At 50.3% G+C, this 234738-nt stretch overlaps 1 protein-coding gene and 4 long non-coding RNA genes across 10 annotated transcripts; 3 read left to right on the top strand and 2 right to left on the bottom strand.

Annotated features, from left to right (window-relative positions):
• Positions 1-3660: 3660 nt before the first annotated feature.
• Positions 3661-191649, bottom strand: ZBTB16 (zinc finger and BTB domain containing 16). Of its 5 annotated transcripts, XM_035717121.2 has the most exons (8): positions 190270-190549; positions 188194-188260; positions 185938-187298; positions 98124-98221; positions 68091-68177; positions 16314-16484; positions 11290-11457; positions 3661-9322 (listed from the first exon to the last, which is right to left on the bottom strand). In XM_035717121.2, exons 3-8 carry the CDS (start codon positions 187203-187205, stop codon positions 9093-9095), a joined length of 2022 nt encoding a protein of 673 aa, XP_035573014.1. In that variant the 5' UTR covers positions 187206-187298; positions 188194-188260; positions 190270-190549; the 3' UTR covers positions 3661-9092. The 5 variants fall into 5 exon arrangements, with proteins under 5 accessions (XP_035573014.1, XP_025321262.1, XP_048965902.1 ...); XM_025465477.3 differs by lacking the exons at positions 188194-188260; positions 190270-190549 and adding an exon at positions 191490-191649; XM_049109945.1 differs by lacking the exons at positions 188194-188260; positions 190270-190549 and adding an exon at positions 191333-191389.
• Positions 78244-89081, top strand: LOC118354909 (uncharacterized). Its single transcript, XR_004816316.2, has 2 exons — positions 78244-78488; positions 87709-89081. It is a non-coding gene; the product is annotated as an uncharacterized LOC118354909 (long non-coding RNA).
• On the top strand, positions 126034-136702 carry LOC118354910 (uncharacterized). Its single transcript, XR_004816317.2, has 3 exons — positions 126034-130262; positions 131515-131710; positions 132247-136702. It is a non-coding gene; the product is annotated as an uncharacterized LOC118354910 (long non-coding RNA).
• Positions 170303-185068, top strand: LOC118354908 (uncharacterized). Of its 2 annotated transcripts, XR_004816315.2 has the most exons (4): positions 170303-172320; positions 174151-174273; positions 174574-174815; positions 175756-185068. It is a non-coding gene; the product is annotated as an uncharacterized LOC118354908 (long non-coding RNA). The 2 variants fall into 2 exon arrangements; XR_004816314.2 differs by having other exon boundaries at positions 174574-185068.
• Positions 191650-200364: 8715 nt separating the features above from the next.
• Positions 200365-204004, bottom strand: LOC125755098 (uncharacterized). The gene is made up of 4 exons (XR_007410683.1): positions 203824-204004; positions 203460-203558; positions 202585-202845; positions 200365-202453 (listed from the first exon to the last, which is right to left on the bottom strand). It is a non-coding gene; the product is annotated as an uncharacterized LOC125755098 (long non-coding RNA).
• Positions 204005-234738: the final 30734 nt, after the last annotated feature.

Below are 234738 nucleotides of genomic sequence, written 5' to 3' on the forward strand. Positions count from 1 at the left end.
TTGTTCTCACTGTTGTCTGGCCCCGGGGACTCCGTGAGGGTGGCAGATTTGGGGGCTCTGTGCCAGGCTGGATCTCTGCACCCCGCCTCCTGGAGGGGATGCAGACGAACGGGGGTGCAGCCAGCCGGTGTACAGTTGGGAGCGGCTGAAAGCAGCGGCTTTGCTATTAATGTAGTCAGTAAATAAATAAAGGAGGGCTTAAGCTTAGTGTACAGCAATCAGTTTAGAACTACAGGGTAATTAGCGCTGCAGGGGGCGGCAGGGCTGCAGAGTCAGGTTTAAATGAGTGAGTTCACTTTCACTGAGGCACCCCCCGGAGAGCAGAAAACACAGCCCTAGTGGAGCCGCCCCCCTGCCAGCCCCCAGGGGGCAGGGGTTCAGCGAGCGGATCGGATCCTGGGGCTGGACTCAGCACCATGTAAAGGGCTGGGGGATGGTCCCCGTGGTTGGCCAGGGGGCAGGTGTCCACATGAGCACACATGCAGCGAGGTGCCGCTGTCCTGTGCCCACTGTGCCTCCCTTGGCACACGGCGAACACGGTTCAGGTGTCTCCATGAAGGGATATAGGCACCAGTGAGAGGAAGGAGGAGCGCCTCTGTTGGAGCCTTCTCGAAGCCCGTGGCAGGCAGGCACGTGGAGGTGCCCGGGCGGGCATGTGCTGCACACCTACTTACCTGATTTCACCCGGTCCTGGCAACCACAACCTCAGCTCCAGATGCTAAGTTCCTCTCTCCTTCCTTCTCCCTCTTTCATCTGTTTATTCAAGATTTACTGGGTGCCTACCGTGTGCCAGCCTGCATTAGGCTCTGCGAACACCTAGCACACAACTCCTGCCTGCAAGGACCTTCACGTTGGGTGGATGGTGACCGTCAGGAAAGCCGGCGATCACAGTTGCACTACAAGGAGCCATAGCATGGGGGCTATGCCCAGGAGGGCACCCAAGTCAGCCTCGGTGGCCGGGGAAGGTTTCCTGCAAGAGGTGAGGTTCGAGCCGAGATCTGAAAATGAGATGATGAGACCACCAGACTGAAGCGCGGGCACATGTGTGGGTACAGTCTCCAGAAGAAGACACGGCATGTGCAAAGGCCCACGCGGAGCGCAAGGTCTTCTGGGAACCCCCCGTGGTCCAGCTGGTGTGGAGCATGGGGGGGCAGCCACAGAATGTAGGGGTGATCCTGAGACAGGGCTGGGGTGGTGAGCACAGGGGCTCTGTCACTGAAGGTGTTGCCAGCCTTGTTAGGAGCTGCAACTCCACCCTATCCTTAGAGTCCCCACAGGCCACTTCAATCAAAGGGGTGACATGACGCTGTCTGCATTTTTGGAAAATCCCTCTGGCTCCTGCAGAGCAAAGCATAAAGCAAGGATGGCACAGAGGGAGGCGGAGCCCCTGGGGGCAGTCCTCCTGGGCCCTCTCCTCCTCCTGGTTGGGGGGGGGGGCGCCTGGCTGGGCTGAGCCAGACACAGACGGCCTGGCCTCAGCCTTTGCTCCCCATCTGCCTCTTCCCACCCGCCACGACTTGCCGGAGTCTTTAGCAAGCCTCCGCTGGCTCCGGGCCTCTGCTGTGCCACCTTTGGCAGGAGGGCAGCTCTCCAGAGCGGCTGGGAAGACAGCTGTGAAGGCGGAGACGATGTGACCCGCGTGCCCACCTGCACCAGAGCAGCCTCGGCCAGGAAGGGACCCTGTTCGTGTGTCACCCGGGGGCTCCCACCTCATCCCCGTCCTTGGAAACCCGCTGGGCTGGGTCGGAGCCCCTCTCTCGATGGCTTGGCCCCTCTCCTGACCCCAGCAGAGCGCCTCCTGCGGCAAGCCCGTCCAGGCCCGGCCGTCCTGGAGGAGGTGGCCGCTGCTGCAGGCCGGGGGCAGAGGGCAGCTGGGCCGGGCTGGCAGGGGTGGGAGGGTGGGGACTGAGTCCGGCCCCAGAACGTTCTCAGGCTGGCCCGGCCAGGGCCCCTTTCTCTCCATGAGATCATATCTGGGTCAAAGAGCATGTAAAGCAGGCAGACCCCAGCGGCCACACAAAGCCCATTCAGCCCAGCCACTATTCACCGGGAGCCCACACCACAGCGACCCCGGCGCAGCGCCTAAGCCCCGGCTTTGATGTCCGAGAACAGAAAACGGCGATTAAATGTTGTTTTAAAGAGGGAGTGCTCGCTGCCCTCCCATCTGTCAAGAGAGAGCTGAGGCCCGGGGGGAGGGGCGGGGGGAGGGGCCGGGGGCCTGGGGGACCTCAGAGAAGGGACCGGAGCAGAAGAAAGGGGGCAGAGACTCAAAAGCGAACCCGAGATATTTTTGGCAGAGGCTGGTTTTCCAAGAGGAGCACTGTAGGGAGAGGAAGAAGAATGTGGGACGGAGATACAAAGGCCAGGAGGAGCCTCAAAAAAAAAAATAACGAGAGAAGACAGGGTTAGAGGAATAAAGAGAGATGGGGGCGGTGAAAGGAAAGGGCAGAGCAGAGGGAAGGGGAGGGAAGAAAGTAGTCAGGGGAGCCGACTCCAGGGGGCTGGAGCTGCCCTACTGTGGCCCCTCCTCCTCCTCGGAGGTCACCGGGCTGTCCCAGGGAAGGGCGGCTCCAGGTGGCTGTGGGCTGGCAAGCCTGGGTCGCACAGGCCTTGAAAACCCTCCGTGGGTTGGACAGCCGGGCTTCCAGTCCAGGCCCTGGGCAGGCAGGGTTGCCGGGTGTTCCCGGGGTGCAGGCTGGGGGTGGAACCGCAGAGTGCAGTCGGGGAGGGTGCTAGACCAGGGGGCCCCTGAGACTTGGCACTGGGCTCACCCCGCAGGGGCTATGCAGTGGTTCAGGAAGATCCCTAGCTCCAGGTGAGGGGACCGATTCTCTCCAGGTAGGACAGCGTCAGGCGGAGGCACTGGGCCAGTGCGTCCAGACTCAGGTGGAGTTGGTGTCACAGCTCTAGACAAGCAGGCCAATGCTGCCATCACCGGGAGAGGAAGGCAGGCAGGCCCGGGACGCAGGGGGAGCCATGCTCTGGTCTGCAGGTGGTGATTAGGGTTTACACCCCCACCTCCCACCTGTTCCCTTCTGTCCCAATCTCCTTCCTCTGCGGGGCTTGGCGGGCTTGGCGGCCACAGACCCAGGGACCTGAAATTGGGTGGCAGCTTCTCTTTGAGAAGTTTCAGAAGTCAACAGTGTCTCTATAATGTAGAGGGTCCCAGCTCCGGGGACCTGGGAAAGGCAACCCAGATTCCGTATCAGGAGATCCGGATACTAGTTCAGACTCTGCCACTCACCAGCTGCGCGACCCCGTGATCCCGAGCAAGTTCTAGCACAAGCAACCAAGCAAGTGGATTCTGTGGCTCCCTGAGGGCAGCGGTTTGTCCGTCCTGCTCCCGCCGCATTCCCACGGCCCACAGCAGTCACTGCTATGAGCTGCTGCAGGAACGTCTGTGTTGACCAGTGCTGACTTCATACATTGTTCCAAGGATCAAGTCACAATGTATTTAATGCTATTTTTGAACTAAAAAAAGTATTAGGAAAATTCCTTGTGCCTCATAAATACCGCATAAGGGGCCACAGGACTGCGCCAGAGTGTTCTCTTCCCCCATCCCCAGCCAGAAATCTCAGTTCTTCTAGCGTTAACCACCCAAGAAAAGGCAGAAAAGACAATTTTTTTTTTTTTAGAAAAAAGGGGACACTTCAAACCAGAGACAACTGAATTAACTTTATTCTCTTCTAACTGCAGATTCAAGGTATACAACTGAACATTGCTATTTTTCTTATGAGACTTATAAATAAAAATACAAAAAATGTTCACTACAAAAAAATCTACTGTTAGTAGGATGTAAAAAATATTCTCTTTGCTATAGAAGGCACAAACTTCACTTAGTGACACATGGAGAGAGAAAAAAACCTGCAGCAGTAAATTCATTTTTTCTTTTTTTTTTCTTTTTTCCTTTTTAAATCTTGTCAGAAACACTGAAATTACAAAGAAACGCATCAATCTACACGGAACGAAGGCAGATGCGGAAAAGCTGCGACCAGGACCGCACAACATCAGGGGCACAGCATCGGGATGAAAACAGGTAGGACTGGCAAGCAGGGCTGGGGTGGCAGGGTTTAGGGTGGTGGGGTTTGGCGGGGGGGCAGGGCTGGGTGGTGGGGTTTGGGGTGACAGGGCTGGGGGGACAGGGCTTAGGGGGACAGGGAAGGGGCTGGGCAGGGAGGGGGAGCTGGGTAGGTGTGGTGGGGAGAGAGATTTGTACAAAAAAGTAACCGGTTAACTTGAAGAAACAAAATTGGGCAGCCTCCTAAAATTAGGCTAAGAGGAGGTGCTGAGGTAGACATGAACTAGAACATCAATTAATTAAAAACACTATTCTGTAATACAGAGCGATCGGACTGGCACTTGTGCTGTCACCACACATAAGACAAGCCACAAAAACAAACAAATAACGAAACAAAACATAATACCCAAACCGAAAGGCTTAGTTTTGCTTGGTCCAGCAGGGCAGCAGGGCCCTCAGTGCTATAATTTACATACATATATATATATATTTATCTTTATATATATGGGTCGGATGTCATGGTACACCACCACGGCTTCTTAACCTTACAAAGATCATGCATAACACTATGTGAACAAAGCCTATGACACACACCAGGAGGCTGGTACCCTGTCTGCAAAGTGGGACGCCAAGGACCCCAGGAGGCAGGGCCGCCAGCTGACAGGCCTGCAGGACCTGCACCCCCCTCTCTCCACCCTTCTTTCCCGACCCAGCCTCCCTGGTCTGTCTTGCACCCCTCTCCCGGCCGGCTCTCTGCCTCTTCCTCCACCCACCAGCGCCCCTGAGCTGGGTCAGTCTGGCTTCTTCCCCCTCCTACTGAAATATCCAGATAAGTGCCGCCACCAAGCTCCAGGAAAAGAGGAAACCAGACGGGAATAGAAAAAGATAGAACACAGGCCTGGGAAAATGAACAGAGTCGGATCTTTTTCTGTTTTTCTAACATCTGGTGCCCCCTCCTTTCACTCTTGTTGGGCCTACAGGGAGCTACCCCCAAATCTCCTCCTGCCCCGCCAGCTCTTGTGCACAAAGTCCAAAGGCCATCCCACCACCGCTCGCTCCCCTGCAAGGAGGTCAGCCAAATGGCCCTCTCTCTGAAGGGCCTGAACACCCCCGCGGCCGGTGGTACCGACAGCATCCAAGAAGGGTACCATACACTTGTGAAAAATTGCAGCAGTTTTGTTTTGTTTTCTACACATGGAGAAATTCAGGCACAAAGATTAAACAAGCCTGCATTGCATCCCTGGATTGTACTGAGACACTGGGGGCCCCCCGGCCTCCCCACCCACCCCTACACCCCAGATCTACCTTCCCCATATCCGTGGCCTCCTCCAAAGCAGCCCAAAGCAGCAATGATATTTACTATTTTATATCTCTCTCTTGCTATATATATATCTCTATATATTTGTCTATCCTATATACACATAGGATTTTAATGCTTTGAATGAATGAAGGAGGGAATAGGGAAAGAGCACACGACAGGGAAATGTCACCAAAAGCATTAAGGGACACACCTGTGAGAGCTGAACACTGGAAAGGGACCATTAACCAGCTCGGACTTCCCGGGCTGGAGAAGTTTTGCTATGCTGGATAAGGCAGTAGCAAGTAGGGTTGTCAGCAGGACCACAGCTAAAGGCAGCGGGTGGCCAAGGGGCCAGATGGTAGGACGAAGAGGGAAGTAAGAACACTCAGCTCTCACCTGGGGAGACGGTGCCCTCCACCCTCCCTCGTCTCCACAGCCCCCTTACTCCATACACATCTACAGACTCCACATCATTTTTGACCTTCACCCTGGCCATTAGGCCTGGCTAGGCTGAGAAGGCCTTGGCAAGGTCAGGATGACTTTGTTAAGTAGGAACCTGGCAAAGAGGCGTGTTGGGACTCTATGCAGGGTGTCCAGGCTTCGTGGGGGAGGCAAGGAGAGCAGAAGCCAGCACGGGCATCTCCCACCCAGTATCCTTCAGACACCAGCCTGCCCTGACCCCCTCTGTCCTCACTTCCCCCACTAGGGTCCCTCGGGGGTGGTGGGGGCAGGCAGGTGCTCACTCAGTACCGTCCAATGCTGCAACACCAAATCACAACAATACTGCATGATTTAACACACAATCACACACAAAAAGCACACGCGCGCACACGTACAAAGGGATATTTTGGTGGTGGTGGTGGTGGTGGCGGCGGCGGATTTTTTTTTTTTGTCTTTTTTTTTTTTTTTTTCCTATTCACATTACAAAAAAGAAAGGGCAAGGTCCTGTAGAACTGACAAAGGAACTAACAAACATTACAAAAATATTACAATTTGTAAATATTAGCTCAACCCTCTCAGCTTTTATGAATAGGGCAGGAGACCCAGGCTGCGTGGGAAGGGTGGGTGGGGGCGGGGAGTGAGAGGCGTCAGCTAGGTCTATGGAATAGTTTGATTTTTTTTTTCCTTCCCCACCAAAGTTGAATGATATCTTGCTGTTAAAATATTGTTTTCTGGGATTTACAGATCCCCTAAGGGCCAGCAGTACCCCTTCTTCCCAGACTGGGGGAGGAAGCATAGTGCATAACGATGATTTCTTACAGACTGCCCCTTCCCCCCAATTCCCCTCTTTTCACATTATCAACATGACAACTGCTCTAGTCACATATTTCAAGTTTAACTTTTTTTCCTTTCCAAAGCACTAAGTCATTATTACAATTGCAAAATCGCATCCTCCCTACCTTATCATCCCCCATCCACAGTCGAGTGACACTGTCTCCCAAATTCATATCCCACCCCCCAACACACAATGTTTAAGGCCTTCAGATTTGGTGGGCGAGATTGCGGGGGAAGGACAGGAGGGCTGGGACCGAGGGACAGGGGGGTGGTCACAGCAGCACCTATCCCTCCGGCGTCCCTAGAGCCCTCACAAGCCTTCTCCCCAAAACCGCTTCCCGAAACCACTTTTAAAAAACCTAAGACAAAAACGCAGCCACAACTTTCTCTGAGAGAGAGAGAAAGGAAAGAAAACACACACACACACACACACACACACGCGCGAACACACACGCACACAACTCTTACAAATAAAGCCGTGAGATGAAACAGAGGGCCCATCCCAAAGTGAACACAAATATTGCAAATGTGCTTTCCAAAATTCAGGGTGGGGAGGCTGGGAAGGGGGGGGGAAGCAGAGCAGCAGAATGGGAGGCGTGAAGGGGACAAAAGAAAAATTGGAGGAACATAAGAGGTAGCTTTTAGAAAAACAACACCCCCACCCTCACGCAACAGAACAAAGGCTGGCTCATCCCCACGCCGGCCCTGAAAAGAGACCGATTTTGGCAATGATCGCACACTCAGAGGTGGGGCCACGCAGTTGCCAGGATCTGAATAATACGGGGGCCCCCCAGACCCAAATGACCCAGCAAATTGTGAGAAAGGTGGAATCTTCTCCAGAGTGTTTCAGGCTGAAGCCTTACTGGGCGCAGAGGGCGTGGGGGGGTTGCCCCGGGCAGAGCCAACGGAGACTCCAGCCAGCGTGCCCCCGACACACCCTCCCCTCTGCCCACCTTCTGCTGCCCCCCACGCCCCCCCCTTGGCTCCCGCATTCAGATCCTGAGTACTCCTTTCTGTGCAGCATCTTCCGGCTAGGACAGGGAGGGCGAGGCCAGCTGAAGTCTATTAAACCAACTATTAATTTACACAAGAAACACAAAAGAACGTCCTCCCTATTCCTCCAACCCCCAACCAAAAAAGAGATACAGGGGTTAAAAAGCTCATGAGGTCACAAAAAACTGAGGTAATTCAAGTACAATGTGCTAACAGGGGAACAGGGGACACGGAAAAGATGCAAAACATAACACAAAGGCCAAAGCGCTTTCAACTCCTCCTCCTCTCCTTCCTCCTCCCTATAGACTGGTTGGGGGGCGCCCTGAGAGCCAGGAATTCTGTGCTGCTCTCTGCACCAGGGCGGGGGTCCCCAGTACAACTCCCCCCGCCTCCGGCCAGCTACCCCAGCCCCTGGTGGCTGGGGTGTCCCCTTCCTTGGGCGGAGGGCACAGTGGAGAAGGACATGTATACATCCCTCCCTCGGACGGCGAGCCTTCTCCTAGGGACTGAAATAGGGGCTGCAGGGATGGGTGTTGGTGTGTTTGGTGGGACAGTATATGGTTAGTGATGTTTCCTGTGTTGGAAGCAAAAGCAAATCAGCAGGAACCTTGCTCATGACCGGGCTTGACTAGGGTGGGGAATTCCATTTATTTCATGTTCTCAGAAAGCCGAGGGTGGGGTGGGGGCTCTGGAGCCAAATGCAGCCCCCCTCCCCACTAGGGAGCTGGGCAAGGAGGAAGCTGCTTCCCCATCCCCCCGACCCCCATCCACGAGGGGCAAGGTGCCCTTGCCCTTGGAGGACAGGAGTCACGGGGAGACAAGGAGCTGGGGGTGGGGCGACAGCCACGAGGCTGCTGAAGACCTTGAGGGGACACCCCCACGTGGCAGGGTGGCGGTGGGGCGGGGGTGGTGGTGGTGCAGGGGGAACAACAGATAAACTGAGTCAAAGGAAGAGAAGGAAAGTCCCCCACCCCCATATGCCCCCCTCAAACCAGAGCTGCCGTGTGACCATCAACTATGACCTGGCCCAGCCCCACCACCTGCAGACCCCCTCCCTGCCCCCGGCCCCCATCTTTGGAGGACTCAGCCACAGGGTGACCGGCAGATTGTTTGGCTCACCCCCTTCCTAGCCTCCACTTCTGGATGCAAAAGGGGGGGTCTGGGTGGAGGGAAGAGAAAAATATACCATCATCTGAGCTGAACGAACCACCTCCACCCCACCCAAGAAAATGAGGCCAGCCTCCATCCAGAAGGAGGGACACAGGGCCCCTCGCACCCTGGGGAGGGGCAGTGGCCGGGTCTCCAGGTCACCTGGAGCCCCAGAGAGTCTCCAAGGCCAGACAGCTATCGGGTTTCCTTTTTTCTTGTCTCTTTTTTTTCCTTTTTTTCTTTTTTCTTTTTTTTTTTTTTTCTATTTCTCTTTTTTTCCACATAGTCCTTCGTCGTCAAATTCACCCTGCTGTAACTCTTCTCTCCGGGCTGCCCGTCCCCCGCCGTGGCCCCGCCTCACACGTAGCACAGGTAGAGGTAAGTCTTCTCTATCCTCCAGTCGGGGGGGATCTCCTCGGGCTTGTGGCCTTTCATGTGCTTCTGCATGGAGGAGAGGCTGGGGCAGTACTCCGTGCAGATGGTGCACTGGTAGGGCGAGGCGCCGTTGTGCGTTCTCAGGTGCTTGATCATGGCCGAGTAGTCCCGGGAGCGCTGGTGGCACAGCTTGCACTCGAAGGGCTTCTCGCCTGTGGGAGGCAGGGGGGAGAGAGCCAGGACAGAGGGAGAGGGCGTGAGGGCCTCCCCGGGACAGGGACGCTCTGGGCCCTCGCTCCACCCTCAGGCTTGCCAGAGACTCCCTCCAGTTTAGCACGTTCTAGAACTCTCCATGATGAAGAATGCGCCATCCAATATGGTAGCCACTGAGCTGCTGGGCGCCTGCAGTGTGGCCAGCGCACCTGGAGCTGCATGTTCCGTGGCACTTCCCTGTTGCTGATCTCAGCGGCTGCAGTATTGCTCAGCATCCCCTTAGCCCTGCCTTATTCTTCTGAACCCAAAGGCCCAGAATATTCCCTTCCAAAGAAAGGATATGGAATCTAGAAATGGGGCAGTGGGGTCCCGAAAGCCCTTAGGGACGGCTCTTCAGCACAGCTCCTTTCAGGGGAACAAGGCGTAGAGTCCTTTCAGGCTATAGCTGGTGGGGAGGATGGGGGTGAACGTGAGGGAACCCCATCCTCCAAACATGCTCCATCCGGGATGCCTATTCCCCTAAGGTTCCCAGAGCCACCCCTGGACCCTGAGCCTTCCCAGGGGGGCCAGGATGGGGAAGGGACACATAGCCTGGGAATGCCTGGCCACACCCTAGCTGCTACCCACCCTACCTCCTGCCAGTTAGAGTCCCCTGGAGCTGAGCAGAGGGTGTGAGGGAACCTTGTTTCGATACAGTAATTAACTGGCCAGCCATCTCGCTATCGATACTCCTCTGTGCAGAGGCCCCAGCAAATAATGAAGTAATGAACAGCCAAAGTGATCTAACTATCGACCCGCTATTTACAATAGTCACCACCGATGCATTTAATGATCCGCTCACCAGGTCACATCCCCAGCAGGGGGCTAAGGAAGCCCTGGGGCTCTGGGAAATGCTCGGAGTGACTCTGGCTGTCAGCAACAAGCACCTGAGGCTCTCCTCTGGCCCAGGCCGGGGGCAAGAAAGCAGAGCTCCATAACGCAGCATCCTCTCCCTCTCCTTACTGCTTCCCTGTTCTCCCCGCGGCTTGTGGATGCATCCTCGCCCCTCGGCCAGCAGGACCTGTCTGAGGTCACCTCTCCCCCCATCCTCTGTCCCCAGGTCAGGACAGCTGTTTCACATGATCAGAGGAGGCTTCCTACTTTGCTAGATTCCACTACCTTCCACTACCTCCCACTACCTCTTATCCTCATAGGAAGTCCTTCTGAATATCCACCTCCCCCCCCCACCCCAAAGCCGCAACCAGCAGGGTGCTGCTGGTAAATGTTTAACAACTAGCTCTCCAAAAAGGCTCAATTTTGTAGCATTTGCCTGTGTCTGAGGTGATGTGGCTGTACTTGGGAGTCAGGGAGAGACGTGCAGGTGGACTTCCATGAGCTGGTGCAGGCCAGCTCCAGCATCCGCCACCCCCCAGTTTGGCAATTCTGGCCACCACGGCCACTTCCCCTTGCTCTGTCCTCAGACCCCACACCCCCATCCTATTTCTTTTACATAAAAAAGAATGTGAAGGCCCTCTGAAATGGTAAACATCATACAGGTAGAGGGGTCTGTGAATATATCTGTCTGCGATCTGACTCCCAGCATCACAGCCCTCATCCTAACCTAACTCAGTGCTCCCCTAGCCCCCAGGAACAAGAAGCCCTGCCCAGCGTTTGCTTTTAGTCTTCAGGCCAACCTGACCCCAATTCAGGGCTCACAGATCGAAGTCATCTATGCACTATTGGTACGGCTGCCTGGAAGGTGGGTCTGGGCTCCTGGAAAGTGTGCTGTGATCCACTAGCAACGTGTGCCTCGGCCTTGCAGGGGGCAGTGGCGCCTGAGCCGTGCTAACCTTTCCCAGAACACGCTCCACTCTCCGTCTCAGCCTGGGACCATGCCCACCCAGGCTGCTCTGGAGAACCACCTGCCCCCTGCCACTTATACCCAGGTCCCCGCGCAAGCTGGGGTGCCCTCACCAGTCCTCCGTACCTGTGTGCACCCTATAGTGTGTCTCCAGCTGGTGCTTGAGGCTGAACTTCTTGCCACAACCATTGCACTCGTAGGGTTTCTCGCCCGTGTGTATGCGTTTATGACTCTTGAGTGTGCTCTCATCCCGGAAGCAGCTGCCACAGAACTCACACTCATACGGGTGGTCGCCTGTGGGGACAAAAGGCTGGATCAGAGCCTCGTCTCCCCTACCCCCATCCCCTCTTCAAGAGGCGGCAGGGCACATTTAATGCACCGAGAAGATGAGACTGCCTATCTTCACCACCATTCTTCAAAAACATATAAGGACCCGTGGCCTCCTCTGGGCCCCAGTGTGAACCAGGGAGCTTGTATGCACACACATGTCCATACTTTACAGGGGCCTAGAGTTCATCTGTGGGTCAAGGGCCAATCCTAGGAAGAGAAAGCCCATTTGTTTCAGGGATGAACAGCTGACCCCAGAAAGCAGACCCCCACAAGGGGAGGGCAGACCCGTGGGCTTTGACACCTTGCCCCCCAACTTCTCCTGCCACCCTCTTCCTTTCCCATAGGTAGCCTAACTGCCTCTCCTGCCCTCAAAAAAAAACCCTCCAATTTGGGGAACTAGAATACACTGTCCCCCAAATGCCTTGTGCTACCTCCTCGCTCCACAGTTACAACAACTATCCCCTCTGCTTGATTTCCTCTTTCCTTGCTTCAATGAACTCCTACTCATCCTTCAAGACCCAGTTCACACATCACCGTGGTTTGGAAGTTTCCCTTCAACCTCTCCCACCCAGGTAAACTGAGTCGCTTTCTTCTATCCTAAGAGAGAAGAAATACCTAGCATTGCGTTATTTTAGCAGCAGGATCATTTTTACGGGAATTTTTAATTGGAATGGTCTAACCTGCTGAAGGCTCACCACCATGCTGGGAGCCTTACACACATCTTATCATGTAATCGCTGCAATCACCTGACAAGAAACACACAATTCTCACCATATAGACGAGAAGAATGAGATGCTTAGCTGATCTCTAAGGTCAAATAGCTCATAAGCTGCTGAGTCAGGATACAGATCTGGTTTTGGAGTCTGAACGCTTGATAACTTATCAGATGGCTAAGTTGCACACAGCCCTGTCTCTCCTGCCACGCACACTGTACCCTGAGGATGGAAGCACCTTGAGGGTCAGAAGGGAGACTTGTCGATCCTTGTTGCCTGGGTACGTAGCACACGGACGACCCAGGGCAGATGCTCAGGCCTGGAAGCGGTGCCGTCGGCCTCCCTTCTGTGTGTGGCACCCATTAGCCCCCTGGAGGGTGAGAGGGTGGGGTGCTGGGATCCACCATCTTTTGCTTTGTACCCAAAGTGGAGGCTTTGGGGGCTGAAAGGTGAGGCCTTCGGCGACTTATTTATTACAGGAGTGAAGGCACAGACAATAAAGATAGATGGATCACCCCAGACTTTGTTCATGAATATTTAAATATCGCTGATTCGTCTTGTCACTGTAATTACAATTTCTCTGGGCTGCATCTCCAACAACCACAGTTTATGGTAAAGAATGGCCCACTGTATTTCACTTGTCCCTCTGCAGATGTGCGGGGCTGCCAACCGTGTAATGTCCTCTGCATTTCATACATTTTCTTCGGCTGCTGAAGGCTTAAGTCATCCACAATGACCTACGTTTTTTCATTATCCCCATGTCAAACTGCACTCGTGCCTGGGCATAAATTGTCCTTCTCGTTATAGACTCGCGTGCCTATGCCTTCACTTCCTCTTTAAAATGATATTTTACTCTCTTGTCTCTCTCCTCCTCAGGCCGCTAACCAAACCTCCCCCCTCTCAAACGCAGGCCCCCGTCCCCACATAAATTCTCATCTCTCCTGATGGTGCTGAAGGGTTTTTAAGGCTCTGTGGGGAGTGGATGCTGGGGTCTGCTCACTGCGGGCTCGCTCTCTCTGCAAGAAGCTCTGAAGACACAGAGCGGTGGTTGGGAGCACTCCCAGGCGGAGTCAGACAGGAGAAGCTGAAAGAGCAGAACCACATCTCCACATGGGTTCTCGCCAAGCTACGGGGTACAGCCCTGGCTGGCTCAGAGGCATGGGCAGGTCTGGAGACAGACCAAATCCTGGGCTTCCCGGCACCTGCCAGGGCCATACAGACCACCTGGTCCCCAGCCTCCAGCCCCACCAAACCCAGGGGGAGTAGAGGTCTATGCAGACCCTGGTCCTCACTAGCTGTGTGTCTGTCTGAGTAAGGGCCAGTCTGCGCAGGCCTGTACCGCGTGCTACTCTCTCTGTGCAGACGTCTGCACACAGCTTCCCCGCCACCCCCGCCCCCCCGCGCCTCGTTGACATCCGACTCCCCCTCCTTGCCGAATTGGCAACGATAACGACTTTAATCAAGGATTCAGTATCCTCATTAAGATATAAATAAATAAATAAAGCAAGGGCCACGTGAGACTTCCAACGAGAGCCGGTAATTAAAACGTACATCGGCAGCCACCCGACTGGGGCGGGGGGGGGGGGGGGGGGGGGGGGGGGAGGCGGGCCGGCGAGGGAGGGAGCCGCCGTCTGTGCCTTCCCCTCCAGAGGGGGGCCCTAAGAGTTTAAAAAACAAAGGGTTAAAGCAGAGAGGTTTGTTTGATCAGATTTTTATGAATTTAATTATGAAGTGGATCACATGTTAAATGAGTTTAAATAGGAAATCTCCAGAGTCAGCCCAGGGAAAGGAGTGAAAAGAACTTTGAAGGGAAAAAAAAAAAAGATGCGCACACACAAGCACACGCACACACATGAACACACACGCGTGCACACACTTTGAAGCATGGTGAGCACCTAGCCTAAAATCCTCACCCCGAGAGTTAATGGTGTCAGTGTTGCCATAATGTACACAAAACTGGCTGCAGAACTCAAAATCCAATTTGTGGTATGTTGATTAACTCTGTAGCCTCTTTAATGAGCTTGACATTAAGTGCAGGACAAACGAGACTAATTAGAGCCCCTCTGGCCTGCCCAGTGCATCTGTGACCCCAGCGGCCTGTCCTCACCTGGGGGTTTCCCTGGCACTGGCCAGGCCCCTCCCCAGCGGCCCCTCCCCTTAGCACAGCTGAGAGTTTATTATATGATGAGCTGTGTGAGTCAGGGATCCATCAATGCCAAGAGCACGGCTGGACTAACCTACCAAACACAGCTGCCGATGCTAAACACCCGGCCCCGGCAGCAAGTGGGCCAAGAGCAATGGAATATTAATGAGGCATTGTGTAGGGGGTGTGCTTGGCCTGTACAGGGCTTATGTGCACTGGGCCTCACTGGTGTGAAAATCGATGCATGTTTGTGTGTGTGCATGTGCGCACACGCATAGGCAGCACACATGTCCATGTTTCCTAGATTAAACAGGTACTTCTCTCAAACTATGTCTGGGAAGAGCCCCTCCCCACAGACCTGCACCATGACGACACAGGAGCAGGTGATATTTTGATGCCTGCACTCCTAGAAGGTAGCGTGGGCAGAGCAGGGCATATCCCGGGTGGACGTAGCAGATGGGATGACTCAAGTCCTATGAACCCAACTGATTTGACCTAGCAGCATGCTCAAAAGTGGCTGAAAGGTGATTGGCTGTTTTGTTAAGGCTGAACTTGGGGACCCGGTGGGGGGAAGTGTGGACAGGATAGTGTGTGTTATCTGCAAGGGATCCATAGACAAAGTCCTCCTTAACACCCCTTTCTCCTTAGCCTTTCTTGTCGGGCCCTCCCCTCTGCGACCTCACCTCCTCCTGTGCCAGCAAACCCAAATGGTTCCAAGCCAATCAGGTGATGCTTAAGGCAATATGCTCCCCCCAGGTGAATGGCATCAAAAAGTGAGAGTCCAGGCAAGCTCTTTGATGAGGACACATGCTGCTGGCAGGACAGGCCTGCTCAGTCCATGGTGAGCAAAGCCCCTCCCTCAAGTCGGCAGAGCCTGCCACCCGAGAAAGGCCTGGCCTACATCCTTAATCCCAGAGCTGCGACAAGACCCAGGAATGAGGAGGGAGAGGGTCCTACCATTCCTGTCTTGAGGCACTCAGCTTTTTATACCGTCTCCAAGAGACATGAGCATACACTCTGTCATATACTCCGATATGGAGTCTGCCTGTCTGTCTCCCTGTCCCTCCCACCTCCTTTCCCAACCTCCATGGTCACTCCAAACCCGGGATCGAGCACACAGGAGTGGAGACACATGCAGACTCTGAAAGGGATGCTCTTTTATCCACTGAAGACTCAATTTTGTCATAGAGAAAGGAATGACTTTAAGTCACCCATTACCTTGGCTAGGGGACTAGAGGCTGCTATGAGAAAGCAATCTGCCTCTTGGCCCTCATGGGCAATGTAGAGGGTTGTGGCAAGGACTAACCAGCACCTGGGCACATGGCCCAGGCCCCTCAACTCACAACTACTTTCCCTCCCCCATCATTTCATTGTTTATAAGCCCTCACTGTCTCCCCTAAAGGTTAATGGCCAAGTATAGAAAATATGCTTGTTATTTTGTGGGGTTTTTTTTTCTTCTGTTATTTTGGAGCAAGCAGGACCATTTCTGTAACATTCCCTTAAGAGCCCAAAGCTGATTCAGGAGCATGTGGCCATGGGGTGGAGGCCAGGGAGAGTGGTGAGGGCTGTGGTAGAGACCAAGCAGGCAGGCTTTCCTCAAAATGCATTGTGGGTCCACCTGCAGCAGAATCTTTGGGGAATATTTATTCATCATATTGAGTCTTGGATCCTACTCCATATCCACAAAGTCAAAGATTCTGAGGGTGGGTGGCACCCAAGAGCCTGCATTTCTAAGGAGTACCATTTCAGCTGAGCACAGAGATTGAGACCCTCAGGTCCCCGATGTGGGACAGGGACAAGAATTAACATTTACCTGTGCTACGGAACCCCCATAGCATGCCCACCTTGAGCAAAGAAGGGCTGAGGGCTAACTCAGCCTGACCCCTCCACTGGATGTCCTAGGAGGTCCATCCAGACGTGGATTTCCAGAGACTCTGATCCAGCCACCACCCGGATGGGCCTACCTGTGTGTGAGCGCAGGTGGCGTTTGAGGGCGGTGTGGCTGGGGAAAGTCCGGTTGCACTCGCTGCAGATGTAGCTGCGCACGCCCGCGTGGACCTCCATGTGCTGCTGGAGCGCGCTCTGCGCCTGGAAACGCTTCCCACACAGCAGACAGAAGACGGCCATGTCCGTGCCTGCAGGAGACAGGGGCAGGAGAGCCTCAGGAGGGTGGAGCACAAGGCTCTGCTCTACTCATACAGGCTAGAGCAGGAGCCAGTGTTGGGGCTGCTGCCTCTACTCCCCCCGAGCTCAGGGGCGAACCCAGAGGCAGACCAGACCAGGCAGCATTGATGGAGCACCTAGCGTGTGGCTCCGATGGTGGACAAAATCAACTTACCTCTCACCCTCGTGGGACCTAAAGTCTACTGGGAGAAAGAGAGACAATCAAATATGTCACAACAACAAACAATGAGTCAGCCGTCGTGCGGGGTGCTGTGTCAAAGGCAGGGTTCTGAGATGGCGTGTATCAGAGGGGCTTTTCGGAATCTGGGGCAGGAGGTGGAGGTCGGGTGGCCTCTGTGGGGGATCCCAATATTGAAGACAGCATGTGTGAGCCAATGCTCAAATGGAACTACTCTCAAGTCCCATCTCCAGAAGTCAAGCTCTACCACCTTGCCTTTCAGATAAGCCAAATGCACAGACTGAGCAACTTGTCCAAAGTGCCACTGAGTTCAGAAGCTGCAAAGCTACAGTGCAAACCCAGGCTGCCTGGGTCTGAATCCTCCCCAGAGGCTCCCTACAGATCCTGTTCTTTTAACCAGCTTTCCCTTCAACTGAAGCACACATCCTAAGAGTCTCTTCATTCAACACAGGTTATTCTAGTGCCTTCTATAAGGAGGACCCCCTCTTGGGCACAGGGGATCTAACTATGGAAAACTATACAAAGTCTCTGCTGTCATCATAGATGTCAACCAGCACATGGGGCCAGTGGGGGAGAGTGTCCATGACCACCCTGGCCAGGAAAAAAAACGCGGTTATCAGGGCACCAGACAGAACAGCACAGCTAGGGAGACGGTGCGGGGAAGGCCAAAGATAGAGGCAGGCCCAGGTCATATGCGGGTCTTGAAAACCACGTGAAGGCATTTAGGCTGCATCCCAAGACCAATGGGCAACTGTCTAAGGATTTCAAGCTCATGGGTGGCATGAGGTTCTCATTTCATGCTGTCTGGCCATTCTCTGCAGGGATGAGAAGCACAGGTAGGTACCGCGTGGTGCCCTACAAACACAAGCTGCTTTCTTTGTTATCGACCCCCTTTCTGATCCTGCTCCAGAGCCATTGCCACTCTGGGTACAACAGCACGTGAGGAAGCATCTAGACCCATCATCTAAATCCAACTGGTGGCTCGTTGCCCACCATTTTGGATCCTGTTTCCCTACGCATGTCAGCTGCCCCGGGAGCACAGCTGCTCCCCTCCCGCTGGCATCTGGGCAGCATCTCGGTGCTCAGCCCTGCACCACCTTGTCCTGTGTAAAGGACACAAGTGGGGAAGGGCAGACAGGCCCAGCGTCCGTCAACACAGCCCAGAGGGGAAGAAGGGCAGAGCTCTGGCTGCTTGGCATGGAATCATGGTGCCCGGGGAGGAAGCAGGGTGGAGACGAGGAATCCATGAAGACCCTGCTGCCTCTCTGGTCCATCCATGGAGACGGCAGAGGGGTGGCCTGTTCTCGCCGACTCAGTCCTGTTCATGGCTGGGTTGAGGATGAACCAGTGGGAAGGCCAGACCCTTTGGTCCCCCCATTCCTCCAGCCCTCAGGGCCACCCATGCAGGCTACTCAGAAGGCCGGGCAGCCGCTGCCTGCAGCCAGGTCCAGGGAAGGCTGGACACAAAGCAAGAGCACGGTTTTGCTCCTGCCTCGCCAAGCAGAGGGAAAGGAACTAATACAGATGATGTGCAGGTGCTTTATCCACGTCCACGAATACCTGCATCCAACCCCACAAGCCAGGCATTCTCATCCCCCTTTTTACAAATGGGAGAACAGAGTGACTGGACAACTTGCCTAATGCCACATGGTCAGAAGAGGCAGAGCTGGGATTTGGAAATGCCTCATCTGATTTCAAGAGCCACAAAGCTGGGCGCATGTCTGTTTCCAGGTGTGCCACCTGTCCGTCTGGGCTTCTCCCAGAAGGGGCACTGTAATGACAGCCCGCTGCTGCAACCCCAGTGTACCCAGGGCCCGCTCCAGGAACAATTAGAAAACCTGGGCCATGGCACGTCTGGGTGGCTGAGGGGTTGAGCATCTGCCTTTGGCTTAGGTTGTGATCCCGGGGTCCTGGGATCAAGTTCCACGTCGGGTTCCCCACAGGGAGCCTGCTTCTTCCTCTGCCTGTGTCTCTGCCTCTCTGTCTCTGTGTCTCTCATGAATAAATAAATAAAATCTTAAAAAAAAAAAAGGAAAAACCTGGGCCATTCAAGTGGACTGGCAGCAGGGGTCACAAGGTACAGCTCTCTGAAGCCTTCCCACCTCCCCCAGCCAGCAAGAACCCTGTGAGGTAATGGGATGCTTGGCTCCACTTGGCGGAGGGGAGTGGTCTGCCCGGTGGAACCAGCTCAATAGCTGACAGTGGGTGCCCAGTGACACCCCCAAGTGTGCAGCCCATCTGCAGCATGTTCTGTGACATGGCTGCCCCAGCTCTTTCATCCTGAGGACCCCAGCACCAGCCCCAATCAAGCCACATGTCAAAGAGCTGCCTTAAATTGGTATGCGGGAGCAGGCCTTGGGGCCAAGCTGTGCCCTTCGGCAGCCCAGACTCCTCCTTAGACATCCCGAGATCCCCAGGGTGCAAGGTACCTGGGTCAGAGGGAACGTGCCGTTCCCAGCAGGACATTCCAAGGCTACAAAGCCGGGCCCAGAGGAGCTCTGGGGGCTGGTCCCTTCCCTCCCCAGCAGGGCCTACTGAGAACCTCACACCACTCAGCCCCCAGGTCTTTCCAAGGCTCCTCAAAGGTGCCCAGCCAGGCCATCCATACTTCTCAGGATGGCTTGAACCCATTTCGTGTCCATCTAGCACACCCAACAAACATTTACCAAACATAGGCACTGCTAGGTAACAAGGGATATAGAGATCAACCAGAGAAACAGGGTCCCAGACAAGCTGGCTCCATAAGAACTTCGGCTTTGAGAAATGAAGAATATGGAGAAGCCAAAGAGCAGAAGGAGGGGTACAGGAGCGACATGAAGGAAATGCTGAGAGCAAATTTTAGAGTGGGCAGGGACACAGGACAGCCCCAGATGATGGGGATACGCAGGGAAGGTCAGTGGGGGGCAGATCACCACGGCCGTATCACCCACCGAGTGGGACAGATTATACTTCATTCTACAGGCTACATGGTGCCTGGAATGGACAGGCATGGGGGGTGGTGCCAGCATGAACCAACCCGTATGCAAGGGCAATGCCCCTGGGGCAGCGTGAGGGCCAACTGCAGTGGCAAAGCTGGAAGCAGGGAGAGAGCTGATGGTTGCTGTGATGCCACCAGAGGAGGATGGGGACCAGACCAGGGGAGGGACTCTCAGGAGGAGGAATGGAGAAATGAAGTTTGGGGAAGATGGCATGACAGGACCTGGCACAGGGGCTCAAGTTGGGAAGCATGGTGTACCCAAAGTCCTGGACTGCCATCTCTGCACCCTGGTGTCTGGTTTCGAGTTATATAATCACCACTTTGGAAGGAAATGCTACAATGTCCGTGCAATGGTCCCTCTCCCCTTCCTGGGACGTCCCCCAAGGCTCAGGGGCTCTCCTTGACCACTGATATACTGGCCGAGGTGCAGAGATGAAGAGAAGAGGTCTCTGAGGCCCCACAGTCACTCTCCCCTTTCTTCTGTTTGGAGACCAACAGCTGAGAAGATGGAAAAATATTTAAAAAGAAAAAAGGAAAAGGTGGGGGCAGAAGTGGAGGAGACACAAGAAAAGCTACTGGTGCATGCAAGCTAAAAATCTAGAGACTAGATTTGAGTTATTAAATAATTTGCTGTAGTTTCTGCCTAGCTGATTGTTCGCATGTATGATGAGTCAGGGCAGATTCTATTACACTGGGAGATTAAGCAAATAAATGCTAGCTTTTGGAAACACATTAAAATGTGGGACTATGGAAATAAAATTATCTAGAAAATTGTATTAGCAATTCATTAGCTGCCATGAAATGTGCAGCCGGGCAAGAGGGCCGGGCAGTGTTAAAACACTCTGCTCCTTGCAATGCCTGAGCCGCAGGGATACCTGGTGCTCCTTCCTCTGCTATAAAGAGACCTCATGCCTGATATCACCGGGAAGACAGGAGGAGCCTCCACTGGTTGTAGAAAACCTTCAGAAATCATCTGATCAGCATGACACACAGGAGACAAGAGCAGCACAGGGGTCTTGGCTCTGCCACTTACTTGCCTTGTGATTCTGAGCAAGTCATCGAACTTCTCTGGGCCACAGTTTGCTCATCCTTTGCCACAGTGTCATTGCTGAGAGCATCAAATGAGCTACCCATGCACAAAAGCTTTATAACTATAAAGTGGTAGCAGAGCCATTGCCAGCCCAGACGACGCCTTTGTCTGAATTAGAAAATCATGCCTCTTCCTCTGGGCAGACGAAGATAGTCGCCTGGGTGCACAGCTCTGGCGAGCAAAGAGAGCTGGACTCCAGCCTCCATTCCCCCCTTAGCTGGGCATCCTCCTGCAAACGACCCGGATGGGCATCACGGCAGCCCTGCACAATGTACGAACTGAAGTTGTTTTATCGACTCTGGGCTGCTTCTTCCAGGAAGCTGACTCTAGAGAAGCATCTTTGATGAGTTACACCATTTAGGACTCCGTGCCAAGAACATCTTCTTCCTCTAAGCCATCACGACTACAGCACATAAAACCCTTTGATGCATTTATTTTTGACATTCAGCTCTGCCTACTAGATTGTAAGCCCTCCAAAGCAGGAACTATTCTCTTAATCTTCATATTGCCCAACACAGAGCACTGGGCTTGGCATATAGTAGGCACTCAGTAACTGCATGGTGCATACAAGAATAAGTAAGGAGCTGTGGGACAGTCACATAGAGCAGAGGAGGGGTCAGGGGTGGGGGCAGTCCCAGGACAGAGAGCTAGAAAAAGCTCAGACCAAATGAAGCCATTACTGAGTACTTCTAGCAAGACTCTCTTTGGAAATTAGTAACACCAGGTGACCCACAGGCATCTGATCATGTTGGGGCCTCTCGTGTCTGTCTGGTAGGTTAGACAGGACTCCCCAGTTCTCACCCAGTGTCTGAGCTCTTGTTGCTCAGAAGCAAAGATCGAGACCACAGATGGACCAATTTTACCACATCGTGCAGTGAAACACGCAGAAGACCTCAGTGCTGGCCCAGGGGCCCAGCCTGCTTGGCTTTGTGACCCTGGGCCAAGTAGCTGCCGCCCTGGGCTTCATTTCTCCCTCTAGAAAATGGCATTCGTAACTCACCTGCCCTTTCCACCATCACCTTCTCAGTACTGTATGTAAATGCTACAAATGTATTGTTTTCAATCCATCTGGAAATCTTAGTGTAAAACCGGACACATAAATGAGCACTGGTCTTGGGGTGCCTGGGTGGCTCAATCTGTTGGGGGTCTGCCTTTGGCCCAGGTCGTGATCCTGGAGTCCTGGGATTCAGCTCCATGTCGGGCTCCCTGCTCAGCAGGAAGCCTGCTTCTCACTCCCCCTCTGCCTCTCCATTGTACTTGTGCCCTCTCTCTCTCAAATAAATAAACAAAATCTCTTTAAAAAAAAATAAGCCTCGGTCCAAGGAAATAATTTATCAGGTCAAAGAACAGCATCCTCTTCTGAACAATGAATGGGGCTCAGTCTCGAGCTGCACTCCAAGGGTGTCTGCCTCAAACAGCTTGTCACTGGAGGTAATACAAGAGGTTATGGAGAGAAATAACCTCTGGAATGAAAATCTCGGTTCTAGGCAACATGGGCAGGGCCCATGCAGATATCTGGGCTGCCACTAGCCTCACTAGTCTCTGAAGGTGGTGACCCACACCTCATCCACCCACCACCCCCAAGGGCAGTGAGGCCAGTTTTGGCTGTAGGGCATGTACGACTCACAGACTCTCAATTTAAAACAAGTTTAATTATAGCCAAAGAATAGGAGAAAGCCAAGGCCAAGGTAGAACAGGAGGCAGGTGGGGTGACATAGACCCAGGATATTTATTTCACCCAGGTGATGACCGGGACTGAAATTATGAGACACAAAACCCTCATGTTTACACCTGTGCCATTTCCATACCAATTAGCTCTTTAATAGAAAGGAAGGAACAGGATCAGAGGGGTACACAGCTGGAAAAGATGTTCAGGTGCTACACCTTCTTGGAACAAGGCTCTTATTATCTCCAGCATAAGCAGTTTCTTAATCAAAAGAGCAGAGGGATCTAAATATACTCTGGCTTTTTTTGGTAAGCTAGCTATGACTGGCGCATGTGCTGGACTGTGTGCATGCCTGCGTGTCTGTGTGCGTGCACATGGACCATGGATGGGCTTGTCAGGTCCAACCCCACCTAACCTCACCCCTCCAAGAAACAGCTGCTTTCCCTGCCACCCTCAGGGTTTTTTCTCTGCAGAGGAAGAAAATATCAACTTTAGGGGGTTGTGAAAACGCTGATTTAAGCCAGAACCATCTCCCACCCTCCACCTCCACCCCAACACCCAAATCTTTCAGACAGGTCTTTCTATTTCCTGTACATGACGTTTCTGGCCGCAGGCAACCCTGGGAGCCACACACTAAAACCATCGCTGGGACTACTACCTTTTCTCCTTCCCTGTCTTTCTCTTTGCTCCCCTCCACTCCAGTCAACAGGTCACTGTTGGAGAATACGGAAGAACTGCATTATCCACTGAGCAAGAGAAAAAGACGGAGACAAACAGCCCAAGGCTGACTCACACCAGGCAGGAAGGCTCTGTCTGCATCTCAAGAGGATGTAGAAGGCTACAGGTGTGGAGGAGGCAGGGACAGGGAGCAGACGGAGAGGAAATGAATGCCCAGCCATGACAACAGCTCCCCTTACACCATCATTTAGGGCTTGGCTTCTTTTCAAGGGATCTACTGGAGAAAGGGCCAAGAGCTCCCTCGCTAGCGTGGGCACAAGTTGCACGATCATCTGGGTTGAGCTCCTAAATTCTCAGCCTTCTTCAGAAAGCGGCTGCATGCACAACAAGGGACCAGTTTGCCCAGCCCAAGAGACGGTCAGCCCACTGACCCCTGAGAAGGACCGCTTCTGAGAGTGGGAGACCAGCCTCGCTGTAGTCTTTGCTGCTGTCAGCCTCCCTCCCTCCCAGGACAGGTGGAGAAGACTGAGAAAACATCTCGGATGCCTGCCTTGAACCAGATTAGCCACAAGCCTGTGTGTGGGGACTTGGGGCTTGTCTCCCACACACAGAGTCGCCTACTGCATGGACACCTTTAATCACCTGTTCAGTTGCATCTTCTCAAACCAAGCCTGGAGCCAAAAACCTTACCATCTAGTCTTCTTGTCAGTCCAGCCCCGTCAATTCCAGCCTCCTGATCCAAGCCCTCCTACCCCTGTTTCCTGACTTTTCTTGAATCTTGGAAGGCAATCTATATAACCTCCCATTTCCACAAGGGAAAGGGGGAATGTTATGCTTTCATATCATTAGTCCAGGGAGTAGAGAGTTCTCAATGAATAACCAAAAAAGGGAGGAGCTAAAGCAGCTGATTCAAATGTGTTTTAAAAGGAAGCCACGGATGGGTGAGTGATTCCATGTCTCCAGGCACACACCCCCATGCACGTGTGCGCGCACACGCCCTCCTCGTCTCTGGGGGAATGTGGCTGCATCCTCAGGCAGCAGCTAGCACTGCTGGCTTCCAGAAAACTGTGTATTTGTTTAGCAGTGAGCTGCAGACACAAGTGCATTTCATTACTCGGCACCTCCAGCTACAGTAAACAAATTTGTCAGCTCACTAGCTCAGTAAGGTGGACCCTGGACACAAGGGATTTATTGAGACCTGCACAATAAAAGTAACTTGAATGGATTTACTAATTTTGTCAATCACTCTAACAAATGAGCCAGAGAGGAGGAGAAATTGGGGGAGAAAGACAGGAAAGGGGGCAGGAGAGGAAGGAAAGGAAGTAAAAGGGAGGAGGAAAGTTGGGTTTGGTTTGTAAGAGGGAGTCAACAGGTTAAAATGGGACCAGATCTGTGCTTTGCTGCCTGGTTACAGGTTACATGACCGCCTGCCTGTTGGATCTCCCTTCTGGTAGGCTATGCTTTCTGGGGGTGGGGTGGGGTAGAACGGGGTCCCTGGCAGAAAAGGCACCAAGGACAAAGTCAACTGCAAGAAGTCAAACTGCTGGAAACGTGGTCCTCCATTCCTCCCACCCCAGCATCAGATGCAAGGGAGAAGTAAGGAAGCCAAAGATTAAAAGCCACAGGAGGGGGAAGTAACAGCGCCCTTCACAGAAGACACCAGTTGCCTCTCCTGGTCCTTCCCACCTATGCCTGCAGCCAGTTCCCAGTCATGCTCCTGAACCCTTCCAGACATTTGAGTGAATCCAAACTTGTACTACATGAGCAAGAGGAGGAAGGGAAGGAGGTGGGGGGAGAGGGAAGGGAGGCGAGGGGCGGGGTGTGTGTGTGTGTGTGTGTGTGTGAGTGTGTGTGTGTAGGGGGTGGGCTTGGGGTGGGAAGTAAATCCAGAGAAGTATGCAGCCCTCTGGTCTGTAACTTTCAAAATGACAGCAGGACTGGGGCAAAGGTCACAGGGTCCGCGGCCTTAAGCACCTCCGCCAGCTGTGGCCGCGCAGCCCGGAGCCCGCAGGACGCCTGCCCGTATAAATCAGCGGTAAGCAGCACCCGCTGGGGGCGAGGACAATGGGCCCACACGGGGGCGGGAGGCAGGACAATGGGGCCTGGCCAGTGCGCAGGCCCGGAACAAATGTGCCCTGGCACCGCGGGGGCCCCCATTTGTGAAACTAATTGGCCCGCGATTGAAAAATTGGACCAACTTCAACAGCCCTGAGAGAAGTGGGGCGGCCTGCAGTCGCCCAGCCCCTGGGCCCAGGCCTGGGGATCAGAAGCTTCCCTCAGGTACTAACCGTCGTGGTGGAGGAGCGGTGCCTTCGAGATGGGGACAGTCTGGGAGGAGATGGACTGGGGGGATGGGACAGGGGGACGAAGTGCTGCCTTAGGGACCCATGAGCAGCTTCTCCTCCCGCAAGATACAGAGAACTGCCTTCCTCAATTTCTCTACACTGTTTGTTCTATAGGAATAAAGCTCAAAGAAGAGAGACATGTGCTTGTCCACTCTCTGGGTTCCCAAAGGCAAAGGGCTCTCTACTTGGCACATTCGGGGGTAGGTGGGTAGCAAATCAGCACAGAGCTGCAGGGGGTTCCTCCCTTGTCCACCTGACACACAGTCTCTGCAGGCTGCCCCACCTGGACCATCACTCAGTCTCTAACTCCTCTGATCCTGGAGGCGGCTGGGAAAAGAGCCCCTGAAGTATGTAGTGGGAAGTCAGGATGACGCGGGAAAGGACAGGCTAGGGTAATTACCCCACTGTTGTCCTCTTGCCCTTTTCTTTCCTATGACGTCTACAATGACTCCCAATTGAAGAGGAGCCGAAGAATGGAAAGCACTGCGGTCTTTAGCTGGAAGGCCTGTCCTCAAGCCCAGCTCAGTGACTAACTCCCTGTGCACTCTTGGGTAGGTTACTAGACCACTCTGGGTCTCAGTTTCCTCACGGGAAGAAAGAAGGTGGAAATAAATGATCCTTGAAAGCTTTTCCCCCGTACTCTAACAGTCAATTATTCTAGGCCTATTGAAGACTAAAAGATCCTTTCTCCCACTGAGATGTAGTCCAGGCATTTCTCCTTCAAAGTCGGATCTGACAGCCTTCTTTTAGTTAAAGAGAATCTCAAGGCTTCACTGGAAACCACAGTCGTAGGTTCACAGAGGGATAGTCACGGTTAAGGCAAAGAAAAGACTTAACCTTAAAAGCGAGAATTTGCTCAGGGCCAATCCAGATCTATCACCCCCAGACCCTTCTCAAGTATCCCTGGGAGAGGGGAATTTTTAGGAAGAACAGGAAAGCAAGACTTGAGAGAACCTGGGAGGCCCCTTCTCTCAAGTGACCACTAGCTACCTGCTTAGTGTCTTCTAGAACTGGCCACACACTCAGAGGGGCAATTCTTGAGTCACTAGGTCTGAGGGTACCTGTAAGCCTCTGTGCTGATGGGATAGGGACAGGGGAGCCGGGCTTGCTCTTCTATGCCCCCAGCACTGCCAGGACAGGAATGACAACCAAGTGACCCTCAGAGAGGGTAAGTCAGACAACCAGACCCTCTGATTTCCTTAGGGCCCTGTGCCTACACAGAACAGGAACTGGAATTCTCAATGGTGAATCTAGAGTTTCGCAGGTGTACATGGTGGTTCCACCTGAAGATGAGGCCCAATGTCCTCATTTGCACAATAATAAGTTCCTACTAGGTCTCTTGCATCTCTTGTGTTCATCAGATGGACAAGACATTTTTGATAGTCAATCTCTCCAATTCTAGGCATGCCCCGAGTCATCAAGAGCCCTCCATGGATGAACCAGGGCCCAGAAGAGGGATCTCTGGGAACACAACAACTCAATGGGAGTCTTATACTTAACACATCCTATAAACCCCCGATATATTCCAGAGACAGCCTGGTGGAGATAGGAGGAGGTCCAAAGAGAAGAGCAGGGACAGACAAGGAGAGAGACAGAGGCCAGACAAAGAACCAGAGACACAGAATAGGCTAGGAAGGGGAACAGGGGGTGGGCGACCTGATATTCAAAATAAAGTGAAAATGCTGATTGTTTCAGGGCCATTTCGATATCTGACAAACATCAGGCATTGAAAAGAAAAAGCAACCCCATATAAATAAACAAAACCCAACCAAAAAAAAAAAGAAAAGAGAGAGAGAGAAGGACGTATTCATTTTACTGACATTTTAATGGTTCCTCTCCTTTCCCCCCCAGAAGATGATTACAAATTAAGCAGCATTTAAACGCTTTTTACTGTCAACAATTAAAAGGAGGCTGGGAGCCTGAGAGTGTGGTGGCCATTCATTCCCACGGTAACCAGGCTATCACAGGCACCGCCGGCCCTTCCCATACTGTACCGCACACAATGGCCAAAAAGGGGGAAAGTGCGGACACCGTTAATTTTGCAGGACATTCAGAAGCAAATTAAAATATAAAAAGCTCCCACACAAAGGTAGATACCAAGAGTGAAGGCGGGGCAGGTCAAGCTCTGGGAGTTAAAGTCTCAGCAATGGCAGAGTTTGAGCACAGCCCGATTATACCTTATTCAGGGCTGCCCTGTGTTCGTTTTATGGAGACACAGAGTTCGTTTTATAAGAAGGATGAAGGGTGGAGGTGGTCTTCCTAGACAGAGAGGAATAAACAAGAGAATCCAGCAGCTCTAGGCCAGACCCCAGGCCCCAGTGAGAGAGGGAGAGGACACACCAGCTCTCTCAACCTAGCTTTAACCTTGGGCGCGGGTCCGCCGACCTCTAACCCTTCCATACCTGTGCCCTGGCTTTCTCTGCTACATCACAGGGAGGAACCAGGTAATCTTCATGTCATTCTGGTCAGAGGAAAGGATTTCATCCCAGCCAGAGTGCACCAAAGAACAAATTTAATTTTTCAGAAACAGATCCCCTTTTGTGGCCTACACTGTCGCCATCAATTCATGCCCACCCCTGCCCACCCAAGCCTGACATCACCCATACTGGCATCTTTCTGAAACACTAAACCCTTTTGGGGTTGGGTCCCCGGTAAATGTTAGTGCTAGAACTCTTGTTGGGTCTATTCAAAACAGATTCTAAGAATCCAAATCATCTCAGGTGACTTTGAGAATTAACTGGGTAAGGAAAACTCACCCCCAGGCTAAAAGAGAGAAAAGAAAGCATTGAAAAAGAAACCAAGCTGGGTGGAGTAGCATGGGATGTAGCTACTGGATTCCTTCCCAGTTCTTCAGAGAGCAACATGGAAAGTAATAGAAGTGAGCTGGCTACTAAGGGAGGACGAGCTGGGTCCGTTTCTGTACCGTAAAGTTTAATATGCAGGAGGGGCAACAGAGAAATAAAAGAGACACGTCCCCTTTAAAAGGAAATATAATTTACAGTGTGCAGCCAGGCGGCCCATAGTTTCAATCTCGTTTACTATAGAGAAAACTCTGCTAGCTGTTCTCTATCCCACAAATCCGATTTAATCAGACAAGCCAGCCAGCGTGGCTTGGAGTAAAAACGGATAATTAGTAAACAGAGAGCTACTCCAGTGCTTCATTGGCATTCGAGTTGGGCTACTGTGTCGCATTTAAAATGCAGTCTGATGAAGTTTACAAAATCAAACCATTTGTTACTCCTATTGAAGAGGCTTCAGGCCACTTGCAATTAAATTGGAATTAGTGCTCAGAATGAGACACAGCAAATTCATACTAAAAAGGGATCTGACTTTGAGACATTTGACTTCACTTCAACAGTTTTCTGTGTGAGTGTGTGGGGGGGTGTTACTAAAAGAGTCCTCGCTCACCCCGACTCTGCAGGGCTCCCCGACTCGGAGAGCTTGCCCCCCACAACCTGCTGGTCTCTGAGCTGGCTGCAGGGGGATGGGGCGACAGGGGAGGGGCAGGAGGGACAGCTGACACTGGAGAGCCAGGCCCCGCATTCACACCAGGACGATACTGTACTAGGGAAAATGTGTCCACAAAGGACCATATGGCTCCCTTCTGCATTGAGCCTTTGGACCAGGGGGTGGAAGGGGGGCGGGGAAGCTGCCAGAAGGCACACTTCCAGGGGGCACTGGCCCCGCCCACCTAAGACAGCAGGCTGGCGGCTGGGGGAGAGTGGGGGCACCTTTTCCCCGTTGGCTGGGTTCCTGGGATGCTCCTGCCTCCCCTCCCTCAAGGGCGCAGGCCCGGGCAGCATTTCTGTCACCACGTCCTACCCGTCAGCACACTCCTGGCCCTTCTAGGCGGAAAAGGCAAAGCAAACTCTGTCTTGGCAGGGCGGCCTGACCAGGAGCCCACACAGCCCCCAAGCTGTCCAGGGACAAGACTCAGGACGTCAGTGAATGTGAAGAAAACAATCACATCTCTATTTTCACCAACGTCTACCTAAGATTTACCAGCTCTTTCAATGGGAAATGGAAGCAAAACACAACACAACAAAACACAACACAACCACACAACCAGTTGTATTAGCTAGCTGTACTTGTGGTGGCTTGGTCACGGACAGTGTAGGTATTTGCCTGGCACATTAGAAACGTTCCATTTATATCCAGGTATTTATGCAAACCCCTCCTGCAAAAATATGGCAAACATTCAACTACTCCTTGAGCTCAACAGGGTAACAAAGAATCACACACAGGCTACATTACAGCTGACTTTTAAAAAATATTTTGATACCTATATTTAAGGTATCTATTTATAATCTTACGTATTTTACTCTATGCATTTAGAGACATCATCCTTAAGGAAGAGTTCATGGATGTAACACCAGACCCCACCCCCTAGCCCCTGGGGCCCATAGCACAAAATACTGAGAATTCCTTGTCCTGAAGGCCAGGGGGGGAGTCAGTGTCTAATGGGCACAGAGTTTCAGTTTGGGAAGATAAAAGTTTTGTGGATGGATGGTGGTGAAGTTGCCCAACACTGTGATTGTATACTTAATGTCACTGAACCATACAGTTAAAAATGGTTAAAATGGGGGCACCTGGGTGGTTCAGTGGTTGAGTGCCTTTGGCTCAAGTCGTAGTCCTGGGGTCCTGGGATCGAGTCCTACATCAGGCTCCTTGCAGGGAACCTGCTTCTCTCTCTGCCTGTGTCTTATCTCTGCCTTTCTGTGTCTCTCATGAATAAATAAAAATCTTAAAAATAAATATATTTTTTAAAAAGGTAAACCTTACATTATATATATTTTACTAAAATAAAAAGAAGCCTTAGTCTCGACCAGTCAAAAGTTAACTTGTGCTCCTATAACTCCTCTGCTGCCCAGATGTATCCAGACTAAAATCCAATTGCACTCCTTCCCCGCTTTTCCACCTGGATGGAAGAACAGAACTGAATGGCCCCCAGGAAGCAGGGAGTGACCATGTACGGGTCTTTGGAAAGGACACCGCAGGAGGCCCGGGCTTCTCGGCTCTGACACCAACCAGCCTCAGGTGAGCGGCTTCAAGTTCTCCCTCTCCCCATCAGAATGAAAGCCACCTGGGAGCAGGGGCCTCCCTTCTCTCCTGCGCCGCTGTATCTGTTGGGCCTGACAGGTGTTTGATGAATATTTACTGGGTAGGGGGAAAGACTGATGGGCGGATGAGGGATTAAACAAACGAATTTCATCTCTCTGGACCTCAATCTCATCTGTGATACAAAGAGGATAGGCTCCATGATCCTTTAAAGCTCCTACAGTCCCAGGGGTTTCCATCTGCTCACCAGGCTCCTCTACCTGCTGCCCACTCGTCCCCAGCACGCAGCTCTGTGCAGCAGACGCCAGTGGTGCACGCACAGGTGGGGGATGCTCCGTGGCAGCAGCGTGTCTGATGTGGAATACCGAGGCTGACAGGCCACCCCCTTGGGCTCCAGGACTTTCCTGCTGTCCTCGGGGATGACCCTGCACTGGCCCACTAGGTCTCATGCTCTGCCACCAAGGGAGCAAACGGGCTGGTCATGGTGAACTGACGGGCTCGGTGAGTAGAGGAGCAATGAGAGGGAGCCATGGAGGCCCCAGGAGGAGGCTCTTCTGTGGCATTGGGCAGCACGTAGTGTCTCCGAAAGCCTGGAAGGAGATGCTCCTTTCTGCTATTCAGGGAGGGTGGGGGAGGAATTTGATTATCGTCAAGAAAGAGAAACAAAACACTGTCCACCAGACTTTCCCACTTCCCCCAAATCTGGAAGCAGGCCCCCCACAAGCAGGCTGCATTCCTGACTCACTCCATCTATCCCAGGGAGAGGAGGCGGCGTGCCCGGCATGCGTGTGCCTGGGCCTCAAGGCCACGTGAGATGGCGTGTGTGTTCCCCGGACAGCTGATGGGCAGGCAACCTGGTCCTCCCCCGCACTGCACATGCATGCACACACACGCACACACACATGCACCCCTGTGACGTCTGAAGGAAGGTCTACAGAGGAATTCCAGCTCAGGTTCTAAAAAAGGAAACGTAAGGTTGAATGTCACTTAGTGGTTCGGGGTTCTATTTCCTCCCATGTGAATTTTGTTTCCTAGTTTCCTCCCCTTTCAGTTCCTCCGCTGGAGTTTCTGGGACACTTTCTGACAGGCCCGGGGCCTGCAGATGGCCCCCGAACAGATGGGAGACTTTATGGCTGACCCTCATGCCACGGCCAGGTGTTTCTGGTCATAAACACGGGGCCAGGAGAGACTCCTCTGTTGTATGAAGCACTAACATTGCTTGATTGCCACATCTTCCTGTCCTGGTCTCCTGCTCTCCAGTTCTCCTCATTTCTCTCTTTGGGTGGTGGTACTTTTATTTCCGTTGGGACACAGTATGGAGCATTGCTTTTGGCACCACTCAGGCATATTCCCACTCACTCATGCATCTAGCAGTTTTTGAGTTCCCATTCTGTACAGGCACCAATCCCAAGGCTACTGTGCCAAGAAACTTCTTGCCACCAAGAAGCTTACAGTCTAAGAAAGCCTAGACTTTGAAGTCAGACCAAACCTGGGTTCAAATCTTGTCTCTGCCATTTATTTACCAGCCATAGAGTCATATGCATGTCCTGTTGGTTCTGGGTCTTGGTTCTTCCATCGGTACTAGCATCATAATACGCACGTGCAAGATTGTGAAGAAGACTGGAGATAATATGGGCAAAGTGTCTACCAAAGTGCCAAATGGTAGAGACCAGAGAAATGGGAGCTGCTGAGAACACTGATCCAGGGGACGGGGTGTGGGCCACGTCTAAGTAAGTGGACGGTGGTGTTGTAACAGGTACCATGAACTGAATGAATGGGCCCACTGCAGGAGGTGCTTAGAGAGGCCTTCCATCACCAACCAGAGCTATTCTTCTAAAGCATTAAATTTAAACCTCCTTCCCACCCTTCAAGGTTCTCCCATCCAGAATGGGCCCTTGATTCTCCAAACATCCTTACCATGCCCTTCCCTTCCTTACTTCTTGCTGTGTTCAAGTGCCAGCTGCCTCCTTGCTGATTCCTGAACTCCCTGGCCCATCAGCCTTCCATGGCACCCACCCTGCCAAATCCAACCTTGGCTCAGTTACCTCTTCTGCTTTTCCACTCCTAGAGCCGCGGCACATACTGCCTCTACTTCCCGAGGCTCATTAACCCCTCCACCCACCATCATCTCCTCCATGCTTCCACTGTCCCACCATGACCAAAACCATTCGCTTCTGATAAGCAGTGACCCCTATGTGTCGCTATATCCAACAGACATTTTCTCGTCTTCCCCTTAGGGGACTTCTCAGCAGCATTAAGATTGATGACCACTTTTTCCTTCTTGATACCTCTTCCTTAACACCACATTCTCCTGGGCTCCCTTCTATTTCTTCCAGCAATTCCTTTTCAATCTCCGTGTGGGTTTCGATTGTTCTAGAGAGACATGATGTAGGGGTTCCTCCAGATTCTGTGTTAAGCTCTCTCCCCTTTCTGTACACTCTAGTTTTATAAACTCATTGACTTCCAGGGCTTCAAAGATCATTGGCATGCTGATGACTCCCAAACATACATGTCCAGAGGGTCTCTCTTCTGAATTCCCGACACCACTGTAGATCTAAATGTCTCCAAAAAAGCTCCCCAGGGACATCTTACTGCTGTAATATCCAAGCTGTTCATTATCTGAATGACTGAAACAATGAAAAAGCTCACCATTCAGTCAAGAGTTCCACGACCATCAACCCAATCGCCCAAGCAAGGAAGGGGGCCGCCATCCTTGATTTCACCCTCTGAGCTACTTTACCTTCTTGTCTAGATTATGGCCATATTTTCCTAACTAATCTCCCTGCCTCTCATTCACTCACAATCATGTAGTGTCAGCCGTTTTTCTGAAACATAATTGGACATTACTACCCAGACTAAGACCTTTTAATGGCTTCCTCTTGTCCTCAGGAAAAAGGCAGAGCTACTGAAAGTGGTTTTCAGGGGCCTTCCCGTTTTATGCCCACTTACCTCTACAACCTCTGGTCTTTGTTCCCTTTCCCCACTCCTGTGTGCAGTTCTGTGAACTTGCCTGACTCTCTCCCAGCTCTGGACCTTAACCCACGTTGACCTCAGGCTGGCATTCTTCCCTTTCTCTACTATTCGCTCCATTTACTTAATGACTTTGATGACACAACCTCCAGGAGACCTCCCCAGGTGGAGGCCTTCACATGTGCTCTTAGAATAGCTTACACCTCCAACATAACAGTATTTATCCTGTATATGACTTGTTCACTTACTTCACTGTCTCCTTAGGACGCATGAGCACAGAGGTTCTCTTTTCCTCACTACTGTGTTCCTCGAACCTAATACAGGATTAGGCACATAGCAGGTGCTCAATAAATATTACCTGAATGGATAAGTGAGTAAACAAATGAACACATAAAAATGTAACCTGGGGCACCTGGGTGGGTCAGGTGGTTAAGCATCCACTCTTGATTTTGGTTCAGGTTGTAATCTCAGGGCTGTGGGATCGAGCCCTGCATCAGCCTCTGCACTCAGTGAGGAATCTGCTTGATATTCTCTCTCTCTCTCCCTCTACTCTTCCCCCCTGCCTCTTACTCTCCTTCTAAAATAAATAAATAAACAAAGTCTTTCTCTTTTTTAAAAAAGATTTTATTTATTTATTCATCAGAGACACAGGCAGAGGGAGAAGCAGACTCCCTGTGGGGAGCCCGATTCAGAACTCTATCCCAGGACCCCGGGATCACACCCTGAGTCAAAGGCATATGCTCAACCACTGAGCCACTCAGGTCCCCCGAAATAACATCTTTTTAAAAAAAAAAAAAATAACATTTTTAAAAAACCTGTAACCTATGAATATCTGTGAGCTTGGGCCACTTCCCTTGGCAGATTATGATTTCTCGAGCTCAAGATTAATATTTGACTCTTACTAACTTCAAGGAAACACACCTCCTTGCCCTCTTCAGTCACCTACCCCCCACCAGCCCATATACCTTGTTGCAGGCTCTTTAACATGCAGGACTCTTAGGTGTGCATGCATACCCACGTGCTTTAGAACCACAGTATGAGCTTCCCTGGGTGTGGCTTCTCTGCCCATCCTGGAAGTAATCATTCAAGGGGTACCCGGTATAGAACGACTGAGATGTCTCTTCAAGATGGCAAGTCATTCACATCATTGGAGAACCCAGATCTGCAGTATGGAGTTACCCGATACTACTCCACGGCCACAGCTGGGAGATGGCAACCAACTAGGACTCACAGTTTGGGACCTGCTGGCACCTCCTTTGGCCACTGGCAGCACATGGACCCCAGACTGAGATACCCCTGTACACACTTCCTATCATTTTCTCACTCGGACCATAGGAGGCCCTTGGCTTCCCTCTGGGGCTGCTATGAGCTGCCCGCAGACACACAAGGCTAGCCCCAGCATCAGAGCCCTCTAAACCAGGGCAACAGGCTCCTCAAAAATCACACTCTTAGAGGGTTTCATCCTTTTTCAGATGGTGACGGTGTATAATACACTATTTAGAGATTCCATCTCTATAGCAGATGGAAAACCCCTGAAATAGGCTGCTAATGGAAATGCCAAATCCATGTCACTACCACGCACGTAAATTGTGACCTCCACTGCTATCCTGCGAGGAAAATAAAGATTGGTGTCTCTTAAAGAGTTGAACAGGCTTTTGTCAGATTTAGGTTCAGCGTTACTCTTGGCTCTGGCCAAAAACCCCAGTTCTAGTGACTACGGATGGATGACGTATCAGTGGTGAACGCAGTACAGGTGTCCTTGTAAGCAAAGGTGATGACCCAGGCAGCCCCAGGACTTACTGGCTCCCAGGCAAAGGTGCCCTGCCCTGGCCATTAGGTCCCTCCTTGTGTCCTGACACCATGCTCACTCCTACTTCCTGACTTCCCACCTCTCAAGTCCAAAGAACCCCTAAGAATGAGGAAGATGAGCAGTGGTTACTCAATCACCTATTATGCTCTGTCCTGTTCGAGGGAGGGATGGGAAGCTGTGATGTTTTAGGCTACTACAAGGGGCCACTCAGAATTCAAACACATTGATGGCACTTTCTGTTCATTCAGGTTAGAGTCATCGTGGGTTTCAAAGATTTGGGCAACGGTCCTTGAAAGGAGTGAGGAATCTTCAAAACGTTCCCCTCTGAGCTCAGATGGAAGCACTGTAAATTTTCCATGGCCCTGGAATCAGCGGCAAAGGCAAGAAAGATCCTGTTCTGCCAAAGATGTCTACGTTAAGAACGCTTCCCCACTTGCCCTCACCCAGGCCTGTCTTGTTTCACGAATGTAGTCCATGTGGGGAGCATCCTGTGATCCCAGCACTTTCCGTAATGTGGGTCTGCCCTCGGCACATACCGATCCCTCTTCCCTCCTCGGCACCTCCATACTCTAAACACTCCCCGGGCCACACACCCCACCCTCCTCCCCCTCTCTTTCCTCCTCCCTGTGGCTCCCTGTGCAGTTGTTTATCTGCAACGGTGGCCTATGGAGAGAAGACTAGTTTCCTAGTAACACCACACAGCTGGAGAATGCTAAAGGCCACCTCTTCGTCTGAGGGACCCGGAGAATAAAGGGCTCGGGAAACCCAGGGGAGAGAAACCACCGCTACCTCCCCTAGACTCAACCGTCTCCCAACAATGATGCTTTGGCGGCTTGTGAGCTTGGGCTCTTCTGGAAAATGGAGCGAGGGTGGTGGACGTCATCAGGAGGGCCTGAGAGGAAGGTGGTATGGTCAAGAGGGACACACTCATGGAGTCCCTACAAGGTTTTCTACCTCTGTGCGTCCAAGATATAAGGTATCTGTACCTACCCCTGCTGCCATCTGTTCAACAGGAGCTAAATTTTGGACAAAGCAACTTATGTAATCTTTGAGCAGGCAGGATCTGGCTGGATTTCCCCCCCAAATGCAGCTCATTCTCCAAAGGATGAAGACCCCCCACCCCCGCCAAAACACCACTGGCTGGGGGCTGGGTGGGCGGTCTGCACGGAAAGGCTGCCTCTGAATGCGAGGACAGAGCGCTCATATTAATTAACATCTTCATAGAAAGGAAACTCTCTCCAGGGAGGATCTGTTTGATTATTCTTATTTACTCAGTGATGTTGCTGCTTGGTTACTGCCTCCCCTCGCTCCTAGGGAGGCTACACGGATGCCGTGAAGGAGCAGGAGGCAGCGGCAGCCTGTGGATGGGGACCACACGGTGAGCAAGGGGACGGGCTGGTCCTTCTGTGGTGCGGGGGCCCCTGTGCTGGAAAAGCCACCACCAGGCGCCGTGACACTCACCTACTGTCCACGTCCTCTGTGCGCCTGCGACCCTTCAACCAGGGAAACTGGAAAAATGGCTATCCATGGTCCTGCACCTTCCAGAACTTTCTCAGTGATTGCTGCGGTGGGTGCCCCCCTCCCGAATCAGTAAGTCCTCACACCTGTCCCCAGATGGGGGAGCCGTGTGAGGAGTCGCTGGATTACTGAGCAATTTACTTACGTACTAATTAATTATTAGCTTGATTAATTAATTAATGGGTGCTTACTACGAGGCAAGAGAGCAATGGGAGAATGCTGCTAGAGCTTTCCTCCCACTCACACGGCTCCTGGCCCAAATGGGGCCTGGGGACGATGCATCAGACACAGGCCCTGCCCTCAAGGAGGTTCCCTTCACCCCGAGGACACAAACCTAAGTGACCACTTATAAAACTCTGCCGGCTGGAATGTCTCCAAGTTGTGTCTCTGTGTCCACCTCTCACAAGACAAACCCATGCACCCTTCTGTCAGGGGCTGTAAGTGCCGTATTTACACACCCACACGTACCCGAGCGTGCACGCACACCCGCCCCCGTGCCAGCACCCACAGCGGAGACCTGAATGGCTGCTATTCGGGGCTGGGGCTGGGGCTGGGCCTGGGCTATGTCCCGACAGACTAGCAGGCCAGCGCCGCCCCAACTCCCCGTACTGGAAGCCTGCCTCTGCCGGAGCTGATTTATTCCAAGGACCATCTGGGCGCAGAGAACAATGTGCTCCCCTATGTGAATGACCGGCCCTATTAGTCATACCCTCTTGACTCGACCCCTCTGTCCCCTAATCTTCACACTTTCCTTCACTCCCTTTGACGGAGGCCAAGGACTCACTCTCTTCTCTCACCTCTCCCGAGCCTGGAGAAGTTTCGTCTGGGACAAAGAGCTCTGCCCTCATGCCTGTGGGTCCAGCAGTCAAACTGGGAGAGGCTGTATGAAAAGGAACCAGCAGTGCCCCCACACACACGCCCGGGCCCCCACCACCCTGTTTGGACATGGAGAGATCCACTCCCCCCAACAAGGCCTCCTCCCCCAGCTGCCCAGGGAAGCCAGGCCCCAAGCCAGCTAGACTCAAGAATTTAGCTCAAGGTCCTAAAAGCAGTTGTGAACTGGGCCCACTGCACTCAGATAACCCCGCACAGCTTATCCACCACCACCAGCACTTCTGCTTGTGTACCACCACCACTCGCTTATTCACAACTGCCTTCGATGGTCCTCCAGCTGTCTGACACAGGGAGCAGCACATCTACTTTCTCTTTAACTACTGTCCAAGGGCAAGGAAGAGAAAGGATCTCCCACGTTTTCTCCCTCACGACCCAGCACATAGCTAACAGCTCCAACCAGCCTTGAATGACCCCAACTCAGTGGAATAAAGAGTTTAAAATGCTGCTTCATCCCTGGCACTCTACTCAAAGGCCTGGGTCTGGGACAGGAAGGAGCCAGGACCCGCTCAGACCCTAACCCAGCATCTTACACCTGCCAGGAAAATTCAGTCTTAGCATTTCACCTGGATGCTACAAGTTGCTGCTGTTTGTGTTTGTGATCTGCGGGTCTTATTGTTGTTCTGCTGTTTTGTTTCTTGTGCCTAACTGGAAACAGTGAAAAGAGAATTCTGATCCACGGGGATGTGCCAATCCTGCACCCCTCCCTTCCGCACCCTGGCTCCCACCAGTTGACCCTGATGTTGTCTTCTCCATTCAACTAGGGTGGGTCTCCATGCAACTGCCATCCTGCCCGAGCCCCACTACACACACACACACACACACACACACACACACGTGTACACACATGCTCATGCGCACACACACACGTGGCTTTCACTTTTATGCCTTGTCTGGTGCCAAGACAGAATTGATGGTGATGAGCGAAGGAGACAGGGGGAAAAAAAAGCCAAGCGGACGATTAGCCGGGTTAGGTTTATGGCAACAGGCAGCAAACTCATTCATTTCATGTTTTGCAGAATATAAAAGCGCTGAAACATTTTAATTTTAAATTCTTATCATTGAATTTACTGCTTTTCTCTCGCAATGATTTGTGTTGCTTTTTAATTTTTACAGTCTCTACAGAAGCCAGATGCTACTGCCTAAGGACAAAATAATAAAAACCTACTGCAGTCATGAGTTACAGAACAAAAAAGAAACAAGCAGTTGACAGAAGTTAATATCTCAATTTAACAGTGCTGCTTTGCTAATGATCCTTTGATATGTGTTTATTTAGAAAGGTCTGGCCTTGACCTTGAAGGCAAACTCTACTACAAAGTCTTTATGAGAAAAGAAAAAGACTTTATTTATAGATTGGCTTTATGTCAATCACTCTGGCAGCTGGTCCCAAAGTGCCACACCACTGGAGGAGGGCGCAGAGGGAGAGTGGGACATGCATCCCAAACGATCTGTGCATTTAGGGGTCCTTGTGGGAGAGGGGAAAGAGGGGGAAAGAAGTTTTAGGGAGAGTAAAACCCCAATGTTCTCTGCTTCCTTTGGAGGTGATCAGGGTGCTTATATCCCCTCAAGAAAATGAGATAGAAGCAAACAGACTGAAGCTCAGAGAAGAGGTAGACGAGCTAGGGGATGGGGTGCAGAGCAACGAAGCCAGCAGGAAAGATGCACCTATTCCAGGAGGTTTCCAGGGATGGGGTGTGGGGCAATAGAGCCAGCAGGAAGGATGCACCTGCGCAGGGGGGTTTCCAGAGAGGTCTGGCAGCAGGGCAGGTCCTTCTCTAAGAACTTACCTGGAACTGCATAGAGGACAGATCCTCGACCCCCCAGAAGCAGGAGGGTAGACCTGTAATCCCATAAAGCCCAGCAGTTCCAAGATCATCCTGCTGGCCTCTTCTCTCCCACCCTGGGCCAGGAGCCCCCGCCCTGCAGAGCCACATCTGCCTGTGGGAATATCTGCCCTAGGGCACATCTTGAGGTTCCTCCAGAGGGAAGCCTTCTTGCCCCCAATTTTCTTCCCCCTGAGCGTCCCACCCTCCATCATTCCCAGGTGAACTCTATCCTCATGGTGTCCGTGACCACTTTGAGGCTAATAATCGTGCCTCCAACCTGGGCTTCTCTTCTGAGTGCAAACTCCATAAATCCACACGTCTCTTGGATGTTCCACAGGTACCCTTGACGTGTCCAAACACAAACCCCACATCTTCTGCTCCTAAACCAGCTCCCTTTTCTGGATCTCTGTCTCAGCTGTCAGCACTCATATCTACTCTGTTGCCCATGCTAGACAGCTGGCTGGGCCCCTCTTGTATCCTTCCCCATGTATCCCACTCCAGCTAATCTTTCTCAGCATTCCCTAACATGTCCCTTCCTTCTCATTCCAGAAAGGTACCACCTCACCCAAGCCACCAGCATCCGTGCCAGGATTCCCGCTGGGGGCTCCCAGGTGTGGCTCATCTGCCTCAGAGCTGACCCCCATACAACTACCACAGCGGCCTACCAGAAAGTGATCTGATCTCATGACCTAACTTCCTTGTGTAGGCTTCTCAGGGCTCCCTGTCACCTATGGATAAAATCCAGGCTCCTTAAGACAATCTAACAAGGTCTCTGTGGTCTTGGCCTGTTTGTCCCTCCCTGTGCTCCACCTCAGACAGGATGCTTAGGCCACACCACCACCATGTCCAAACACACACGGTTCGCCCTCTTGACCAGATCTCCCTTTATTTCTGCAGATTTCAGCTTCTTTAAAACCTTATGAGGTCTTCCTCTCCAGGACATCTTACCCAATCCCCTGGGCAAACACTGTGTACCCCACCTCCGGGCTCCCACAGTACCTCGGATGCAACATCTCCCCCACTGCACTGAGCTCTGTACACTATGATTACTGCTTAAGTGTCTGTCTTCCTACCTCTGCGTTCCCTGAATCAAGACCCCAGGACTTATTCATCTGGGTATCCCCAGCACTTAATCACACAGGAGTCATGCAATGAATGTTCAATGAATAAACGGCCAGCTGTTTTGTTTCCTCTGAAAATAAAAGGAGTGGAGGTCATTTAGTGCCAGTGCAGTGAGAATCCAGGTTTGATGGTGGGGGGGGGGGGGGAGGCACTGGTGGTGCTTCCTATCCCCCTCTACCCATCAGCCGAAGGAACATGTGCACGCTACAGGCTCCTTCCAATGTAGATGTTTGTAGGCTGATAGCACCAAGTTTTGTTAGGTTTCTCTGGGGCCCAAACAGGTTTTTCCAGACCAGTTGGGTGGGCATTCCCCTGCAAAAGGTCATCAGACATGCTTTTCCCTGTCCTTGTCACCCAGCCTCCTTCTGACCAAAGATTACAGTCAAGTCAGAGCCCCTGTTGACCCTAAGAGCAATTCATCAGCCTGGTGAGGGTGGGCCAAGGGAGAGGCAGGTCCACCAGCCAATCTGGGCACAAGGCCAGCTGAGGCAAGGCTTAGAGCATGGGCACCGAAGGTCCTAGCCCAGCCCACCCACCCTTGCTCTGCTAGAAAGTAATTAGCACCCAGATCAGAGACAAGTTTGCATTTCTCCCCACCCACCCAATATACCAAGGCTTCAGGCTTTACAGGTGCAGCATGTACAAAGGAGAGAGGGCTCTGTGAAGGAGGAGGGGAGTGTGCTCTTCACAGCTTAGCAGCCTCCTGGAAAGGTTTGCTCAGGGCTGCAGGACCTCTTCTTATCCGAGATAAAGCAGGAAAAGCGATAACAAGTGGGAACCACAGCGTGATCTTGGCCTTCCCTCCTCTACGCTCTCACACCCCTAATCTGGCTGCTGCATTCAAGGGCTTCCCTATGCCAAAGGCTATTCCATTTCTTGGCGCCATGGGCAGAGACTGGCCACTGAGTCCAGCGCCCTGCCTCTAGCTTCCTAGATGGGAATAACCAACCTTTCTTAAACTATATGAATGGTGCATGGATGATGCTTGAATTTATGGCCAGCATCTATTAATAGTTAGATTCATAATCACAGAATCATCCAACTTTTAAATAATATAAAAATGACCCCCAAAACCTGTAAAAAAGCTAGAGGCACTTCTGTGTGTACATACTCAATATAAGCAGCTCTAGAGATGGAGGTTTCCTGGTCTTTCTTAGGAACATCTTTTCAACTCAGGAAATTCTCACCAGCATCTAACCGAAGCTTCTCTTCAACTTCGTCCTCTGGCCATTTTTTTTTTTTTAAAGCTCCCAGCCTCTTATTGGAGGGTGAAGGTAAAAGGAACTCTTTCTTGCCTCCCTTTGGGTATCTTTCTCTCTGTTTCTATTCTCTTCCCCGGCATAGCTGGCAACACCTAGGCAGAATCAATAGCCGCCATCATAAAGAGAAGGAATGAGCTGCTATGGTTTTCCATTCCTCTTCTTGGGAAGAGCTGATTCCAGGAGGTGTGAGTTTTTGGTCACCCTGAGCTGATGGGCCAGGAGACCCTTCTCCACATTTCCCCAGAATGTCCTGTCCTCTACCAGAAAGGGATAGTAGAGAAAGAACAACTAAATCCCAATTCCTGGGGCACCTGGGTGGCTCAATGGTTGAGCATCTGCCTTTGGCTCAGGTCATGATCCCAGGGTCCTGGGATCAAGTCCCGCAATCAGGCTCCCTGCAGGAAGCCCGCTTCCCCCTCTGCCTGTGTCTCTGCCTCTGTGTCTCTCATGAATAAATAAAATATTTTAAAAAATAAATCCCAGGGACACTCAGCAAGAGCAAGATGGCAACTTTAAAGCAAGTCCTTTTACTGCAGGCAACCAGCTTAGGTCCACACTGAGTTATGAGTCCTTTGTGCTGAACAACCACTAGTTATCAGGTAAGTCATAAAGGATCATTCATAAAATTAGATTCACCACTTGTTTTTATAGCACTCATTAAGGGGCATAAAAGACCATTCTTTTCAGCATTTTGGTGCTGAATTATAAATTCAATTAACTGGACACAGTTAAGTTCATAGATCCAGAAATCCTTATATCAAAGTGGCAACTCTCAACCATAAGCAACAGGAAAAGTGGACACGTTCCCCATTCTGGCATTCCAGGTCCCCAAGCCAACTGAGAGTCTCCAGGCAGGCTCCACTCACTTCTGTCCTCCCCACTTGGCTACTGCCTCTTTCTTTGTGTTAGGAAAGGGAATGGATTTTGAAGTCAGTATGGGAAAAAAGGCTTTGAGACTTTGAGAAAAGTATGGAGCCTCCGTTGGGCCTCAGTTTACCTTAGACATGATAATGGTCAGAGGGCTGTTGTAAAGGGAAAGAACAGCATAAATAACACACCTCACTGAGTACTTAGGCACCCAGTCAGCATGCAACAAAAGCAAATTCTCAACATCATTGGCCCAAAGGGTAAATTTGGTTTAACCCTACCTCCCCTGTGAATTATTTTCTGGGAGCTTAACCAGCATTTATGGGACACTAATGTGTGGCTGGCCCTGGGTTATATCCTGGGGATGGAGAGAAGAATTAGTCACTGATCCCTTATTGTGGGTTTTCAGAGAGGAGACTCAACACTGTCCTTGTTAGCATATTCCTCCTCTAAATTCCTCTCCATGCACCACCTAGGCTGGCATCTGATTACACAGTGACCTTTTGCTGGTCTCTGGCTGATTTATATATGTCTAGATCTAGTGTCTCCCAGCAAATTTACGTGAGGATAGTGGGAAAAGACCACATGAGCACTGGCATCTGAAAGCTCTAAGTTCCAGACCCACTTTGAAACCTACAGAGGCAGACAGGTATAGCAGGTTAACTGTGAACTCGGCTGTCACTCCTTGTGGCACAGATCCAGTTTGGCCACTTCACTACTGCTATGTGACCCTGGGGCAAGTTACCTAACTCCTCTGTGCCTATTTTGTCTTTTGTGAAATCAGAGTAATAACCATACCTACCTCACAGAGATTTCACGTGGCCTCAAGGAGGTTAATGCTCCCAAGCAGAAAGCCAAGGTTTGATTTTGATGAATATTAGCGATAATGGTTATCAGCTATATAACCCAGGAAAAGCTGTCCTTCTCTTCCTCATCTTGGAAACAAGATGTTCCACTTTAAAAAGTTGATATAAGGGATCCCTGGGTGGCTCGGCGGTTTGGCGCCTGCCTTTGGCCCGGGGCGCAATCCTGGAGTCCCGGGATCGAGTCCCACGTCAGGCTCCCAGCGTGGAGCCTGCTTCTCCCTCTGCCTGTGTCTCTGTCTCTCTCTCTCTCTCTCTCTCTCATGAATAAATAAATAAAATATTTTTTAAAAATAATGAATAAAAAAATAAAAAGTTGATATAAGGACTAAGGAAGGGTCGCCTGGGTGGCTCAGTGACTGAGCATCTGCCTTTGGCTCAGGGCGTGATCCCAGGGTCCTGGGATGGAGTCCCACATCACACTCCCCACAGGGAGCCTGCTTCTTCCTCTGCCTGTGTCTCTGCCTCTCTCTCTCTGTGTCTCTCGTGAATAAATAAATAAAATCTTAAAAAAAGAAAAATGACTAAGGAAAATACCAGCACAGTGCACGGCACTCAGTAAATTCTTCAGAACTCAGGACAGGCGGGGTACTCTTCTCATGAGCAAGAATCAGATCCTGCACCACGTTAGTCTCACTCTCATAGTGATGCCTTACCAGTCCAAATTAGCATTCACTAATTTAACTTGAATGGGAATGGAGGGAATAGAAAGGAATTAGGATTTCTAAAGTTATTATTTGGAAGACGATTCTTTGTATTGCATTTTTTAAGTGGGGGGGGTGTGCAAGGCAGACAAACGAGGAATATGATATGGGGAGTGTGAGTTTCCCATGACTCCCACAAATAGCCAACTCCAGGTAAATAATCTCTCTGCTGGGGTTTCCAGCACTGTTCGATGCCAGAAACCCAGCACAGCTCTAGATGTTCGAGCTGACAGCCATGGGCAGTCCCCCACCATGGTCTCATTTGAGTATCCTGGGCCATCCCCAGGAGAGGGGACCCAGGTGAGATCCTAGGGGGTGGAGGGTTCCCTGTGGCAGCGAGCCCACGGTGCAACAGGACACAGAATGAGGTACCCAGGGACACCTGGGTGGCTCAGTGGTTAAGCGTCTGCCTTCAGCTCAGGGCATGATCCTGGGGTCCCAGGATCGAGTCCCACATCGGGCTCCCCACAGGGATCCTGCTTCTCCCTCTGCTTATGTCTCTGTGCCTCTCTCTCTCTCATATAAATAAATAAATAAATAAATAAATAAATAAATAAATAAACAAACAAACAAACAAACAAATAAATAAATAATATCTTAAAAAAAAATGAGGTGCCCTGGCCCGTCAGAGCTCTTCAAGCTCCCCTGTCGGCGTGTGGATGGACAGAGCGACAGCTTTCACACAGGCCACTCCTGAGCCATAGCAGGACGAAACGGAGCTACCTATTCTGAAGAAGGACATCCAGATTGCCAAAGTCGCAAGGGCGAAGGGTGCTGCTTTCTAGCAACAGGGACAGGGAGCCTCTCTCTCCGCAGGTTTTGAAGAAGGGGGACACAGAGCAATTCTCGGAGGACAGGGAGAGCACAGGCTGGCTGCTCCGAGACAGGGAGATGAGTCGGGGGGCCCTGCAGGAGCCGTTGCCCACTCTCAAACACCCAGCATCTGCAAACAGCAGCAGTAGCATCACATTTCTGTTCACTTGGCTTCGGGGAATGATGGGGTGCGCTAGCGGAACGCCAGCTGGGGGTCAGAAGAACGGAGCCCAGCACCTGACTCTGCAACCGACTTGCTGTGACTTGCTGTGACTCCAGTCTCTGTGTCTTCATCCAGCACCAGGAGAAGGCTGGAGCAGAGGGACGGAGAACGCCGGACCAGAGGGAGAGCCGTCCTTTCTAAACACCCTAGCCGTGTTAAAGCCGAGGCACCACCTCCCTCCTTCCTGCTTCCCAGGCAGGGGCCACACTTAAGACAGCGAGGGCAGGGCATCTCCGGGGGACTTCGAAGATGCTGGGGAGGGTCAGAGAGATCCAACAAAAACCCTGACTTTCTTTCTTTTTTCTTTCTTTTTTTTTTTTTTTTTGGAAAGTCACTCCCAGTTTCTCAGGACACAAAAGTATCTGTTAAGGTAAGTAAGCTAAACCTTCTGGAGATGAATTTTCCTGCTACTTTTAATTAAAAGTTCTTTAGAATTAAAAGGACACTATTCAGAAAAGTCTGAAAAAAAAAATTCATTGACACTCCCCACCCCCACCCCCCTCCCCCTGTTCCCAAGGTAAAGAAAAAGCTGTTTTGTGCACAGCTCACCCGGTCCACACTGTACAAAGGGACGTGGATGGGCGGCAAGACACATGAGATGACCCTCTGACCCCGAACCGCTGACAAGTCCTCAATGGCATAAATACCAGATAATCAATCACATGCCAGGAGGGCGAGTCCCCCTGCCCTCGCCCCAGCGTTGGGGTTTATGAGAGATACACTGTAAATAGACACTGGCTTCTTAAAAGAGGCCCCGTCGGCATTCCAGGGGCCGGCCATAATCCTGAACCAGGCCCGGCCAGATCCTTGACCATCTTGTTTCACAGCTTTTCATCGAGAGCTTATAAAGCGCTTTTGCCTCCTGCGCCCCCACGGCAAGCTGGACTTCTGGTATGAAACGCAGCCAATCCTCACCCCCGCCTCCACTCCCCCCACACCCTGATCCAAGAGGAGATGCTAACATGATTGCAAAGACAGCTAGGCAGGCAGCAGAGCAGGAAATGGGGCAGGGCACCCATGAAACCCCCGTGTGCCTGGGGGCCGGGGAGGGATGCGGTGGCAGGAGCCCACCAGGACCCCAGGAGGTGATGATGGATCAATAACGATGACACCAAGGACAGTAATAACAGTAGCTGATGGCCGCTGAATGCTTGGTAAGGGGCCATACGTCCTAAGCACCGCACAAGTATCCTATTCTTTATCCTCAAAAATAACTGTAGGAGGTGAGCACTAGTATTAATACTATGCCCATTTTACAGAGAGAGGCTCAGGGTTCAAATAATTTGCCCAAGGCCACAATGACTAAATGGTGGGGAGGATGGGATATGAATCCACACTGATGATGCAGGTCCAGATATACCCCCTACTCTGTTCCCCCCGAGTCTATGGATTTCTGTCAGAAGAGGAAGATGCTGGAAATTAAGCCTTCCGATCAACTGGTATCTTTAGGTCATACAGCCGCCAGGCAGAGGGCGGTGTTAAAGAAAGTTCTGAGGAAGGGGGTCTATATATCAACCTGGCACCTGACTGGAAGGCCAAGAACCAGGCTGGTTTGAAAGGAGGAAGAGGTTTAAACCCAGCCCACAAATTCTGACCCCCAGGACAGTGCAAGACTCCCATCTCTGCCCTTCAGCCCACCTTGGACCCCAGACGCCCTGGCAGCAAGCGCCAGGCCCGGCGTCTCTAGGGCAACAAGGCTCTTATGAACGGAGCTCTTACTCCAAAGGAGTTTCCCGAGATCCTAAACCAGCCCCTGCAAAGAGGGACATGGGGGCAGGGAGGAGGAAGACAGAGTCTCTTGGTAACTAATTTTGATAATGCTTTTGTGTCAGGGTCAAAGGTTAAATATGGCCACACTAATCCGCTTCTTCCAGAATTAAAGCACAAGGGAGATTTTTCTGTAGCTTAGCAAGAGAGCTTTTTTTTTTTCTTCTCCTTGCTGGAGAAATGGTACCGTCCAGGCCTGCTGAATGGGGATGCCAGGCTGCTGGAGATGCATTCTCGCGTTCCTTTGGACAGAACATCCCAGCTCCTGGCTGCATGCTTAGTTATTTATTATTGAGATGGAGGTGGAAGGAATGCAAAGTGGCACTTACAAATTTTAAGAGTCCCTCTGTCCCACTCCGCCCCCTTCTGAAAATGCTTTCTGAAATGCTCTAGAAAGGAGAAAGGAGGAGAAAAATGCTTGGGAACCTCACACTCAGAAACTCTAAGAATCACACAGGCAAAGCGCCAGCCCCGACAATAACAGAAACCAAAATCACCAGGCCGTGCATTTGCTTCACAGAGTGCAAAGTGCTCACAAATGTCTTCTTCCACGTGAGCTTCACAGAAGGCCCCTAGGTAAGTGGGGTTTCCTGACCCCATTCTACCAACAAGGAAAATTAACTTCCAAAAGGGCAAGTGACTTGCCCAAAATGTTGCTACTAGGAGCAACAGGCAGCACCAGGACTAGGAATATCCTTTGTTTCTACGACTGCAAGAGGTGGACAGGTATAAGTATCCTCCAGGAAGACACCGGAGTCTCCCCGACAAACAGGAGACCTACAACAAAAGAGCAGAAGTCCAGAAACAGGTCTCCTGGATTCATTTTCCCAAAGCTGAGCCCTGGGAGGGGCGCCTCTGAGCTGGCAGGTGAGAGAGGAGTGAACCATGGGGCCCATGGAGGAAGTTGCCCCGAGTGGGGGGAGGGAGAGGGCTCAAATCCAGGAGCCCCCTCCTTGCCTCCCATTCTGACCCAGAGCTAACTTCCCTCCTCCTTCACCACCCCCCTTCCTGGTTGGGGGAACAGTCACCACCCCAAGGCAGAGAGGGGAGCTCCCAAGGGAGGCAGTAGCCTTGCAAGAAATGATTGTCCAAGTGTCAACAACCTGCTGCTTCCCAGAGCCTCGGGGTCAGAGGCCAGGACAGAGCACAATGGCTTTCTCGAGCTGAAGGGTCCAGGGAGAGGGGCCTCTGGGGGGTCTCCGGAATGCAGAGGCTCTGAATCCAGGCACTGGGGTCTCCTGTCTTGCCCTTTTATATCCTTCCTCCCTCTGCAAATCCCAGACACCACTAGCCTCAGAAACAGGAGACCAAGAAAGGAAGGGGATTAGCAGCAGCCCACATACACATGCATACACACAAAGGTTTATTCTACAAGGCATGGTGAGCAAATCATTCACCATCCCCACAAAGTAAGTTTACCCTAGAGCAGAAGAGACGAGAATGAGAAGCAAATTCAGTTTGAGCTCTTTTCCTGCCTCCAAGGCTTCGCTGCCCACTCCTCCCATCAGGTAGGGCTGGGCATTCCTGCATATGACAGGCCCAAGCCTCTGTCACAGTCTTGTTTGGGTCCGTGAGCCCCCAGAGGGCAGGCAAGGCACACTCTTTGGATACTGGCACCTGTGCCCGTGGTTGGTGTTCAAATGACAGTTGATGAATGAGGAAGGGATGAGAGTTTAGGGAATATCTTCCTTCTCAAACTCTCTCCATACAAGAGGTTATGTATCTGGATGGGCTTAGATGCAGGATCTATATCACTGACCCATTTAGATCATATTTGGTCAAAAATCCCAGGATACCACTCCTCCTAATTTCTGCCCACCATGCCACACGGAATCCTTAATTACTGAATGGACTAGGCTGCGTTCCTCATTATTTTCTCTATAATTCAAAATATGTTATAATAGCAGTCGACTTGCATTCATGCAGCATTCACCCCATGTGCAGGGGAGAGCACGGCAGGTGCAACCAAAGAAGCCAAGGGAAGAAAAGCACGTGGCAGAGCTGGGATGGGAGGCGGCGTGGAAGGCACAGAGTAGGGCACGCTTCAGGGTGCCCTGAAGCCAAAGCCCCCCGGGGGTATTGAGAGATGTCACAAGTATAACAATGCCTGAAATATAAATTGTGCCTCATGCCTTACGAAGATGAATAACAACTCCTAAAAGATCACTCTGGTCCTCACATCCATCTTTGAGGTACAGAGTGCAAGTACACTGCTCTAATTTTTCAGACAAGGAACCTGAGACTTGCAAAGGTTGAGTGAGTTCTCTAAGGACATACAGCTGGGAAATTAGTAAAAAAAATCTGAAATTAGATTCCCCTTTCCCGCTTCTAATCAGGAAGCTCCCTCACTGCTTTCTATTAGTCGCATAACAAATATTTACCCCAGGGGCACTTGTTCTAACACAGTGCAAGGGCCCAGGGACCCAGCAATGGTTCAGACATCACTTCTAACTTGCATAGTAGCAGCGTGGCCAAGCACTGCAACTGGAGAGCATACACTTCTCCCCTTGCTTCGTTGGGGTGATGGTGTGACACAGAAGGGCGCCATCCTAGTCTGCTCCAGGCTGCTATCACAAAATACCATAACTAGGCGGCTTGAACAGCAGACATTTATTCCCACAGTTCTGGAGGCTGAAAGTGTGAGATCAGGGTGCCAGCATGGCTGGGTTCTCAGTGAGGCCCTCCTCCTGGCTTGCAGACAGCCACCTTCTAGCAGTGTCCGCACATGGTGCAAAGATAGGAGCTCCAGCCTCTTCCTCTCCCTGTGAAGACCCTAATCTCATCCTGAGGGCTCCACCTCACAGCCTCTTCCAAACCTGCCCCAAGGTCCCCCACCTCCAAATACCATCACACTGGAGCTGAGGGCTTTGACATATGGACTCAGAGGACATGGCTATCTGGTCCATAACAGACACAACAGAGCTGAGAAGAATATGCCAGATGGATAAGGAATAGGATGAGCATGACAGAGTTGGGGGAGATACATGGAAGGGAAAAACAGCAGGACAGCAGGACTCAGGAGGAACCCACTACAGGGGGTAGAAGGTGAGGCCTGAGGCTGTCATTGGGGGGCACTTTCTATGCCATCCAGAAGTTCTCAACCCTAGCTCTCCATGTACATCTCCTGAAGGCTGTAAGAAACATCCACGCCTGCATGTTTGAGGATTTGAGGTGTGAGCCCTTGTTTGGTGCTATTTTTCTTTAAAAGTTCCTCCAAATGATTTTCATATGTAGCCACGGTAAGACAGTGAGGCTCTTCCGAGGGATAAGCTAGGAGAGGCAACACCGGGTGTGCATTTTAGATGCCAGAGCTTCCTTACCTTGGATATAGTTAGCCTACAAGGCCAAGCACTGACCCCAGCCTGGATTGTCCAACTTGACACCCACTCCTCCACTGCCACCTCAGGCTGAGACCATGGGGCACTGCACACCACCCACCTGGAGTCTCCAACGACAAACCGTCACTTCGGGTCCTTTCCCAGACTTAGCTGCCTCCAGACCAACAAGCTGCAGCCCATCTGACTGAGAGTGTTCCCTGACGATCAGGTGAGGATATAACTCAGGCAAATGCCATCCGCAGGAGTTATGGGTTTCTGGCTGCAGCAGAAGGGCTGCAGGCGGGCAAAGGAATGCAAGACGCTATAAACACTATGCTGAACCCCCACAGCACAAATCATATTCAACCGCCTTGCACTGTTAGTATCCCTTTATTTATTTATTTATTTTTTTTATTTTTTTTTTTAAGTATCTCTTTAGATAGGTCTGTTTTCCTCCTTAGCAATGGTTAGCTTTCTGAAGGTAGGACTTGGGTCTGTTTTTTGTTTTTTTATTTTTTATTTTTATTTATTTTTTTTTTTTGCCAAAATTCAGAGTGCTTAGAACTGCATGGCTGGTAGGCAGAATGAGGCCTAAGGAGCTCCAGGGCATCAGACCCACACAGGGCCTGGAAGCCCTCAGAGTAGACTCTGAGTAACGGACTGCCAAGGAGCGACACGTGGGACAGACTCTCCCACCCAGGAGATTCATGGGCAAGGGGAAAGAGTATTATTCTTTGGAGGTGACAGAGTTGTGGGTATCCTTGGGGGGACAGGAAGAGTGGTCTAAGACCAGGAGTCCTGGGTGCTAACCCACAGTGACCCTCTCTAACTTGCTGTGTGATCCCAGGCAAATCACTGAACTTCTCTGAGGCTCAGGACCATCCTCCGCAGAGCTTCTTGCTCTAGTTCTGAGGTCCGGCAGTCTACAAAGGTTAGAATTCTAGACCTCAAATTAGCCTCTCCCAATATGAGCACATCCCACCACAGGGCCCAGGACATGGAAATGGTAATCCCAGGCTCTGCTTTTACAAGGTGAGGGATGTGACACTATGAATCACTGCTGGATCAAGCAAGACTTCTTTCTGAGTAGAAGCCAGGCCTCCTCCTGGCATCCAGGAACCTAAGATGGGGAGCCCAGAAGCATTCTAGAATGGGAATCCAAGTTAGGCAGCCTGCCGAAGGCAGTGGCCAAGACCCCGCCTTCCAGACCACCTCTCTGGAGACAGGGATCCCAATGCATTCGGGAATAGAAAAACACTTGGTGCTCATTCATTTGTCAAAAACCTCAAGAGTGTTTCCCAAAGGAGAGAAGCCAGAGCGACTCCAGGGCCCAGGGGGCAGCTTTCAGATGCAAAGTCTCCCCCTTTTCAATTCCTGTAACTAAAATGAATATGGAAAAGATAATTACCTTTAAAACATACTTAATACTTGAACACATTATCTCTACCTGCAGAAAAAGAATGTTATCTGATGGGATCTTCCCCATAAGCTTAATCAAATTGCTATCTTAAAACTCTCTGGAGTCCTGTGAAACAGTAATAGAAAATCCGAGGCAGAGGCTGGAAGCATTTTATATTTGTTTGGTTGAGGGGAATGTGTATCCCATCTGACAATGGGCACTTAGAGACAAAGTCATTTCCAATCTGTAATGGATCTTCTCCTAGCGGGGGCAGGGAACATTTTGTCTGACCCAAAACCTGAAATCCTGCTGCTAAGTAACTTTTCCTAACGTTCACAGAAGGAAATTCCAAAAGAAAAACCTTTCTCCTAATACCTGTTTGGGGTATCTTCCCCCTAGTTGGCCCTGGGACACTTAACATATGGAGATGCTTCACTTGCTACTTAACTCTGGGTTTTAACTTGGCAAATAAATCGATGCCTCTATTTTCCTGGGTCTGCCCAGGCCCCGGGCGGGGCCATTCATTACGTTAGGAGAGGAGGTAAATTACCTGCTCAGATCCTGCCCAGGGCGAGTGGCCGTTTGCAAGGCTGGAGAAAACCAAAGGAAAACAGCTTTCAAGAAGATCAAATGTGAGGACTGGATAGGTTCCCAGCTTCTCAAGCTTGCCTTGAATGGCCAAGTAAACAGCTGCTGCAAAAGTGCCCGGCCAGCCCAGTTTATCTTGTTGACAGAAGGAGCGATAGGTAAGAGGCGATAATGCGCTGCAGCTCTGTTAGCTACTTCTGCCTGCGGTCCCCAGAAGGGCCTTCAGATGTGGGGCCCGGTGCCCTGACCAAAGCATGGAAGGCAAAGGCGCATCCCCGTCCGTGCACAAGGAAGGCCCATCAGGGCTTACAGGAGAAATGAATGGGTGTAGGGAGCATCCTAGGAAACCAAATGATTATCAAGATGCAGGTCTGTTGGCATGCACGGTACAGATTACAAAACAGCACACATCGCATACGATGGCTCCGTGTTTGTTCAAAAGAAAACAAGAAGATGGTGTACTTTCTCATTTCCCCACGCTGAGCACATATTATTTATAGGATTCTTTCCTTAAAATGGGCTCTCCCTGGGTCCATGCTGATCATGCTGCCTTTGGCAAGAGTGACTCCTCCCCAGGAAGGTAAGGACCAGCTTTTCTTCTTGAGATCTACCCAGAAGGCAGCTCCCCAGTCTCCCTGACTGCGGATGTCAGGTTCACATCTTTCTCCCACTGAGGGCCTGGACCTGATTCCTTCCTCCTGCCTCTTCCATTTCCCAATTCTGAAAAACGTAAGAACGGGGAGCAAAGGGAAGCACCTTCAAGCCCAGGAGGGCCGAGCCCTCTGCTGCCTTCTGTGAACAGCAGGACTGTCCGAACGGTCACTTGGATGTGAACTGCTACCTATTTAGAAAGGCCTATAACGCAGAAAGTAGAGGGGACCGGCTGAGCCTGTACAAACCAACATCCCTGGGGGTGGCTTTTTGTTTTAGCTGACAGAATTCACAAACCCTAGAAGTACTACCTTTTAAAATATACAATTCAATGGTTTTGAATGCACTCGCAAAGCTATACAAGCGTCTCCAACGCTATCAATTCTAGAATATTTTCCTCCGCCTAAAAAAGAAATTCCATATGCATTGGATGGCATTCCCCACTCTCCCGTCGGCTGCTGGCAACTACTAATCTGCTCTGCCTCTAAGACTTGCCTATTCTGAACACTTCCCACAAATGGAATCACACAACATGCAGCCTTTGCACCTGCCTTCTTTCACGTTGTTGTCCACATGCGTGCGTGCATGTGACAGCACGGTATCAGCACTCTGCTCCTTTTCATGGCTGAGTAGTACTCCACGGCATGGCCCTACCACACTCCGTCTGCTTGTCAAGTGCAGGGCAGACCTGGGCCATCTCTAGTTTTTGGCTACTGTGAATGGGGCTGCTGTGAACACTCATGTATGAGTCTGTGTGTGGACCTAGGTTTTCCATTCTCTTGGGTTGGAAGTTGCTTTTTAAAAATAAAACGCATGTGATGAGGTTGTCATTTGTCTCTCTCCCACGGTAGAAGTGAAGACAAAGAATGACAAGACAGAGAGTACAGGATACTTAAAGGATGGTTTCCAAAAATCCGAGGGTTCCAGCTAATCAGGTTCCAGGAATCTGCCAGCTGCCTAACCCCTTGCTGCCCAGCCTCACACACGTTTGGACTGTAAGTCCTCTGTGTCCCCACCTCAGGCACCACCGTCCCCTCCTTCCCCACTGGCCTCCGCAGCCCACTTCACCCCCCTCTGCAGAAATCTGTGCTGCAGCATATGAAATATTTAAGCTGGTTTTCTAAATATATATATTATTTAGCCTACAGTCTATAAAATATTCACATTGTTTGTCCCAACCACCCCCCTCCGATATCTGCATTATTTACAGTACAATCAGGAAAACATTAACCCTTATGTTCTGACTTGCACATTTTCTCCCCTATTCCACTGTGTCACCAGCTGTGCACAACCTGTGAGAGGCAATAGTTGAGTCCTCCACCCGAGTCACAGAGCAGGCCCTGGGAAGGCAGTCTCCAAAGGCTTCCAATCAGAATCGCAGTCCCACCTGTCAACCCTGAAGGACCAGCGGGCACACACCATCAAACTTCTGGGGTGCCAAGCTCGTGTCCCACCACTGCTGACATTTCACTGTTCCCAGAATCTCACATTTACTTATTCCCGGTCTCCATCACCCTTCTGGATTTGACCTCACTTCTCATTTAGGCGTAATGAAAATCTTTCTTGCTATCTGCTTCCCCCGTTAAGGCCCTTGGTGAGCATGGACAGCAGCTATGACCTACTATGGAAACCAAGGCACCTGCCAGTGTAGCTGGGACACTGTGTCCTGGATCTCTCTCAAAATCCAATTATTTAAACGTGTAGCCTTTCCTTTTAGGAAGTCCTCCTTCTTGGGGGCACCTGCGTGGCTCAGTGGGTGAAGCATCTGACACTTGGTCTCAGCTCAGGTCATGATCTCAGGGTCATGGGCTCCACGCTCAGCAGGGCATCAGCTCAGGACTGTCTCTCCCTCTGCCCCCACCCACCCACCTTCTCACTCTCCTTTTCTTTTTTTTTTTTTAAGATTTTATTTATTTATTCATGAGAGACACACAGAGAGAGGCAGAAACATAGGTAGAGGGAGAAGCAGGCTCCCTGCAAGGAGCCCGATGTGGGACTCGATTCCAGGACCCCCAGGATCATGACCTGAGCCGAAGGCAGACACTCAACCACTGAACCACCCAGGTGCCCTCTCTCTCTCGCTCTCTTAGTAAGAAAAAAAGAGTTATCCTTTTATTTTTTTTTAAGTTCTCCTTTTAAAGGTGCTATTTTTCTCCCTTATCATGTGACCTTAGTTTTTATAAATGATACATGGCTACAAATAATTATTATTCAGAAGTAGATAAAACAGAAAATAAAACCTTATTTGCTCTGTAATCCTATTCTCTAAAGATACTCACTGTTAATAGCTAGAGAGCCTTATAGAATCGTCCAGGATGGCTTCAGTGTTTTGTAGTAAATGGCACCACACTATACAACCTGTTTTCTCTAACCAGCCTCTATCACACAAAACATCATGGACATCTCTCCGTGTCAGGTACTATAATTAACAGATTCCTTACCTTTGGACATTTAGGTTGCTCTCATTGCTCTCATTGCTTTGTAATTACATATAATGTTGTAATCAGCAACCCTAAGGGAGGCTAAAAAATTGATCTCTGGTCCATGAAGGCCAAAGCTGGGGTTGAAACAAATACCATGGGTTTCTAAGCATCGGCTGCACAGTCCCAGGGATGGGCCTGGCCCAGGAGAGGGGCACCCCGCCCTGGCAGGAGGCAGCCTTCCGAATCGCTCTGCAGGACACATCTCCTTAACCTAGACACCTTCAGCGAAATGTCAAGGGTGTAAAATCAACTCTCATCTGTCTCCTGGTCGTTTAACCAGGAGAGCTTTTCTCTTTCTCCTCCTCCTCCTCCTCCTCCCCCACCTCCACTACCTCTACTTACCCTGCTTCTGTTTTGAATCTCTAAAATAATGTGACAAGTTAATGATGGTACAATTATCTAAATGTTTAACAGACATGTTATCTAAGTGAGTCGGATTGAGATTCCATCCCGCTGACAATAAACATCCATGGTGGAGCAGAAAGCGATAGGCAAATTATAGCAAACCCTGCAATTTCAATGCTATTAAATTTGGAGGAATAACAGCCTTGAGGCCTGTAAACTCTGAATAAAATAGGCCCTTGTGTTTGTCCAACTATTAAATCAAAATGCTACCAACATCCTAGAAAAAACAAGGCGATTTATGGCTTTTCAAGTTTCAGTTACACATGGGTTTTTATTAACTCCTTTCTATCACGGGGCAGCGATGGTGTCACGAGGGAGACGAGAGAGCAGTCAGAGAGGAAAGGGTGGGAGCTGGAAGTGGAGTCAGGGGGAGAAAGGAGAAACACAGGGGATGAAGAATGGGAAGGCAGAGAGAGGAGGGGACCCCGGGTCAGAGTGGGCGGGGGGTGGGGGGTGGTTGGTGAGGCTGATTGTGGGGATTTGAGAGAGAAGGAGCAGCTCTGAACAGCAGGATGATAGAGGATCCTGAAAGCCCAGAAGACTCACCACCAGGGCACCTCATCTCAAATCCCAGCCCTTCCAATGAACGGGATGTACTCTCTAAACCTCTGCCTGGGGTACTGGGTGGCTCAGTGGTTGAGAGTCTGCCTTTGGCTCAGGGCGTAATCCCAGGGTCCTGGGATCGAGTCCCACATCAGGCTCCCCATAGGGAGCCTGCTTCTCCCTCTGCCTGTGTCTCTGCCTCTCTGTCTCTCATGATTAAATAAATAAAATCTTTTAAAAAAATAAACCTCTGCCTGTATGTTTTGCAGGGGTGGTGGTACACCAGGTTAGGTTGTCCCTGATAAGCGCCAAGCTGTCCCGAGCACTGAGCAACAGTCCTCAAACATCGAATTCTCTCCTTCCCCTCAAATTTCCAAAATAATTTGTAAGGGGCAAAAGAGCTTCATCTTTAATCCCTTCTTCAGACACAGCATTTACTTAAACCTTTATTGAATAAGCTTCTAAATAAAGTGAAAGAAACAGGTGTCTGCTGGCAAGGAACAGAACCCATAGACATCTAAACAGTCAGAGCAAGAAGCCCCCACTGAAGGTGTGCTCTACATTCCAGGCACTAGGCCTGTAGTATTTTATTCAGGCCTTACAAAAAACATTGTATGGGTTTTTTTTTTTTTTAAGATTTTATATATGTATTCATGAGAGACACATAGAGAGAGGTAGAGACATAGGCAGAGGGAGAAGCAGGCTCCCTGTGGGGAGCCCGATGTGGGACCTGATCCCACACCCTGAGCCAAAGGCAGACAATCACTGAGCCACCCAGATGCCACCATTGCACAGTTTTTGTTTTGTTTTGTTTTGTTTTTTTATGATAGTCAGAGAGAGAGAGAGAGAGGCAGAGACACAGGCAGAGGGAGAAGCAGGCTCCATGCACCGGGAGCCCGACGTGGGATTCGATCCCGGGTCTCCAGGATCGCGCCCTGGGCCAAAGGCAGGCGCCAAACCGCTGCGCCATCCAGGGATCCCGCATTGCACAGTTTTTAATCATAGTTTACAAATGTGAAAATTAAGGTTGAGAAAAATGGAGATGATCAATAGGAGATCAGAATCTTAGGCTGTGCTTAGAACCACAGAACCGCCAATTCACACAGCCAATATTTGAGAGAAGAAGAGAAAGCAAGCCTGTGAGAGAGCCCAGATCAGAACTCAGTTTTCCTCTTGTGACTCATTATGGCTTCCACATACCATGCTACCCCTCACACGACAAGGATGGTCACCATCATTTCTGTGACGATGGGAGGTCAGTCAAGGCAGAGACCCTGGGGGTCCCAAATGCTGCTGTAGCATATATGTCTAGCACAAAGCAGACACCCAAGAGATCAACTGAAAGAGCTTCAACCTTCTCCAACCCAGATCTGCCTTGCGTGAACCTCCCTTTCCCAATCCTAAAACAGCCAACCACTACCAATCCCCTTAAAGCACCGTTCAAAGCACCAATGCTTCACATGAAATGTACTGCAGTGATGAATGGGCAGAGCATGAAGGATTTTTAGGGCAGTAAAACTATTCTGTATGATGCAACTCCGGTAGGTACATGTCATTATACATTCATCCAAACCCACAGGACACCTAGAGTGAACCATATGCAGACTCTAGACTGGGTGCTTACAGTGTGTCAGTGTAGGATCACAGGTTATAACACAGGTTCCACTGTGGCAGGGATGTTGACAGTGGGGGAAGCTGTGGATATGTGGGGGCAGGGCGTATATGGGAATTCTCTATACTTTCCACTTGATATTGCTGTAAACCTGAAATCGCTTTAAAGAAAATAAATTTTGGGGACACCTGGGTGGCTCAGTGGTTGAGCATCTGCTTTCAGCTTGGGGTGTGATCCCGGGGTCCAGGATCGAGTCCCACATTGGGCTCCCTACAAGGAGCCTGCTTCTCCCTCTGCCTATGTCTCTGACTCTCTCCCTCTCTCTCTGTGTGTCTCTCATGAATAAATGAATGAATCTTTAAACATTAAAAAAAATTTTTAAATTCAAAAAGAATTTTTAAATTTAAAAATAATGTTTCTTTAAAAAAAAAAAAAAAAAAAAAGCCTAGGTGGCCCCTCCATAAGGTGGCCAGAGGGGCCTAGAGCCACTAGGGTAAAGGATGGCTTGTCTGGGCCAGCAGGTGACAGCTGAATTATCCTTCCCTACTCCATAGCAAGCAGCTCCAACAAAGCCAAGAGCCCTGGGCTTGGAAAATAAAACTCTATATTAGGCATCAAACATGCCTTTATAGTAACAGCATGAAATGAGGTCAGGAGTAAGTCTATGCTGGTGCACTGACTGAAGGAACAGCATATGACTCTCCCTCCCAAAGTGCCTATGACGTTCCCTGGCCGTTCCTGAGCTCGGGCTTTCTCATGTTCAATTCCTTGGCACATGGCGTGAAATGCTATACAAATCACCCCTGATATTTATAAAAGTCAAATGCTATTATGTTTTCAATGGGGAGGTCACGCCAGCTTGCATGGGATCCATGTGTTCCTCCAATGACTGCCTGCCCCATCCTCCCCATACCCTCCAGCGTGGGCAGGGGTTTGAGGCTCACTCTGCCTTTCTGCCCACATCAAGTTTTAGGTAGATGAAGCTGTTTGTTGTCATCTGCCTCTTCTCCCTTGGCCCCTCTTCCACTGGGGCGGGCACCTGGCAGCCGCCCTCTGGGAGGAGGAACCAGAACAGTTGCTGGTTTTCCTACTGCCATGGGATGGGGGCCAGCACCCCTGACGAGGCTTCTCAGTGCCCAGCGCTGCCTTTGTGCCAGATCTGGGGCAGGAGAGGGGCAAGGCGGGCAGCCATCCTGAGGGACGGAATGTGGCTGCTCACCCTTTTAAATCCTCTCCCCCACCTGCTGCTCCTGCCACCCTTTCCATGTTCACCCACCACAGAATGTCCTCCAAATAAGTACTTCATTTTCTGTTCTGAGGTTCAGAGCCAGAGACCGTCCCTGCAGCTTTTCCCAAGCATCGCTGACATACCAGGGATGAGAGAGGGACCAGTGTAAGCAGGTAGGGGGTGCAGCTCTGTACCTTCGAAGGGAGGAGATGGTCATCCAGCTGCAAAGCGTGTGCATGCATGTGCATGTGTGTGCTCACGGATTCCTCCTTCCAGAGCTACAGCAAGATGCCCCCCAGCCTCCTTCACATTGAAAAGGAGACCACTCTGGGGCAGGACTCTCTCCAGCATCTGCTCTCTTTCAGGGGACAGCAGATCCCACAGCAGGGCTGCCCGCAGCCCCCAGGTGTGTTAGCTGCCCCTAGACCACAGCACCAACCCTCTCGCAGGGAACACCAAGAGGACGGGAACCAGCATGTCGACATTTGCATCTGCCTGAGTGGCTTCTTCTGTGACACAGGAATGTGAAAACTAGGCAACTTTTTCTAGGCCAGTGAAAGAAAGCCCTTATTTTGTAGTCAGAGTAGAGAGAAGGCTTGGGGTGGAAGTAAGAACTCGTGGGTTCTAATTTGAGTTTGGCTTGTTTGTTCCTAACCGACCCCCTTTTACACATATAGGCTTCTGACTCCTGATTTCATAGGCTACTTAAACAGACAGAGCGCACCCTTGATTTGCACATCAGGTGCAAGGTCCACTGGGGAGGGAAGACAGCACTGAAACATGGGCTCTGGGGTACAGAAGCCCAGGTACCTGTGCCAGCTGTACCTTGGGGACTGACTGGCCTTCCTTAATCTTTCTGGGTCTAAGTTTTCTCTAGCAAAGAATAGGGAGGAAAAATGTGTCTGTGTTAGGACTGTCGCCAAGACTTTAATAAAATTAGAACTCCAAAGTATCCAACAGGGTACAGCTCTTGTATTGTCTGTACCCAAGGCAAGTAGATCCCATCAGTTCATTTACATCACAACACCATAATCTTCAGGAAAGCAGGGACCAGATTTTGTTTACCATCATGTATTAGGTTCACAAAGCCCCCTGCACATAGTAGGCCCTTTAAAACTTAGGGAGTAAGTGAATGAAGGAATGATGGGACCAACCAGCTGCAGAGTGTAACTCAAGTCACTAACCTGGGGAGCTGGAGGAGAGAGCTCAATGTCTTCGCAACAAGCTTAGAGATCAAGTTCAACCTTATGTTCTGAGCCTCCAAGATGACCCTTAACTTCCTAATTCCAGAGTTCCTAAACCTGGCAATGGCTTTGGCCATCTGTGTTTGCCTCTTTTCCTCACTAGGGTACTAGGAGGGCCTAAGGGGGAATGACAGACACGATAATCTTCCCTGAAGAAGGCAGGGATCCAGAATCCCCAGGCTCCTGATGGTTACAGACACGGGCCAGGATACCAGTAGGAGTCTTAAGATTCTTGAGCCTTCGAGGCTACCAACCAATGAGGCCTCCTCTAAAACGTGGCTGGGCATGCTCTCAGTGCAGCGCTCCTGCAGGGTGCAATACCTGCTAGGTGTTATTCTCAGCTCTGCAGCTTGTCTGGCCTAGGCTTAAATGTCATCTGTTTGGATATTGGTAGGGAGTAGTCCTCCTGGACAGCCGTGGGCATTCACCAGGTACCAGGATCTTAAATGACATTTACCAAATCTGCTCTGTGAGACCGTTCAGAACTGCATTCCGCCCTCGCCTCTCCCACCTGCTCTTAGAGGCTCCAGTGGCCATTAGCTCGGTGGACATCCTGGAAAAGTCCTCTTGGCCAGAGGACAAGCCCACAATCCTGGAAGACCCCACCTCCACCTTGGCAAAGCAACTCTACACCATGGCTGCTGTTCACCCACCAAAACCAGCAACCCGGCCCCTCCCCTCTCACCCACCCCAGGCTGGGATGGATGCCCTCCGAGGCCTCTGATGAGGAGCCTGATGACGCAGTGACAGTAACCAGCACCACCATCTCCTGAGCGTTTGCTCTCTGCAAGACCTGTGCTGAATGCTTACAGAGTCTCAAATGAAATCCTCACAATATCCCTTATACGCTAGACACCATCATTATCCTCATGTTAGAAAGATGGAAACGAAAGCTTGCAGAAGTGAAGCAATATGCCCAAGATCATAAAACTAGGATTGGAATCTAGACAATCTGATACCAGATCCCAAGTTCGGGGGGAGCGGGTGGGGAGGGGGTGGGGGCGGGAAGGAGTGGTACTAAGTACAGGACACCATGAACTTCACACTCTGACTTCAGGCCCTAAAGGGGCACCTTCTCTGAGGCCTGTAAGGCAAATCTGAGCCACCCGCTAGGGCCCAAACTTGCCCAGTGAGTAAAGCCCTCTAGAGATCCTCCTCTCCATTCCTCTGCCTCTGGGCAGGTGGTCCTCCCCAAGCAGACATGCCCACAGCCACCCTTCCTGCTCCTTGGGCTCTCGGAGTCTCTCTGACCTGATGCACACAGACCAGCACTGGCCCTGTTTTCCCCATCGTCACTGCACAGGCAGGCCAAGCCAGGCCAGGCAGGCGGCTGCTCTGATGTCTTCACATGTGAATGAAAAGGCTGAAAGTCCCTACAGGTCCTCCCTAAGGCCCCTCACCCACACCTTTTCCTTCTCGTGCAGGGCACACTCCAGACCGTCTCAACCCCATCGCCTTCAGCTCAGAGCCAAGGTAGCTCCTCTGCCCTCTAATTAACGCCACCCGATCCCGTCTGTCGCCCCCAGGCCTCTTCAGGTCCCAAATGGGGATGTACAGTGGTGGCTTGAACAACATTATGATTTGTAAAACCCACTCCTAATTAGTTTGACTTTGAATAAAGAGGGTAATTATTTTTAAATTTATTAACTGCTGCCTGGCCAGAGAAGTTTCCAGATCAAATGACATGGAGAAGCTATTTCTGTTCAGTGATGCAGCAATTTATATTACTGATCGGTCATTAAAACCTCTGGCACAGAACCACTTGTGTTTCCTGAGCCAAGATAGTGTCCATGTGTCAAATTTCAAACCCAGAGTATAAATTAAGCCATTAATGGTATTTATCAGTTTATCTGGACTTTAAAGAACTGCTTACTAATTTAAGACACTCTCGATATAGAACCTACGCGGTGCACTGGGTGTGCACGTGTGTACGCACGTGTGTATGCGTGTTTTCTCACTTTTTTATTTTTCTGAACAGTTAAAAAAAATCTGATGTGTAAATGAAGTACAAGCATCTCGGGGAGCTGCATAGCTGTTAATTCCTCGCTGCTCTGCAACCCGACAGTTTGGAAGCAGCAGTGTTTTGCAATATGTATTTGTCATAATATAAAAGGTGTAAAGTGATCTCTGTTTATCTCCTCAAAGTCTTCGCTGTACCAAAACAGAAAGCTGAAATATGACAACAAAGCCTGAGCCCAGCCCAACCATAAGCCCGGCCTCCCAGCGCACCAGCCGGAGCCCGGCAAGATCCTGGGGGAAGGGGTGTAGGAGAAGCCATACACACCCCACGACAGAAATCCGGGGGAAGTGAGGTCAAAAGGGGGTGACGTGAAGATGCCATTCGTTTGGCTAAAATGGAGTGAGAAGGACTTTCTATGAAATTCATTTCCCGGTTTCAAAAACCCCTAGAAGACACCATAACCACCCATCTGACACAATGTTCCAGGTCAGCTCTAATTAGTCCCCTGCATGGCTGCTCTGGGCATGGGACTTCCAGATTCCGTTTGTTTCAGGCAAGTTATAGCCTGTCCCAGGAAGGGGATACGGGTATTAGGGTGTTGAGGATTCTTAGTTGAATGGGTCACACGGATCCAAAAGAGCCCTGCCCAGGCAGGGCAGTGAGCAAAATGATCTCTGAACGGGTCTTACGCCAGTCATCTAGCCACACACACCTGTGACAACAGGAAGTCACTCTGGAGGCAGGTAGGAGCCAGTGAAAAGAACATTGGCATTGGAGTTGGGTCAAGTGCCAGCTCTCCACTTTCTAGAGACCCCTGTTTTCTCATCTATTAAATGGGTACAATCGAAAAATGTGTTTTATCAACTAAGGTACCAGAAATACAGAGCAGCATTACCATGACTTTGCCTTTCCCAGGGTCTCCGCTCCTTCTCCTCTTCCGAGCACTCTCTGCCCTCCTGCTGGCTCTCCAACCGTACCTGGCCCCCCACCTGTCTCTACCTAGTCCAATAACTTCAGCGTTACTGTCAGCATCCCTTACAATTAGGCCTCTCCCTGCTTCATGGGCCCCCTTAGAACAGAGACGGCAAATGGATTTCAAGTTGTGTTCTTTTCTTTTCTTTGATGATTAGAGGAGTCTGGAGAACTACCTGGGTTCTGCAGGCAATGGCATTATAAACAAGCTCTACCATGCCTGGGGAAGAGCCACCTCACCACCCAAGGATAAGGCTTCTGTGCATCTGTGTTCCGCCCCGGCCCAGCGTGTCTACACTAGGAGCGGCCCAGCACCCGTGCCCACTGGGGGAGCCTGCCCACGGGGAGAGAGCCCTCCCTAAGGCATCCACCTTCACCTCTCATCCCAAATTTGGATTCATTTCCTCCATTTCTCACCCCTTTCAAGGGCTCCACTGACTCAACCTAGAGATAAAGCAAAAGTAAGGCCGGATGGGTTGGGTCTACCTCTGTCATAGGAAGGATGACTCTGTATTTCTTTGGCAGGTGAGGAGATCTCCAGGGCAGAAAGGACGAGTAACAAGTCAAGGCCATCCGCCCACTAGAGTGTGGAGTTAGAGCCACATCTCAGGCTTCTGACCCAAACTATGGGCTCTTTCCAACCACTAATCAAATATCCTTTTCTGGAAGGTGCCAGCTGCTTTCAAATTCTCACTGACTGAATAAATCCTAGAAAAGCACTGGCCCTAAGACGGCTCCCAACTTTCAAAGCTGAATCAACCCAGATTCTAAAGAACAGATTGAAATGTCATCAATGCCACTGAATTGTATGCTTGAAAAATAGTGTAATACACCACAAACCACTGAATTGTGTACTTTTAACAGGTGAAATGTATGCTATATGAATTCTATCTCAATAAAATTGTCTGGAAAAAAACATAGATAGCATGTCTGTATTGGTCACTGCTATATGGGGGTGCCAGGCACACAGAAGGTGCTCACTAAGCGCATGGGGTCTGTTCACAAACAGCCTCCCACTTGCTCACTCCTTCTCTGATCCTGGCTGAAAGGTGGCTTGCTCCCCGCTGCTGATTTAATCTGCACGGACAGATCAACCTGCCCGGCAAAGCTGGCTCACCGCTCACTCTCCACAGGCCCCAGATCGGAATTCTCAGATACATGTGGTCCAGCAATAAGAAACTGGCTGGGACCTGGGGACCACCGGGGTCCTGCCCTGGCTTTCAAGATAACTAGCTCTGGAACCTGGGGCAAAATCATTTGGCCAAGTCACCTTTTCTATAACAAAGCCACCTTCTCCACAACCAAGCTCACCTAGAAAGTGCTCCTCCAGTTGTCACAGGCCAGGGAAGTCCAGACCAAGGCCCATGATACCATGTTTTCCACTTGGGAAAGGCAGATCGTGTGAGGTCACAGGACATGGAAATACTGCTGACATAATGGTGGCAGCAGCAGTGGCTGAGCGGTCTTCCTTCTTCTCACCGCTAGCCCCCTATAGCAGCTTGGCAGCCAGTCTCCAGAAATGACCGCCACACACAACCCTGCATTTGTCTGTCACTGCCCCTTGAGAAGAATAGCCTAGTCTTCCACTCCACGAGTCTGGGGCTGACCTGTGCCTGCTCTGACCAATATAACATAGCAGAAGTGATGCTCACAGTTTCCAGCCTAGCTTTGAAGATAGCTTGCACAGCTTATGCTTCCATACTTGTGGGGCCCTAAGCTGTCATGCAAAAAATTTAAGCCACTCTGCTGCAGAGGGAGGCCAAGTAGCAGAGCGCTGAAGGTGAGGAAGTCATCCTGGATGTCCAGCCCTATTAGGCCTGCAGAGAACTCCAGACCCAGATACTGTCCAACTGCAATCTCAAGAGGGACCCCAAGTGAAAACCACCCAACTGAGCCCAGTCGACCCACGGAACTGTCAGATAGTAATACTCTGTTGCTTTAATCTACTGGTGAGGGGTTCATTACACAGCAATTACTAATTGACATATGCCCCGTGGTCAATTCCCAACACAGAAGTCAGAGTGAGCTTTGAAACACACAAACCAAGTCATGTCATTCTCTCGTTCAAAACCCTCCAATGGACCATTATTTCTTTTACTCAATACATGTTTGTACACATGTGTGTGTGGGTGGGGTGTGTGTATATATGTGTGCAGATTTACTAAGATATCATTTGTATACCATATAACATGTAATTCATATATTTAAATGGTACAGTTCAATAGTTTCTAGTATATTCAGAGTTGTGCAACTATCATCACCATCAATTTTAGAACATTTTTATCAGCCCTCAGTCATTCCCCATTTCCCCTCAACTCCCCCAGCCTCTGGTACCTAATTTACTTTCTGTGTATAGATTTGCCCATTCTAGACCCTCCCTATAAACAGAATCATATGACATGTGGCCTTTTGCGATGGGCTCCCTGCATTGAGGCATGATGTTCTTAAGATTCATCTACATTGTAGAGTGTATCACTACTCCACCCCCTTTTATAGCAAATAATATTCCATTCTGCACATAAATGACACTTTGTTTACCCATCCTTCAGTGGGTGGACACTGGGTTGTCTCTGCCTTTTGGCTATGATGAATAATGCTGCTTATAAAAATTCATGTGCAAGTTTTGGCAAGAACATGTTCTCATTTCCTTGGTAGACACCTAGGAGTACCATTGCTTTGTATATGGTAACTCTATGTTTAACCTTTGGCGGAGCTGCCAGACTGCTGTCCAAAGTGTACATTCCCACCAGCTGTGTATAGGGGCTCTGATTTCTCCACGTCCTTGCAACACTTCTTACTATCTGTATTATATATGACAGTCACGTCCTGATGGGTATAAAAAAATGACTTCATTGTCATTTTGATTTGTATTTCCCTTATGATGGCCTGGTGGTGTTAAGCATCGTTTTATGTGCTCATTGACTATTTTTGGAAAAATGTCTATTTAGATCTTTTGCCTGTTTTTTATTTTGGTTATTTGTATTTTATTATTAAGTTATGAGTTATTACTGAGTTATAAGAGTTATATTTTCTTACTGTAAGTCTCTTGTCAGGAATGCGATTTGCAAATATTTTATTCCCCTTCCAACGGACTTTTAGCACATGCAGAAAAAAGCTAAATTCCTTACTAGGGTTCAGAGACCACCTGATTTTTGACCTCATGTGCCACCACTCTCTGCACCTTCCTCCCTGACCACCCCTACCACCACCACCAACACAATGCTGCTCCTCATGCTGCTCCAACAGGCAGTCAAGTCAGCCTAGCCTCAGGGCTCCTGCAAGTGTTTGTTCCTCTGAGTGGCTCACTCCCTCACATCAGGACTCTGCTCAGATGTCACCTTCTTAGGCCTAGCCAGTTAACCTAAAATACCATTTTTCTCCCTCTCACTCTCTTCCCTTTATCTTGCTTCATTTTCTTCCCAGCCGTATTACCACCTGACATTACATTACATACTTACTTGCCTCTACCGTCTCCCCATTAGAATCTCAGTTCCATGAGGGACAGGAGTGCTTATCTGTCTCGTATGTTACTATACCGTAAATGCAATAAGCATGCTGGGGCACGCTGTGGGAAATCAATAAATATTTATTAAATTTTAAATACATCTACTCCTATTTATTAAATGCTTACTATGAGCCAAACACTCTGCAGAGTACTTCAAATAAAGTATCTTATTGCATGCCCATGACAACACTATGCTATGGAGGTAGGTACTCTTATGATTCCACTTTTCTAATAGATGAGGTGACTCAACGTAAGAGTTTCAATAAGCAGATCCCTGGTCTCGCAGGCAGTTAAGGACAGAGCCAAGTGGAGAACCAGGCCATGCAAGCTATAATGCTCCTGGCCCCACTACTAACTTAGGCAAGTCACTGTCCCTCCTTTGAACCGCAGGGTCCTCATCTAGGACATGATAGGAGCCTCCCACCTTATAGAGTTACTGAGAGACTGCCCAGGTGACATCAGGTATGAGATCAGAAACCAATGATGGTGGTACGATAATGGCTGTGCACCCAGTGCTCTCACATCAAATACAGTGACCTCATCATCTGCTGAAAGGTTCAAATGTATCCTTACGCAGACACTGCTTTTAGACAATGACTTGCACTCACAGCGGGAAGACCAGCCCACTGTGGCCACTGAGGGTTTCAGAGGTATTCAGATAGAGTACAAGAGGTTTCCTGACCCATCACCAAGGGAAGGGGATGCTAGATAACATCGCGGACCTTCTAAGACCTCAATGAGAACATATGCCAGAAGGCTCTGTGAAGACGGGACTTCAGTGGCCTCTTCGACCTCAACCAGGGCAGCTACTCTTATGGGGCAAGGTCACACTTGGACATTCCCATCAGCCAGCCCTCACCACAAGAGTAGCTGAATGTGGCACAGGCCATCCTGACTCACAGCTCCCCAGGACATGACTAGATGTCATATTTGCTGGAAGAAGGTGCTGCCAAGATACCTCATATCTCTGCACTGGCACTCTGGAGGACCAAGACCTGGAGAATGAGGATCAGTCAACTCACCAGTATGGGTCTGCCTGTGTGTCTCCAGGGCATCCTCCTTTGAAAACTGGGCTCCGCACTGGTCACAGACAAAGGCTTTGGCACCCGCTGAAAAGAAAGGGGAGGCAGTCACCATGAGAGTGATATTCCATTTGCGGGGAAGGGGTCCTGGGCTGTAATCATGTAGGTGGATGCTGGAGGAGATGGCTGGAGACCTGTGAAGACCCCAAGTCAGGGACAGTCCTTGGTTCTGGCAGCCAGCCCAGCCCCTCCTCCAGGACGTGACCACCCTGAGCTGACCACCATGACCAACTGAGCTCCAAATGCCACCACCCAGGGGTCTCCCAGAGAAAAGAAGAAACAAAATCAGAATAACCAACAGACACAGAGATGGCGTCCAGATGAGATGCCCCAAGAAGCAGCAGGATTCTGGGGGGCCGGCTCCAGGTGAGGAATGGTAGGAAGAGTGAAGGATTCAATGAGGGGAAATGTGCCCTGTTGCTTAAATTATACTTTATGGGAGTGGGGGCACCTGGGTGACTCAGTGGTTGAGGATCTGCCTTTGTCTCAGGTCATGATTCTGAGGGTCCTGGGATTGAGTCCCACAGGGAGCCTCCCTCTGCCTATGTCTCTGCCTTGGTGTCTCTCATGAATAAATAAATAAAATTAATAATAATTAAAAAGATACCTTACGGGAAAGTAGGAATTGCTGACATACCTGTACTTATATAGTCCCTAACTCAGTATGTCCAAAACTAGTCTGCCCCAACAACCCCCTGTACCTGACAACTTAAAATCCTCGAATGAGGGATCCCTGGGTGGCGCAGCGGTTTGGCGCCTGCCTTTGGCCCAGGGCGCGATCCTGGAGACCTGGGATCGAATCCCACGTCGGGCTCCCGGTGCATGGAGCCTGCTTCTCCCTCTGCCTGTGTCTCTGCCTCTCTCTCTCTCTGTGACTATCATAAATAAATAAATTTAAAAAAAAAAATCCTCGAATGACACCCCTGTGTCTTTAGGATAAAATCCAAACTCCTCACCAAGACTCACAAAGCATTCTTGATGTGCCTATCTTTCCTGCTTTGTCTCTTGCCCCTCACTCTTGCTCCCTGGTCTCCAGGCCCACTCAGCTGGCCTGGTTTCCTAAAGGAGCCAGACTCTTCCCTACTGAGAGGCCTCTGCACATCCTTCTGCTCTTCCTGTGTCTGACATTCCAGGCCCTCACTCCCACCATACACGATAGCACCCCTTACACATCGGCTTCCTCTAGAGGACGTGGCCCTTCCCTGTGCTCCCACAGCACCCTGTATGTTCCAGATCAAAGGTTCACCCCATGCTCTTCTAAATGCCTGTGGACCTGTTCCTGTCTCCTGCTACACTAGAAGCTCTCTGAGGGAACATGTCATTGCATGCACAGTTACATCGGCCCGACACCCAGTGGGAACCTATTACTGTACATATTTGTGGAATCAACAAAATCAATTTAGTGCAATTCAAAATGATAAACTTTTTCAGAACCATTATTTACAGGGCTCAAAGCGACAATGCTACAGTGTCAAGACAAACAGGATTTTTTTTTAACCATTTGCTAACAGTCTTCAAGGCTCTAATATGTTATTTCATTCAGGGGGCACCTGTCTCAAGCCTTGGCAGTTTTCATTTGAAATGTCTTCTAGATGCATCTCTTGCACTGTGTGTCGATGGTCGCTGCCCCTATGTGGGCCCTACTGGGTGGTATCCAGAATACTGGTAGACTGAGATGGCAGCCACACCACCAGCTGTCCCGATTCACCCGACAGATACAGAGGCCCTGTCGGTCACTTGCTTCCTTCCTACCTCTTGCTTAAGAAGTTATATGGCTCACAGTCTGTTCTGATTCCAAATTCCTCTATGTGGCCATGGAACTGTCTTCACCAGCCCTCATGGAACCACTGGACCCTCCTCGAGTCTCCGTGTGTGAGCAGAGCCAGGTCCCAGGTCTCCATCGGCTCCCATCCCATCCCATTCTCAAGACCGGAGTGTGTACGCACCGAGCACGCAGGCCCTGCTCTGTCCTTTCCAAGATGCCCTGCACGTCCTTCCTTTCAGCACATCCTAGCATTGCCCTAAGTGTGCCTGTGTGTTACATCTGTATTAGAGTCTCATGAGAGCAGAACTTCTTACACATATTTGTAGTGGAAACGTAGTGCTGCTTCCCAATCATCTCTGATTTCCTGAGGCTTTACCATATATCAGGCACAATGCTAAGCGTTTAAGATGTATTGTTGCCTTTAATCCCACCAACCTTTAAAAGTACATACTGCGGGGCACCTGGGTGGCTCAGTGGTTGAGCATCTGCCTTTGGCTCAGGTCAAAGATCACCCCAGGTGATCCTGGGATCAAGTCCCACATCAAGCTCCCCTTAGAGAGCCTGCTTCTCTCTCTACCTATGTCTCTGCCTCTCTCTCTGTGTCTCTCATGAATACGTAAATAAAATCTTAAAAAAAAAAAAAAAGTCCACGCTGCTATTGCCTCCATTTAACAGATGAGAAATCCCAACCTCAGAGAGGTTAAGCACTTTGCCCAGTGTCACAAAGTAGGCAACACAAGTGGATCCAAACCCAGGGAGCCTGACTTCAGAGCCTTTGCTCTTAATCTCTGTATATTTTGGCTTCCCTAGGGCTCCATCTGCAAAGACGCTTCATGGGTAAGAAGGTGAGGTATGGGCTTCCTTCGCTCAACTAAAAAAAAAAAAAAAATTCCAATATGCCTTTTTTATACATCAAAGTTCTATATAAAAATCCAACTAGAGAAATGGTTCCGCTACTTTTTAAAAAGTTTTAAAAACCTCTTCCTTAGAGTAAACAGCACATGCTGTAAGGAACAGAACTCAGAATACAATTTATACCGGTATTGGCTTAAATTAAACAGTAATAAACAGTTCTTGCCAGTGAAGAGTAAAAGGATCCCAGAGTACGTATAAAGCGTCAGGTTCTAGGAGAACATCGATCTTGTCTATAATCCAAATGATGAGCAAACTATACCCTCTACTATGTGCTCAATAAATATTAGTTGACTGGCTGAACAAATGAGTGATTAAGTGCCCTAGGAAAGACAGGGAGTCACTTTTCCTTAAGAGCTTTAAATATAAATATTGCCAGCTGTATTAGGTAGCTGGAGGTGAAGTTTGCCTGAAGACAGGGAGGTCATGATCACCTCCAGGTGTCCCTTCAAGCTGCAGGGTGTCCTTGGACCAAGGACCTGTACGTGGCTTATAAGGCTTCAAGAAAGAGCTTTTAAAGGAACTTAACGGCAAGACAGTCACCATGTGTGTTCACTCAGGTGGCGGCCAAGACCACTTTTCATCCACTTACACTGGAAATGCAGCAAGTACCTCAAAGAGCAGAGCAGACCAGGTGGGTGGATGAAGCCACAGCCTTCCTGCCCTGAGAAACTCTCCCCAGTCTCGAATCATTAGCCAGCAATGATTTTCTGTGGCTCTGTAAAGGATTTGGCTTTTCACTGCACTTCTTTCTTTGGTTCTCACTGTTCTCAGGGCTCCCTAAAGAAGAAAGTAGATGGAGAGGCCTGAGTCGGAGAGCAAGGAACTGGAGGGCCTTGTGGGCTCAGCCTCATGCGGGAGCCTACAACAAGGTGAGCAGCCCCTGCACCATCGCCTCAAAGGGATGTGGTATGGAGGATTCTTAGAAAACAGCCATCCACACAGCTATAGTAGCATCTGTTCTAATGACTGAGGAGCAGAAAGGAAGGAGGCCAGGTAGGAAATAAAGGGCCGGATGCGTGCCATCAGAGAAGTTCAGATGAAGATAAAAACAGATCAGCACATGTGATCTAGTCAAGGTTGCCGGCTTGGCCTGAGCCTGACCACATCTGGTTGCCCTCAGCGTTCTCGCCTCTCCCTGCCTGCTTTGCTTAAGTCTCGGCTCTGAGCTGAGGCTGTGAAAGTCCCCGGGGCCTTGGTGCACAGTCTGATCCCCCAGGCTGGTCAGAACTCTCATAACAGGCGGATACCACAAACGCTGTCAGCTCCCACCTCAGGCCCCATTCATTTGTGAAGCCTGGGGACACCCCCACCCCCATCGAGACTCCCCCTGGTCCCCGGGGTGAGCCCAGCAGCACAGACAGGCAGTTCCAGGGCACAGGAGCCCCGTAAGGAGAGCCAGAAACCCCCTCTTCCCAAGGAAGCATGTGCCTTTAAATTGTCTCTGTAATGGCTGGCTCAGAGGCAGAAATATTTGGCAGCCCTGAAATTAAAAGTGATAAATTTCCTCGCCAAGCTTTGATCAATAATAGAGGCCTCATCTGTTAATCAATAAGACAGTCTCTGCCTGTTTACTGTGCATATGTTGTTCGCTGCTGCCTTCACTATGATGTCAGGTTTGCATTCAAAGCAATTCAAGTGTGTATAAACCACATGGCTATTCCCAAAATGCATTACAGTGACATCATTCAGGCACTAATACATTTATAAAGCATCAATGCAAGGGAGTGATGGAGGAAGGAAGGAGGTCATGCCAGTTGAACACATGGGTGCTTGGGGATATACCAGCATTTATCCCCCGCAAATGTTTCCTGGGGCTCACTTTGGAGCAGGGACAACAGCAGGGCACAGCTGAGGGACGGCCGTGCCTTCTTGCCACACCTTTCCTGTATACACAGGGCTGCTTTCTGGATGTCCACTAAGAATACGCCCAAAGGTAGATTACAGTAAATAAATAAGAGAGACAAAACCCCTGCCCTCAGAGAGCTTACATTCTAGAAGGGAAGGCAGCAACTTTAAAAACTCTGTAAATATCATCTAGATGGTGATAGGTGATAAAAAGAGAAAGAAATTAAGTGAAGAGGATGGAGAAGGCAGGGCGCTGCTACCTTATAGGGGGTCAGCACAGGGGAGCGCTCTGATGAGCTGGCATCTGAGCGGGGAAGCTGAAGGAAGAAGCAAACCCCCCTGTGTAAGGAAGCCCATCACAGACGAAGGAGAAGGCTGGCGGGCTGGAAGGGAGCCAGTGAGGACAGGGGGAGAGACAGGGTCAAGTGCGGGATGGGCTGCAGGGACACAGATTAGCAGCCGAGAGGGAGAACCGCCTGGACAGTGGAGCGGGCTGGCCCCTGGCCATCCTCCCTCCAGATCCCAGATCTGAGTGAACAGCACCATCTAGAGTGGGGAGAAGCGGGGCCGGGGCCCGGCCGGCCACTCGCTGCCAACACCACAGCGACCCTCCTTTCTGAGCTGTGAAGTGGGATCTCCTGGGGTGAAGCTGGATCATAGTGAACACAAACTCCCTGTCAATCACCAAGCAGTCTGCAGATACAGGAGCTCACGGACGTTATATATATACCTTAGGGGGCAGGATAGTGTGCTCCAGAGCTTAGGATTCGGGTCCGACGGGTCAGAGTTCGAATCCCAGCCAGGCCAGTCACGAGCTGTGACCCTGACCCGGGCAAGCTGCCTGACCCCAGGGGGTCTGTCGCCTTCCCTGTAGAATGAACCAGAGGGGGTCCCTCGGAGGACGTGACGGGGTGGCTGAAGGGCTCGGCCCTCCATCCGGGGCAGCAGGCACGCAGTAAGGAGTAGCTACCACCACCGCCAGTCAGGCTCAGGGTTGTGATTCCTTTACAGAACATCTTTGTGCAAAGTATGATTGATTTCACTGAAGTTCAATGTACAGTTATTTGGGGGTCATTCATCTTGTGTAAAGTCAGTCTCACGTTTATAAAGACATATTTCACTATCACCTCGCTCTCTCGCTCTCCCCCCCCACCCCATGCCTCTAATTGAAAGGTGAGTGATGGTTCTGTTGAGGGGAACAGGAACATCTGTCAAAGGACCCACGTGTCAGAATGGCAGCCAGTCCCAATGTGGCTCTGAGACCCCCTCCGGATGCGCCCAGGAACCCCGGGCCGCTGTCCTGTGCTGCCTCACTCTCCTGGCTCGTCCCCGGCAGACTATAAACTCTGTGCGAGCAGGGCCGGCCTCTGTCCTGCCCCTGCTCTTTCCCGGGGCCCTGCTCCCTGCCTGCCCTGCCCCTGTGCCCACTACAGGCCTGACAAACAAAGAAGCCCTCCGGCAGCCTCCAGGCCGGGATCTGGCCTGGGAAGAGAGCAGTGGCCATTCAGGGCACTGCCAGGCTGTCCCCTAGGGGGTGTCAGAGTCCTTAATCTACAGACTCCGGGCTCTCCACTGGCCCTGTATAAAATTCAAGGACCTGGTCTCGGCTGGCACTCAGGCAGTTTGGGGCAGAGAAGGGACGGGATGGAAATGGGGCTGTCTGCTTTCCCTGGAAGGCGATCCTCTTTCTATCAACCCTGTTACCCACCCAGCTGCCCCGGACTCACAGCCCTGCAAGAAAAAAGCACACCCCCCCTTCCCCCTCCACATCAGTACACTCAGGAGCCTCCCACCCCAGAGGCCTCCAACAGCCAGAGTAGACCCTGGAGTGGCTGGCAACACTCTGCTGAGTGACCCCCACCCCCAGCCCAGGCACAGAGTTTATCTAAGACTCAGTGGTAAGGAGACAGACAGACGTCCTTGCCCTGCCAGTCTCCCAGGGACCCAAGGTGCCTTTATGTGTTACCCTGGGGGACCAGGAGCGCCTGACCGCTCTGAATTCCCAACTCCTCCTCTCTCCTATTTCTCCCCGACTTTTAGATGCTTCCAGAAAGTTAGACAGGGGGCTATGGAAAGGTGGAGGGTTCGAAGCAGGTGTGGGTGCAGTGGAAAGAAAGGAGGCAGTTATCACAGCCCTCAAGGAGGCTGGAAACGGTCTAAGGCCTCCATGTGCAAAGGCCATTTTTGCTCCGTGCTTAGGATCATCCAGACTCGCAGGAATCAACGGAGACATGGGCCAGGAAAGCAGTTTCAAAACCATAAAGCTTTCTATACCCGCCCAGCCTTCCAACAACAGAGCTGAGATCCAGCAGAAGCTAGTCAGGCTCCCCGCAGCTGTCCTCCCCCCAGGTCCCCCCTCCACCGCCACCTCCCCTCGGCAAAGTGGGTAGCCTCCCTCCCTACTGGCCTCCCCACCATGAACAGGGGTGGGGGTCCCGAGCATCCAGGAAGGGGAGCAGAAGATGCTGAACACAATCAGAAGTGGGCTAGTGTCTCTCTGAGGGAAATACGCCAGAAGCCAATGAAAGAAGGAAAAAAGAATGCAAAAATCCCTCCCTCTTGCACCCCCATGCTAATAAGAAGGCGGGGGGGGGGGGGGGGGGAGTGTGAGGCGGGGTATGGGGGGGAGCCACTGAAAAAAGCACTTCACATTCGCCAGCATCTAATGTTGAGTAGTGTGTGCTTTTTCTTTTAATTCCTTGAGATTTTAAAATAAACATCTTGAATGTTCTGATGAGATATGCATGCCTGCTTACATAAGGAAGTACAGAGTGTACCGAAACAGCAGACCCAAAAAAAGCATAAGCTGTCAGAACAATGAGTACAGACACGGGGCATTTTACCACGGGCCATGGTGTACAGTTTTATTTACAGTACCTCTTATCAGACAGAGAACAGTACACTGGCTGCCAATTCCAAAGCCCAGCACTGCGTGTTCTTTCACTCAAGGAGATGTGTACTCCCCAAGAGGATCTGGAAGGCAAGCTCGCTTGCGCTCTCTCTTGTGTGCTCTCTCTCTCTCTCTCTCTCTCTAGCTTACTCTTTTTCCTTAATCAACACAACAAAAACTGATCCAGAATTCTGGTTCTAGATGTGGTTGCAGGAGAGTTTTACCCGACAGGGAAGTGGGAGAAGGGTACCCACCACAGGACAGGCTGAATGAACTCCCAGCACAGGTCCCAATCGAAGATAGGATTGAGGAAGCCACCCGGACAGTCTCCAAGCTGGGCAACAGGCCGGGACCAACCGGGCACTGCGAGCAGCAGGTCTTCAGACAGCTAGAAGTCAGTTTCCCATCAATGACCTGCTAAGGGGCTGAACCTCGCACGTGTGGCGAAATGTCCACTCCGCAAAAGATGAGACCGTAGAAGGGGTCAAAGGGAGATGCTGAGGCATTCCTAGGCTGAGGGAGCTCTTCTTACCCTACCCAATAAACTTCATGCTGCCGGGAGGTCCCATGGCACCCTGGTGCCCTTGGCTGTCACTGGGATCCTGTGGTCCTAGTCTCAAGTCCCACACAGAGAACAGGCCCTCCTTGTCTCTGATCCCCACAACTTGATTCTCAGAGAGCCTTGGAGAGCTCCTTTGTCACCACTTTCAGGGACTCAATAATAGGCTTAACAACACAGCCCCTGGCCGGTACAAACATATATGCTCAGTATACAGCTGTGCACTACAGAAATTAAGAACCCTTGCTCTGGGGTCAAACAGACCAGATTCAGGTTCTGGTTCTATCATTTCTAGCTCCCACCCTGGGCAAGCTAGTTCTCATCTCTGGGCTACTTGCCTATAAAATTGGGCATAGAGCAACTACCTCACAGGGTTGAGTGAGGATCCATTTAAAAGTATATGGTAAGTCTGTGACACCATGCCTGACACACTAGCTGCTCAATAAATGGTACTTGTCATTAACAGCATCACTGTTCCCACTAGTCTCCCCCACTGTTAATGTCTGGACCCACGTATACATCAAAGGCATGCAACAAACATATCATGACATTTAAAATATTCTTACCACCCCAGCCAAGTCTTCAGCAGGCATTCTCTGGTGAGTAGAAGATAAAAAGAGGCAGAAGACCGTACAAGACTAACAATCGTGTACCTCCAAAAAGCCCTTCTACAAACCAAAACAATGCACAGGAGCACCTGGGTGGCGCAGTCAGTTAAGTGTCTGACTCTTGATTTCGCCTGTCATGATCTCAAGGTTGTGAGATGGAGCCCCACGTTGGGCCTCATACTGGACACGGAGCCTACTTAAGATTCTCTCTCTTCTTCTCCCTCTGCCCATCCCCCCTTAAAAAAAACAAAACAGAAACAAACCAACAATGTACAAGTAAACACACGGCCCAATTACTCTTCCCTGGGAGAAGGTCAAAGAAATGGCACCTCTCCAGTCAGCTCTCAACACTCCTGGCCAAGTTTTGACAGCATTATCAACCTCCTACTGAAATGAGTACAAACCTATTTAAGGTGAATTATTTTAAATAAAGTAGGAAAATAAATCTGTCACAGCAAAAACAACAATGTGCAAATCTTCCTGAAGTTAAGAGTATTGATTTGGGGGTTCACCCTAGTGCTGTCCTTAACCCATTTCTTCCCCAGCCAACCTCCATGAGTGGCTGATCGAGGTATGGAGGTAATCAATGCAATGACACAAAAACCTCTCTTGTGATGGACTAGGCTTCCTTCCAACTCAGCAGAACTTCCCCGAGATGAAGTCCTCCAGCAGCTAGTGGCCAGACCGGGCAGTGGAGTTCCCCTCACTGGCTATATGGTCCTGGGTGCCAATGCTGTAGCCTCACTTCTCTCCTTAAAATGAGGTTATCAATCCTCCTATATGAACCCTACATGAAATACCTGGCACACAGCAGGTGCCTGAAGAGCTATTATGATCACAGAGTAACCTCACTTCATCAAGCTGTAAGCTTCAGGAGGCTAGTCTCTAGCCTGAGCTTTCTGGAACTCCAGTCCATAATATCCCAGCCCCACAGTTCTGGGGGAAGGCCCACCTGCAATGAGTGTCCTAGAGAGAGGAGACCATGTATCCCCTGGGGCTTTTGCACACAAGGCATTCAGCTGTTTGGGGTGGCCTAGGGGTACTCTAAAGTGAGGCTGGTGAAGAACGGGCTCACAGAGATCCGTGCAGGCCAAGAGCAGCTCTCTGGAAGCACCACAGAGAGAAATGGACTCAAAGACCCGACTGCCCCCACCTGAGCTATGCAGCCTTGGGTGAGCCTCTTGATCTCTCCATCTGTGGATGACAAGTTTGCAATTGGGACAGGTTTAAGAGCGAGGAGAAGATGAAGGGGTGTTGTGTGAGAAGAAGCTGGACAAAGCTAAGGGCGGCTCTGAAAGGGAGCTCCTGTGCTTACTGCCCTTGGCAATGGGGAGGTGCTGGCTAACCCACTGGGGCTGCGCTCTCTGGTTCCACCAGGGGATTCCTTCTCAAGGAAATACTTGCCCCATCAGGCAGGCCGAGTGGAAGAGACAGTCCTGACACTGGGAGAATCATTAGCCAGATGCAGCGGGCCGAGCCAATGAGGCCAAGGGAAAGGCTGACCCCGGGGTTCCAGGAACACCGAGCCTTTCAGGTGCTCACAGCTTTTGTTTAAGGAAGATAAAGCTGAAGTCTTGGCATCTGTAAGAGACTAGGTATAAAGGTCAGTGGGGATTTCTACCGTGCTTTTGTGGGATATCCCCTCAACCTTTGGATACCAGCAACTGTCTTCTCCCCTGGAACTGACGCAGGCATCTCAGGAGAGAAGCTGAGAATGGAAAGGAGGATTTCAAAAACCTTCTTCAAAGCTCGGTCTGTAAGTTACCTGAGCCTCTGGCTGCCTCCTTTCAACCTCAACTACCCTGTTCCTTTCTGAAGTACCTTCAGAGTCTTCCATCACAGGCACTCCCCTGAAATTGGGCTTGGAGGCCACTCCCCATACCCACCCCACCTCCCAGGGCATAAGATTCATGAGTACTGTCCGGACAATGGACAGAAGCCAAACCGGGCCACTCCAAGGGCAATGGCCAAGATCAAAGCCCTCCCTGTCCACAAAATTTTGAGTTGGGGTCGCCAACACCCCAGTCCCCAACATTCCCTGACACTCCCTCCAATTATATTCTCACTTAAGTTATTTTCAGAGGGAAGGCAGGGCAGGGCAGTCTTCCCCAGCCCTGCCTGCATTCTGGTCCTGCCTCTAACCTCTGGGAGCCACAGTATCCTCACCTGCCAGGGAGGCGTTGATACCTGCCCCCTACCCCCCCTGCACACCTCCAGGGGACACCACTCATGCAGTAGTGAGGCCACAGCGCGCCGGGAGGTTTAAATGAGGCAGTGCACATGAAAGCACTTGGCAACGCAGAACAGGCTCTGGGCAACCGCACCCTCTCACCCTTCCCATCTAGGGTTCCAGGGGTCCTGCAAGGATCGCCCTGCAATGTGGAACAACAGGCCTCTACCGTAGCATTGACAGTAATAACAAGAACATGAATAGCAAACATTGAATATTAAGAATATTATGAAATAAGCACCGTACTAATGACTTAACGTAACGCGTACCATTCAATTCCCCCATCAAGCCTAAGATTATCCCTATCTCCTCGATGTGAAAATGAAAGCTTAAAAAACTTGGTTCACTCAGCCAAGGTCTCCAGAGCATCAAAGAAACAAAAACAAAATCAGGGTGGCAGCATGGATAGCCCACCTAACTAGAGGCCTTTGATGACAGCAAAGGCTAAAATAAAACATTCCAATTAATAATAGGGCAGGGCAGTAGAGAAACGTCCCAAAGGCAGTGTAGTCAAGTCCTCTGTCATCCTCCACACTCTGGAGCTGGCGGGTCTTTCCCACAAGCTCCGAGGCCATCCTCCTCCAGCCAAATGCTCTTCTCTGAGCACTTCCTTGATTAAAAGCAATTCCTACTTCCGGCGCCGAGGCGTGACAACATGGTCCATCAGAGTCTGGACTGGGAGCCGGTGGCACCAGGGTCTAGCTCTGGCTCCATGGAGCACATCGGTATATTCTAGAGTCCTGAATTACTTGGCCGTCGATTCTCCATCTGTGAAATAGCCCATCCCCGCCACCTGATGATGGTAGGAGAAGCATGAGGTCCACGACATAAAAACATGTAGGACTTTATAGACGAAAATGTAGGACCGATCCTCAGGGCTGACTTACAATAAAACCCCAGTTAGGAACATCCCTCCATGATGGACTGCCCTCCTTGGCATTCTCCTTTGGATTTCTAAGCAAGTTAAGATATTCTATCCTAAAAAAAGAGTCAATTTGTTGGGGCGCCTGGGTGGCTCAGTCAGTTAAGTGTTCGACTCTTGATTTCGGCTCAGGTCCCGATCTAAGAGTCCCGAGAGCCTGATGAAGATTTTCTCCAACCCCCCTCTCGGCCTCTCCCCCTGCTTGCATACGCTCTCTCCCTCTCTCAAAATAAATGAATAAAATATTTTTTAAAAATGTCTTCAAAGTAGAAAAAACTCATTCTCTCAGAGGCTGAAATAGACCAGGTTTTCTCAGTTGACCTTCACTTAACCAAAAAGTCTCTTTTTTCCCCCTTCCTGGGCAGCTTTGCTAATCGAGGCTTTGCAGAACAGATGTTCACCCTCGGCGGCAAGGGTCTCCCCCCTTCCCCACCCCTCTGCCTGCGCCCCTTCTAACCTGCCCCTTATTCACTGCCCAAATTGGACCCCTTCCCCCAAGAACAGCAAGCAAATCCAATTCATTTGGGGCTCCCCATGTAAATCTCAGGCTGAGGTGTCCATCCTGGACTGCAGAGTTGTCAGTTGCTGTAAATTCATTAACACACATACACACACACACCCCGTTGGCAAACGCCAAGGCAGAAGCAACCAATCCACGGCTGCCACTGTTCTCTCTTCCGGATGACAGCTGGGAAAGAGGCCCGTCACCTGGCTCGCCCGTCACAACACCCACCGCCCATCTCAGACCGAGCCCAGGGGACTGCCACCCTCCCTCGCTCCCTCCCCCTCCCGCGGCCCCCTCGGTGGCACAGCACGTCGCGGCTGCCAGTCTCTCCAGGCCTGCTGTGGCTTTCAGAAAACAGAGCATTTCTATTTTGGGGCTATCTCAGCCTAATAATACCCCCCAACACCCATTCAGCTTAATCACTTTATTGAGGACAAGAAGCAGGCTCTCCAGCCCGGGCGCTTCTGATGTTAGGAAGTAGTAAAATGTTCAAACTGGTTAAAAATGACACTCATTGGCTTGCCTTTGGTGTTTCTGAGACCTTAATTGAGGCCCAGGCTGTGGATCTAAAGAACCTTGCAGGTTTCTGAGTCTTTCCTCCTTACCCCCTGCACCATAATTGAGGTGTTACATTACAACTCCAGCGCTGACATTTTCAGGCTCAAAATTCAGAAGCCTTGAGACTCCACACTTTGCAAAACAGAAATATGGCCTGTCACACCCAAATGTCCCTTCTTAGCATGAGCCACCCCCCACCCAAAACAACAAAACGCAATTCGCCTCTTCTGGCTGACCTCCAGCGAAGAGCTGGGGGATGGGGGGGAGGATAACTATTTCCCATGTTAAGCATTATTAAAGCAAAATCTGACAACTAAAATGACATCGAATTGCTGCTTGAAAACAGGAAGGTTTGTTTGGTGTAATTAGAGGACCTGAGAATTTGGTGCGTGCAGAAAATAGACTGTTGGCAGCTCTTTCGCACGCACCTTTGAGATCGTGACTTCCAAAGCTTTGGGGTGACATTTGCGAGCGTGCAATCTGTGCCTTGTGAACGAGGGGCTGGGGGACGAGAGCAGCCCGGAAAAGGAATGACAATGCCTTGGCCCCAGAAGTTACGACCAGCGGTGGCAGGGACCACTGCCACCCAGGCCAGCCTGTGTTTACAGCCCAACTCCGCCTCTTATTTGCGGGGCATCTCAAGCAAGTCAAGTCAGGTTCCTCCCCATCCAATGGAGTCCTAAGAGCACCAACCTCAGAGGGGGCTCGTGGGGATCAAGCGAGACCATGACGTGCTGGCTTGCTCCCTGGCACCTGTCAGCCCTCCATCAATGTCATCAGCAGCCACTGTTTTACAGTCCCCGGTCTTCTCCACTCTGCTGTGGGCACCTTCTATGACAAGGGGTTTGGCCCTTGCCACTGCAGCCTTGCACACGACAGAAAAAGGAATCTGATGCTAGAATTGGCTTATCACCAGCCGGTCACGTGCAAGCTCAGGATGTCTGTGGACACGGGGTAAAGAGCTCCATGGACTCAAAGTGGTTGATGGAGTCTGTCCCAAAGCAGAAGCTTTGAGGGGCGGGATGACCTCTCGGGGCCCCTTCCAGCCGCGTCCCAGGCCCACAAGCTCACCTGGAAGAGGCTCTACTGCCTTCCTGGCCAGACTCTCCTTTTTTCCTTTCCTCCCTTCCTCCCCTTCATAGGCAAGGTGCTCAGAGGAAGGCAGAGGCGGGATGCCTCATTAACTTCCCTAGCTAATTTTACAATTTAACCAAATACCACATTCCTGCCTTGATGCAGCCAGCCTCTGCCTGCAACCAACTTTTATAGCTGTGCGATGGAGGAAGAAGGTGATCCGGGCCGGAGACGAGGCAGAGTCTCGAAAACTCAAGTGGGAGAGAGAGAACAGAAGAAAACAGAAGGGTGGGGTGGGGGGGTGGGGGTGTGAAGCAGCTCTGCATATGCTCCAGAGTAGAATTCTAGGCTGTCTGGGGCTGAGAAGTGAGGGAAGAAAGCCACACGGAGCCCATGGTGTCAGAAAGATGGAGCACTCTGGTGACAGTGACCCTCCTTGCCCCCCAACCCCGGCCAGGGGGCCAGGGGGCCAGGGGCCATGTCTGGAAGCACAGTTACACGCTATCCTCTGAGGGGTATGATTCAATGCTGATGAGCGGCAGGTCAGAGGCCTGGCAGGGCCACCCAGAGGACACGTTCAGCTTGGCCAGGCCCCAGCACCCCTCTCAAAGGGCACAGAGAGGTCCCCTTCCAGCCCAGTTAGCCAAGGACTTGTGGACAGCAGGCTCAGGCTCCTCCCTCCTGATGAAGGTTCTGGCTGAGGGTTAGGTGTGCTGGGAAGGCAGCATGTATAAGGAAGCTCTACCATAAAGAATCCTCTCAAGCAGGGGTGGGGCAGTAGGGGTGTCTAGGTGGCTCAGTCAGTTAAGCATCCCTTTATTTCAGCTCAGGTCAAGATTTCAGGGTCGTGAGATAGAGCCTGTGTCCAGCTGTGCCCTGGGTACAGAGCCTGCTTAAGATTCTCTCTCTCGGGCGGCCCCGGGGGCTCAGCGGTTTAGCGCCACCTTCAGCCTGGGGTGGGATCCTGGAGAACCGGGATCGAGTCCCAGGTCGGGCTCCCTGTGTGGAGCCTGCTTCTCCCTCTGCTTGTGTCTCTGCCTCTCTCTATGTCTCTCATGCATGAGTAAATAAAATTTCTAAAAAAATAATAATAATAATAAAATAAAATAAAATTTCTAAAAAAAAAAAAAGATTCTCTCTCTCCCTCTGCCCCTCCCCCCACCCCCCACCCCATGCACACACACTTTCTCTCTCAAGAAAAAATGAATCCTCTAGGATAAGAAAGACTCCTAGGTCACCGCACCCCCCCGCCCCAGGAGTTGCACTGGTCCCATTTATGCAGGCCCACACCCCACCCACCCATGACACACAGGTCCTGAGAGAGAGAGAGAGAGAGAGAGAGAGAGAGAGGGAGATGCTGAGAGACGGAGAGAACACAACTGGGGCCTTCTTGCTTGTGGTCAGGCCTTGCTCTTAGCACATAAGTCACTGAAAGGGACACTGGCCAGGACTCTCCTTGCTCCCTGGTCAGCTGTCCCCGGGGTTCCAAGCCTGCATCTATCCCTCATCATCCTCTCTTTCAGAGTATCTGACTCTGGACCCCCAAAATCTCAATCAGTGCAAAACTGACCCAGCAGGGCTTTCCCAGATGTACCAGGTTATTCCCATCAGGCCCCAGCAAACGGATGGTGAGATCTGGGCCATTCGGGCAGAGGTAGAAATCCCTGATGGACGCCAGCCTCCCAAAAGATCTGGTCTCTATACCTTTGTCCTCAGCTCATGTTAATGAAGGCAACTGAGGAAGACTCCAGCAAATCAAAAGTTTCAGGGAATTCTCTCCTTACCTGGAGTTACCTTGTTACTGAAAATGACTGTGGCCTTGCATAATTACCCCAACAAAATGCTCATTGTAGCCGCCAATGAGCTCCCAGTGCTCAATTAGCTCGTAATAGTCAGTGAGAAAGCTGCTGGGGCTTAATCCAACTACCCCAGAAGACTTCTTATCCCAACTACCTAATGGAAAGTTTAGAACTTACTATTTTTTTCCCCCTTTCCCTGGCAAGTGCAAGAATCCCAATCAAAACGGGTTGGTTGGAGGGAAAGTAGAGGGAACACGTTAACTATGAGGGGAAAGCCTAGCAAAGACCTCTTTGTTGGGTTCGATTCTGGAGAGAGTTCAACTAAAAGAGCATCTAAATACAGAGCACCCACCTCTCCCATCTACGGAGCTATCCTTCCACCTTCAAGAAAGGCCGGGACGCAGGTCCTCCATGTTGCTGCATGTCCCTCCAGGGTAGCCAAGCCTCTGACCTCATTCTCACCAAAGCACAGCCCTGTAGGCTATGCAACCTTAACCTGGGCTTCGGGGAGCCCTGGGCACTCACAGCCTATTTGGGGGTTTCCCTTACTCTCATATGAGAAATACAGAATACTCTGGCTCTATGTCCAGTTTGAACTTCACTTGCATATTTGTGCCTCAAAATGACAGGACTACTCCAAGTGCCAGTTTATAATTTTTTGTTTGTTTTTTTTCCCAGCTTATATATATATATATATATATATATATATATATATATATATATTTTAAAGCTTTTATTTATTTATGATAGATATATATATAGAGAGAGAGGCAGAGACACAGGCAGAGGGAGAGGCAGGCTCCGTGCCGGGAGCCTGACGTGGGACTCGATCCCGGGACTCCAGGATCACGTCCTGGGCCAAAGGCAGGCGCTAAACCGCTGAGCTACCCAGGGATCCCCTGCCAGCTTATAATTTTTAATGCAAGACTTCCCAACCTGCAGGTCAGGGACAGTCCTAACATCCTCAGAACTCTTGAGGATTCTCAAGTACAGGAAACTGGGCTCTAAACCTCCTACAGGCTGCTGTGGACAGAGAAGGAAGATGAAGAGGAGGAGGAAGAGGAGGAGGAGGGAGAGGAGGAGGGAGAGGCACCTGCCTGGCTGGCTCCAACTCCTAAAAGCTCTTGCTTCCTCCTGTCCAGAAATGCAGGCCCCTCCCCCACCGCAATGTGCCATCTGGACATCCCACAATGCTCCCTCCCTCATAGGAGCTGAAGCCTTCCTCATCACCCTGGTCCTCGGGAGTCTGTCCCTCCTGTAAACTGTAGCACTTACTCATCCCCCTTGTAGGAATGGGGAGCACGCCCAGCCCTGGTGACGGCTCACACCATCTTCTCAGCCAGATGGACAGCCCCTTGCGGGTAGGGACCCAGGTGGCGGCCCCTTCAATCTGCATGGTTTGCCTGCTGCTGGCCCTCACTGGGTAACTGCTAAGTGATGAATCCACTCAGGAATGACCTCTCCCCTCACTAAAGAAAGCCACGCATAGTGACCCAGAACAGTTAGAGGGGTTTCTCTACTGCCTGGCCTTCTGCATCTGGGTCCCATTTGGTTGATGCTTCCATCCCCAGAGAAGGCTCCAGGATCCACAGCGCCAGCCCGGGAGGAGAAGGTTGTAGAAGAACAGATACAATGAGCTTCATGCCAAGCGGTCCAGTTTCACTAGACAGGATCCAAAAGGTCAGGGAGGCCACAATCTCTGTGACGTGTCCTGCTCCAAGACACTAATAGTCTGAGGAGTTAGTGGCAACCCAAGCAGTCAGAGCCCCCCCCTTTCTGGGGTGCGGTGCTGGTCAGCTGACCCTGTCACTCCCGATACGGCCTCACCGAGGGCTTCCCCCAGGAACACAGCACCCAGCTGGGTTGCCATGCAGGAAGGGCCACGGGCAGCCCTCTGGTCCTGTCCCTCTTCTGTGTGGGATGGTGTTGGGAAAGTGACCTGACCAAGTTGTCACCGGTGTGGGAGGGCCAAAGACTCACCCCCAGGGGGCCTCTAGCAATGCTCACAGGGCCCTTGATCCCCCAGCCCTAGAAGGCAATGGGAAGGAGTAATGGTCACAGGGTAGGACAACGAAACATGTGACTCCGGCAGAGCAGGAAGGGGCTAATAAGCCACCCACTTGCTCCTGGTGGCCCAGGTACAAGGCCCTGAGCAGTAGCCAATTACAAGGCCACCCCACCCCACCCCCAGGATACTTAGGGATGGGGTCTTACTGGCTCTCCCCATCTAGGCATCCCAGGCTCTGAGACACGGGTTATCCCCACAGACAGAAAAGCGAGCTTTGGAACAGGTACAGCAGTGTGGTGATAGAAAAGTTGGGGGGCAGAGGGCAGGAGGAGCAGAGAGCCCTAGCTCTGCCCCTTCTTGGCTGTCTGGCCTTACACAAGTGACTTCAGCTCTTCAAGCCTTCGTGTCCTCACCTGCGAAACAGAAGCAGCACATTTACACTCCAAAGTCAACACAGGATCTCTGAGTTCAGACATACAGAGCGCCAAGCACTGTGCCTGAAACACAGAGGGCATTCAGTGAAGTGCCTTTCTCTCCTCCCCTGTCCCTGCCGTCCACCCTGAGCCATGCATTTATGCAACAGATCTTTACTGAGAGCCTGCTATGTGTCTGACTGTGGGGGTGCAACAGAGCATGCTACTGATAAGGCTTTGCCTCCATTCCCCATCCTGTCATCCAGACTGCTGAGTCCCAGGCCTGGAGGAAGGAGGGAGCTTCGGAGCCATTCCCTACCAGACGCCTATCCACACACTCACCCACTCACCCGTTCGTGTATTCAAAAAATGACTGAGTTATAACCACCGTGCAGGTTGTTCTGCAAGGTAGTAAGGGGGCTGTGGAAATAAATCACATGTTCTGAAGACGCTCAGAGTCTAGCAGGCAAAAAAGGGCAAGCAAATAAATAGCTATGACACAAAGAAGGTGACAGGTGCCATAAGAGGGGGTAGATAAATGGCTATGAGCAATCAGATGGGGGGTGGCCTCTTGTCCTGCCCAGACAGACACATCCTATGGCTGAGCCGGCTGACTTTCAAAAGACAAGAGAAAAAGGAGCACTCGCCGGCTGGCACCATTCCTAACACGGGAAACAGGCAGGATCTATTTAAAAGGACCAGAGGCAGGTTAGAGCCTTTTCTGGCAATTCCCAAAACTCGTGCTTCCTCGAGCTGGCTGGGTAGCTGGAGAGAACTAACCCTGTCAAAATCCTACAGATCTTTTTTTTAAAAAATCATTTAGCTGTTGCCAGAATGATAAAAGAACCTTGCCATTCAAAGGGAGGGTCTGCACCGGGAGGAAGGTGGCGCTGGGGTGGGGGGGAGGAGACAGGGGAAAAAAGATGAATGCCCCCCAAATATGGATCAGGGCAACCAGCGAAGAAATGCATGCTTTAGAGTTGCTTTACTACCTAATTAATTCAGTAATTTCAAAAACAATTTTATTTATGTTCCATTTACCACATCAAAAAGTAAAAAAAAAAAAAAGAATCCTACTGATGCTAAAATAATACCTCAAGGCATCTATTTTTAATCAGTTAAAAAAAAAAAGGTGGGGGGTGAAAAAAAAAGCAGCCCTGGTTTCTATACAATCTCTCCTGGGCAGACCACCAGCCCTCAGAGAGAGAGAGAGAGAGAGAGAGAGAGAGAGAACACAGCCAAGCCCTCTCTGAGAGCCTTCCTGGCTGCTCAAAACCGAGCTTGTCAAAAAAAACAAATCCATAATGGCCCGAGGCTCCTCTCCAATCTATTTTCTGCTCAGCTGGTTTTAAATGAAGTTATTATGAGTCATTAAAACACCCGCAAGCCAGTGGAAGTCAGCCAATTACAATTTTAAATTTAGCCCGTTCTCTGCCCCATTCTCTTGTTTTCTTCCTCTGCCCACAGAATGCTGCTGCTGGTACCTCTTCCCTCCCTCCCTCTACCCAAAGTGGAAGAGACAGTTAGGAAAATGCAGAGGACTGCATGGCACGCACCATCATTCACATGAAACTCAAATTAAATTAAAAAATGCAAGACGTCTGCCCTCTCCGAAGTCAACCCAGGATCCCCCCCCACCCCAGCTCCCTGGATTCCTCGGAAACCCCAGACTCGGCCCTTAGAGGCTATGGGGCTATTTTTTAAATGAAAAGGTTCTTCGGTGGGGTCCTGTGGAGAAACGTGCCCATCCATCCATCCGTCCGTCAGTCCGTCCATCCGCCCATCACACAAAACGGATGTGCTCGGGGCAGAACCCAAGAGAGGGAAACACACCACCAATGTTCAAAGGATTCATAACAAACAATGAAGTTCAAATTCAGAGGTAACGCGGGCTTGGCAATCAAGCATGAATGTCGGTGGAAGTCACTAGATATGATGAGCTCATTTAGTTTTTAAATCTGCAAGGTAATGGTCTGTGTGGGGCCATTACAGCAAAGGAACAATTTTGAGTATTTCACGTAAACGTTTCTTCTCGGTCTCTTTTTTCTCACACATGCACGTGCGCGTGCACACACACACACACACACACACACACACAAATGCCCCTCATTTCTAGGAAACGAACTGCAGCTTCCCTACACCCTCCAAGGAGTAAACAGTGTCCTTCCCAAAGAACTGTTTCATCCTACTTTCTCCACTGACCCTAAGTAACTGAGGAGTCTGGAAGCTCCAAAGAACAGACTCCCAGACCTTTATGTACACGTGCCACCACCTCCAGGATCTCTCACCCTCATGGTCCCTTCCAAGACTCACAACACACAGCGTAAGAGAACCAGTGCTCAGCCCCAGGCAGACACAATTCTAGCGCCCAAGGAAGCAGAAGAACCGAAGCCACAGACCCAAGCAGAGGGAGCACCTAGAAAAAGGGTGGCTGTCATGCCATTTCACTGACAGTCACTGAAGGCTGGTTTGGAGGCCAGGGTGCTACCAGGTGTGTCAATCTACCTGGCGGCGCCGCATGAGTGGAACTTCCCGTCTGTCCCTAACCAACCAGCCTCATCGAGAAGACAGCATGAAATCCACAGAGGCTTCCAGGTCCACTGTGACCACAGGCAGTTTACCAAAGGCAGCAGGATCTGTCCTGACCCATTGTGGAATGCAAACCTGAGGCCTGTGACCATGGGGTCCCCAGAACTGAGCAGATATCACCATCTTGGCCTTAGCTTTGAATCTTCCTACTCAGGTGCTCCAACTGTGGGGCCTTCGACCAGGAGATCCTCACGGCAGATCAAAGAAACCTATTCAGCAGCACATATATTAAAATAAAGCTGGAGCTACAAGCCCCTCCCTTGCACTAGCCCATTCCCCGGGAAGCGTTCTTAAACTTATCTTCTCCTGAGACACAGCTCCCAAAACTGTATAAGCCCCAGGCCCCACACCAAGCCTAGATCTGTCCCAGAAACACAAACACTTCAGCAACAGGGTATTCACTTTATCCACAAAGACTTACCAAAAGCCCTCTGTGTGCCAGGCACTACGCCAGGTCACTGGTCCATGAGGGCACACAAACCACACAGTGCCCGGTGGGCTGTGCACCCAGGTGCCTGGTACAGAGCTCCACAAGCACAGTGCCAGGAAGATGTGCTTTTCTGTAGCAAAGTCCAGTATGGACCTTGCAAAACCAAACCCTGCTCACCCACTGGCCCATGCTCAGCTCAACTGGATTAAACATCCAGGGACCCAGGAAAAGCAGAGGTGGAGCCAGGGCAGTCCCACACTGCTCCCCAAAGCGCCAGGGCAGGAGCACACGAGGTTCCAGGTTCTGGGAGCATTCTCTGAGGGCTCACTCAGGAGCCCTCCCCAGGGCCTTCTGGGCTGGTGGGACATTTTGTTCCCCACCCCAACTCCACCCAACTTCCAGGCTAAGAAGCTTTGAGGGGGGAGACAGAGAGAGAGGGAGAGAGAGACAGAAGACCAACTGAGACAGATGGAGACAAAGGCAGATGAAGACCTAAGAAGGAAGGCAGAAAATACACAGGAGCATCAGGACAGGGCTGAGGCCAACAGAGTTGCCAGGACAGGGACAAAGAGATGGAATGAGAGGAATTGGGAAAAGTGGAGGGCCACACACAGCCTCCTGCCACCACAGAGAGCCCAGCAGAGGGCGCTGAGAAGGACCGCCAGGTGCAGCGCTGTGGGAATGACCTTGGCCCTGCAAAGTGGGCCCAGGCACCACGGCTGGAGAGCAGTGGCCGCCTGTCCACAGAGCCTGGTGAGGGGCATGTCCAGGAAGCCAAAGGCAGATGGAAAGGGCCCTAGAAGTAAGAAAGTGGCACTGCCTTTGGGTGGATCCCATACCAACCTCTTACCCTACCTACAGCCCAGCACCTAATCATCTTCAGACCAAAGCAAGGGTCAGCAAAATAGCCCAGAACTTAGGAAGGATGGAAGGAGCAGGGGAGAGAAAAGAGAGAATAAAGAACAGGAGACAGACAAGGAGCCGTGGCACCCACCCCCCTAGGGGCATTCACTTCCACAGAGGAGCATCATCACCCAGCCTGGCCCCACCACCTCGGGGTGGTGGGAGGAGGCGGGGGGGGGGGGGAACCATCCTCCTCTAGGGTCGACAAAATCAGAGATAGAAACACACACACAGAGAGGGGGGGGGGTTATTACATAATTTCCACTTTCTTTCCTCCACCCTTAAAGTAATGTTCTATCTGACAGGCTCCTCTCTGAGGGGGGAAAAATGACAAATCCAATCCAAAATTCAACAGCCTGTGTTCTGTTCGGAGAGCACACAGTGTACTGTACAGCCCATAAAACTCCAAACAGCCTCCAGACACTGCCGCAATCGTCCTCCATCAAAACACTTTGTCTTGCATACAAAAATAAGATACAGCGCTGAACGGAATACAAAATCAGCCCATTACAGTACAGGGAGACTGCTACTTAGCAACGAGGGGGCTCTAAAGCCTCAGTGCTCTACAGGAAGCAAAATCTGTCGAGCCTGTTGGGCAAATGATAAACATTAGCAGTATTAAAAAACACAAAAGCCATGTAAATGGATAGACATAATGTGGAAGCGAATTTATAGAATAAATTGGGATGGGGGACTTGAGTGTAGGGGGAGAGGCTGGGATCCAGAGGGGTAGATGCAACGAGCTTCCCAAACCCCTGCTAAGGCACCATATGGAGAGAGAGAGACATGTGTATTTGGGGGGAGGGATATGCGAACCCCTCTTCGCACAGGGGCTGTAGGTGCAGGGGCGGGAGAGAAAACCGTGGAACAGTGTTTAATACAGTGACCTGCAATGAACTTTGCAAACTTCCTCCATTCGACCGGCTCGACACGCGGTCCTCGGGGCTGGGGAGCCTGGCACGCGCACCCGGCAGCCCCGAGGTGGACAGATGTGGGGCTCTACGTGCCCCCCGGGGCCGGCATCACACCCCGTGCGATCACAGGATCTGTCACTTGCTGTAAACACAGCCCCTAGCCGCCGCCCCCCCAACCACCAAAAAAAGAAAGTTAAAAAAAAAAAAACAAAAAACGAACCCAGACAACAAAACCAAAAAGCACCCCATCTGGGCTGGAAAAATCAGTATATTTCATCAGGTAAAGGGGAAAAATACTCTGGCTGTGAATCAGCAGCAGGGCTTCGGAGCCCAGCCAAAACAGGAGCTGCGCGGCAAAACCATATTCTTCTGGTCTCAGTTTAGGCTCCTGAGGCAGAAAGGAGAGGGGGTGGGGGCGGGGGGTGGGAGGAAGGGGGCAGGGGGAAGAAATGTATTTTTCATCAGCCAGTGTATAATTTATAAACAGCATTAAACAGTTTTTGTTTTCTTTTTCCTCCCTCCCGTGTATGGGCTTGGACAGCAGTCAAGCCTGCATTAATTTCTGCTCTGGGTACAGTGTGTTCTTGGAGGCACATCTGCAAGCGATCATAAACTCTCTGGAATGCTGGCAGAACATCCAGACCTGCCGGCAGGCCAGTGACGACACCACTCTGGGAAAAAGTTCGGGAAGCAGGCCAAACAGAGCAGGGAGGGGTGGGGGGGAGCGAGCCGGGCCGGAGCCAGGGGCCGCTGTCCCTCCTCCCGCCCGCACGCTGCTCCTCCAGGACCGCAGGCCCCTCCACTGCCGCCCGCCCGCTGCTCTGTGCTCGCCACCCCAAACCCCCAGGGGCCCGAGGGAGAGTCTCCTGGGTCACGTCCTCCTGGTTCAGCCCCACAGCAGAAAGCACACCCGAGAGACGGCAGTGGCATTCACGGGGGAACAGGCCCAGGGAGGACTGCCCACGGGTTCAGGCTCGTAGCCAATGCAGATCTGGGAAGACGAAGGTGCCAGAGGCCAGCGGCAGGTCCTGAGAGGCCACCCTCAGAGACCCCAAGGTGCCTCTCCCAACCCCAGCAAGGGGGGAGGTTGGGGGGGGGACGTGCCTCATCACCACCCCCAACTCTCCAGCTACCAGGCATCCTCCCATCTTCTTTGCCTTTGGGAAGGAAGACCCTGAACCCCACAAAGCAATGCATTCCAAAAGAAGAAGAAAAAAAAGAACAAGTATAATCCATAGATCTTTGACATCTCATAATTGTTTTTTCCCTTCCATTGGATCAGGACAGGGGAAAGCACGAGAGAACCAATCCAGTTTCTGGCCCCAACCCCTCCAGCCCTTTCCCCGCCAGACAGATGACCGAGGCCCCCGATGATAAGCCCTGGCCACCCCATGCTGCTGCTGGAATCAGGAAATCCATCAGCCAAGGCCATATTCCTTCCCAGTGCCTCAGATATGGGGAAGAGGCTGGTATCAGGGGAGCTTTCTCAGCAGCCATGGTTCACGGTGCCCAGAGAGGGCAAGAGGATTGGGGAACAGGGGGGCCGACCTCTGGCAGGACCGGACTTCCAGAGAAAGGTCACCCCTCCCCAAGGCTAGAGGCAGGGACCTGTCTGCCCTCCAACCACACCCTAGGATCATCAGGCATGCCATTTCTCCAAGGGGGTCTGAGAAATCCTATACTCCAGGCTAGTCTACTTCAAAAAACCCATCGTTCTTTCTTTCCAGGAAAAAAAAAAAAAAAAGTGTTACTCCCTTGCTCAATCTTTGATTGGCTCCCCAGCACTGCAGGTAAAGTGCACAGAGCTTTGCTACTCAGGGGCCCCACAATCCTGCCTCTCGCTCCCTTCCAAAGCCTGCCGTCTCTCCCCCCACCCAGACACACCCTGCATATCCCAGACACTGCATGTCACCATGTGGCCTCTCCCACCAGTTCCTTTCAAAATTCCATTCTCGGCAGCCTACCACCCTCTAAAAGGGGCACCGTCCCCCTGTGAGTTCCTCCTGGAATTCCCTCCTGGTGCTTTGCGCACACCACCTTCTCTGATCATTACTTTATAATCAAATATCTCTCCTACTGGACGTAAGCTCCTTGAGGGCAGGGACGCTGTCAGCTCTCTCCAGTGCTAAGGACACAGAACCTGACACACAGTCAGGGCTGAGTAAATGTCTGCTGGCTGCAAAAATGAATGACACTCCCAGAATAGGGGCAGGCCACAGAAACAGGCAGGCCTCTAAATAGCATGCAGTCAAGTCCCAAACAGGGGCAAGCAGTTCTGGGTGTGCTCACTTGTAATCCACCAGTCCTGAAGCCAAGCGGTGGGAAATCCTACCTAATGGGAAACCTTATACCAGCAAGTCCCAGAACCAACCGGAGTCACCGCCTGGGTCTGTGGTCTGTGCACAGCCATCCCAGAGCTAGGAATCACCACTTAAATGAGAACAAGGAGTGGCAAGGAGATGCTCTGGGGCCAATCCCCACAAGGGATGGAGAAGCAAAGGGTGGGGAGGGAGACGTCAGAGTGATCCTAGGACACGGAGGGGCTTGGGTTCCTGCCCTGCTCACTGCCACAATCCTACACCCCATATTCTCCTTGGAGAAGGAGCAGCTTTGCAAAGCCTCCGAGATGGTCCTGCTTCCCACCTGACCTCCTTTCCCAAACCCGCCTCTGAGAATGCAGGGCGTGGCCGGATCAATCTCATTAGTTAATGAGTTAGGTTATTGTTTGTTAATTTAAACTTATTGTTATCATCAGGTATATCTCATAAACACTTGATTAGTTAACGCATTCAAATCGAAATAAAAACTTCAATTAAACTGAACATTCACTACTACCATTTAGGGTCTTAAAAAAGGAAGAGATAGAGAGAGAGAGAGAGAGAGAGAGAGAGGAAGAGAAAGAAAGAATTGTCTCCAAGAAGGGCCTCCTACAGGGCAAACTTCTAATTAAACAAATTGTCAATTTCAACACAATGAAAACTGATTTAGGAGTGTAAATTTAGTATTCCAGTCACTGAAAATAAAACCTCACATTGTCAGCCTCATACAGGCTGATTTCCTTGGATGGGGAAATGCAGAGGACAGGAAGACAACGTGAGAAAGTGGGAAGAGCCCAGAAGGAAGAACAAGCGAGAGCATTTTATCCTTTCATAAATAACCTCTCCGCAGATTCAATGTGGCCTGTTCTCCAAGCATCGAGAAACTCTTGTCTTGCCTCCTCCTTCACCCCACCCCTACCAGATTAGAAAAAAAAAAAAAAATTAATCGTGTATGATGACAAACTTGGCTCAGCACTCACTGTACACACTGTACCCACAAGGCTGGCGCCCAGCCAGGCCTGGCCCAGTGCCAGAACTACAATAACAAACACAGGCCATGCTAGCCAAGAGGGGGTGGGGGCAGCCAGCGCGCCGAGCAAGGAAGTGAGTGAGGAGCACCGTTCAGCTCCACCGAGCAGAAGAAAACAGCAGGAATGTGCCTGTCCTAGGCAGCGACATTTAGGGGAAGCCAGGGGCACCATGACCCGCACCCAGGTCCCAGAGTCCCTTCTCCATGGCCTGCTCCTTTAAAAAAAAAAAAAAAAGAAAGAAAGAAAGAAAAAAAAAAGGTCCCCACAGTTCTGGAGGACCGATTGTTCTTCGAGGCTCTGCACTGCTGCTCCAACCCTCGGGTGACTGTCTGTAAAGTGGGTCGGCACCGTGGGCCATTCTTGCTGTGGGCTCCCAGCAGGGAGCCTTCCAGACCCAGCAGCCAGGCAATCCCGTGGCATCTCACCTACAGCTCCTCTGAAACATCGCACAGTTCTGTTATTGTGGGGCTGGGAGAGAAGTCAGATGGTGTAGAACCAATCCCTGCTTCTGCCACGGGCATCAGAGAGAAGGCCTAGACCGGGCACGGCCAGCCCTGAACCCCGATGCCCCCCCGGGGGCCTTCACTGCTTCTCAGGGGGTGTGAACAGCTCAGGAAGTGGTCTAGCCTCTCTAAGCCCTTGTTGCTATTTTCTGATCAAGAAGACATCCCGGCACAGGGGTGAGAGGCAGGCGGGATGAGAAAGAGACCCAGCAGAGAAGAGAAACAGCAGAGTCTTAAGAAGCCTATGAGTGATCTGCAAAGGCAGATTAAAGCACTATAATGACCCTCACACCTGCCCCGTCACCAAATCCTCCTTTCCAAGGGCACTGGCAAGTGCATTTCGGAAAGACAAGTCACTCGGCACAGCCAGACTGCAGTGTTGAGGAGGACAGGTATGGAAAAGAAAGCCCAGGGAGACGGGACCCAGCTGCCCAAGCTGGCACAGTACCCGGGGGACCCCCAAGTGGCATCTCAGCCAGGACGGGAGCACGTGGCCTCAGGTGGTGGCTGGTTCCAGAGCCATCTTGTCTCAACTGGGGAGCTCTGGGCCCACGGCAAGTGTGTAGGCAGTGCCCCCCTCTCTGCCGCTCCCATGTGGCACCACCAACGCAGCAGGAACTGGCTCACATGCTCAGCCACTACTGGCCGGCGGGCTCCTGGCTGCCCCCCATGAGCCCCTGGGGTACAGTCTCAACTGTTCCTATTGCAGGAGGAACCTGGTGGGAGACTGGAGTTCTCCTGGCTCGTTCCTAGTCCTCCTGGCTGCACTCATCCATCCAACCAGTATCTACCAACTACAACAACGTGTCAGGAAATGTGCTGTGTATAATGGGGACAGACCCCACCTCCCGTAGTTGACAGCCCACCAGAGGAATAAAAGGGGAGGGGAACTGTATTTACTGAGAGCAGATCACAGGTCAGGCCTAGTGCTAAGTGTCTGATGGGAGCCTCACAGCATTTCTGAGGGTCGAATGCTCCCATCTTACAGATGAGGATACTGAAAAGCTTACATTTCTTGCCCAGCATCTTGGTCAGGAGGTAGGTTTCCAAATTTCTCTCCCGGCCTCCCAAGTAGGGGGATAAGGCAAGTCCATAAATAACCAGAGGACAAAGAGGAAAGACTGTGCCCGGAGAGCTCCAGATAAAGACATACAAACACCTTAGAAGGCGGCATGACTGATCCTGGCTGAAGATGGGGACATGTGGAGGATGGCGTTGCATAAGGGATCTTAGTAGATCTGACAAGACTCAGGAAGGGTTATTCCAAGCTGAGGGAATGGGATGAACAAAGCCACAGAGCTCAGGAAGCAAGCTGTGTCAGTCTGCACACAGCACAGACCAACAAGTAGATGGGTCTGGCTAGAGTGCTGGACTCAAGGAACGGGTAAGGAGAAAGGATGCTCACTGGGCCAAGTTCCGGAGTGGGCAAGGAAGCTTTAACCACAGGCTGCAAAGTGCATTACCCGCATGGAAGTGTCCAGCACCACACAGTGAGAGACCACACAGGGGCCCGCAGCAGCGAGAGCCTAAAACGCAAGACCCACACTCTGCACTTGGGGGGTGGCCAAGCTGGCTGGCAGATAGCTTCAAAACTCCACACTGAACCCCAAATGACCTATAAGACTAGAGGGAAACAAAAAGATACGAGGTGAGTTTTTTTTTAAAAACTGAACAAAGGAAGCAGATGCCGGACACGGGGGCGTCTGGACTCAGAGGGCTCTGGGCCAGTGTAGGAGAGGTGGGCAGGATGAGGACAGTTCAGGGGAGCCAGGTGGGTGTGGGTGACCCTGCAAGGAGGAGGAACGGAACACACATCGATGTGGGGACAGAGTACACAAGCTGGGACAGCCAGCCACCTGGCGTGACACAATCCCTGGCCCTGGACCGGAGAAGGACAGAAAGCACAAAGGATTAGGGAACTTAAGGAGGAGCCATGGAGGCCCAGGAGAGGGCATTCCATGCCATGCACAGCCACGCAGGCTCTGGCTCTGCAGAAAGACTGTGGCAGGCCGAAGCATATAAAGCACCAAATAGCCTTTACACGACTGACTGGGAAATGGGAGGGCAGAGCACAAACAGCCAGCAGATAGAAGCTTCTGTGGCAAAGTGATGGGCACGTGCCCCAGGGTCACAGATCCAGAATTAGGGAAATGGAAAGCAAAGCAGAAGCAGTTAACGTTTACTAAACACCACCTGTATGCCAGGGCGGGTACTATAGATGCCCATCACATACATCATGTCACCAATTCTTTAAAAAAAAAAAAAAAAACCTGATATGAGCTCAGCAACACCTGTACCTCATGGATGTAGAAAATGGGGTTCAGAAGACAGATCCACCCCAGGTCACAGAGCACATACTACAGACGAGGACTGAACACCTGCCAAACCCCAAAGCTCATGCTCAGCTCACAAATGCTGGAGGGGCTACATGCTAAAGGTAATGTGGGATGAGGAGTAGACATCAACACTTGACCAGAAGAAGAAGGCCTTCGCCACTTCCCCAAAATGGGTCTCCAAGGTTGAAAGGAAGGGCATCAGAAGGAGAAGAGGGATTGCCCTGGAAGGGAAGTCTACAGGCCTCTACAACTGCACCCAGGTGACCCCCTGGCCTCAAAGAAGCACCATCAGACCTGGCAATCCTTCCCTCCACCAAGAATCCCAGGGGTGCTGGCAGTTAGGTGCTTCTCCATTTCCCGTGTCTCACCGGGCAGAACAGCTTTGTCCCAACACAGGCAAAAGTTCCCATAGCCACACAGCTGACCCCACTAGAAATGGATAAAACTAACTTGCAAAAGACAGCACACTGGAACTCAGTCTGTGTTCTAGACTTTCTGTATCTATTGAATTAAGGACTTCTGTAGAATGTAAACCCAAGAGTCAGATTCCTTAGGCCAGGTGAACCAAATGCCACCACCACAGCCATGCTGACAAAACTGTTGTCTACTTTGGAAAGTCTATCACTCAAGTGCCCACAATGCCTCAGGAAACCCAAGAGTATGAGGACAAGGGTTTGTGTGGACAGTCATACCACCAGGACAGTCTGTGCTCCATGAACCTGTAGGGAGCATCCACAGGGCATAGTGGCCCAAAGGCACCAGCTGGCAGCGGGGACACCCCTGCTCTGAGCGGGGGGGAAGGTGGGCGGGAGGCAGTTGCTTGCACTCCAGCGGGCCAGTCAGGGCAGCATCACCTACCTGAATGAGCCAGTAAGTGCATCCTCAGTCGCAAACTATCCAGGAACCGCTTCCCGCAGAGCTCACACCCGTACGTCTTCATGCCACTGTGCAGCTTCCTGTAGGGAAAGAGAAGATAGGCTGTGGCTGCTCTGGCTGGATGCAAGGCAAGCCCACTTGTACCTGGGGGTCCTGCGGCCACCCTTGCAGTAGGGAGGGAGACGGATGGCATGGCTGCTGCAGGTGGGCATGGATGAGCCATCCCTACATGCTCACATGGCCCAAAGTGCGCCTCTCCTCCCATGGCCCGCTGCCAAGGAAGAGTCTTCTCCGGAGCTTGTCTAAGAGCTAAAGAACGGGACACTTCCTACTGCGTTACTCACTGGCACAGAGACCAGGGGGAAAAGGATCAGATCCAATTTCAAGGCAAGAAGGAAGCAGCAGCATGGACGGCACGGTCAGTCGGACATAGCGCTCACTGTTGAATTGGCACTGATCTCACATGGGGGCCGCCAGGCCTCTGCCTACCTTGGCCATGTCATGACTCGCTGAGCTGCAACTGTGCAGGTGTCCAGTTCCCCCAGGACGCCATCAGATTCAGGAGGGCTACACCCGCACCCTCCCTCTCTCCTAGCCCCGGCTCCTGCTGCGTGACTGGCACCACAGTAAGTTCTGAAGAAGCTCAGTAATGACTCACTGGCTCTATGGACATAAGTGCTTCTCTCTCAGGGCCTCCAGATGTTCTCAGGGATTCACTGTGCTGAGTGCCTAACATACATGCCCTTCCCTGAAATCCTAGCTTCATTCTTCCCCCTGTTTTTGGCCAGGGGTGGAGCCCCGGCAAAAGAAAGATTTCCAGAAACCACGTAGCATCACTCTATAAATGTCATTCTGGGCTTTGCAAGTACTTCCACACACCTGATCTCAGTTTACCAACACTGCAATTCTGTGACTTGGGCCTGACACGTAGGATCACATAGGAAGACAGAGGTCCCGGGAACAAGTGCCCACAGGCCCTTTCCTGCCAAGCCCCCGCCTTGCTCTGGTAGAGGACAGCAGTGGAACTGGAGAAGATCAGGGAAGCAGGCGGGCCAGCGGAGAGCCAAGGGCTGGGAAGAAGGTCTGTGCACCGCAGGCCGCTGAGGCTCTGAGCTGCTGGCTGGCATGTGGGCCATCTGGCCCGGAACGCTGACTTTCTTCCCACCCACACTCTCTCAGGCCCTTACTTGCCACTGCCAGATCCAAGATCCACCTCCACCCCCATTTCCGTGCCTTGCCCTTAGGAACAGGGCAAGGCAACGGCAGCCAGAAGCAGGAGCTGATGGTGGGAGGGCAGGGAGTAGAGCCTACGAGGTCCCCTTAGAGCAACAACCTATTGCCACCAGGTAGTGATGGGCCAAGACCACAGTGAAGGGTTTGAGAGCGGCTGATCCTGATACTGAGAAGATCCTGAGCATGGAGGGGAAATACTATACACTCCAACCAGCAACACTGAGATCTGAGCCTGGGAGCGCAGGCCACAATAACTGAACCAAGGCACCCACTGCCACCACCTTCCAAATCCCTTAAGGAGAAGCCAGTGGTAAGTCAAATCCATGCAGGCCCCCAGGTGGGCCTCGGCGAGCACCATGGTCTATATGGGCCACGATGCTTGAAGACAGCATGCCCCGGCCACACGCCCAGTCCCCTTCACAGAACTCTTTCTCAATCACACAATGTTTTGTTTGCTCGCTTTCCCTTTACCTCCTTGCCAAAGGCAACAAATAATTTCTCAATCTCACACACACACACACACACACACACACACCCTCATCCCTGACACTGTAATGGACCCCACCCCCCTATTATCTTACTCCTGGCCCTGGCTGATCCAACCCAATTGAGAAATAGCAACAGTACAGAACATTTTAACTGAACATTCTTCACTCCAAATATATTTCACAATGCTGGACACTGGGACATGTCCTAATAGCATTCTGGGCCAACCATGTTTTTAAACATGCACCCCAGCAACTGAGAGTGTATGTGTGCATGTACACACATGAGAGACAGTCTTCCTGTCACTTACCCAGGATGGCAGATGTTTGCTCTTCTCATAGATGTTCTGTGGAACAGCAAAAGCTCAACTCACACATGGTTCAGCAGGGGACCCTCTTGCACACACTCATGGTCAGGTGTGGTAGATGGCAGTGGATGGGTTTCCCCCTCATTCGTGGTCATCTTTTCTACACTAGGGATTTCTTAGCTTTCAGGAGTGCCCACCTCTCAGGCGGTAGCTTGAGGTGGATCAATACCCACTCAGATTTATTTTCCAAAAGGACACGGTAGTGACCAGTCTTCTGGCATCAGCAGCCACCACTAAGATAAGCATCCCCAACCCTATCCTTGAATTCCCATCTCTTCTCCCTGAGGGCTCCAGACCAAATCTTTCACCTTGATGAACACTTTCTGGGTAACCCCACTGTCTTTTTTCTGGATGTGAATGGATGTGCCTGGCAATTGGGGAGAGCAGCTCCTTGGCCCACTAGATCAGCATGGTATGAAAGGTGATACCGCTCTTGCCCTTTACTACAGAGGTAGCAGGGTACAGGGAAGAATGCCAGGCAAGCAACCAGAAGACCCAGATCCTCAGCCTGACATGGCCATTAACTTATTTTATGACCTGGGACAAATCATGCTATAACAACCTCTCTGCATTTTTTCACCTGTAAAATGATGTGGGTGATGTCTAAGATCCCTTATGGAACCGTATTTTACCCTTTTACCGAGCTTCCAAGGTATTCCCCTGTAGGGCACTATTACTCTCTCTGAGCCACGTCCCACTGTGGGATGTCCCATGATGTGTAGGCAGTCAGGCTAGGACAAGCCAAGCAAAAATGGACACCCAACCCCAGAAATCTGGTCATTTTAAAAACTTCTAAGCCAGATGACCTGAGTTACCTCCTTTATTCACTTGTGGTCTATCTTTCAATGAAAGAAACTTCTGGAACCCATTGCAGGCTTTCTTTGGGACCATTCTGCTGCCACACATTTCCTAGCCTTCAGAGACACAGATGCCCTATCCTGTCCAACCCTTGGTGCAAGGATACTGCTCTGCACCTGACCCACTAACTCAGTGCCCCACACAGATTACCAGAGGTGGGTGTGACATCCATGTGATCCATGCGCAGTACAAGGACAAAGGTCCTACCCCGTTGGCAGGGAGACAAGAGCAAAGCACATGAAGTTCAGGAGAGAAAAAGCACTTCCCAAGCCTAGGAGTTGAGTAGAGCCCAGCACTGGTTTGCTCCTGTCCTCCATTATTGTTCAGAACACCAAGAGACAGATGTAGAAAGGTAGACACTTCTAACTTGCAGAAAAAGGAAGTGGTGAAGAATCTGAGTGTGTTCAAGAGACTTGGCTACTGGCAGACTCTCTGTGGCACAGTCTGCAGAATGACCATCAAGGAAACAGAATTCCAACTGGTTTCTGAGCAGAAGTGCAAATTTGTATGAACTCCTGGTCTCTCCCCTCTGGAGACCACAGCCCCACCACCACCACCACTCTCATGACCTCATGCCACTGATTTTGATTAAAATGCAAGTTCTGTTCACCTCCATCCTCCTCACATGCATCATTTCCCAGTCTGGTCTTGTCTTTTCGCAAGGTCTAACTGCTCATGGCCATCTGAGGTCACCAGCCTCCACAGCAGCACAGGAAAGGAGGGCATCTGGGGACATCTTTGCACCTTTCTGCATACTCTCTTGGTTTTCACACTCCCCTCCTCTGAGAAGCAGCAACATTGCTGAACAGCATCTTGAAAGTAACCCAGTTCCAGCATGGCCCAAGCACCTCCACTCTATGCTTGCTGGAGGGCCCATCAGGTCCTCGCCATGCACTCCCGGGGAGCGGGCTCAGGCTCTCCACCACAACCCAACCCCTAATCCCCTACAGCATTGCTGTCCCAGCACAGCCCACCATCAGCCCACTGGCTAAACCCACCAGGATCATAACCGATTTTCAATCATATCCAAAAAGACAAAGGAAAAAATGGACCTTTAGCAGGTTTCTAGCTCAAGAGAGCTAAATCATTATGAGAAATTAGAGCTAAGCAAATCTGAACCCTTTAACAAGTAACTAGAGAGACTCATTCCTTCTCACTGATTCTCAACCACACAACCCTCGCTAGTCAAACCAAGCTGTCTCTGTACCACTGGAAGTAGGACAATTCTTAGATTCCATCCGCTCTGGACTATAAACTATATCAAGGCAGAAGTCCTGTTGAATTCTCCTTTTCTTCATAGGGTCTAGCGTCAGAAGGGATTGCTCAATGCTGCTAAACCAGTTCCTCCATCTCATGTGGGGGTCAAGGCATCCCTCTTCCCATCTTCAATGGTATTCTAAGCACAAGAGCTCCAACACAGAGCTGGACTCTGTCCTATGGCTCCCGTAGTCCTCATGAGGAAAGCCAATGGCTCCTCTTTCATAGCCACATAAAGCCTGAGCTTCAGACCAGCCCTTCATTCTCAAGAAGAGCCTTCATCTCCCCAGCCTGCCTCAGAACACAACAGCAGGAGGAGTAGCAGCCAGGAGCAACTCATGCCGTACTCTGTCCTCCTCACACTCAGCCTCCAGACAGAGCCGACCATAACAGGGCTCCCTAAGACTGCCTTTTGAATCCACTCTCTGCCGGAAAAGCTCAGCCTGTCTCCATCCCACAGAGCTGAGGGCCAAAGGGAGAATGCCAGGAGAAGAGCCAGCAGCAGGGCTTGCCTGACAGAGGGGTTCCTGGCCCCAAACTACCAATGTTCCATTTCTGCTCAAGTTCCTCTGGCCAGAGACAAGAGCAGTCAAAGCAGACCAATGGGCAAGAAGGTTTAGAGAGGGAATTCAGTCCCAATAACCCACTGGCTACAATCCCTCCCTCCCTCCATCCCTCTGCTCCTGGGGATCTGAAAGTGTTTGTCTGTGAGTTTTGCTGGACAGGTCAACACAGAGCACTGGAGTTTGTCAATGGGGCAAGCAAGTGAGAGGGAACTACCCATCTTTGAAAAATCAGGTGGGGAATCCACCCTATAAGGGTTTTTATAAGGCAATGTTTTCCTTATTCTCAGCTTAACTGATCCCATGCACTGAACCAACACTTGGCTCTGGCCAGTGTGGCTCATGTCACAGTCCTTCCAACTCACCCCCTCCTTCATCTGAGCTGTCCCCCATGCAGAAGCCACCCTGACGCTGGGGGCTTTTGCTTTCAGATCCTTTGACCATCAACTTGACCTATTCTGGGCCTCAAACGGTACTCAGAACAGGCATGGATGAGACAGGGAGGGCATCCTGAGAGTGAGATCCAAACCAACGTCTAAATGACTCTCTTCTCTCAAAAGTCTGCTGCCAACATGGGAATCAATATTCTTTCTCCAGGATCCTCTTCTAACCAAGGGAATCCAGCCACCATCAAACCTCCTCTCTTGAGTAGGATCTGGCATGATGCCGCGTGTCCACATGTGGGCATGGTAGGAAGCCAATCCCTTCACAGAGGACGCCAATGTTCTTTCAGTCTCGAAAACAACAAATGATTCCTAAGCCCAGTCGTCAGAGAACCTCACCCTGGCCTTGCTTGCCTCTCCCAGAAGAAACAGAACCAAGAGAGGAAAGAGCTTACAGACTTCGGCAGCGAGCTTACTCTTTCCTCTAAGACTCTGAAGTTCAAAACACACCTTCCATGTCCGTTGACCTTTAATTCAAATGGCAGAAGGAAGGTCCAATTGCTAGTGTGTTCTGAGCTCCAATCCAAAGAAGGGATGAATGAAAAGTTACCAGGCCATCAGGAATTTCCTCCCAAAGGCAACTTCCAGGAGATTTCAAGGTGTTCTCATATTTGGTCCAATCTCCTGTACTTTCTACACATGCCTTTTTGTGAGGATGGGATACTCTGTGAACAGAGCCTGTTTTACTAGAGACCTCCTCGCTAAACCAGGGCATCTGGGATATTCAGGGAATGTTCCCTACTCTCTAAGGGTGACACTATCCTGTCCCAAGGAATGCCTCTTCATGCTACCAGCAGTGACAGATTCCAGTCCGAGTGGGTCATAAGTCACACCCGATATCATTCTCCTTATATACTATCTTCAAATGTCAAGTCCATGACTTACTTAAGACTATGCCATTTATCAGTTCTTCAAAGCTATAAGCTCCTCAAGGACGGGTAAGAGGTCTCTAATCTCTGCCTCCAAACCCTCATCAGAGATGCAGACAGCCAGAGTAGACATGTGAGAAGCAACTGCTAACGAAGCAGTCATCAACTGTCCCATGACAAAGGGATGAGCCCTGAGATAGCCTGGCATCGGTAAGGAGGCCTAGAACCCCCAAGGCAGAAAAGAGAATAGTTCTAATCTTGGCTAGGGAGTGGGTCACTTTCATTTTCTCAAGGCATAAGGGAAATTATCCTTCTACCCACTTTTTTTTTTTTTAATGTTGAGATTAGACAGTCATTGGACAAGCTGTGAATGCTTAGCTGGTATTACCACAAATTATCCTTGTAGCAATAGAGTTCGTTGCTCCCTGACTAGTCAATATTAATAAACATTACCGAATGCTTTTACAACACAATTTATTTTTTAATATAGCTCTTTATGTATGCCATAAAGTAAATATACCAATAAAAGGCAAGGATTTCAAACAACAGATTAAAAAGCACAACCATGAACTAACAGAGTGCTAGTTAACGCCTTATGTGCTGCAGGAATGGGGGGGGGGGGGCAGGTGGCCAGGACGCACAGCGTGTGCCCCTCTCCTGGGAAGCCAGGCCAGTGGAGCTCTGGAAAACTGTTTGGTTGCCATTTGGTTGCTCTGGAGACTTTTAAAGGGTGGGGGACAGAATAGCAAAGAAGGCATGTTTTCTCAAGACTCGAGAATCAAAGTGTAGCACGCTGGCTGAGATCCTGTTCTGGGGGCAGGACACCCAGTGTTCTCTCTAAGCTCTGCCAGTAACCATCAAATGACCTTGGTCAAACCACTTACCCTCTGGAGATTGCACTTTATGCCCTCTGCAGCAATGCAGGGATTGAGTAGATGATTTCTTAGGTCCTTTCCAATCAGGTTTACAACACTGAAAGGCTGTGGGGCTGACAGGGGCCTGTGCTCACCAGATTATAACCGCCTTCCCTGAAGGATCCATCCCAGATTCAGCCCCCTCAGCCTCCATCATCGAGCAGAGCCCAGAACTCAGGAGAGACTCAGTGCATTTTCACTGAATGAATGAACACACACAGAAGGAAATTCAAAAAGAAAACCAGAGGTAAAAACAGCACACACACACACACACACACACACACACACACTTCCAACACACACACATACACACACAAACATGTATCAATCCAAGAACAGTTGTCCCTACTGTCCAAAAGAGAAGGCCTCCATTGGAGCTCTTAGAAGAAGACCACGCATCCTGCATGGGCCTAGGATCAAGGCCAACCTGGAATTGACTAACGAGTGGAAGTAGCTGTCCCAAGCCTTGAAAATTCAGGGCAGGACAATGGCATTCCCCAAGGCCATAACCACACCAAGTACAGTGCTTTCTGATAAGGCTGCCCACGTGAGTGTTAAAATACCATGTCAGAAATGACAAAGGGACACGCTAATCTCCCTGCAGCAACTGCTCTAAGAAGGGTCTTCATGGCTGCTGAGCACCAGGAGGCCTGGGCTTCGGGGCAGTTACGTAACGGGTCCTTTGTTTTAAAATACTGAGTTCTTGTAAGTCATTTATTTGAAATATCTCTATCAACAAATTTTACCAAGAACAAAAGTTTTTCATTTGTGCACCGGGCTATAGGATGATCTTATCACACACAATCTCATACAGTCTCTTTCAACAAGGTCTTAGCGTGCTTATCTGCGAAGTTCCTGGTAGCCAAATATGATTGAAATGTTCTATTTATGCTCACTGGATTAAGGAGATGTTGCAAAACTGCACAAAAACCTGGCAGATGTAAGCAAGGTATTACAGCCTGAGCAGTTAAGATCTGAGGGGAAGGGATCAATACACACTTTTGTAGGTTTTTCTTTTTCTTTCTCTCCCTTTTTTTTTTAAGAAAGCAGAAAAGTTGTGCTTTTTGAAAAGGGAAGAGGAAAAATAGTAAAATGCTTTATGATTTATAGCTTCTTAGAGCTTTTTCCAAACCCAAAACAGGGCACCATGATGCATGCTTTGTGACGTCAGCCCAAGGAAAACAAAAATAAATCCAAAATATTCTCTCCAGATCCGAAAAGGCCCTATAAGGGAACTGAACCATGGTTATGGATGAGCAGGGTTTTTGCTTTTTCTCTCTCACACCCATAAGAGGCTTTCATTTCAACCAGCACAAATAGCCAATTTCTGGGAAAACTGTTTTCAGAAAGCTCCAGATTCCTCCTTTATCTTCCTGTGTTGCCTGGGCATGAGGACGCAGCATTGTCTCCTGGTAATCTGGGCTCATTTTTACATGCTCTCACTCCAGCCACGAAGCTGCAATGCTACCTGCCTTCAAATCCCACCGCCCAGCCATGGATCCTCAGAGACTGTGCGAAATACCCCAGGTTTATCAGGACCTAAGGAAGTTCTTTTCAAATTAAAGCCCTCTGAAAATCTCCTTAATAGATATTGCCTCATTCTTTCTGCTTTGGTACGCTGAAAATTAAAATCACTTTCCTATGAGGATTCTGTGCTGTGAGAGCCATCATTCCCAACCTCTGTTATGAACCTAAGGTGAGAGACTGGGCAGGTGAACCCGTCTGGACACCAAATTACATTATGGGAGTTACTCTCATTGTAATGAAGCAAAAGGTAAAAAAAACCAAAATAGATATCCACCTCTTTTCTTCTTTCTTCCTGAAAAATATAGAAAGGAAATCTAGTCCACTGAGGTTTTGGAATAATAATGCACATGTATTTCTAGATCACATTCGACTTTGAAAGGGCTTGCTGAGAATCCCCTCAACTGCCTGATGGTTGGGGAAGAAGAAAGTGCTGCCCCCGCTTTATGGATGAGGAAACTGAGGCCCAACCTCACCTCATCTCAGGATCCACATGCACAAGGACCCACCTGCAGAGACACTATCCATCCCACCTATAAAGTCCTCCCAGAGCCTCCTGGTAAAAGGCACAGGAAGTGGGTGTGAAGAGGACATCCAGGATTCACTTGACCCTAATCAGAGAGAAGCTAGAACAGAGAAGCCACTAGGAAAACAGAGAAGCCCAATGATGGCACCTAGAGTCCACAGACAGGTGGAGTCTCGAGAGACAACTTTATAACCTCCTACAGAGAAGACTCAGGGGAGGCACACCACCCTCATCCCCCACTGCGGCTCGCTATTTACACTGCCTCGTGATGCAACTACTATGTGCAGGGCTCTGGAAAAGTCAAAGTGCACTTACACGGCAGTCCGTCTGGGCGGCGTATACATCAACACCACTCTGCATTACTGCACTTCATCGGTTCCCTTCAGAGCCCTTAACACAGCTCACAGGTGTGCACGGGGTTTCCCGGCAGGGTTCTTCACCTGCCCTAGACTGCAGGCCACCAGAAAGGAGACACCCCTCCTGCATCCTCAGAGCCTGGCACGGTGCTCCCTGGTACCGAGCAGGCTTCACCACCATTGTTTTCATGTCACGCTTTCACTGAGATATCCACATACCACAAAATTCACTCTGAAAGTCTACCACTTGGTGGTGTTTAGTACAGTCGCAGAGCTGCACAACCACCACCACTACCTACTTCCAGAATATTTTCATCACCCCAAAAAGAAACCCCACACCTACTGGCAGTCACTCCCCATTCCCCTCACTCCCCCAGTCTCTGGCAACCCCTCATCTGCTATCTGCCTCTATGGATTTGCCTCTTCTGAACATTTCATATAAATGGAATCATACAGTACGTGCAGCCTTTTATGTCTGGCTTCTTCCACTTAGCATAATGTAAGATTCAGCCACACGGTAAGCAGGTGTCTGCACTTCCTTTTTATTGCAACATAATATTCCATTGTATGGATATACCAGACCTACCATGAATAATGTGCTATCAACATTTGCTTACAAGTTTTATCTTGTAAGAGGGCATAGCTCTGTAAGAGCTCTGGTAATAAGAGCTATTGTAATACAGTGGAGCCCTTGTAATAAGGGCAAAAGGACATACGTTTCACTTCTGCTGGGTAGAGGCCTAGGAGCGGAGCCCCCTGGCTCATCTGGTACCTCTATGCTTAACCTTTTAACTGCCAGCCTGTTTTCTAAGGCAGCTGCACAATTTTATACTCCCATCAGCAATGTATGAGGGTTCCGATTTCTCAGTACATTTTTGGACTAAATGAATAAATATGAATGAAGATTCCTTCTGCTGTAGAAGCCAGCAGAGAAAGGGATTCATTTCCAAGGCTCCTCCGGTAAACTAGCATCTCCGTCTACAGACATGACATGCCACACTTGTGTTTAACAGGAATCCCAAAGAAGGCTATTTATATTTAGTTCATTCCAGAGAGAGAGCACCGAATGAAAAATTAAGACAAGAAAAGGAAAAACCCAGACAGCTTTCAAAGCGGGCGCTACCTTCTGCTTTCGCATGAGATTTCAACCCCTACCCTCCACCCCATGTCCAGGCTCAAGAATTTAATAACACACGCTCCTTAAACAGATTTAGTTGAAAAAATATGAGCAGGATCCCAGCTCGGCGGCAGCTGACTCTGATTTGGTCAGCACAGAGGGGAGGTTTATTTGACAGCCCCACTGTCTGTGACAGGAAGCCTGAAAATATATTTAATAATACTTAAAACCAAAACACACACACAAACAAGCCCAGGAGAGAGACCTACGGCACTGGAAACCACCACGGGAAGCATGGGCAAGCCAAAAGCAAGGGCCGGCTTCCCTTCCTCAGCTTGTTCGAGGGGAGCAGGGTGTCCTGGAACCGGCTTCGGGGGGCAGTTGTGCTAAGGGCTCCCCCAAACTTCTCTTTGCCCCTCTCTTCTTTCTCTGCAAAAAGAAGGCAGCCGTATTCCTTTCTGCAGACTCCTTGCAAAGAACAAACAAACAAAGGCTGGGACAGAGCAAGGCCTCTTGCAAGCTGCAGGTAATTAAAACGGCCTGTAAATGCCCCAGCAGAAAGCACTTCAAAGAGACAGTAATTCCAGCAATGGCCAGTCAAGACTGTGTGGTGTAAAAATTATGAGTTTTCCCAACAGGGAGCTTTGTGTGAAAAGGACAGGGGTTGGTGGCAGAGGGAGGGAGAGCCACACAGAGGAGGCTTAGAGTTGGTGTCCACACCCAGTGCACGAGGGGCTGTGTGTGTGTGTGTGTGCATGGCACGCACACAGGCAAAGAGGAAAGCAGACGGTGTGCATGTGTATGTGTGAGAGCACACATTTATCAACGCCGAGACGCTCTGAGAGTGTGGGCATGGAGATAAAAGGCAAAAATAAAATAAAAGCCATAGATACGCAGCCTCTTCCCTGCTGGGCCTTGTTTTCACGGGAGAGGTACCTGGCAGCCGGAGTGCTGGAAATGCAGAGCACCAAGCACTCCGGGCCCAGCGACAGCCAAGGCACAGCCGGCTCTCTGGATGAGGGTGTGCTCTCCATCTCACCGACACACGTACTTACCGACAGCACACCGCAGACTTTGTCATCTTAAAACGCAGGCCAGAGGAGACCGATCCCCAAAGTCGACTCTGACCACACTCGCTAGATCTCCCATGCTGCCTGCCGGATGCCCCTGCACACAGACGATGCTCGACGCACGGCGTGGGTGCACATGGGAACGCAGGTGGCAGCTTCCACGCACAGGGCCTCTGGTCTCGCTCTGCTAACACACACCACAGAAAATCCCACCCGATACACACATCGGCCATCACCTGACCACAAAATTGGACATCTTTTTCAAAAGGCCTCTATCACGAGTGCATTTTTTTTTCCCCTGCAGACACCTGATGGCCACAAAGAGCCATGTCACCAGGCAGGAGAGCCAGCGTCATCCTGGGGGAGCCCCCGTGGTCCTCTGCCCCCAAAGCTGGTCCATGTCACTCCCAGCCTTTGCATGTGCGTCCACTGCTGCACCAGTGGCCCTCGGGCGGCACCTGCTTGCCTGCCCGTCTCTTCGGAGGCAGGCAGCTGACAAACTGCCCGAGGACAGAGGTTTGCCTCACTGCTCTGCCTTGTCGAGCCCGGCAAAGCCACAGCAGCAGTGGGGGCTCGAGGCACGTTTGGGTGAGTGGATGGGTGCATGCGTCTTGGCCAAAGGGGGGTCGTGAATGAGTCGGGACCCGCGTATAGGGCACCTGGCAGAAGACCCAACCCCCGACTGCCCCTCGCCCTCCTTGGCCAGCTGAGGGCTCGTGTGGCCACAGGAGCCTGCAGGGGAAGGTGGAGGCGAGCCCACGCTCACCGAGGCTGCAAAGAAGCAACACCGGCCGGTGGGCTTTATTTCCCCATAAACCAAATCCTGCTCTGCCTCCCTCACAGCGCCACTCACTAACTCCTCCCTGACATTGCTGGCTTTAAGCCCACACATAAAAATGTCCTTTACTATTTTTATTTAATGAGCTTTCATTTTCCTCCCCCTCTTGGTAAATGAGAGAGGAAAGCCCACCTCCTAATGGGGATGGGGGAGAGGAAGCAAAGTGGAATCTTTTAAAAATGGGCCATAACTTCATGAAAAGCTTTCTCCTTGCCAACACCCCAGCCACCCACCCCTCCCCCCACATCTCATGTCCCTCCACCCGCCCCCACCCCCACCCCACCCTGCATCCTCCCTGCTCGCCATTCAAAACAAGACGCGTGGATTTTGGACATTTGATTACTTTTAAGTATATATTTTTCCCTCAAATAGACTGAATACAATGGTTAGGAAATGTGACAGAAAACTATTCTGAGTCATTTATTGCCTTAATACCCACCTTTGTCCAACAGGCAGTTTTGACAACAGCGATAAATTCCAAATTTATGTCAACAGAGCATATGTTGAACACCTCATTTCTGAGCTAAAGCGGCATGCTGCCCTATAAATCACCGTTCTGTTTGAAATGAAAGTAGATTACAGGCCTGTGTTATTGAGCAGTTAGAGCTATAGTCATATAAATCAGAACTTTTAACTCTAGGCAATCCGTTGTGCAATTAACTAAAGGGTACTTTGTCATTTCAAGGCTTGTGCACAGACTTGGCAGGGCTCAGAGCTACTGGGGAAGGGGGCGGGAAGGAAAAAAGTTTTTAGGCAACAGGAAGGTTCTCGACTGCCGCATCCACCACACCCCATGAGGCCTCATCCCCCAGCCGCTGCTGCTACCACGAGAACCCACCAACGGTGCACCCTGGGACCAAGTCACCCTCACCATCGGCATCTGCCACAAAGACAACATCACCCCAAGGACCGTCGCTAAGTCATCTTCTCATTCATTAACTGAGCATTTCCTGGACACAAGCCCTGTGCCTCACACTGTCTGAGGAGCTAAAGATGATGCTGGAGACACAAGAAGTGACAACAGTAACGCCAACCACAATGTTAAAATGAGATGAACACAGAACTAGAAGAATCACAGACGTCTGAGAGGCACTACTCTCTGTTTTTATGCATCATCTCATCCAATCCTCAGAAGGACCCTAGGGGGTCTTTATTTTTATTGTTTCGTGGAGAAAGAAACTGAGGCACAAAATAATAAACAACATGCCGGGATCACAGAGCCTGGAAGTGGTGGCGCCTAAACAAACCGAGTTCGTAGAACAAAAAAAGTTCAACAACTCTGAGTCTGACGCCGGCCCTGATCGCAAACCCTGGGTCTGCCACATAGGAGCTTTAAGATGCTGGGGTTCTGTAAGCCTCAGTTTTTCTATCTGTTGAGTGAGACAATAAGATTGTTCCCTTAGAGGGTAGGAAAAATCCTACTGTGCATGTAAAGGGCTACACAGTCTCAAGAACATCTTGTTTTAAAGCAATACTAGGTAGCAAAAGGCTGAGGAAGAAGCAAGATTAACCCTTTGTCACCTGGCCTGGTTCACAATCTGGCTGGTGAGGAAAAAAGACACAAAGAATCCTGAAAGGAGGGCAGCCCAGGTGGCTCAGTGGTTTAGTGCTGCCTTCAGTCCAGGGCGTGATCCCGGAGACCCGGGATCAAGTCCCACGTTGGGCTCCCTGCATGGAGCCTGCTTCTCTCTCTGCCTGTGTCTCTGCGCGCCTCTCTCTCTCTCTCTCTCTCTCTCTCTCTGTCTCTATGAATAAATAAAATCTTTTAAAAATTAAAAAAAAGAAGAATCCTGAAAGGAGGGTGTGATGATGTGCCAAAATGTCAACAAGCAGCCAATGTGCGGGTGTGCAGAAGAGGTGCCAACGAATGGCTGGTGACAGCTTGAGGACACAGTGAGACTGGGCTGGTCCCTTCGGGGACTCTGGGGGCTCTGAGGGACTCTAGCTACCATGTCACAGAGCACTAAAAACAGAAAGTCCTCGGATCAGGGAGATTTCCACATGCTGGAGGCACCACATGAGCCAGCATCCGCCAATAGGAACAAGTCATGCTGGACAAGCCTTTGGTCACCTGCAGCAGGCAGGGGGAGAAGTGAGCAGGGGGAAGCTGGCCGAGGTCACACAGTGGTCTGGAGGAGGCGGGGTCCTGAGGTAGAGCCAGACTTTGATTTTAGCACTGCAATCATTAAGCAGCCACCCAGAAAAACCCTCCTTAGAACAATGGAACCAGCTGGGAAGGGAGGCCTCAGGGTGAGCAAGAACCACAGCAGAAGAGGACAGAGAAAGTGTACAGATTCCACGTTAAGAATGAGGAGAGTCCAGAGACAGTACTTAGGTCAGCCTTCCAAAACACAGTGCCAACGCGACGTCCCTGCCATGAGTCTGTAAGATACTTCTGTGCCCCAAGAAGGTTCAAGAAGAGAGAAATTGGAACGATCCGCCTATCTCTATCTACTGACTAGCACAAGTGCCTGGCTCTGCAGAATAGGAGTTACTAAGGGAGGGAGCTCAAAAGAGCTCCTGCTTCTGTTTGCTACCTAGCAGCAACATCCATCTGATTAAATAGGCCACCATCTATTTATCAGAATGCAGATGGCAGGGACTCCTGGGTGGCTCAGTGGTTGCACGTCTGCCTTTGGCTCAGGTCGTGATCCCAGGGTTCTGGGATCGAGTCCCTACATTGGGCTCCCTGTAGGGAGCCTGCTTCTCCTTCTGCCTATGTCTCTGCCTCTCTCTGTGTCTCTTATGAATAAATAAAATTAAAAAAAATTAAGAAAACAATGTGCAGTGGAGGAGCTAGATTGCATTACTACTTTCCCTTTGGCACCCTGAGCCAGTTGCCAACTCGGCAAGGCCGGAGGGGGGCAAGAACTTTCAGGTCTCCTTCCTATCTCATGAGCCTGGACAGGTTGAGAACCACTTAGGTGTTTACTTGGCATCGCGGGTGGTACAACAGCACAAGACAATTACCTGAGCCCCTAAAACTTAGAGAAGACAATGCACAAACTAACATAAACCAGTTATTAACTCACGTGCACAAATATCAGATCCCAACTACAATCGTCACATGCAGAGTCCGTGGGAATCCAAAACCCAGAGGCTTCCCTGAGCAGGTGGGTGCGAGGCTGGGCTTGGAAGGCATCAAGGATGGCAGAGGCAGAGGAGAAGGCATGGAGGTGAAGCAGGCACTAGAACACCATCATTCCTGCACAAGGTGTGGTCAATCCAGGGATGGGTGAGCAGGAGCAGAGCTGGGTATTGTGGCGTCCCGTAGACCAGAGCACCAGTGCGGGACAAGGTGGGGAGGAAGAGTAGGCACAGAGGGAGCCATCACAGGTCCCTGACAGAGGAGGCAGGGGTGACACGAGGATGGTGGTGGTTCAAGAGCAGAGGTCGGACATGCTCCAGAAGCCCTCAAGGCCGACCCTTCCTATCAAGACATATGGCGCTAAAGAACATCTGGCCTTGGACGCTGGCCAGACACGTGCTCCTCCCTGACCTCCCCCACAGCCTCCCATTCATAGACAAGTGGATTCCACACAGGGCTATCAGGGCGACAGAGCCTTCCTGCCACCCACTCTGTGTCTGGTCACTTGCCAGGGTGCTCCGTCTTGCTCCACAGCTGGATGCCAACAAAGCAAGAAAAGGCTGGAGAGAAACCAGCACTGTCTCAAAGAGTCCCCAACCACACACCCGTGGACCAGCGGGCAATACCCCCATGACACACCCCTTCTCTCACCATCTGGCTGAGCACACTGCTGGTCTCCCAGGAAAAAGGAAGAAATAAAGAGGGAGAATGGGAACTCTCCTAGAGATAATTGTTTCATATCTGAAAAGTTGGGGAACTTTTGTGATATGAGTTTCATTTACAAAATCCTTAAGGAGGGCGCCTGGCTAGCTCAGTGGTTGAGCGTCTACCTTTGGCTCAGGTCATGATCCCGGGGTCCTGGGATCGAGTCCCACATTGGGCTCCTTGCAGGAAGCCTGCTTCTCCCTCTGCCTATGTCTCTGCCTCTGTGTGTCTCATGAATAAATAAATAAACTTTTTTTAAAAAAGGAAAGAAAGTCCTTAAGAAACTATTATAGTCAAATGAGGCTTCTGATTTCTAAATAAAACTGAAGCCATCTTATGGAACAGGCTGGCAGAGCTGACAAAGGGAGGACCTTCGGGGCAGGGGCGGGGGCAGGAAGTCGTGAGGTGCCAGGCAGTAACAGGCAGCCCCTTTCCCCTTTGTATCAGAGGCATCAGCTTGACCAGGGAGCAGTGGCAGGTCACATCTGCAGGGATAGCCTGCAAGAAGGTCTCCTTCCACCTGCTGAAGTGTAGAGTCTACATTCCAGGGGCCCCTCTGTCCCCACACGTCCACTGGTGCCCCAGGTGCCCCAGGCCATGCATCTTTAAGTCCTGACACCACTGCCTCTGGAGGAGGAAGAGGTTGGTCCCACCACCTCTTTTCTGAGGTGGACACTGGGCTGATGAGACAGTGGGGACAAGAGTAAGCAGCTGCCCTAAGAGAAAGGAAACAGGGAGCAGCAGTGCCATTCATCCAAGCGGACAAATATTTATTGCCTACTAAATGCAAGGCACAGAGCTCGCCACTACAGAAAGGTTCAAAGAAATGTAATACGTAGGCTATACCTGCAAGGACCTTAAAACTTGGTGGGAAGCCCCAGACAGTTGCATGTACAAGATTAAAAATCAGTAACATAGGACAGGAGCAAGGGAGATGTGACTAAGTGCCGGAGGAAGATGCTAGAAGTTCTGCATGTGGGCTCCAAGCAACACAGCAGAAAACCGCGCCTTTTCCAGCCCAGGTTTACTGCTGTCTGGGAAAACCACACCCTGTTCCAAACCCCCCATGCACCCCTCCTACAGTCCTATGCCTTCTCCTGCTCTGCTGCAAAGTTCTAAGTCCATCAAGCCTGAGCTGCTAATCCTACACATGGATTCATCTTCATCTTCAATCACGTGGCTGGGTTTTTCTCTACCACAGGGAAATCCCTGGGTTAAACCCCATAGTGGCCCTAAGAGTTGTTCCCCTGCTCTCCCATGCCACCCACTTTTCTTTCCAGTGAGGGGACAGAGAACCGAGGGGTGGGCCTGTCAACGGCTCTGGGGCACCCCTTCATCCTCTCCCCAACATGTCTCTCCTCAAGCCACTGCACAGGCCACTCCTTGTTCACCTGCCTTCCTTAGGAGCACCCAGGAGAGCAGTGCTCACCTGCAGACACTACCTGCCCACCTCCCATCAATGCAGAGCTTGGGGCTTGCCACGCTCATCACCAGAACAGGGGCACATGCTCTGAGCAGCCGGGCAGGACCTTCCCCTAGCTCTTGGGGAGAACAAGGACTCCGCCAGGGTCTCAGAAAGCCCCCAACTTCCAATTGAGTAGCTGTCCATGGCTACCATCCTTACCTTCTCTGCCCAAAGACCAGGACAAGGTCAACCATAATGAGATGAACTATTACAGAGAGGGCAGGGCACTGGTTGCCCTTCCAGAAGACACCGTCTATCTAATCCACGTGTCTATTGGGCTGGAAGGATTCGCAAGTGTCATGGCCTGGAAATCCTCAGGTCTGGTCATACAAACACCTGACTGCCATCCCAACACCCGTGCAGTGCCACTTCAGTGTCCCTGAATACATGGCCAAGGTGTGTCTCCAGGGAGGCTGGGAGATAGAAATTTCCGCAGGCCTTCCCCGCGTTCTTGCTTACTCCCGTTCCCTTTCTTTCCTAAGACACTCGTGTCTTGGGGAGGACAGGAGAATGGGAAAGAAGGGGAGAAGCGAGTGGGACATAAGGGCTTCTTTAACCGTTGGCTGGTGGCTGTGACCTTAATCGTGACAATGAGATTTCGTTTCTCTTTTGGTAGAGAGATGAGAGCAGCTGACTTCAAATGGTAGATAATGCTTGGTTTCCCGAACAATGTACCCCAAAGGTCACCCCTGCATATAAGAAGTAAGAGAAGACACAGATGCAGTGTCTGTTTCCATAATAGTTTAACCTTCTAAGGAGCAGAGGGTCTGGGAGGTCCCCGGGCCTTGTGTGCATCCAGGAATAAATGTAATTCAAGCATCAGAAACAGAACGCCTACAATATTTGTAAAGACTTCCAGAAAAGAAATGCCACACAGGACATGGGGCAATTGTGGAGACCTGGGGAGCAGGAGAATAAAAGAGGGAGTAGAGAACACATTACCCAGCAAAAGAGCTGCCATAAAGCCGAGACAGGCTGGCCCGACCTTCTAGGAGATCAGTGCCCTTCCGCTCAATCTACACTTGAATCTTAAAAATAAAACTAAAATGCCCAAGACAAAGTCATCCTCAGGAGACGTTTTTCTCAGGTTCCATGATGGGGAGTAGAACGTCCCCCACCAAACCTTTTGGCAGGTAATGTTCCGCCTGATGATTACTTTCATTCCTCTCTCGGGGAGAACACTGGAAAGCTGATCTCTGTAACTACCACCACGACTCACCCGCAGCCGCCAGATGGACGATACTAGAAGGCGAGAATCTTAGAACATTCCAGAGCCAGTAGGGAAGAAAAGCTCTCAGAAGGTCACCAACGTCTAAGATCTTCCACAGACCCTATGAGCTCCCGAGGCCCGTCTCCCCATCTGAAAAGGAGGCTGTTCTTTCAGACTCTGACAGCCCGTGGACAGATCTGTGATCCGTGAGCTCACTGAGCCCATCTGCTTTATGGGGACAAGACCCCATTTCTACAGCTGCCCTTGGGTGGCCCTACACAGAGCACCCATACCCTCCAAACAGTGGTAAATAACCTTCGCAAAATGCCAAGACAGAAGGCTAATGCTATTTTTAGTCCTTCCTGGGAGAATCTACTTATTTTTAAAACTTCACCAGGTTGTTCACACAAGGAAGACAAGTTAAAAGAAGGACCTGGTTGAAGGAAGGCGGGGAATGACATCAGAACCCCAGACATCACTCTCGTCAGGGTCCAAGCCTACAGCTGTCCCCCGCGGGAAAAAGATTTTAGCTGAATTCCACACAATCCACTTCCCTCACTCAGCCAGAGCCCCACCATAACATTCCAAACCCACGAAGTAGATGCATGGCGCTGCAGAGGAGAGAGGAGCCATCCATCCCAAAGAAGAAACTGAGGCAGAGAGATGGGCAGGGTCTCGATCCTCTAATCCACACAAGAAGGTGGGCAGGGTAAGAGTCAGTCTCACTTGGCTTCCCAGGAAGGGACTCAAACAGGTCACTCCCTGTTGCAGGAGTTTTTGAGAAGAGTAAAGACCATCGCACTGGCTCCCATCAACCCTGAGGACCAGCCGCTCATTTTTCTTCCACTTTGCTGTATTAGTTTCCTTTGGCTGCTATAACAAATTACCATAAACTTAGCAGCTTAAAACAACACTAGTGTACAACCTCACACTTCTTTAAGTAAGCAAGGAGTTTAAAATGGGTCTCTCTGAGCTAAAGTCAAGGTGCTGGCAGGCCCAGGTGCCCCCTGGAGGGTCTATGGAGCTTCTAGAGGCTGCTCTCATTCCTTGGCCTGAGGCCCCTTTGCCCATCTTCAAAGCCACCGACCTCAGACTGAGTCGTTCCCTGGCTGTCATCTCTAATCCTCGGCTTCTGTCCTCACATCTTCCCAGACTCCGACACGGACTCTTCTGCCTCCCTCTTCCTCACTTAAAGGCACTTTGTGGGTATAATGACTACTTTGGACCTGCCAGGGTTAATAAAGGATAATTTCTCTACTTTAAAACCAGCTGATCAGCAATCTCACTTTTCCATTGCCAATTACCTAACACTACTCACAGGTTCCAGGGATTAAGTCATGGACACTGTTGTGGGGGTTCAGGGGTGGGGCACTCACTAAGCACTAACCATACATCTTCAGGAGCAGGGTTTTTTATTCTCATCTTCTCCCTGATGTCCTGAGGCTGTCCACACTTTCCATCATGACAGCCCACAAGACTTTGCTAAGAAGGTAGTGTCTCCCGTCACCCTCCTGATACTCCAGTCACAGTGCTCCATGAATTTCTGGAGCCCTGGAATGTACAGCCCACACTGGCATGATCCACTAGCTGTTATCTGTGTTTGCACGAGTGTGCACATATGTATAAGGTATGTGGTCTCCAGCCCTAAGAGAAGGAATTATAGTACATATGTCCTTGAGTCTCAATATCAATATCAATGGTTTATCTGATCCTAGGACCAATAATCCCATCTATGGATTATCCAGGTCCCAAAACAAGTGAATTGCTGAATTTTGGCTTTGGGATTCAACTAAAAGGTTATTTATTTGAAATACATGGCAGTGTCTGTAATATACTATAGGCACCTAAAAAAAAAAAATTCCCTCTTTCTTCTCTCTCTGGTTACATTTCTTTTATCCATGTTCATTGTTTCTTCAGAATGGGGAGGGAGTTAAAATATGAGTGAGGCTTTTAGAACATGTGAGGATTTTCAATTTTTCAGGCCTTGTTATATCCCACCCATCAACTTGGTGGTCATAGGAACCCTAAATGTCAACTGTTCAACACTCAAACTGCATAGTCGATTCTAGGTATAAAATCCTGGGCTCGATTCCTCCAGGAAGCCACCAACTGATCCCATTCCCATTTATTAAAAAATACTAAATACCCTGTTCTCACCTGCACAACTCAAGAGACAAGCGAGCCTGTAGGCCTGCAAGACCAAAAGTCTTCTACTCCCCACTCTGCCTTGTCCCACAAAGTCTGAAGACCGAAAAGTAGGAAAGGAAGGGGGTAGAGGACAGAGCAGGGCTCAGTACAAAGCAGTAGTGAGGAAACACAGCTCTATTTGGTGGCAATGCAACCAGAGTAGGGATCAAACCAAAGCCACCCGAGGCTTGCAAATCACTCCTTCCCTATACCTACTTTGGCGCCAAGACAAGCAGCAGGGGCAGAAAACAGCAGAAGGCAAATACAGTGAAACTGTTGAGCTCCCAGAGTCCCACCAAACGAAGTGTGGAGCCCATATTCAGATTACATGAAGCATTTTTCACAGACCTACCCTTGCTAAGAAAAAACTGTCCTGAGCCAGAGCCAAGGCACAGCCAGCTCTGCTCCTGTGCGTCTCAGAAGCCCCATTTCTCCCCCACCATCCTGTCCCCACTGGGGGCTCTCTGAGCCCTGGTTTAAAAAGAAGAAAAAAAAAAAAAAAAACAGGCCGCTGAGCCCATGTCCACAGGAGTCTGAAGTATTTTGCCAGCCTGCGATGGCCTCCGAAGAACCATGTTGGGCTAGTTACCTGAGGTTGGTGCCCTGTGACACCATACTCTTGCCGTACGCCTGGTCTGTGGTGCTGCTGTAGTCATAACAGGTTTCTGAGGACCCTCAGGCTGATCTAGCTGAACACCATGCCAGGATGGCCTCATGCTGCCAGAGGAGCCAGCTCCACAGAAGCTCACCTGCCAGGAGACCCACTTCCCCTCCTCAAGATCCTAGACCTGGCAAGCCAGGGCCAAGACTACTGAGGCCCCATTTTCCTGCCTTGCTTGGAGGGTCACCGAAGGGATCAGAGCAAGAGGGCCTGACGGGGAAACCTCATCAAGATGGCTACTCAGGGGGATCCCTGGGTGGCTCAGTGGTTTGGCGTCTGCCTTTGGTCTGGGGCACGATCCTGGAGTCCCGGAATCGGAATCGAGTCCCACATCGGGCTCCTGGCATGGAGCCTGCTTCTCCCTCCTCCTGTGTCTCTGCCTCTCTCTCTCTCTCTGTCTATCATAAATGAATAAATCTTTAAAAACAACAAAAACAGAAAAAGATGGCTACTCTTTTCCAAGCAAAAGGCCCCTCAGGCTCCGTGGGACCTCGGACTCACCTGTTACTTTTGTTTAATTCCAAGGATACTGGGCACTCAGCAAAGGACACAGGTGGAGATCTTCAGGGGGGAATCCAGAGGCCATTCTGCTACCATACCTCCCAGACCGGGGCTGACCAGCACCACAGGGTGCCAGAAGGGGTGGGGTGGACCTGGTAAGCGGCCAGCACCTCTGGTCTAAGGCACTAATTAGGATTGGAAACTGTACCCCACACATTTCGTCAAGGGACCCATTCAGCAAGAGAACATGAACACCTCAGCAAGGCAGGGAACCAATGGATTTGTGAAGAAGGGAACAGAGAGATGGACAGGCCACGGTTTTGATTCTGGAGAGATCTGGAAGGTTACCAGCCCTGTGAGTAGCTGCACTATAAAAAGAGTCAGACACGAAGTATTTCCTTTCCCATAAAATATTCATTGCTGCATGGAAGAGCCAAGAAGCCGAAACCTCAAGCATTTCTAACTTTGTACTGCAGTAATAACAGAGTTTTATAGGAACCTTCTGATTGTATTTATACCAGGCTATAAATACACTTCCATCTAAGCAAACGGAGGGGAGACACATCTAGCCCCCCTCAGAGTCTGTACTGTAACGAGAAAGACCCCAGGTACACCCACGATCCACTTAGCATTTCAGCTAGAAAACAGCAGATGGAGTGATCGTGACACCAGTTCTTTAAAGGAGTGCATGCAGAGCAGCTCTGGCTCCTTTCACAAACAATGCTTGGGATGTTCCCCAAACCTGGCTTACAAATAATATTGCCCTTGCTTAACAATGGAACCAACGTCCAGGGTGCCGTATGTGTACTCAACTCTTTGCAATTCACACAATGCTCTTTCATCCCTTGGTCCCAAATACAAGCCCAGGTGGTAGGGTGGGTGCTGTTGTCGGTACAAGGGCCAGGGTGGTGAAGCAACTTGTACAACGTCACGCAGCTAGAAGGCAGCAGAACCAGGCTGAGAACCTAGGCTGTCCAAGCCCACCTCCAGTCCTCCCGCCAAGGATACACACAGCCCGCCCATACCCTGAAATTCAACGTGAGAGGTGAGCCATACTTCAGCTGCTCGGCTCCACCCTCTGTGACTGATGGGGAACATCACTCAATCTTGCAGGGACAGCTCTGTCCTCTTCCGTTTATATGAAGTAATGAACCCCTGCCAGAGGTTACCATGGATTGGTAAATTGCCCACTAAACTAGGCATTGAATGTTCTCGGACTACTCACATGCATGCATCAGAAACATAGACAGACCTCATTTAATGAGACTCATTTACAGCATTCCGGACAGAGAGGGTGTAGCTTAATAAAGTGATAAGCAATACTGTTCCAGAATATTCGACACTGAAGTTTCAGCTAAGATGAAGTTCACAGTAAAAGCTTTTCCTTTGTGGATCCCTGGGTGGCTCAGCAGTTTAGCGCCTGCCTTTGGCCCAAGGCACAATCCTGGAGTCCCAGGATCGAGTCCCAGGTCAGGCTCCCGGCATGGAGCCTGCTTCTCCCTCCTCCTGTGTCTCTGCCTCCCTCTCTCTCTCTCTCTCTCTCTCTTTCTGTCTATCATAAATCAATCAATCAATCTTAAAAAAAAAAGCTTTTCCTTTAACAAAAAGGGTCTTTCCGTCTTCCCATCTCCCCCCAAAACCAGTTATATTCTGCTTAAAGGACTTTCTTAGTATATGCACTCCTGGACTTCCAACAATGTCTTCAAAGAAAGTGAGTCAAAGACGCAGAGTACACAAAATCTTCCCATTTGCCCTCGGGGATACATACCCATCGCACCACAGGTGCACTTGGGGCCATTCAAAACCAATGAACATGTCTACCTATTCTGGAAGCACTTTTAAGTGTGTCAGGGCCAGATTGTCTCTGACGTGCAGTAAAGCAAGAACAAACCTTGTCTCACCACCAAGTTCTGCTCAAGTCTCTGGGAATTCAGTCTGGGTTACAAAGACAAAGAGAAAAGGGTAAATTATGGCCCCTCTGGGATTATTTATTTTGCTTAGTTCCATTTAAAGCCAGTGTGGCCCTAATGGTTTTTAATGGTCCTAAATGATTTCAATGAAATCTGGGCATTCACTGGCAAGACATCTGGGGACAGGCCTGCCTATCTGCAAACTGGCAGGCTTCCCTATTTGTTCTATGGAACAATAAATGTCAATGAATGAGAAGCTTCAATTATTCAGAACGTTTCCAGCACCTGATTCTCATGAAAAAGAAGATCGACGGAAACAAAATATTTTGTTGTGCAAGAATTTAGTAAAAATTTTTCTTCAAAAATTTTTAGGCACACGGCCTATATGGAGGTTTCTCAGTCTCAGTGCTACAAATCTGTAGTGGTGCAGAGTGGAGAAGGAGACTGTCCTGATCATTGTCAGAAGTGTAGAAGCAGCCATGGCCCCTACACACTACCATCCCAGTGTTACACCAAACCTGTGTAGGGGGTAGGGTGGGTGCTGCTCTCACTATGAGGCTCAGGGAGCTCCAGTACATTGTCCAAGGTCTCCCTCAGCTCTGACAACCAAAAACGTCTCCATACATTGACAAGCGTGCCCTGTTAACAACCACCTACTTAGGGTACACATTCACTCAAGCCGGGTCTACACCTTCCACATGACACACAGAATCATGAGTGATAACCAAAATACCAGCCCTCAGGGGTGCACGATCACGAAATGTCAAAGGATTCAATTAGTTCACCATGAGGTACTCACAAAAGCAGGAAAATGTACTATTCTGTTTTGTAAAGCAAGTCAGCAGGGCTTATAACCAAAAGGATTCTCCGGTTAAGCCTTAGTTAGCCAGATAGCCAGAAAGTGTAATGAGTTACCATCACGCCATCCCCCATATTCCAATGAACTGTGTTTTATGACACGAGCACACACATGCAGGCACAGTATCATCACCTTAAGCTATGCTTATTTACCCTCATAAAAAGATTCAACTATCAGCTCACTTCATGGATCGAATAGAGGGCTGAAAACATCTATTTTATTTAGGAGCAGTTGGGAGAGGGAATTGGGAAAGCAATTGCAGAGGAGAGAAAATGAAGTTTTGATCACCTCACTGGATACTGTCCTTTCGGTTGCCCAGAGCTTGCTAATAAAAGCCACAGCAAGCCCCGGAGACCACTGTCTACCTGCATTCACACTCAACCCATACCCACGCCCATGCACATCTTGATACGTGTGTACTTGCAAGCACACGTACAGATACACACCCATCCACCGATGTTGACACATACGAATTACACCTGATCCAACACATCCCTGTGGCTCCATTGGGTCCCAGCACGAGACCTGAATTCGTAAGTGCCACATCTCAACTAACCTGACAAACCAAAGTGGGAAGTGGTGCGGGGGGGGGGGGGGGGGGGGATGCAGATCACATGCAAATCCATCTCCCCAACCAGGTCCCTCCACGCTGCTGGGCCTCCAATATGGCTTGAGAGTTTCTCTGCTTCTCTCCAAGGACAAAGTAGCTGGGGGCATCCAGATGAACACTTTCCCCAGAGACCCACGCCACCGTCACCGGGATGGCACAGCCCTGTCGGGGGTCGGCTTACACCCTGGTGACATCTGCTCTTTCCTCCCACAAAGAGGGTGAGCCCACAAAGCAAAGAGGCCTCTCCTGAAGCCAAAGAGCAGAAACTTTTCCTAAGTGCTCTTCCCTAGGCATCCTGCTCTTCCCTAGGCATCCTGCCTTTCTAGGACTATCATTAAGAGACTCTTGATTTCTACACACACCTTGCTTGTCCAAAGAAATCAATATGAAAATCAATTCATCCACTGATATATTTTATCAAGATACATGTGGTGATGCCACATTTCATTTACAGTGCAGCACTCGGGGAAGCCAAGGTCACTGGATAGAAAGCAGGCTGCAGGAGGGTGGGAGGGGGAGAGGCCCATATTCTGCGCTGGCTGCAAATAGAAAAGTGAATGAAATCGGAGCAGAGAGAGAGAGAGAGAAGGGAGCCTAGGGATGTGACAATTACTGTATGTAGGAGGCGCAGCGTCCGTGCAAGCGTGCCAGCTTGTTTAAATGTGAAAGAGTTGGTAGATTTAGAATTCCAAGTATTTTTCTCCTGACCATGGCAAACGAAAAACCTGTTTCGCCAGCATGCTGGTCAGTAGAATATAAAATGTTTTCTTTGAGCCAGAAAGGAAGAGGGAGGAAGAACACAGGGGCGGGGTGGGGCCATGGGGGAAGAGAGACCAGACAGGTCTGAGATCAAGACAAAGAATGAGAAGGAACAGGCAGGGGGACCAAAGGATACGTGCTGGGAGCCAGCGTACAGCAGGAAGCAAACGGGAATTTCAACAAGCCTCAGGGAGGAAAATTATGATATCTGCATGGCTGCAAAGGGGCATATTTTTAGTAAATTCGAAAGTGATTTGCCACACACAGCACCATCCCACTCTGAGGGCCCTCCACCGGCTCTGGTAGCTGTGCCACAGATCAAATGTACTCCATAATTGCAGAGTCACTGCTACCCTCTTACCTCTAAACAGAGCAGATTAAAATAGCATGAACAGCTATAATAACAGGTTTGGGATTCGGCTTTTTACAGCCAGAAAAAATGCTTATGGAAATAAGGATTTTGCTGACTCTTTTCAAAGTGAAGAAAAGGAGAGAGAAGTGGCCTCCGGAGCTCAAGAGGGAACTGTATGTCCCCGGTCCAAACGGGCTCCGAGCTGCAGCATGCTGCCTCCCATCCAGATCCAAGGCGAAAACCAAGGATCGGGGCACCTGGATGCACTCTGGGACCACCTCGCCCACCCTGTCCCTTCCCTTCCCGCTGCGCGACCCGAGATGCTCGAAGACTGTTCAACCCCAGAGTGGCTGTCAGACTCCCCTGGCAGCTCCGGTGCCCCAACAAAGGGAACCTGGGTAGGATAAATGGTACATCAAGGGGCAGGTGACAGGCACAGGCACACTCTGGGGAAGACAAATTGACTGCACCGACCTAGGCCCCTTCAAAACCAGCCAAGGGTAGCACCAGTCAGTACCCCAAACCAGACACTGCTTATCTTTGAAGGCCTGAGCTCCACTTTCCACGATGACGAGCGTCTTCCAAAACACGCCTAGGAGGATCGGTGCTGCCAGCCCTCATTTAGTATTTACTGTGAGCCAGGTGCTAGGAAGGGTTTAATAAAAGACACCACATCCTCATAACACATCCTAGAGGCAGCTCTTCCAATCCCCCATTTTGCAGGTGAGAAACCTAACGGTCAGATGTTTAAGTTATTTGCCCAAGACTCTACAGCTAACAAGTGTTTGAGTTAGGATTCAAACCCAGAATCGTCTGATTCCTGAAGCTGAGATCTTTGACCACCCCCACCCCCACCCCCACCCCCGACCTGGGCCCACGTGGATGGCATCCCTCATCTCCAGAACCACATCTCAGCCACTGTTCACATGGCCTTTGCAGAAGTGCCTGGGAAGCTGCCTCCCATAAAGCAGGAGCAGCCTGCCCCTCAGCCTGGGAGTCAGCCCCCCAGAAGTACTTCTGGGTGTTGATGCTGGTATGGGGCAGGCATGCAGGCCAGTGGACACTGCATCACTAGGGTGCATCACCCCCCCAATCACTGACTCCCCAGGATCCCCCCTACTCAGGCCCTCCTAAGGAAGCTGTGTGGCTCTAAAGGTTTCTCACTCCTCATTGTGGCTGTGGATGCTGCCAGTGGCCAGGAGAATGAGCTCCCAGAGTGGGAAAGAGATTTCCCAAAATCTTCACCAAAATGAAGCAAGAAGGCCTAGACTGGGGCAGGCCTGACTCTGAGTCCCGTATCCTCCCCATCAGATCTTGATTAACCGGCCTCACATCACAGTGATGCAGTCAGGAGGGCTAGGCGTGGAGGGAGGCCTTCTCTACACTCAGCCCCAGCCTCCAGCCCTCTGGGAGGTGACAGATAGGGACTCTAGAGCTCCACCTGAAGACACACGTGGAGCTGAATTCTCCAGTGCACAAGATGAATCACAGAACCCTTCCCAAAGCCAAGGGGAACACATGTGACACCTGATGAGTGAGACAGAGCTGTGCAAGGCCATGGCTTTGCCCACCCTGAGCCCTCCTGCCTCCCCGGCACCCCACAAGAATCCCATTCTGAGGGGACACCTGGATGGCTCAGCAGTTGAGCATCTGCCTTCGGCTCAGGGCATTATCCCAGGGTACTGGGATCGAGTCCCACATCAGGCTCTCCAGGAAGCCTGCTTCTCCCTCTGCCTGTGTCTCTGCCTCTGTCCTGTCCCTCATGGATAAATAAATACAAAACCTTTAAGAAAAAAAAAGAAAGAACCCCATTCTGAGATTCTCCCTTGTTCTCCTTCCCTCTTCTAACTGCCGCCGACCCAAGTAATGATGCACAGCCCATCCGACCATCTCCATCTCCCCCTGACCCACACCTGGAATGAGTGCATTCTCAGCAGCAGGAGCAACCATTACACAGGGTGTGTGCATGTGTGGGTGTGGGTATGTGCGCGCGCACACACGTGCTTATGGTGGGGTTGGCAGTGAGGGTTCGGACCGTTACAGTGCTTCTCTAATTTGAGTGCACACCAGAATGACCTAGGAGCTCATTTATACAAATTTCTGTTCCTACTCCAGGTTCTGAATTCATCCATCCCTGTGGGCCAAGGGATTTTAATGCGTAGCCTGTGGGATTCCCATGCAGGTGGTCAGCAGGCCACTCAGAGAACCCTGTGATCTCTGGGCTGCTGTGGAAGAGAACTATCCAGGGTAGGGATTCTCAGGGGAGGACATGCCAGGAAGGGACTTCACACATGAAGGGGCTTTTAAAATGCACATACGTCTCCCCTCCCGCCTCCATCCTCAGATACACACTGTCCCTCAGGAGTCACTGCTGCCACCAGGCTATGGGAGTCAAGGGTGCAACCTGGATTCCCCTGGAAGGAGAGGCACCAGGAGGGGAAAGGGTGGGCAGAGGTAGTGCAGCCCTGGTCCAGGCACCAGAGAGCCAGGGCTCAAAGTAGGGGCCAGGGGCAGCACTCCCTGTCTCTGCTCAACTGGAAAAAGGACAGGTTCTGGCCTTCAGGATGCTTCCGATCTGCAGAGGGACCCAGGCTACTCTACAGGAACGGTCAGGGTACGCCACAGCTAGTCCCAGAGGAAGAGTGATGCAGTGGAATGGAGTCTGTGTGGACTGGCAGGTGGAGAGGTCAGGGTGGCCCTTCCCAAGCCCATGGACCTGGGCCCCTGGCTTCAGTCGGGAACACACAAGAATTCGCACCTGTCCGGGGAAACCGTGCTCAGAACCTCAAGAGGCAGTATGTCTGGTTATGGCCCCAGCTCTCCTGGCCCTGTGGTCACTGCAGCTCAAGTCCCTAACCAACCCACCTCGATGAAGACAAGGCCGGGGTCCCTCCCAACAGCAGCACTCAGCTCCCCCTCATCAGGGGTGAGGAGCTGCGCTAACTTCTGCATCCTAGACCACAGCACCCGGCCCCTGCCCCGCCAGATTTCCTGGGCACCCCCCCCACCAGGACTCAGTGGGGCAGGCCAGTCCACAGCGACATCACCCTGAGGGCCACCGCCACCCCAGTAACCTGCCATGCTCCCGAAGGGAGACACACGGCCAGAAGGAGCGGCTGCCAGGAAAACTCTGCCTGGATAAGGAAACGGGGAGAAGGCGATCACGAGGCGCCTGCTTTGTGGCTCCATCTAGATGGCTCAGCACAAGCAGCAGATTCACCTCGCTTTAAGAGCAGATGGGGCAGAGCTGGCGGGAGATGAAGGCATTATCCGTGCCTGGGCAGAAGGGACGGATTCCAGGGACGGAGCACAGAAGCAAAGGGTTCGGAGCCAGGAAGATCCTTCAAACGGCAGAGCCTCTGAGCGCGGCGGGTTTCAGCCCTTCCGCCCGGACTACCCACGCAGCCGGGCCGCGAGGCCGTGGGCCTGCCGGAGGGCACAGCGGCCCGGCCCGCCCGCTCCTGTTACGGAGGTGGACACGGCGGCAGCACGCAGACACAGATCTGCCCCAAAGCAGGGCTAACTTTGCCTCTCACCGATAGGGGCCGCTTTGGGGGGTCTGTTCTCTCTGTGGCCTCTTCCAGGAAAAACAGGTACATCTGTGGACTGAATTCCCTCAATGGGGGTTGGGTTGGACCCTACAAGACCTCATCTTGCTGCCCAAAGCAAAAAAGGGTCCAAAGGAAGGTAAAGGGGCCACTCCTACAACAAGGTGCGCCCTAGACACCCCCCAACTGCGAGTCTGCCTGTTGCCCAGGGAAAACCGAAGTGGGGGAGCAAAGGTCACTGGTCTGAGAGGACCACAGGAAGAGAACATCCACCATCTACTTCTCTGTCACCATGTCCCCCTTGTGAAGGAACTGGATGAGCCTTCTGCAGTCTTGACTGGAAAAAAAAAAAAAAAAAAAGCTCTGGGAGGAAAACAAAAATGAAAATAAGAGTGACATCATGGGGGAATCGTGTGGGAACGCTGGCTGTGCCTTCTGATAGTTATGCGACCTTGGGCACGTTGCTCAACAGCTCTGGGCCGTGGATCCGCACATCTGAAGTGGAAAAGGCTCATGCCGCCTACCTCCCACCACAGCAGGCCACCCTGTGGTTATACATCAGGAAAGAAAGCCAGGGAGCAAAATGTTAAAAATTGGTAAACCCCAAATTGGTAAAGGTGATAGGAGAGTTCTTTTTTTTTTTTTAAAGACTTTACTTATTTGGGGGAGAGAGCAAGGGGGGGAAACAGAGGAGGAGGGAGGAGAAGCAGACTCCGCACTGAGTGTGGCTCGATCCCATGATCCCAAGATCACAACCAGAGCCAAACCCAAGAGTCCGACACTCATACGACCGAGCCACCCAGGCGCCCCGATAGGAGAGTTCTCTATATTATTCTTGAAACTTTTCTATAAGTTTCAAATCATTTCATGAAAATGAAATCCACAGTAATTTCCTTAGGGGGGGCTGAAATGGGGAGGATGAGAAATTTTAACTATCTTTGTATGGCTGCATTTTTAAAGATGAGTGTATGTGTTGCTATTGTGTTGTGTTTTGTTTTTTAACTACAACAAGAATGTAAAGGACAATAGGTAGATGAGGATCTGCAGGAGGCACAGAAAAGAGAGTAATAGTTAATGCTCTCCTGCCCGCACCTGCTCGTCCCCTCCCTTAGGGCTGGGCGAGCACGTGGATGGCCATGCCCTGGTCACATGCAAGCTCCCAGAGGGCAGCAGGCTGACTCTGTCTTGCTCTTGAGCCCTCTTCCTCCATGGCCTTGAACCGCACTCTGCACTTGATGATCCTCCAATACCTGTGTCCGACTGACCATGCGGAGTGAGAGGCTGGAACAGGTGCGTGGGCAGAGCCACCAAGGACGGACATTTTCATCAGCCTGGCTTGGCTTAACTGTGTCCTTCTGGTGCGAGGAGCTCGGGTTTCCGGGATGTGGCCAAGAGACGCCGATCTGCCAGTGGCCGCAGTGCTGAGGCCTCTCAGGGCTATGGGCCCAAGGGGTTAATGTTTGGGTATTTGTTCCTGTCCCACAGTCCCCTCTCTAAATGCCCAGCCCTAATCCCAGAGCTTAGCAAGGGTGGAATTCCAGAACACCTCAGTTCCGGACCTTGTTTGGTAGGAGGTCGGGGGCCGAAACTATGGGAGAGATTCCGAGGGGCAGCAGGAGAGGCTGGGAGAGACATTTGGGGGCAAACCTGAGAAGTCTGCCACCAGCGCTGCCTTTTCTGTCACCACAGCCAGGAAGACATGGCCACCGGAGCCCGTCGTCTTCTCACGGCCTCTGCTGTAAGCACTGGTGACACTGATGTATTAAAAAATAAAGAAGGCTGTTTGCTTCCATGAGTTACCCTGACCCTGCGGCGATGTGTCTCGCATAACACCCACGGTGGCTGGTAAATTGAGCAAACATGACATAGATGTCCTGGGAGTCACAGAACCAAGCTGGACTTTGCTCCCCATTATCCCCCAACCATCTCCCCAAAGCAAAGTGACCTTAAAAGCAAAATCCATCTGCTGAAACCCTGTTGAGATTATTCATATGTTTTGATTCCTAATTCAAAAATAATAAGTGGTTCATGGGTTCCAAGTTTAAAAATATATTCATCATCTGGTCTCTGTAGTAGAACATATCCCACTGGCTCGGAACACACACCGCCAAAGACTCCGCGCACCGGCCTGGTGCCCATATGGTCATTTAGCCATAGGTGACAGCAATGCCTGGCCTTACACCACCCCTTTTTATTCTATTAAAAATCCTATTTTAAGGCCACTGTCAATAAGAGCCTTAACTTCTCTGGACGGAGGAACTAAGAGACCAACAAACTGTAAATCCACTTGCTCCTGATGATTCCTCGGGACAGAGCAACCATTAAGCATGAGAAATGGGAATTCATGCTTAATTTCAAATCCATGTGTGCTCCAATGTGGAGAGCAGCTCATTAGTGTGTTAATAGCCAACAGGACCCAAGGCCATCCTCACACATTCCTTCATTCCTTCTCCAGAAAGTCCTCTCTAGACTTACACATACATATGTGTATATATATTTATACATGTATGAAGCCATTCATCCTAAATGCAGGACATCAACAATGAGGTTCAGATTCTAACCTGGCATCAGCACTGTCTTGGCATTGTGTTTAGCCTTCCCATCTACCGGGATCTCCTTCTGGGGGCCCCAATAAGGCCCCTTCCAATCCACAGGCCCAATGGTAGATCCCAGCAGCCATGTCATACTACATAACTGCTATTGTGTGTGACCGTACCATGTAACCCCAAAATACATACATTGAGGGATACTTGGGGGGCCCCATGGTTGAGCATCTGCTTTTGGCTCAGGTCCTGGGATCGAGTCCCACATCAGGCTCCTTGATGACAGCCTGCTTCTCCCTCTGCCAATGTTTCTGTCTCTCTCTGTGTCTCTCATGAATAAATAAATAAATAAAATCTAAAAAAAAAAAATTCTTGAAACCCTGATGGCCAATGTGATTATATTTAGAGAAAGGACCCCATACAGAGATCATTAAGGTTAAATGAGATCACAAGGGTGGGGCCCTATTGGAAAGGATTAGTGTCCTTATAAGAGAGACACCAGAGAGGTTGCTCGCTCTTATTTGCTATCTTCTCCCCACTCTCTACCACATGAGGACACAGTGAGAAGGGAGACATCTGCAAGCCAGGAAGAGAGCTCACCAGATTCTGACCATGCTGGAACTTGATCTTGGCCTTTCCAACCCCCAGGCTGTGAGAAAACAAATCGTATCATTGAAGCCACCCAGCCTGTGGTTTTTGCTATGGCAGCCCAAGCAAACGAAGACAAAAGCCCTCATCACAAAGCCTTCGGTGAGTGACTGACCTAGGGCAGACACCCATCCAAACTATATCAGCCAGATTCCCTCTCTTCTAGAATTGGGGATATGGGCATGGAAAATTCTATTAGGTCTTATCACACGTAAACCAGGGAGTCCCAGACCAGCATCTAAAGATCACTTGTTTGCAGAGAGATAAAAATGAAACTGGATGCACGGCCCAAAGTGAGGATGAGACAAAGAAAGAGAATACTGCCTGAGTTTCTGACAACTAGCTCTTGGTTCCGTTCACCTGCCTTCAAAGGTGGGGCTCTATCCCTACCCTTGGGCTCCAGGAAACACTGCTAGATCACAATAACAAATCCTCTTATTGGGCTTAAGCTAGCACAAATTGGGGTGGGGTGGGGGGGGCTTTCTGGTTTTTTTGTTTGGGTTTTTTTTTTAACACAACCAAAAAAGCCCTAAGTAGTATATAGGAACACGGACTTTGAGGCCCTTAAAAGCCGAGACAGTGCCATGCCCTCCATGTTTATTTACCCCACTCTAATGGTAAATGTTTGCATTCTACAGAAACCAAGGTGACAACTGTCCATTGAACTGAACCAATGGGTACATGCCACAAAATGCTCCCTGAGGAACCAGAAACAGAACACAGCCAACTCAAGTTCCAGACAAAAATCACTCTTAAGTAATAATTACCTCTTTGCTGGGCCATAGCTTTTACACAGATTCTAAGGATACCATGTTTTTTCTCTGTTATGTGCCTCACATACAGGGTATGCATTCAGCAAGTGAAGAATAAAAGGCCGTTTCCATTTCTGATCCCACCCTCTGCCAACCATACCAGGCACACATCTGCTAGAATAAATGGTTGCTATAGAAATCACCATTTTTGGAACAGGCAAACCCAGAGTCTATGAAGAACGCAGCCATCTCCGTACTCAGTGAAATCTGGGGGCCTGGGGCTCGGGAAGCGTCTTAGCCAACAGCCAGTAGCTTGTAACCAAACTGACCTAAGACAGGGACATGATACCTCACATCTCAGAGAATCTATCTTGACAGTCAAAAGTGAAGAGTTGCCAACAGAAGCTGAGGTTACACTAGAGGACCCTCCCTTGAGAGTAGAGTCACAGTTTGGAGACATCTGTGAAATTCTATAAAACTGGCACTGTAGGGATCCCTGGGTGGCGCAGTGGTTTAGCGCCTGCCTTTGGCCCAGGGCGCGATCCTGGAGACCCGGGATCGAATCCCACGTCGGGCTCCCGGTGCATGGAGCCTGCTTCTCCCTCTGCCTATGTCTCTGCCTCTCTCTCTCTCTGTGTGTGACTATCATAAATAAATTAAAAAAAAAAAAACTGGCACTGTAACATCATGGGTGAAGGTTTGGTATCCGGGATCTGACACTCCCAGACACTGGGCTCCACCACCTAGAAGCTGCGTAGTCCTTAGCAAGTCACTTACCCATTCTGTGTCTCTCTTCTCATCTGTAAAATGAAGATAATAACAGCCCTAATTCATGGGATTACTGAAATTATTAAGCAAGATGATATACATAAGTAGGGGTGCCTGGGTGGCTCAATTAAGCATCTGCCTTCAGTTCAGGTCATGATCCCAGGGTCCTAGGATGGAGTCCCATGTTGGGCTCTCTGCTCAGTGTGGAGTCTGCTTCTCCCTCTCCCTCTCATGTGCTCTCGATCTCTCTCTCTCTCTGTCAAATAAATAAAATCTTTAAAAAGAAAAGAAAAGATAATATACATAAGTATTCAACTCATGGCAGCAATGTATGTGGTATTTTTACTAAGGACCCACGGTGCTAGCCAGAATCAAGAACCAGACTCGGGGAAAGCAGAGACAAAGAACAGAGCCATGGATTTCATGTCTTGATTTGGGGAGGAAATAACCTTCTCATCTCACTGGAGGCCCAATCATGAGTTAGACCTTCACTCTAAAACCTGGGGAGGGTTGCCAGGACCTCAGTGCTCCCATTCAGAAGCTCTGGTACTCTGAGACAGTTCACAACCACAGTGGGCACCTCTTCCAAACTCTACCCTCAGTGACCTCCCAGTGGCAGCCTGAAATTGACCGTGGTGGGAGTTATCTATCATGCAAATCAGTAAATGCTACAAATCAGGTACCTTTTTCTATCCTGGAGAATTTGTTATGAAACATTTCCTAGCACATCAGTGAAAAAGCTTCCTCACCAGGGAAGAGGGATCTGAAAAACATTTTATACTTGAGAGTCGGTACAATCTAAGGTTTCTCTGAACAGGGATAAACAGGATTTCAGAGGACCCAGGAATGCAACTACATATCCCTGATTGGCCCTCTAAGTTTCGTTTCCAGCCATCAAACTGTAGAAACTAGCATCCTGGCAAAGCCCTGTCAAAGGAGGCGCCATCTTGGAGATAAGAGGGAAAGAAGGGTCCTGAAGATTTGGAGATTTGAAGAGCGTAAGTCTGCAGACCAGACCCGCAGACTGTGATCTGAGAGATCCCTCCTCTGAAGAGAGGTACCCCTCGCTCCAGAGCAAACAGCCTGCCTGGGGAAGAGCTCTCCTCCCCAGCAGCACCACTGCCATGTCAGAGGCTGGTGAAGAGTCCCGGCTCGTCCACCTCCTCTGCTGTGTGACACCAGGCAAGGTGCTAGGCCACCCTGAGCTTCAGTTTATTATCTGTACTTTGATTTTACAGTACTTACCGCAAACCTGTTGTGAGGATTAAATAAGATCTGGCTTTTAATAATGCCTAACACAGGACTGACCTAACATAAGCATTCACAAGAAGAGGGCTGTTGTTCCGGTTGTTGGTAAAAACCCACAGTCCTAATCACTGCAGAGACCCAGACAAAAGTTTTCCACATCCAGGTGAGACCAGAGTCCTCCACCACACTGTCCAACCGTAACCTTCTGTGGTCCCACACCTCTAACACAGCCCCTATTAGGTTATCTTGTTCTAACTTCATGGGGAGACAGGCCTGTGTGCCACTGAGAAGAGCAGTGGACACAGAATTAGTGGGTCTTTTGGAGGGATTCTTCGGAGGAAATCCTGCAGGTGACTCCAGGGTTCCCAAAGGGGACGGTGGAGGGCTGGTGCTCTCCAAATTCTAAGATATCATGATATATGTTCAAGAATTAGTCAAGACTACAAAAATAAAAATAAAAATCCTCCCCCAAACTCTAGTCTGTATCCCCCAGATCCTGTAGATTTTATGAAGCAATCAATATGCATTAGATCCAACACACTAATTTCAGACACACACCTGGGGTCCTGTGATAAAGTCAGTTGTGTCTATGCAACCAAGGATGAAAATTTCAGAGAGCCATGATTTCATCAGTCACCAACTACAAAGGATTAATTAGGAGCGAGCGAAGAGCTCATGGCTCGGGAACCCAGACCCAAGGAAAATATCTATCTCTGCTCTCCAGATGTCAGCACACAAACGAATAAAGGTCTTTGATGAAAACACTTCTCATTATTCAGGGGACTCCAAAAATACTGTTTTCTGCCATGGAATTAAGACACTTTTGATTCTTATACATTCTAAAAGATCATCAAACACCAATGAACACAACTGAATTAGTATACAGACTTCTGCTTATCGAAATATCTTTCCTTCAAGACCCACTACAATTATACAGACTACGTCTTCAGAGTTTTTCCAAGATCTCAAACAGCATGTCCAAAATATAAATAACTATTTCTCCACCCAGAACTTCTTCTATATTCCCCCCGCCCCCATCGACCATCTATCCAAGCAAAAGCTCAGGACTCTCTCAACTCTCTCCTCATAACCCTCCTGCCTAATCCACGGGACCCATCCACCACACCCCTACCATGTGCCCTTCATGCTCCACCCCACCACTGCCATAATTCAGCCTACATTCATTCTCAGTCCACCCCCAAAAGGCTTCTGACTCCAGGCTAACTCCCACCTATCCACCCTCAGTGCCACACTCAGAATGCTCTTTTTAAGTTTTATTTATTTAAGGGACACCTGGGTGGCTCAGTGGTTGAGCATCTGCCTTTGGCTCAGGGTATGATCCCTGGGGTCCTGGGATCAAATCCCACATTGGGCTCCTTGTGGGAAGCCTGCTTCTCCCTCTGCCTATGTCTCTGCCTCTTTCTGTGTGTCTCTCATGAATAAAAAAAAATAAAATAAAATCTTTTTTTAAAAGTTTTATTTATTTAAGTCATCTCTACACCCAACATGGAATTCGAACTCATAACCTGGAGATCAAGAGTCACAGGCTCCTTCGACGGAGCCAGCCAGGCACTCCTGAGAACTCTCTTTCTAAAACACACTTCCTGTTATTTTGCTCCCCTGATAAAAATCTTTCAGCATCTTACAAAATGGAACATAGGTCCTTTTGCTGAGCAAGCAAGACCTTCATAACGGGCTCAACGTCACCTCCAACCGACACCTCTACCCACTTCTTTACACACCTCGAGCTCCAGTTAAATCAAATGGTTGCCGGTCCTCTGCCCCGTCCTCCCTGGGCCTTCGTATATGTTGCTCTCTTCCACCTGGAATGCCTTTCCCTGGTCTCACCGGTGACAGTCCTCTTTTATCTCTCAAAACCCTGCCTAGATGTCTTCTCAGCAACTTTGTGTGCGGCCCCTCCCAAGGCCTCCTTTCCCTCTACACCTTGTGTTTCATTTGATTCCGACTTTTTTATTATACTATAACGTACTGCACATTTGTTCCCTGCTAGCTTAGGAGATTCTCAGGGACAAGGACTACATCTCTGGATTTCTGTACATCCATTGTCTGGTATATAGTAGGACTCAATAAATACTTGTTAACTGAGGGAGTCAGACGTACTCCTGGCCCTCCTGAAGTTTCTGGTGCACTTTCTAATAAGTAGAAGGCAACAGGTTTTATTCTACTTTTTATTACAGCCATTTGAGTACTAGCTTGAACCCTAAACTAAGAGCTAAGAAAAGGACTGTGCTTCCCCATTACATCTCCAGAAGAGCCAAAGTCATCCAGTAGGTATTCAGTAAATATTTGATGAATTGAATAAAGTGAGTTCAAAGCTCCTCTCCAGGACCTAAAGACCTAGCTTTAAAACACATACACACAACACTCACACATACACAATGCTCAATCACCTACTTAGGAGGCCCTGAGAGGTTTCCAAATGCCCAAATATCCATCTTCTGAGCAGAGGGTTACAGAAGGTCAGATTCCAACCTGAGAACGAGGTGAAGTTCCATCAAGCTGAAAAAGAAGACTAGACCATTTCAGGTCAGTGGCTCCCAGATGCTCACATCCCCATCACCCCCTACTTCACCTAGAATGTCCATTAAACACACTTAAACACGTTACTTCTTTCTTCCAGCACTTTCTGCCACCAATTTTAGCAAACCTTGGGGCTGGGAGTTGGAAGGAACATTTTCTAGGCAAATTAAAAAAAAAAAAAAAAAAAAGGACCATGGAAACCCATCTCTAGTGTCTATTTCTAGTGGTTCTGGTCCCCTGATGAGAGGACAGCGTGGGGAGCAGATGCGGCCTGCAGCCCACCACTCCCAACAAAAACGTGGAAGTCAACACGCGAACACACGTGTATATATGAGGAGCCGGTGTGGCGATCCCTTCCACACAGCAGGCAGACACCCTGCCTCTCCGTCCTCCCCTCCCTCTCCCTGGGAAAGATAAATTAGTGGGTTGTCAGTAGAGGACAGCCAAAGCAGTTGTGTTTCTGTAAAGGGGCAGTGGAAGTGTCTGTGATTAATGAAACCTTAATACGAGGCCGTTAGACAGCCTCTCGTCAGCCACTGAAGGAAGACAGATCCCTTCAGACAGGGAGAAAGTCCTGCTGCACACCCTCCTGCTCCTACCTCGAATGAGCTCCTGCTCTGGGAAGAAATGTGTGGGACCCATGTCTCTCCCCCTAGAAGAATGCAGACTCTCGCCTTCTCACTAAAACCAACACCTGCCGATGTGCTAAGAGTCCTCTTGAAGTTCCAACAATAGACATCAAAGCTGATGTTTGGAAGTTGAGATAACAAGGGAGTAAAAAAAAAGAGAGAGACAGAGAGAGAGAAGAAAACAACACCAACAAAGGTCTGTCTCACCTTTGACCTCTGGAGAGGAGACAGACCTCCAAACACTTTAAACAGTGCTAGAGGACACACACTCTTTCCCTGCTCTGGTCACATCCACATACAAAACCAATGGGTCCTTCCTCTAGAACGTCTTTCCCAGAGACGGGATTGCAAAGCTTCAGTTTCTCAGGTGAGGGTAGAAAAACTAAAAGGAATCTACAGGTTTGCAGCTATATTCCAGCCTTACCCAACCTCTTCCTACATCCGCCCCCACCCCCAACAAAAGAAGGAAAGGAAGGGATCTGTGCTCCTGAGATCTTTATTTCTAGGCCCCTGTACTCACCTGCAGGGCTTTTACAAAAATCAGCTCATGACTGAAAAGTTCCAGGGAACACTTTAACCTCCCCTCCAGATTCCATCCCTTGTGCTAAAAAGTAATGTAAGTTCTGTTCTTGGAAGAAACTCCAGCAAGAACTGAAGCAAACTTTTCTCTTTTTTTTTTTTTTTTGCAGACACTTTGTAGTATCTATATATACTCTATGCTCCTCTATATCACTAAGGCTCAGTTCAGCAGTGAGCACATGGTTCGAGCAGGTGGGAGAACTGAGAAACTGTTAAAATATTTCGGACATTCAAAGGTCTACAGCGTGACATAAAAAACCACCCATATACACTGAAGCCTCCTGTGTGCCCCTCCCCAGTCAGATTTCCAAGGACATTTGTCTCACTGATTTCCTACTTCAAGTCTCTATCCACTATTCTGTCTTTCAACAAACATCAACTGGTCCCCCATTTTGTGGCAGACACTGTACCAAGTATGAGGGGCACATTCTACAGACATCTCCAATTAGATTACCAGGTTATTCTAGATACTTAAGAGAAGAATCATGGTATTTCTACTTACTTCCTGAAAAATATGTCATGGCAATAGAAATAGCAGTATTTCTACTGAACCACCACCTGGAGGGTATAAGAGCCAGTAGAATTATTTTTTCAGTAACAATTTCCTCCCTGTGATCTATTCCAACTACTAATAGATCAACTTTCTAATAGAAAAAGGATAGGAGCTTGGTCACCTCATGTTACTTAAAACTTGGTTCATCTAGCCAACATCAACTTTTTGTTGAATGATTGACTACATGAATACATGAATACGTAAACACAAGAATGAATGCCAGGTTTTGGTAGAAGACCAACTGGATGACTAGACAGCGAACCTCAACAGATTTGGCTTGGAATAAGGCAATCCCAGCTAGCTGCATGTAGGAAGAGGAAACAGAGGACAGGAGATCAAAATAGAATGAGGGGCAACACAGAAGGGTCATCTACAGAATGTATGAATTTTTTAAACCTCCTCTCCTGAACAAATGCCAAACTAGGAAACACTTCACAAGGGCAAAGATCATGACTATTTGTCCTACTCCATCTTACTCAAAGCAAAACACCTGTTGGGTACTCAATAAATATCTGTTGAATAAGCTGCCACGAACTCACCTCTGTCTGAGAAAAGGACAGGATCAGATGCATTTTTCATTTGGGAATATTTGTGGGGTTTTTTAAGATTTTATTTATTTATTCATGAGACACAGAGAGAGAGAGAGAGAGAGAGAGAGAGAGAGAGAGGGAGAGGGAGAGAGAGAGAGGCAGAGACACAGGCAGAGGGAGAAGCAGGCTCCATGCAGGGAGCCCGACGTGGGACTCGATCCTGGGTCTCCAGGATCATACCCCGGGCTGAAGGCAGCGCTAAACCGCTGAGCCACCGGGCTGCCCCATTTGGGAATATTTGGAGATCAATGCTTTGGAATCCCCTCTTCTTTGGTTTTTTCCCTTCTTCTTCCCCAAACCCCAACCAGCATCCAAGTCAATGCCTCCACCATATCTATGTAAAATACACACAATGTTGTTGGACCTTGAGGCCCCACGCACCACTTTTGAAGGATGGGCCAGTCTCAGAAGGGTGTATGGGATAAAGGGATGGAGGAGAGTTGATCTGTTTGGTAAATTACCTGTTCATAAATTATACACTGATGGCTAAGACAGCGCTGAATTCAAAGATGAGTCAAACAGAATGACAAGATCTCTGCTCTCAAACAAAACTCTAAGAAGGAAGAGGAGATATACAGAACTATTTCTGCCCTAAGTCAGAAAGCAGGAGGCACTCTGAGAGGTAAAAATGAAGTATATGGAACTAGAGATGGTTTTATAGAGTTTTCAAGTAAGTCTTAAAGACTGGGTAGGACAAGTAGGAAAGATGGGGTGAGTCTGCCTTCCGTGGAAAGACAACTCTCAGGAGGAGTGTCTTCAAAATAGGGAAATCTGTGCTGTGTATATGTGCTAAAAGCATCAGACCAATATTCGCCTTAGAGAAGGGGTACTCGGGATCCCTGGGTGGCTCAGCATTTGAACACCTGCTTTTGGTCTGGGGCGTGGTCCTGGAGTCCCAGGATGGAGTCCACATCGGGCTCCCCGCATGGAGCCTGCTTCTCCTTCTGCCTGTGTCTCTGCCTCTGTCTCTCTCTCTCTCTCTCATGAATAAATAAATAAAATCTTAAAAAAAAAGAGAGAGAGAGAGAGAGAGAGAAGTGGTTCTCAGTGGAATTCTTGACAGAGAAAAATCAACCTTTTAACATAATTCATTCTCTCTTTTCTTCCCCGCCCTCTCCCTCCATCATACAGCGATCGCTCTCTCTCTCTCTCTCTCTCTCTCTCTCTCTCTCTCTGGATACTCTCCCCAAATGCAAATTCTAAAATGTGACCATTAAAGGCTTTATATATCCATTCTACAGATATCATTGTGACATCTTTAAATTCAATAAATTATGAAGACATTATATGATAAAAGGAACCATAGAATTATAGCACAGATGATCAACTGGGAAACATATCTGCTATGCATTCAACAGATAGGTTTTTTTCTGCATATTTTCTTAAAACTTTAATTTTTTTAATTTATTTTTTAATTCAAGTATAATTAACATACAGTATTATATTAGTGTACAGTATACTGATTCAATAATTCTATACATTTCTCAGAGCTCATCATGATAAATGTTCTCTTAATCCCCTTCACCTGTTTCACCCATCCCCCCTACCACCCTTCTAGCAACCACCAATTTATTCTCTAGAGTTAAGACTGTGGGTTTTTTTTTTTTGTCTTTTTCTCTATTCATTTCCTTCATTTCTCAAATTTCACATATGAATTAAATCATATGGCATTTGTCTTTCTCCGTCTGACCTATTTCACTTAGAACTATACCCTCTAAAAAAAAAGAACTATACCCTCTAAATCCATCCACGTTGTTTCAAATGACAAGATTTCTTTCTCTTTTATAGCCCAGTACTAATCCATTGCATGTATGTGTGTGTATTTATACATATGTGTGTATATACATATACATATGTGTGTGTGTGTGTGTGTGTATATATATATATATATATAAACATTTTCTCTATCCATTCATCTATGGATGGACACCTGGTCTGCTTCCGTATCTTGGCTATTGTAAATAATGCTGCAATAAACAATAAACACAGGCTTGTATTTATCTCTTCCCATTAGTGCTTCCATTTGCTTTGGGTAAATACACCACAGTGGAATTACTGGGTCATAGGGTAGTTCTATTTTTAATTTTTAGGCACCTCCACACTGTTTTCCACAGTGGCTGCACCAATGTGCATTCCCCTCAATGGTGCATGAGAACTCCCTTTTCTCCATATCCTCACCAACACTTGCTTCTTCAACAGATAAAAGCTTAATATTTCTGACTCATGTAAAAAGAAAATCAGGAGTGCCTGGGTGGTGCAGTTGGTTAAGCATCCAACACTTGGTCTTGACTCAGGTCATGATCTCAGGGTTGTGAGATCGAGCCCCACATCTGGCTCCAATCTCACCACTAAGTCAGCTTGAGTTTCTCTGTCCCTCTCCCTCTGTCCACCCCCACAGAGAGAGGAGCACCCCCTCTCTCTTGCAAATGAATAAACTTTAAAAAAAGAATCAATATATGTTTAAGGAGGAGATAAAAACCCAATAGAAAAACATGCAAAATGTTTTAAATTTGTGATGTAGCCAAGTTTATCCATCTTTTTTCTATATACTTTGGGTTTTATATATAACTTTTCAAAAACATATATTACATTATTCAAAATGTATATTTCTACACATGCACACCCAAGAAAATGCATCTGACAAGTGCTCACAAAAAATAAGTTCCTTCTTTACTGAAGTAAGTCTAGAAGTCTCAAAAAAAAAAAAAAAAAACAGAGTTAGGGTAAAAAAGGAAAGAGGGAAAACGTGTCTCCTCAATAGACAACAAAAACACCAGAGATAAATAAAATCAGCATCCTGGCATCTGAAGATCCTGAAAACCTAGACTACAGATTAAATTAATTAGGAAAACCACCCACCACAAACCAATAGCACCAGGAGAGGGGGACAGGAGAAGAAGAATGCGAGGATGAAGTTCTGTCAAAACAAACGTGTCAGAATAGCTTGTGTAAAAGAACTCCCAAAGGAACTTTCAGCCCTTCATGGGACACGGTGGTCTCTGCATCTCATTCATAATGTTTGCCTTGGCTGAGGTTCTAAACCACAAAAACATCTGTACAGAAGGAAGCAACTGATTTCAATGAAATCATTCTGGAAACTTTTCACATATTCAGAGTAATTTCATGAAAGGACAATGCGCTTAATGGTTCGCACTGGGAGGACAATCTTGTGGTTAGCAGGACTGGCCAGTCACGCTCTCTCCCATCGGTGTGGAAGCGTGCGTGTGTGTGTGTGTGTGTGAGAGAGAGAGAGAGAGAGAGAGAAAGGGAGTTTGGAGAGGAGGGGAGGAGAGATAAACCATTTCAGGAGCATAGCCAATTATACAGGTTGGTTTTAATTTTGAAACTAGTACTTAAATACCAATGGTATTGCCTTCAGCTCTCTGGAAACTACAGTGTAATTAGGTTCACTCAACTTAACTTAAAACATGTCCAGTCATTAAAATTTTTCTTGATCCAGCCAAGTTATTACACACACACACACACACACACACACACACACTCACTCTCAGATCTCTAAGCCAAAAGTACATCAAGTCCCCAAGAAACAGCAAAAACATGTCACTGCTTTTCAGAAACACACACTCGTGTTTCGTGACCTTCCTTAAAGATAATGTTCTCACGATTAATTAATTTATGAATAGTTCCCCCCCAACATGCACAACAGGTTCCATGCAAATTCTGGAGCTTTTAAATTATACTGTTAATGAAAGCAAATAAAGGCAGTTAAAAGGCAATTTGCTCAATTGGTGTTAATATTTAAGCACAGCATGTGTAAAAACAAGATCACAGAATTCAGTTTTTACCAAGAAAACTTTAACCCAACTTCATTTCCAAAAGATCAGACGCGTTACCGAGAATCTTTTTCCCCCTACCCTTCAGCGTCAGGTAATGAGGCTTTTTATTAAGTAAATATTTCACATTAACCTCATCAGTTTCTATCACTTAGAAATTCCAATCTATAAAATCAAATCAGCTTAATCATGTTTAGATTAGATCCTGCATCCTGAAGGCAAACTAAATTGTTTACATCTTCCCCCTCCTTGGCACACGCACGCATCGAGATTCCAAGGTGTGAGAATAATAGGAAGGTTTCCGCCGCCCCCCTGATCCTGTGGTCTCCCCCCATGCCGGACCCTCATTTCTAGAACCTGCACCAGCAAAACCAGCACGGCCAGTCTCGGCATCTCTGCCAGCTGTTTCAGAAGCACTCATACAAAAGCCCTAAAAGTTGACAAGCCGGACCAGAGCAGCTGCTGTGGCTTTGTGTGGAGCGTGCCAGACGCCCCTACAAAAAGGGGAAACTGTCCAGGGGTCAGATCAGTAACACGTGACTGCCCCTGGCAACCCCAGGTTACCGCTTTGGGGGGCGGGGGGGCTCTGCACGCCAGGTGCTGAAGACCGCTTTATGTCCAACTGTCAACTTTGCATCTGGGTGAAGTGCCCCAAATCTCCCAGAAAGTCCAAGCCTTCGGAGAGGACTATGGGGGGGCGGGGCACAGTGAGGAGGGTCAGCCTCTCTCTGACACTGAAGGTCTAAGCCCCTTGCAGACACACACACATCAGTCGCCCACATCCTCCACACCCTTCTCCGGGAGTCTAGTGCCTTCAAAACATAGTGTTTCAAAGTACTATGATTTTCCATATGATGTTGAACATCTTCAAAGTACTTGAATGACCCGGCTCCCTCCAAAAGTCCCCCAGCCACCCCTTCCTCCCCCCATTCCTGGTTCCTGTAGCATACCTCAGTTTCCCTCACTGCTCTGCCCAGCGGTTCAACTGAACCACAAAGTCCACACTGCCCACGAAAACCAAGCCCCCCTGGGGCAGCCCCGGTGGCGCAGCGGTTTAGCGCCGCCTGCGGCCCGGGGTGTGATTCTGGAGACCCGGGATCAAGTCCCACATCAGGCTCCCTGCATGGAGCCTGCTTCTCCCTCTGCCTGTGTCTCTGCCTCTCTCTCGCTCTCTCTGAATGAATAAATAAATCTTCAAAAAAAAAAAAAAAAAGAAAGAAAACCAAGCCCCCTGCGAGAGCTAGTGCCGTCTGCACCTGGCCAGCTCTGCACACCCAGCTCCTGCCCCGCATCTGCTAGGGGAACCTGCTGGCAGAACACCCCCAGGACACCCTGGTCTCCAAATTCCAGTGCTCCATCTCACCCTTCCCCCTCCTCCTCCCCAAGCCTGCTTATCCCCAAACCATTTCTATTCGATTAAGGGGACTGGCTGTGGCTAGGATGTTTACATTAGGCTCACTTCCAGGCCATAACCCGTCCTGAGGGAACACATTCCTGATCGGGGCAATAGAAAAAACTATGCAAAACATCTGGGCAGCTCTGTGCTCCCCACTCTGGCCTTGGGGAACTCCCATCAACCTTCGGTCCCCGCAAGAGTGAGCAGCTCCAGAGCATGAGGGGCAGGGAGTGGCCTCGAGGGTCAGGGATGCCAGGGAAAGCTGCAAAATATTTTCAGGCTCAGCCAAGGATCCCATACCTCAAAGCACAAAGAACCAATCTCACTCAGCACAGACCAGCTATGACTTCTGGGGAACCAGGACTTTCCAGAAGGCCAGTGCGGCACTGAGACAAAGTTCCTTAGCCAACTGCCACATTCAGATGGAGAGCTACAGAAAGGCCAAAGGGAGTTCCACTAAAGAAGAAACATGCAGACATCCCAATAAAGGGGCCCCGTACTCTCCCCTTCATGCTCACGTCCTCTCCCATGGGCTCCCCTCCCCAAGGGCCAGGTCTCCTGTCAACAAAGCCTTGGGTCAGGACGACAGATGCACCCCAGCCCCAAAATGGGACTGACCCACTGAAGAAGCATAACCGAAAGTCTGGTGAAGTCAATTCTGGCCAGATGCCCTTGCCTACCCATCAGCACTCAAGCCACTCTATCCCAACAGCCATGGAGAAAATCCACGAAGGCCTTAAGAGCACAGGCTAAGCAATTAGACAGACCTGGGTCTGATTTCCAGCCATCCAACTTAAAAGCATGGGCTAACTACCCAACTTTTTTGAACTTCTGTGTATAAATAAGGCTTCTCATCTGTAGCACCCTGAAGGTCTAAGCGCCCTGCAGACACCCACACATCAGTCGTCCAAAAGCATCCCCACTGTGGGGACTGAACGAGGTGATGGGTACCAACGCTGTGCTCCGAGCCTGCCATACCACAGGTGAGCCGACCCACGGGAGCTCCCCGACCCGACACCCAGGGCAATCAGCCGCCCCTGCCCAGCAAGCCCTCCTCAACCCCATGGGCAGTTTCCTAATAGCTCAGGTGTCTTGCAGGGAGCTGGGTGGGAGGGGAGGTGGACCAGCTTAACGTTTCACCGCGATGTTAAAGAGAACTCCTTCCAGAACAAGGAAGCAGACAGCTATGACAGAGGAAAGACCCACGAACAAGCACATGGGACCCCGGTTCCACTTCAAAACTCAGAGGCTGTGACTGCTTCTGTAAACACGGAAGCTGGCTCGCTGATTCACACGGGGCTTTTTCTAAAAAGGAAGAGGACCAGAAAAAAGATCGCGAAGATGCTGGAGAGGATGGGTGTCCTCGCTCGGGAGCCACAAGACTCAGGAGCTGCTTCCTAATGGCTGCAAATGTTTTGTACACTCAGCTACTCCACGTGCCCTCTTGCATCAGGGCCTGGGGTCTCTGCGTGAACGCGGGCACCAAAAGACCATCTGGGCTGCCGTCTTACACACAGAAGTTTAAATAGCTCGATGAATGAACCTAGGAATTAATGAATGATGAAGCCGTATGGTCCCAGGCAGCAAACCCTCCCACGAGCAGCAAACCCTCCCCGCATCTCCTGCGATGAATGCTCCCTAAGTGTGAGCCCACGATAATAATAATGAAGGTGGGAGGGGGAAAGAGATCCCATTACAAGGCAGACTTAAAAACACACCAAAACCTAGTCCCAAATCTCCCACTACGTTCTCTAGTCACATCACCAGGTTAATCTGAAAAATCTCTCCCCCAGTAGGACAAAAACAAAATCAAAACCAAAAACCTGTACTACACACTACCTCCGGCCCTCCCCGTCTGGTGCTGTTCCTCCTGGAAACACATCTATCTCCAAGGTCATTTTTTACCAGCATATCATGGAATCAAGAGCATGTATTTTCCCAAGATGCGTTTGCATTTATCCACATCACAGGGTTGAGAAAAAGTCAGGGTTCCACACCCAGTCGCAGGGAAAGAAAGAATCTTTTAGTCACTTCTCGTAAACACACAATTGTTCTTCGGGGGTGGAAATTCTTAGCAATCCCTTCAGTCGGCTCAAAAGTCCTTTTATTTGGAGAAGAGAGAGAGGATGCAAGAGAGGATCCCTCTGAAAAGTGACCTGGGGCTGCCGGGTTTGTTCACTCCAAACGACCAAGCATTTCACCGCCAAGGAGGCCAGAGCAGGCGGCAACAGAGAGAGCTAAATGAGATCTAAACACAACGTGTTTTACAGTGCACGTTACCAGGTCCATAAAGCTCTTCTCTGGACATCATCAAAACCAAACTATGAGGAACACATAAGCCGGCTTCGAGGCAAGTGAGTCACATGATTACCAAGGTCCCTTCCAGGACCCGGATCATAATCCAACACAGAAAATCCAAGAAGGCAGGATGAGAACAGGTAAGCAGATCTCATTCAGGCTATAACCCTGGCTGGAAGGCAGGCTAGGGGCAAGTCGCCAACCCCTCCAGGGCTCCACCCCCCCTTATCTACAAAATCAGAGTGATGGTCAGGACCCCTTCTACTGGGGGCCTGGGATCACCAACCCAGGTAACAGAGCAGTCTTGCTCAGTGGCCTGTGGACGGATGTGCACAGACCTCCGTGTGCACACCTGCCCCCCACTCCCCAGCCCAACTGGTGAAGATAAACTTGTCCACAAGACTGCGCTTTCAAAAAGCCATCTAGTGGGGGCAATTCACAACACTGTGGGGAGTGATAAGGGATTAAGAAGGCAAGAGAAAGATCTGGATTTCTTTACAGTCAAAAAAAAGAAGGTGGTGAAATCGTCAACCCCAGAGCCAATGCAAACAGGCTTCTCCTAGTGAAATGTCCACAGGAAACCAGAGTTAAGTACTAGGGTTTTATTTTCTTTTCCATTTTTCCCATATAATCCCACCATCATTCATTTTAAAGGCGACGAGAGTCGGGGATCCGTGACCCCAAAAAAAGAGTATATAAAGCCACCTCCTCTTCACAGAAGTGACACTTCAGAAGGGAGTGGCCGTCCTATCCCTGTTGAGGGTGGAAAGAGGAGGCAGGCCAGCATTTTCCTCCAAAGGATGCTGCTAAAGGTTAATACAGATTGGAGGGGGTGGTGGGTGGAGGCGGAGAGGAGTGGGAGAACAGCAAAACATTATGCAATATTAGAATGCTACTTTTATTTTAAAAGCCATCATGTGTAAAGCATTAGTGTTTTTGAAATTGCATTCTTCAGTTAATTAAATGGACAATCTTTTATACATAAAAGTGAAAGAAAGCAATTAAAAGCTAAATGAAGAAAAACCGCCTTCCCCTGGTGATCAGGGTTACCCCAATCCCCACGTATTAACACAGAGCGAAGACAAGGCTCTCCTCAGCACCACTGTCCAAATGTCTCTTTTATGGCACCCACGGTGACAGTTTGAAAAGTATCTGTCTTCTTCCTAAGTTTACCTATGAGACTGTCAGTCTGGGAGAAGAAAAGAACCTCATTTAAGCACAGTTTACAAACAAACAAGGGAACTCAGACAGAGGCCAGCTCTCTGCCTTGCGTGCAACCAAAACAGATAACCACACCTCCTTTTTGTCACCTCCACCAAAAAACAGCCGCACCCAGGGTTCCACCCAAGAGAATTAATTCTGAGTTTGGGGCTGTCTGGCCAGCCTCAGCTCACAGGCTGGTGGCAAGACAGTGAGGTATGTTTGAATTGCAAGAAGAGAAACGAAGATTAGACATCAAGAGGAACAACCTAAATGTACCGCTGTGTCCACCCAGCAGGTGCCAAAACACCCCCACATGGTCTAAGTCTTTTTTTTTTCTTTTTAAGGTTTTATTTATTCATGAGGCACATACACAGAGGTGGAGACACAGGCAGAGGGAGAAGCAGGCTCCCTGAGGGACCCCGATGCAGGACTTGATCCCAGGACCCCGGGGATCACGACCTGAGCCAAAGGCAGATGCTCAACCGCTGCACCACCCAGGTGCCCCACGGTCTAAGTTTTTATAAACATGCCTTCCCCAGGTGGGTGGATGGCTATGGGTGAAGTTGCTAGCTCACCTGGCAAAACGGATCAGGAAAAGGCAAGTATGGCTGTCAGTGGGATAATCAACCCCGATCTCAGAGAATAATGACACACTCCCCTTCCCAAGCCCACGTGGACTCAATCCTGTTACTCAAAGTGGTTGAGAGCACCCTGGTGCCCCTGCAGAGAAGGTCCCAATGGTAAGAGGCACAACTTTCCTCTTCTGTGTGAGCCAGAAGAGAAGTAAGAATTAGTCAATGTCCGCTCTCCAGTGAACCCATGATGCAGAAGTTAGAAAGGCATTCTCTGTTCTGGAAGATGGATGGGCCAAATCCCACAGTGAGCTGCTGCTCCCAGGGCCCAGGCATGCTGGTTCCCTGGCCACAAGAGCCCCTACCTCTTGGCTTCCAGGAGGTCCATCCCTTCACTGTATCTAACAGTCACGGCCAGAGAGATTCTGGAGAATGCCAAGCAAACCACAGCAAAACACCCCCAGATCCACTCTCCTGTGTCCCCCACTCCGCCTCCTCCCTGTAACACAGAGCCTCCTAGGGAGGGACAGCACTGACTGTGGCTGTTCTGGGCTACTTTCCTTTCCTTTCCTGCTGTGGGCAAAGGGGTAGAAGGGAAGAAAAGGCAAAGTAGTGACAAGAGGGGCCCTGAAAGAGACTGTGGGGCACTGGATGTCCTTCTCCAGCTGGCGAGTAACATCCAGAGGACGCCACATGCTTGCTAGTTCCTTACAGAGCTGTGTCAAACCACTCCCAATTCTGCTTCCATCTTTTCTGCCCTGGAAGCAGGAACTCTAGTGGGGCTGAAGAGTAGAACATGGTTAGATCCCAGTTGTCGGGATCCCTGGGTGGCGCAGCGGTTTGGCGCCTGCCTTTGGCCCAGGGCGCGATCCTGGAGACCCAGGTTCGAATCCCACGTCGGGCTCCCGGTGCATGGAGCCTGCTTCTCCCTCTGCCTATGTCTCTGCCTCTCTCTCTCTGTGTGTGACTATCATAAATAAATAAAAATTAAAAAAAAAAAGATCCCAGTTGTCTATGGCACGTGTCAACCGAGCATCAAACAAATCTAAACCTCTACACGATCCAAATGCATCACTGTGGAAATGCTGCTGCAGAGGGGCCTGATCTGACGGCAGTTCCCTTCCAGAACCTACCCTCGGCAAGCGTTCCAACCCAAGCACCTTGACCAAAATGCCAGGGAAGGTAGGAGGGAGGAAGGGGGTGAAAACTAGTGTGGTTATCCCACAAATTCGATTATTCAGCCCACACACAAGAAAGAATCGTTTGTTAAATTTCTCTTTGATTCCTCGGGCTCCTAACCCACACACCGCTGTCAGGGAGGGGTGTTAAATAAGCCACCGAAATGAAGCTCCTTTGTGCACCCCGCCACAGGCCCCCACACCTCCCTCTGAGATAGGAAGCCCGGTATCAGGGGCTCCAGCCAAACCCTCCCGCTGCGCTGAGGCTGAGGTCGCCTTGGGCCCCCAGCTCATGAAAGGAATTCAGGATGGGTTAAACGTTACCTCTATCTCCACCTTGCATCTCCTAAAACCATCTGATAAGCGCTACAGAAAACATCCTGTGTACATAGGTTTAGATGCTGACACAGGGTGGGGGAGCTCTAACGACACGGGGGCCAGAAGGAGTTAATCCCCCGAGAGATAGGGGCCCACTCTCTGGAAAGTTCAGAGAAAGCAAAGGGAAGAAAGATTCCACCGGCTGTTACATGTGGTTACCAAAACACAAATGCAAGTAGAGACTTCTATGTCCCAAAGGTAAAAAAAAAAAAAAAAAAACCTCTTCAGTCCTAGACACTAAAAAAGAGATTTAAAAAAAAAAAAAAAGTGTGTTTAAGCAGAATGCTCCGCCCACCCGCAGCCCTGGTGTGGTCCTCGCTCCCTCTATGCCCATCACCCAGTTAATGGTGCTCTGGTCTCAGGCCGGGGGCTAGGGGTCTGCCCCCTGCATTCCAGCCAGTACTGGATTTCCCTTCCTACACGATCCAGTCTTCTCCCTCCTTCCTTCCACATGGGGCCTGGCCTAAAGGCAGGACAATGTTCTCGGTGACCTCAAGGCCGTCTCGGCCCCTACATCTTAACCTCAATAATCACAGTGTTGTGGCTCAAAGTAGGAATAATTATCAATGCAGCCAAGCACCGTTTTATATCAGTAAGACAGTGCCTCCAGTTTCAGCATCATTGATACCGTAATGCTTGCCTTCAAATAAGGTCCTTTAATGTTCTCAGCAGCTGAGAGGAGCAAGACGGAATGGTCTGAAACAGCCACATTTGAGTGGATCAGTTAACACGGGCACATGCCAAGTAAGGACATCAGCTGACACTTCTGTCCCCACCTGACACTTGGCAGGGAGGGCACTGGGGGCTATGTTCAATGTCAGGAAGCAAAGCCTTCAAGCCCAAGAAGGAAACTGCTAGAAAAGCTCCAGAATTGGCCTTTTTTTTTTTTCCCCCCTAGAATGGCCCTAGGCCCTTATGTCCATAAAATTCTCCAGGCACCTAATAAATAATTAAGTGCCTGCTCACCCCCAGCTAAACCACACCTCAGGGGTATGGACCAACCCCAGGGCTATCAGCAAAAAGCATCCCTCTGCCTGCATGTGCCAAAATCATCTTAGAAACACCAGGCCAAGCATTTTCCAATTGGTTCATTTCCAGAAAGACTGGGGGGAAAGACTTACTTACCTAGAAGAAAGAAAAATTTGAACAACTGATTCCACCTTTTCCCTCTAACCACTCTTATGCAGCTGTGATGGATGAGGAGTGTGATGACGAATGACAAACCTTTCTCCTAAAAACCCCAGAGTGAAAAATTCACCAAGGATCCCAAGGACGGTCCATGCATAAAAAGGCAAAGAGCATGTTAGGAATAGCAGTTCAGCAGCCTCAAACCCCAGGGAGATTCAAACCCAAACTTGGCTGCCAACGGCTCACCAGTGCCTTCAGCCACAATAAGAAAGCTTTCCCAAAGCATTTTTTAAGGCTTTTTTTTTCCTGGAAAGGGAAATTGCAACCGAGAGCGAGTCTGCAGGGCAAAGCAGCTGAGGCCCAAGCCTTGGAGGTCTGTGAAAGAGGACATCTCAGCCATCATTGATGTGGGCAGTGCCAACCCCAACATGCCAGATGAGACCCACAACAGGACTGGACACAGACCATCCAACCCCCTTCCTCCCCCCAAAATAGCCTCTGATGCTGAGGTTAAAATACAAGGGAAAATATGACTCTGCCGAGGACTTCTATTCCCTACAGCAGCCCCTGATTTCATAAGGGAGAGAAACCAAAAACCACTGGTAAAAGCCTTACCTGCCCCCTCCCCAGCTAGGGCACCACCCGTTCTTTATCACCACCACGATGGACACAAAAATGAGCCACAGATACATGAGTGCATCTGCATTGTGTGCGGTGACATGAAAAATACAAAGAAATAAAAGCAGGTCCTCTGCTCTCAAGAAGAGAAAGGAGACTAAGGAAACTACCGCTCATTGGGCACTACAATAATAGCAAGGAGATCTCTAGGTTTTTTCCTTTGATCTGCACAATAGCCCTGCACCCCCATTTTACAGGAACCTCAGAAAGTGTTAAGTGATGTGTCTTAGGACACACCATTTACAAAATACCCAGGCTCTCAATCTAGGTCTGTCCTGACACCAGAATGTGGGACTCTTCATTTTATATTTTTTGAGAGAGAGAGAGAGAGACTGCGTCTGTATGTGCAAGCAGGGGGAGGGGCAAAATCCCAAACAGACTCCCCGCTGAGTGTGGAGCCCAATGACAGCCTTGATCTCTTGACCCTGAGATCATGACCAAGAGTCAGACACTTCGCCAACTCAGCCACCCAAGCGCCCCAAGAACTCAGGACTCTTTCTACTATCACATACCATGTTGCTCTCGAGTTTCCACTGAATCCCTCAAATAAATTTGGTAAAAGAGACAAATCATGCTGTCTAGGAAAACATCCTGTATGGCCCCGAAGACTGCCAATGCTGAGCTGGAGAATATAGAAAAGGATGGATCATAAGTGAATGAATATTCCAAATCCCTTTAGAGGAGGAGGCAACTCTAAAATAAACAAAAACAAAAAACAAACTGGGCTGCAACATTCTGGCCCTCAGGGGTGCCTCTGGACCCAACATGCCAGCTCACAAGACTACCTCCTCATTAACAACTACTCTAGGGTCTCCCCCACCAACCCAAGGGGCTTTCTGGATTCCCAAGCCAGCACTAGGTTTTGTAAAAGCAGGAAATGTGGGATCTTTCAAAGCTAGGAATCTGACATTCACTGTCTGGCCTCGGTTTATAATTACCTGGTCTTACAAAAGGTTAATTACTTCGTAAAGCTAGATGCGTCTTATTTCACAAAAGTATGTCAGAAAGGTCAAGTCACTGCAGTTTTCAGTCTTGCCTTGTGATTAAAAATAACAGGAAGGGTCTGAGTTCAGTTTCACCCTCTTCCCACTGTGGCAGAGCAAGCTCAAGAGGAAAGAGGCCAGCTCGCCAATGCGTCCAAATTCGCATCCTGCTCCAGGACCATAATTCTCTGAGTAGGATGAAATACTTGCTTTGACCAGTCTCAGCTTTAACACTTTTGTCATCCGGCCCCAGGCCAGGACTACAGAAATGGAAAATGCAACAAATATGTATGGACAAGCCTCCTCCAAACAGGTCCACTGCCCTGCCTACTATTGTCATGGGTCCTGCAGAAACCTGCATGGAGAGCTGACCCTTGAATGATGCGGGTTTGAACTGTGCAAGCCCAATCATACAGACTTTTTTTTTTTTTATAATGCAGGTACTTTCTCTTCCTTAAGATTTCCTTACTAATATTGTCTCTTCTCTAGCTGGCTTGACTGTAAGAACACAGCATATATATAATACACATAACATACAAAATGTGTTCATCCACTGTTCATGCTATCCATGAGGCTTCTGGTCACCAGGAGGCTATTCGTAGATAAGGACATGGGGGCGGGGGTCAAAAGTTCTATGTGGATTTTCGACTGTGCCGGGTGGCAGGTGGGGTGCACCTCACCTCCACGTTGTTCAGAGGTCACCTGCATTTCTGAGGAGTAAGGCATGAGGGGTGAGTGGCGGGGAAGCAAGTTTTTTGCCTGCCTGGATCACTGGTCTCTCCATCAGCCAGTGCAGATGCGGCTTCGGCCTCCCTCGGCTGGGATGGTACAGCTCAGGTCACCAAGCCCTCCTCCCAGCCACCTCCACCCAACTTCACGTCTCCCTGGGCTGAACACGTGCAGGGAGAGATGAGCGGATAAGCCACTTCCCATCAGACAGAAAACAGAAAGGAAAGCAACATTTTGCCTCTACTGATCAAGGAGAACCTGACCATCTGGTTAAAAGCACACAAACAAAAATCAGGTCCCAGGATATGTTGGTGTCCCGAAGAGACCATCTCCCCAGGACAGGGCACCGGGCAGCAGCTGAGTGGCGGCTGCCTCTAGAGCACTGAACAAGGGAGCTTGTGTTTCCTTCTCAACTTTTAACTCACTTTTTGGCAAAATACAGCAGACCCGTTTATGTGGGAGTCCATCTGAAGTCACAAATGCTAACCAGGGTGGAGACAGCAGAGCGATTCTTAGAAAGGTGCAGGAACGCCGGGAGGGCGTGTGCTGCTGACACCCCCAAGGACACCAACACAAGACACGTTTCACGCCCTGACATCCAAATACGGTTGAAAATTTATTCATGCTCCTGCACCCCGAAGGCAGGGAAAGAAGTCGCTATCACTGATGCCCTTTTCCAAAATCAAAGGCCAAGCGATGAGCATCCAGGCGGCCTCCGGGCTCTCAAGCGGACTGCCCCGCACTCCCTCACCCTCCAACACACGCGTGTGCGCACACGCACGCACACACACACACACACGCTTTCACCAGCCTGAGTGGACACTCCTTGGCTCTAAAAAGCACTGATTCACCAGCAGGCAGGGTCCCAAGACAATAGTATCACCCTGTTAGTTAAAATAAAACCCCCCCTGGAGACTTAGGTTAAAATGTTTATTTACCAACTGCTAGAGCTATGTTTCTTGTTGCCTTTGTTGCTGTTGTTGGAAAAGCCATCTATCAGGGCAGATCCAGAGAGTGAAACTGGTACGAGCCAGGTAGCCAAAGAAGAGATAAATCTAAACACCGCCTACACTTCCTTATTATAAGCTACATTCCTCCTTTTAACTGACCACATCACGGGCGTTATAAAATAGATTTATGATACAAATGTGCAGAGTATCTACCTCCTCCTCCTCCTCCTCCTCCTCCTCCTCCTCTCCCTCCCCCTCCTTCCCTTCCTTCTCTTCTCCCTCCTCCTCTCCTCCTTCTCCTCCTCCTCTTCTCCCTCCTCCTCTCCCTCCTCTTCCTCCTCTCCCTCCTCTTCTCCCTCCTCTCCCTCCCCTTCGTCTCTCTCCTCCTCCTCTCCCTCTTCTCCCTCCCCCCTCCTCTCCCTCTTCTCCCTCCCCCTCCTCCTCTCCCTCTTCTCCCTCCCCTCCTCCTCCTCTCCCTCTTCTCCCTCCCCTCCTCCTCCTCTCCCTCTTCTCCCTCCTCCTCCTCTCCCTCCTCCTCCTCTCCCTCTTCTCCATCCTCCCCCTTTCCTCCTCCCCCTCTTTCCTCTCTCTCATCCTCCTCCTCCTCTCCCTCTTCTCCCTCCCCCTCCTCTCCCTCCTCCTCCTCTCCTTCCTCCTCTTCTCCCTCTTCTTCTCCCTCCTCCCCCCTCCTTCCTCTCTCTCATCCTCCTCCTCCTCCTCTCCCTCTTCTCCCTCCTCCTCCCCACCTTTCCAACGGGGGGAGGGGGGGATCACAGGCTGTGAGACCACTGTTTAGAAGTGCAATTCCATACTTAGAGAAGTAAAATCAATATTTGTTGTAGCACTTCTCTCTCCCCAGTAAGATCATGGTTGTTTTAGGAGGATACAAGCTTCTGAAATGTAGCCTTAACAAACAGAACATTGCTCAACTGTTCTAGAGGCAGGTGTCATAAACAAGCAGCCACATGGCAAACATATTGATTTCTCAGTCCTTATCTCTCAGCAACCAGTGCTCAGTTACCAGGGTACTTTAATATGTAATTTACTGCAGGGAAAGGGGAGCCAGACCCAGGATGTCTGGAATATTTACTGTAGAATTGGACAGTGGCGTGGAGGACTTCCCACGAAGGGGTGGCGACACGCAAGCAAATAGGAAGACCTCTGGGCTGTCATTAGCATTTCCAAACTGTTGAACCCAAAGGCCCTGCCCCACCTGTCTCACCCTAGCCCTGGACCCATTCCCCTTGGCACTTCTGATCTTCGGCCACTACGTTTACGCTATGGAAATCCAGCTCGCCGCCACCGCCACCATGGTCACTTAAGTACAGATGTTTTGTTTCTGCCAAAACCCTACAAGAAGATTACCTCCATCCCAGACATGGGTTAAGTTGGACTCTTCTTCGCTGGCTTCTGGGCCCACCCAACCCAAGATGAAAATAAAGAGGACACGGAGGTTAATATTTCAAAAGCTCTCCATGCAGGTTTCTGCAGGACCCATGACAATGTTGCCAGTTTGCCTTTTACATATATATATATATATATACACACACACACACACACACACATATATATATATATGTACGTATGTATTTAAATCAGACTTTTTATATATCCCAAGCTGCAAAACACCAAAAAAGATCCAACACTAATTAAAAGCAATCAATGTATGGTTACATTAAGTGGGAAGGCAGCTCTGTGTCTGGCGTTAAAGGTTGTAGGTTTAAAATAAATCTAGAAATGCCAAAGTTAAGCTTTTTCAGATCAGCGCCAAGCGCCCACACGCCTGGTACTATATATACGGCGAGCCCGGTACCTTCAGATGCTGGCCATTAAACCCTCTGAGGCACAGAACGAGGCTGTTGGCGGCAATGCCACCAGCGGGTAGAGGAAACTTCCATTCCCAGAACTGAACATGCTCATCTCGAGATTCTAACTTACTTGGGCGCAGAGTTTCACTCTGAATTTCCTCAAGAGTTTTTACATTTTCATTTAAGCGAAAAGCAAAGTGGGAGGGCAGAAGGGCTGGGAAGGTTTCTCTTCGGAAGCTCCCCGGATCTCTGGCTGCCAGGGGTGGGTGGGGACTGGTCCTGGGGAGGGAAGGGACAGCATGCAGGACAAACACGAAGCCCCTCTGAATCCGATCACGCAGGCACCACGTCCGAAAATGCAGACCCCTCTTCTATGATTTGCAGAAACTCTGCAAGCCAGGAATGCATTTCCTTCCTCACCAAAACCTCCCCATGTTGTAAAGCCACAGACACTTTTTTTTTTTTTTCAATGATTTAGGTAAGGAAAAAAAAATCAGAGTGGAATATTTTCTTCAAGTTCGCCTGTAGGAAGTGGTCAATTCAAGAAGAGTCCCAGGGCCAAAGAGGAGGAGACTCGTCTAGCATCACACGAGGAGTAAGAGCCCAGGGCCCCAATAAATAATCATACTACCTGACAGGCAGCATCTGCTGAAAATAACTTTGTCCAGCTAACGACAATCAGGATGGTTCACGGAAAATTGCTAGGCTGACAGCCACTATCAAGCCTGCATGGGTCATGAGTGGCTCTTTTTATTTAGCAAAGTTTTTTTGTTTGTTTGTTTGTTTGTTTGTTTGTTTTAGCAAAGGATTTTTAATAGGATAATGGTCGAAGCAGTTTCCAAGACATTTTGTCTCAGATGCCAGGTATGGCTATTTTAACTTATATTAAAATAGTGTGCAGTTCAGTGGCATTCCCACTGTTGGGCAACCAGCACCACCATCGATCCACGAACTGTTCCATCCTCCCGAACTGAAACTCTGTGCCCATTAGACATGACTCCCTATCCTCCACACCCCTAGCTCCTGGGTCTCAGTGAACTGGCTTCATAGAAGCAGGACCATACAATACTCATCCTTCTGTGTCTATCTTATTTCACTTAGCATCATGCTTCTCTGATCAAGGTTTATCCATGTTGTAGCACTTGTCAGGACTTCGCCAGCTTTTTAAGACTGAATAATATTCCATCGTGTCTACCACATTTTTATTGATCCACTCATACCTCTCTATGGGCATCTGGGTTGTTTTCCACCTTCCCGTTATTGTGAATAAAGCTGCTACGAACCTGGGTGTACAAGTTATCTGGGTAAGTCCCTGCTTTCAATTCTCTTGGGTACATACTCAGAAGTGGAACTGCTCACAAAATACGTTTCTTTAAAGGTGTAGTTATTATTCTTTTTAAAGTAATGTCTACACCCAATGTGGGGCTCGAACCCATGACCCTCAGATCAAGAGTTGCAAGCTCTTGCAACTGAGCCAGCCAGGTGCCCCACAAAATACATTTTTGTTCTTAAAAGGAATCCATCATTTGTGCTTTGGCATCCAATACCTTCATCAGAACTAAAACAGAAAAAAGAGAGAACTAGCCTGGAAACTGAGTCAACACTTCTGCTGAAGCAGAAAGCAACATGGAGCGTGCACCTGGCTGCAAAAGCGCCAGCAAGGTGCAACCTACCCCCATCCCTGCCTGTAGCAGGGGCTCCAGCCAAAACCCCTCACTTCCTCACCTGATACAGAGGAGAGTCCGGACCAGAAGTGTGCCTCAGAAAAGGAAGGGCTTGTCAGGTACAGGGAATGCGCATGAACAGCTTCCTCAATGATCTGAACATCCCATTACTGCCTGGCACCTTTATGAGCCAGCAGTGTTGAAAACACAGGCATATTTTTTGACCCAGCCTTACTTAAACCTGCCGGGCACACTCTGTACCAGGCAGCCTGTGAAAGCCAGTATGCTGACATGTGGAGACATGCAAACGTGCAGGACCTCCCATCTCCCCCCAAAAGCTTAATAACTTAAAATGCCAAGATAAAAATTGCATGTACATCTTTCAGATAGGCATATTTAGAGGTTTATGTCCTACCACAAATCAGAAATAACAGATAATACGAACCCTCCAAATTTTAATGAAAACTCGAGACCACATCCGCCCTCCACCATCCAAAGCCTGGCAACATATTTCAGAAGCTCAATTGGAGATAAAAACAGAGACAAGGAAAAGGCAATCTTCGGTTCCTCCAAGGGAAGGCTGCAGCTTTAATATTAAAATGTCCCTGGAATGCTCAGACCTTGAGAAATTTACTTTTTCATAGAATAAACTTTTCTTTGAAACTCCTTTTTTTTTTTTCCTTTTAATACAGTGTCTTCAGTAGATCTTTTGGAATTTACAAGATAAATACTGGTAATCTGATTCTTATCTTCTCTACATCCAATTCTAAGCCAATTTGGTGTAAAGGACACTAATTATAGCCTACAGGGAGAGAAAAGGTAACCTATCAGAGAGAATACACTCGAAACATTTAAAAGGCTATGGGACCCTGAAAAGTTAAATAGATTTCAAATCTATTGCAGTAAGAATAATAATTAGTTAAATGGAAATTATTCTCAGGCTACTTACTATGGGCACTTCAGAGTCTTGTCAACACAGTGCCCACGTGTGCTCAGGCTAACGTGACCTCAAGCGTACTCTCTCCTGCTGGCCCATGCCTAGCAGTTGCTTTTCAACAACTCAGCCTTGGGGAGCCGAGAACCGGATCCTCTAGCAGAGGGCTGAATGCTGCCTTGTTAACTGGTCTCTTTCTCCGCGCCCCGTGTCTAAGTGGAAGAAGCTGGCTGCGTGAGAGGATGTGCTTTCCCAAGCAAGCCTTGCCATCGCAGTGACAGGGAGTGCCCTGCACGTCACTGTGCCCACCTTTTCTGCCACTCCTGCCCTTTCGTGCTGTTTTCACTTGGCCTTGATCCCAAGAGGCGGTCATGCTAGAAGGATGCCAAAAACCCTACCTGACACTTCTGGCACCTTTAGGGAGGCCGGGACATGCAGAGAGGGGGGCCCCTACCCGCTTTTAAGGAGTTGAGCCTGGTGCTGTGGGTACAGTGCCCTGGGGGATGGGGGATTCTGGGCTAATGGGGTACACAGGCTGGTTGAAGGATCAGTGGAACAGATCCCGGGAGGCCTTGGCCTTTGGCAACTCTTACTCTTACCCACAGATGCTCAGAGAGGTGATGGCTCAAAGCACTTCACCCAAACAGCCTGTACTTTAGGACCACTCCAACCACTGAAGCCCCCTTGGGCCACAGGCCTTGGGCACTTGACTGAGGGACAAGCAGGTTTGAAATCCTGCCCCTTTCAGTTCATCAAGTCACAGGTCCTGGTAGGAGCTGCATCCCCCCACAAGAAGGGGTACCATGAGGACTCCTAGAAGCCACGACTGAGCTACACACAAACTGCCTGAGCAGCAATGACTCTCTCTGAAGGCCAACATCTGCTTCCTATTGTCTGCACGCCCACATTTCCCACTGACCCCCAGGGACTGTGTGCCCAGCAGCCACAGTACTGCAATCCATGAGGGGTTGGCCATGCCCTCACTAATGAGGAGAGTATACCTTGCCAAGTGGCTTGTTTCAATATCCCAAAGTGGGAATGAACCAGTATCTCAGTATATTAGTGGACCAATAGGTTTGGTTTTCCTTTAGTGAAAAATCTAAAAATAAAATACTATTAAGGTACTATGTTGAGGACTTTAACCAGAGAAGGGCTCAAAGTCTGAACCAATGATGTCATCACTATTCCTAAGAGACAAATGCAGAAAGAAAAAGTGCCTCCTCACAACACAATAACCATTCAGAACCAGTCCTTGCATACAGTGTACTGCCCCACAGTGCTAGCGTGATGCCCTTTCAATAAACCATCTAGAAAATGGACATGAGTTAAGTGGTAGAAATAAGGTCCCTCATTTTTTGCATAGATTCGTCCCTCAGAAAGACCAGGCAGCAGAGAAATCAGTGCTGGCTAAAGAGGAAAATTTTCTTTACTGTGTCTTTCCAATCTTCTTATAGGCCCTGGCTGCTTCCACCTGCCAGGCAGAACACACAAATGGCCTGAGTACATGGTAAAGAGAGTTTTCTGAGTTGTTTTTTTTTTTTCTAATTCTACATTTCAAGCACATGGTCTGCCATCAACACTCCATTACCAATGTTTCACCATCAGTGCTCCACCATGGCTCTGCCATCAGTGTTCCACTACCAACACTCCACCATCAATGCCAACCAACATCAATGCCCCACCACTAACACCCCACCACCAACACTCCACCATCAATGCTCCACCACTAATGCTTCACCATCAACAATACTCTATCATCAATGCCCCAACATCAACACTCTGCCACTAGCACACTACCAACACTCCACCGTCAATGTTCCACCACCAATGCTCCACCGCCAACACTCCATCATCAACTTTTCAGCATCAATGCCCCAAGCTCAATGCTCTTCCACTAATGATCTACCACCACCAACGCTCTACCATCAACACTCCTTTGCCAATACTCCACCACTAGCATTCTGCCATTCTTATTTAGGCCTTTCACTCGTTTCCTTCCAGGTGTCCTTTTTCTTCTACTTGTCCTGCTATTTTATCAACCACATCTCTGGAATAGGAGCAAAGAGGAGAGAGGGGTGGCCCCTTGGGAGCAGCGGTGATAAGTTTAAGGAAGAGAGAGGAAACAGAACAAAAGTCAGAAAGGAAGATGCCTCTCCATAGCTGAGGACAGCAATCACACCCATGAGCTCTGGACTCCCTCACAGCATAGACCACACTCAGGGCTTCTCGATGGCCCACAGCTCTCTAGGATAGGCTAGAACATAAACATTCCGTTTTACTACTAATATGTGGCCCTGATTTTTGGTTCTGGAAATAAAATCTCAAAGATAGAATTAAAAGGCAGAGGCAAAAACATGTGGACACCTAACTACACTCAGCTACTGGAAGTCAGAGACTGCTGGGCTGGTCAGATTTTACCAAAGTGGGGCAGGTTTCTGATCTTTTAAAGGGCAATTTTTGAGTGTGGTGTGGTGTATGTGTGTTCACATATTCTACAATCTCAAAACATAATCCTTTGATTGTTCTTCTGGAAAAGTTGTCTTTATCACATAGTACTGACCCAGAGGGTGACAGGTATAAAGAAGCCCAAAAGCCAGGAGAAGGTAAAAGGAAGACTGGGGACACTACACTACAAAGTGGGGTGCCCAATTTGGCTCTCCAGATTCATAAAGGGACCATGGCCTGGGCAGTCTGAAGGGGAAGAACTCTGTGCAAGCTGATCCCATGGATCCCATGTGTTTTCTGACCTAATCCTTACAACAACCTGATCCATTAGGTGGGTGCTATCACACCCCCCATTTTCAAGAAGGCCAAACTAAGGCTAAGAGAGAGAACATGGGGACAGGGGGAATCCGGAAAAGGCAGCTCTAAGGATCAAAGGAAGCTGGTCGCTGTCCATGAAACTGCTCTTTGGAGAGAGGAGAGGGAGGCAGGAGAGGAGGTCCTCTCTACCCCAACCATAGTTCATGTGAGGACCAGTAGACCATCAGGAGACACATTAGGGAGGAAGGAATCATTTGCTCCAACAAAACAAGAGGGTCAAGACAAACTGCCCCCCATCAACCCCAGACACAAACTCAGTTTTAAGGAGCTGCTGAGAGCCATCCAAACACGCACACGTTCACAATCCCGGCAACGGCCCCCACTCTCTCGCCCCCTCTTCCACCCCAAGCCAAACTGTCAATGACAAAAAGCCCCTTCAGTGTTCTGGGCGCCCCCACCTTTTGTAGCAAGCCCTGGAAGGCCTGAATGCACAAACACAGTCCCCTTTCACTGCAGCCTCTCGGGGCTCCTGTTTCACTGGGGCCGTGAAAGAGAGTACTGTAAATAAAAGAGGCCTGTGTGACCTGCCCCTCCGGCCCCCAGACCTCCCCCTACTCTACTGTAGCTGAGCTGCTGGTCAACAGAGCCCCAGAGGCTCTGCTCAGTCCCACTGCCCCGCGGTGCCCAACGAGGACAAAAGGAGGCAGCCCTGGCTGCCTGGACCGTGCCAGTGACGGGGGCTGACAGGCCTGGTCAGTCCCAGTGACTTTCAATCACTCGGGCACTTGCTGAAATGGCTGCAGGAAAATCATCCCCAACACCACTGCTTGAGTGGTTTAGGAGAGGGGGAGGGGAGGCCATTTGGTTTTGTCCTCTTTGTCCGGCCAACCGGACAAAAGCAAGGAGCAGGGGAGCGGGCGGAGAGGCCAGTGTCCACCCTTGACTGCGGCCGTCGGACCTTGTTCCGGAGGGTGGGGAAGCTCACGGGAGCCGGGTCACACCAGATGTGCCACACGCTTGGAGAAAATCAGGAAGGAAGATGGGAGGAAAGAAAAAGAAGGCCCAGAAGGAACAACCAAGCCCATAGGCACAGAGAAGATAGCCCAAGCCCCTGGGTCCACCCAGCCGCCTCCCATAGCATTTACAGGAGGGTTCACCTGTACCAGCTACTGGACTGAGGCTGGGGGGGCGCCCGCGGTAGATGTGAGAATATGGTGAAACATTCTTTACCAAAGCTCATTCCCGGAGTCTCTGCAGCCAGGCAGGAGCGGGTCTAGAGCTGTGACTGCCCATCGCTGTGATCTGAACTACTGCCACCCTGGGCAGGGCAGGGGTGGGAGAAGGAGGAAATCTAGAACCTGGAGGGGAAAGCAAATAAACAAGGCCAGGTACAGTTTTCTTAAATTTCCCACAAAGGTAAAAGGTAGCAGAAAAAGGCAGAAACGATGAGAATTTGGGAGGGGCATTAGCATCCCATGAGCAAGTGCTGGCAGCCCCAGGACATGCACACACACATACAAACACACACACACACACACACACACACACACACAGCCTGGCCTGGCGGCCAAAAGGCAGAAACTCTCTCTAGAGCGGCCCTGGGGCCGGCCCACATGTCATCCCAGAGGACAAAGTCCTTTTTATTTATTTTTTTTTTTTTTTAATTTTAAAATGAGTTTCTCAGAATTGAGGGACAAGAAGCCTGAGCCTCTAACCCACTGATTGGGAAGTTCTTATCCAGACTTCGGACGAGCCCCAGATGAGGCTTCAGCCACACAACGGAGGAGGCATTTCTGTGATGTGGGGTTGGCAGAGGATAGACCAGAAGCTCTCTGGCTAGGCTGGGCCTCCCTACTCTGCTTCCCAAGATACCAACAGCCTAGCAGGGCAAGGGCTCAACTCAGAGAAACCCAGCAGTTCAAGAGGCCACCCTATCTTTCCACCACCCTTCTGTATTAGGCATCTAGGAATAAAGCAAGGACGGCCTTCCCAACCCTCTCAGGCCTCAGACATCTGAGTGATAAGCATGGCCTCCCCCCACAGGAAATGCTCTCACTAGTGAGGTGATCACCCTCCCACAGCCATCCACAACATGCCCTGCCAGGGAACAGAAGACAAGATCATAAGGAGCCACACTGAATAACTTGGAAGAGCCACTCCATAAAGCTGAGCCTTGGTTCCTTGTCCACGAACCGGGCATGAGAATAATAATGCCACTTTTTCTTGCCTGAAAGTATAAGCTAAACTAGACCACCTCCTAATGTCCCTTCCAGATCTAAGATCTTGATTATAGGAACAATCTCAGCAGCAAACCAGAGCAGCCAAGTGACCCAGAATCAGCCACTTCCTGCCCTGAGCCTGGCTGGCTGCCCCAGGGAGGCCCCAAGTGGAGCTACAGACCTACACCTGCTATCTGGGCGCCTATGAAACCCCTGGACCTCTACACTCCAGATTGGGACTTACCTGCAAGAAGAAAAGAAGAGTGGTCCAGCTACCCTGCCCCTCTCATCTCCAGACCCAGCTCATACCTGCACCAGGTTCACAAATCCTGCAGAGAATGCAACACTCTGACAAGTACAGATGCCAAAGGATGAGTCCCCAAGGGGGACTTTAAGACTGTTAGCCAGAACATCATCCCCTCCGTCTCCCACCAGCTAACTCAGCAGCCTCTGCCTCCTACCCTGTCCAAGGCCAAGTTGGAGGGGAGATTATTTCTAGGGGCTTGGAGAGGGCAGATCCCCTCCCTGGGTCTTGGGGATCAGACAAGCCCTTTACGGTTCCACCCATTGAACACATCATGGATCATTACCTGTGCTACCTGCCCTGTTGGGATGCCTGGGTGGCTCAGTGGTTGAGCGTCTGCCTTTGGCTCAGAGCCTGATCCTTGGGCCCTGGGATCGAGTCCTGCACTGGGCTCCTTGCATGGAGCCTGCTTCTCCCTCTGCCTGTGTCTCTGCCTCTCTCTGTGTATATCTCTCATGAATAAATAAAATCTTAAAAAAAAAGAAAGAAAGAAAAAGACACAGTCCCTGCCCTCAAAGGGCTTCCAATCTTACTGAAGGGATGGTATGGAAATAAATACAATAGTGTGCTAACTGCACTAACCAGCAAGCAGGTGCCAGGGAAGAAACCTGGTCTGGGGCCCTACCTTCAGGATTCACTCCTCACAGCTTCCCTGAAGCCACAAGAGAGCCCCTTGCAGAATCAGCAAATGTTCACACACACCACCCCCCTACACACACACCCAGAGCCGGGTCTCCCCACCCAGCAGCACTCTCCCTGACAGCTTTTCCTTAAAGACTGCTTCTCGCTGGGATGTAGCCCAGTCAGGTGGGTCTTAGATGCCAGCACTGGAGGGTGAGGGAAGGGAAGAGAGGATCCAGTTGCAGGGGCTCCTGGTCCTTGGCCCCGGCTAGCCTGCTCGTTGTCACCTAGTGGGTAAACACAGGCATGGTACATTAATACTCGTGCCTGTACAATCGGGCATTGTGTGCAGCCTCTGGTCACCTCCCTCCACACAGTGTTCACACTCTCCCAGCCCTTCACGCCTGCCTGGCCTACTCCTGCTGTAATAAAGATGCTAATTAGGACAAATTTTCCACTGATCAAAAAAAAAAAAAAAAGATTGAAAAAGAAAAAAGGTCCAAAACAAAGATGGCTCTGCTTTGATTAAAAAAAAAAAAAAAAAAAAAACGTGAGCCTGGGCATGTGTTCTGTTCCCCCTTACTATCAGCTTTGCTCAGAGGTGAAGCCTCGAGCACCACAGGGCAGAGATGTAGAAAGCTCAGCCCACCCCGCTCCACGGCAGCACCGCTGGCCATCACGCCGCCTCCAATTCATGAAGCCAACAAGCCACACGAACAGCATGCCAACGGTGTGCGGGGCACTGCGCTGGACTCTGGGGAGAAAGGAGTGCAAGGAAGGTGCATGGCCGTGTAGCTGAACAGGATCTAGATCTTACCCGCAAAATCTCGGGGTGTCTTAGGGAAGAAATGACCAGAAGCAGTGGTTACGAAAGATTAAGTCTGACCTACACTCTTCAGGCGTGGGAATTCAATGAAGGGAGGACCTGTTCTTTCCAATCAGAAGCAAAGAGGAAGAATGGCATCAATAAAGTGTGAGGAAGAGCACCTGGGTGGCTCAGTGGTTGAGCATCCGCCTTTGGCTCAGGTCATGATCTTGGGGTCCTGGGATCGAGTCCCGCATCAGGCTCCTGCAGGGAGCTCCCTCTGCCTATGTCTCTGCCTCTCTCTGTGTCTCTCCTGAATAAATAAAATCTTTAAAAAGAGAGAGACAGAACAACATTCTGCAGAAGAAGAAGGAAATACCAGGGGGCCGAAATGTTCGCCACCCAGGAAGAGACACTGTCAGCATTCAAACACAGACCCCGCAGGGCTCCGTGGGCTGGGTCACACACCCTCTAGGGAGAGTGTTTCTGGAAATATGGGAGCGCAGGGGGGAGGAGAGCAAGGGGATCAATGCCTGATTCCAGAAGAGTGCGATGCTTTCGAGAACTAGGAGGTCGCAAATAACCTTGGAAAGAACAGTGTCAATGGAGCTACCCCAGTGAAAGTGGATAGCAGTGGGCTGAGGAGCTCCCTGGGGCACACGAACCTCAAGTCAGCCTGGAAGCACCCAGGTACTCCCTTCTCCTAGTGCCCACCTCCGGGGTGGTGGCAAGGAGTACCCACGGTGGGTGCGGGGCAGCCCTGGCTCACAGCCCAGGGAGAGGGGCCACCGTCCCCGCAGACAGCGCTGCTGGTTTAGTGGGGGAGACGAGACATAAACAGGTCAGGACAGAGGCGACAGGGCTCATGAGGACACGGCACATCCCGTAGATGCTGCCGGAGACCACATCTCCCAGAGGAGCTGGAAGGCTGGCTGGGACAAGGAGATGGAGAAAAGCAAGGCCAACCCTGGGTGGGGTGGGGGAGATGCCAATGCCAACAACAGGAGCACTTTCATTCCGAGTCGGGCTCTCCTGGCAGCGGCCTGGCTCCTCCGAGGCCCAGGGCTGTGCGTGCGCTGCCAGGTCATGTTTGCAGAGGGTAGAGCATGAACGTGAGAAAGGACAGGTGTGCACCAAGTCCGATGTGTCCCCATTCAGTGTCGCTGACCGGTGGGCTGTGCGGGCCAGTTCTCGCCGCCCCCCCACCCCCATACTGGGGCATGGAGTGTGAGCAGGATACCACGGGAAAGGACTCCAGAAAAAGATCAAGCACCCCATCCAGGCTGCCTGCAAAGGTCCTTACTGCCCCACTCCCCCACCAAATACACAGAGGTTGGAGGATAACAGAAAGCCTGGCATTCTCACTGCCTCCTCCCATCACGTGTCTTCTACTTAAATCTCAGTTTTCCAACCTCCAACCGACTAAAGCTTCACAAATGTTCAGAACTGCTAGCACGGCATTCAGAGCATTCCATGACCTGGCTCCAATCTCCTTTTCCTGCCTGGACCCAGCCCTTGCCGTGCCCACCCCCCTACTCCAGCACACTTCCCAGTATGGGGGCCCCTAGGCCCCACTCAGGCGCAGCCACACCTCTGCTCACCTCCTAGCTAGAAAGGACAGGTTTTTTCCATCTTCACTAGTCCAAAGTCTAGCCATCCTCTAAGGACCAGCCAAACACTACCTCCTCCATGAAGCCCTCCTGCAGCTTCAATCAGAATCGTTCAATTCCTCTCCTGCGCTCCCCCCATGCCTCACTCACGTCATAACTGAGCACACAGACCAATACACAGACACTTCTGTTTCATTGTCAGCTCAAAGGGATTGATTTAATATCTCTGTACCTCCCCACAGCACTTAGCAATACCCAAGGCTTAAGTCCTTACCATATCGGAGTATTCTTCAAATGATGGATGGCAAACTAGTAGGGAGTCTTGATCAACATTTTTAAATGAAACAGATATAAAACAGAAGAAAAAATAAGAGAGTCCATCATGTAAAGATAAACCAAGGTTCACTGAACCTTTGGTTTGAGGTACGCGCTCTGGGTCAGGATAAAAAAATACACTGTTCACTGTGGGCCTCAGCCTCCATTCTAGATCAACCAGCAAATAAAAAAGCAAGTTATCAGAGGTTTTGCCCAAAACATAACTTCTGAAGAATTCCTGGGGTAGTGGGGTCACTACACCCTCTGTTCATTCACTAACACCTGCAAAGCTTCAGAACAGAACCATCATGGTAGGGGATTGGAATATGGACAAGCGTCCTCACTCACAGATTATTCTAGTAGGTCCTCCAGACTCTGCTGACCAAGGAGGAAGGCACTCAAACTCTTGGTAGACAGATCTGCAACTAGCTTTATGACTAAAGGGGAATGGAGAATTTAACCCTTCATTAACCAGAAGATGTGTCTTGAGCAGCAGTTAATATCAACACTGTTTTTTAAATCTAGAAAAAGCAACATTCCCAGGAGACCCAGGACAACGAAGCCTGCTCCCAGGATTGCTAACTTGGGCTCCTCAGAAAAAGGGTATCTGATCGGGCATGGCTCTGTGGCATCATTCCTTTCTACCACTCACCTCTTACCACCTCCTGCCCTCAACACCTGCCACCTGGGAATAAGGAAGTCTGGCCAAGGACATCTATACTGACCCCAAAGCCTCCCTCCTCAGGAGCTCTTATCCTTCTAAATAATGAATTTGCCAGCCATAATTAATACCAAGAAAGAGATGCTATACATTTCTCTGTTGCTTTGAGTTAGTTAGGTACTTTAAGGAAAGGGCAACCTCTAGCTACAGGGTCACATAAGCTAAAATCAATATAAGCCACCACCTCTGAGTCTTTTAAATCACCACCTTCCCTCCTCAGACCATCCCTGAGCCAGACCCCTGCAGTGGGCATGGAGCAACCTGCAGGTCTGCAACTGACCATTCATTCAAGTTAATATTCAAAGAGACATCATCTCCCATCCAATTCCTGATTCCTGTCACCCCCTCCCCAGGCCCTCCTCCATGAAAAAAAAAAAGAAAGAAAGAAAAGAGAAAGAAAAGAAAAGAGAAAAAGAGAAAGGAAAGAAAAGAAAGCACTGCAATCACAGACAAGCCAAGAACAAGGGAAATAACCACGAGTACACACAAGGGAAACACAGAAGGGAAACACTCAGAAGACATATCAATAAAGGTGTAACATCTTGAGCGGAGGTGAAAATCTGGTTCTTCATCAAACCCACTTAGTTATGTCACTTTGTATAATCGTCCTGATGAGATCAAGCAGCGATGTAAAATTTACAAGCCTGGAAGTATCTGAAAGAGGGACTGTGAGAACGGTGGGAGGAACTGGAATGGTGATATAGGGAAAACCAGTGCCTAACCTGGGAAGACCTGGTAGCTATCTCACCAGTATCTTGAGGACTGTGGGGCAGAGTGTCTGTGACTCTGGAGAGCAGGATTAGTGGGGGACACTAAGCGCTCTCTGGAAATGGGATCACCTGCTCTGCAAACAGTGACATCCCTCCCCTGGGGGATCTGAGGAGAGGCGAGGCAGCGTGGAGCCCATGAGAGCCTTGGAATGGGGGGCTGGCCTCCAGGTCCCCTCCAGCCCACCCCTCAGCAGGACAGGGCCACCCCAGAAGCCAGGGGACAGGGTTCTGTCACCCGTAATGTGCAGGGAGCATGCACTGTGGCTTACCTACTCCTCCTGAAAGGACAGTGAGCATCGAGGGAAGGTGGAAGGAAGAAGGTAAACAGGGTGTGCATTTCCACGCTGCTTCCTGCTCCCAGCCACGGACTGGGATAGCCAGAAAGCTTCCTGCACAAGAGCTTCCAGGCCAGACCCTGAGTCCCCAAGACTAATTTCCTGAAGCTCGGGCCTCTGGGGACCAGTGGGTGGCAAGAGAGGCAGGAGGGCATCTCTACCACCTGTGGAATTTTAACCTATGTTTAAAGAACTGTTTGCTTTATGCTGTTTTGGGTTACGGGGTAGGTGCCCAGCAAGACTGTCCCCCTTTCAGCTTCTCTTTTTTCAGAAAGACAAAGAGAAAAACAAAACCACCCAGCACCCATAGCCCCAGCCGGTGTCTGCACTGTGGGCGGCCTACATGAGCTTCCTTTATCCAACCACAAAAAGGCATCAGTGGAACCAGCGAGGGGCCCTGGAACGGCCCTCTCAAGCCAGGGCCCGCTACTCCGTTGAGGTTAGCAGTTAACCAGGGGCCAGGAGCCACTCGGGCAAACAGACCGTGCCCCTCATTACACAACGCCAGCCCTTATCTCCCGCGTGCCACTGTCGGTTTGCAGACATTGCGTAGTGCTACGACCACAGCCGAGACTGGCCCCAGGGAGATAGCCGTCTCCCTGCTTGCTATCAGGGAGCCAAGAGGGGTCCGGACGGTTAGCCTCAGTTCACACACTCGGGCTGCTATTAAAAGAGAGGCAGAGAGAGACGGGTAACAGTCCGGCTGGCCAGCTTCACGGTGTCACTTCCTCTGGGACAGCCGAAGGCCCCTCTCAGTCCACCTCCCTTTCTCCCAGGCCCTCCAACCAACGAGGAGGGGTGGCAAGGGGTCCACTTCATGTCACTTCATCAAACCCTGGCGGAGTGCCACGTGGATCACCCAAAGAACTCCCTGCTGGGCGCACCCTGGAAGGCAGGCAAGGAGCCGGGGCAGCAGAATGCAGGCTTCGTGGCCCTATCACGACAAAGGCTCTCCTCGTGCCATGCTCTTTCTCAAATGCCTTCAAAGGCTCCCAGCTGCCCTGGAGTGAAGTCTGAAAACTAACCGCTATCTTCATTGAGCAACTACCTGGTACCGGGCAGCGTGCAGGATGTGCTAAATGCATTATCTGAAATCCTCAGGCTACCCCACATGCTATCCCACACAACAGCCCCACTTGAGCGATGGGAAGACCCCAATTTGCAGCGCTTTAGGCAAGCGGCCAAGATCACACGGTGTGCAAGCAGCAGCGTGACAATCTGCCCCCAGCCCCGCCGTGCCCTCTCTGCTCCTCTGTGCTGTGCCGCCTTCCCTCCCCCCTGGCCTGGCATTCACAGCATCTCCATCTGACCCCAACCTAGCAGTCCAGTACAATCGCCCTCATTCCAGCCGAAGGAAGGTACTTCATCAGGAATCTGAGCACTTACCACAATTGCAATTTCATAGCTTTTCACAAGATTGTCAGCTAAATAACTCTCCCTCACTAGGGAAGCCCACAAGGGCAGAGGTTCTGTTTGTCCTGCTCATCATAGAATTCCTAGGGCCTAGTCTAGCCCCCAGCACACAGTAAGTGAATCCCTCCAGGTGGAAGGCATTTCATCTCTAAATTTCCCTGTGCTTTTTCTATGTATCTATATAACCTTTTCACTTCCTACTTTCTGCCATACACACATCCACACATTTAAAGTAGTTTAACTCCTCTGCTCAAATTATTAGCTCCTCAAGGGGAAATCCCATGTCTTCTTAATCTTAAAATCCCTAACACAGAGGCGCCTGGGTGGCTCAGTGGGTTAAGCATCTGCCTTCAGCTCAGATCATGATCCCGGGGTCCTGGCCTCAGGAATCTGCTTCTCCCTCTCCCTCTGCCCCTCCTGCTGCTGATACTCATTCTCTTTCTCTATCAAATAAAATCTTTTTTTTTTTAATCAAATAAAATCTTAAAAAAAAAAAACAACCTAACACAGTATATCACCTATAAATCTAAAGGACTCAATGTACATTAATCTACTCAGGCTAAGCATCAAAGAGGTTAATGAATAAGAGACAAGTCGCCAGGCAAAATCCACCCAATACCCCTCATCTCCAAAGATTTGGAACAGCTATCAAGTCAGATCCTATTGTTACTTCCTCCTTGGTGGAAACAGGGAGCGGACATGGGTAGCTGTAGGGAAATTTGTGAAGGAAGCATTAATGTAGGCAAAGAATGAAAGACATGGCTTCCAGTCCATGGTTTTGCCACTAGCTTGCTGTGTGGCCTTAGGCACAACACAGAGCATCTCTGGACCTCCACTTATTCCGCCCTTAATAAGCATGTTGTCATAAATTATTTTATGAGCCCTTCCAGCTCTAACATCTTTCTATGACCCTTGGCCACCATAAGGACCCACATCTTTATGGCAGGTGGAGGGCTGAGAGTACCCTCCCTCAACAGGTGGCAAGAAGAAGGATGAAGACAAGGACACTTAGACATCCCCTTACACTATTCCTCAATCCTCAAAAAGAAAAAAAGAAACCGTAGGTAATGACTAAGCCAGTCCGTCGCCCTCCTAGGAAGGACAACAGCCATAATCTGAATATGGATCTGAAGTAAATAAAAGGAGAAAGATACTGAAATGGATGGTAAATAAATAACTTCCAGTTAAACCTGAATTTTTTCCCACATATGTATACTTTCACAGATCTAGTTCGGGAGTGTTCAAATTAGCACAACCTGGCCTTAAATACTGTGCAAAACACATAGTAAGCATTTTGCTTTCATTTATGTCGTCAATGGTTTCAATGGGGATGACTCATCCTTCCTCTTTAACACTCTGTTCTAATATGGTTTACTATAAATAATGCAGAGAGAGAGAGAGAGAGGGAGCGGCTGAGGGACTGAACACCAGGCCTCTGCACAGCCAGGTCACTACAGACCCAGGTCCCACAGACAATCCCAAGGTGAGTGCGAGCTTACCCCATCGCCCAGCAGTGGCCCTCATGACAGGAAAGGGAAATGCATCCCTCCACTTTCGGGTATTTAGGACATGTAAGACTGTTATATGCAGATGGGTCAGGGGCTGCACGGGGGTTTTAATGCACAAGTTCCTTTAACCTTCTAGAACCTTCCCAAAAACAGAGTTCAGGTGCAAACACAGGCCACCATGCCTCCTCCCTTAGAGTGTCAAAACTCAATGCATTCTTTTTTAAGATTTTATTTATTTATTCATGAGAGACACAGAGAGAGATAGAGAGGCAGAGGCACAGGCAGAGGGAGAAGCAGGCTCCATGCAGGGAGCCCAACATGGGACTTGATCTGAGGTCTCCCGGATCAGGCCGTGGGCTGAAGGCGGCGCTAAACCGCTGGGCCACCCGGCTGCCGGGTGGTAGATTTTCTTAACAAGAGAAGTGACTCTTGGGACCCCAAACTCACAGAAGGTCCAAACCACAAATGCAGAAACGCTACAGCAGTAAGAGGAATCTGCTCCAGGCCGAGGCAATCAGTGGCAGCAGTTGGAAATCACTAGCCCCTCGGCCTCATTCATCTCCCACCTAAGAAGTGAGGCCAACATTCATCCTGGGACTGAGCTGACAAGCGTGCTCTGAACATTCTTTCCAGAATCTACCTCTGAAATCAGACCACAGTCATCCGATGTCATCACTCACTATATTCACCAGATCTGTCACCGAATTATTTTGATCATTTCCAAAAGTCAAATCTACCCTCCCAAAGGACAAGGCAAAGGAATGTGGCACAGACCTTGGAAAGGGTTCCAAAGGAGGATCTCTGAAGTGTCTGGGGCTATGGCCACATCACAGGATTAAGTGATCACTTATGAGACCCTTAGATTCCCATGCACCTGCATCACTCACCCATTATTTGGTCTGCAGGCTGGTAGCACAGGGCTAGTACTATCATCAATTTGGCAGTGCTCCAAATAAAAGATTTCACTGGTTCCTTCCAGAGTTTCTCCCCTGGGCCACAAAAGCAGGTTCTGAAGGGCCTGGTTTGACAGCACCGTAGCTCCCATTTACAAAGTACATTCACTGTGCTATGCACTTTACACATTTCATCCACAGAACCACCAAAAAGTGTTGGTCTCACTTTTTCCCCGAAAAAGGAAATAGGGGTTCAGAAAGGCTAAGTAACTTGTTGAAGGCACACAGTAAATTCTGGAACCTAGGTTCTCATCCAGAGCCTCTGCTCTTCCCATCATTCCTCGCTGTCCCAAGGAAACACCACCTCCAACCACCTCCCAGAAAGCCTCTGCCTTGAGTAAGGAACCCCCCCCCACCCCCCACCCAGCCCCAATTCCTGGGCCCTAGTTCACTATCTCCAGCACTTCATGGACTTTGTGCTAGCTGGTTCAGCTTCCCGGTATGTCTGTTCCAGTAGACACCCCCTCCTCTGAACAGCCCCCTCCCCGATCTGCAAACATTACAAGGACATCAAAACAAAGTTATCAGTTGGGTTCCTAGCTTTAGCAGCCAGTCCAAACTCTTTTGTTTGACTCTCAGACAGCTTATTGACCAGGTGATGGGGTCAGAAGTTTGCTTTTCACCTAGCCTCTTCCAGAACCAAGCACCTGGCTTGAAGAAGCAAACGCAGGGCAGGTGGGAAAAATCCACCCAGTGGAGATTTCAGATTTATACAGTCAGCAAGCCAAAAAAAAAAAAAAAGGACTCCCCAGCTGACGACTTGTAGAAATGAAAAGGGGTTAAAGGAGGAAAGGTTAGGAACCACAGAAGCACAAATTTACCTCCACCCTTTCCCCTCCTGTATGAACACAGGCATCAGCAGCCCCCTCGATGGAATGTTCTCAGAGACCCTGCATGTCCACATGAAGGAGGCGGAAAGCCAGTGAGGGCAGGAAGCCGACAGACCGTGTGACATGTGCAGCTGCCTTCCATCAGGTGCCTTCACACATCTCCACCCCGATCTGAGAGAGAGTCCTGGCTCCCCACCTGGTCCCTCCTTCCTCACACACCACCCCTCACCCTGACCCCGACACTTTATCTTTGCCTATTGGGAAAACTGGCATTTATCAAGTAATCTACTCCTCATATATTGTTAAACAGACCACAGGGGTTATCAGTGGAGTTGATACAGGAAGATAAACAGCAACCTCTTATGCAAATAGCACTAACGATGTGGGACAGGCCAGAGGACCAAATCGGAATTTAGGAGGACGTGAATCTTAACGCTTTTCCTAGGTTCCAACCCTGGAAACCGCAGGAGCTTGGAAGAGATTCTCCGGATGGATTCTCCTCTTGCTTTCTCCCAGGGAGGGGCAGCGGGGTGCGTGGATCCCACCTGCTTGGCGAAGAAGAGCGGTAGCTTCGTGTCTCAGAACTCCTTCCAGTGACCACGGGATTCACCTCCTTGCAACAGACACTCCATTTTTCTAGGATTTCAGACCCACTGGAACGAGCTCTCATCAGAAAGGGAGAGAATGGTATCCTCCGAGGTGGGAGTGGGGTCAGAGGGTGGAGGGAAAAACATCCACGGAAAACCAGGGGTTCTGGGTACCGCGCCACAATCCGTACGACCAGGGGATGATCCCTCCTCCCCGCTGGGCTCTGCGGATCTGCCTCTGCGTGGCAAGAAGCAGGTCCAGGTGGCATCTTTTCAAACCTTTCTCATTATTTGAAGGGCAAACTCACATCAAGAACCAAGAGGTGAGTGGCTCCTAGTGACAAAAGAATTGCATTCAGAGGGACGGAGCAAGCTGCCTCTCACACCAGGCTGCAGGCTGGGGAGGGGGGCAGAATGACAGACTCCAGGGCTGGCCAGAATGAAAGACTGAATGGAATAGCCTAATTTACACAGGAAGTAAGCACTTACCAGACCCTTCATCTCAACACACAAAACCCTCGGCCATATCTGGAAGCAATTACATCCAGTTAACATGATCTGCTTGCCACTAAAATTAACTGCAAACAGAAATATTTTTCACTTTTGCAACAGGGGATGCCAAGGCTTGGCCTATCCCCGCTAGCCCCCGAGCCATTGAATCTAGCTGCTGGGGAATATTTAGCAGCTACCCAGCTCAAAAAACAAAAACCACTCTTGTGGCTGTCAGGACACAAAAAAGTAAAATAGTGGATAATTATGAAGGGGGGAGGGGAGGGGAGAGGTGGCAGTGAAAACCATTGTGCTAGAAATTGAGAAAGGGGCCAGGCACACGGGCCCCAAACGGGTGTGCAGCGCTCACAAGTCCAGCCCTGGTTTTCCACACTCAACGTCAAGGGAAGAAAAATGTTTTTAGAGTCACTCGATTTAGCAGCGCTTCACATTGTTTTTAGGTCCCATCTTCATCCCTCTGCCAAGGGGACGGGGGTGGGGGGATGTAGGGAGGTAGACTCGCAAATGTTAGCAGATCCTTAATTTAGCAGAGCATTGAGGGGACAACTGTCACGATTTAACTTCTGCACTGAACACTTCCCATCCCTACTCCACGAACGCCTCGAAGTGGCTTTCACCTGCTCCGAGAGAGGCAGGGGCTGTTATTCATTTGAGACGGGCACAGTTTTTCATGGAGAGGATGGAGGGGCGAACCTGCCTCCTGTGGGCACGTACACCCCAAAACGAGCCACTGTCCCATCTCCCAAGCGCCAGGCCAGCTGCCTGGACACACTGACCACTCCCATCCTTCCTCTCTGCACCTGGCCCGCCAACTGGGTAAGAACTTATTTTTATTTTTTCCTTGAACTGCTGTCAGTGATGCCAGAGACAGATGGACAGATTTGTTTTAAAGTTCCGGAAGGAAGCATCATCTCCAAGCCCCGCATCCCCGCACGGGCCCATCATCTCCTCGGGGCCAGGCTCCACGGGCTGCGCCTCCGAGTGCAATTCACTCCCTCGACACCAGGGGCCTTTCACGCGGCAGCAGAGGCAAAGGCAGAAGCAAGCATCCATTTGCCAGACAGCTCACAAACCTCTCTTCTCTAAGAGTCAGGCCAAAGCTTCCCCCAAGAACGAGGTCAAACGCTGCTTTTCTCCGCAAAAAAAAAAAAAAAAAAAACTCACATTTACAAACATCACTCGCAGGCAGAAGAAGAAAAGGAAGGAACAAGGAAAAGCTTCTCTTTGATTCCAAGGCCACGATGGAGGAAGAAAGTCTCGATACATTAGACGGGAAAAAGTGCTAGGCCATTCTTTTCAAAATGTCTTAAAATGATATTACGATAAGAAAGAAAAGAAAGAAAGAAAGAAAGAGATCCTTTCAGTGAGGGCCACAGGCCATGCCATGTGCCCACCCCGGGCTCTATATTCCAAGTGCATCCTCCTCCTATGGATAATATCAGGGCAGCACTATATACAGTCCACGCTAGGACGGACTCTCAGAGCTGAGGAAGCAAGAGGTAAGGTATTTCTCCAGAGCCACAGAGCTTCTAAGAGGCAGGGGATAAATTCAAACCCACCTTCCCAGCTGCCCATCGTTCTGCAGCCGACTCCAGAAACTTCTGACACTGCAGGAATGCAAAACCCAAATTTAATCATCCCCTGAACACCTCCCACCCTCCCAGGGAGACAGCTCCCCATTCACGAGTGGGGGTCTCTCCTCCACCCACCCCCAGACTCCCCACACACATCTAGGGACACGCTCCGCTCTGGCACCACACAGCCATCCAGGCATGGAAACGGTTAAGTCGTCCTCACTGAATAAATCAAAAGTTCAAGGCTGCAACATACCACAATGATTCCCTCTTTACATATGACAAGAACCAGAGAGGGGCTGAAATCCCAAGCATCCTGAGCGGCCCGCACAGGTTATGCCGCCAGGGTCAGGGCCGCGGACCTTTAGAGGCAACATTCATTTCCTGAACAGGACAAGTTCTCCTGACCATAAAGCTAATAGGAACTTCCTCGCACGGCGAGCTCCGGCTGACAGGGCTACTTGTCACTGGCCACGCAGGAGGAGAACGCTGGTTCCCATTAGTGGGTTATGATGCCAGGTGCTACTAATAAGGTACATCGGCAAGAAACAAGAGCCTGCTAAGTTGTCTCTCCAACTCTGGAAGTAATCAGGCCTGGGCTTCAGGGTTGAGGAGGGGCCATATATAAAGAGAGGGTGGGGGGCTGGGGGGTGGTTTTAGCCACGGTAGACCCCGACAGCATCTAACCTGCTGAATGGCTTAAATAAATACATTTCAAACAATCCCTCTGCATTTCCCCCACCTACCATAAAAGGCTCCCCCAAATTAACACTAATAATGCTTCCCCCAGCACTCCAGGCCTGATGGATCACCGAGGGCCATTACGGTCGGCCACATCTGCTTCTCACTATGGCAAGGAGAGTTGTGCCAACAGGCCTAATGGCATTAAGATCACAATGCTCAGCTAATCCACTTAGAGATCGACACCGGGCAAGGGTGGCAGGGGGCTCCGTGAGTGAGCGGCCCCCCTTGTCAGGCTGGGGTCACAAAGGAAGTGGGAAGCAGGGAGGCAGCCTCACGTGTGAGTCCCTGCTGGGTGTGTTAGGTTACCTGCTACATCCCTGGGACAGGTTTCAAACCACATGGAGTGAACCTCACTTCACAGGAGAGGAGCCTGATGATTCGGACAGGTGAAGCCCAGATTCACAAGGTAGCGCCAGCTCTCTCACCCACGTGTGCCTGACACCGGTCTGGCCCTGCACTGCATGCCTGGCCCCCTATAAAGATTGGCCATCTGTCTGTCTTGCTCTTGACATGCCCAGCGGTGGTGGTTTGTGTCCCTGTACAACTCCTTACTTAATATTTCTGGGGCATCCAAATGGCCCAAAGGAGCGCCCGGCTGGCTCAGTCAGAAGAGCATGCGGCTCTTGATCTGGGGGTTGTGAGTTCAAGCCCCAAGTTGGGTGCAGAAATTACTTAAATAAAGAAAGAAACTTTTAAGAGAAGTAAATAAAAATGGCCCGGAAGAGGGGAAAACTCTTAAAAATCACTTCCAACTGGCCTGCAATTTCTCCCCTTCATCGAAATTTCTGTGACCAAATCTTCTAATAACTTTGCCAAGTGATGTCCCACTGTTTCAGGAAGTTCTTCACGCTGTCTAGCTCAGCTTCGTCCTACTGCAAAGCCCAACACAATCCGTTCCTGCTGAAGGAATTCGGGGCTTGAGGGACAGAGTGGAAAGTGAGCTAGGAACTTAGAACTGAGAAGGTTTTGGCGAGTTTTCAGCCGAAGTTTCCATACCAGCAATAAAGTACTGGATCCCCTGCTTGCAGCTGCACCGATAAGCCTCACGTAGGCAAAACCCGACCATGGTTTTTCCAGACTGAGCCAGCATAAGGACACCGGGGCTTTTAAGGGGAGACAGTAGAAAGGGGGATTTCTGATTATGCTGGCATGAAATTAACAGCAAGGGATTTTTATTTTTGTAAGTGAGTTTCTTTTTCCCTCTCTTTTTCTGGTGTGTGTGTGTGTGTGTGTGTGTGTGTGTGTGGTTTTTTTTTTTTTTTTTTTTTTTTTGAGTCAGCGTAAAAGGCCCCATCACTAGAAGCTGGTCTCTTCATGTCAGTAAGAGATGGTGCGGTATGAGGCAGTGCTCCCTTTAGTCTTCCCTTGGACATGTCTGTTAACCTCTCATGCTTCCCTCTGCCCATCAGGGAATTTGCAACTAGCATCCCCCTTACAGGGTGGCTAGGGCCTGTAAGGACATCTGGCTCCGAATGCACTTAGCACAGAGGCCGTCAGGTATCAAGCACTGAAACTGCTGTTGGCCACATCCACCCTTAGCCGCACCTTGCACTGGCAGGAGTGGGGGGGGGGGGGCGCGCTCTAGAATGCCCACCCACCACAAACCACAAGCCCACCCCTCTCTCAGTAAGCTGGGGCCTGTGTTCCTCATCTCTGCCTCGGCCACGGGGATCTGCTCGCCTGGCCACAGGCACCGGCTGCTGGACGCTGGGTGAGGCTGTTCGGTATTTGGAACTGCTGCTGGTGGAGTGCTGCCCAGCTAAATTTAAATGAGAACTGCAATGACTCATCAGGCCTCAGGTCAATAGGACAAAGAGTACCCTAGCCACCAGGGTACAGGAGATGAGCTTTGGGGGGCCGGGGCAGGGGGGATGCAGGTGCTCACGGGGTGTCGGCCCCACACAGTGCCTGACGTGCACTTTTTATGGTGCTCTATGAACTGACACCTCCGAGCGGAAGCAGGACCCAGATGACATAAATGCATTTCTTGCCCTGCACCACCAGTGTGCCATTTCACAAGAGCTGTAAAAAGACAACAGCAAACACCTCCAGAGCACTTACTTGGTGCCACCACTCCTTGCACTTGACAAACATTTGCTGATGAATCTTTGTAACAAACAACTCAGTGGGTAGGTGCTGTTGTTATTTCCATTTTACCAAGGACCAAATAGACACAGAAAGGTTAAGTAACACAACCACAGTCACACAGCCGGTAAGCGGTAAAATCAGGATTCTGGCCCTGAAAGTCTAATTTGCTTGAGATGCACATTTACTACATGTAAAACATCAGAGGGGCGGCAGCGGGGATGCCCCAGGAAATTTTTCTTTCTACCAGAACAACTGCCATCGAGTCAGGGCGTCCACCTAACACCACCAACACAGACCCTAAGAAAACCTCCCATTATCAAGGAAAATTCAGTAACCCTCCAGTGGGCACACTGAGGCACGCCTGTATTCATTTAGCGAGATTCTGGAGTCTTTCCATTGGACTTGTTTTAAAGTCATTAATTTTAAAAAAAAATTTTTAAGTGATTGGAAATGTTTTTCCCCTGAATTAGCAAGAAATGAAAGAGTTGTGAATGGAGTTTGATTTTAACAGTTTAGGATAATCACTATTTTAAAGATTCATAAATAGAGTTCCTAGAACAAGCAGGAGGCGAACGTGTCACTGAAGTGTTCTTCCTTCCTCTCCCTCCAGCAATTAGCAGCTCCATCCAATAGCGACGGCAAATTAAAATGGGACTTTTCTCACTGAGATGAAAGAACAGGCCACTTCCCCTCCCCTGGAAAGAAAACGAAAGAAATCGTCTTCAAATGTCCCAGAGTTCAGTCTCGATCCCATTTAATACTTACTCCGTAAGTATTAAAAAACGAAGTCAGAGCGGACAGGAACATACCAGAGGGACCCCCTATTTTCACTGGCTGACTGCCAATCCAGATTCCCAGACAGAGCAAAATGCAATTAGCCAAAAGGACCTTGAGAAGATGGGAGAGCAGCACGGATTAAGAGAACTTTTTTAAGAAGTCAACAATTCAGAAACAGTTCATCTGAGCACCTCGTTTTATGAACAAAGGCGTTACGCTCAGAATGGGAAAGAGCCCAACAATGGTCACGGAGCTAAAAACCACAAAGTGGAGTCTAGAGGCCTGGCCTCCACCCCAGCTGGGCACCACACCACAGAGCCTCCTGCCATCTTCCCAACTTCACAACTACCGACCTCTCCAAAGGCTAGATTTCCAGGAGCTTATACACATAAGTCATTCATCACCCCCAAAAGGACACTTCCTGGAAATAGAAATGGGTTCAGAAAGGATTTGGGCAAATCTGTGAATGACAGAACAGCCACAAATAGCTACTCAGAGACGTCGGGCTTCACACCTGACCTTTAAGATTGACGTCAAGGAAGATAGCTGTGGCCTCTAACGGTGGTATCTTAGGGATGGTGCTGGCACCTAAAGACTAGGTCAGATGGATCTGCCCCAGAAGGGCTGTGCCCATGTGCTTATATGGCCTGGCGCAGAGCACTCAGGGCTGGGCATCAGAAGGGGAGCTGGGCTCCTGACCCTTATCCATTTATAGCTATGTGACCTTGGGCAAGTCACGTATTGGCTCTAAAGCTCATTTTCCTCGTCTGCAAGGTGATGCTGAACATGGTCCACGATCCCGGATCCAAAACTCTTGGCTACTAGAGAAATCCAAATTGTTTGTATTTCAGAAAGATACTACAGAGCCCACCGTGGTTGCCAATCCCAGAGGAGTCTAGGGAAGCACTCTGTAATCAAACACATTAATATTTTTGCAGCAAAACATATGAATATTCAAAATAGGCAGGATAAATATAGTCTCACATCAGTTCAGATCAGGTTTTGCCACTAAATGAGTTGCACAAAACCTTATAGCTTTCAGAGTCTCTCAGACTTCATATTCACAGATATGGAATGATGGACTTGCTCAGGGGAGGCTGCAGGGTGAGGAGAGAGAAAGTCATCAAAAGTACTGGGCAAAGAAGAAAGTGCTACAACTGATCCAAGGCACCGTTAATATTACCGCCGTTGCTGTCGTTATTCTACAGCACATTCCCAGCAGAGCTGGGTCTGACCTCAGAGGTGCCTAAAGCCGGCAGGATGATGAAAGGGGTCCAAGAGTAAGAGAGTAAGGGCAACTGCTAAGCTCCCCAAAGTGGCTGAAACCAAGGTCAACAGCTGCTGGCCCTTCACATGGTCAACCACGGAAAACAGAGCAGCGGGTCACCTGAGAGAGACCAAGGCAAGGAGCCAGGCAGAAATTGGTCATCTCGACTATGTGGTTCGTGCACCCTAGAGCTGGTCCTAAGAAGCAGCCTGGAAGGGCGGCACACATGGGCCTGCGGAGCTGGCTGAGATCCGTCCTTGTGCTTCCCGAGCTTCCCTTCAAGAACCAGGCAAGAGGTCCTAATGTGTCTGTGTGTGTGTTTGTGTGTTTGCAGGATTCAGGCCTTAACCAATCTAAGGGTCTGCTGTAGAAGATTCAGAGTTATGCTATATGTTGGCAAATTGAACTCCAATAAAAGAAATTTTAAAAAAGTAAAATTAAAATTAAAAACAAAAAAGAAGATTCAGAGTCCCCGGGAAACCAGACCCAGCTCTGTTTCTGCAGCACTCAATTCAGAAACACATTCAGACCAGGCTGTGTGAGCCTGGGGAGACTGGGGGCTCAGAATGAGGACCATGTTCACACCTAAGTCAACCATACCGACAGCCGTAATCTTATCAACCCATGTATATACCTTTGAGAAGAAGAAGGTAGGTACACCTGGCTCAGGTGAGCTGGTCCCTAGCTCATCCCTAGCTTCTCAGACCCAGATAAGCCGACATGCAGAACAGCTCCAGCCTTGCAGACGCAGAGAGAGAGAAAAAAGAAAGATGAAGCTAAAGAAGCAGAGTCCAATCTTCCAGAAGCCTGCGGGGGCCCTCCCTCCCTCAGATCCTGTCCTCTGTGATGGGAGCACACGACAGAAGGTTGTGGTGTCCAGAACCCGGATCTGGGTTCTGCACCTGCCTGCAGAATGCCACTGGTCTTTGGGGTCTGTGAACTTTCTGGATCCTTCAGGTAAGTAAGTCCCATTTAATTTACCCAAGGAGCCTCTGTCCTGTCTTCCCATCAGTCCACGACTACAGGTGATGCTGCTATGCTGTTCCTGCCGAGCACCAAGCTCTGCAGAGACCACATCTTTGCGAGTGTCTCCTGTCTGCAGCTCTCCCTCACCAGCTTGGGACTCAAGCAGCCTCATGACCCGATTCAGACCCAACTCTCCCACCTGTGTACCTTTCCTGCCCTCTCCCCCTTCCCCTCCTCCCCTCCATGCCCTTCTGCTCCCTGAGGATCCAGCACCAAGAATTGCCAGGTACCTTAACCTCTAACAACACTTTAGTCTATGGCTTAAAAGTAAAATAAAATGAAACCTGCAGCCTGTTGTTTTGTCATGTTCATCGCTGCTGTTTACAGCCAATCCCACAGCATCCTGATGTCAAAGTCTCCCCTTCAGACTATTTTGTCTCACCCTTTTGTTTGTACTAGAGGTTGTGATGTATGGGGACGTACAGAGAACAGAAATTAGGGAAGTGGCACCATAATCCAGGAGTTCTGAGGGAGAGAGGAAAAAACCTCCCACCGAGTGCACCTAACCAGAAGCCAGGGGGCGGCCACAGGAACCTTTTTATGCCGCCCCTTCAATCCCATGGCTTTCCACCCAAGGCTCTGCCCAGGCTATAGTTTCTTGGGCTGCAGCAGCTTACTTTGTGCCCTAGTCAAAAGCACATTTGCCGTGTCAGCAGCCCGCAGCTGAGGATCCCTGGACCAGTGTCCTCCCCTTCCTAAGCTCACAGGGATGGGGACATTTTCCGCACTGCCTCCTGGCCAGCAGAGCCCCGAGGGAAGGCAGCACTGTGGATACTACTCTCTAGACTTCAGAGTCAAGGGAGGCAATCCAGCGACCTAAACAAAACGGGGGACCGATAGATCAGTGCATCACCTGCACACTTACCGTGTGCCACTAGCTCACCACTCTAGGGATTTCTGGAGGTTACTTCATCAATTCGGCACCATGCTCCACTGACCCTCTCCATTTTAATTTTTTTAAGTGGGCTCCATACCCAGCACAGAGCCCCCAACATGGGCTAGAACTCGTGACCCTGAGATCAAGACCTGAGCTGCGATCAAGCATCAGGATACTTGACCGAATGAATCACCTAGACGCCGCATCTCTGTTTGAAAAAGTAAAACAAAGCTCAGGAAGGTTACATAACTATCCCAAGTTCTCACGGAGAGATGAAGCTAGTTCCATGGCCCATCCTCCGCGCAGTGTAATACAGCCAGGCCTCCACCTCTCCCCAGAGGACAGAGGGTCCCACAGAATGGGTGCCTGGACTTCCTGGGGGCAGGTATCTTCTGTAGGCCACCCAGGTATAGAAACAACCAGGACCAGAAGAGAGCCAGAAATATAATTACTTTCTACCGTACTCCACTTCTCATAGCACCTATCTGAAATAATTCACATCTAGAAAAGAAGATAAATCTATCCAGTCAAGTTTGGGGAGGGGGGCTTCCTCTTTAGGAAAGCTTGAACAAAAAACAAACACATCCTTGGTCTATTTCCGAGTGGTACAAACATCAAGAAGACACACCTTGCTGGTGGTTATTTTTTGTGCCCGCCGGAAAAATCCGGCTACATTTAGCTCAGCAGCAATTTCCACGAAGTCAGTCTCAGAGCCACGGATCAGTCAGTGTCGGAGCAGGTTCCGGCTGGGCTTGGGGTAGTCAGCCAACCTCCAGAGGCCTCCCCGGCCCTCACACCCTCTCACATCCCCTTCTCCTGTACCTGACCCAGCAACAGAGGAACAGGTGGAGGAAGAGGGTTGCTAAAGTACAGAATCCCCCCAAGATCAATAAAACAGCAGGCGAGAGGGTGTACAGGAAATGTTATTGTGGATGGCAACCAAAGGGGACTCCCTGACACCATTCACCTGACCCTGGGACCAGATGGCAAAATGACGGGCACATGGTCACAAGAGATCCAAGTAAAAGCCAAACCCACTACTGAGTCCGTCCATATTTACTCCACTTATGATGAGCAATTCTCAAAACCCTCTGTTCTGTAGACATGATCCTTTTCAGTGCCAAGTGACTGCAAGAGGCGGCAAAGTACAAGGCGACTAAGATCTCAATGTGAATCCAACCCTGTCTCTTATGGTCTATAGGTGACCCCAGGAAAAGGTCTGAGCATCTTCCTACCTGGAAGGAAAACATCACCCAGCTCAGAGGACTGTTGTCACAAAAACGTGACTCCATCTAAAGCAGTCAGTCTTGGGATCCCTGGGTGGCGCAGCGGTTTAGCGCCTGCCTTTGGCCCAGGGCGCGATCCTGGAGACCCAGGATCGAATCCCACGTCAGTCTCCCGGTGCATGGAGCCTGCTTCTCCCTCTGCCTATGTCTCTGCCTCTCTCTCTGTGTGTGTGACTATCATAAATAAATAAAAAAAAAAAATTTTTTTAAATAAATAAATAAAATAAAGCAGTCAGTCTTGCACCAGGCACGTATATCCTAAGAGCTCAACAAATGGTCATTTCACAGAGGAAAAAAAAAAAAAAACAGAAGCCAGAGGAAAGCCAATGCTAGCCCAAAGTTGCATTTAATTCAACCTTGAGATATGATAAGAATAAGACTGCAGGGCTACAACATTGAAACTCTCGTGCCCATCCTTCCCCCTTGAATTTAAATCAACTCCCTCTGAATGTGTTTGCAGGGGCAGAGAATGAGGAAGGAGAGGAAGCAACATTCCTGGTGATAAATGGTCACCAGGAATGACGTGCAGAACCTGCAGCTGCTCACACGGCCTAAGCAGTGTCTAGCCCCTCCCATGCTCCAGAGCTGCACATTGCCAGCCTCGGCAGGGAGCAGTGCCCGGGGACCTGGGGACCTGAAACCAGGCAACACAGCCAGATCCAGACCATGGAAGACCCTCTACCCCAATCCCACTTGCCCTTCTCCCTCCCTCTGGTTTATTAGTCACTCCAGGTAAAGGCCAGACCCAACGACAGAAGGACCAGACGGGTGCTCAAACGCAACGAGAAAGAGAAGAGAGCCTGGTAAGAGGCTGGGCCCCTGAGTTCCCCAATGCTCAGGAAAGACCCAAGGCCCTCTTGCCACATTTGAAGATTATGTACCCCACCCCACCCCGCCCTGTCATCAGGACTTAGAAAAATCATTTTGTTTTGTTTTGTTTTGTTTTTAACAAAGAACAGGAAGGACAGGGGAGCCAGGCCCCAGGGCTTGGGAGAAGCTGGGCATGAAGGCAGGGTGTCAGAGCTGGAAGTCTGGGGCTAGGGTGTGGGGTGCGGGGCTGGAGAGGACCCTACCTGTGCTGCTCCACAGCCTCGTTATCAGGAAGCTCCACCCCACACACGCTGCACTGCTCCCCGATGGTCCGGCTCTCCGACTTCATGCCCACAGCCAGCTCACCCAGTTTGTTGAACAGCTCCCTCTGGATGAAGCCCTGGGGCAGCAGCCCCCCGTAGGTGCTGAAGTCCATGGACACAGCCAGGGCAGGCTGCACGTGGAGGCCAGGAGTCATTGAGGAGGGCATGCTCAACACGGCGTCGGCCTTGTGGTTGGGCAATACGGAGTAGATGCCCAGATGTTTCTCAGCGGGGGGCGCAGGGTGCTCCGGTCGGCCGGGGGGCCCCTGGCCAGCCTCGGTTGGAGGCGGCAGCTGCTCAGCGCTCTCCTCACGCCCGTAATGCAGCTCCCGAGCACTGGTGATGACGCTGCTCCGAGTTGGGGTCCCGGGCCCCTCTTTGCCTCTCTCTTCCACTTTGTCCCCCACGGCACCCACCACACCGGACTCGGTGGCCCCAGGGCTGTCCTGGCCAGGCGCCTCATCCACCTGCATCATCTCGGTCTTCACCTCAGCCACCGCAGCGTGCCGCCCACCCCCAGTCATTGCTGGCTCCTCGGGCCCTGCGGGAGGCTGAAGAGCTCCCTGGAGGAGAGACTGTCCTATGGTCATCAAACTGTCCACCGCGGCCTTGGTGGGACTCATGGCTGAAGGACCGAATGAAGTGGAGACTGAGGGGCTCTGGTCCACCAGGGGTCCGGGGAGGCTCTGTGCAGCCACACTGGCATACCCACTCTCCTCGCTGGAATGCTTCGAGATGAAGATGTTCTTGAGGTACCGGGCTCTGCGGTCCTCTTCCTCCTCGGCCCCACCATCAGCCATGGTGGCCTCCGTGTCATTGTCATCTGAGGCCTGGATGGTCTCCAGGATCTTCAGGCACTGTTCCTCCAGGTACTCGATCTCTAAGATCTCGGCTGCGTACAGCAGGTCATCCAGGTCCTCCGCCTTGGCCTGCAGCGTGGCCGTGTACGCGTACTCCAGAATCTGCTGGAAGGTCTTCGGCGACAGGAAGTCCAGAGTATAGTGCTGGCTGTTGCGGTGGAAGAGGATCTCAAACATCTTGCTGGTACAGGCCAGCACAGTCCGGTGGGCGTGGAACTCCTGGCTGTCCACCATGATGACCACATCGCACAGCGTCCCGGCCAGCCGCATCTGGTTGGCCTTACACAGGAGGCCTGTGGGGTGGCTGGGGTTCTGCAGCTGGATCATGCCCATCTTCGTCAGATCCATGGCGCTCCCCTCGGCTTAGGCATGAGGCTCTCTTTCCTTTCTGGCTCTGCGTGCGTGGCGGGGCTGGGTGGGTGTCCGGGCCAAGCAAGAGGGCTGGAGGGGATAAGGGAGAGGCAGGGGGGAAAAAAATGAGAGAATAAAAGATAGGTTAGTGTCCCAAAATGCAAGGAGTCAAACCACACAGCACCCCCATAACCCCCTAGTAATAAGACAGCCTGGGCGATTTTCACCGGGGCGGGAGGCGGGAGGGGAGGAAGCTTCCTATGACCTAGCACATCTGCCTTTACAAGCCCAGGTACGAAGAGAGTCAAGAAGAGGTCCTGCCACAGCATAAGCTTCGTTCACTGCTCTGTGATGTCCGTCAGATGAAGCGAAATGGGAATTACAGTGAAGTCTTGGGAATCCTGGGCTTTCTTGAAGTCTGAGGGTAGGTTCCCATACAGGGCCAAGATGCATGATGAGAAAGTGCCGGCACACACTCTGAGTAAGAATTTGACCCCTTCCTCTAGTCCACTGAAGCCCTGGATTTCCCGTTCAACCCCTGTGCAGTAAACCTCAGCTTCTCAACAAAGTCTCTCTACGTTGTGCCTCACCGTGGCAGCCGGAGGAGCACAGGCAAGCCTACCTGGGGCTAGCAGCCGACAGTCCTGGCCCACGGAAACCTCTGAGCAAGGGCGCTCCTCTCTGGCCCATCCCACCCCCAGCCAGTGCCTCCTAGGCCTCTGCCCCTCCACTCTTCTCAGGGCTGCAAGAGACCGACCCACTCATGCCCTGACCACTGCCCCCCTCCCCGCCCAGGCAACAACGGGAACACACACCTGTAACCCTCACACTAGTTTGGCTTGCTTCCACCCATAGGTGCCTCAGAGCTACTGCACGGGTAATCCAAAATCTGGCCTGCGTGTGCACATGGGCATGCATGTGCACGCAGCAGCCAGAGGGGGAGAGTCAACACGTGTGCACACACTTATAGGAGATGTCAACCTACCTCCTGCCCACGAGTGCCCAGCAGACAAGAGGATCTCTAAGATGTAGGGGAACAGGCTATGAAAGATCTAGAGAGAAAGATCATAGAAAACATGTACCCCGACAGCCCGGTGCGCACATGCCGAGTTCATGAACCCCAAGCATGTCCCACAGGCTCCCAAGTCCTGTGCCCAGGAGCCACAGCTGGCGCTGGACATGGCTTGGAGGCACCAGAAGTGATAGTGGTGCAGCATCTACTGTGTGTGTTAGAAACAGGAGGAAGAGAGCACAGGCTGGGAAACAAAGGCCTCTCCCAAAGCGCTGTTTGGGATCAGTAGCAGGGCTCTGGGAGTCCCTAGCCGGTGCAAAGTGTTAGAAAGACATCACCCAGACCGAGGTGCCCCCCAGCCTCTGCCTCGCCGCGGCCAACGCTGCAGCGAAACCAACGGGGAGCCCAGCAGAGCACAGGCTCTCCCTGGCTCTTGAAACACAGCCTGCCTCCGCCCCCAAAAGGAGCCCTATTGGCTCCAGAGCCACAGATCTCACGCGGAAAGGGTTAACAGGGCTGCACGGTCGGGGCACTTCTGCTGCCCACCCTGGGGTGGGGGCTGAGGCCACCCAGAGTGAAGCTGCCGCTGGTCCGCGCCGTCCGCCGCGCGTGCGCTTGCCGTCAGCCCGAGGGGCTGCGGGGAACGAGGAGGGGCCACCGAAGGAATGGAAGCCGGGCCCCCCGAAGTCCCTCCGCGGTGCGGGCGCCCTGGGTCCCGCGGGACACCCTCGGCTCACCCAGACACCCCCCTCGGCTGCAGCGCCCGGCCCCGCGGGCGGGGGGTCGCCGGCGCCGACCCGCTCCGGCTCTGGGGATCGACCTCGCGCGCGCGCGCCCCAGTCCCAGCCGCCCCCACGGAGACTTGGAAGCGACTTCGGCAAACTTGGGGAAGCAACTTTTCCCGGGGAGCCAGACCGCAGGAAGAAAAGGAAGAAAAGGAGCCGCGTTGGGCGAGAGGAGAAGCGAAGGGAGCCGGGCGCGAGGCAGAGTCCGGGCGGGCTGGACGCTGGGCGCGAGCGGGCGCGAGGAGGCGGACCCGCCCCGCGCCGGGGGAAGCACAAAAGCCCGACAGCGACTCGGGGAAGGAAAGGCGAGCAGGGAGCCGCCGGCCCTCCCTCGCCGGCCCAGGGCCGTGACCCCCGGCGGCCGCGGGCAGGCTGCCCGGCGCGGCACTGGGCGAGCGCCCCGGGGAGCGCGAGGGCACCGCTGCGGGCGCGTCCGTGCGCGCCAGGGGTCCGGGGGCGCCGCCGAGCGCACCTCGAGCGCGTGCGGGAGCCTTCGGGGGGCCGCGCGGGGAGCTGCGGGCGCCCGGCCTGGGGGACGCGTCCCGACGCATCAGGTGCAGAGCCCGGGCACCCCCGAGCGCCGCCCGGAGCGCACCGCCAGCGCCCGCGCCACGGCCGGCCCCGCCGAGAGCCCCGAAGACCCTCCGGAGCCCCGCCACGGCCGCCCCTCCCCCGCCCCGGAGACGGGTGGGGGTCAAGCCCCGTCCGGAGGAAAACACACCCCACCACGTTTTTCAAAGAGAAAGCAAGCCCAAGTGGATCGGAGCCCCGCTCCCCTCCGCCCCCAGGTCCGCTCCTCGGAGCCCCGGATTCTAGCCTCGCCGCCGGCCGGCAAATAAACACAAACAGACCACAACCCTGCGCGCCCGCGCACGGGCCGCGCACCGGGGAGCGCCCGCCGGCTCCGGCTCCGGCTCGGGCTCGGGCTCCGGCTCGGGCTCGGGCTCCGGCTCCCGCCGCCCCGCCGCCCCGCGGGTACAAAGCCTCCGGCTCTCCGACCCTCCGCCAGCGCCCTCCGCGCCCGCGGGCCGCTCGGCCCCCACCTCCCGCCCTGGGGAGGCAGCTGCGCCCAAGCTGACAGCCGGGGCCCCCCCGCAGCCGACCCCCAGCCCGCGGCGGCCGCAGCAGGAAGGGAACGAGCCGAGCGAGGCGCACAGCCCGCGGCCGAGCGGCCGGAGGGAGCGCGCCCCCCGACCTCGCCGGCCCCGGGGCGCCCCGGCGCGCGCCCCCGGCGAGCGGTGCGCCCCCGCCGGCCCTCACTCACCGCCGCCGAGCCGGGCGCCGCGGGTGGGTGTGCGCGCTCGGGGGCGTGTGCCGCGTCGGGGACGGCTGTTGCAGGGAACTGTTGCTCTCGTCTCACGGCGGCAGCGGCGGCAGCGCCCGGCAGTTCGCAGTACCCGCTCTCATCGCCCTCAACTCCTCTCTGCTGCGAGGTTAGCAAATCACCACCGGCTGCGGCGCCTCCGCCGCGTCCCACGTCAACGCCGAGCCCCCTCCCCTGCGAGGCCCCGGCGCCTCTCCATCTTTAGTGCTGGCGGCCGAGCCCGGCGCGCTGCCCACAGCGGCCCCCCTTCCCTCCCCCCTCCCGCGCCGTCCCCGGCCTCAGCCCGCCCACCCCACCCCACCCCACCCCCCCGGACTGGCCGAGCCCGCGCGCGCTCCCCGCCCCACCCTCCCCTCCCCTCCCCTCCCCTCCCCTCCCCTCCCCGCGCGCCGCGCTCCGCGCTCCGGGCTTCGCCTGACATCTAGCTGCTGCTGGGGCGCCGGCGGCCGCGCTCACCGCTCACCGCTCACCGCTCACCGCTCACCGCTCACCGCCCGGGCGGAGAGGGAGGAGGGAGCTCGCGGAGAGCAGTGCCCGGGACTCGGGACCCTTGGGGGGGGGGGCAGCTCCCACCTTCCACCCCAGGCTTTTTTCTTTCCTCCGGGCGCGGAGTTTCGTCCCCGGCTCCAGTGTTTGCCCCAATCCCGTGTGTGTCATCTCGCCTTTCACTTTGCTCCGGGCTCGGGGCCGCCTCCCCGGGACCGCGACATCGGTGGCCGGAGGTCCCTTCCGCGGCCCGAGCCCAGGCCTTCTGTGCCTCCAGGCGCCGGGCATCCGGATCGCGAGACGCCTCCGGGCGCGGTTCCCAGGCCCTGGGGAGCTGGTGCCGGAGGGCCACGGGGATCAGCCGCCCAAGGGAGACCCCTCCCCCGTGCTAGCTGCCGGGATCCCGGGAGGCCGAGAGCAACTTTTCTCTCCCCGGAGTCTTGAGCATCCCCTGGGCTCTGCTCCCTTCCTTGCCCTCCCACCCCCACCCCCACCCCCACCCCCCACCCCCGGGAACCTGGTTGGAGACGGATCCCGAGAACCGCGTCCTGCTCAGCGCAAAGCCTTCAGGGGGCGAGTGAAAGCTGGAAAAAGCTCCAGAGCCCCCAAAAGAGCCTCTTCCTCTCGGCGGGCCTCTCCACCCCAAGGGGAGGGGGGGAGTTGAGATCACTAACCTCAGGGTAGAGAAGCCAGAGGAAACTACCCTTCCTCGGGCGGTGGGCAGCGGAGAGACCCCTTCTAACCCCCTTTCCCTGGAGCTTAGCGGAGGTAGGGCGCAGGCAGGAGGTGGAAGCTCTCTCTTGAACATCAGCCTTGGTGGCTGGCTAACGTCTGGGATCGTTGGGGTGAGCCTGGTGGTGGAGAGCGCCCTCCCTGGGTCTCCGGACAGTCAGCCCTGGAGGTCATGCGGTCTTAGCCTCGCAGGGGCTTCACTCAGGGAGACCTGAATCCCCACATTCTGTCACTGACACGCTGGCGAGTCAAAGATTTGCTCAGGACTCACATATAATCACGGTGTTTGTCTCCGGTACTGCCCCAGATCTAGAGTCAGGCCCCAAGAACTGTAGGGTCATGGAAGGTGGCAGACACCAACTAGAGGCAAAAATCTGCTTCTGGGCCCCGGAAGGCCAGAGTGCAAAGTGCTCAGGATCACAAGAACAGGCAAAGGGGGAATAGTCCCAGGGACAGGCAGCTCCATTCCTGCAAGCATGGTCCTGTCTCCCAGCGGGGAAAGGGCTTCAGCCTTCTGTTCAGAAGACAGAAGAGGGCAGAGAAGGACGCTTCAAAGTGGAGGGAGGGAGCCAATGACCCTCTGATAGCCCTGAACACAGCAACACCTAACACATCCCTGGAAGGAACAGTCTGGTCCCCGGGTATCAATTCTGATTAACAATAGAGAGCCAGGGCAGCCCGGGTGGCTCAGCAGTTTAGCTCAGCAGTTTAGCGCCGCCTTCAGCCCAGGGCATGATCCTGGAGAACGGGGATCGAGTCCCGCATCGGGCTCCCTGCATGGAGCCTGCTTCTCCCTCTGCCTGTGTCTCTGCCTCTCTCTGTGTGTCTCTCATGAATAAATAAATAAAATCTTAAAAAAAAAAAAAAAAAACAATAGAGAGCCAGCTCGGTTATGGACTGTTTACCTAGCTAAGGTCTATGCTATCTTCAAGAGGAAGGCATTTAAAGTTAAGAAAGCACTGGTCGGCCAGGAGAGCAGGAGGAGAGGGATAGAAGAAGAGAAGAAAGACTCTGCTAGAGCCTCAATGGGAAAGAAGAAACCATCTTTGAACTTGGTAGAGTCTCTGCCCGGAGATGGTGCCTGTGCGAAGGTTGCTGCCCTGCCATCCACATCCACCTACCAGCCCCTCCTAAGTGCAGAAGCAGGAGAAGCACACAATTAACCCTTGATCTTAATCTCCTATTAATCCTCAAATCAGAGAAAGAGAGAAGCCTTGGAAACAATGGGAGAACAGGAACAATCCCTCCATGGCCCTGGGCCCCCCCCCCCATGCCATATTCACTCGATGTGAAAATCTCCCCTTGCTTCATAAACCCTGCCCATTAAAAAGCCCAGCCCTTGTTAGTAAGTGTTAAAGAGAGATTAATGCCTGAATTTAAGAGGTGGAGAAGGTAACAAAAAGGAGGAAGGCAGGCGAGGCTGTGGGCTGAGAGCCAGCATTGGGCTCCAAGCGTTTCCACTTAGCGCTGAAGGCTGGCTGCACAGCAGTTTGATAAGGTTTATTGGGCCCAGATAAAGCAGCAGCAGCTCCCCCACCAAAACTGGCACCATTTATAGCCAGAGCTATGTCCTTGGGTCCCCCGAAAGGCTGATGAGAATCCCCAGTTCAGAGATTTCATATAACGGCACCTAAAAACAAGCAGGATGGAAAATTATAGGAGAAAACTCTCTCTCTCTCTCTCTCTTTCACTCTCACTCTCTCTCTCTCTGATGTTCATGTATTAGTAGTGATTTTTTTTTTTTTTAATTTTGCTTGAAGCGTACAGTAAGGGAAGCCGGGACAACCGTTCAGACAGGTCTAAAAATAGGAGAGACCTCAGTCTTCCGAAGAGATCATGCTGGAGACGGGAATAGAGGCATTGACCTTTGAATAGAATTCCATGTTAAATCTTTTTACTCCTTCATCTCCTTTATTCACATCCCTTCCATGGGTAGCAGCCTTTCCCAGCGCAGTTTGTAGAAGAGGGGGCTATGTTAGGTCTAAGGGATCTTATGGGGAAAAGATGGTGTGTGTAAGAACTCGTTCTGAACACAGACTATACATCTCAACACATTATCTATCTTGTGTTATTTAATCCTCATTACAGCCCTATTCAGGCAGGTGCTATTATTTCCCCCCATTTCTCAGATGAGAAAACTGGGAGGTTAGGCGCCTTGCCCAAGACCACAGAGCTAGTTAATGAACATCGGAGCTGAGGCTTCAAATCAGACCATTCCAGAGGCAGAGCTCACGATCTTCACTTTTAGATTGTACAGTCTCTAGCAAGGTAGGAAAAGGAGAACAAGAGCTTCTGATTTTCCTTCTCCTCTTCCTCCATTGAGGCAGAGAGCTAGCAGCCAGGGAAGCCGAGGACTACGCTGGTCCCCCACTGAATTGGGCCACCAGGTCAACAGGCTTAGGTCATCTTCCCTGCCTCCTCAACGTCATCATCGCAGCCAAAAGTTGAGGAGGGAGTTTTGAATTACAATAAAACTTCAACCAAACAGATGCCCAGGAAGAAGGCTGTAGCTGCGTTCTGAGCATTCTGTATTCTGATTGAGTGTTAATGAAATGTTGCAACTCATTTCATTCCAACTCCTCAGCTGGAAAATAGTTGTAAAATTTAAAGGTAGACTTTGCTATCGTGATAAATAAATCAAGGACTCCTCCCTCTGGGGGAGAAGCAGCTACTTTGCATACTAAAACCTTGACAGGAATTGGGAATAAAGCCTGTTCACGGAGGGATGCGGGCAGTAAAGACCCTGAATAGATGAAGTGTCCTCTGCGTTTGTGACCGCCACTGGAAGATGCACCAGGCTGTCACAGGCACTCTTCCCCCACTGGGGACTCTTGGGGGAATATACTGCAGACCTACTGTGGCCTCTCCTGGAGGCAAAGGACCTTACAAGGCTTCAAGGTCATGATTACAGATATTTACTAGGTAGACGCAAATGATGCCAAAAACCAATCAAAATCAGATTTACCCTCTGTGCATAGGTCGATGGCTTTCTTTGGTTTGTCTTTTATTATTATTATTATTGTTCTGTCATGTTTTAAATGCCCGCTCCAAAAACCAGGGGGGGTGGGTAATAATCAGGTGCCATGTGGATTCCGGTTAGTTGAAGTGCAGAAAACCAAATAAGAAGATGGCCTCTCTGATTAGTAATCGCCATCTGTTTTCCCAGTGGAGTCCCGGCTAGTGGTATTTATCAACCTGGGCTTCGCCTCCAGGTGCTAAGCACTCCCCTCCTTTCATGTATTGAGCAGAGAGTGACTTTTCAAAGAGAGAGGAAGAAGGGTTATTCCTTTTAGCTCCTGAGGCCTTAGGGTCACTGTGACCCCAAGATCTTCCTGACTGAGAAAGAGAAAGCTTTTTCTCCTCTCTCTCTTCCCCAGCATATTGCAAATGGTGTTGGGACCTTAATGTTGTCAACTCAAATAGCAAATCTGAGTTGTTATTAGCGCAAAGATGCCCTGAGGGGGTAGGCAGTGTGGATGAAATCTGCAACGGATGTTATGGGGAAGTGTGTTTATAATTATAATGGGATTTAATGTACACTGGGACCAGATGATGGCAGCTATTTAAAAAAGAGATGTCTAATAAGAGAGGTCCCTTAATGACAGGCAGCAGGGTTCAGGTTATTATGGGAGAAGCACAGGGTTTCACTGGGTGTCACAAACCATGTGCCAGTTTTATGGGGTTTCCTGACAAAGCTTTGGGATGAGACATAGCAACCACTGCTGTCAGCTATTGGGTGGCACGTTTTATGTTGCTGTCTTTGAAAGGGGCACCTGCACTTACGAGAAAAACATTCTCTCTCTCTCTCTCTCTCTCTCTCTCTCTCTCTCTAACACATGAGCACAAACACACAGGCCCCGGGCCAACACTGAGTAGTTTGGTGTTTCTAAAAAACCTGCTTTGCCCTGAGAAAGACGGCCTCAATTTCAAAACTAAAATTGTGTAGCTGTCGAAGGGTGCAGTTTCCATATAGTGTGCATGAAATGAAGCAGCAGGACTCCCATTACTTGTAATGGGAGTCCCACAGCTAAATCCCCAGGCACCATGCTGAAAATTAACCCCCAAGTCCTCATCACAAACAGGGCCTTTTTTTTTTTTAACACTTTGGTGTTTCATCGTGGGGATACCAGGGAGAGGGGAAGTACACCACATTTTCTTATGCTGTTTAACTTTAAATAGCCAACTGTTTAATTTTGAAGGTGTTTAATGGTATAGATTTCAATCCAAGGCAGCTGTTATACAACAGGAACGCTCTAGTTCTGTTCGAAACCTAGAAGGGCATGCAGGGAAAGAGGGTCAACCCTCCTCAGAGGTGCCACTTGGAAGCACCGTGGCCCAGAAACACAACTCATGTCCAAGTTGCATTATTCTTTCTCTTTCTCCCCCGAAGTGAGAAAAGTGTACAAAAAGTATTGCGGTCCGCTAATGCAGGCCTCATCTATGATTCCTGTGTTGTCTTTTCACAAAGCCTATGACCAGTCTCACAGCCCAGAAAGCAAAATATTTCATTCATCCCGATAAGGAGAAAAGACACTGGATACATGACAATTGAACTTCCGGTCTCAGAAGCTGATTTCTGGAGAAGGTACTCTACAAACAGAAGTGGTACGTCAGGGTGCACAAGTCACAAGATGAAGTGATTTTACTCAATGACAGGTAATTTAAGCCAATTATATTAAAATCATTATTGCAAAACAAACGTTGCTACCCTGTGGAGTGGAATTCAAAATTTGTATGAATTATTTTAAGATAAAGTGAAAGACCGCTGTGGAGTTCTCCCTTGAGAAAAGCTCACTGCCTTGTTCTCTTAGGGCTGAGTAGGTGGGAGATTGGGGGTGCCCTGTGGGCCAAGGCTGTTGTGAATTCCAAGCTGAAGCTTTGACACGGCCTCTCTTGCCAGGGAAGGTTCGTGTGTCTCTTTGGGAAATCACTGTTGGATCTTGATGTAATCTTTTCCACCCCACACCCAGTCAGAATTAATTTCTCCTTCCTCCCTAAATCCCACAGTGCTGTTTGAACATTTTTACTATTTACCTTCATCTGCCTTGTATCTGAGGTATGTGCATTCTGACCACTCCCTCCACTGTGAGTTTCTGGAAGGCAAGGTCTCAATCTCGTTCAACTTGATGCTTCCACTCCCAACCCACAGAGCCTAGTACACTGTCAAACAGAACAAATAGCTGCTTGTTGAATTTCCAATGAACTAACTGAATGAATGCACACATGCATGCATGCATGGATGAATGAGTGAATATAGACACCAATTTTTTTAGGAATTTGGGAGTGGAGGGACCATTTTGTGACCCAGCATTTAGGGCAGGATTCTTTGTAACTATGGGCTTTCCACCAACCTTTGAAAAAAAAATCAATGAGATATAGATAAGAGTTGAGGATAACTGTTGAATTCAATTGTATGCAGCTCCTTGAGGGCATCACTGGGTTCTGTTTTAATTTCTGTCTCCTTCAGGGGCCTACAACCAAGCTTGTCTCAATATCCTAGAAGCATTAATAAATATTTATTAAATTGCATTGGATTAAAATGAATTGATTTGAATCATACTGTTTGTTATTTCCACAATAGCCTCATAATCCCAGGCCCAGAGAGCTTAAGTTAACCAGTCCAGGGCTGAGAGGAGAGAGCCTGATCTCCTTCCTGCTAGGCACACTGGGGTGGGGGGTGTGTGGCAGGGGTGTGGAAAGCTGCTTACTGAACACAGCACTCACATATGAGACATGCATGAGCTTCAAGTACTGACAGGTTAGCAGAGACCAGCTAGGTGTTCTCCAAATATCTTTCTGAGCACATACTGGCTTGCATTGTTCTTCTTCACCTTGCTGTTAGGTGCAGGCCATGTGATTGAATCCTGGCCAATGGATGGATTGTGAGCAGATGTGCATTTCCAGGAGTGGCCCATTAAAATCTCCCACATGGAATCCTCCATGCCCTGTCCCTTTCTGCATCTTGACCCCATGAGTATATAGATACCTTGGAAGCTAAGAAAGAGAAGTGGCAGAGCCAAGCTGGAAGGAGCCTGGATCCCTGAACTGCAACCTGTAGAGGAGCTGCCTGCCGCCTAAGAACACCCACCATGAACTTATATAAACAAGAAATAAACCTTTGATGTCTTGAGTAGGGTTGCCAAATCAAAAACAGGGCACCCAGTTAAATTTGAATTTCAGATAAATGATGAATAGTTCTTAGTATACATATATCCCAAATATCGTACAGAATGTAGTTATATTAAGAAAATTATTTGAGACGCCTGGGTGGCTCAGCAGTTGAGCGTCTGTCTTTGGCTCAGGGCGTGATCCTGGAGTCCCGGGATCAAGTCCCACATCGGGTTCCCTGCATGGAGCCTGCTTCTCCCTCTGCCTGTGTCTCTGCCTCTCTCTCTGTGTCTCAAATAAATAAATAAATAAATAAATAAATAAATAAATAATTATCTGAAATTTAAACTTAATACCTTTTTTGTTCTTAATCTGGCAGCCCTGGTCTTGAGCTCTTTTAGAGTTTGTTTGTTAGAGTAGCTAGCATTACCTGAATACACTTTGTTTCATTTGTCAGAAGCAGCAGGGCCACAACATCTGAGCTGGAATTCTGGCCTGGGAGAAGGGGTTTGTCCCCAAGGCTGACCCCTGGACTGCCTCTGGACACTGAAGCATCTTGTATGGACAGGGCCAAGGGGAAAACTCGGAAAGATCCTAGCAGTTTCTGGTTCATCCTTTTATCTACGAACCTATTTTTTAAAATATTTTTTTCATTTATTCATGAAAGACACAGAAAGAGAGGCAGAGACACAGGCAGAGGGAGAAGAAGCAGGCTCCATGCAAGGAACCTGATGCAGGACTCGATCCCGGGAATCCGGGATCATGCCCTGAGTCAAAGGCAGACGCTCAACCACTGAGTCACCCAGGCGTCCCCAAACCTATTTTTCTTTAACTGCCCCTTCTGCTAAACGTACTGTGTGAGCTCTATGGGAACAGGGTGGGTTGTGGGTTTTACTTCTGTATCTGCAACACTTGGCACGTGGTGAAAATTCTTGTTTGTGGTGGAAAGCAGCATGACTGCTGGGGCAGATAGGAAGGCATCTTAATGTGGACTTACCCGGGTCCTTAAAGAATAAAAGTGGCATTGCAGAGAACACTGCAGGCCAGTGAGCTCCTCCTCAGTCCCATTAATACCCAGTCCAGCATAAAGGCTGAGAGCGTGGGCTCTGATTTACTCTCCTGAGTCTGTGTTCAAATACCACCTCCCACCTTTCAGGCCCTGGGTGGTCCAGTGTCCTCACCTGTAAACTGAGTCAATGATGGTACCCACCCCATGAGACCAGTGAGGAAGATGCCCAAGGGGTGCGTTGGCCCACAATGAAAGGAAGATTTGAAAATGTTAGCTGTTGCTAACAATGATGTCAGGTCATCTTTTTTTCCACCCTCCCCCTACAAAATGCCTTCTTACAAATATCTGGGGGAAGGTCTGTGATAGATAAACTTTAAATCACTTTAAAGAGGGAGCAGTGACCTGTGAGTATTGATGTAACCACAGCTATGCACATCTGTCTCTTGGCCCCATTCTCTCAGTCTTGCCCTGTTTATTGGGTGGGGTGAGGCCAACAAGCGAATGGAGAGCAAGGTGGGGGGCGTGGGGGGGGTGTTAATTTCCACCCTGTAGCATGACGTGTTTATTAGTGTATACATACGTTAAGCACGGCAGCCTGTTTTCCCCGAGTTAAATAGCAGTCATGCCCAACTGGCTCTCCATGTACCATTACTCCAAGTGATTGAGCCAATTTCTCCCTCTGCCATGAGTTTAAGTTGTAAACCTCTCAGCCAGACAGGGAGGCAATGATGGGCTGCCTGTTGTGATTATTATTAACCTTTAGGATGAAGCTCACAAGACCAGGGGGTCTGCAGAGACGCCCAGGGTGAGGCGGGCAGGCGGCTGCCAACTCTTACCCACCTGCGACCGCCCAGTCCACCTGCAAGTGTTCACCCTGGCCTTGCAGGGAGGCTCCAGGGCACCCACCTGGGGTTGAGTGATCCCTCGTGCGGGGAACGTGTGGGAAGTGTTGGGTGTCCTCTGTTCCGTTTGGCTGGGGATAGGAAGTGGGAGATGGGAAAAACTGGAAAAGTTGCAGAAAACTAGGTGCCATGACACTCAGTCACTTGCCTGATTTTTTTTTTCTCTTTGCCAAATATTTATTAGGCAGATGCTAAGTTATCCAGCTGCAACTTGCAGGGATAGTGGCCACCTCCTCGTTGCTAGCTGGCTCACGCAGATCATAATTATACTGGGGACCGTGCATCACAGAGGGCTGCAGGGTTCCCAGAAAGAGTTTAGTGAGCTCTCTCTACCCCATATCCACAGCTCTCCCCACCTTCTCTCTCCCATTCCATATGTCTTTCCCTTTCCTTAAAGGAACCTCTTCTTTGTGGATTCATCACAAATTGGCAGAGATAGATTTCCCTGAATGTGGACAGCTTGCTCTGCTTTTCTCAACACTCTGGTCTCTGTAAAATCTCTGGGAAGAAAAGACCCCCATCCACCCCCACCTTTTTTATGTTGCTTCTTTGTTGAAAATCTAAGGGTACCTGTAATGCACACTGAGTGAAGCATCCAGACAAAGCAAAACAATTTCTGCCCTCAGAAGGTTAGTTTAATAAGCAAAGCTGGAAATCAGGGAGTGCAGGTGGTGAGGGTGGGGTGTGTGTGTGTATTATTGCTTCCTTGTTTTTCCAGAATAAAAAGTGGGGAGGGGAGGGGGAAGGCGCTTGGGCCAACAGGCACCCCCCCCACCCACCCCCAGGCGCACACACAGAACCTGCTTGGGACCAAAGATAACAAAGTAATCAAAGAAGCCCAAATCTGACCTCCCCATTTCCTCTGATCTTGTTACATTCCTTCCTTCAATATGTGGGAGGGGCCCCTGCCAGCAGGATGATCAACTCTGTAGTATATGTAGAATGAATATTGATTTGATGGGCGTAACATCTTTAAGTCATGCCCTCCAACTTATTTTCACCATACCCTGTACTGATCCTGCTAATGGGGCATTTCCACCACTGACACATATTGAGGACTTACTCCATCCAGGCCACTGGCCATTTGCTCCTCTGGATAACTCCACAGAGTGGGCACTGCTGCTTCTCCCATTTTACAGCTGGAGAAACCGAGACTGGGAAAGAAAGAAAAGCACCCTTCCTTTGGCCGCACAGTGAGAAAGAGGGGGCAACCAGCTTCCACACTCTGAACTCTAACCCCCATTGGAAGTCAGGGGGTTCTGTTTGTTGGGGGTCGAACCCTGAGACCCCCTCCCCCACTTGCTTGGGGGCAAGAGGATAAGTCTGGAACAGGCTTCCCCTGTGGCCTGAGTTTCTTCAACAGTTCCCTACAAGCAATGAGAAAAAAAGTGATTTTTCAGCTTAACCCACTAGGGAAGTGGTAGAGGAGAAGGTGGTGAAAAGCTTTACCAAGGGACATCCTTCGTAGTGAGAGAATTTAGGGAATGATACGGTGCTGGTGTCATGCGGCAGGAGTCATGAGAAGGGAGCCCAGGTTCCGGAAAGAGGTAAAGGCCCCTGAACATGTTGGTTGTAAGGAGGTGGTGCACTCCAATATCTTTCTTTCACACCCATGGCCTGTAGGTTGAAGGGAAGAACTGAGGCGGTGGGTTAATATGAAGACTGCATAGGCTGGAAGAGCTGCTGTGTTCATTGCCGAATGAGGCCCTCAGGCACTCGTGGCTGCTCGTACAGGTTAGGCATGATGACAAAGCAGGGTGGTTAAGTTTTCTGGTAAGCACACTAGAGCTACGACAACCAAAAAGTGTTGCCCACTTCAGAAAATGCCCGATAGACTCAAAACCGAAAGGGACTTTACACATCATCATCTTGTCCAATCTCACCATTTTACAAGACAGGAAGCAGAACAGAGAGGCAGTACAAGGTTCCCAAGGCCAGAGGCCACTTGGAGTCAGGACTTGGGACCAGAGCCCTTTGGGGGCCATCCTGAGGGTGTCATTGGTGTCATTCAGTCATTCTTGGAAATCTTGGGAGACTACCTGCAAAGCACATAGCATGTACGTTTGCAAAGTTCAGTTGTGGTGTATCTTGCCCAGAGGGGAAAGATTTGATTTTCAAAACAAGCTCAAGGGGGTGATGAAGCTGGATAATAAAATTTGAGGTCAAAACTGGTGGGATTGGAGACACAAGGCTGAGATTCTCCTGTGGCTCATAACCTAGCAATAATAGCAATAGAGTTGTAACAAGCTTATCAGCCTTCCCCATGCGGCCAGTTCGAAGCATGTCATGTACATTTGGAGATGTGTTCTCTCTCCTCTCTCTCTCTGTCTATATGTGTGTGTGTGTGTGTGTGTGTGCGCATGGGTATTCACGTATACACTTACACATGCATGCATGCACACTTATGCATCTCCATTCTGACATATTAGTTTACAACTGATCCTGGTACTTTACAGTCATGATTCCTACAGGCACAATCCATGAGCGTGTTCCTCTGGGGGTTAGTAATGGTGATAATCCTATGGAGAAGCAGTGTGCCCTGCCATCTGGTCTTTGGAGTCAAATTAACGTGGGTGTCAAACCCAGATCTGTCATTTACCAGTGATATAAAATGTGGCAGATTTTTTAACTTGAACCTTGAGGTCTCTATAATCTCATAGAAGTTAATGAACTTGGCCATGATGCCACAGTTTGTTAGGGGCAGAGCTGAGACACAAACTTAGGTCTAGCAGATTCCCGCAGCTGCCCCTCTTCTGGGCACCCCCTGCCTGTACCCCATGCTTACAGAAGCAGAGGGTTATTCCCTCTGAGGAACATGGTTGCTGGGATTGGAGGGGAGGTCCATACCTTGCCCGACCTTTTCTTTTTAAAGCCATCTCTTCTACCTCTGTGTCAAAGGAACAAACAGGTTGAGATCAAGTATGATTCTAGTGATACATATGTCAGACTTAAGTTTTAAAACAAAGTTCTCTCCCACTCCCTCACCCATATCTAAAATTAAAACGCCAAAAATATTACCAGGAAGAGAAATTTGGTGAAGAGCAGGAAAGACTATAAATTGACTGCAGAGTCTACTGCAAGAAATGGATTTCTCTGGTTTATGAAAGCTCCGTTCTATAGGCGCTCCTGGGTCATCCGAGGGGATTTTCTTTCAAGGGAAAGCACTCAAACTGCACTGATGTTTGACTGCATGGAAGCTCTCTTCGAAGGCTTAATATCCCGTTTTCCCAGAACGCGAATTTTCCTTCTATTGAGTTTACTGTCTGTTGAGTGCCTTCCCTAACAAGAAAAAAAAAGTAATCATAAGAGGATGGTAATTTTATTTCTCCCTCTACATACATTTCTTTGGAATGTTCTGGAATGTTTACTTTTTTTTAATTGGTTAGGCAGATTGGAGGGAACATGGTGAAATTGTAAGAACACTGGAATTCCAGTTAGAAGACTTAGATCCAGTTAGAAGACTCTGCCAAATGCTTCCTGTGCAATCCTAGGCAGGTCACTTCACCTCCCTGTGCTTCAATGTGCTCCTTTGTAGAAATGGAAATATTACATGGGAAATGTCTCCAACCATATTAAAGTGTTTGCCCTGTTGTTTGAGGAGAGCCCTAAGACCTCTCCCTAATGTACCCTCTGACCTTGAGCAAGTTAGTTCCCCTCCAGGCCCCAAGGAGGGGGCGGCTTCTTGTGGATACCATGAAAATATTAGACTTGTTTTCTCGCCGGGCCAACCCCTGTTATGAAATTCTGTAATACTCTATGAACTCTATTAGGTACACTGAAATTACATGCCAGCACCTGCTGATGGAGGGATGGTATAATGTGGGAAGAGGTCCCTCTTTATCATAGCTTTGATTCCCAGGATGAGAGAAGCCAGGTGTTGGGGAGCTTCCTACCTCTATGCGTGAGTAGGCAAAGCGGGGGAAGGGCAAGCTGGTCTTTGGCCAGGGCAGGAAATGGTAAGGTGCTTCTGCCGGTGATGGCTCTCAGTGGTTCTAGAAAGGAAAGGAAATATCAGTGGTGAAGCCATGGCTAGGTCATAGAGGAAGGCGTGGGGGATGGGGCCAGGGCAGCTTAGTTACAGGAGCATTTAGCTGTGACCCAAATAAGGTGTCCTTGGCAGAGAGGGGGATGGAGGATTAGATACAGATACGAATACAGATATGCTACTTTGAATCAGGGCCAGAAACACATTTGTTCTTCCAGTATTTAGAAATCATGCCCAAACTCTGTACACTCCACTCAAAGCAAATGCTATACCTAAAGGTTGCTACTTCCCACCTCAGGCCCTTTGCACTTGATGTCTTACCCCCTCCCATGCAAATCTCTCCTCCTATCACACAATACACTTGTTTCCCTGTTAAGATCTTAACTCACACAGCACTTCCCCAGAGAAACCCTCCCTACAACTGCCTTATCTGGAGCTGCTTCCTACCCGCCCCCCCCCCCCCCCAGGCCCTCTGCCCTGCTTTATTGTTTTCATAGCACTTGTTACTAGGGGAAATTGTTTCCTTTGTTTATGTGACCGCTGGTTTATTTCCTGGCTCCTCCTCCCTGGAGCCTCCCTAGAGCTGCTCTTAGTTAATGTAAGCTTGCTGAGGGTAGAGAAGGCTGGGCTCCGGCCTGCAGGGGATTGTATCCAAAGCACCAGGACAATGCTTGCTCCTATAGGCTCCCAATAAATATTTGTTCAAAGAGTTGAAAGAACAAAACTAGAAATATGCTGGGTTTCTCTCTCTCTCTCTCTCTCTCTCTCTCTCTCTCTCTCTCCAGGAAGACCTTTTAGACAAACAGGGCAGCTTGTTCCTGAGAATGTGGAATTTAGGCCCAAATCATTAACAACCAAGGAGGTGAGAGGAGTGTGCCCTCGCATAGACTCTTGCTCCTGTACGAAACGCCCCCTCCGGCATGTGATTTCTGAGTGTGCCAGCCACGAGTGACAATGCCTGGAATCTGTACGGCCCTGCGTCCAGTCCCTTCATATCAGTTCTCCATTTCATAAATGAGGAAACCAGCTCGAGTGAGATCAAGCGCAGGGTCAGTACTTGGGTCCCCAGGTCTCCCACCCGCCGCTGGCACATTTGCCTTTGCATTTAAACATCATAGGAGGGATCCCTGGGTGGCGCAGCGGTTTGGCGCCTGCCTTTGGCCCAGGGCGCGATCCTGGAGACCTGGGATCGAATCCCACATCGGGCTCCCGGTGCATGGAGCCTGTTTCTCCCTCTGCCTATGTCTCTGCCTCTCTCTCTCTCTCTCTCTCTGTGTGACTATCATAAATAAATAAAAATTAAAAAAAATAATAATAATAAATAAACATCATAGGAGGGATCCCTGGGTGGCGCAGCGGTTTGGCGCCTGCCTTTGGCCCAGGGCGCGATCCTGGAGACCTGGGATCGAATCCCACATCGGGCTCCCGGTGCATGGAGCCTGCTTCTCCCTCTGCCTGTGTCTCTGCCTCTCTCGCCTCTCTCTCTCTCTCTCTCTGTGACTATCATAAATTAAAAAAAAATAAAAAAAAAATAAAAAAATAAACATCATAGGAGTGAGCCCAGGTTTGCAGCCTCCCCCTGTGACAGATCACAGCTGACTGTCCCTAGGAGCCCATCAGCTGGGCCAGGACTGGGGTGAGGCCAGGGAGACACCTAGGGCGCCTAACTCAAGGAGGCCTCCCCCTTGGGGCATTTGCAGGATTCTAAGAATGTTGCCTCGAAAATTCTGGACCCTTGGCACCATGCTTGCCCAATCTAGTCCTGGCTCGGCTCTGTGGAGCTTTCTGCAAGTTTTTGGTTCTTTCTTATCATGTCACAGGATACTTCTTTGTCTAGAAATATCAAAATAATCAGGGGGTAGACTTATCTTGGGGTAGACCTTCCTTCCTTCCTTCCTTCCTTCCTTCCTTCCTTCCTTCCTTCCTTCCTTCCACTTCGTAGCAACCTCTCCTCCAAAAAGCACTGAAATTTATTTTTCAAAAGGACAGACCCATCATTCTTCTAACTGAAAACCTTTCAGTGGCTCTTCTCAGGACTACGAAAGAAAGAAAGAAAGAAAGAAAGAAAGAAAGAAAGAAAGAAAGAAAGAAAGAAAGAAAGAAAGAAGAAAGAAAGAAAGAAAGAAAGAAAGAAAGAAAGAAAGAAAGAAAGAAAGAAAGAAAGAAAGAAAGGAAAAGACAGAAAAGGGCCTAAACTCCTTGGCATGGCCTTCAAGACCTTTACAAGTTGGCACTTTTCTGCCTCATGAACCTTGTCATGCTTCCACATCTTTGGACGGGCTGTGCCTTCTGCCTGAAATATCCTTCGTCGTCTGTCCAGGCCAGAACCATGTACCCTTCAGAGTCTAACTCCAGGGTCACCCCCACTCAGGACGGCTCAAGAATTGGAGCGAAGCTACTGTGAACCAACTCATCACTGGTGGCCAGAGGGGTAGCCGGCTCTAGGAGGTCAGTGCTAGGCAGCGGTTTGGGACCTAAGAAGCCAGCTAGCCAGGGCCTTCCAGGGCTCCCTCCCCCACCATCTTTCACTAACAGGGCATATGTGGGGAGGGTTACCTTCCATACCTAATGCTAACTTCACAACCAGGTTGAGTGTGACCCCAGCCTTTGAACGAACTTGTTTATACTTTTCCTGCCACAGTGTGGATCCAAGTTGTTGATAATGAAATGGCATCAGGTTCCCAAGGACCTCCCTATCCACCCAGGGCCTATTTGTAGGCTTTGCCATTTGGCATCAGGCTTCCCAAGCCCCCAGGGTCAGGAATGTATAACTGGTTTGTAGCTTGTAAATGCAGGCCCCGCAGAGCCCAGCCTTCTGCCTGGAGCAGCTCTTTCCAGCTAAGCTCTCATCTTCCTCCTCTATGCCTAACTTTTCTGTCTTTGCATGATCTTGAGAATCAAGCCAAAGTCAGGCTGACATTTTGGCCCAGTCTCCCCAAGGAGCTCAGATCTGAAGTCTTTATTCCTGGAAAGAAAGCTAATGTGTGTGTGTGTGTGTGTGTGTGTGTGTGTGTTGGTTTGGCGGAAGCTTGGGGAAGAAAGAATATGTATGTATGCTGTGATAACAACTATACTAAAATAAATAAAAATACAATAATAAATATCTTTATTTGCTGAGTGCCATACAGTAACTGTGCTGAGTGATTTTTTTTTCCTCCTTTTTATTATCTAATCCTCTGGGTATGACTGCTACATATCCATTTTAAAGATGGTTCTTTAAAAAAAATTTAAAAAGAGGGGATCCCTGGGTGGCTCAGCGGTTTGGCGCCTGCCTTTGGCACGGGGCGCGGTCCTGGGGTCCTGGGATCGAGTCCCGCGTCGGGCTCCTGGCATGGAGCCTGCTCTCCCTCTGCCTGTGTCTCTGCCCACCCCCCCCCGTGTCTATCATAAACAAATAAATAAATAAATCTTAAAAAAAAAAAAAAAGACGGTTTATCTGAGGCTTCTGACTATTTGGGAGTTAGGTAGGACAAATACATTATCCCCATTCTGCAGGCAGGAAAACTGCAATAAGAGGTGGCTGTCGGACATCCCTCAGAGCAGATCTCCTGACACCTGGTCCTCCTTGCATTCCTGCAGGATTCTACTGTAGGAGCCTGGCAATGGTGGTGTGGTGATAGCCGGTAGTGGGGAGAAGGTTCTGGCAGCGGTGGAGGGGAGGATGGTAGCCCACAGGCCCTCCTCCTGGAGCTACCCCTAGTTTATCAGAAGGTGCATAGGCCCTCATTAAACAACATTTGCAAAAAAATTGGAGATGCGAATAGTGGTTAACCACTCATCGTAATATTGTTTCCTGGTCATTTAAATCTCTTTAAACACTTATATTTTGTCGCTTCCTTTCTGTATTTTAGAGTCCAGGTCATTTTCAGGGCCGCAGTTTTGCAGACCTTTGCTGGCTTTAGGGACTTTGCCTCCAAAACTTGCACATGCCACAGCCCTGAGCAGGATATACAAGGCTTTACTCTTTCTTCAGTCTTTGAAGTTGAGCTTTGGAGCGTTGACCAGACAGATCTGAGGTCAAATCCTGTCTCTGCTACTTACTAGCTGTGACTGGGGCAAATTGTTTAAGCTTTGTCTCATCTGTAAAATGAGAGAGAAATGTGTATGTGTCGCCACATTTCAACATGGGTAGGAGTTTTAGGGTGGTTTTTCTTAGAAATTTTAATATAATGTAGAAGGTGCATAGTCTATATCCACAATGTAGTAAGGCTCAAGAATTGTAGTTATTTTTATTATAATTTTTTCACCCCTACCCTAGTTGGACTCATGGAGATGACTCCCTACAGGGTGGACTTTTTGACAGTGTCTTTGTGAGAAGCAAGAGTGGGCTCTAGAACTCATCATAGTCGTGTGCCTTAAGTGGTTATGAAGAGAGTTTTGATGGGAGTCCAAGCAGTGGACAGGAGGGGACCAGACCACTGGTTACCCTCCAGGGCCTAAGAGCCCCCCTCCTCCTCCGGCTACCCTAAATCCCTTCATTCCACTAAGGGGGCTAGGCTGAAGCCCAGAGCCACATCCACAAGGGCCCCAAGTCCAGAGCCCCTCACAACTGTCCCTTACTGGGATAGGGGCCTGCCATGTTTGTCCTGTCCCAGATGCTGCCAGTGCCTAGGGAGAACGAAGAATGGGACAGCATCACAGGAGGAGAAAATAAAGAAGCTGCAAGGTAGGGAGTGAACCAGATCAGGGGGAGGAGTGAGAGAAGAGAACTCTGACTCCTCCCAGCTAGGGGCAGAGAGCAATTCACAGCACTCCCACAGGCCCAGGAAAAGCCTGCTGGCGGTGAGGGAGCACAGAAATCGCCCTGGCCTATCTCCCTGGTCCAGGCTGAAGTCCAGGCTGAAGCCCAGGGTGGGTAAAGAGCGCAGCAGGGAGTTGTGGGGTAGTGGCAGGAGATGTCTCATCCCCCACCCTTCCCAACCTTCCCACCCCTTCCAAAGATTTCAGAACCCCTAGAGCCCTTGAAGGAAGATGCATGTTCCTGATATCTACCCTAAAAGCCACCAATCACCACCTCTAGGAGTGTGAGGCTCAGGAACCTATATTTTAAATAAATTTCCTCCAGTGAAGATCAAGAATGGGAGGGTCTTGGGGCACCTGGGTGGCTCAGTGGTTGAGTATCTACCTTCAGCTCAGGTCATGCGTGATGCCAGGGTCCTGGGATCAAGTCCCACATCAGGCTCCCTATAGGGAGCCTGCTTCTCCCTCTGCCTATGTTTCTGCCCCCCTCTCTGTGTGTCTCTCATGAATAAATAAAATCTAAAAAAAACAATGTGAGGGTCTCTGGGGCTGAACAGACGATAGATCTAGAAAAAAAGTATCTCCGTGGGTTGATTTTTAAATGTCATGCAAGTTAGATTCAGGACAAGGTTGGCACCAGACACCTTGGTTTGCCAAATGCGTGCTGTACGCCTGCTGTGGGCTAGGAACTCATTGGGCCACCAAGCGGCCTGGCGGTTTAGATGAAAAGGTGAAGAGCAAACTGGACGCGGCTGCGGGCAGCGCTGGGAGCACACGCACGTGCAATGTGCCAAGGAGGTGTCTGTCCAGGGAGGGCACCTGGAAGGCAGTGGCAGGGAGGAGCCCAGCGAGGCCTACCCGGTTTTCCTTTATGAGCTCAGGTATTGTCAATAGAAGACAGACTACCCTGGTTTAGATTTCTCTTAAACGGAAATGTAGAGAAGCCTCCTCTCTCTCTTTGGCATCATCGTTCCTGGAGAGGACCAGGGGAGGTTGAGCGCCCGTTCCCGTCTGTTTGCTCATCTGAGACCTGGGCTCCGTGCGGCTACGCGGGCCTCATCTTAGCCAAAGTAAAGGAACTTTCTGCTTGACTCCTCTCCAGCAGAAACAGCAGCGAGTCAAAATAAACAACCCTTGGAATCCGAAGGCTGCCTCCTCCTACAGAAAGGCAGAATACTCGTCGTCTGTGTTGCGGGCCCGGGATGCGCGCCCTTCAGCGCACAGGCTCCCGCGGAGACCAGGTGGGCGATCCGGGCTGGCCGCGGGGCGGGGGCGGGGGGCGTGCGCTGGGAGGGGAGGGCTTTTTAATTAATTAATTAAAAAAAAATTTTTTTTTTTGCACTGGAAGGTTTTAACCAGGGATAGTTTATTTTTTTTCCATCCGGCTAAGTGAGGTTGACTCGGCGTGGCGCACAGGCCCGGTCCGCCCCCCGCGGTGTGGGCTCCCCGCGCCCCCCGCCCGCCGCTTCCTCCAGGCCCTGCTGACCCCTAGCGGCCACGCGGTAGAAGTGAACAGGACGGGGCCGGAGTGCAGAGCGCGGGCGTCTGTCTCGCACCTGCACCTGCGCGGTGCTCTCACCTGCTGTGCACACCGGGATCACCTGGAGCTCTGAGGACAGCCCTGCCCGGACCCCGCTGCAGGCCACTGAGGTCAAGATCTCCGACGCTGGGACCTAGGCGTCTCTCTCTCTCTCTCTCTCTCTCTCTCTCTCTATATATATATATATATATATATATATTTTTTTTTTTTTTAGCTCCCCAGGTAATTCCACTGTGCAGCCAGGTAGTCTCAGATGCGGGCGTTTGCGTGGGAGAGCAGGTGGCTATGCTGTCAGTGTCTGGATCTGGCTATGTCTGTCCTCCCATGTGCCCACGTGGCTGTCTGAGCACCAGTGTCTGGGCTTTGGTAGCCTCTGGGGCAGTGGTGGGGTCCTGAGCCTGAGTGGGTGGCTGCTTGGGGTGGAGCTCCTACCCTTGGTGCAGACTCAAGAGGCAAAGGGCCCTGTCAGTATCTCCTGTCCCTGCAAGTCCCCACAGCTAATGTACAGCCCCCTTCCCCTGTTCCCACTGGTCACATGCTTTGCTCCTGGAAATTTCTTTTTATTTTTTTTTAAGTTTTATTTATTTATTCATGAGAGACACAGAGAGAGGCAGAAACACAGGCAGAGGGAGAAGCAGGCTCCCTGCAAGGAACCTGATGTGGGACTCCATCCCAGGACTCCAGGATCATGCCCTGGGCCGAAGGCAGGCACTAAACCTCTAAGCCACCCAGGGATCCCCTGGGAAATTTCTTCCTGTTGTCTCTCACCTCAGCCCCTCTTAAGAAGACTCTAGATTTTTAAAAAAATATTTTATTTATTTATTCATTAGAGACAGAGAGAGAAGCAGAGATACAGGCAGAGGGAGAAGCAGGCCCCATGCAGGGAGCCTGATGCAGGACTCGATCCCGGGTCTCCAGGATCATGCCCTGGGCTGAAGGCAGTGCTAAACTGCCGAGCCACCAGGGCTGCCCACTCTAGATTTTTTTGAAGAATGTTTTTATATGCTCATTTAAGTGCTCTCTACACCCAATGCGGGGCTCAAACTCAGGACCTCGAGATCAAGCGTAGCATTGATTAGCCAGGTGCCCCGAGTCAGCCAGGTGCCCGAGAAGAGTCTAGGCTGAAAAAATGCCAGTTTACCATCAGCTGTGGTAGCTGGTAGGATTGGTAAGTCTGCCCAGGAGTGCAGTACCCAAGGCTGCCTGGATTTTCCTCAGGCTCAGCACGCCATCAGGCATCCATGAAGTGGGTTGGAAGGGAGAAGAGCCAACGCCAACACAATTAAATTAATTTCCAGCAGCTGCGTGGGATTAAAATTACCCATTTCTCCCTGGTCTCTGTCTAATGTTCCTGAAAACAATCTCCTGATCCTCTCCTTCTACTTATTTGTCGTCCTTGTGGTCACAGCTTTTGGTAAATGTACTCCCGGTGGCTCTGCCTTTCCTTGTCATCAGCTTGGCTGGAGGCCACAGCCCCGGTGAGACTGAGCCCAGGTCAGAGCGGCCTGAGCCTCCCCTCTTTGGACTTGCCGAGGGAGCCGGGCAGAGCCACCCTCTGGGAGCAGCAGGGCCCTGAGCTGTCGGGGTGCCTCAGCCCTCATAGGGTTCCCAGGAAACCTGGAGCCTTGTGCTCCCTATGCCCGTCCTTTCACAGGGAAGAGGAAGATCAAGATGCTAGGTTAGAGCAGGTGTCACACGTAGGGCCCAGGATGCGGGCTCAGAGCCTGTGCTTCCAGCAGCTGGCTCAGCTCTTCTCTGAGCCTGTCTTGCTCTCTGTAAAATGGGGGAGGAGATGATCTACCACACAGATTCTTGTAAAGACAAGATGAGATGATAGAAAAAATATACCCACGACATATAGATTGATGATGACTGGAACCTGCTCCATGGTGGATGAGCATATGTAATATTAACAGCTAGCACTTACTCAGTACACATTACAGGACGATGTTTGAAGCTCCCTACATGTGCTATTTAACCATCACGCCAATGCTCTAAGGGGAATCTTTTTATCATCCTCATTTACAAGTGGGAATGTGAGGTGGACAGGTATCAGGAAACGTGTCCAAGGACACCTGGGAAGTAAAGTGTGAGCTCTGGAAATCAGAGGCCATGTCCTTGGAGAAGGTATCACTGGGCTGTGCACATCCTTGGGCAGAGTGTTTGCTTCTCTCTGTGATGGAGCACGCACATGTGTCTTTGTATATTGTCATTGTATAGTCCCAGGTCCCGCGTGTTTTCTTCTGGAAAAATTTCCCCAAGAGGACCACCTCTTAGAGAAGCAGAAGAGGAACAAACTAGTCGGTGGGACTTTAGTAAGAGAAAACTAGCAGGGAGGCAAGTTAGTGGCCTTTGGACCAAGGGAGTGATTCCCGGGGAACCAGCTGAGGTGGCCCACACCTCAAATTGTGGATGAGGCCTGTAGGAAAAGGAACAGGCTTCCTTTGACACTAGCCTCTCCCAGATGAGCCTATTGCTTTCTGGGGCCCCCAGGACCCAGCACTGGGAGCATAATGTAACCCAAAGCCTCACCTGCCAACGATGATGGTAGGCCTGACCCTTTCTGTGCTTTGTAAGTAATTGACACTTAATGGAATTTCATGTCAACTTCTCCTCTGAAGCACTCTGTGCCCTCCCTCAGTGATCTGCTGAGGGGACCTGGGCCGAGGGGGGCGGGGGTGGGTGGTACTTAGCCTGGGGCCCTGTGCCTTCCCTTTCCTGGCTGTAGGCATGTCACCACCTTGTCTAGTCATCTCTAAGGCCTCATCTGGCCTGACAGTCTCAGTCTGATCCCCATCACCTTGTCTAGTCATCTCTAAGGACTCATCTGGCCTGACAGTCTCAGTCTGATCCCCATCAGCTGCAGCCCACCGTGGTAGGGAAGGGGGGGGGGTCATTGCATTGGTGAGCCCCAAGTAGCAATGTATCCTCACAGCAGAGGAAATGTGTGAATGAGGGCACATGTCATCCTGGCACTGCTGCTGTGCACATGGCTGGATTTCAGGGTCACAATAAGGCTTTGGTGATAGTGCAGGGTGGTTGTGAAGTTGGGAGTGACCCACCCTCCCAAATGCCTAAAAGGGTACAAGGAAACACTGGAGCATAGAAAACGGGGAGCCCAGGAGACCTACTCCAATCCAGCTGTCCCCCTGCTTGGCACTCACTTGGTGCCAGCTACTGTGAGGATCTTAGAGACACTACTTCATTTGGGCCTTGGAATAACCCTACAGGGGTGGATACTATTATTCCCATTTTACAGATGAAGATACTGAGCCATGAAAAGGACAGGTCACGCACCTGGGAGTTGGCAACACTAGAATTTCAAACTAGGGGACCTAGGTCCAGTGTTCACTCTTTTAATCATTGCATTATATGGATTCCCAAGGTGCGTCCCCATCCAGGTCTAGAGAGTCACTTGGGAGGAGGATCACAAAGCCCTCTCTGGAACCTGAGCTGGAACACTGCCCAGCCTGACCTTCCATTTCAGAGGAAGGCCGTGGCCAGGCGGTGAGGGGAGCCCTCCCAGCTGGAGGATCCGCTTACCACACACCGAAGAATTGGCAGAGAACTTGTCCTCTATTTCATATTTGCTGGTAGCCCCCAGGCATTTGGCTTGCCCTTCCACGTCCAGGGGATGAGGAGCAGGGACGTGGCTTCCTCAGACTGGCCCTCTGAAATGCATCTCTCCCGTCCTCCTGAATTTCCACTTTCCACTCTTGCAAAACCCCCAGTGCCCACCGTCCACAGCGGGAGGGCTGGCGAAGCCCGGGTCACCACAGGGTGACACCGGGGCGGGCACGGCTTGCCAGTTCCCCCGCAGATCACTAGCTGAGGACAGAAGTGGGACCCAAAGGCCCGAGGAGGTGGGATGCGAGCAGAGGTGGAGGTGGCGCTCAGGGGGCAGAGGTGCAATGGACCCGGACAGAACACAGGTGAACAGTGGCGGTGGCAGGAGGGCCCTGCGTGCAGCCGCACCCCACCGGCACCTCGCCCCAGGCCCGTGGTGGTGCTGGCTGGCCGGGCCCCATGTCGCCGAAGTAGATGAGAGAGGGAAAGATGAACGGGAAAGCACCCAAAAGAGAGTGGAGACGAAGATGAGCGAAAGTCCTCGCTGATGCAAATATTGACATAACCATTACGAGAGTAAATAAAACTCCCATTTATGTTATGCAAGTGCTATATTCTTTGAATACTTCTGTCTTGAGGAATTTTTTATTTCGCCATAGAAGAAAAATGTTTTCATATTCTCTCCCGCCGCTCAGACCCAGAACCCAGCAAGGCCTTGTGCCCCCGAGAGCCATAATATTATTTGTTAACATTTTTATGATGCCAAATGGTCTGTAGGAGAACGGGCGCCATTCTTTAGCTGGGAAACCATATGGCACGACGAGTAATAAATAAGGTATTGTGATAGTTAATGAACCTAATTGCCAGCAAAGGCTTTAATACAGAGACTGTGCTGCTGAGAATTTAGCACCACATTAGGAATGCTGTGGAGCTCCCCTGACTTCTGAGGCTTAATTTAAGTTCTATATTGCAAACTCCAGAAAATAATTCCAAACCCTCCTGCTGGAAAAGCAACCTGCTGGTAGACTGTGATTATACCGAATTACTAAAATCGCAATCAATTTTATACACACAGTTAACCCTTGCCAGGAAGGACTCCCAGAGAGGAAGAGGGAGCAAGATTGCAGCCCGTCCTACCTGTGGCTCCGGACTTCGGAGGATGATGAGACCGCAGGTGGAATGGGGTGGGGCCTGGGAAGGCCCCAGAACCAGGGGTCTTGCTCCTCAGAGAGAAGTTGAGGAAGAGGAACCTGAGCGTAGATAGAGCCTACTGGACTTTCCTAGTCTTGCAGGGTCCTCTGCCCTATGGAGCAAGAAGACAGAGGGTCTTGGAAAAAGGGGTGTGTGCTCGGCCACTCCCCCCACCTCCCAGCAGCAAGCATCCCTGGCCAAGAAAAGAAACTAAGCCATTACTGCTATTATTCTATAAGTCAAGGTTATTAACTAGAGAAGATCAGATCGTGGCAGTCAAATAACCTTGCACTGTGTAAAATATAAATGCTCAACAGCTGCTGCTGAACTGTCAATGGTGTCTGGAAGGTTCCCTGGGCGAGAGAAGCACACCGCAACAGGGGAGAGGAGCCAGGAGGAAGGCGTTTCTTCCCACCTCTTTTTGGAGCTTGTGGTGGCTTTGCTCAGCCTCTAGTCCAGGCCAAGACAGAGGAGAATGGTGGAGGAGGGGGTGTTCTGAGGGTGGAGCACTCTCCGAGGAGACCCAGACCCCCAGGGCACCTCTCATCCCTCGGTGATGTCAGGCTGTGGCTTGGAAAGCTCAGAAATGTCCTTTCCAGAAAAGCACTCAGAAGGAGATGGGAAACATCTCCAACTGCTCCCTGGGCTCAGCCCTTATGCGTTCAGAGAGGGGTGAGTAGGGAAGACTGAGAGGTGGGAGTGTTGGAAATAAGGAATCTTCCCATAAGTCAAGAAGACACCAGGAGAAGCTCAGGCCTGAGAATCCAGCAAAGTGAAAACGTGCAGAAGAAGAGAGACCAGGCAGGTGGCAGAGGGAGGTATAGAGGAAGGCTCTGACCCAAGATGTGAGACCCTGCAAGGGATGACCACATATGGCCACGTGGCTCCTTTCCAGAGAGCTCAGGACAAAGCCCATTCCTTGCTCTGCACGGGGGCCATTGCAGCTTCATGTGGGATTCTGCATAGATTTTGGGGCTTCAGCCATAGGGTTTATAGGAGAGGCTTCACGAGGCCTGGCATCAGGAAGTTCTGGGCACATAGCAGAGTCCAAGGCCCAGGGGAAGGATGGAGAATAAGATGTTGCTAGAGGCGTGAAGCTTCTTGAAAGCAGGAAACCCATCTGATCTTAGCAGCAGCCTGCATACCCCCTGGGAGATAAGGTAGGGCCATAGGACCCCCAGAAGCCCCCTCTAACTCTGAAGGAGCTGCACAATCCACTAGGGAGATTTTATTTTATTTTATTTTATTTTATTTTATTTTATTTTATTTTATGATTTATTTATTTATTTATTTATTTATTTATTTATTTATTTATGAGAGAGAGAGAGAGAGGCAGAGACACAGGCAGAGGAACAAGCAGGCTCCATGCACCGGGAGCCCGACATGGGACCCGATCCCAGGACTCCAGGATCGCGCCCTGGGCCAAAGGCAGGTGCCAAACCGCTGAGCCACCCAGGGATGCCCCACTAGGGAGCTTTTAAAAGCCACAGATGCAGAGGCCCAAACCCCAGAGAGTCTGATCCTGCAGATCCAAGGTGTGCCCCAGTCCATGTAGTTTAAAATTGCACAGCTGATGCTGATGGGGAACTGGATGGAGAACTAGCTCCCCGGGGGAGTTACATCCCTCTGGCCTGGCCCTGACTCTACCCTCCCTGCTCAGCTCCTGACTGTGGACAGAGACCTACTTACCCCCTCCCTGGGAAGCAGCTGAGAGAACCCTGAGATTCTTGCTTGTACCATAAGCAAGATGAAGAGGCAAAAGGAAGGCATTTTTAACTCCAGGTGATTGACCCCTGGGTCAAGGGCACAGGCAAGGTCGTTGCATTTCCACCTCTGGCAGCCTTTCCAGATTAGACAGATACACATCTAGAGACAGAAGGATGAGCTGAATGGCCTTTAGATTTTTGGTTTTTGTGGCTAAGTATTTCCATATTTTATAGATGAGGGAACTGGAGGCCAGAAAGGTCTGTGGTCTCAGATGGGCCGTACATTAGGAATGGTCAGAATCCAGCTATCTTGATTCTAAGTATGTGCTCTTTTGTTGTTATGATTTATTTGAGAGAGTGTGTGCGAGCACATGCAAGAGGGAAGGGGGGGCAGAGGGAGAGAGAATCTCAAGCAGACCGCCCCACCCGGCACCACGCTGAGCACAGAGCATAATGTGGGGCTCATGCCAGGACCTCAAGATCATGAGCTGAGCCGAAATCAAGAGTTGGATGCTTGGCTGACTAACTCAGGCGCTCCTAAGTATGTGCTTTTTCTAGAACAGTTAGTCCTTTCTTCTTTACACTCGTCCAGTCTAGGCACTGGGAAGGTAAAACAAGCAAAAGAAAATCCAAGATTCCTGTTCGTGCATCAGATATGAGAGGGACAGAGGGACCCCTGAGGAGGTTCTGATCCTGAGAACATAAGATGCTGCAAGAGGTGGTCATCTATGTAGAGAGATTCTTAGGATGACTGTAAAGCCCCGTATCACGTGCAAGTTCCCACAAGCACCAGGGTCACGGAACGAAGGGCCTAATGAGAGCGTGCTTCCTGGAAGGGGATGTGGGGTGATAAGAACTTATTGTTCCTTGTGAGGCGATCACTCAGCTCTGTGCTAAAGGCTTTGGGGAAATCGAGGAAGGGCAAAGGTGTGCCTGTGCACGTGGAGCTTCCCATCTAGCAGGAGGAGCTGTGCGCACACGAAAGGCCCAGTGATGCCAAGGCAAGGGGGCCCTGATCTGGGCTGTGGGTCCTGGCTGCAGCGCTGTGGTGATCCCTCGCATTTCCTAGATTCTGGGAAGCGGGGAAAGTTTAACCCAGTTGGGTCAAGACTCCCTGTGGCAAAGGGGGCTCACTGGGGATCCTAAGCAGAGAGGTCAAGTCGGGGGTGTCGAGGTGCAGGGGGGGGGCTCTCAAGGAAGCTTCTCCGTGTTGTGGGGGCCTGTGGGCTGAGCCTGGGGCCTCAGTGGCACCGCTCTCCTTTGCCACCAGAAGGTGGTGAGGACCCCCCGGGTGGAGGCAGAGAAAATGAAGGCTATTCCACTTTAAGTTCAGCGTTAGCACAAGTGCAGCCATCCCAGGTCCCCGGGAATAAGAGCTGAACTTTACCTTACTTCAGTTACAGGAAGAAAACAGTTTACATCTTAACGTCCTAGAAAGCCCCATATTAGAATGAGAACAGAGCCCAAGCCAGGGGCAGGAAGCCCCCTATTAGAATGAGAACAGAGGGATCCCTGGGTGGCGCAGCGGTTTGGCGCCTGCCTTTGGCCCAGGGCGCGATCCTGGAGACCCGGGATCGAATCCCACGTCGGGCTCCTGGTGCATGGAGCCTGCTTCTCCCTCTGCCTGTGTCTCTGTCTCTCTCTCTCTCTGTGTGACTATCATAAATAAATAAAAATTAAAAAAAAAAAAAAGAATGAGAACAGAGCTCAATGCCCTTGAAAGCCCCACATCAGAATGTAAACAGAACTTGACAAATCCCTCCCCCCCCCTTCCTGGAGGTGCCCTAGACCAGCCCTTAAAACTAAGCTGAAACCCACCTCGGGGTCCAAGTCCCTGCTCCGCTGTGTCGGGTGCACTTGGACCCAAGCTCGCGCTTGTAAGTAAACCCTCGTGTTTGCATCGGCGTCGGCTCCTCGGTGGGTTCTCGGATTCGCGATCTTGGGCACAGCAGCCCGGCCGGCCCAGGGCCCGCCACAGGGGGCGGGAGGCGCAGAGCCGCAGAGCCGGGGCGAGCTCCCAGCCGGCCGGGCAGAGCTCTGCAACCGCGGAGCAGCCTTTCTACTCCGAGAAGACCACCGGGCACTGCCCCCCATTGCACGCGATGCAGATCAAGTGCAGAGCAGGAGGATGCATGCGAGGGAAGACGGTTGTTTGCCGCAGTTCTCCGCGGATGTGCCGCAGCCGGGGTCCCGGCCCCGCCCGCCCCTGCCCTGCGCCCCAGCCCGGCGCGGGCCTGCAGAAGGGAGCTGCGCCCCATAAATGTCTCGGGAAACTTATGGCTGCGCCGCGACAGGGAGAAGATGGCGCCGTTTATCTCCGCGCCATCTGCACGGGCTCATTTGTCGCTCCCGAGGCAGCCCGCGCGCACCCAGCAAGTTTGCAGCCCCCGAGCGCTGGGAGCGTTCCCTTCGCGGGATCCCGGGGGCCCCGGGGCTTCCGAGTCCCTTCCCAGCTCTGGGCGGTCAGCAGGGGAGGCTGGAAGATGCCCACCACCTCCCCACTGAGCCTGCTGGGTGCACGACCCCCCCCCCTCCACGGGGACACCTGCAGCTGGGGGCGCGCAAAGAGGGACCCAGGGCATCATCCATCAGCTCCGGCCATCGACTCCGCAGCCGACTCGGAGCGTCTCCCTAATGCCCACCATGGGCCTGCTTGCACGTCCTGCAGGTCCTTTATTCAAATGTCCTCTTCTCCATGAATGAGGTCTGCCCTACGCCCCCCTCCCCCCAAGATCACCGCAACCCCCTCTTTGCAGCAGATGCTGTCCTGCTCTGCCAATATCCTTGGATCCCTTTGCGGTTGTGTGCGGGGATTCCCAGTGTGTGTTCACTCCCAGCAGCTAGCACCTGTGTCTCTTTTTAGGGGAACTGCCTTCGAGTTGCTGGAACCTGCTTTGCTGGAAGCGCCTGAGAACTATCACCCGGCCCCCATCCCCGGTGGGGGTAGCCCTTAACCAGTGATTGATGGACGCAAACCTCCGATTGCTCCAGCTCCCTTGCCCCCAGTGGCTACAATGCTGTGATATTTCAGTATTGCTGAAACATAAAATACGGAGGAAGGGGTAGGCGGTTATAAAACCGGGGAGATGCAGCTGACGCTTTGCTCAGGGTCTGATCAAGCTCATTCTGATGACAGGCTGGGGCGGCATTGCTAAAAACTGGAAGCTGGACTGCACGAGGGGCAGGTATGGGGGGATGGGGCTACAGTCTCTGCTTGGACCTGTCGGCTCTCCCATCCACCTGGCTGCCGTGGCAGCTCTTGGAGTCTTGGCCCAGCAGTAACCAAGCCCCTAGAGCCCACCGTTAGAAGGCTTGAGACTCCTCTCCACAATCCCTCTGACTTTTTTTCTTAAATCTCTGGGCTCCCCTGCCAATACTGAAATGAAAACCTCTCTTCCCCGTCTGCCCTCCTCCCTCCTTCCACCTCCACACCCAGCCCAGGAGCCCCCGATTTACATATAAAAACCCAGTTTTGCACTGTTCCCTCCTTCCATGCAGCAGCCCCGACCTGGCTTTGGGACTCCATTGAAATAGTTGCACCATGGGGCACCTGGGTGGCTCGTGGTTGAGTGTCTGCCTTTGGCTCAGGTGATTCCGGGGTCCTGGGATTGAGTCCTGCATTGGGGTCCCCACAGGGAACCTACTTCTCCCTCTGCCTATGTCTCTCTCTCTGTGTCTCTCGTGAATAAATAAATAAAATCTTAAAAAAGAAATAGTTGTGCCCCTGGTGGGGGGTTCAAGCTGGGAAGATGGAGCCAGAGAATGAGGAAGCTCTGCCGGGCTTTTCCTAGCAGGCAGTGTAGACATGGGATGGTGTTAACTGGGCACCTGGACAAAGCTGCAGCCCGGGAGCCCAACAAGGGGGCCCCTGGAGTAACGGGCTGATCGCGTGGCCTGGGTGATGACCCAGGAGCTTTGGAAGTAGCACTGGAGAGGAGGGAATCGCTGACCGAGATTCAAGAAGGTTAGTCAACAGAATGTGGTGGCTGGTGGGGGAGGAAAAGCCCTTGAGGAGAGCAGGTCCCCGTAGAAGGAGAAATGAAGGACAGAGCCTGAGAGAGAGGGATGGACAGGCAATGGAGGGGGGCCAGGAGTTATTAAAAGGATTATAGAAAGACACAGAATGATAGAGACTAAGAGTTGGAAAAGCAGCCAGAGAGAGTCAATGAAACTCCTAGTGAGACTTCCTTTCTTCTAACTTCTTATTTTGAACTAATTTTAGACTCACAGAAAAGCTGAAAAAAATAGTACAGAAAATCCCCACATACAGCTCACCCAGCTTCCCCTTCAGTTACTGCTTTACATAACCGGGGCACAGTTGTCGGAACCGGGCCATTCACGTCAGTGCTGTGCCACTAACTAAACTACAGACTTGGTTCAAATCTCACCAGTTTCCTAGAGATCCGGAGAGGGATGAGTGTAAACACATAGACACGGAGAGGGGTTGGGGTTAGACAGAGGTGCCCATGTCCCGTCAGGGCCTAAAACCAGGACTATTTTTAGGGACATGAATTAGGGCCTCTTAAGAACCTATTGAATAAATGAATGGATTCAAGTGCCCCACACACAGACCAAAGTCCTCACAACCAGTGTCCACATACAACCGACCACAGTCCTCGATCTTTTTTAAGCTTTCAGGGCAACCAGAATCGGCCACTTACACCAATAGACATTTTCAAGGGGCCTCATACCAAGGGCTTCTTCTGATGCTGGGTTCTGAGCTTTGTCCTCCAGAAAACAGGACCTCTACTAATGCCTTTGATAAGTCCTCCCTTTCTCCTTAAGTACTTCCCCCTTTGGCGTAGTCACAGCAACCAGTATCTCAACCCAGCTCCCTTTTTTTTTTTTTAAGATTTTATTTATTTATTCAGAGAGACACAGAGAGAGAATGAGAGGCAGAGACACAGGCAGAGGGAGAAGCAGACTCCATGCAGGGAGCCTGACGTGGGACTCGATCCAGGGTCTCCAGGATCACGCCCTGGGCTGCAGGCGGTGCTAAACCGCTGCACCACCGGGGCTGCCCAACCCAGCTCCCTTTGAATTGATGATCTAGAAACCTAGGGGAAGTTTAGTAGTGATGCGTAATATCAGCAATAACTGGGGTCCTGAGCAACCTTGTCCCTTTAACTCGGGAGCCAGGCAGCCTAGGGTTGGTGCATGGTCAGTCACCAGAAGGTCCAGTAACTTCCCTCCTGGGCTCATCCAGCATGGAGGGAAGCCAGCCTCAGCTGAAAGCAAGTGTGTAAAATAGCAAACCAGCTGGGAGGTGTCCCCCTTTGCAGGCCAACTCTTGACGTCTATATAGCAGCCCCATGTGCAAGCCAGCCTGCTTCCATAACAATGACACATTCAAAGTCTTCTTTAACTGGGCCCTTTTTTTATAGTTCTTTGTCATATTGAGAGGGACACATCTGCCATTTTGCATCCTAGTGACTTCCTTATTTCTACCCTGAGTGGTTGGGAAAACCCTAGAGTATTTTTTTAAGGTTTTATTTATTTATTCATGAGAGACAGAGAGAGAGAGAGAGGCAGAGACATAAGCAGAGGGAGAAGTAGGCTCCTTGCAGGGAACCCGATGTGAGACTCAATCCCAGGACCCCGGGATCATGACCTGAGCTGAAGGCAGATGTTCAATGTCTGAGCCACCTAGGCGTCCTAACTCTAAAGTATTTTGAGGGATCCCTGGGTGGCGCAGCGGTTTGGCGCCTGCCTTTGGCCCAGGGCGCGATCCTGGAGATCCGGGATCGAGTCCCACATCAGGCTCCCGGTGCATGGAGCCTGCTTCTCCCTCTGCCTGTGTCTCTGCCTCTCTCTCTCTCACTGTGTGCCTATCATGAATAAAAAAAAAAAAAAAAAAAAAAAAAAAAAGATTTAAAGTATTTTGAAAGCCAATGGCAGCCCTTAGAGGATAGTGCCAGAGGAAAAAGAATGTAAAACTTGGGTTAGCAGCAGCTAGCAGGGCAAAGCTGTCACATGGCCCCAGCACCAAAGGACCTTAAAGACCTTCCCTTGGTTCCACCATCTGCTTATGAATATCTCCAACCTTTCTCCCAACCCGGAGGAGAAATGCAAGAGAGAGTAACAAATCAGAGAGAATTAAGGAACTGAAGCAACTTTTTCCCCAGATTTTTCATGTTCCCATATTTCAACCCCCCCTTGTCACACCTTGACCAACTTGCATCTTTTCCCCCAATAACAAGGACAAGGAAAGAGCTGATTTATAAGGAAACAGAAGGAACTCCATTTTAGCTATTGTGCCCAGCACAGTGCTTGGCACATCATTGGTGCTCAAAAAAAGATGTTAGTTGAATGAATGAGTGGTAGATACAGAGGACCCTTTAATAGCTGGGTAATATTGTGGAAAGACCATTGGAGTCAGAGAGAGCTGGGTTCCCTGTAGTCATGGCCGGGTCACACGAACCCATTCAGCCTCTGCTTTTCTCACCAGCAAAACCAAAGTTGACCATCTCCACTTTAGCGCTATGGTGAATGATAATGTGCACACATAATGTGTGCTAGATGATGTGGACAGCACAGTGCCTGGCAGGATGTAGACCGTACAGTGGCTACTGTGAGGATTGCTTCTAGTAATTAGAACCACTCAGACTCAAAAGTTATGGAAAACAGTAGCAAAGACAAGAGACAATCCAAATAACCCTTAGGATTATTTGGGGATAGTCCTGCCCAGAGGCAGAAGGATGGATAGGGTTGGAGTTCAGGCCCAAGCCTGCCTGGGGATTCTAGGATCCTGGAGCCCATTGTCTGCGGGATGTGGTTGTTTCCTAAAGCCTGGGAGAGCACGCACTGAAGTACAAAATAAGCAGACTTGTCATGGTCTTCTTCTAGCTGTGGGGTCAGAAGCCCACACCTGCTTCTCTCGTCCTCTTTCTCATTCTCTCTCTCACAGACATGTAAAGACCATCCCACAGGGTCACACCCATACCCCACGGACGCACAGCTGCCAGTGTAGCTTCCTGTAAGAGATGGGCTGTCTCAGGTGCCGGAACACACTTTTCTTCCCAAGTTGCCAGACAGTAATAGCTTGGAGGGCAGAGACTGTGTCCCTTCTCTTAAAAAAAATTAAAATATATTCATATATATATGTGTGTGTGTGTGCGTATTTATTATATATATATTTCCTTTTCTGTCTTTTGTTCTTTCCAGCCTGTAGTTAGTTACTGGTGGCACCTGTACCAGAATCACCCAGAAGGCTGGTTCAAATGTAGGTTTCTGGGCTCCTGCTTGCTTCCTGACTCAGTAGGTTGGGGCCGGGGCATCTTGGCATGCTCTTGGATGATGGGGAGGCCATTGCTCAAGGGCCAGACTTCCAGGGCCCCAGCTTCCAGGGTCATGGCTACAGTTGATACCCACAGCTTCCATCCCAAATCTGGGGTTCTTTCCTGCCCACCTCAGTGGGCTTCCCTGTGCAGCACACCTGAGTAGGACCTCTATCAATGCCTTGAAATCGCTCCACCTGGAAGTCGTGAAGATGAGCTGGGGTCACCTGTAAATATACAAGGCCTCTGGGGAAGGGGATAAAGTGCAAGCAAGCATCGTATACTCTGGGCTCAGTGCAAGGACAGAAGGTCTGAGGATGGAGGCCCCAGGCACAAAGCTCGCTCACTGGCCCCTAGAGCTCCTTTTACAGGGTGTTTTATGGGCAAGTTTTCAGTGCCAGCATTAGGGCGGGGTGAGGGGCTCAGCCCTGCCAAAATAAACAGCAGTCTGGGCAGGCAGGGAGAAGTTCAGCTGGTGGGGACCCAGACCACAGGGCAGTTTTAAATTGCTACTGTATTTAATTGTTAACCCAGCTACTTCACTGGTTGAGGGAATGGGAGAAGGGAAAGGCGGGCAAGCTCCAGAATGAGCCTGGAGAAGGTGTATTTCTCTGTGTTTTTGGCTCACTGGGGATTCTGTGCAGAGAAGCCCCTCGGGGCTCAGCCCTGGAGTTTATGTCAGCCCCTGTGCTTGATGCATTTGAGGTTCATGCCTCCTGGTTAGTGGGACCCCGGAGGCTGGGGAACCCAGCTGCTCCTGGCATGCACCTCACCATTGCTTCAGGCGGGGACTGACTTTGACCTTTGTGGGTCCCGAAATAGAAGTCAGAGCTAGCATGAAGCACCATAAAGCTTCTTGGCAGCCGCACGCTGTCACCCAGCTCTTCAGGGCCTCGTACTAGCAGAGGGCATACAAAAGGGCCAGAGAGGAACAGCCACAGAGATCTCTCCAGGGCACTGCCAGCCCCAAATCCCAAGGATCCTTGTGTCCTTGAACTTCATGGTCCAAAGGTGAGGGCAGGTATGATAGCCCTTGAGATTGTTTAGACACCCATCTATCTTTGCCTGCTCTTTCCCTCCTATAAGCCCCCCATGAGGAATCACAGACTACTCCTGCTTCAAAGAATTTTAACCCAAAAAGACAGTGAGACTATGGGGCCGAACTAATCCCATCCCTGGAAATTGGTAACAATGATTGCCGTCACCGAGTCAGGGCATGCTGAGTGCTGGCCACTGTTCACAGCCTGATTCATTGAGTCAGCTCAATGGACAATGACAGGTGCTGTCATCAATGCCATTTTACAGATGGGGAAACTGAGGCACTGCAGTGCTGCGTAACTTATCCAAGGTCATAGAGATAGAGAATGAGTGAGCCAGGATTCAAACCTGGGTGGTTGGTTTTCAAAACTGGTACCCTTGACCTCTGTGTTACACTGCAGCCCACCCTCAAACCCCCACCTAGCCCTGCAGCTTTCTATGCTGTCTTAGGAACTCCCAACCCTGCACTCTCTTGTTATGGGTTGGTGATCAGCAGCATTCACGTGGCATGTTGAGAGAAGTTATTTTGCAGGAAATGAAATGGCAGGAAGATGACAGTAGGAACAGCGAGCTCTTAGGAGCAGGGGACAGGGCTATGCCCTGGAGACTAGCAGAAATAGGATATAGCAGAGGGCCCCAGAATTTGGAGTCAGAAGACCTGGCTCCCCAACCTGCTACCTGTGTGATGGAAGCTTGTGTCCCCTGCCCTCAATTAGTTTTTAAAGATTTTATTGATGTATTCATGAGAGACACAGAGAGGCAGAAACACAGGCAGAGGGAGAAGCAGGCTCCATGCAGGGAGCCCGACATGGGACTCGATCCCAGGTCTCCAGGATCCCACCCTGGGCCAAAGGCAGCGCTAAACCGCTGAGCCACCAGGGCTGCCCGGGTGAGGATTTCTAAGTCAACAAGAGTCACATTGGATTTTCTGGAAGCCTCTCTCCTTCTGGGCAAGAACATATTGATTTTTTTGTGGGCATGAAGCTTAAACAATGTGAAAAGGCCATCTCTAAGAAAAATAATAAAATTATGAATACATAGGTACAAAGTGAATACCTAGAATGAAAAAAATCAGAATGAATTGCACAATTTCAAAAGGCTAATAAATATAGCAAACGTTCACTTTTCTAGGAACCTGTACAGATGAGAGTCCTGAACTTAATTTCTGGTAAGTTGGCTTCCGTCTACGCACAGAAACACACACCTGCATCTAGACACAAGGCTAGAGCATCGTGCATGGGACCTCACACCTTCTTGCCAGGACCCCCTCCCCCAGGCCGGGTACGTGGCCATCCCAGAGCGCATTGGCTACACAGCACACTGTACGGTGGGGCGTAATCAAGACCCAACTCGGACTCCACCGCACAGCCTGGTCCTGCCTGAACTCCGTGTGTGGGCCTGGAACAGGGCCAGATGCCCAGCAGGTTCTTGGTCAGGCTGTCAAGTCCTCAGCCCAGGACCGGTGGGGCCTGTCCTGCTTGGGCACACCACGCAGGAGGAACAGGTCATGTGAAGACCTGGGAAAAAAGAACTCCTGGTGTCTTAAAAGTCATACCAGCATTCATGAGTCAACCTGAGTCATTATTCACAGACACCACCTTTGCAGCAATGTGGTCCTGCCAAACCAGAGATCCAGTGTGCCTGCCCTCTCGTTGCCATCAGCAGCCAAGTGGGGCTCTGCCCAGGTGTGCACATGTGCCATATCGTTTAATTTATGTGTGTGTTTTTTAAAAAGATTTTATTTTTTTTTAAGTAACTTCTACACCCAACAGGAGGCTTGAACTCACAATCCCAAGATCGAGAGGCACATGCTCCACCGATGGAGCTAGCCAGGTGCCCCTTTTGTTTTTATATATACTTACAAAGTGTATATTTTTACTATGTGTGCATGCATCTTTAGTTTATGTAGATGATATTCCTTATAGCTTGATTTCTGTTGCTTATCTTTTTTCACTAAACACTGTTCATGTTTATGTCAATTCAATTGCTCCTCAGGGATGCACGATGTTCCGCGTTGTACCACTACCACACACATGGATGCCGGCGCCAGGTAATGGGTGCCCAGGCCCCCAGCCTCACCCCGTCACAGGAAACCCCATGGTGATGCTCCTGGTGCGGGGAGCCTCAAGGGCCGCTGTGAGAATTGCTTTGGGATCTTAGGGGCAGAATTGCTGGGTTGTCACTTAAGTAAGCGGTGCCAGATTGCTCTCCAGAATTTGCCTCTTTGTGAGTAATGCATACATTTCAGCTCCAGCCCAGCTGGGACACCCGGGGAAGAGAAGGCTGAGAACAGAAATTGGGGAAGCATCAGGATGTCAGGAGTGCTATGATGGTGGAGACTGGAAACCAAGGGTTATAAAGGCTGGAGGAAAACCAAGAAAGGCAAGGACAGGATGAACCAGGTTGCGTGGTGCTGCAGAACTCTGGCTCTCAAGTTAGACACGCCTGAGCTGAACCTCGCCTCAGCCACCAGTTAGTTCTGTGACTTTGACTTTCTCATTTGTGCTCAGGCTCAGTTTGCTCATAAGTAAACTGGGCATAACGAGTCCCTACCTTGACAGGTTGTAACTTGGTTCTGTACCTAGAACATGATAAGTGGGCAACACGTGTTAGGTATTTATTCTCTAACAGCTGTTCAAGAACTTATTAGAGTTTGTCATCATATTTTTATTTCTATGATTATTTGATTGATATCTGTATCTTCCAGTATATTTTCTGCTCCTTTGGACCAGGGATCTTGCCCACTGGATTATGATTCTATCCCTAGCATCAAACACAGTGCCTGGTATAGAAGAGACACAAGAAATATTTATCATATTAATTAGACAGGGGAAGTAAAATACAGAGGATAATTACAGATTATGGTAAATGCAATGAAGCAAAAGACAGCATGACATGTTAGAGAATAATTGAGATGAGAGAAGAAGGTAGGTAGGTCTGCAGGGAAGGCTTCTCTGAGGAAGGAATATGAGCTGAGAGAGACAGGTAGAAAATGAACCATCTATATGGGAAGTTGAGGGAAGAGACTTTTGGGCAGAGGGACAGCACGTTCAAAGGCCCTGAGGCAGGTGAGAGGTTAGCATGTCATGGGGTATCCATGAGGCATCATTACTGGAAAAGTAATATGATAAGTAGAAACAGAACTGTTAGGAGGTTTTTACAGATAGAAGGTGGTGGTGACCTGTGCTTAGTGGCGAAACCATGAAGAAGAGTGGGTGGGTTAGGGACGCTTTCTGCAAGTAGAAGGTAGGACACAGTGAACAATCAGGTATAGGGTAAGAGCAAAATATATAAATCAAAGTTGGCTTGGAGAATTGTGTGAGCCATTCACTGGGACAGGAAAACTAGGGAAGAAATAGGATTGGTGGTGGGCTGTGGAGACTGAGAATAGAAGGCTCAGACTTCAGCATATTCAGTTGGCCATCACTCAGAGGTCACTGGGAAGATGTTGAAGAAGCAGTTTAGGCAGGGAAATCAGAGAGTAATGGGGAGGCGTCTTGATTTATGGGGAAGCATCAGCATAGAAGACAGTAATTTAAAATATCGTGATAGGATTCGCTGAACCCCCAGAGTTAGAAAGTATCAGATGATAAGAAGGTCCTGCAGGGAGCCCTGGGTGGAAAGGGAGGGGCCAGCTAAGCCTCTGAGAAGGGGTGACCAGGGAGGAAGGTGTGACCAGGTAGGTGTGAACCCAGAGGGCAGGAGGTCACAGAAGGAAGGGGGGGAGGCGGGGAGGGTGTGGAAAACTCTCCAGCGCCGCATAGGAGCCAGGAAGTGTGGGACAGGAAAGGGCAGTGTGAGGGCTGCTAATACTTTTTCTTAATGACCTAAAAAAACCCTAGATCTTTGTGATAAAATTCACACACCATGGTATTTGCTCACGTGTAAAGTGTACAGTACAGTGATTTTTCGAATACTCGTGGAATTGGGCAGACAGCACAATTATAGAATATTCTCATCACTCTGAAAAGAAACCTTATACCTCCCAGCAGTGGCTCCCTTTTTCCTTCCCGCCCCTATCCAACTCCAGCTCCAGGCAGACGCTAATGCACGTTCTTTCCCTGTAGATGTGCCTGTTCTGGACTTTTCCTGTTAATAGAACCATACAGTCTGTAGCCTTTTCCATCCAGCACTGTGGCGAAGTACAAGGTCTCTAAGTTCCAGTTATGCTGTTACATGTATCAGTATCTCCTTCCTTTTTATGACTGAATAATATTCCACTGTCTGGATATGCTACCTTTTAATTATGATGCAACAGTTGATGGAAACTTGAATTGTTTCCACTTTTTAGCTCTTGTGAACAATGTTGCTATGAACATCTGTACACCAGTTTTTCTTTGGTTTTTTTTTTAATTTTTATTTATGATAGTCACAGAGAGAGAAAGAGAGAGAGGCAGAGACATAGGCAGAGGGAGAAGCAGGCTCCATGCACCGGGAGCCCGATGTGGGATTCGATCCCGGGTCTCCAGGATCGCGCCCTGGGCCAAAGGCAGGCGCCAAACCGCTGCGCCACCCAGGGATCCCACCAGTTTTTCTTTGGACACGAATTTTCATTTCTCTTGGGCTCATACCTAGAGTGAAATTGCTGGGTCATAGGATAACTCTGTTTCACATTTTGAGAAGCTGCCAAACTGTTCTCCAAAGTGGCCACCCCCTTTTATATTCTCAGCGGCCGGGGGCTCCCTTTTCACCACACCCTCACCATCACTGGTTGTTGCCTGTCTTTTTAATTTTAGCCATGCTAGGGAGTATGAAATGGTAACTCATTGTGGTTTTAATTTGCATTTCCCAGATGACTTTCACATGCTTATTGGCCGTTTGTATTCAATTATTGGTAAATTTGGCAAGGACAGGCTCATGGGAGTGATGGCTGTTGAAGCTACACTAAGTTAAAGAAAGAATTTAAAGTGGGCACCTAGATGGCTCAGCTGGCTAAGCATCTCTCTTTTTTTAAGATTTTATTTATTCATGAGAGACACACAGAGAGACGCAGAGACACAGGCAGAGGGAGAAGCAGGTTCCCTGTTGGGAGCCCGATATAGGACTTGATTCCAGGACCCTGGGATCACGCCCTGAGCCAAAGGCAGATGCTCAACCACTGAGCCACCCAGGTTTCCTGAGCATCTGACTCTTGATTTCGCCTCAGGTCATGATATCAGGGTTATGGGATTGAGCCCCAGGTGGGGCTCCTCATTCAGCACAGAGTCTGCTTGAGAGTCTCTCTCTCTCCCACCCCTTTGCTCTTCCCCTTCAACCTATTCATCTTCTCTCTCTCTCTCTTGAATAAATGAATCTTTAAAAAATAAAAAGAATTGAAGATAAAGAAGTAGGAAAGAGAAATATGAAAACGATTTGAGAGATTCCTCTTTGGAGCAGTTTCAAGGAAAGTTTCTTTGCTTTTGTGTTTTCTGAATGGTAGGAGGCACTAGAATATGTTCATTCCTGAGAATGTTCCAGTAGTCATGGTTGCTTGGTGATGCAGAGCAAAGGAAAGGTGATTTCAGAAGCAGAGTCCTTGAGAAGATGATGAGGGCAGGACTCAGAGCACAAGAGAGGGGGTGGCTTTTGAAAGCATCCCCCCCCCCCCCGCTCTAACCTGTGAGAACTTGGGAACAGGTGTAGTTCATTTGAGGCTTTGATGTTCTTGAGATGAAGGGGTCCCTTTCTGTGGCTCCCATTTTCCAATGAATGAAAGAATGAGGTCTCAATAAGAAGCAGAGTGAAAGATGTGTGGGAGGTTTGTGAAAGAGAGGAAATAATAAAATAATTATTTGGAGAGTGAAAAATCAAAAAGAGAAATATAGGTTTGCCAGAGGGGTGTCAAGTGCCCATTGTATTTTGAGGCCATGGACTTATAGTGAAACCCGTCAGCTCAGTTTGATTTTCTCCAAGACCATTCAGCTCCTCAGCTGGGGAAGCAGAGAATGTGGGTGGTTGGGCTCAGCCAGCGCTGGCTTTGCCAGGTACGCAGCAGCAAGAGAGCTGAGCAGAGAGCTGAGGATGTGCGTGGGGCGATAATTTAATAAGGACAACCGTGGTGTTTTTCAAGGTGTGATTCCCCAACCAGCAGCGTGAGCATCACCGGGAACTTGTTACGCCTGCATATTGGGGACCTCACCCCAAAACAACATGAGAGGGAGGCTATGTCTCAGAAGACAGAGGTGGAGATATAAGGGAGTGAGCTGTCTATGAATTGGAAGCCCCCAGAGAAGAGATGGAGGGTTTGGGAGCTCTGGGAAATGGGTCAGGTTAAAGGGTAATGACAAAAAGTTTGGGGGGTGGTGTGCTGATGATGGATGACCCCAGAGGCCTGGGTTCCTAGAGGTTCCTAAGTCGGTAGGGATGTGAGGTAGGCTGGAATGTTACCATTACCATGAGGGATGCCAGAGGAAAGTGACAAGAGTTCCCTCTGGGGTCCTGAATCCTTAGATGAGTTCTGGATGACAGCAGTTCCTGCAGCTGGGAAATGGCACTGCATCGCTTCTGCCACATTCTGTTGATCATGTAAAGTCACAAAACCAGCCCCACATTTGGAGGAAGGGACTACACAGAGGTATGAACACAGTCACGTGTGGTTCACCAAGGGCCACCAGCATAACAGACTATGACAACAGTTAATACTTTGTGTCCAGCTTAAAAAAAATCATTGACAAAAAAAAAAATCATTGACAATTACAGGGTCATAAAGATACCCTATGTTTTCCTTTCAAAGCTTTACTGTTTTACCTTTCATTTTTAGATCTACAATTTACCTAGAATGCACATTTGTGATAGATGTGAAGTGTAGACACTCAACGTCTTAAAAAGGCTCCACACCGTGTGGTGTGTCATCTCTGCCATAAACCAAGTATCTTTGTATGCTTGAGTCTGTTTCTGGACCTTGTATTCGGTTCCACTGGTATATTTATGCTTGTCCCTATTTCAATCTGTCTTGATTACTGTAATTATGTAAAAAGTCTTGATAACCGGTAAATGTAAATCTTCCAATTTTGTTCTTCTTCTTACAAGATTTTCTCAGCTGTTAGCATTTTTATATAAATGCATTAAGATAAAATCATTTTTAAAATGGTTTTTATAAATTGAATTGTACCCCCCAAAAGATAACATTGAAATCCTAACTCCTGAGACCCCAGAATGTAAACCTGTTTTCTAAATGGAGTCTTTGCAGATGTAATCAAGTTAAGAGAAGGTCATATTGGTGTAAGGTGGGCCCTAATCCAGTATAACCAGTGTCCTTAGAAGGAAAGAGTTTGTTCAAATGGAGATTGCTGGGTCCCATCCAGAGCTTCCAGTTCAGTAGGTCTGGAGTGAAGTCTGAGGATTTGAATTTTGGATTCGTTCCCAGGTGCACTCGTCCTGGGAGAACGAGTGGCTCAGACTAATCAGGATTCACCTCAGAGACTGGGCTCAACTCCTGGCAAACATATTGCCTCTCAAAGATGGGAGGATTCTTGATCATATTCAGGATTCCATCAGTGTCTAGGAGAAAACCAGAACACTAGGGAAGAACACTCTGAGGTAGTCAACTGGCAGTGTCTGCTCTGGAGTAGCCAAAGAACAGCCTGGAAGAAGTTGAGAAGGAGGGTGTCCAGACAGCAGAACAGAATATATCAAGGGAGCCTCGGAGAAGATTCAAGGAGAGAGTGGTCAAGACAAGTGGTGAAATGTGGCCATCAGATCGGACAAGTAGGAGGTCTTTGTTGATCTAGGAAGAGCAGTTTTGAAAACGAACCATGGGGACAGTTGTACAAAATACAAAGTCACATACCTCTCATTATCTGTTACGGATGGCAGATGCTAGGACTAATTTCTAGGGTAGTGACCGGCTTTCCTGAATTCAGGTGACAAGGTGAGTGATAGGAGGAGGCAGTGGGCTTTGTCCTACTGCTGAGCAGTGAAGTACGTTTACTGAGACAGAACTCTGTTCTGAGCTCAAGTTTAAATGCAGCCTCATCCTGAGTCCCGAGTTACAAACAAGAGGTCTTGATTGTGGGGGGAAATTTTGCACATCTTCCTCTATCTGCCGGAGCACACATCTGTCCCCACATATGTTTGGCTATGTCTACTTGCCCATCTAGCCCCACCTCCCCCTCCATGCACGCTTATTATCTCACTTCACATATCTGCACGGTGACACACAGACAGGCCCACGTTTGACCACCTGCTGCTGGAATACCTCTTCTCGGCCTTCATTTTCACATCTGTGAAGTGCAGATCATAATTATATCTCATGGAATTGTGAGAATGAAGTCAGATCATGCATATAAATAAAAATGTGTGTGTATGTAAGATCATTGTTGTTATGGCTACACATCCATCTCTCTCCACACATGAACATCATCGGCTAACTAGCAATTGGCTCCTAAGTGTAGGATGAGTACAATTTTAAAAGTATATTTATACTGTCTGATTCCATGTGACATCCTGGAAAAGGCAAAACGATGGAGACATTAAAAAGATCAGTGGTTGCTAAGAGCTGGAGGTGCAGGAGGGATGGGTAGAGGACAGAGGGTTTTTAGGGCAGTGAAACTATTCTGTAGGACACTATAGTGATGGGTACATATCGTTATACATCTGCCTAACCCCACAGAATGTAAACCACCCCCGGTGAACCTTAACGAAGACTAAGGACTCTGTGACTGAGATGTATTAGCATAGGTTCATCGGTGATAACAAATATGCCACTTTGGGCAGGGCGGGGATGTTGCTAATGGAGGAGGCTACGTGTGTCGAGGGGGTGGGGGCATCCAGGAAATCTCTGTACCTTCCAGTTAGTTTTGCTGTGAATCTGAAATTGCTCTAAAATAAGAAAATCTTTTAAAAAGTATATTTATGTCTAATGACTTATACCCACCTACCCTAACCCTATAGGGTTACGCATGCATGCATTTGCTTCTAGCATTGCATATAAACATATGCCACCTGTCTATCTGTCTACAGAAACAACACGTAGACACAAAATCTCTATTAGCAATGCCAGTGTATACAACTGTCTGTCCTTATGTAAATGAGAGGTGTGCTAGTCCAGGTCCTCTGAGAATGAGATGCCGATGTGGGATTAAATGCACAGGATTTTATTAGGGGAAATGCCTGTGAGGGGAAATGGAGAGCGAGCCAGCTCAGGTCTGCTCTGCAAGTCTGAGTGACAGAGAGGAAAGGAATCTTCCCAGACTGCCATGCAGTAGAAGAAAGATTGGACAAGGCTGTTGACGAGTCCTCCAGCCAGTTGGCCATGAGATGAGTCCCCGTGTCCCAGCATCCCTGCCACAGAAGGGGTGGCCTGGGCCAAATGCTCCCATGGATGTCAGTCGGCAGCTGGAGCCCTTGATCGATTCCTCCTCGTACTTGGAGGTCCAGGGCAGTGCATTCTCCAGGCCCCTAAATGAGGTGCCATCCATTTCTGTATTTTTTTTAATTTTTATTTATTTATGATAGTCACAGAGAGAGAGAGAGAGAGAGAGAGAGAGGCAGAGACACAGGCAGAGGGAGAAGCAGGCTCCATGCACCGGGAGCCCGATGTGGGATTCGATCCCGGATCTCCAGGATCGAGCCCTGGGCCAAAGGCAGGCGCTAAACCGCTGCGCCACCCAGGGATCCCTCCATTTCTGTATTTAATGCAAACATTCCACACTGGAAAATAGAAAATCAGTTCAAACTTGGGGAATTCATCTGGGGATATAATGGCCTGTGTGGTCCTCCTTGCCACCTTGGCTGTTCCAGATGAAGCCTCTGCTCAGAGTCCTGCAGGCTGATGCCTTGGGAAGGCCAGGGTCGTGGCTACCCATGAACCTGGTTTGTACCAGGTTCCAGGCAGGAGCTCTGGCAAAGCTTGTTGCTGCTTCTCCCTATGTACTTTCAGGGAGGACTTCCCTACCCGAGGCGGGAGAAGAAGCACGCTCTTGGTTGGTTTCTGTGGAGACCCAAACCTCAGATCAGACACAGAGGAAGGGAAAGCATCCCCTCCGGGATTCCCCATCATGACTCTGTCTTCCTGGGGCTCATGACTTCCTTCCTGGCAGGACTGCTGGTCCAGCCCTTGATCAGAAGACAAGGGACCACCGACCAGGCCAGTGACTCCTTGTGAATCACCTTGTGTCCAAGGTGAGTCCCGTTGATGAAGGCGTGGAG

This window comes from Canis lupus, chromosome 5, assembly GCF_003254725.2.
Source record: "Canis lupus dingo isolate Sandy chromosome 5, ASM325472v2, whole genome shotgun sequence".
NCBI lineage: Eukaryota > Metazoa > Chordata > Mammalia > Carnivora > Canidae > Canis > Canis lupus.

Excerpts from the sequence above, each read along its gene's own strand:
- ZBTB16 (XM_025465477.3), bottom strand. The coding sequence starts at position 187,205 with ATGGATCTGACGAAGATGGGCATGATCCAGCTGCAGAACCCCAGCCAC. Across the intron at positions 16,485-68,090 it reads ACACAGGCAGACCCATACTG|GCACGGACATGGCCGTCTTC; the intron begins GTGAGTTGACTG and ends TGTCTCCTGCAG. Across the intron at positions 11,458-16,313 it reads CCACCTGCGCTCACACACAG|GCGACCACCCGTATGAGTGT; the intron begins GTAGGCCCATCC and ends TTGTCCCCACAG.